The sequence below is a fragment of the Lingula anatina genome, chromosome 4, assembly GCF_051362555.1.
Source record: "Lingula anatina isolate TDL-2025a chromosome 4, LinAna3.0, whole genome shotgun sequence".
NCBI lineage: Eukaryota > Metazoa > Brachiopoda > Lingulata > Lingulida > Lingulidae > Lingula > Lingula anatina.
Genome location: NC_141770.1, coordinates 12,393,644 through 12,655,875, shown reverse-complemented (window position 1 = coordinate 12,655,875; position 262,232 = coordinate 12,393,644). Strand labels below are relative to the sequence as shown.

The window sequence follows — 262,232 nt, the reverse complement described above, 5'->3', positions numbered from 1 at the left end:
AACCTGCACGACTTGACTGTGTGCGCAAAATTTGACAACCTGTCGCAACCTCAGTCGCAATGAGGTTGCCATAGGTTTTAAAGTGGTCACATAAGATTACTAACAGGTCGCAAGGGATCGTTGACACATGAAGGCCATTTTTTTGTGCACCCACAACCAGTGTGCACAACTGACGATGAAAATATGGGTATCTTAAAGGTTGCCTATCGGTCATTTCTTGGTTGTCAGTTTATCCTTCTTCTCCAGAAGTGCCCCCCCCCCCCCCCTCCTCCTCCTGGCTTCACTTGACTGGTTATATTTGAACACTGGCTGATTTGCTCCATCCAGTGTTTTTCTTTAAGTCTGAAAAAAAAAAATTAAGAAATGGTGGAATTTACCAGTTCCAGAAGATGAATAAATGTTTATTTCTAGCCAATGATTATGTAAAATATACAATATAGGGAATAAATCTTCTGACGGCACATTTTTTACTATATGAGGTACACATTTTTTATTTTTATTTTCTTGCCAGAAATGGGAAGCAGATGACTATAGGATGTCAAGATATCTCGTAGCAGACAAACAGGTTAGTGGTGCATTTATTGAGTAAGATGTTCTTTATTTTTCTTTTCTTTTTATTTTAAAAAATCTAAATCTTTCAATCTCTGATAATACACATAATAGTTGTTAATGTAATAACTTATCCTCTGAATCATTAATTTCGTTTTTGTGGCTCATTTCAGCTTAATTTAACACCAGTTTAGAAGACATTCATCATGAAAACAAATTTTATAACAAGCCTAGCAAAGTCGTCAGCAAAGTGTTAAAACCAGCAAACAGTAGCAGTGCAACAATCTATGCCACGCAATACTATTTTACAGGCAAATAATTTGTTTATAATATCCATGTTTTTGTTATAGGTTAATGTGTAAAAAATATCTTGTCCTTATACCCAATCCATCCAAGCCAAGAAAGAACTTCCTTACAAACAACTAGGATAGGCTTGTCTTTTATTTCATTCATGTTTACTTTCTGACCAGGTTAACAAGCAGTGGGCAATTAATCTGATTGATGAAATCCCACCCCAAGCCTGCAAGGATAGAGTTGTATCGTGCGATGGAGGAGGAGGGCCCCTAGGACATCCAAAAGTTTACATTAACTTGGTAAGAATATGGTGGTATCCTTGCAGAGCATGACTAGTACCTAGAATCCAACTTGCACTAGAAGTCCTAACAAACACTACAGATTATTTTGAGGTAAAGATGTGAAAAAATGATATTTCTGCAAGAGATGAAAGAGAGTGTAAAAACTGTGCTTTAATTTGAATTTTCCCATTTTTGATAGCCCCGCATGGACATATTTTAATAATTTTCAACAAGCACTATTCAGGCTTTTATTTCCTTTTCATGTATTAATTAATTGTATAAGGGTCATATGACGCGTATCAAACTATTACATTGTCTTATATACATTGCACTTGTATGTTTGTACAGTATAAAAGTTTTGTCATAGTTTTATGAGTAAAGTGTGAATGGCATTACCCATGTGCTTTTTTCTTGTGTTTCTTGTCCTTACATGATTTTTATGTTTATATACTAATATAACATGAAGAACCAATTTTATATAATTTTCTTATTTCAGGATCAGCCCGGTAACCACTCCTGCAACTATTGCGGACTGCGGTTTTATTTAGATCACGATCACCATCATTAATAACTGTGTGTTGTCTAGGACAGTACCACTAATTAACTGTACAGCAAACATTTATGTGGGTTGATATTACACAAGGACAAAAAAACAGAGGGAATTTTTGAAACTACTGAAATGACAGTCTGCGGATACAACTCTTATGTGTGAGACTTGATAGCATGTGCACAGATTAATAGCCGTTTTCCCAGGATTTTTGCTGTTGCTTCAAGTGTTGATGAAATAGATGCATTTTGGTTGGATAACTGGGTTGTCATTATTGCTTTGTAAGCCAAAAGTTTAGCAGTTTTAGATAAGGAACGTTTTCGATCTCGGTCAACAGTAGAGAAAATGTTATCACCGCACAATAAACGCTAGAGTATTTTGGAAAGATAACATGAAGATTGATATCAAGAAAAGCTCTTGCTTTGCACTTGTATAATAAATTGTTGAATCGTTTTTGAGCACATTGTTCTACCTGATTTTGATTAGGCATTACTTATGAACATCACACACTAGTTTTATTTCAAAATTTTTTTTTCTCTGTCGCAGTACAGCGATTGGTCTGACAGATATTGCGAAAATCGCAACTGATGCAATCGGAGTCGTGGTGTGCCTTGTTTTATAATGGAGGACATAAAGATATCCTATCCCGTATTTTCCCCACCAAATTGAATTTTCCTTGAAAACTCTCAGCTTATTCTTGCACTTGAGGATCGATGTTTTATACCATTTCCAATTAGGTGATTTAGTTATTAAATAAATGAGTGGCCTGTCACTTAGGCTCTATTCCCATAGATTTTAGATCGATCTATCCCCGCGGGGAGTCTCACTAGATTACTTTTAGATAATCCGACTTAAATGTCCGTCCCGCCTACTACAAGCTCTAAGGGGGTAATTAACTTTCGTGTCCTCCCGGCTGACAGCTATTTAGCGTGAACCCCCAGGGAGTTAGGTCGATCTAAAGTAGGTCGATCTAATCTATGGAAATGGGGTGTTAGACAACGATGCAATATTGCCTTGAAGGAAATAGCGTCATATGTTCTGACATTTGAGGGATTTTATCGTTTTTAAAGGTCTGAATTGAGACAGATGCGTAGCTTTTCTGGATATGAAGAAATAGAAAATGCGAGTTAGAACAGATTCAAAGGCAGGTATTATACCTTTAAACATATATATATATATATATATATATATATATATATATATATATATATATATATATATATATATATATATATATATATATATAATAGGAACGCCCAAGTTTCAACTTGAACAAGTGATTCCATGAATGTACATGTACAACAGAATGCCAGCATTTTTTTTATCTATTGTGTAATAATAATAAACTTTATTTAAAGACGCTATAACATGTTAAGTGTATACACTTAAATTACACATACCCCTTTGAGAGGTTAGAATAAAATATTTTTGTTAATGAATGGAAAGATAAATAAATTAATTAAATCAAAATAAATATTAAGTAAAATTGAAACATATTAAAAAGAAAAATATTATAAGAATAAGGAAGAAAAGCAATATGTTAGTATAATATAACAAAATGTGTTGCGTTGGTACGTGCTCCGGCGAAGCAGAAACACTCGGGTGACGGGAACGTGACCAGGGGCGGTATTCTCGAACGTTTTCGACTTCTCGGACTACTGTGTCTGCCCAAAATACCCCCACTTTCTTAATCTTTGTCGCCTAGATCTTACCAGTGGCAAGCATCTCGATAACTTGCATTGTACTGACTCTTTACCACAATTTAGGAGTGACAAAAGTCGGTTCAAAAAGAGGGGGGAAAAAACAGCTCTTGCTGTTACCTGCAACCTTACACGGGGTAAAATTATAACTTACAATTCGTAAATTGGAAGGAGACACCTTTTCACTTGTCTATGCGCAATTTGATACTGTGCATTTAACCGACAGCGATAACCAGACAGACTGTACAATGTGCCAAAAGTGCCAGTATAACTGTAAATTGCCAAATCACGGCGTTTAATGGTTTTTATTTTTCTATTTTCATTTTTTCCTGTAAATATGATCTGTTGAAATGGATAAAAACCTGCGTGAACTGATAGATCTCAGTGATCTAGGGAATAATTACTTATCAACAGGAATACAAAATGAATGAATCATGTCAAGGGCTTTTCAAGGGCATGTTTTGTTCGTTGATGGTGTGATCATCATGGCGGTTTAAGGGCCATTTACGTCAAAATTACGCTGTTGGGGTAAAAATGCAAAATCGGTTGCTTAAATTTCTCCTTTACCAGAGCACCCACGATTATCGTTTTGACGACTATTTAATGACACCACTGAGTACCTGTTTTTAAGTCTTAGTTCAGTTTAGATCGTAAAAAAGGCAAAATAAAGCTTTTGTTCAACGGTACATTACAATAAGGGGGTCATAACTCCATGACAAAAACAACTGAAGCCCATACACTTGTCAATTTTCGTGATGAGATCTAGTTCGGGGATGGAGTTACGCCCCATACCGAGTGCTATCTCTACTCCAAACAGAAAGGTGTTAATTTAACGATTTAAACGCTTTGAGATGCCTATGCTTATGCTTAGCAACGGGAAACATAAATCCCGATATTTTAGATGCATCACTGAATAATTACATGCAGGAAAAACCTCATTTCTGGTATCTGGATGATCATAAACCCTTACAGTACCCTTAAACTTCGACGCTTATGTGCTTGTGAGAACTCTTACATTTTTTGTGGAGAAGAAAAAAAAACTATTTCTACCAAGTTAGCGTCAAGTTATATACGTGAAACATCACCTCCCCTCCATCCCACCTATATTTTCATTTTTTGAACTGGAACTGATGAAGGTCGCTAGTTAACCAAAAGGCGGTTTCTGCAACCTGCTAGTCCAGAATTCGTACTCGTTTTTCATTTTTCTTAAATCGATTACATGCTCGAGGTGACACCTCTAGCTAGTTCAACCAGTATATATATATATATATATATATATTGCGTCATCTTATGTCTTGCAGCATGGGGCATCGTTGGGTCGTGTGATGAGTCATGTAGTTTTTTCTTTTCACTTTTTTTTTATCTATGGAGGCCCCCAATAGCTGTACACACACTGGACAATAGAAGTGTTACCCCTACTGAACCAATACTTTGGGGGAGATAAATGACTGTGGAATGATATGCTCCTGGTATCATTTTATTAACATCAAATTTCACAAAAAAGACCAACAATACAATTCCATGGTGAAGCGGTTTTATACTCATTAGTCACATTATAAGTAAACCAGGCATTATAACTTTGATTACTCAGATTCAGGGGGTGACACTTCTATTGTCCAGTGTGTGTAGCATGTGAAACTACTGGTGGCCAGAAGGGAAGGGCATGGGGCCTGTTTCACATTCAGTCAATCAGCAAATCAATTGATCGATTGATCGATCGAACGATCTATAGATAGATAGGAAAAGATAAATATAGGTATATACAACATTGGTCAAAAAGGTTGCCTCACCTCTAATTCCATGTGCTGTTATTGAAATGATCACGTCACTGTTGTAAATTTTGATAAACAGTGCTTTTATTTCAGAAACCATGTCTAACATGATTTATGGCTCAGGAAATACCAATAGCGGTAAAGATTTTATGCCATTTATTCAAACATGTATCCTCTCAAATCCAATGTTTTTCTATGATTTACACAGAGTTAAAGCAATGCCTTTTAAATTAAAAAGACGCTACCAAATGCCAAATTTACACACAATTAGCATAAAGATGAGCCCTATAAAGGTCACGTGCACGTGTCTAATAGTGAATGTGTGTGTGTGTGTCAAACGCGAACTGCTATTATCGCGACAAGCCTTTATCAAGGGTTACAATCCTGTAATTTAGGATATTGTCCCATTCTTCCTAAAGAGCTTGGTGGAGTTGTTACATATTATTTGGGGATTGGTCTTCCTCCGTAGTGCACACTCCAATCAGTGTCCTAAGTGCTCAGTAGGTTTAATATCAGGGTTCAAGGTTGGTTGCCCCATCCTCAGAACATTGTGTTTCTGCATCAAATTACTTGCCAGCCGAGAGCTGTGAGCAAGTGCGCTGTCATGATGAAGCCTAGAGTTAATCCTTGCCGATGGAAGGCGATATCAGCTGAGAATGTTTTGTTGCAGAAACACAATGTTCTGAGGATGAAACAACCATTTTGAGCTCTGATATTCCTACTAATGAGTACCTCCCTCCATCCCTCCCCCATCCCTCCCGCTCTGCCTCACTCACTCTTATTTATCACTCTGAGAAAAGAGAGAAAAAAAGATGGATAGAATATTAAGAATTGCCATTATAGGAAACCATAGACCTTTAGGAGCCACCGTACTTGGCGTTTACAGAAACCCGGTCAACGCTAAGCATAATTTTAGTGTAGAACCCCAGAAAGGACGAGCTATATTAAGAACGTCTCTAGATCTAGCAAAACCTGCAGGCATTCAAAAATGGCGAACAGAATTGTTCTCGTGGGTTTCTTGGTCGCTGTGTGCCTCGGATACAGTAAGTTCTATATTTTTTAACCTTTTGATTCTGCATGATTGATATTTATATGTGTAATTTTTGTCGTGTTTAGGGTTTAGCCATGACGTTGGGTGAATTCGTAAGCCACGCCCTTAAATATGTTTCAGCAGAAATTCACCATTTTCTCTCATTAGTTCTTTTATTCACATATTCACAAAACAAATCCAGAGTTCAAAGGAGAGATGGAAATGGGGAAGGGGGAAAGAAAAATGTTTTAAAGAACGCCAAACAGTATAGAAATGCACTAGTAATTTGAAACCTAAAAGGCTGGCATATACATTCAGTTTTTATTTAGCGTGAATAGGAACTATATACTTGGGATGAGATTCAGCTCGATAAGCTAGTAACTGTGCTGGTTTTTTGTTCTCTCTCTCTCTCTCTCCGCTCTCCGCTCTCCGCTTGATCTAAGAGAACATTTAAAAAAAACAGTGAATTAAAACAGCACCGACACAGGAACACAGAAACATATTAGCTTCAAATCTGAACCAGAACAATATAGAACCAGATTCTAATACGTGAACTTTCTTCTCTAATACCAGTATAGAAGGAAAATTCCTGTGTTACATATGTAGCACTCGGTTAATTTACTCCTATCCTTTAGTTTTTTATATCTACCGTCGCTGTACCATACTGTCCATATATAAAACAAATAATATGGATGTAGGTTAATTACAGTGAAATGGCGCCCATAGCGGTCTTCCACTGGTGACTCAAACCTTATTCACAACTCTGTCCGCGGGGTAAAATAGGTAATGGCATTTCAGCAGTGTGAACAAAAGAAGGTGAGATGGTAGACAGAGATCTGACAGCTTCGGCACATGGCAGATGTACCAGCTGCACAGGCTGAACGCCATTTTACAGATGTCTTCACCTTTCGGACCTTTATCGTTGGTGCGTTACTACTTAGCATATATAGTACACGCACTAAAACGTATATAGAACTGTTAACGCAAGAGTTCTCATGAAAAGTGCACAATGCACCGGCAATAGCGCTCTTGTCCGTGCTGGCAACTCTCTGCAGCCCCTCTAAAACTTCGCAATATTGATGTTTTTGGTTTGGTTTTGTTTTGTTTCGTTTCTTGGCCCTGTGTGTAGTTACCGGAGAGGAAAACAAGGAAATAAAAATCTTCCAATTTGTCATCGAAATATTGCCAGGATTATCCAGCATTGTCAGTAACACTTACATTTGTTACGAGTGTTTATATGATAGTGCAAAGTACCCGGTATTCAGATGGACCATACATATACATATACATGTAGTATCGCACCGACCCCATGCATATGCACCGACCATGCATGTTGATACATTACCAAAGCAATGGTCGAGGTTCTGTCGACTTGGTCATCGATCGTTTTCCTTGAAATTAAGCCTGCATATAATACGTATAATATCGACCAGACCAGTGTGTCATTGAACAACCCAAGAAGTTATAACTTTATAACTTCTTGGTCTATCTATGATCTGTGTAGCAAACGCAATGCACTGTTTGAAATAAAATTGGTGAAATTGCAATGTGTGGTATGACCAGGGAATTATATCGGATATAATTCCCTGGTATGATGTACTCTTATGTTCTGTGTTGTGCCCGATGTATTCTCTTGTAAAGTATTCAAATGTTCTGTCACATAGTCATGTAGCACATATGACAGAAGGTAAATTACTTGGCATTCAAAAGAATCAAGTTTGTTTTAATGTGGTTTTCGTGAATTTATTTATTATTACAATAATTATTTGCTTGGGTCATTTGACTTATTTAGCAAGTAAAAACATAAAAGATCTATGGAATAGAGTTGCCCAAAAATATATCACCACCGTCTTAATGCATTATGGGTCCCAGAATTTCCGTGTCATTTGCATCAATGTTTTTTTCATCAACACAAGGACAGAGCATTGGAGTTGCGATTTTGTTCGAAAGTAAAATATCAAAATGTCAAGTTTTTTAAATAACATACCAAGTGAATAAGCTGTCTATCATTTGTTTTCAGGCTCAGCGCTTCAGTGTTACAGTTGTGTGGGTGCCGAATGCGACGACCCGTTTGATACTTCCAATAAAACTCCAGATACTTGTGGGGCCATCAACAACGCTTGTTCTAAAGTTAAAACCGAACTCAGCAATGGTAGGTTGGTTTAATTTTGTCATACTCGGCTTCATTTAATTTAGCTTATCAAAAAAAAAAAAAAAAAAGACAACTTGTATTTAGAAGGCTTATTATTCGCACTGCCGGTGGGGCAATCTCTTTTGTGTACAGAACCCTCTGCGACCCCTTTTCATACGCTCATGCCTAATGTCAGCAATTTCAAAAGGGCCATTTCCTAACAATGTGAACTTTTACCGCCTTAGATTACACAACTTGAAAAGACAGAAATTGCATAGAAAAAAAAATTATATATATATATATATATATTGTTTTCAGTTCAGTTCAGTTCTATATAACAAGTTCTAATCAGAGCAGACCTCTTTCTGCCAAAGTTGGAGTTCTTTTTCGCCCCCCCGCCCCTCCCCGATGCTCCTCGTTACCCTAGCTGGTTGCCAAGGTGACCCGGTGAACTTCCCGGAAGCAGTGACACCCCCTCCAATTACTGATTGTATTTTTTAGGGCAAACAACCGTGATCAGGTCCTGCGGCATGCTAGTCTCTGAGTACAAATGCGTGGAGGCTTCAGCCGGCGGCAATACAGTCACCACATGCATATGCAACGGCGACAAGTGCAATTCAAGCGTTCGTGTTCCTGCCAACGCCCTGCTGGTCGCCATCTTGGCACTCTTTGCAGCATTCAACTTTGGTCGTCGATATTAAATAGCAGAATTGCCCTTGACCACAATGAATGTAGATCTAATGACGTTACACACTAAAGAGATTTTTTATTCTAATTTTTGTGTAAACACTAAAAATTACTGATGAAACTACATATTTTTACATAGCACAGTTGACTATGTGTGTGAGAATTAAACCAAGATTATTATTTACACTTTTATGTAGGCCTACATGTGTTTCAGTTTTAACTAATATAATATAAGCATTAAGGCAGAATTAAGATGACAAGTTTAAGTGGTAACATTTGTATGGGCAGTTAGATGTAGAGCATATGCATGATATTTATAAGAGGGTCCTGGCCGCTATACCACCTAACGGTCAGCGAGTAACAAACATCTAATCGCATCAGTCATAACGGTATGAAAATATTTCAGCTTGTGATCCAACTACCAAGCTAATTAACTATTTTTGCTTATATATATAACACATAGTTTTATTGTCACTTGGGATGTCGTTATCGAGGAAGGGGGTTTACTGCACATGCGTCATACTTCTCCGAAGCTGGACGCAAATTGTGGACATTTAGGCCACATTGCTCGTAAAATGGTTCCAAATTTTAATGTGTGTGGGGAGGTGGGGAGGGGGGGGGGGCACAAACCCCCTTTTCGTGGACTGTCAATATTAGTCGTTTTTTTATGCCACAAATTAAATAGCCAATGGCTTTATCTCTCTCAGTGGCGACAGCAGATCTCGCTCACTGATCAGTGTGATCAAGTAGCCTATCAACAGAATTACTACATGTACAGATTCAATACAAATCCAAAGGAATGGTTTTTGATTTTTTAAGGGACGTCGTAAGATGTCACCTATTTTTTCACCTCCTCCAATGAAGAAGTGATCGATGGGTGGGATCTGCTTTAAAATTAAGCTTGCACATCGAATCCGATACATACATGCCTCAGGATGCAGAGGCATGATCGAATATGCACAGCAAGAAAGAAAAGGTATAACCCCACCATCACAACTCGATTCCTGGTACTTTATTCTAGTAACGAAGTCGAGGTCACCAAGCAGTAATTGCCCCGGTAGTGATGTTAGCATCTGCATGAAAGCAAGTCAGCAATAACTGTATCTTCGACTGTACATACCTTTAGTTAGCTTTTATATAATTTGATAAGTCTTTCCATAATTGTTTTAACATTCTTTTATAATAATTTCATGGCACATTTTATGTGAAGAAAGAAATACCTGTACTATGATAATTACAGATGCAATCCCATGTAAAAAATCTCTCACCTCTGTCAAAATACCTGAACTTGAATTGTGGATAAGAGATTCTGTTTTGTTTATAAATGTTATTTACAAACTACTAAATGAATGTTTTAGAATTGTTCCAAAAATGTCACAGCTTGTCTGCTGAAGTGGTCAAATGATTTTAGAGTTAAGAGATCCTCAAAAGACTAAAAACAAGCAAACTCTAGTAGTATCGAAATTCCAGAAAGAGCATTATTAGCATAGTATTTTTTTTTCTTTTTTGCACACTTTCTAGTACAGTTGCACATTCTTAGTCGGACAAAGACATATAAGACTTTATATATTTTTTTCATATATATCCTAATTTTGTATTCAGTTTTTTCTGTTTTCCCATATACACTGACATATATGGTACCATGTTTATTTTCATACACCTGTAGTCTTCCAAAGATATTAAAACTACAAAAATGATGTGAACTTAGGAAATCACAATACCTGGCAGAAGCTGGCGGTTTTTAATTAATCTTCAGGATTGCATTTGAGCAGATTTTTTCAGGTCTTTGTGATAAACAAGTTGTAAGCTTTTTATCTCCATGCTTGTTGTCTTTTTTTGTCAATAAAAACCTCTTCTAAACAACGCAGTTTTGATATATTTTCTCCAACAACATTTGAGCAACACTGACATTGACCTCAAGGTCATCCTTGTGTAAAATTTTTCTTTCCAGTTTCATAAAAATGAAGCTGAAACAATTTAAGGCCTTCACGAAGCATGTGTAACTTCTTTTAAAATATGCAATTCATAAAACGTCTTTTTTTACAATACTTTAGTGAAAGTGTGTCAGAACCTTTTATCCCACAACCTTCATCCAACCCCACGTTTTTGATTAAAAGTTTTTGCCAATGCATTGTGTTTTTTATTAGGCCCCTTTCCCTTACTGTGTGTTGGATACGTTTTGACAGAGTTTACAAAAGCAATAAAGCACATTTTACCTTGACCTTTTAAGGTCATTCAAATGTCAATGCAAATTCTTGTTCGCTTTGAATATCCAACGGGGCGGCGAATCTCTATAAAGAGGATCGATGACATACATTGTTTGTATTCGTTTGTAAACGGGCAACTTAACTATAAAATTCGGTGTTGATTTTGGTGTTATGTAAAATTGCATCATAATTGACCAAATAGCCTATTTTGTGCATCATAATTTGCTTTTATATCTGTATATTTTACATCTTTACTGCTTGTTTCTATTTTGAAAAAAAAAAAATAGGCTGTAAAATTTCAGAACATGGATCGGTCACGCTCTTTAACCAACTTATCAATTTTGTCCTTTCTAACGTAGGAAATTATCCCTCCACTGGTAAAACCGGTCTCCAGCACATTAGAATTAATATCAAATACCGGACTGACAGATATAATTCACACTGGTTAATATTCCCATGGCGCCTTACTCCGCCAGGATCACAACTCATAAAGTCTAGCCGCAGAGACATTAGCAATATGCTGGTGTTTATATAAATATTAGCACAAACGGAACATGTAACAGCTGCATTCTTGACAGGTGAATGTCATGATGGGTAAAAAAAGACCAGCTACATTTAAGAATAACATGTGCCTTGAGAAAAAATTATTACAGCCACCCAACATTTATCAGCCACCTTATCGTCCAATAGCCTAATTGCGTGTTACTTCACATAATATTATAATGTACTTTAAATTGATGTCAGAAATCTTTAAACAATTGTATATTTTTTAAGCATAGGGTTTTTGTGGAACATGCCATGTAAAAATCCACTGATAATATTATTATATACATCGTGCTTTAATTTAACGTCGACGTCCTACAATAATAACGGCGGCTATATTATTTCCTCCTGAGTTACCAGTATTGTGGCCATGACCCCAACCCTGGATTGCAGAAATACCACGCGCACAGTCGGACGCACTGCTACAAGCACTAAGTATTTAATATAGAAGTCTCTGTGCCAGAAGTTCAACTACCATCCATGACCTACCATGGCCCCTAAGAGCCTGCGCGGGAACAATGAGAAAGTCCAAGGTATAGCGACTTAAAGCGAGATTTCGCGAGATTTGGAAGACAGTGGTGAGTTCATAATTGGGATTTGTCGCATGTAGGTTTTTCAAAATATCACTTGAGCAATTACGGACACCGTTCAAAGCCAATTAATTGACACCATTGAGTACTTCAAAATATTGTCAGCTTCTTTTCTTAAAAGCTTTTTATCCTTTAAAGACAAGGTAATGCCTTTGTTCAATGATGCGTTGTAATTAAAGACTTATAAATCCATGAAAAAAAAACATTTAATCCCAAATGACAGTATTGCATGAAAGTGCATACACTTGTCGACACCTATGCAGGTGCTTATGCTTAGCAGAGAGAAATATAAACGCCCATATTTAATATTTTTGAGATGATTTTCATGCTTTTTAATCATCAAAAAGGTAGTTGCATTATCCAATAATTAGAAGCACGAAAAACCTCATTTTCGGTATTTGATGATCATTCATTAATCTTAATGCGTTATTAAACGGCGCTGTACTTATATCAATAAATAAGAGGTTTCATAACGTAACAGAATCAATACTCATGAGGCTTGATAGTATGAATTTATTACTCTCACTTTTGGGATTCGTTATTTCAAAGTTTTTACTTTGAAAGATGATGTGGTTGGTTTTGAAGAAACTTACCGAAGAGTGCTTTCATTTGCAATCTTAATTTGTGTCATCAAGATCTGTTTTTCCTATTTTTAGGGGATATTCTTATTTCCATGGGAAACAATTGTACCTCCGATAAGGATGCTAAGTTTTTGTTCCCGTTAGTTAGTTAGTTAGTTAGTTAGTTAGTTTGTCTGCTTGAAGCATTATGCTGACGGGTTTGATGGAATTTTCCGGATATCGGTAGGTCAAAAATGGGCCAAGGAAGAAATGATGAGATTATTTGGTGAGGAGGGATGGGTGTGTGTGTGTGATACCAGTTACCATTGAAACACGCTATGTCGAAGCTTCGCAAGCAGAAGTCATTGCATCTTGGCCAGTTTTAATGGTACACGTCACAGACGTTATTTACAAGGTCTCTGAGTGTTTTTCTTGTTCCTTTTGTTATGGCCTTGAAAAAATCAAATAATGGAAAACGTAAAGAAAAATTGTCTGTGCATTCCTCTGTCGATATTCAAGGCCTCCAGAAAGTTTGTAATGCATATCCATGATAGCTACCTCCTCCTGGCCATTATATGCTGCTGCAATATCAATGTAACTGTCATATGATGAAATGATGAATTGGTTTGTGTAGTGTTGCCCATTCCACAGAGAGCTCAAAATCGGCAAATTCACAGTGTGCAATGTGTGATGTTAGTAATTTACAGCCGTGAACATAAAAGGAGCGGAGAATGTTTTTGTTTTACTTTTATGGATTGAAATTTCGTCATGGTAGGCTGCTGGAGATTGAATGAGGTAGAGATAAACATAGAGAGAAAGCGGCGCAGGAACCAACTGGAAAGTTATTAACAAAGAGTATGAAAGAATAAAAAGGCATTGCGGTTTGTACTTCGCATCACAATAAAAGTTGAAGTCGATACCATGCGCACCTATGTACCATAAGATTGCACACATACATAAATACATATTAAATAAACTGATTAATTACCCTTTCCTTACATCCTCTCCCCCCCCCTCCCAAACAATACCACTTTATCAAAGTGGGCAAGAAATATGGTGATGACACCGTTTCCAAGGCAACAACTGGATGAAAATAGATAAATCAAATCTGCCAGTTACATCTGCAAGTCGCGGTGAGAGAGTGCATAACACCCCTGTCCTTTTTTTAGCCATCTTAGATGAGATGACTATACTGTGCCCTTGAAAAATCTCAAGGTGACCCACGCTGCCAAGTAAGAAAACAACCCGTAAGCCGGGACCTGCCATGACTCGGTGGGCAGTAGTTGGACCTGACTGACCTTTGGCTTGAATGGTTTCGCTAATGACCACATTCAAATGTTTAGAATGGGATGAGTTGGCAGATATAGTTGTTGTATTGTAGCTTAGTGTTTTGTAGTGAAATATAGTCACATTTTTATATATTTATATGTAGGCCTATATATATACAGGCTGGCGCGTAAGATTCAATAAATATTCCTATATGTAACTACATTACGCAGCTCCCTCTTGTGGCAGATAATCACCCTAGTGTCCAAGGCTTACAGTCCCCGGGTTGTTACCTCTTCACATTTCAACTGAATGAAAACTGAAGGATTAAATCGCTGATCAAATTAAATTTTCGAAAAGTTAAAAAAATGGACAAATATAATGCACATCCATACAACACGGAATGCCGTATGTATGATTAATTCTGCAAGTTTGCCCTATAGTGATCCATTAATAAATCAAACAATAGGCCTAACCGTTGAAATCGGTTAACTTCGTTTTAATCACAAGAAACGAGCTGCCTAGGCGGAGGTCTTGGCTTTCTCCGTGATTTTTCCAGTGAAATTTTATTGCTGTTCCATTTGCTTCCCACTGCAAGCTGGGCCTTCAGTCCACTACCCCCAGCCGGGACCACATATTGATTTTCTCACTAGATATTCATAGATATTCCTCTGGGTTATCATGTGTACTTTTCTGTACTGTGAGCATTTGTGTTTAGAATCGACGTAATCGATCAGCTGGTGTCTGGGCAAGAGTAACAACCCACTATCTCCAGTGTTCCTCAGCACCACCCCCCCCCCCTCCCCCAGGTCTTCCTGAGATCTCTGCAGCTGTGTGCCGTGTGTCTGCTGTGCTTGGAGAAGATTGCAGTAGTTGGGATAAAAACATGGGGTTTAGGGGTACAGTTGTGCTAGGGAACTAGGGGTATACCCTCTACCAGATCCACAGCTTAATTTTTCACAACCAAACACCTTAACTTCGCCACCAATTTCACCTTAAAAAGATGCAGTAACCATCTTTTAAAAGTGTGTGAATTGTCTTTTCATCTTCATTGTTAGGTAAAAGAGTTGGCCGTCCACTATTTTCCGGTCAAACACCCTCAGTCCATTATAAGAACTGATTTCAATCATTTAAACTAACGACATATATTTCTAGTTTAAAGACGCAATAAAGAAATAAACAAACAAACAAATAAATAAATAAAAAAAGGAAGGAAGACCCCACCAGGAAGGCACGGCAAAGGGACCCTTCCATGACTGAGGATTAGGGCCCCTCCTCGTGGAAACCTTCCAATTTCCTGGTAATTTCCCAAACCTTAAGTGCCTGTTCGTCCCTGTAATTAATCTTTAGGCCTAATCATGAGCTTTGCTAAAGGTCATCTAACTCACTAGAAATGTTCCAAGACTTAAACATCGATTCATGCAAATAACATCTATAAATGCCGAGGCATTGGAGATAAAAAACGAAAGTTAAAGTTGTTTAAATATGTTTAAAAAAAAAGAAACGATTACGTCCACATGACCTGAAGCAATTATCCTATCAGATGGATAATTCGATCTGTGAACAGTAACAAATGCACAGGTGCCAAATACACAGGTGACAAAGCATCCACCAGGTTAACTAGAGACTGGCTGCGTTCATGCTTAGGTTACTAACACCTGTCGTAAATTAATTTGAAGTACGGTAGCTTCTGACTCGGTACAGCTCTAGTCTATTTGTGAGACGCTTCTTTCCTCCTATAATACATTGAATTAACTGTCTACACTTTGTGTGGTGTGAACGCACCTAGTGATATCGAATCAACGATAAGTCATCGAAAATACAATTAGTAACGAGCAGAGGCCCCCACCTGGTATTGACATCTTCTCTTTGTGTGGTGCTTCTGGAGCGAGATCAGATCCCTTCGTCAACTCTTTGGCGCGATAGATCGATGAAATAACTAATAATATCACTCGATAGATCCTTCTTTTGATGAAGTTGTTCATATCATATCAGAGGTGCACGGGATACAGTCTGACACGTGGGTTTTGCGTCGTGATGGTGTTGTTGCGCGCGACCAAAAACTGACATCAAAGGGCTTGCAAGACCATCGGGCAGGGTGTGTGTGGTTTTATGACTCCTCTGGATTTAATATCTTCGCGAAATCTAACACCTGACATCAGAGAGGATTTTGTATTGTAAATATCCAACGGACAAATTATCGCTAAGAAACACTTTAATAATCAGATTTTATAATGGAATATACAACCCAGACACAACGGTTGCCTTGGAAAGTTCCTTTTTATGTTTGACATATCATATCGTTTCACATTGCGTTCATATTGATTCGATATCGTTTCTATGGCCATTGTATTTCAATCAGAAAGAAAATATACGAATATTGGATCTAATATTCATGGCGTTAAAAAGGCTTTGTTGACATCAACGATTTCTCCTCACTCGGGTTGATGGTTATCTAAAGTCAACAACAATATCTCAGAGTTTTTGTGGCATTTTTTTTAAAATAACAAACATAGCCATTCTTGGATATTTCCCAGTGTAAACAGATGGAAAGACACAGGTTTATGTATTTACAGTATTCCGAAACGGACCTACATTACAGATAAGCCTACATCAAGGCGACGGAATACGCACTTTCGGCGCGGCTAGGGTCAAGTTGACGGGCTTCAAGAACCCATCTCAACCACACTTGAAGAGTTATAAATGTATCACTGCTCTGTTTGTTCTGACTTTTCAAAATTGGTGCCATACTAAGGACAGCCTTTATGGGAAAAAACCCGCCCTTTTCGGACTGATAAAACTTGAACATAACGTTGGATGCTGAAATATCCTATATGAATGTAATCTAAATACGTCACGTCATGTGGAGACAGGCGGGGAAGTACCAGCGCCCTGCCACTGCCCCAGGGGGACAGCGAAATGACGAAGGGGAGGGCCTGGTGACTCTGGAGGATATATTCAATTTCAAAGTGCAAGTTAATATCCACAGAAAACCTGACATAGCGGAGATGATTGAGAAACAGCAGCATAAAGAATGGTAGGCATAACTTCGGTATAACATAATTTGTTTTATAGTTTTTTATGTAGGTGCATGTACTCTTCGGTTTGTCTAAGTTTCTCTCTCTCTCTCTCTACTACTACTACTACTACTACTACTTCTACTACATACACACACTCACACTCACACAGTCCTTTAATCAGTCCGTTTAACCAGGCATTTTTTCTTGGCGAAGCGTGGATCCTCCCTCCTTTCAAAATGCATTATTTTGTGCCAGTTTTCAAAATGCATTATTTTGTGACAGTCTGTTGTTTGGTATTAAAAGGAATTCTTATAGCCATTGTATCTGATAACGCTTTATTAATTGCCAAGAATCCTAAGTCGCTTAATTAATATTAGAATAACAGTCGAAGATTTGAGAATGTGTAGTTCATAAGTAAATATTTCATAAAGCAAATACGTGACACTGTGCACCGATTGAAATTGACGGAAATAATAATCTTAATTGCGTAATTAATGCAATTACATCGATATCGTTGTTTCTACAGCCACAAGTAAGTTATGTGGCACAATACATTATACAGTCTCCGTCTTACTTTTGAACGGTAGACGCATATGCGCACTCACATACAAGACTAATCTTAATGAATCTGACAGGAAAATGTGTTTTGACGTGCGTCCTGCTGCGCACCCGCCAACCTGACTGCATATGTGAACCGAGTGATTTTGTCAGCGGTGGGTTACACATATATGTCCAACAGATTGGCAGCAATATTAAAACCGGTCTTTCGCCAGAAAACAAGATTTTTTCTTAAATGTACGAAGTATTGAAGGTTCGGGCTAATAGAGAGCCTGCCATGTCTGCTCCTATACTTATGTCCTATATCTCAGAATGAACCACGTCATCTACGCTCGTCTATAGTCACCCAAATGTTGGAAAATATAGAAAGTTAGCTTATAACTTTAAACCCATTAATGGATGCTGTCTTATTATAAACATAAATTTGCTTAATTATCGAGTTTTCACCTAATTTTTACCACAATCAAGATTTATATAGCCTAAAAATCCCCGCAGCTTATTTACCTGTCTCTTTTTACTTCGAGATCATGTTATTTGACCTCATTTTCAAATGCTTGTGTTTTTTTAGTACTGTAACTTTTAAGAATTTTATTTTATAAACCTGTTAATTGCATTGAAATGTATTATAGTGGAATGTTTTGCTGCATAAAATATTATAATTAAAAAAAGTATTGTGACATCATATTATGGCGTTTAAGGCAGGTAGGATCAGGTTGACTTATTTAGCCAATCTTGATAGAAATGATACATTCAGAGTACCCGCAGAACGGTATTAATCTTAATTTTGCTCTACCCAGGATAACGATAATATTTTCAACTGTTATTCAGTGACGTAGATATAAAAAGATATTTCCATGACTTAGTTTTGAGAAGGAGAATTGGCCCGTGGCCATTAATTTCAATTTTTTATCTGAAAAATTCTACCTTTTTATTCCTTTAGTTGATCCAAACTTGAGAAATGACATAAAACAGATATAGCCCTCTTTAAATTTCAATACAGAGCGGGCGTTTTGCGGCCAAAAGGGTAGTTCTTTTAACCCCCCCCCCCCCCCCCCCCCCGAACCCTCCTACCTAAAATCCTGGAGGTAAAACAGTGGACTCAGGGGTAAAGGCAGGACTGAGAAGTTATTATTATTATTATGTGGATATTTTCACTGTCGCCTCAATTAATACAGAGATTGGCAATCTATTTAATCAGAGACATATTTGGGAATATCATGTGAAAACTCAATCTGTGGCCCTGGTAGAGGGCAGAACTGAGCAATCTGCAGACAGCTGTCAACCAGGGCTCCGTAACTGGAAAGCATCGCGTATTGCGAATAGCGATACCACATAGAGGCTACAATGTATTATATGGGGCGAGTATGGGCGAGTTATGGAATCGAGACGCTTGCGCTCGGTCGCAATGCGCGATGCTGTCGACTTACGGGGCCCAGGGGGTTGTGATGGAACGAAAATGAGAGTTTAAACGAAAAGAAGTGCCCTGTGATCAGGTTGCGTCTCCATCGTAATACTATCAGTAATTCACGAATCTTTTGCTCTCTTGTTACCAATACATCGGTTGAGATAGATTTGTCGTTTGTTTGAACAGGAGGTTGTAATAACATCTTGTCCCAGAAGTCGATACAACACCGAGACTTATTAAATTTCATCGGATAAAGGCAACTTCGATCATGTTGTTCGATTTATCATTCAGTAGCTCATGCCTTGTCAAGGGCTGCTTACAGCGACGTTTTATTAGGTGATATGTCTTTTGCATCATCTAAGCAAGTGTTCATTTGAATAGGTCACCAAGGGAAGGGCTTAGTACCCTAATACTTTTATGGGCCAATTTATATGTCGGTATTGTTAGTTTGACAGTTTGATTCCTTATAATTCAAGACACGTCCTACCCGTATAGTCCGTATAATAGCGCCCATCGCAGCGAGGGTTTAAATTTTCAAGTTCGCCTTTGGACCCGCAAGAGAGCTCTTGCCAGCATTAAATTCCCGAAAACTAATTCAGCGGTTCTCTAGAGGACTCGCTGACCCAAATGCACCAAATGTTGAGCAGTACAACAGGAGCAAAAGAACCGACGAGAAAATTGAAATAACGTATGGGGTAATACTACAATATGGCGTCTGACTTGTCATAAAAGAAGTAACACGGGGTTGAATGCCGAGCTCGAGTGAATGGAGGGGCATAACGGTTTACTGAGTACCATCTACAAAAAGTTATGGACCGCACCGAGTCTAAACACAGTTAATTCTTCCCTCCCTTATCGAGCATCGAAAAGATTCGGGTAAGTGAATTTATAAATACACAAAAGCCAACCAACAAAGCTAACTAATGTGAAACGGCATGCTTTCATTAACGATCCGATCATTATGGAGAGGGGAGCGTGTAAATAGCAAACAATGCATTGTTGCCCGTATTTTACGCGATTGTGTACACAAACATGGTTCATGTAGAAATATTGACAGCAGGGACCCCGAGCCTTTTAGTAGGAGTGCGATCAATATAACTCGAGGAGTTGTATATTAGGATAGGATGTGTCTTGTTGAACGTTGTTAAGGACATACAAGGAGATAGCTGTCACTGCGGGCTTCACAATGAGGACTTGAACGCGGATTAAGTTACAACTCATCGCGTAGACTTTTTAAGTTAGAACATAAGCAACGCAGCTTGGGAGATTAACCGGTATCGTCAACGAAATTAAATATTAATCGTGCCAACTGACGCATGGGTGACCGTGATCGGTGACGATTGTCGTGACACTCGTTCTCCGCCGTGACCAATGACCCCTAGTGTCAAAATGACCACAGCGTATCGATATTCTGGCTTCCAAACCCGCACACGGCACGAGGGGGAAATGGCGATAGACTTGGACGAGCTTGTCCTCAATAGTAACGAGTGGTTGGAGACGCACCAACAAAATTTACAGGCGATGTCGTCTCAGTTTCTTCCTGATAAAAACAAACGCTTGACAGAACGCAGAAAATTCCAAAACGCAGGACGGTTTGAATATCAAAATAATCCACTTTTAACTCTTTATCGCATGTCCAAAAATTACAGGGTGCAAGATGTCGGGGAGTTACTGCGAGGGAAGAGACGCGGCAGTTTACAACTCGGGAATGAAGCAGACGACATTGCTAGCCAGCACTACCCCCTCCAGCAAGACGGGCTGGACCCCAGCCCAGGCCTGAACGATGACCAGTGTCAGAGGTCGAAGAGATACAAAGTGAAGTTTGCTCTTGGTGACGACGAGGAGGACGAGGACAAAGTGCCTGTTCCAGTGAATAAGTTGGAGTTAGGTGAGTGCTGCAGTGCTTACACCATTATAACGAGGGATGTTATCGTAATTCAGATGCCATTATCAATGTCGTGTAATTTCTTGTCACATGCACGCATACAAAGATAAATGCACGGGCGCGTAAAGGTGCACGTGCCAAGTTTTCTTCGCCTGTCACTTCTTCTCATTACCTTTGGTAAAGCAGAGACCAATGTTTATAATAATAATAATGATGATAATAATAAATACTTGTAGAATAATTTAAAGAAAGATAAAAATAAAATAGCATGTCAGAATGATGAAAAATACCATCAACTAACCAGCACGAAAATGCAGTAGTATCGAAGTAGCAAAGAAGCATTAACGCAGTAGTGGTGTAAGTGGAGCATATTTGCAGTAGAAATGCAGTATAGCCTACCGCAATTCTACTCCAAAAAGTACATAGGTTTGTACAGAGGAGCATTAATGAAGTAGATTAGCAGCATGATAGAAGCATGTTTCAAATATGCTAATTAGCTCCCAAATCGAAGTAGATTTGAGGCATGTTTGAAGTATGATTGCAGTAGTCTACTGCGCTGGAGTATCTACTGGGTTTTCGTTCGGGAAACCTTCTTTTTTAATGTCCTTTTTAATTTATCCCTCCACTGTGATAAAATCATTCCATGCTAATAACGCTGTGTCTGTCAAAACGATCTTTGTGTCAGCTGATAGCAGTGTCTATAGAGATTGTACAGAGTCTATATGAAGACCCCTCGTTTCTGTTGATTTTGCTCGCGCATTAAATTAGTCCACCTCTTCAAGTTTAGATATCTGAGATACGCCGTAACGACAGCACTTAAAGCGTTGCAGTCTTCTTCCGGAGTGTTATTTGCTGATTTACATGAATAGAAATCACAGTTTAAGAAACAGGTGTGAAACAAAGTTTAATAACACTACTTATGATGGTCCTTATTTCCCAAATATAGATTGAAACTGAATATTGTTACCATGTTTAAAGATACTAAGACGGTTCTAAAAATGAAAAAAAAAAGGATAAAAGGATAACTTGAAGGGGGATAAGCATTTAAACACCTTTTATGAAACCTGGAACCTGCACCTCTGTTCAATAAGCATTTATATGTCTTTCAGCCTGCCATCGACCAACTAAAATAGTTTTCTCCTCACAAATTGGATCCAATCTTTCAGTAGTTCACAGCTTATCATAAATTAAATCAATCTGACAGCATACCATACCCATCAAAGTAGGGTATAGGTTTTTCACCCAGAATTTTACAAAAAGACACTGGTAACTCGCCTCCGCCTGTCAACATTGTTCTGGAAATGGCAGAGAAATTGCTATGCAATGAAGTAGAGATTTGTCCTTTCCACCGTCCTCTGAAATTTAGGGTGGGGATTTGAGACACAGTCACAATTTTTCAACATATAGCTTAGTCTGCATCCTTAAGCATGTAGCACATTGGTGTCAAAATCGATTCTATGTATGTTAGTACGTATTTAAACAATATCATTTAATTAAAATAAGACCCTTTAGGTTGGTCATCGAACTTTTATTTACTGAATTATTGACTAATGCGCTATATTTGCACAACACAACAAAACTATTTGTAAAAGCCAAACTTATTATTTCCATTGTCTTGCGTAAAGACATCACTTGTACGCAGGAATAACAATTCTTTTTTTCTTTGTTTTCAGATCCAGCAAACTTAAAACTGACTCAGGTGAGTCTGAACACGTAGACAATACCGATGTGACAGGAATGGTAGTCCGCTTGGAACCGTAGGTCCGTTCCTCATTACTTTGTACATGTGACATGCGTCCCATAACATAACACCAATAGAACGACTAATTCTAACCTGAACTTATCATATCAGATATTGGACCCCAGACTCCATTCCTAAGAGTACGATTCCTGTCTCATCGGTATACAAAAGTGTGAGTGTCCACGATATTGGGGTAAATTCAGAGCTAGCGATCTCTGCAGTTCCTGAATGGTTATAACAGGATAGCCGCTAAAATTGATCCGAAAAAAGTCTAGCCTTGTATATATTTTTTACAATTTCTCGATTTCTTCGGATTGGATTGATACTGTAAATTGTAACGAACAATTTGTTTTTCTGCTCGTCGGTGTTCTAATATCTTTTGTGTTTCTTGCACTATTTTTACCCGTTGTTTTGTAGATATTGATCTTAATCTTCTTATGCTTCCTTTTTTTTGCCTTTTTGTCTTCCATGCTTCTTCCTTTTTCGCTTCACGTATTTCTCTTCAGAGGCTTAGATACAAAACGGGATACAAAATTCGATCGTAAAAAGGACCGGAATACTTGCCCAGCATCGATTTGGGATTACAAGACAAAAATATTACGACTAATGCCCGTGCAGTCTAAACCAAGCTCAAAACCGATTATTTCACCTAGGAGAGTTGACGTACTTTGCAATCATTATTGGAGCTCGTTTTCTGTGGCGTTGTTCTCTGTCTGTTGATTTGAATGTAATATACTGAGACGTCGTGTCCACATGCTTGTTTTTCTATCAAAATTGTCAAGAGTATTGCATTCGTACTCGAAAGGCATGGATGTACACAATATGTAGTACCACTACGGGAATTCTTTACGTTATCAGTTACTGTGAATCAAACAGATCATTGAACGGTACAATCCTCGTACAAATAATACTCTTTCTATGAAAATTACCGGGCAGTCAGAGTGGACTTTGGCAACATTTACATTGGGAACGCTGCACTTAGATTTGTGTAACATTTAGCTTGGTTTCCACTCGTAGGAAACACCAAGATTGGTAAGTAGGCAGGATATTCATCAGCTGACAGACGGAAAATATGAAATGATGACTTTGATTTAGCTTTTTCCGCTGCTTTTCACTCGACTTCAGAAATGTAATATGATGTCGATTGATCAGGCTGCCTTTGAAAGCCAGGTTTTTAATTGAATGCAGCCGGGATGGCTTTGTGTTGCGAGAGTAATGGATCCCACGGGGTTTGACGTCTTTGTTGAGACAAAGCAAAAATTGATGGCGTGTTTTAGGTAGAAATAAAAGAAGAGCCTAAATCATAGTTCTTTATATCCGGTAGTGGAGGCAGGACTTAAAGAGCGTGCCGTCTTCTTGCCTTTTTTAAGCAAAACGGATTATTTGCACGTACCTTTTGGGCTATAGGTTGGGAATTCAGTTGATGCTATGGTACGAATCTCGGTGTGTAACTTGTGTCAAAGATACAAGACAGACAGTGAATTATCTACGTAAGCTGCTATAGACACTAGTATATATGTTACTGCAACTAAAAAAATAGTGTCAGGAATACAACCAAATATGATATCTAACAAGGCGCTTATTATTTTAATAATATATTAGCCAAGGCAGCATATGCGTGGTAGTATTGTAAGATATGTATTTTTTCTTTCTCCACAGTCAGAGTACCGGAGACTATCGGAACAAGTTGGAGGCAGCAACGGCGCTGAAGACAAATTCAGAGGAGTCGGATTTAAGGTAAGCTTTTTGATTGCAATGAAATTATTTGCGTTGGTTCGAAAATTTTATTATTATAAGTCGGAAAAGAGTAATGGCGTGATAGGCAACTAGCTTACAAGTAATTTTCTGGGCCAGTATCAGGAAACTGAGGTTCCATGTAACAGAGTGTACTATTGGATTCATACAGGTTAGAATTAGCGTGACGTACATGTAAATACGTGATGGTCAAGATCCAGAACTGGACTTCAACTGGGAACATGACCGTTTTCGCAACCATACGAATATTAGGTCTATAACTCAACGAACTTTCAGCGGATATTAGTGATTTTGTTTTTAAACAATGTGTCAATAAACTAGAAAGTCCACGTGCTGTGTGACTCCATACATGTAGAGAATTACTTCAGTATTGAGATAAACAGACCATGACAGATTGCAGGTTCATGAGTTCGATTATGAGACCAGTACATACGTCCCCTTTTTGGATAGGTATTTTTTTCTAGAAAATATTACACAACTGCTACAGTAAAACTGTTGAATTATTAAGCTTACTCCAGACGTCTCCACGCATTCACAGTGCCTAATGCCTTGTTGGCAATTGGTACCCTTTGTTCTCAATTGCTATCCTATTGTTAATGATAGATCTAAGCTTGGACCTATTCTACATGTATGACGGGTGCAAAGATCTTAGCATTTTAATAATCACCACTTCAACCGTGCTGGTTCGAGGAACGACGTGCGGTTTTGTCATAAAACGGGCTTGGATGTCCCCCTGTTGCTTTTTGTGTCGTGATTTATTCCTCCTTTATGCTCAATTCAAATATGCCATTTTTAAAGAATACTGTTTTAAAGGCATTAAAAACGTATCCACACTTTGTTGTTAAGAGCCAAATTTCACGAGCTGGGAGACGCTGGCATAGGCGGGCACTACCCCTTGTTGTATGCTGTTACTATGTAATTCTGTTATCGATCCCCAATAAAACAGCGAGTTTACCGTGTGTTGTGTGATATATTGCCCGGCCAAAATCCATGTGCAAACGTGCTTAATAATATAACATATAGAATCCATAAGCCATTGGGTAAATTAAAGACTCCATTAATCTTTGAAGGAGCATGTTTCGTTGAATTTGCACAGGAGACTGACGTGTTCGATGCTTGGCTTTCATCAAAGCGAAATAGGGTTAGCCGCCAAGGAAATTAAAAAGCACTAAAATGTGAAGGCTTTAACCTCTTTCTTTTATTAAGACAATTATCAAAACTGTGCCCCGAATCATGAATAAGAGACTTGTATTATTTTCGCCTGAACTTGCGGCTTTAGAGTGTTTAGAGCGATTAAACGAAGCGTTGGAGACATCGGCCAATAATGTCCCCATGGTGTATAAACGTTTCAAATGTGTTGGTTTTGCAATTGTTCGAAGCGAAACATGTGAAAGCGCCTATTTGCTGCCCGAGAGGGATATTGTTGTGGTAGCGGTGAAAAATTGTTTAGATTACTGAACAAACATAATATGTACACAGGCTCGACCCACTGAAGGAATTGTGGGTAAAAATAAATAGCGATGTATTCTTTTGGGGGAAGGAGTAGGGGGAATTCAACTTACATTTCTTGTTCTAAAACATTAATTTCTTTCAAATCAGTTACCAGTCTTGAGTACTTCTAATTGCTCATAATGTCAATAGAAATGACAAAACTCTTTGTTATAGTAATGCTGAATTTTAAATTAATATGTTCTTCTCCGTTTCCCCCAAAATAAAATTGTCGCCAAGAACATCATGGCTACTTGGCAATGGGAGACAAGCTGGCAGGTAAGCTCCGATTAAAACTAAAATTTTCTCAAAAATCCGGATATTTTAAGAAATCGACTGAATCAGATATATCGACCTCGAGTCACTAGCTGCCAATATGCAGGTAAATCTTAAAATCGTGTTGAATGGCAGTTGTAACTAAAGGGGTTCATCTAATCATTTTTACGTTAACCCAGTTCCGTTTTAACACACTTGATTTAATGTGCCGACACTGGTCCAATTCAAAGCACATAAGCAACTTAAAAAGTAAGGCGATGGGTAATGTTATATATGAGTTTAAACACAGAGGACCAATCCGTGTCTGGGTGCTTTTTGGGAAATGACCTCATACGTTTTTCTTGAGTCCTACTACATTGTCTGCGTTGTAGGCCCACCGTCTGCTGTATGTAGTATAGTATTGGTGAGGATGATATCACGGTCTTTTGCACACAGCTTTCCAGTGCACAACTTGTTTGGTCAATGTTGGTTTTGTAGGCCTGTCGTAGTTGTTTTCGTAGAGCTATTATTGGTATTGATTCGGAGGAGAGGAGCATTAAACCGAGTCACGGATACCAATTAGTATATTACCTGTGCATTCACGTGCATTGTCGTACAAAGGTGACCAACAGCGCAGAAACTTTCTACCAGAAAATACCTGACATGGTACAAATCGCTTATCTCACTTGTCTGAAACTGTAGTACACATTACTTAAGCCCTGGACTATCCACTTCTGGTCACAAAAGACACGAAATCAGTGTAAAGGATTGAGAAGAGCAAATGTAATTTTTAAGATATCTGAATACTCGTTAGGCCTATACTTCTGACATTTGTAGTAAGGATTTTTGAGATATTTGTATACTCGTTATACTTCTGAAATTTGACTCCATGTCTCTGACTCCTCTGAATTAAAGCAGCAGCCACGCTAGCACCCTGAGTGTCAGCGGTCACTGGGAACTCGCCCCTCTATAAACAGCACGACTCTCGTTTCCAGTGATCTCAAAAAACCAGGGTGCTCTAGCATGGTAGCTTAAACCTCTTCCTCTTATCTCCCCCTCACAGACTTTTTACATCTCCAAGTAATTCTCAGTTGGTTTAGATGGAGATCCCTCGTCATTAACCGTTCTTAATATTAATTATAAACCAATCACCAGTGGACCGTGGTTAAAACGAAACACAAAAGGTACTTGGAGATATTTCGAAACACAAAAGGTACTTGGAGATATTTCAACGTCCCTCAGGGAAAACTATTGATCTTTTCAAGACATAATATAGAGACGTATGCAAGCAAGACCTATCGATCCCACGGTGTAGCTCATCATCTTAGATCTTATTACGACTTTGCCCTGTGCAGTGTGACTTCAAAGTACAGAACTGTATCACTTACCGGGTGATAGACGCCATACTGTGACAAGTGCTTTTAGGGATAATGAGTGTGTGTTTTACCCAGTGTATTTGAGAGAGAGAGAGACAGAGAGAGAGAGAGAGGGAGGACTCAGCCAAGGCGACTACATGCAGCTTAAGTAGAAAAGGTAAGATCAAGCAAATTGCACCGTTTTTCACACTGGCAGCTTGCAGGTGACTTAACCTAGGTGTAGGCGTATTGTAACCCCAATTGTTCAAAGAGGTATTCACGATATTCTTTTCTCGGTTTCAGCGTTTTTACTGCAATTCCTACGGTGAAAATGTGCCGCTTGTCTACCGTAGCCAGCTAGCTGCCAGCCTCAAAGCATTTAAGAACAAGAAGTGGGTGCCGTACCAGCGCGAGGACCCTCGAGACGCCCCGTACTTGCGATGTCGCCCAGTTAGTTATGTCGTGGAGACGGCAGTGGAGGCTGACGGTGTGGTAGACTGCCATAAGTAAGTATACGGAACGTTTGTTTTATTATTGTATGTATACAGTAGAAATGTTATGCAATTGGATTGTTTTTATTTTCTTTTGAGCATTACACATGCACATCAGCGAGCCTGACCAACACAAGTGGACTTAATAGGATGTTTTTAGTAAAATTTTCGGTGGTGATATTTATTTGAGAAGTTTGTAAGAGTTTACTGGAATGGCGTAGCCTACACAATGTGCTTTTATTGTGCACTATTTGTTATAACAAACCGTATCAAGAATACTAACACAGTTGTTTAAAGTGCCATATTTGCATTAAAAAGTGATGCCCAATTTATTTTCATGTAAGAAAATAAGGAATTTGCTTGAATAATTATTTATTGGATGCATTGAAATTGGAACACATTGTCAGACACTGGCAGGGATTTGAATGGCACGTGCACAACTCAAAGTTTTCACGATTGCGTTTCTTTGAATTTCACCTCACTTTTCAGACAGCCACCGAAAGGTTGCTCACGTGTTCCTTCTCCCGTGAAAAGGCGGTCATTCCGCGAAGCACAACTTTTGTTTGACAATCTGCCGATCACAAAGTCTCTTCACGCCGATAGACAGGATGACGCCATGGAAACTGATCACATGACACTAAATGCTGTGTATGATTGGCTTATTTATATCTCTCGTGTTCACCTTTGCTGTGTACCTTTTGTTTGCAGGATGCAGAGTGCTTTAATCCGGTGCTTTATATTGTGGTTTTGATTGAATATTGCTTGGGGACAATATTAATTTCTTTTTCAGGATTCTGAATAATTTTGATTCCTTTCTAATATTATTTCAAACAATCAGATTTATTCTGTTGACGTGATTTACATTTGTTTGCTTTCATTCTTTTCAAATCAATGCATGTTTTTTTTATATTATTTTGATGAAGTAGGCCTAGTCGGTTTGTCATTCAGATGGGTTCTTCTTGTTTTCTTTTTTAGACTCACTGAATTTGTCATAGTTGTATGTATTGCACACCTATAAAAGCTTCTGTATTAAAATATTGCACACTCAGCCGCATGCTTTTTACGGTAGGATTAAAACATTCCCAAACACCTCCTATAAATGAAGAGATGAAGAAAATGACCTTATTGCACCACACTGCTTCTTCCCTGTTATTAAAAAATTCCACACAATAGTAACAGTCTTTCACTCAGTAAAATGTAATGATTTTTGTTGGGAAAGAAAGTTGATAAGTTTTTCATGTCATTAAGTTATGATCAGTCTGCCGTATATACACATTATTGAATAAGCAAACTTTCTTTTTCAGACGACCAGCGTCTCGTTTTCAAAAAACTCAGGGACTCAGGGCGAGAAGACGCGCTCAGTCAGCGCCACTTACGATCTCACAGTCAGTTCAGCACATGGGGGAAACCTCCACCAACGCTTACGATAGACTTACTCCGAATGTTATGTACGAACTAGGAAACGAAACTGCCAAAAGATCTCCTCCATTTTATGGAGAAAAATCATTCCAAGTTTTAGGCGTTGGCGGGTCAAAGATTAAAGATATGAAAGACCCGGATGATACTAGCGGCATTGACACCAGTGGACGCGACAGCGACAACTCGGACGACGAACGGATAAAAGAACCGGACGTCGATAAAAGCCGAAAAGCACCGACCATGAATCTTCGGCCCGAACATTTAGACTCTGTTTACGAACCCGACGGAAGGCGAGATATTAGTAAATTTGATTTTGACGCTGACAACGTGGATATTCCTGTTTACGACTTCAAGTACCCGCTTACTGGTGGGTTTGAGAAAATGGATTGGAGGGATCTGGTAGAGACAATGATATTTCGGGAAGAAGGTTCGGATGACAAGCTCGACTGGAGGGACATGACGAAAAAACGACCGACTCATAAATACGAAGAAAATATGGTAGACCGTCTCATTGAAATGGAACGCCATCAAATCGACACGGAGGACTGGGAGGAAGAGAAAAGGGAGAGAAATCAAAGGAACGCGTCCCAGCTCACCAGACAGAGGAATAGCGTTACGAACCTTACGCGAGGGATGTCGTCCGTACAACGCGTACAATCTGCGAAGGCGCGAGATCGACGCTGTGTTATGGACTGTGTGCAGCCGGCATGTGTCGGAGATTGCTTGACAAAGCGCAACGCCATGGATGTGTGCATTAGTTGCCGGCAGAAGGACTGTGACGGGCAGTGTGCTAACAGTCTGTACGAGTCGCACAGCCGGTCGAGCGGCCAATTGGGCAACGGAGAGAAACCGTCTCTTTCTCAACGACCGAAATCTTGCAACCCGTGCAGCAGGCCAAACACGGCAAAATACATCAACGCAAACAACGTCGTCCTTGGTCGACCGAAGTCTGGCAACGCCACCTATAGTCGGGGGCAGGCGTCTCTTCGACCAAAGGATTTAAGACCGCAGACGCCCATTAGCGCCTCGTTAGTTGGGGAATTTAACAAACTCGGTATCGACCCCAATTTACCCCCTCCACGACCAAGCACGGGAAAGAGAAGACCACGAGGCAGAAACGCTATTATCCCAGGGAAGACTTATTTCTCACAGAGGAGAGATTCATTAACGGAAAACGGTCCATCTGGGAGGGTTAGGTCGGCTGGGCAACGCAGGACTGTGATCAAACTTAAACCCACCAGAATAAGACCTAAAACGGCTGTTTAGGAGACATTTAACATAACAGTAGACATGTAGTGAAATCATTGAGTTTTTAAAGCTGTTTCTGTCCACGTAGAGTGCATGTCAACAAAAGAAACAATTTTGCTTGAGAAAATGATTACATGTATTCATATTTAAATGTTTTAATTGTTTACTTAAAACAACAACAAAACAACAAGTTTATGCTAAAAGCGCTAGAGTGATAACAAGTAAATATTAGAGAGCGAAGTCCCACCACGTAAATTCACTTGTTTTTTAATGTTTTTGATACATGGCCGACGCTTTCCCACCCAATCACTTCTTTGTAGTGCCAGCTCCTGTGCACCACTGTGACGTCACTGAGTATGAAGTGACGTCACCGCGACTGTACTATACTGCAACACGAATCAACCCACCGTGTGACGTTACAAAAGATGCTCCGTCATCTATGACTGAATTCGAAGCATTGGATTTTTGAGTGAACTCATAATGTTTCTGTTCTGATGTTGCCAAATGTCAATTGTTTCTCATTTTCTATATTTGTGATCTACGCACATGCCATTTATAGCAACATATGCCGAATGGCTGATACCACAGCCAGAGTCAATAAAAGAAAAAACCTTTGTACTGAGTATGATTTGTTTCTCTTTATTAATGTGTGTAACAACTCGAGACCGCATAAGTTCTCTCTCTCTCTCTCTCTCTCTCTCTCTCTCTCAAATCTGCCGTGCGAGCTCATTCACACAAGGATACTCCATTCCGTGTTTTAAAAGCATGGCTAGCGATTTATAGGTGCGAAATGCTCCATAAAACAGATTTTAATTGCCCCTTTCTTGTTTATGCACAACGTTAATATAATTTCACTTCACTCCTTTATTTGAAACGGTACCCAAACCTTCTTTTCCTAGATTACTAGGTTCCCGTTTAAGTTCCCCTTCCCGTATTAACTGGTTTTCTCATCTTGAGCCTCCATGCATAATTTCCCATGTGTTATTCGACAAAATAAAGTCTTATTGTTTTCAATGATATATTAAAGTCACATAACGATTCTCGATCGCAAAATTTTGTGGCAAAATATTTGCCATATACCATTTCGATTGACACAAACTCCCTTTATTTTGAAAAAGAAAAAAAAAGAAAAGAAACCGCCCACTACATCTCATAGATGCACTCGATGTACGCAGCGTCAGTAGGCCTACAACTAAGCAAACAATGACAGCGTCACCTGAACTAAAAATAGACGCAGAAAATTTCCAGTTAAAAAAGCACACCTGCGCGCATAAGATTGGACCGGTACCGCAAAGGTCAATGCATTTTATTCGACTGAGGTGCACAGTCCTGATATAGACCGTCCTCGCCTGTGAACATCTGATAACCGCTATTATATGATCGGGCCAGCACGTTTTTAAAAGACAGGTGAGAGTACTTCGTTTAAATAGGTCATACATACATACATACATGCATGTCTACCAGACGGCAAGATATATTTATACAGTCTAAAACCGCTGTATGGTTATTGACTCGATCAATAGGGCCTATTCATTTTAATGTTTCATACGACGGTGAAACTGCATGTGAGGAAAATTGCAATGTATTATTGGGGAAATATGTTTCAACTACTGGGAAAGAACATTGGACGACTGGTTTGGAGGGAAACGATATATTTCGGCTCTCTTAGTTTAGCGGGCTTATCTAAAGCCTAACCTATAATACTCTAAAATCGTGTGAAGTACTCAGCCTGTTGATGCAGACTTATGAAATGAAGCGCGATCTCTTATCTTTATATACTTTTCCTCGCCTTATGTTATGTCTAGATTTAGTGTGTTTGAGTTTTTTTTTACACTGCGTTCTTTTTTATTTTTAAAATGTAATGTAATGTAATGTAATGTAATTTAATTTTATTTTAGCATACTTAATTCACTCGTATATACATATAAAAATCTTTGAAGAGATAATATATCCGTCTGGATGTATCTGAAGCGATATGTTGATATACATGTGTAACCAAAAAAAGGCACCACAGATGCAGCCCATTTTGATATCCCCACCCACGGGGAAAATTTAATCTCTCTTCCATAGTCACGGGCGTGTGATAAATCAGCTGATTAGATTAAATGGTTAATTCACATGATTTCTGAACCATGAAAGCTGTATGTTTTCCGTCACATGATTGTTTTTGTTTTTATACACAAAGGTATGTAAATACTTCAAACAAAAGGCAACATGAAGTGCAAAATGTTTTCATCGGCAGTATTCTCAATGAAAACGAAAGCTTATTAACATCAATGCATTTTTTGTGACAGTGTGTCATATAGTATAACAAAAGGCGCCCACGACAGTTTGGCACGTGGCTACTAAGCGACTGTATTTCCTCAGTTTTCATTCTTTCCGAAACATGAATGACTCATAAATGACTGACACTTAACAAAATTTACATAACCCCCACACCACCTTCGACAGTTTATAAAATGTTAAGTTGGTAAAAAATTTCGAGTCAATAAGTCCGTGTAGGGATGACTTACCCCCCTATCCCTTACCTTAATTTGCACTACGTAACGTGCACGGACAGTTCGCTTCTCAATTGTATTCTCAATACATCTTTCATCTCTCTTTTTTTCAGTAGCTGTCAATTACCTTCGGAAGACATCATAGTATAGGCCCTACACCTGCTAACTGCTATCCAGCAGAATGGTTCGATACAAGATCCCATTTTTCTGTGCGTTAATAATTCTTGCCATAGTCTGTGCCTCAAAATCGAATGGACAGACCTGCCCAAACAAGTGCCATTGCAAGAATAACTACCAAATCGTCGACTGTCGCAATCGTGGCTTCTCGGAGATTCCCTCGGGAATACCCGTCAGCGTCCAAGAGCTTCGACTGGACCATAATACTCTAACCGACATCCAGGCAGACGCGTTCAAGGGTTTAATCCATCTTCGAGTCCTGTACCTGAGTAATTGTAAAATCAACAAAATCGCACCTGGCACATTTACGGATCCGACTAATATCACTGAATTATATCTATCTTCGAACGTCCTGAAGGATTTCAATGCCACGTCACTCCAAGGGTTACAAAACGTCCAAATGCTTCACCTGGGGGGTAATGAACTGACAGCAATCCCGGATCTTGGTCGTCTGCGCGCTTTGGTGTCCTTCGTCATAGACACCAATGAGTTGTCGAACGCTTCTTTCCCTGAGGGTTTTGGGAAGCTGTTGAATCTTACACGAATAACGTTGAGTAACAACAAGATAACTCGTCTTGCAGACGGGGACTTGAAGTCCTTGCGTCAATCCAAAGTGGCAAAGTTATATCTTGCCAGGAACCAAATAGCTCAGATCGGGAAGCTTAGCTTGGAACCCATTGCAGACACACTCGTATCCTTATCGCTTGGGCATAACCCGTTGTCGTCAACTTCTCTAAGAGACGGGCTCTTCGGGTTACGTCAGTCCAAGCAGCTGACGTCATTAGACATCCCAGCGCTTTCCTTTGGTGGCGTCATGAACAGTGATACATTCCAATACCTGAATTCAACTCCTTTACTGAAACTAAAAATGTACTGTAACTCCGTCCACCAGCTCGAGCCGAGGCTCTTTAGTCACGTGAGAAACGCCGATTACATAGATGCCAGCTCCTGTCAGATCCGAGACATTGAACAAACTGTCTTTGCTGGCATGGCAAAGTTGAAAGAACTTCGTTTGAATGAGAACTTCCTCTCTTACGTGCCACAAAATCTGCCGAATAGTCTACGTATATTAGATCTCAGCGAAAATCAGATCATCAATTTTAAAGATTTTCAGTTCGCTGGTATGCGAAACATAGAGACGCTTCGTCTAAGGAAAAGCGGAGTTGAGAGGATACCAACAAATTCTTTTGCTGGGTTAGAAAAAATTAAAACATTAGACCTATCTGAAAATCGCATTTCGTCCATTGGCAAATCCGTCTTCGGCATGCTTCATAAACTCAAAACATTGAAACTGAACGACAATAGGATCGGCTTAATCCAGACAGACATATTCTCTTCGTCGTCGGCTTTACAATTTCTCGACATGTCAAAGAATTACATTGGGAGTTCTTCGATCCCCCTAGACTTATTCAAGGGTACTTCCAAACTGAAGATTCTTTTCCTAAGTGATAATGAACTAGGATACGTTTTCAAGAATGACCCAAACGGAATGCTCTTCAAGAATTTGTATAAGTTGGAGAATTTGACGTTGGAAAGAAATCGCATCAGTCAGCTGTGGCCTGCTCAGTTTCAGAATCTGACGTCGGTAAAAAATCTGTCTCTCAGCGATAATCAAGTCTCGTTCTTCACTTCGCAACTCTTTGCGCCAATGACATCCCTGCGTGCTCTGAATCTCAGTCAAAACATGATCTCATTGGTTAATTCATCATCCATAGGAGGCTTGGAGGGGAGGCTCCAGACGCTGGACCTCAGTGGAAGTCCGTTTGCTTGCACTTGTGATCTTGTGTGGTTTCGACGTTGGATCAATCAAACCAACATCACGCTTTCTCAATTGGACGTTTACACATGTAATACTCCAGCGGAACGCCGAGGTATGCCCTTATTGCAGTTTGATCCGGATGCGATTGATTGCGTTAATCGTTGGCCAATCTACCTGGCTTCGGCCGTTGGCGGAACGTTGGCACTTCTCGTTGTCGTTTTTATTTCCTTGTACAGGTGGCGCTGGTTCCTAAAGCTAAGATATTACCGCTTCAAACGTCTCGCCCTCAAGCGTGATGTGCCCCATGGTTACGAGCGAGTGGAATGGGATAACATCGTGTCGGATGCATTTGTTTCATTCTGCGTCGATGCAGACAGAGAATGGGTGGCAGTAGAACTGCTAGCACGAATGGACTCCCGACCTCCCAACGCCGGGCGCTTTAATCTTGTCTGCGACCTCAACTTTTTGCCGGACAAATCGGAGTTGGAAAGCGTGGTGGAAGCCATTGAGTGCACGCGGAAAGCCATCGTGGTCCTTTCCGACGCTTACATCGGTGATCCTCGCTGCGTCCAATTTGAGCTGGAGCAGATCGTCTATGAAACTTCCGTAGAACGACCGCAACGGTACGAAATGATTCTCGTTTTGAAGGGTCTTAATCCAAATGGCAAAATCCCGAAGGTTCTTCGACAGCGTCTGGAAAGAGGGGAATTTTTGGAGTGGACGGAAGATGCAAACGGCCAGCAGTTGTTTTGGGATCAGCTGGGGGAAAAACTGGAACAGAGACCACATAACATAAACGTCTGAGTAAAAATAAACACCTTAAGTTGCACTGCCATTATAAATATTAGGAAGGAATCTCTTTTAAAACGAATGTTCTTATTGTAATTTTTTTGTAGTGTGCAGGCTTTGCAAGTTGCGTTAATACCTTATTTGTCTACTTCTCGAAACTCTCATTCATTACACTCACGTTAAAAAGGTATTTAGTGAACTTTTGTACTTCATATTTTTGTACTTCATATTTTGTGAGCTTTTCTTTTGTATTTATGATTTTTTTTCAATCTTACTTTTTTGCAAGTGTTTATCAGGGTGAAAAAGTTCGTTTAGTGGTCAAAATCAGAATCAGTATTCGGCAATCCTCTCTAACACATTCATACTCAACCGCTCTTCTCTGTTCAACCGGTTGCGTTTTGTTCCTGTGAAAATTTCAACAGAATATATCTGACTTTTAAAGCATTGCCTCATTTAATTCTACTCGATCACAAAACATTGCTTGGTTTTGATTATAAAATAGTAAAATGGAGAAAAAGGGGCACAAAAGTATCTACCACTTGTCGCCATTGCATGCTTACCGTGTGTGATCTGAAGGTTTGATATTTTTTACGCAACAATTGGACCTTAAATGAAAACAAAATGTACATAATTTATATTACTAGTATATTAGTCAATAAAAATTGCTCGCTTCGTTTTATACATAAATTTTATTCACCTTGCCGATGACGATCATCCAGTACATTTCTCGTCCACCCCATAAGGAAAATGTCTTGTTTCGATTGATCTCTTTGATGCATTTATACATTTCTTGAATTTTTTAAATGAATATTTACAAATGATCACAGCTAATTTTTTTTTCTCTATGCTTCGCGCCAAACGATTGCCTTATGTTGTAATTGTTTGTATAACCGTTTTTTTTAAACAAGCATAAGGTCCGCCCTAGAACCTGCAGAGAAAAATTGCTCATTGGATTAAAGTCAAAGGAAGAAAAAAAAGAAAAAAAATAGTAAGAAGAAGATTTAATCCACGACATATACCGGTAGGCCTACCTACGTGAATTCTAATAAGTACGCGTTGCCTTGCTTAGCTTCACGGGCAAAAACAATCGCCAGTGAGGTAATCTTTATACTTAGAAGACTCCAACATTACAATTACTAGGCCCTAGAACGGCATATCGCACACTAGACAACACCTATATTATATCCAGCTATTACAATACAAAAATAAACATTCGTTATCCACAATCGATGTAGATCTATGGTCTCTGTTTTAAATGTCGCAGACCCTCCCACCGATTTCTCCCAAAATCAAACTCTCCCTTTTCCACATATTCCTTTATCAAGTAAACGTTTTCTATGCATTGTTTGCACTTTAACTGTCACCTCCACCCGTTTATCGGCATATCTTTACATCTTGGAGCCACAACATGAGTTATGATAACGATACCGGCACCTGCTGCCCTCTGCCGGCAGCTTAGCTGCGCTTGCGCACTGCATTATTGATCTTGGTCGTCCATATTGGTTTGGAACCTGGGATTCAATTCAAGGTCAAAGTTTTATCGGCTCGCCGTTCATCCTACAAAGCGTTGATTTTCACAAAAACCCAGGCGTTCGAAAGATGAACGCCGGAGGTAAGTGTATGATAAATATATTTGCGTAAAATCACCGCTTTATTGATATATTTCGATTGTAAATATGTTGGCCATTGTGTCTACGCGGTACGGGGCCGGGAGGGGCCAGGAAGAGCAGAGCGGTGGAAAGGCGCAAGGCCCCGGATACTATATAAACAGTCACACGTGATTGTCACCGAAGACCACCACGTTAAGGTTAAGATAGGAACGTTACACAATAAAGTGGTTCCACTTCAAAGCTTCCATAACTTTAATTTCCACGAACATGTAGTGTGAGAACGTCACGTGATCAGCTTTTTTAATACCCGAAGTGCTACGGCAGTATGATTATTCATGATTTTATTGCGCTATGATTTTTTAAGGTGATGAATTTTTTTAAATATTGCAGCAATAATGGCGTTAGGATTATGCCAATATAATAAGCATGAAGACACACTGTACATCTGTAGTTACTAGTAATGTTACATGTATGCATGCGTTACTTACCAGTTTGCATTTTGTATATGTTTTTTTTAGAAGGGATAAATTAAAAAAAAAATACACATTGTTTAGAAACTAACTAAAATTTATTGTGTGGCTACCAGACAAAGAAAAAGCATTTGATTGTTTGAGCAAGGCTGGGGTCTACCCCCCCCCCCCCCCCCCCCACACACACACACACAAAATGAATAAATAATAAAATTTAAAAAATAATAATAAAATTGTAATAATAAGAAAAGATGTAGTGTAAAATTTTGAAGGACATACATCAATTAAATTGCTGTTTTATCTTTTATCTCCTCAGTTTTTATTCCAAATTGTGTTTGCAAAGAGCTATGATGTGGTTTTGTTGTGAATATGAGGAACAAAGGTTTTGGGACCATTTGTGAAAAATAATTTTCGTTGCTAAGCAATGAAATGTTTTAAGTAAGATATATTTTTCATTGTTTATTCCAAAAATTAATCAGTGAAGTATAGAAGTACTTAAGTATATGAAAGCTTTTGCTTTGAAGTTATTGTGCCAGTTAACAATAAACCTATCCTACGATCATAATGATTTTCCTTCAGGTACCAACACCGTTCTTCTAGACGACATCCATATCTGTGGAGGTTGCCGAGAAGAGTTTGTCAACATCGAGACATTTATACGCCACAAAACCCAAGGATGTCCAGTCCTGCTGAGTCGTCTGCAGAAGTCCATGCTGGCGATGGCGCAGTCCGGCACCATCCCACAAGTCTCGAAAACCAGCACCACGCCCACAACCTCCAAGCCTGTCAACACCTCTGTATCACCATCCAAAGTGACACAGCCAGTAGAACAATCTGCAGCAGAGAAAAAGAGAGAGGAGAAAAGGAATGAGTTAAGGAATAGCAGTGGTGAGGGGGGTGGCGATGGTGTCCATGGTCATGATAACAGTGATGGCGATGATGATGACAATGAGACAAACATTTTGCCGCATGCTGGTTCCCCGTCACTGGCGTCACCCACGGCAATGATTGGCACCCCTGGTGCCATGGACCCTGGCACCGCTGATGATATTAACATTGACACCACTGGTGGGGTACCAACCCTGGCAACCCCAGCCCCAAGGGACCCAAGTCCCACCCCAAAGGAAAGTGATGATAGTGAGAAACAGGAAGGGGTTACTGTGACAAATATCCCTTACAGGTCTCGGTCTCCCATCAGGCTGACCAATCTAGGTAAAATTTTTGTGTTTTTTCTGTGGTGAGAAGTTTTAAGTAAGACTGAGACTTAAATTTATTTGCTGTGAAATTGAATGAAAAGCAGACATTTTAAATAATTATTAATTTCTGATTGTGCTGTGGTAAATTAAATTGAAAACACTAGCTGTACTAGTTGCTGTCTTTTTCATTATATAAAAGTTGTTAGAAACAAGTCTTCGGTGATTATGTTGTATTGTGTTTTATGAAATAGATTTCACATATGAATTAGTAAAAGATCACCATATCTCTAAGTTACAACCCAATATGTTGTGAATACAAGTTTTGCATTTTGGTTAATTGTGTCCTTCACATGAGGTTGATTCCCTTGATGTCAGTGTTTATTTCAAGTTTTTTTTTCCCAATACCCCACATTATTTTTTACACTCAGCAGGCCCGAGAGGATATATTCCGCGGGGAGAGAAGAAATTCAAGTGCCAATATGAAGGCTGTAGCTACGAGACCCAGTATAACAAAGACCTGGAGCGACACACGCGTATCCACACGGGCGAGCGACCCTTCATCTGTGAGGAGTGTAACAGGTCCTTCAACCGCAAAGATAAGCTGAGGATCCATGAGAGGTCCCACTATGGAGAGAAGCCATTTCAGTGCCAGTACTGTAAGTGTGTTGATGTGCTAAGGTATTGAACATATGTTGTATTTGTTTAATGGTGATACAAATTTGAAAATCTTTTAAAAGTTGATTGTGATATATATATTGCATAAAATCAAGTTGTAACCTGTGTTTTTGTTGTCTAAATGATTGGTCAAAATTTCCTTGAAGTAGATATGATCCTGTTTGTTTAGTAAAATATGCTTAATAATTGATTATCTTTCAAGAGATAAATATTTATCAGAATGTGCCTTTTTTTTGCTTTAGTTTCAGCTTGTTATGCTGTCCTTTCATTAAGTTGGTTGGATATGTTTACTGAATCAAAATATAATTACATGAAGAAAAAAGTGATTGATTCTTATACTGTTATTGCTAACCATCCATTTTAAATAATTACATAAAAATTAATAACTTTTCTCTTCGTGCGTTTGTATTTTGGTTTAATATATGAGTGTGTGACTAACAAAAAAGAAAAGTCATTATTTTCTTATGACATTGTATAAACAGTATCTGAGACATAAATTTCTTTTCCACAGAAAAACAAAATCACTGTTAAGCCATTATTGCAACTAGTTCACTCTCAGACCAGAAAACCTGGGTATTTTATTTATAAAATAGAAGAAATCTGTATCAAAGGCTAAAGAGCGAGGCAACTGGATATGTTTCAAGTTTCAAGAAAACTATCGCCATATTTAAAGAAGTTTCTAGTCGTTTCTTTTCTCGTTCTCAGGTTCCTACACTAGTTGGGACAGCAGCAGTGTAAGAAGTCACGCCAGAATTCACTCAAATGATCGGCCTTATAAGTAAGTGCCTCCCCCTCTAGTCAGTTATAACAGTTATGCTGTTTATTTTCTCGTCCGCAGGTACATACAGTACTGGAGATAGCAGCAGTTTGAAGAAACATATTAGAATTCACACAGATGAAAGGCCTTTTAAGTAAGTGCTGACAGAAGACTACTGCTACCTCCTTTTCCTGCTGTTGTGTATGTTCTTTTGAAATCTAGAACAAAGATTTTTATTCCTCGGACCTTTTTGTTCTATTTTCTTAGATGGATTCAATTGGCTGTAAAGATCTTTATGTGTATGATGCCCTCAGAATTGTTCTTATAGCTGAAAATAGAGTGCATTTTCTTTCGGAAAATTTTGAGAAGTTTTAAATCAAATATCTTTGTATACATTAACTGGCCACCAAATTTTATGTGGAATTCATTGCAGTTTCATCTGTTCAGTTTTTGTGACATTGTCATTATTTTAATTGTGAAATCCTTTGGATTTTTAACAAAAGTCAAGTGCTAAAGCTTTGAGTACAGTTTTATTTAATTGCATTGCATAATGATACTACTTTTGATAATAATAATAACAAATGTTCATAAAGCTTTTGTATGTTTGTTATTGAAAACAAATTAACTGTATTTCTATCTCAAGTTGATACCAAAAGATACAAGACTTGCTTAAAATACTGTTTTTCTATTAGAAATACTGATATGCTACTAAAAAAGGATTTTCTTTGCGTTTCAGGTGTCAGATATGTCCGTATGCTAGTCGTAACTCCAGTCAACTGATAGTTCACCTACGCACGCACACGGGAGATGCGCCCTTCCAGTGTTCCATCTGCGATGCCAAGTTCAAGATCAACTCGGATCTGAAACGGCACATTCGAATTCACACTGGAGAGAAGCCATACAAGTGCGACTGGTGCACGTATAGATGCAGTATTAAAGGTATGGAATTAAAATTTTTGAATCTTCAACATTTCATCCATATTGAGGAATGATAATCATTAACACAAATCATATTGTATACTTTCAGTCTAAATTTAAAACTGATGTGCATCCATGGATGCAGATTCAATTGCCGCGTATACATAAGACTTAGTATTAGTTTGTGTTGTAAAATTATGGAATTGGTTCACTTTCTGGGCTCTTTCTAGAGTTGCTTTTGTTTCAGAGGATCAAGTCAAGTTATCAGATTGTCAGAAAGAGGTTTAAATTTTTTCACACTTTGTCATTCAAACCATTTTTTGTTCTGGCGCATTAATCTGAAACCAGAAAAAGTTAAAACAATAAAAAAAAAATTAGAAAAATTACTCTGCTGTTCCATGAGTTGGATGTTAGTTCTTTAATATGAGCATACATCAACTTGGACATGCTGTAGCTGGTATACTGAAATTATAAGAATGTCATAAATAAAGATAAGAAGGATATGATATATGTCTGCTGTTAGTGAGTGCGTGTACCAGGGATAAGATTTTTTTCTGATTTTCGTTGGATAACCGAATTATTGGGACCCCACGCCATATTTTGTTACTTTTTCACTAAACGGCAATCTAATCCCTGGTATATGCACGCATTCACATGCATGGAAATATGTAGTTTTTGTAGGTATAACATTGTGAATAATAGGCGTATCTGAAATTTCATGCAAATTCCTGTGTTATTAATGACCACACAAAGTAAAGGCACGTTTGTAATGCTTGAATATATACACAAGGCGAGATAGTATAAACATATTTGAGGTGATGCTTCTACCAGATGTGCAATCCATATCTATGTAATGATTAAGGGGGGGATGGTAAATGGATTATTAGACCAGAATATGGTATAAAGAATTGGTGTGTAGTTTAGATGAAAGACGGACAGCTGCTCAGTACAAACATGAGTCATTGGGGGGATAAAAGTGCAAACAAAAAGTTGTAGGAAAGTGCTTGATTTTTGCTAGGGCAGATGAGAAGTGTTTTATTAAAATGAATAACAAAAAAATAATAATGAAAATAAATGGACAGGTTTTAAAATTAAGAAAAAGAAATAGGAATATGATAAGATAAATAAGAAATAAAAAAAGTTTTTTTGTTTGTTGAAGGAGTGGTAATTTTTTTACCCAATTTATCAATGGACTAGAAATTGTCTATTACAGGGTTGAATGTATTGGCCAGGATATACTTAACACTGTGTGCAAACTTCAACTTTGTTAATTGACTGTAGTTTTTCATAAAAGAGTATTAACTTTGAGATATAATATAATGTAAAAATTTCATATTTATTTTTTATATATTCAGGCAATTTGAAGAGTCATATAAGAATCAACCACTCAACGGAAAACCAACTCAAGTGTGATGCATGTGATTTTAAAACTTCGTCTCGCAAAATGCTGCGTGAACATCGTAAGATCCACTCTGGAGCTAAACTGGCCACATGTGAAGAATGCGGGTACATCTGCGCCAACAGCAGCTCATTACGTGTCCACAAGCTTATGCATTCCAACGAGAAGCCACACAAGTGTGCCTACTGTTCATACACTTCGCGGCAAATGAGCAACGTGATCAGTCATCAAAAGAAGAAACACACAGAGGAGATGCAAGGGGCACCACCCCCTCCTCCTGTTAAAAAACCAAAACCCAGTGCCAAGAAGGTTGGAAAGAAAGCCAAGTGTAAACCCACCTTCAACTGTAAAGTTTGTGGGTCTAGTTTTGTACGCGAGGACTCGTTACGAGCTCATTCAAAACAGCACGTGCAGCTGTCAGAGACATTGGAAAATGCTGCGATGGCTGTGCTGCGCATGCATCTCATGAGCGGCAGTGGTAATCCAGAGACACAAGATCCTAATCAAGTTCAGAATCAGTTGCCACCTCAACAACAGCAGCAGCAACAACAACAACAGCAGCAGCAGCAACATCAGCCTCCACCACAGCCACCACCCCAGCAGCAACAACAACCACCAACAGCCAGTGCCAACCCCAGCAATCAAAACACAATGAACAATCGGTCCATCACCAGCACGCCTTCCACTATGGTGAGCAACCAGCACATGATCAACCGCACGCCCCGCTCCAGTCACATCCAAGAGCTCCATGTCAATACGGTGCCTCCTCACCCAATGGGAAGCCAAGTCTCTCCACAAGTCTCGGGACTGTCCAATATGGACGAGAACCAGATGATCAATCAGGCGGCCAATAGCCTGCTGGCTTTTGTACAAGGAAGTATGAATGTGGATGGTGGAAACATGCAGCGCACACATGGCGCCTCACCCGTAGCCAATGAAAATGGTCAACATGAACCCAGGAGACATATGATACCGCAGTCCTCATTCGTCACTTCTAGCACGTTCTCTACAATTAGCACTGCAGCCTTGGGGCCATCGCCAGGGATGAGTCATCAGCCTCACATTACAAGCCTGGGAGACGATGGTCGAATGACGTCACACATTATGGCCAGTCAAATACGCCAGCCTATGCCAATTCCAGGATCCATCTCTGCAACCTCCGTGGTCAGAACGGGTACCAGCTTCCCTGACCCACACCTCAACCCCTCCGCAACTTTCCAGCTGTCACCGACGTCACACATGACCAGCCATCTTGGATATGCACCGGGGCCCTCTGGTGGTGGGTTCCAGCCCGCGGGGTACTTTGTTCCGTTGACACACAGAGAGGAGAGGGACAGGATGGAAAATTATCCCCATATGAGACTGCACAGTAAAGGTGAGTCTAAGGAGAGAGAGAGAGAGAGAGAGAGAGTGTGTGTGTGTGTGTGTGTGTGTGTGTGTGTGTGTGTGTGTGTGTGTGTGTGTGTAGTAAGAGAGAGAGAGAGAGAGAAAATAATCTCCTTATCTAAACCTGCAGTTGAGTTGATAAATGTTTACCTCCTTATAAAGGTTTATGTGTCAGAAATCTTTAAAAGAATGCCTGAGTTTGTCAAAAAATATTCCTATGGGAATTAATAACAAGTAAAAAAAAAGTATTGTGTGCTGGTAAATGGTGTCTTATTATTGACATCACAAGACACTGTATAGAATTACTACCCACCTTTAACTGTAAAGTTTGTGGGGCTTTCTGTTTAGACCGAGAACAAGAGCTAAAATTGTGTGACTATAAAGAGGATTAAGAATGAATGAAGGAATTGTTGGCTGTAAATGTAGATGATAAAATGTGAAAGTCTTACAGAGCAATCTGGTCTTTCGAGATAAAATATCCCAACTCTCAAGCCGTGTGTATCTGTTTGATGCCATCTCTTTCCAAAAGATGGCAGCAGTGGCAGTAACTTCATTGTATTGCATCGTGGAGACCCCTGGTGTCAGCTAGTAAAGAGCAAGTGAGTTGGTTGCACTTATGCTGTTATTGGGATATTCCATAACATGTTTTGCACTGAAGACAAATAAGATTGGTTTCTAGCAGTTGCCTCGCTGCATGTGGGTTCTCCGCCGTGTCTTTCACATGTCACTTCCAGGCAGTAACTCAAGTTAGATGAAGACCTTTTTGTGAAACTAAATTTTCTCCTCTTAGTAGATAAAGAAAACAATATCAGCCCCTCAAGTAAGACGGAATTATTTTCTTTCTTTTTTCACTCGAGTTTTTCAGAAACTAAATTTGTAACCTGTGGAAATTAAGCAAACAATATCAGGTGACATTACTGTGTCCAACTGATTTGGCAGACATCCCTTCTAGACTTGCATATGTTCTCTAATTGGACAACATGACCTTTTTGACTTGATAGTTCATATTGCCTAGGATTAATTTGGAACAGACTCCATGGAGGTGGTTTCAGCCTGTTTCCACCTTCACTGAAAGGTAATTGCCTCTCAGTTGCTGATATTTGATCAGAGAATGATAATCATTTCAAAATATTTCTCTTGCCTCTGGCTTTACCCAAGTAACTAAGGAATATGCTTTCTGGATAAATAAATATTGAGGAACTCTTTTTTTTTCTGCCTAAAAACACATGAAGCAGATTTGAAAATATGCCAGTCTTTGTTGACAGAAGGCATGTGCTTGATATTTGCATTGACATAGGTCAGAAATTCAGTAGCCAAATGCTTCTTCAGTTTCCGATAAAAAAATGTAAAAGTGCATTCATGCATTTCACTGAAGATGTTTTGAATGTTTCCATTGCCAGAAAATTTTAAACCTTTTTTCCTGTTTTATAATTTGGTACAGCTGGCTGAGTTTCCCTGGTTTGGAGATTGATTCAATTACAGATAGCTAGTTTTACATATGTACATTAGTTTCAATGTTTCCTAAAACTACACATTTTATTTGGCTTTTGTGATTGAATGTAACAAATAGCTGTTCTTTATGTTCTTAATGTTTTCTTTCAAATTCCTTTTTTTTGAGATAATGCAACTTTATATAACTGATAAATAGTGTTAAAATATGTGCTCAATGGTTTTCTTTTTATATAATAGATAGAGAGAGAGCTTTTTTAGTTCTGTTTGAAGAATGTCTTTGTATAGAAAAAGGATGTTAAAATTTTTTCATTATTTATACAAACTGGTAAGTGGCCTGTTTAATGAGACATATTGTGCACTGCAACAATTTAATGACTTTTAACCTATCAGAGGCCCTGTTGTTGGTTAATTTCCTTTTCCATTATTATGAATAATGGATTTTAAAAAGGGATGTGATTTCCAATATTAACACACTTTTAGAGAACATTAATTGCCTTTTAGAGTACACTGTAATTGACCTTAATGACACTTAATCTCCTTGGTGATTTATACATTAAAAGAATTTCTCAGTTGCACAGATGGGAGTATTACCATATATGTAAGAAGGGGGAAAATCAGAGCAAGAAGTAAGAATAACGAGCCAGTTTGCTAACATGTTCCTGACTAAAGTGTGAAATCGGGCACACTGACACCCTAATTTCGAGGCACGTCTGTACGGCGCCACCCATAAAGTATATCACTCCTCCAAAAATCTTCCAGATATTGCATACACCAGAAATATTCCACATTTCTCGCGTCAGCAGTGCCCTCAGCCAGCCATTCCGTACCTCCTAGTTTTACCTGACAATATATGTATCAATTAGTGCTGGCAACATTTACACTTGGCTTCCCCTGTAAATGTCGGCAGTGAAGCCCGAGATGTCAGCATATGATAAGTCAATTAGTTGTTAGCCATTTAGTGATACACGAGCTGGGGGGAAAAGCACGGCTGCCAGCGACTTTTTCACATTGCCAAAATACCAGATGAAAATCATCATTAGTTATCAAAGCCTAGTCAAATGTTTTCCATAGCCTGTCTGCTGCTTGTTAAATCCAATATGACAGGAGGGACTAAATGGGCGAGATATGATCTATTTTTTGTCTAGAGAGACCGAAAATAACCCCTTTTAGATGTTTTGGTAGAGTATTCAGCAAAGAATTTGGATGATTGAACTGGAGATCATTTAAGTAGTTATTCCAATGCTGCGTCTTGCTAACAGGAAGAGCTTGTTAGTCAACCTTGCCATAAGAGATGTAAGCTGTTACTTGAAGCAGGGCATGTCTAAAATTAATTTTTGAAGTCTATTTGTCACAGAGGCTGGCCCTTTGGTGGCATGGACATTTTTTGCCATTGCTCAAAATGATTCATTTCTTTCAATTAAAAAAAACGGATAAATTTTATCCATTTTTCTTCTTTATCATATTGTTGTTCATATAGCTGAAAAATTTTTTTCAAGAAATTTTTTAAGTTGCTAAACAAAGACGTCTACAAACCCCCCCCCCCATAGGAGCACTACTACTGCTCCATATGAAGGGACATGTTGTTGAGGCTGGGGCTATTTGTCAACAATTCCTCTTAGGGTTTTAGGAAAATACTTTTAAGAAGGCGTGCCACATCCAACGGTATACTTAACTGGACCGATACACGTTCACAGGTCCTAACATGTACTTAAAGTACAGGGGGGTTACTCCCTTTCACAAGCTTTCAAAAGGTTCACTTTCTGCTGTTTTGTTGTCTTAATGTATTGGCTGTGTTGAGTGCGGGTTGAAGAATGGGGGAGGGGGGGGGGGGGCTCAGTTAAGGTGACTCTGTCACATAATAGCCAGGTTATTAAGTTGTCTATCTCTCAAGTTGGACTGGTACATTTAAGTTTGCTGTTCATTGGGAAAATGGTAAATGTTGATGGACCCTGCATAAATATGTAAAAAGACCTCTTAATTTCTGTTAATTATGTTTCACTAATGAAGAGTGGTAAAAGGGCTGTACCATGGTGGGGGGTGACATTGTGGATTATACATAATGCAGAGTAGATAACACCTGCCAATTTAGCCAAATGCTAAAACCAACTTAAATTGGCTAAACAAAATAGGGTTGATTTGACAGTATTTAAGTCAAATTCAAACCATTTAGAGAAAAAAAGTGATGAAAAAGTAGTGATTTGGCTAAGGGAAAAAAATTGCCAGCACTACCCCAGAGTAGGATGTTTTTTCAAAAAACAGCCATCAGCTGCAACTCCGGGCTGACATTGGTAAAGCTGGGTGTATCCTTTCTTTCATAATAACTCTTCATAATTCCCATTGACATCAAAAGGACAATAATTAAGGGTATTCCTTTCATTTAGTTGTTGTAATTTTTTCTTTCTAATTTTACAGCTGTAAACAATAGGATGTTTTAGTAGGGAAAGCATGAAGTGCAACTTTGCGTGAAACTTTTCTTTTTTTCAAAAAACCAGAACATTCTCGAGACAGGCATTTAGCTATATTTTTTTTTTCAAATTGCTTTCCAAAAATAAAGAGATAAAAGTGTGAAATTCTCTTTTGAAGTTTTTTGTTCATGAACTGAACCATAAATACATTCTTTTCAGCCTATTGTTTTCATTAAAATAAAGGGCATGGTTATTTCCCCCAAGATCACTTTCTTTTGTCTGAGACAAGTGTAATGTGGAGGACTGTCTTAGCATTCAGAAATTGTTAAGTTTGATATTGACAGCGTTGGACAGTCTCTTAACCTCCTACTACTGATAATATTATGTAAATATCAAACTTGGCATTGATTTTTATTTCATTTCTGGCAAGTACAGGTTGAAAAATGTCTTTGAGCAAGTAGACGGCAGTGAAAACTTTCATAATTCTTTGATTCTCATGTTTTTTGTATATGGACACAATATTTATAACCTTTTCTATGGCTTCTTGCACTGAATAGCCACACTTGAGTTTTTTTCCTCCATTCTAATTGCCTCCACTCTATCACTGATGATTTCAACACAATTGCCGAGGTCGGTAGGTCAAAGACTTAGCAGATAAAAGTGATTTGCGAGATTAATGGAAATATGAGAGGAATAATAATGCCGACCCTGTGTAGGGAAGGAGAATTTGAGAATGAAATCATCTGGTAGATGTATTTTTTGATCATATATATATATATATATGTATTTTTTATTTTTATAAATATTTTTTTATAGATTTATTCCAAGTATTGTTTTCACATAATTTTGTGTATAGAAATAAGAATAGTTAATAAACTTGCAATATGATGGTGATTATGGTAGTTCTTTCACAGGGTGATCTAACTGTGAAAATGTTGTAAGGTCGATAACAATGAAATTACAGGGGGGAAAAGCAGCAAGTTTAGAATATGTGTATAATTTGAAACTGAACTGAATTGAATATATGTGGCCTGTATTATAGTCTGAGTATTAACTGCAGTTCTGTGTATAGAGAAATTAAATTGTCTGACCTTTAAAGAGGTCTGTGGTTTCTAGTCCTTGTTGGATAATGTTTTACTTCCTCTCCTTCTTTTCATCCATATCTTGTCTAGTCTTGTTTACGAAAGTAGATCAAGCCATTTTCATTTAATTAAAGATAAATGTAGAATAAAGTAAGCAGAATTTATCGATATAATGCTCTGAATCCTCATTTTTTCAGAAACGAATTATACTTCTCATTTGTAAGTTATAGTGGCAACAATTTTGACCATACCTGAACAACATGTCCATGCATATATATTATTGTAAGTGCAAGCTAACACACACACACGCACACTCTCACACACACATACACATACACATACACATACACACACACACAAGGCTGCCTAACATAGCCCTTTAAGTTTCAGTCTAAGTTTCACACCCAAGTAATAGCTGTCTGTCTGGCCGGATCCCCCATAGTCCAACATGACACTTATGGGCATTGCTGGTGAATAAGCAAGAAGCTAAATTGCATTATTTCTTCTAATAAGTTTGCTCGTATAGGTGTTGTCTTGGACAGTATCGCAACGTATGCAACACGTGCCTTGACAAGGGCACGACCTTTCGCCACCTTCAATGTTGGTTGATGTGCTAACAAAGGATTTTACAGAGACAGACCTCAGACCCTAGTGTGCTCAGGCCAATAAGCATGATTTTGTTAGTTTCATAACCAAAAATCAGTTGGGTATGCGAGATGGGAGAGAAAAAAAATCTACAGAAACTGCCACATGGTTGAATGACCTTTTCGTTGATTAGTTTTATTTCTGTCATTTAATTAGGCTGGTATTTCTCGCTTCTTTACATTTTTGGAGCCTTGGTGTTGGAAGAGCATCTGCTGCCTGTAGCAGTATCACCAGCGCAATTTGTCCAGGCGGTAATTGTTTGAGTACAGATATACTTGCTGGCCCCACCACTGAATAGACAATTACTATGAATACTCATTCGGGGGCACAAGAAATAATCATGGGGCCGTCAAGTTTCAGTAACAGTTTTGACAAGAACAAGAAAACTGTTTAATCCGCCAAGTCCGTATTGTCTTTATTGGAAAAGGGAAAGTAAAAACCAAAGTTAATTTCTCATGGTTATCAGTATTGATTTCCAAAGTTTTTGTTCCTGGAATTTTGCTGCATGATGTGACCTGATGATGGCCCTTTCAGCATCTTCATACCCATCTTATGGACCTCACAGACTGAGTTCTTTTTCTTCTTCCTCCTCCTCTCCCTCTATTTCTTTCTCTTCCTCCTCCTACTTCCTGCTCTTCCTCTTCCCTTTTCTTCCTCTATCCTCTCTACTCTTCCTTTTCCTCCTCCTCACTCCCTCTTCTTCCGTCTCCTCCTCTTCCTCCCTCACATACTTCTCTTCCTCCTCTCTTCACTTCCTTATGTTGGAAATATGGTACTTTCTTGGAGGGGATTCTACTCTGTTGACACAATTAGAAAAGTTACCAGAAAATCATCATTAGAGATGACCGTATAATGGACCTGTACTAACTGCATTGACCATTTAAGCCTTACTGTCATTGCTTATTTTTAAGGATTATTTTGCCAGAAGCTACAAATACCATCAGTTAAAAGTAGCACACAAGTATATCATCTTTTGTTTGCTTTCCTGCTTCCCTTTATTATCCATATGTTATGTTGACCAGAACATAAAACCTAACCCTAGACATTGATTTTTATTCAGCACTTTCCCTCCCATTCCATTTTGCTGCCAAACAATGGAGCTGTTTATTTCTATTGCCAATAAAAGTAACAGCAGGCATTATAAAATTTGCTGAGTGGCAGTCTCGCAGTGTCAAGCAACACGCTGTGCTGCCTGTTCGCCAATAAGTTCCAAGTCGTTCTATTAGCCAGGCTCCTCCTGAGGAATATAATATCAGATTCTGTAAATGTCAAAAAGGTTGAAAGTAAAACCTTGTTTGGGGCCAGCAGGGGGAGGACATCAGGACCAACCGTCATGGCGGTCATAATAAGACTAATTGACACATTACCCGCGTGCCTGTTTGATCGATGGAGACAAAGTAGAAAAATTGAACATTATTCACTGTATGTTTATGGCTAAGGGGGAGAGGGGGGCCAAATGGAAGAATTTCTATATTGTGTTGTGTATGGGGGGATTAACTGAAACATGGTTGACTCATTTGTAATGTTTTATGTGGGGGATTGGCTGTGAGACAGAGTGGGTTGGATGGTAAGGGTGGGTGTGGTTGTGATAGAGAGTGGGTTGGATGGTAAAGGTGGGTGTGGTTGTGATAGAGAGTGGGTTGGATGGTAAAGGTGGGTGTGGTTGTGATAGAGAGTGGGTTGGATGGTAAAGGTGGGTGTGGTTGTGATAGAGAGTGGGTTGGATGGTAAAGGTGGGTGTGGTTGGGATAGAGAGTGGGTTGGATGGTAAGGGTGGGTGTGGTTGTGATAGAGAGTGGGTTGGATGGTAAGGGTGGGTGTGGTTGTTATAGAGAGTGGGTTGGATGGTAAGGGTGGGTGTGGTTGTGAGAGAGTGGGTTGGATGGTAAGGGTGGGTGTGGTTGTGAGAGAGTGGGTTGGATGGTAAGGGTGGGTGTGGTTGTTATAGAGAGTGGGTTGGATGGTAAGGGTGGGTGTGGTTGTGAGAGAGAGTGGGTTGGAAGGTAGGGGTGGGTATGGTTTTGAGAGTGGGTTGTATGATAAGGGTGGGTGTGGTTGTGAGGGAAATTGTGAGATGATAAGGGTGTGGAATTGATATGAAGTATTGGCATGGGCTACAGTTTTATTTTACTAACTGTTTGAAATTGAACTGTCTGTGAGTTGTCAATCTTAAGACCAAAATAAATGTGAAGAAAAAATCCTGTAAGGGCATAGAAAACAGGCAGGGTTAATAATCATAACTGTTAGAGGATGTGATAAACAAATTGAATCAAAGATCAAAAGAAATGCAAATTAAAAGAAAGAAACAAAAGGGCGACCTTGGGAGGGCAATTATCTGCTCTTCTTTGTCGTTTGTTTGCCAACATATATTTGAAAGCAAAGAAATCAAAGCTGATTAATTAATGCACTTTGAAGAAAGAAAGGGGATTTAAATTGATATGCCTACATGATTGAGATGGGAGCTGGATACAGCTTGTAATTCTGACAAATTAGCCGACCTGTTTTCTCCCCGCTTTTTTGTTCACCTCCTCACCTCGCCCTCACCTGTCACCTTTACATGGCTCAAGACCCAACCCCTGCAAGTCTCCAGCAAGGTTGAAATTATTACACTCCTACTCTCTCCTTCCAAAGGAGAAAGAAAGAGAAAATAGAGGCCTGGTGTTTCAATCCAACCTTTCTCGTTATAACTCTGAAGGGCCTAGGAAGAAAAAATATTGGATTTAATGAACTGTGAATCTCTCTTGTCCCCCTGTCCCGGATGGTCCCCATTTCTCTTGCCTGTTTCTGTTTTAGTTAATGACTTTCTGTTAGATCTTTTCTGGGTATTATTAGCTGTGAATTAATTGTCTGAATTTTGACTTCTAGACATGTAATTTGGTTCATATTTCTCCTTCATTGCTGCACTGTTCTTAGAATAATCAGACCAAATTCGTGGGAACTTGTCATGTAGGAAATTTATTGCTTTAAGAAAAATGACTTGGCTGAAGTGTATGAAACAGTATTTTTAGTTGACAGTATGGATTTTAATCTTAAAAAGAAAGAAAAACAACAACACATTTTATTTTTTAAAAAAGAAAGTACTGTGCTTTGCCCCTCCTTGTTGCCCACTCACATCTGCCATTTTGACAGCTCTCCCCTAAAACTTGGCCTTTCTTTTCACATTGAATACTAAACTTTAGTGATAATCTGATAGTCTGTAATCGTCCACTTTGAGAGATCCAAACTATATATGCTACAAGGGTGTTTTACTCACTTCCACAAGTTTGCTAGGTGTCGCCACCCTACTCGCTGGTCAATTCAACAGCGGGTTGATGCCTTGAGCAGAGATGGGCTTGCTGATCAGAGAGAGAGATTAACAATAATACAAGGACACAAAATTGCCAATTTGGAAGAAGGGTGGAAAAACATCTCTGCTCTTTAAGTTATACAATTTTTCCAATTTTCTGTGGCCGGTGTGATTTTTTGTGATTCTATTCCAAAGTAGTTTTTTTTTTTTTTTTTTGATTTGGGACAGATGGGGCGTTTATTGGGCTCCCACAGATTCTGGTTTGAAACAGAGATTGTCTCACTGTGCTAACGAAGAGCAATTTTCCGAATCATCTAATGGCACATTGTTCAATTTCTACCAGGAATAGAACAACAAGCAAATTTATTAGAAAATCACTGGCTGGCTTGTAAACTTCTTATTTACCCGTCCACAGGAGAGTTGGCGAAATGATAACCTTCATTTATGGACCATAATGAAGGATGTCAACACAGTGTTCCACAAGTCCCAAGATTCCGTCTGCTCTTGATGGATGGTGGAATTCATTTTGAAATAATTTTCAGTGTGAGATCCATACTCTCCATCTCCTTCACTGCACTGAGCAATCCCACGAGTCCCCATAATGATGGCTGGCTAATGGACTATTTGTATTGCCTAACTGAAGTTCTTAAGGTATCCTTATGGAGAAATATTAAATTATATCTCAGATGTACCTCTGAGATGGAACAAAGTGGCCAATATGATTAGGGGTCCGGCATACTGTGCTGATGGAGTGGGACACCTTTCTGCTCTTGTATGAATTGCAATTAGGGGTAATTCCCAATAACTCGGTCTCAAGACATTTCAGAATTCCTGGTAGACACGGAGGCTATAGGGTTCATCATATGCGCTCTGCCCAACTAATTCAATTTGATCAAAATAATTCATTTAGCTTGAAAAATGAAAAGTAAGCAGCAGTGGAACATGAACCTTTGCTTGTTCTCTTTCTGTTAGCGTTCCTGCAAGCTAGAGGCCGTAACTGGGGGTAAAGCCATTTTAAAAAAGCTAACCTACCAATCTCACATTGACTTACAGAATTTTATGAAATGCTCATGATGAATATATTTGTTTGATAAATCAAGTATTTATCATACTTTAAATCTGTCATTACCTTTGTTGAAATGTAAGTTAGCCAAAACAAAAAATATGTTACTGAGATGTCCTTCTTGACCATCTGTGTGGGCACATTCATTCTCTTAGTAGGTTTTACTTGTGTTCTCTTGTATTGTCTTTCTTTATACATGTCTACAGCCCACAAACTTGTGTCATTTCCCGCTGTTTGTTGTAGAATGCACATGCCCACGCATGCACGCACACACACACCAGACAATTGCCATATGTTTACTGTTTGACTACATTCTGTGAAACTCAACATTGACTAACAGTACATGTTTTTTTTGATATTCTGGAGAGAAAAAGTAGAATTTGTTACCTCATGCCAGTATCTCATCGGGTTTGAAAGCCATTTTTTTCTGAAACTGAATTTCATATTTTGTTTTGCTTGCAATTGCTAATGTGGTGCTCTTTCTTCAAAACTAAAGCTATCAGTCTGAATAACTGGATACAAAATTTGAAAATGAAAATACAGTATCCATTATTCTTTGTCTTTCATATTTCCCTTAATTGTAGGTAAATTGGTTTATGTAATTCTTTTACATTTTAGACTTTCAAAATAATCATTAAGCATTAGAAGAAAATGCTTTTTTTTTCAGAATTTTTTTCACTTTGTTTTACACTAATTTCTTTATATCCATTATCTTTCTTGAAAAATGATCAAATCCTGGCTGTCCTTACAGGTGTCCTCCTTGGCCCTGAAATGTCATGGCAGACGAGGACAAAACGGGAAGAAAAATGAGTCTGCTGTCTGCCTTATTACCATGTTGATGAGTCACACTGACCACAAAACTTTGGATTGTCACTAAGTTTATTTCTTGTGTGAATTTGCATGTGACATGATTGCTGCTTTCACACTTTGTTCATTTGTATTGCATCTGTTTCATTGTGAATGGATGCCAACAAGCAATTGTGGCCTATATGATACCTGTTGGCATATCTCCTTTATTTGAGGGAAAATTAAAAAAAAAATGGTGTGAATACTACGGGTAACCAGGCTGTTAACTTTACATGAAATTAAAGTGTTTTGTACATACATGTTGTGTGTACACCCACTTGATTGTGATAAGGGCCCTTAACTTGACAAAGATCGTTTCTGGTGCGGTCTGTTGAGGCGGGTTGTGGGTTGTTTGTAACAGCATTGGGTCTCCTGGTTAACATGTTGAGCAGTGGAGCAACCACAAATATAAATAAATAAATAAATAAATAAAGCAAAATATTCTGTTCTTGTGTGGGATTGTGTCATGTTTGATATAAGGTGTAAGAGGAAAAAATTCTGTGAAATTTGACTGAATAACTTGATATTGAGATTTTTTGATACAGTGAGCGATTGATGACGAAAAAGTGACTGAAAAAGTGATTTGAAAACATTGTAGGATACATAAGTTTTGAAGATGATGATGATGTTTTTAGTTAATCAGAGTAGTAATTTATTCAATATCATATTTGTTTAACTGGTTATATAATTGGAATTTAACTGCTTTATATCTGAAATAGTCTAATATTTGTAACCATTTATTTAAAAAATTGATAAAGTTTTCTTTAAATTTACAAATGCCATAATCTGTGTACTGTAGACAGCAGTGTTTAAACAACTTGTACCTGACTACAAGGTGCGCTGACTTACTTGACTCTTTCAGGAAAAGACAAGCACAGCGGTGCCGACAAGAACTGACATCTAGATGGCAGTAAGACACTTGAAATCCAAGGTAAGTAGTCAGTTTTATTTTGAAATAGAATCCCTTTCTACGATAAAAGTTGGTTTAACGTACCCCCTCCATTCTCTCTCTCTCTCTCTCTCTCTCTCTCTCTCTCTCTCTCTCTCTCTCTCTCTCTCTCTCTCTCTCCAACTTATGTAAAGAAGGAGATGAATCATTTATAATGTTTATTTATTATTACTCAGTTATATGTCATAATATGCAATTATGGTTTTAATTATTCCATTTTCAAACCTTTATTTTTTTCAATTAGAAAAATCTTTTTCCAAACAGGAATCACACCTTTCAAGTGATGATTTCCTGAAGAAAAATAGTATTCTTACTGCAACTTGGCAGATAAGTTACATGGAAATATTTACCTGGCATTTTCAGGTTCAAGTACACATTTCCTTCACAGCTTACACTTGTATATTTGTGTTCAAACACGGTGCACATTTTCAATTTTAAATGTTTTACAAATTTCCACTTTGCCAAAAAGACTCAACTTGAACTTTAATAGTTTCAATTTGTGAAGCACCTTCTGTTGACTTGCTGGTTTATGTTGAGATCTGTAGAAAATGTTGATTGTTGAACAGGATTTGGGTGGAGATATCACTGATGAGACTTCCGACTTTTGTCGGAATTCCGACTTTTTCAGGATCATTTGGGTCATTCTTGTGAATCGCATAAATCCTGTGAATCGTGTAAATCCTATTTTTTCAGTGAGGGCTGGTCTCATGCCCGGGACATGGGTCTGTGACCTGATCTGACACCCCACTCCTTTCAGCCAGATGTCTCTTCTACCCCTCTATGCCTTTCGTTTGATTCCTGACCTCTAATTTTTCATTTTATTTTTATTTTAGGAAAACGTCATCTCATTCAATTACTCTCTTTCAGTGGGCTTTCTTTCCTCTCATTAAAGGGGCATTTGAATTTGATTGTTTTTTTTTTTTTTTTTTTTTTTTTTTTTTGCCTGACAAATATCAGGTTTTTATTCCAACTCTGCTCCCCTCCCCATCTGTCTCTCCCTCCCCTCTCTGTCTCTACTTCACCCTCTCTCAGTTTCTTATCTTTCATTACCTATCTACCATTCCTCCCTCTCCTCTCTCCCCTCTCACCACTCACTCTCTCTCTCTCTTTTCATTCCTCCCTTCTTCTTTCCATCTCCAGTTTTGAACAGATGGGCCCCTCATTGTAGATAGCCGTAGGCATGCGTTTAACCCCCCTGACTTGAACACAGTGTAATGTGTTGTTAACGACTTCTGGAGTGTGATTATGGAAAGCCGTTGTGTAATTATCCACCATAATGCTTAATTGATTAAGTGATTAATGGCAGAGATTAATTAATTTGTACGGCCTGATGTCTTGGGGTTCAAGCAGTTTCAAGTGCTGATTTGTTATTGTGTAACATGACTGCTCAAGTAGAGACAGGAAAAGCCTGATTGAATCTAATAACTTATAACATTTTTTTTTTGCAATCAGATTGAGTTGGAATGGCTAAGACAATGTATGAGCTGGTGATTGATTTGTGTACATATTGCTGTGTGCAGCAGTGAATGAGAATGTTGGTAGAAATGGATACGCACTTGAATTATATACATTGTAGGTGGAATAGATTCATGTTGCAGGATCCAAGTTTACAAACATGTTGTCATGTTTTGTTTCATAGGCCAGTGATAATGTGAATGTTTAAGTACAAAGCTTTTAGAAAAAGAAGTGTTATACTGAGAGAGAGAGAGAGAGAGAGAGAGAGAGAGGGGGGGGGGAGAACAGCATTTAATATACTTAACTCTCACCAGGTGTCAGTGAGGTAGCATGGCTGTCTCACCACAAGTTGCCCCCTCACACAGATAGGTATCTGACCTTCTCGCCTGTTCCATTCAGCAAGGTGAGCCTCGCTGACAAATTGTACCTGTCCACAACAGCAACGACATGACTGATAAAACCTGCCCTGACTACCTCTGAGGAGAGAGAGAGAGACTTTCAACTTTAAAATAGTGTGCAGACTAGCGTGTTGTTTGGAAAATATAATTATTGAATTAAAAAAAAAAGAATTTAATGTCTTTTAAAGATAGAAAAATGACCGAGTCGAATTTTGTTATGTTGCGGGGGAGGGGGGGGGGGGGGGAGAGGTTCGGGGGGGGTGTTGAGAAAAAGGTTTTAACACTTGCTGCTTTATGTCCAATAGAGATATGTTGGAAGGAAAAGGCGGACGGAGTAGATCACTTATTTGACAAAGATTCGAAGATCTTTTGAAAAGATAAAATGATTGTAAATAAATGAGTAAACTAAAATGAAAGAATCAATAACAAAACTAAAAAGAATATGATATAATTTTGAAATGTATGAAGGGGATTATTGTTATTATTATTTTTTTTGGTTGCATTCAGTAATTGAATATCTTTGTTTAAGGTAGCAAGATCTAATACAGTACATCAGCTGGTATTTCTTACTTATTGAACTTTCATTTGGTATTTCGATTACAGACTATAAAACGAATCACGAGGAGAGAAAATCAGGGGGTTAACCGGTAAAAAAAAAGTTCACTTGTGATCTTCACCTTTTCTCATTTTCTCTGTCTCATTCAAGATTTTTTTCATTTCTCAGTCGTCTGAAACATATACATATATATTAGGAATTAATTGAGGCTTCAGGTATTGTTTCTATCCCTTTGTAGTTTCTCAAAGAGCCATTGTGAGGCAAGAAGACCCATCTTTTTGTGTCATAAAATGCCAGTCTCCGTGCGGACCGTCTTCTCTTGATGAATATTTTGTCATCTTTCTATGTGGAAATCCTGCTTGAAGAAGACAGATGTTGAGTTGAGCTTTGCATGCTGAACCTCCTTCTGTTCTTCCATATACATATATTTGAGATGAGAGAGAGAGCAGGGAATATGCCTTTCCATACTAAATTTTCTGTTTTTTTTTTTTTTTTAAGTCAGTCAAGTTCATGCTCGCCCCTGAAAGACTGCATCTAAATTGGCCTAAATTACATCACTTGTCTAAGATGGAACCAAGCAAAATGTCTGTTTTGTAAGGCTCGAGGTAATCACCCTTAGAATCAAACTGGGAGCTGTACTGGAATATTGCTGCGGACACCCCACTCGATTATGGTTCACAACCAGAACATGGTGTTCAGATGCCCTTTGAAGTTTCTTTACATTGAGTTATGGCTTTATGTCTCGGTGTGGGCCTTTGTTGTTCTTGTGCCAAAGAGAAAGTTATGAAACTTGTCAAACAGCACCCTTTGATCAAACGCACAGGAATATGTTTATGATTAACGCTAAGTAGTTTTGTTGTCTTTTCATGTTTCATACACCTGTGCAATTTTGGTTGTTACCTGTTTGTTATGATTTAGTGTACATGCATCCACTTGTCACCACGGTTACCAACAGTGTAGGACTTTGAGGATGCTCATGCTCAAGAGTTAAGACTGAGTACGATTAAGTCTTACCTACAGCAGGTTTTTGCAGCACTTCTTTTTGTACTTGTAACTGTTTATTAACGTATTGTAAAGGGTGTCACTTATTACATGTTTCTCATGCCTTGTGCTCATTTTGACATAAATGATAATTGTTTGTATTGAATTGCTAGAATCAAAAATACAGATTTAGAACAAGTTTATAAGGAAATGCTCAGTTAACAAATTACCCATGAATGTTATCTCTGAACAAAAGTCTATTATAAAGTGGGGGTTTGATTAATAAATAATTGGCAGCTGTTTAAGAATTAATTGAAATTTGAGAAATACATTTTTTTTCCTATTGTAAACCCAGATGAAGGGAACTGAAATGTTAAACCAGCAGGTGAATTTGGGGTGTTGTTCACAGAAAAATTATGTTTTGCAACAATTAATTCACACAAGTGAGCAGTTTATCTGGAAATTAAACATTAATGGTACAATGGCATGGGGTGAATTAGCATGTTAATAGGACATTATACATAGTCCTCATTTAGATTTTTTTATAAAGTGCTACAGTGCTTTATAATGATAATTTCAAGAGATACAACTGAACCATAAAAAGAGTCCATTTCAATTTGTTTATGACTAATTTATGTAAACATGCACTTTTTTTTCAAAGAAATTTTCTTTTAATTGATCAGATTATGTTATATAAAACAGAAGTTTTTGTACAACTCTCAAGTTTCCCAACCTGTTTTGAAATAAAATAGAAAACTTAAAAAAAGAAAAAAAAATCGAGGACAATTTGCTATTCAGCCGTGTCCAACTTAAGTTGCTCTCTGGAGTGAAAATTTAGGAGTGGGAGATTGTTTGCACAAGACTATTTTGAGGTTTTTAGTTTCTCAAGGAGTTCAAGTCAGCTCTAAAAGACTTCTCGACAGGAGGTTAAATTGTCACCATTATCTTTTAGACTCCTTCTTGAAATTGCTTCTTATTTAGGATGTACACCACTGTAGCGAGCCCAGTGTATAACTTGTTAGTTTTATGCCGTCTAAATGGTTCCCATCTGAAAGGTCACAGCAAACAAATTTGATTGTGAAATACATGTTCTTTAATAATTGCAGCTTAGCTTCTGGGGCTTTGGTACCGGAGGTAACCATGGCAACCGTACTGACCGCTGCCTTTCTAGGAAAGGTTCGGGATGTATATGTGCTGGCTTTGGTGGTTAAAATTTTTTCAAAGAAATTGAATAAAATTAATGAAATTAAAGGGCATAACTTTTTGGTTATGGCTAAACAAGTTTGAATTTTTGTCTTCTGGAATTATTTGGCTTGTGGTATTGAAATATTTTTGTTGGTATTATTTGTTTTGAAGTTCCTAATGAAAAAGATGCCCAGAATGTAGAAGTAAATGAAATACAGGAAAAGGGAGTTTCATCAAAGTTGTTCACTTATGTATGTGAAAGTCGGTCTACTGTTGTTAGAAACCCTTTTTTCCCCTGATTGTATGTTGGAGAATAAAGAATAAGAACAAGTTGGCAGATTAAGACAAATGAAATGCATCAAGCGTCTTGTTATTTTATTATTGGTCAGATGGATTAGTCTTTGGGATTTTATGTCTTTAGCACATTTGGAGAGAGTCCAAGTTATCGGTTGATTTTAGCGCAAAGGGCTGGTTTCCTTTTGTTGTTCTTGGAATTATAATAACCTTTTGCAGCAAAGAGGGAATACAGATTCTGCGTGGTCTTTGAAATATGTTCAGGGAGTTGTGATGAAATTTTTGTCTCTTTTTCTATAGAGTATTAAGGAAACAGTTTAAGAGAAGAAAAAATTGTTTATATTTTGATAAGTTTCTACGAGTTCAATGTTCATTATTATTATTATTATTATTATTATTATTATTATTATTATTATTATTTTTTCCATCATCATTTTGCTAAAGACTTGGTGACCTTCCCTTCAGTATTTGTTTTGTTGATTTGAAAATGAAAAGCAAACTTTCCAATGATGTGCAGTATAAAATAATAAGTGAAATATCACATCTATAACAGTTATTTCTAGATCAGGTCTCCAGATAAGCCAGAAAGGGTCAAGTGAACTCGTCTTTGGGTTCCTAATGCCCATCTGACATGATACAATCGGACCAAGTGTCAGTGACTTGCGTGACTTTAGGGTAGTAATCAACTGAAATACAAAAGTCATGTAATCATAGAAGCTCAGCAATATGTAACCTTTCGTTCTTTATTGTCTTTAAATTAGACGTGATTTTTTTCTCCCCAATTTAATTCGGAAATCCGATTTTTTTTTCTTGGTGGTTTTCTACCTCAAGCGCCCTCCAGATAGATTGTTGTAAGGTCACTGAGCCTTTTCTTACTCCTTTATTCAAACAATCCAAATCATATATTTTATTTATTTATTATTTGTCTGTTTATCTTTTGAAGTAAAATGATTTTTTAAGTTCTAGTTTTGGTTCAGCTTTGAAAGCATAACCTCAGTCAATACTTATAAAGCTTAAACCCAGGCTCAACTATGGCATATTATATTGCTGTTTATGTTTCCCTATTTCATTTTGCAGTGGGACATAGTAAGTTGGCTGTGAAATCTGTCACAGTGTTTATGAAATTCTTTTATGACAGGTTTATCTTTCATTTGAGCTAGTGCTTATTTAAAGGCATGTGCTGACACACCTTCTCCCACTCTTCAAAGGAACAATTTAAAAGGTAAATATGTAAGGATGTAATTAAATTTTCCTTTTCATGTGGGGTGCCTTTGATAAATGATAATTTATAATTTTATTATGGGCATTATGGTTGTAAACGAATTAGTGTCTTTTTAAGTGGTTCCGGAACTTAATACTCTTTTTTTTCTCCTCATTTTTTTATTATTTTTTTAGTAAAGATCTAGGTATGACCTGTGCCAGGATTGTTTATGTTATTGATTTACCTGGGCAAATTAATCCTGACATTGTTAATAGGATTTGGCAATTCAAGCATAATTTTTTTTCTGTGTGTGTGTGTGTGTGTGTGTGTGTGTGTGTGTGCAAGGGAGACATCTAAGCTACCAAGAGAATTGTTTGGTGAATTTATTGATTTGCTTTGAATTTTTTTAAATTTAGAAATGACAAGGTTTTAGCTAAGATGGTAAAGACTAAAATTTGTTGTTCCAGATGGTGTAGACAGTCTTCTTTTAAGATAAAACTTATTTAGTTATATACATATATATATTTTTTCCATATTTGCTGAAACCCAAAATTTTGCCCAAAGACATAATACAGAAGTTGTCCAATCACTAAGTGTGACCCATTTCCATGCTATCAGTACCCAATCAACACCTTGGTTCCATCTTGGAATAGGATGATGGAAGATGATCCAGTAATGGACAGAAATAGCTTTAAGTGAATGTGATAAAAATCTATAGTCATGGTGCATTGGCCATTATTTCTCAATCATCTTCATTTTAAAACTGGCTTTTAGTGTTGAAAGGTACGCTTTATCAGGGTTCGTCCAAATGGGGTAATTTGTCCGGAGATGTCATGGAATGCATTCATTGTAAAGATCTGCTTGGGGTTTTTAAAGTGGAATTGAGTTACTACCTTGTGCCATGGGAGAGTCAGACAAACTGTTCAGCATATATTTGATAGGTAGCTTTGGGAGTTATTGGAGGTACAAATATTTTGAAATGGGTAATGGGGGGCTGACGGCACAATACGCATGGGGGGAGGGGGGAGGTTAACGTGATTAATGAATTACATTTGATTTGCATACGCATACTTTTAGTAGCACTTTTAGTAGATTTATCTTCAAACATCTGTATTAGATAATGTATTGTCCCTTGAATTCCAATGTTGTATTTTTAGTAATTAGGTAAGATTTTTTGGGAACATTTCTGTGCATAGATGGGTCTGCACTGATGCACCATGTCATTAGCCGTCATGCTACAGAGACAATTAGGCAACTTACTCACTGCAAACACATTGGAATCCACTGTAACTCAGGACTTTAAACTGTAACGCAGACAATAAACTGCAACACAGACTATTAATTGCAAATTATGTTATGTAGTAGTCACGGGCACAGAATTTTGATTTGAGACAAAAAATAAAATGGTGATGGGAATGTTAACACCCGATTTCTCTGACAGCAACTTTAAAATTCTCTAACTTTTTTTTTTTTTGCTTTACATGGAAAAACTTTTTTCTAGGCAGTTTTCTGTCTTAAGCGAGGCCCCAGCCTCTGCTGTAAGGCCACTGAGCCATTTCATCCTACCTTTTTCCTACAACCTGGAATCCTTCAGGACATACCGAAGATCCAGTGATCTTACAGGAACTTTTTCATCATCTTTTAAACAAAATACTTGTAATATGTGAAAATAAATTATTTTTCCCAGAAAAGCCAAGCCATCTAAAAAATAAATTGCATTTCATAATGTACAATTGGTGTATATTTTATTTCCAGTTCTGTTATTTGCTGAATGAAGCATATCTTTCTTCTTTAGGAGACTATTCTTCTCAGATGGTACCTAGCACTCTATCCCAGGGGTTTGCTCCCTTTTAAAATCAAACATTTGTTGTCACAATATTTTCAGTGTCAAACAAGACATTAACGTCTGCTAGGCGGCTGTGCGCCAAACACCTGCTGTCCAAGGTGCGCAAACAGGGTATGCTCCAGCCCCCATTTATTTCCCTTAATTCCTCACCAGAGATCAAAGTTAATGGCATATGAATATTAATGCCTTTATGGCATACATCACATATTTTTGTCAAGTGGTAATTGCTTTATAATGAACTATGTGGTTGAATTGTTGCTGAGTTTTGAATGAATAAGCCATTGTGAACCCCCAGTAAAGGAGAGGGGACACTTGGAGATATCGACAGAATACCGAAAACGCAATTTCAGATTCATGAAATTATTCAGGCAAAGTGTGAAACTAGCATTTCCTACAAGTAATTTGAACTTAAAAATCAGAGGTGTTAGGTCAGCTGGATTTTTATGTGCATCTTTCTCTCAATTACCATTGGCGTAATAACTCGTTAGACTAAGTACGGCCCAGTTGGGTTCTCATACGGTATTCATAGAAATGCTTTCTGTCGATTAGTGACCTTAATTTTGTTTTGCATTGAAATTTTGTCACAGCTTCATGGTCTACTCTAAAAGTTAATGGCATGGCCCATACTTCTCATTTGTTGCTTCTTAGAAATATCAACATTTTAACATTAGCTTGTTTGGACTAATGGCTCATTTTAATTCCATTTGTTTGAGGACAAAACATTAAGTGCCTAAATTACAGGAGTTGCTGCCTTCTTAGTTGAAAAGATAAAGGGAAAAAAATGAAATAATGATGTCAACATAGAAAAGGGGAATTTGTTGCACTATTTTTTTTTTCTTGACAAATTTATTGAGAAAACAAAATGAACACTGTTATAAAATCTCTCAGTCTGTTACTTCTTTAGTTTCATGTTTGTTTTTACAATACAGCGAATAGTAAAGTACCTCAAATTCACCTTACTTTTGAAAATCAGAAATAACTAGATTTATATAATTGTTAATGGGAATAATTAGACATTGTGGGGAAATATGATTTTGTAAATAATCACTGTACTCGAGACCTTAAAATGTCTCCGAACACAACATATATAAATAGACCAGTGCTTTCTGCACAATGGTATCTATTGTGCTATGTGGAACTTGCTGTGAAAAGAGATATATTCTCCCTGTTAAAAATATTTTGAAGTGTATTAATGGAAAAAAGCTTTTAAGTCTCCTTTTATAGAACCACATTAATAAGGTGTGTCTAAGGTGTCCAGAGATTGGCCCTCCGCAGGTGTGAAAAGTACAGTCTGCGTCATCCTGTATCACAAGTTGCATGATAGCTAAATGTAAACAATATTTGGGAATTTACACCTTTGGTTCTTATCTTTAGCTCGTACTCGGAAAAAATCATGCTTCGGGAAAAATTCCCGTAAAAGTGCAAGAAATGAATAATTTGATGGCCTGTGCATGCGATCTTGCCATTAATGCCTTGTTTTGGAAAGAATATTCAGATAATATGTATGAAAACTATGTGGCAAAATAACCTACAAAAAGAATTACAGTGGTTTTAGTATAGTTTTGATGGTGGCCTTATTGATGATCTAGAAAGAACGTCAAATATTTTAAAGAATTGATCATTTGGCAGAAGGCTGTTAAGATTGATAACAGTGATATTTTACTGTGTAATATTGCGAGCACCAAATACATTTATCCAGAATAATAACTCTTATAGGTGTAAGCCTTTCCATTTATCAGTAACACTATACTGTAGGACTCCGATCTTGATGATCAACCTCACAACATGTTCTCTCATTGTGAAACAGTGTAGAGGACTCTCTCCATCTTTAGGTGCTTAACCTCGTATAGTAATGCTGCAGGCCATGCAATGAGACACCTGTGTAACCTACCCCCAATTGAATATTATTTTTCATTTCACAATTTTCTTGACATGTACTAAGCCATTACTGGAAACCTGATGAGTTTTATTCCACAGCCCGGGGCCTTGAAGATCAGCAGCCGCGTGTAGACAGACTTGAAGATCAATTGAGGTGGTTAAGTGAACCCAGCGTATGAGCATGAATCATGAAAAAGTTGATCAAATTAGAATATGCAGTGATATTTTGTAATGAAATTGTAGGGAATTAAATAAAGGGATGTACATGTGTGAGTCGGGCAAGATCAAACGATGGTATTTAAGGACTTGAGGTTAAATGATGATAGATATGGGAGCGAAACATAAATCAGATGCTGACAGAAAATGTTCATTGAGTTAGACTTCGATATTTCTTAATGAAAATTAAGAAATAGTTCAGTTAGGTGTGAAAAGGTTGCACATATGTCGACGAAAGGATATTTGGTAATGACTCTTTGCTGCTGGATATTTCTGGAAATGAGATGAGAAGTTTTTTTTTATAAGACGGAGCAGCAAAAGAAGTAAATGAAATTGTCTGAAATATTTTGATATTTTAAGTGCTTGTCAACTATTGATTGGAGTACCCAGTTGGTTTTATAACCATTTGATTAAAAACATAAAATCTGGTTTTGATTAGAAAACAAATTAATTGGGAAGAAAAACAAAACATATTTTAATGCATTAACCCTGTTGTGAAGAAAAATTTCAGATGTGGAGGGAAATAGGGAAAAAAGTTCATAGGAGAGGTGTTGTATGGGTACTTTAAGCCTCCTAGTATTGACTCCCGGTTCTGGCGGTGGCTAACATTAAAGTAGGAAGTAAGAAATCAATTCTCATAATGTGGCAGAGCCAAACTTGCAGCATGAATTCTGGGACCACTTTTCTCCACCTCTGTAATGCGGGCACTGCTCTGACCCTCCAGTTCACACCTGAGCACGTGTCATCTTTTCGATTCTGGTCAGCCAGCATGTGCACCCTTGCGTCCCTGGCTCCACGAAGGCAGTGCTGTGATTAGATAATTACTTTATGATTGCTTCACTGATTTTGTAGTTACCTTTGAGAGAAGAACCCGTTGGTATCTGGGGCTTACATTCTATCAATGATGAACTCTTTTAAGTTAAGGGGAAATTTGTGGAAAGATTACTATTTTTCCGTTTTCACATCCTTTATCTTAAGACTAATTTATTTTAATTTTAAGACTGCTTTCTTTCTTTTTCTTGTTTTATCATAAAATCTTCATACAAATTCCTTTTTTTTATGAGAGTTACTTGAAATGGAAGTTGCTACGTCTACTATGTCTTAAATAGTCTAAATGTGATTGTGGAGATGACTTTTGATGCTGGTAGGTTGCTTCAAGTTCTTTGCCATTTTAGATTAAAAAAGTAAATTATTTAAAAAAAATTTAAATCATCTTTTAAGTTTAGGTTGTAATTTGCATTTCCTTTCTTTTCAGATGTTCATAATGGGAAAACAACAAAGTGATCAAGTTAACTATGCAGCATCAGGGCCCTATAGCCAGGCACTGTGGCAAGGACCACAGGGAATACGTCCATAGAATGAGAGTCGAAATTCAAGATTCTTGGGGTATTGTGAAGACAGTTAAGTGTTCGACAGTTTTACAGTGAACATTGAGTCGTACTGCCAAAGTAACTTCTTTGACAGGATTTGATTTTTTGACAAACCTTGGTCATGTGGTTAAATGTTGTCCAGTGGTGTGACTTGGTCCTGTGGCGAAACTTTGTTCAGTGACAAGACTTGATCCTTTCTTGAACCTTGGTCCAATGGTGAGACTTGAGTCCGATGGCAAGACAAGCCTCTCTGGCAAGACTTGGTTCCATGGCAAAAGCTCAGCCAGTGGCAAGCATCAGTCCATTGACAAGCCTCGGTCCTGTGGCAGAAATCAGTCCATTGACAAGCCTTGGTCCTGTGGCAAACATCAGTCTAGTGACAAGACTTGGTCCTGTGGCAAACATCAGTCTCGTGACAAGCCTTGGTCCTGTGGCAAACATCAGTCTTGTGACAAGCCTTGGTCCTGTGGCAAACATTCTTGTGACAAGCCTTGGTCCTGTGGGAAAGTCCACCTTGAAGCCAGCCTATATTGTAAGGTTAGTCTGGTCCATCATGTGAGACTGGGTTAATGGCACCAAAACATTCACTCCTATCAACTGAAAGTATAAACTGAAATATTTCATGGATAAAAATGGACTTTCATTGGTCTGATAACCTGCACATCACTATTTGAACAGGATTGACTATTGGAATCTATATTCTTCACGATCTCCGAGTCCCAGACTGTCACCCAAGGATTCATTTACATACTTATTGCTTCCATTCAAGAAGTTAAGTAAGTTGTACATATTATTGCAATGCTCAAAATTTAAAGCTTTAAGAACACGAACGTCTCCCACAAGATCTCTCCTCTCAGCTGCCAGCCAAGGAGACTTTCCCCATTCAAAAGTATGCTCAAAATTGATTTAAATTTCAAATTGCACTAGAAATCTCAAATTTCATTTTGTTCCATGTAAATTCACTCCATTTTATTTTGTCAACATTAAAGCATCATATGTTGCCATCTGGGAATGTTATATATTTTTAAGTTAAAGCCAATTTTTTCTAAAAGGAAATGAAGTGATTGTAGAATGTACTCTAAGGTCTGTTCCTTTTGTATGTGTTGTGCAAGATCACACTGTGTGTCAGAATTGCAGTACTCTGTCGAAATCAATCTTAAATTTTTAGTAAAATGAATATATCAGTGAAGTGTATTCAGTTTACCAACCAAATATATCAGTATCTTTTAATAAATCATGCAAAAAGATGTTGTATTTTCATTAGCATAGAATAGCCAATAACAAAAGGTGGATGTAGAAATCTGTCTTTGGAAGTAAAAAAAAAACTGAAACTAGCCTGCTGTCGGGCTAATGTTGAAGAGAGTGCCATATTGAATGTTACACAGCACCTCCTCTGTTTTGAAGCATCATTGAAGCTGGCTTTCATTTTGGCTTGTCTTGGTCACACACCACCTTGTGGTGTTTTTCTCAAGAGAATATCAGGAGAAAAATTGTTCACTTGAAGATTTTTTCCCCTCAAGTGATAGATAAAATAGAGAGAATATGATTTGTAAGTGATTTTATGTACACAATCGCTACATGATGAAAGTCCACATGCAGTTTCTTTAAGAACTGAATAGAGAGATTTGCCTGTAGAACTAACCCCTTCCAGAAGTGTTCATGATCATGTAAAGAAGTGCATGTATATGTATAACCAATGTGAATGTGTTTATGTGTTCTGTTAGAATTTAGTGAAGATTACCAAACATGAAGATCTTGTTATGTAGTTGTTCAAACATGTTAACCATTGCAGAAGTTGTTCTGTGTAGGGTGTTGTTAATATTGATTTCTGTTGGTTTGATATAAACCTTCCCATACATACTATATATATATATATATATATATATATATATATATATATATATATATTACTTGGAATGCTGCAAATGTTACATTGTCATTAAAATATGAGTAGCTATGGCAATAATTCACTTTCAAAGAAAGTTAGTGTATGTGTTCCCATAAGAATTTAATGTAATACTGTACATTGTTTAGCAAAGAAAATTAAGTAAGCAATTAATAGTTGGCATTAAAATGTCCATAGTAACATACTGCATGGTTTTAGTAGTTTACTTATAATTAAATACTCTACATCACTTATTAGTTGTGCATTTGTTAAGAAAGAAAGAATTGAGCAAGATTGTAAAAGCAACTCATGATCTGAAATCTTCATTAGTTTTTCATTGATCAAACTATTTGTATTTTCTTTTGAATGTCTTTGAAGATTATGTGTTGTCTTATAGTTCAACGAGTCATCTGAACACTGGTGAGAAAGTCTTCGCACCAAATTAACTTCCTGGTTCGACAAATTAAGTGAAACTGAATCTCAAAAATGCTGTTGCTCCTTTAAGCTTTTAACGCCGTAGGATGTTTTCCCATCTGTGGATAACATCATTGTACATTGTTATTTATCCTGTATTCGATGACGATCTTCACCTTGCTAATTGGGACATGAAACGTTACTGTAAAGACGAGATTTTAAGGATATTTGTTAAAAAGAAAACAAACTCCTCATTGAAAAGGTAATAATGAAGGGTATTGAAAATTGAATAGTGTTGTTATCATAGTTGACATGATGACTACACGGGGTTGCTTGCACGTGTTTTACTCGTTTTTGACTTTCTATTTCAGGTGTTTTGTATTCTTAATGCCATGCAATTGAAATACGCATTTTAAGAGCTTAAATGTAACCGGCACCAAGTGCGATGTGGGCGGTTTAGATCAAAGAATTATGTGTATATCGTGACTTGTATCTTGGAGTAAACAGGTGTAAAACACCGATCAGACTAGAAAATAATAGCAACTTTTATCCTTGGAATAGTCGAGTGCTGTTGTTTTGTTGCTTTACGACCATTTTCTATAACACTTGATCATCAGCCATATATTAATTGGCACCAGAGAGCTTCTGTCTTAAATGCTTTATCAATTTATCACGTTATTTATAGACGCATAAGGTCCAGCTCCTGCCCTGTTTGTTTTAAACGGAGCTGCTTATATTAGTCAGAAATAGTAATAATGTCATCTGTCAACCACTAAGAACACTGTGCAGAAGTGGCAACGGCTTCGATCAAAAAGAGAAATTAAAATTTTGATGAAAAGGTAAAGGGAAATATTGGTGAATTTGATCGCTGCAGTTTTATCTAATGTAATGGTGATCAAGTGCATTTTATTTACACAAACGCGTTACTTTGTTATCTATATTTTCACTCGTACATATTTTTTCCATATATGTAGAACAACAGAGTTGGAGGGGGGTGGGGGTGGAGGTAGATTCTTGAACCGTATAGGAGTGAGTGAAGTGCGTGACCCGTATAATGTCTTCATACAAATGTAACCCCCCCCCAAAAAAAAAAATAAAAATAAAAAAATAAATAAATAAATAAATTTTCCATAGTGATCATTCGACTTTGAAACGGCTGAGAACAAATAATTAAGAATTAAAAAAAATAATCGACAATCTCTTCGCATGCGGGGCGTCGCCCTCAGCGCATGAGCACTCGGCGACAATTTACTTCGTGTTTCCATAAGAAATTACTAAAACTGTCATTGAGCTATAAAATTTGCATTGTAAAAAAGAAAATGATTCAGCGACTGAGTTATAATTGGAGCAGTTGCTGATCACAATAAGCAGAGGACACAAAGTTAGGTCGTGTTAGTATTCTGCCGGCAATCGTGACGCAAACGCTGATGAATGTGTTGGAACCATGTCATAATTCTGCCCTTGCAATAAAGAAACCGCACTGTGCGTGTAATTTCTAATTAGCAGGCGCTTGATATAGTGGTGAGCGTTTTATGTATTCCTCTCGTCTCGTTAAAAACCTAGTGGATTTAAGGTAACTGTGACTTGACTGAATTGACGCAAGCAGTGAAAACTGGTATTCTAAGCGACAAATGTTAAAATCGTTGTTGGTAGTTCTTTATTTCTCAACTTGGAACAAAAAGACATCCATGTGTCAAGCGTTGACAATATATCGCGGCCAAATCGTATATCAACTATCGACGAAACACCCCGAACACGGCAATGTCAATATGCAAAGTAAACCCTGTGACAGTTTTTATCAATTCCGTCGAACATTAATCTGGAATAAATGCCATATTTTCTTTGTGTGCACATTCACGCTCCGCAGGCTATCGCTAGTTTCGCAAATTGTAGCACGCCAGTTACTAGGCATCCATTAAGGCAAACGCCTTTTTGATTTTTTTAGAAGCATTATTTGTTTGTTTTTTAAATTATTTCTATAACTATTAACTTAAATGTCTGGCACGTATCTTGCTCCCAAACCAGCAGACAAAAACAGTCAATCCCAGCATACCGATTCCTTAGTTTTCGCCGCATTTCTCTGATACATCTTTTTAGCGTTTTTGGGGGGTTTATGAAAATAAATAAATTGATAACTTTATTTGCAATAACTTGAATTTATCTGTTTGAATCCCCTTGCATGCGCATCTAAACCGGCAGACGACTGCTAGACCCGCCAATTCCAGCGCGCCAATTACTTTGTGTCCATTACATTTCTGTGGCAAACATCTTTTCATGTTTTATGGAGGTTTTATAGATCTCAGTAAGAAATTCATCCAGACTCGCATATTAGTGTTGTATCGGAATATAAATTAAATTACTTGGGCAGACGTGCTTTTGTTCCCTTCAGGACCTTCTGACCTTTCTACAGGCTAATAACATTTGTCCGATATTCCTTATATCTTCTTTTGATGTGCACAGACATAGAGAAAGCGTAATTGCTACGTTATATGAGAAGGACGAAAATCGCCATATAGACCCTGTTATTTCTGTTTTTCATTCTTTACCCCTCCTCCCGTCTCCAGTAAGTTCTTATTACGATTTTCCACATTTAGTTTAATTTATTGGCCGGAGAGTGAGCAGGGTGCAAAAAAAGTCCAGTTAACACTGACATGACGTGATCTGTGAAATTGTCTTTGGCCTGGACGTGGTGATTGAAACAAAAATGCAATCACTTAAATAAACTGCCGTTCATTTCCATTTTTCTGGACTTTTTGTTGCTCCAGCATTTTATTCCCACACCCTTCTTTCCTCTCTCTCTCTCTCCTACTCCATCCCTTTCTACCCCCTCCTCTCTCTCGATCACACACAAACAAACGATAAATTAATTTACAGCGGGGTCGCTAAATGGGAAAATCGCTGGCACCAAATGCTGCTTCACTTTATCAATATATATTTATATACATAACTAAATCTGGAGGAGTGCCATCACAAATAAATACATATGATTGCAAGTAAGCCCTATTCCATATGACTTGTCGAAATAGGGCTTAAGGTTTTTAGATAACTTTAAGGATGAAATCTTATAAAATTATTTCTTGTGAATTAACTCTACAAATTTCAAAATGGAGACAAGAATCAAGATGGGGCTTCGGAATGTTGATTCCGAATTCGATCTTTTTAAATTTATTTATCTATTTACTTTTTGCATATAAAAATGAATTTTACCTGAAAATTTAATTACGCAGGAAGCAGTAAAACACACTCTATTCCCCAAACTATATGCAACATTATGTTAATTCTCATCGATAAGAACTGTCGAATCATTCTTGTTTTCCAGTTGAAATGTAATTAGACTTAATTTTGATGAAAAAGGCAATACAATCACCGCAAATCAATTTTTTCTGACAGCCATATTGAAAATAGCTCTCGCGGCCATCGTGCTCAGATTTGCGATGACACTACTAGCCAGCACGTATAATTTGTTGAATAAATTCACACTTTTTATCGCTAAGCAATTTTAGTATTAAGAGAAATTTATTGACAAAGTTAAATAAGATACATTCCGAGAAGACCGTTTCTCAACCTTTAGATTTAATTATTTTCAGCATCATTTATTTTATTCTCGTATCACCTAATTAAATAACCTTGACTCATGTTATATCATGTTTGATGTGAACTTATTAAGTAGTTTTCAATAATCTGAGTTGAATTTAAAAAACATAACACACACACACAAAACGGAAAAACGAATGACAGAAAAAGGAAAGCGCCGCAGCGAAACAATATTCTTATCGCTCATCAAAGAGAAAAGGTTGGTGCCTTTTTGCGCCTGTGACACCATATCAATATAAAACGACATGTTTAAATTTCCACTTGCAAATTGCCGCCATCCAATATCTCTCCTTTACTCCGCTGCAGCGATATCTAGTGCACGTACCTTTGATATCAGATACTGTCATTTATCAAGCCATAGTATTTGCTGTCCCCCCGTATCAAAGACTTAGAACTCACTTGTATTAATGACAATGGTGAGTTTTTCAGGGAGTAAGAAGTTCATGAGTCAGGGCATAAGAGTATCTTTACGCGCATTTTCATTTATGGTTTTGAAGCACTTCTGTCGTGCAGCTGGTAGGAGATAATTGGACAGGTTGATCTTGAGGTAGGGGGTGGCCTCGGGGGGGGGGGGGGGTGAGGGGGTGGGGAGGGGATGGGAAGAGAAGGGCGCTATTGTGAGATTTTAAAACATGCTTCCTGTGAAAAATCTCCTCGGTGGGTCGGAAGTTGAAGTCAACATGCTGATATATAACAATACTTGGTATATAATGAATCAAAAATAACTCACAGACCACGGTATTTGATAATGCGTTTGGACATCTAAATCTTATAATTTGCCATCTCTGTTTTTTTTTTTTTTTTTTTTTTTTTTTTGTCTGAATGGCGTATCTTGCCTGTGCATCCAACCTGATAAATTGCCTATATCCCGTGTCCGCAATTAAAACCATTTCACAAAATATGCGTCTCCTTTACGCAAGTTGATACTGACTTCGCCTCAACAAAGTTTTATTACAGGCATCAGTTTTTGGAAAATTATACGGCGTCTTCAGTAATGGGGGCGGCTACCTGACGCACGGCGGGGTCACCTTTCTGAGATAGCTTTTCATCTCGGCGCGCCTGCCAAAGTCGAGACTGTTGTTTAATCGCCCAAATATTCTTTTTTGATGGCTTTAATATTTTATTACCAAATTTATGGTCATGTTTTTTACAGGTTTTCGGCTTTTTAGCGACAGCGCATAGGTTTTAGTCGGGGTGTAGACAAAGGCATTTATTAAAACGCGGTTGAAATGATGATGGAAAGGGACATTTAAGCGTTGTGGTGCGACAGAAAAACTGAGAGAGTAATTATTTACTGAATTTAAATGTCTGTTTAGTTTAAGACCATCAAAGGGCTGTTGAACTTTAAAATCATATTTTGTAGGACGGGATAGCTTTGATCGGTCCGGGTAGTCAAATGGCCAGTTTTTTAGAGTGGCCCGACCTCTTGTGTTCCAATACTGGATAGCGCTCCATGCTTTGATTAACACACTGAAAAGCTATTCATGTCTTAAAACGCATTTCCTCTTTATTCCGGTGTAGTGCCTTACACTATTTGGCGTGTAAATCTACATAATAATAATAATAATAATAATTATGAATAAAATTGTTTTCCACCTCCATTATTTTTATTAATAATTTGCCATTGTATTTTTTTATATATAAGTTGCTTGCTTTTCACATTATTCTTTGTTTTATTGTGTTCACATCCTAGAGATCTGTTTTCTCCCTGTCTTCCCTTTCTCCTTCTTTCTTTCATCATGCATCGCAAAAGGATTCTCAAAATCTTCTTTTTACCCCTCTTCAGCCATTCCCTCTTTCTTGCAGACAGCATTTTTTCTGAAGTCTTTACTCACTACATTATCAACAAATGAATCGATGAGAACCCAGCCATGTGTGTTTTTGTCTCGCTTTAATAATTCATAACCTTCTTCTGCACTGCGCTCTCGCCATGCTAACGACGCTCTGGTTTATATCGTAATGAAATTATTGTACATAATCGCTTTAAAATCAACCTTTTTGCCTGTAGATCGCTGACCTTTTATTAATACGACATTCGTCGCTTTTGTGGCATCAATTCTATCTGCCAATATCACATTGAAGATCAACTTATCAGAGTCGGATCAGAAGCGCTGGATTAGCGGGCATAGAAAGGCGACTTGGTTTGATTACGCAGTTAGTCAGTCAGTCAAAAAATGAAGGGAACAGAGAAAAAAAGCAAGTCAACGACGCCAATATGATATGCAGATTGAGCTTATTGAACACGGTGAGGTTGAACGCTGCACTTAACCCCCGCAGTGTGTACACTTAGCGCAGCGTTCGTTGTTTTCGTGTCACCAAGTAGAGATAGTGGAGTCGGTGCAGAGTTATGGAGGACGGGCGATGGGAGGGGAGAGAGAGTAGGGGATGGAAGGGGTGGGGTGGGGGTAGGGGGGGGGGGGCAGGCACAGATGTAAAAATGCTTTTTGATTAATTTCAGTAGGAGGACTGAGGGGTCGATCAACATATAAAAAACAAGGAGTTTTGTTGATCTAAAAACTGTTGAGGTGAATGTTTTGGGGGCGGGAGGCGGTTCAATGACAGCAAAGTTAAATGACAAATATCAGTATTTTATTATGGGAGACGTTGCGAGTATAAACCATGGCATTTTATTTAAAAAAATAGAAATGGCCTGATCCTTCAGACCGACAGCATGCAGGCAACTGGACAGACAGGTAGACAAACAGACAGACGAACAGACAGAGGGAAGAACACGGCGACCAACTTAAGTAGCTATACGCACACAAGAAAAGCAGACAGGTTTAACAAAAACTTTCCTGCGTTAACCATAGCAATCAGGCTTTTAAAAAACCTTAAAACAAACCCAGGGAAATCAGTGAAAGGTGGAAGATATCGATCATTTTCTTATCACGAGCCTAGGTGGGTGAAGTGCTGCTCTCACCCTTCCTATTGTCCCTCCCCCCTCCCCCCTCCCCCTCTCACCCCACATTTACAAAGAAAAAAAGTACTGCTATAAAACCACTTCATTATACGCTCCCCCCCTCCCTGCCCTACCCAACCCGTTATTTTCACTGATTGAAAAATAAACAAGAAGATTAAACGGCTGGAAACATTGATATCCGCTCCGTGCCCTGTGTCTAAGAGTGCATGTCTGAGGGCACGCAATTAATTTCATACCGTAATATCGCCATAACGATTCCTCGGGATTACAATTATTTTGATCTGCAACGTGGAATAATTGATGATAATAACTAATTGTGCGTTAATTGGTGTCAAAGACTTATCAATTAATCATCGAGAAACGTCTGTGCGGGTACTTACCATTCCTATGCCGTAATAACTGCCGATTTGCGGATGGAGGTGACGCAAAGTGCATAATGAGAGAGAGAGAGAGAGAGAGTGGGATACAAAGAATGAAAGGCAGAGAGAGAGAGAGAGAGAGAGAGAGAGAGAGAGAGAGAGAGAGGGATACAAAGAATGAGAGAGAGAGAGAGAGAGAGAGAGAGAGAGAGAGAGAGAGAGAGAATGAAAGGCAACAAAGAAAGAAAAAGAGAAAGAGATTGTAGGAGGGGTAATTAAAGAAAGATAAAAAACGTGGTAAAAAGTGCAAGTGGATTTTGACCAACAGAAAATAACGCAAATACATAATAACGAAGACGAGCATGGATGAGCATTTAGAAGAAAAGATAACAACGAAAAACAGTACGTTTCATAGAAAGTGGAAATCAAAGTGCAAAAACATAATTTAATAGGCAAACATTTCATCGTATGCTCTCTTTACGATGCAAATGATAAAAAAAGTGAGACCAGTGCGCTTGACAGCTGAAAATAAACGCTATACTGTAATAGTTGATGACATCTTAAATTTTTCCGATACCGATTATTTTATTTATTAATCATTCTACGCCCTTATTTTGACCTAGGTCTAGGTGCAGCACAGTATTTTCTCATACCGCAGTCATTCTGAAAAACACACATTTTTGTCAGGTCGGGAGATATAAAAAGCAAATAGTTAATGATAAATTAGTTGGACTCGACTCATCGACTTAACAATAAATCTTCATTTGTGATCTTTCAGCAGCAGTGCCTCATAAAACCAATAAAAACGCGCGCTGTCGGCACCAAATCCTAGATATGAACTTTTGATTCGATTTCTGAAAAAAAATCCACACTTTCGACACGAGAAATGATTAATACGCGGTGCTATTAAACGTGCATCTTTGCATCCCCTGTGAGTATCTCCCAGACCGAAGCATGATTTCATTACAATTATTACCGTGTGTAAGGTAAGTGTGTAAGGTAAGTCAATATATATTTCTCCTTGCGGTCATTAAGTCGTTCCGTTCTCGCCGCACTCTGATTGAAGTCTATTAAGGGGGACTTTCATAAAAATCTATTTTGTTCGTCAGCACCAACATACACTTAATACATTTTCATCTTCGCTACAATACATGCATGGCAGAAAAATAGATGATGACTTAACGACTCCTGTATGCAAGCTAGTCGTTATTCTCTTTGCGCGACACGTTAAGCCTTTTTACTCCGATGGAGTCTAAGGTGGTATTTAGTCTCCTGAAAGGCCCTTCCTGCCTAAGATTGATAGTATGAACTGTGTGCTATTGATCTGCTTGCTCCGGACAGCAATTCTCTTCGTGAAAACAAATCATTTCAGACATGCCGGTATTATTAAGACGTTCCTTGATGGCTGGAATGCCAAGGCGTTGTTATAGTATAGGAATTTTACTTACATTGGTTTTACTGATTGAGAGAATTGTATCGTGCAGCTCTTTAAATTTCCCGCCTTTAAACTTAGCGTCACGTGGACAGCGCGTTCTATCGCTCTGTTGCGCATTCTGCGGGGATATAAAACGACGCTGTATAACCATAACCGTTCTCTTGGGTGGAATAATGTCCTCATCTCATTAAAGTTCACCCCCTTTGACAATTGACGTTACGGTCGCTGACACTTGTACTTATCCTACCAACTCTCTGCCCGACTATGGCGACTAATTTTCACGGCGTTTACTCATGTTGATATTTATGTTAATTGAATAACCTATCTTGTCTGCTGCCCCAACTGTCTACTCTTATGAAATTCCTTTGATCTCTTTTCATGTCAAAGATATATAGAAATTTATATTATCAAAATAACACAGAGGAAAGGACTACTAATGTTCAGAATTACATGCGATATTTCCCGTCAGAAGCAGGCAAATTTCAAAGCCTAAATTCCTGCAGAATAAACAATGTACATATCAACAACTATTTTCACTCAGTTCTATCTGATGGCACTAGAACAGGTAAAGAACGAACAGTGTGTAACTCTCATTTGTCCGCAAAGGGAAAGAGTAAAATATAAGTTAATCATTATTATGAGCGTTTGAACGATGTTTAGCGTTTTTTTCTCAGCATTACCTACCCCAACTCAGAAGTAAAGACTTTTGTTAGAAATTACCCGTTGTAATTTACTTTAAAAACAATTGATAAAATATAATGTTAAGAAAAATGTGTTTCAATTATGATTTTAGATGAGAGAGGAAAGTGTGGAAAAAAAGTAAACAACTGAAAACGGCGTTTGCTATAGTATTCAGTATCTGATAACCGGGCAAATCAAACAGTTTCAGTTCATATTCCCACAAATGAGGTCTGGATGTCACGTGAGTCGAAATAGCGATATTTAACACCAAGGAGAGAGGGTATCAGAAGTCCTAATTTAATTAACTTCAATCATGTCCTAACATAAGAAGAGGCGGAGTAGTGGTACGACCGACTGACATAACGGCATAAATATTCTTGCTAGCGGAAATGCATCAATATGTTGGCATGCCTTTACCAGTTAATGTATAAACAAAATTCACCGATATCTGGCCACCCACGTGCGTCACCGCCAGTGTCCCTTTCAATATCACATATCATTCTGATTTTATCAAGATCCCCGTTAAAGAGACGCATAGGCGCGGGTTACTTTATGAATTAATTTTTACCTTTAAATGACTGGGCGTGATCTACCCGTATCAGCCAGAATAACGTCGACCCATTTGTCTCTGACAATGATGTAGATTTTATAAGGCAGATGGGTTCTTTCAAACAGTGAGGCCCGCATTTTCTACCCGTCTTTATTCTCCTTTTTTGGGGGGTCAAGTATTTTTTCTGTATTGACACAATCCAATTTATTCGTGTTTTAGTCATTTGATTGCAATTTTTTTAAATAGGCCTTTTCTGTCTTTCTCTCTTGCCCTTTTTTTAGTTTTTCTCAAAGCCATTATTCCCACATTTTCTTCCTACACTCTCTCCTCTCCCTCCTTCCCTGCCTTCCCCCCCTCTCTCTCTCTCTCTTTCTCTCTCTCCCTCTCTCTCTCTCTCAGTTGTTCAACATATGGGAGATAAATTGCAGCATATTTTCCGAGTACACTGCTCGGAGCACCGAAGGCTATGAAATCACATCTTTGGGTCGCGTGCTAAACGCTAATTCCCTTGAATGCTGTATATCCATTTCCTGAGCCAGTGCAAATTAATAAGGGGTTGGCAATTAATATAAGATTTGTGCAAAATTAAATCTAATTTTACACATCATACCTCAATGATTTATAATTAATAGTGACGGCTTATTGACTGGCTGCTTAAACTTGGTGCGTGCAAGAACGCCTGCGTCTCCTGCCCGAGTCACGACCTCTCCGGGAATAAAACAAACATAAAATCTAATGACACATTGACTAATTATCTAGCTAAAACAACTCAGCAGATTGATTTTTTTGCAAAGATTTGCGTGAGTTTTTATACTTTGTTTCCGGGTCAACTGTCGATGTGGTGCTCGGATAACGACTGGCGAAAGCAACAATTAGTGAGTTTCAACGCACGCAAGTTTACAGCGGTTTTGTTTTTTCCCGTCAATTCCCTTCAGAAGTCAATAAATATCTTATTCTTGTCATTTATTCTTTGTCATTTCCTACCGCCGGCTTGTCTGTATGAGGAACGCATCCTGAGTCTTTGAACTACATAAACGGTGAGTATTCATATTTTCTTATTTTTACATACATGCGGTGACTTAAATTTTACACTTCACCATTTGTCGACTCTCGGTATTTTTTCTCTTTTCTTTTATTTCATCTTCTTATGTTTTGCTTTTAATCAGTTTAACATCTTATTTATGTACAAACTGATCGTGTCCGTACATACAGCCATAACCTGCGTTATTTCCATTTTTTCTTATCTACTGTTCATGGCGATTTAATTTCAGCAAGGTTTTATCTCTCTCTCTTACAGCATTTTTTCACTCGTTTTTCTTGAATTCAAACACTTCGTTGGTCCTTTCTATGGTGTAGATTTGCAGAATGTGAAAACGCTCTTCCGCGCGCTAACTCTAATCATATTCCACGTGAAAACGTGCCGACGCATCAAGCCTGTACTGTATCCGACGGATTGGTTTTCACATATGTTGCATAACAGTTAAAGTAGAAAATCAAAACATTATGAATGAAATCAAATTACCTTTCAACAAAATTATATTACAGCTGAAAGGTAAATGCGGTCTATTTTCTCAAGCGATAAGGCGATATTGCTATTTCTATTCGTTATCGATCATAAAGTACACAAGTAAACCGGCTAAGACAAATTCCAACAAATCTTCCAGCCCTCGTTACGTCAGAATATCGGGGGTAGCAAGAAAAAGAAAAGCTGAGGTCGCCAAATCAAATGCTCTGTCAAAATTAAACACCCTACGCAAGATAAACGGCCTTTCTATGGACTCGGTAACGCCATATATTACAAATCGCGTCAAAGGCCCTTACAATTTGGTGCACTGCCGCAGCGCGGCGATATTATTTTCATTAAGTTGACATAAACCTTTAGAAACTATGAAAAGACACTTTTTTTAATTCCCTTAAGCGTTACCAGAAAGTTTATCTCAAAAGTTATTAAATAGTCTGCAGCGAAAATTAATGTAGAACTAATAGCCGTTTCTCTGTCAGTTTGCGTAGCTAAGTATTAAAAGTAATTACTTTAAATTAAGGAAGGGAACATTTTAGAATTGGTAATTCCCAAAATGAGGTCAGTTATAAAGATTATTCATACATAAAATCCTTGTAATTCTAAATGTTTTATATTTCAAATTTGAAGATGCAATTATAAAAAAAATCTTATGTTTGCAGATGAACTACTGTATATAAAAAGACGCGGTGACACATCACAGACAAATACATCATACTTCCTCATATTTTTGGTTTCATTTTTTGTTATTCATTTAATATCTAATTAAGCCGTCCGATTTCACTTATCACACCGATTTTTTTCTCACTTCGACACATATCCAAATAAAAGAATCAAGTACGCTGTACAAACGACTCTTCACCGGGGCAAATTGAGTGGTAGCTATGATGAAACGCACTGTTCCACTAATTGTCTTGTCGGTTCCCCCACCCCCACCCCCCACCCTCACCCCATCCTCCAATTTACCCACCTGTACCCTGATCATTAACTTCAAACCGAGGGATCATAAAGGTAATCAGCTACACGTGCCACGGGCACATTAAGGACCTCAAAACTGTCCCATCAGCACCCGCGAGGACACGGTAAGTTACACGACCTCCAGTTGTGTGGTCACTTGCAATAAGTTGTTACTGACAACTCAAACGATGTATGGCACGACGTCAGTGACGGCGACGAGGAGCCGCAGTGAGCGTTTCTCCTTGCGTGCACCAAACTGTGAAAAAAATGGCCGGGTTATAGTTAAAATTAGCCGCGTCAAAAGACAAACTCAAAAAAGTCATGCGCCACCGTTCTTGTTACAGTCGAGTTGTTATTTGTATTAGGGTAATATTTCTTTTCTTTCTCTTTTTTGTCCCCGATTTTTTTCTGCGGGTCTGGAAATTCTAACATACCGCTACCACATATCATTTTCATTTTGTTTTATTTCTCTGACGCAGGAAACACATCAGGCCATATATTTCTTTCCCCGTTTTAATTTTCCGCACGTCCTATTGCCATTGCAAACCTATTTGAGTTTTGGTTATTAAATTAAATGCGTCTTACTATGTCCTACTTCACGTGGGCTCTATATCCCAACTGCACCGTGTATAACTTACACGAACTTAAAACATTCTAAAACGAATAAACATGATAACGTTACAAAGAATGTTAGGAGAAGGGAAGCTTTATTTCCTAAATACACAAAACCCCTTCTGGGTTTAATTTATGAATGGGGTTATTTGTTTTGGAAGTTCATCTCATAAATTTGTCATACTCCTTCGGTTGGCTTCTATTTCAACCCCCATTTTTTACAAGCGTCTAGTTGTGGTGGTCTTACCTGCCTGTGCTTAGTAGTAAACGCATACTCAAGCATAGCCGTCATTTAGTTCTGGCTAATTACATCTCTTTTTGTGTCTTTAGCCATAGATGTTTTCATCAACTTTATTGAAGCGGGGATATACATGACAACTTTATCAGTTGTTATGTAACTTCAGGTAAGAAAGAGAACATTCCTCGTGCATCGGAACGCTTGCTGGAACTCCGATATTACCCCCCCCCTTTCTGGGATCTGAAGCCTGTTAGGATCTCTACTCATATGCATTGCAAAATAATTTTAGTTAATGTATTTCTCGAATTTGAATTCTCTCCATGCCTTTCAGGCTCCGAGTATCAAGTTACTCCATATGGAAGGAGGCATAAACCAGACTTAATTGCGGGCTGAGGCCAATCATATGCTGTCTTACAATTTGATTATGATAATCGGAGAGAGAGCTCAGCGTCTGCAATATATTGATAATCATAATTGTGACATGCGCACTAGGCCGGCACGTATAAATCAGAGGAGGTAGGAACTCGGAGAAGTTTAGAGTATGACGGTCCGCTAGAGGATTCCACGATGTCCCGTCGAAAACAGACCAAACCTCGCCATTTAGAGGCCGAGGCGGAAGAAGGGGTACTGGCTAGGCTAGGTGAGTACTGTGTGCTTATCTCCATTTTACATAGGAATCGCGCTCAGCGTTGGGAATCCCCTCGCGCGTGGTACAATACAAGACAGTTACTCTGCGATTTGGCAAGTGCCCGCGAGAAGTCATGTGTGCGTGTATATCTATTCAAACTGTGTTCCAGCGGATGCAAGCGCAGAGCCATTGAGGAAACTGTTTCAGTTCAAGTGTTTTGTCGGGAATTGGAGTGCACGCATGGTCGTACGCCGTGTCGAAGACGACTTTGCGCTGCGTGCGCTGGCTGGTAGAGTAGTTGTTGATTTCACTGGAGAAAAAACTTTTTGAGGTGCCGCGGAGAGCCGTCACGCGCGACGTATTTCCGCACTATCAGCCGAACTTATGAATGAACAGACTTCCCTTTGAGCCATGTTTACTGTTTTACTGCTTGACGATGTTATCTTTTTCAAAGATCCGTTTTCAGTTTTCTCGGAGCGATGACAACGCTTTGTCTAAAAGCGAAAGCAACCGGCTAATATCTAGAAACTGTACCGAAAGTTTTTAAAATTCAATATTCCCGTATTAGTTTGAATGAATTGAATGAATTGCTGTTGATTTAATTTTTTTTTGATTTTTTAAATTAAATGATTAATGCAAAAGTGACATAAATCGGCCCCCACAAAAAAACTGCATTCCGGTGGTTTAAAGATTATTGGCTGGTTTGTTATTTCATGCATTCACTGCGCCCAGTTTGAGCCGTCCCTCAGTCTCCAAGATTAAAATTCAATCTATCTGACAGAAAATTTTGACAAATTGTTCAGCGCCACTCATGGATATAGAGCTATGCAATGGGGGAAATAGTAACAGCAAACACGATTTACTGTATACAGAATACATCTAGTTGACTTCTATTTGTAGGTAAAAGGGACTTAACTTATCAAAAGTAAACTAAATTTGGGACTTATACCTGGTTGTCTAGGCTACAAGGTGCTACCGCATGTGCTGTTAGTTTGCATTAATTTAGACTGATACGTAGGATTTGTAATCTTTTATAAACATAAAAGGCACTTTGGTAACAGTTCAGCGGGTTTCATCTCTAGTATGAGATTCTTTCAATGGAAGTTATTACAGAGAGAGCACAAAATGGACCCCTTCGACAATACGCGTACAGATAGTCTTACAGCTAATAAAGCCCAACCCATAGAAATTCTCCCTTTAATACTTCAAGCAAAAAATATGATGTGTTGGATATGGGGGGAGTCGGGTTTCAATTTTAGTCACATTTAAAGTCTGTCTTTTTGAACAGGTTTTAAATAGGATGGCTTTGATTTGAATCCAAAATAATGCTTCATGTTTCTCCCGTGTCATCTCGGAGAAGTGATTTTATCCTGTTTATTATGGGCTTCACTGGTTACATTAGCATGCCAAACAACTGACTGGGATAAACCCCTTTCAGAAGGCTGATTTTCCCCCCTAACAAACCCCAGCTCCTTTTGTCATATTTTGGACAAGGCATAAAATAAGCTGAATATGATCAGACATTTGAGACCCCTTTTAAAAGTTTTTTATTCTGACAGCTATTCAATCGTCAGAAGTTGAAGGATATCCACCTTAAAGAAGAACAGGTTTTGAAATCATCATTTATAAGCAGAGTGAACACTAAGAACCTCCATGTGATTTCTCATTAGAACTTTTCAGGTGCCAGCAATTATTCTGCTGAAAGAATGTCAAGTCGAAGTACTCACAGATAATAAAGAGACATTTATGTGTGGCCTTTCATTATATAACTCGAGAAACATTTGTCCACTGATAACTGATCCCTTCTTGTGTAGGAATTACACATTATACATTAATGGTCACTTATTCAAAGCCTTTTGTCACCTATGTTTAATAGACTACCAATTAAAGACGTAGAGAGTCACAGATTGTATGGAATATGTATTAAAGGTCATTGAAGCATGACGTAGTTGCGGACTTGATATTGACTTTTATGTTAGACTTGCCTTGAAAGCCTTTTATTTGTGATTAAAAGTAGTAAATAGTGCCAATTGCTCAGGCATGACCTTTGTCTGAAAATGAAATATTTTAAAAGAGAGAAAATACCATAAAGGATTTTTCATTAAAATTGGCTACAGAAAAAAAAAAGCAGATGTTCATCTTTTGGTTTTTAATTTTTAAGAAGAGGTTTACAAACTTGGATGGATCTCCCTCACTGAAAAAAATTTAAAATGTTAAAAAATTAAATATGCACTCTTTGTTCAAAATCAAGCTTTGATTGAAATGAAATTTGAAAAACTTGTTCAGCTGAATGATTAAAATTTTTTATCACATTCCATTCAAGCATGGACATTGTCTCAGACTTCAAAATTAAAGTTCAGTTAAAGGGGAATGTCAGGGGACGCCAGGTAGGAGAGAAGATGCGCTAATTTATTTCATGTCTCATATGTGTACTTAAAAAAAAAAAGAAACTTCCCAGCAAGGTGAGAAAACTTTAGTCATAACCATCCATTCCTGGGGCATAATACCACAAGGCAGAGGGCCCCTTTCTAAGCATGAACACTTTTGTGATATTTTCCAGGTTAATTGTCAATTATCAAAGTGGTTCTTCATCACACCTCTTAGTTTATAAACATTATGTCATGAGGAGATGGGTGGAATTTTTTAATTTTGCTCAACTGGGGTGTAAAGAGGTGAGAGAAATACATGCATGGGTGGTCAAAGCAATTTTTGGGGAAGAGCAGGTTTTAGAGGTGGACTGGGTTAAACGGCATTTAAACATGTAAATAGAGCTTTTTTCTGTCAATAATATATTAAATGACAAGGGTTGATTAAGCCACTTAGAGATTGAAAGTTTAAGATGTTTTAAAAAGCAAAAGACTTAGAGGTGAAACAAATCCTTTTTGAATGAGATGAAAATTAAAAGAAAAGTGTTCAGTGTGTTGAAATCAAAAATATTTGCAGTTTATATTCTGTGTTATATCAAGTAACAGTTGCTTTTATTTTCTAAAAAGCAAAGTGATGGGAGGGAAACCACATGATCTCCCCCCCCCCCCCCCCCCATGTGACTAAAAATAAATATGGACAACTTTGATTTTGTTTCAGTAAGAACTGAGAGGAATTGCTTTAATATGTGATGATACGAAACCCAAAAATTCTTTCAGTTTTTCAGGTACCTGAAAGCCAAGCTAGAGCTTTTTATTTGTGGTTAAGTCCCTCCATGAATCATGTGGAAACCACATCTGCTGGAGAAAATGGGCATTTGCAGAACTGGATAAAGCAAATTTATAATAATGCTGTCAAACTAAAAGGAGTGAGAACTTTGGGTATTTCATATTTATTGAGATTTCGGCAGATTTATAGAAAGAGGCAAAAAAGAGTTATTAGAGTTAGCACCTGTTTTTTGACTTTTAAATGTGCTATAAGTTGTAATTACAAGTGCACTGGAAGTTACACCAAACATCCTTTTGAACATTATAAACAGAAGAATTTTGCTATAAATTAAAACTGATTTCCAAGTACATTTTTTTGTATTGTTTGGGGGGGTATTTTTGAAATGTTTTATCGTAAGTATATCATTTTTAAAGCAGGGTGTAATCTGCTATTTATTTTCTTGTGTGACCTTTTTCAGTTTTATTTAATTCTGTGAAAAAAATAATAGGTAGTGTTGATATACCAAATAGCAAAATGTAAATTAGCTGTGGGATTGAAAAACTACATCTGGATTGGTTTTGTGGATATTTAGAATAACAAAAATGTGGACAGAAAAAAATATAAGAGATTATGCAGAAGAATACATAAGACAGATTCTCTGAAATGAACTCCATGTGGATTTCTAAAATCTCATTGTAAAGAAAAACAGAATACTAGAAGGGCGAAAAAAAAAAGTAACAAAAGAAATGCTCACATTTGCCAAATCTGGGTATATCGCCTGGCAATGAAATGGATGCCAGAGGTCAGGTCGTTGATTCAGAAATGAAACAAATTACCATTTAAATGCATCCCCAAAAATGTGTGTGTTTGTGTGTGTGTGTGTGTGTGTGTGTGTGTGTGTGTGTGTATATATTGTGTCAGAAATGAATTCTTGTTCTGTGACTTGTTCTCTTGTCTGGACATAGGAGTCAGAGATGTTTGTTATTCTCTCCTCTGACAGCGAAGATACAGGTAATAATTTGTCATACCCCTCTGGTATAATTCTCACCTGGAAAGAGGCTGTTGAGGTAACAGGCTTACCGCTCCAAAACCGAGGTGAGGTAAAAGTACAAGTCATTAGTTTCGAGAGGAGCTAATGAGATAAACAACAACAATGTAGATTGAATGATAAAATTTATGTTAGTGGTTAAAGTGGTAGTCTTAACCCAGGGGAGGTTAGTGCTGTTTTTGACATTGAAGTTATGGAGATTTTGCCTGAACCTTATTTCACAGACATCAAAATGGAAGACTGATAAAAATTGCAAACTATTTTAAGGGACATCTATTGTGATATCTAAAGAATTAGAATAGGTAAGACAAACACTGACCAAATATATTTTGTCTGCTTTTTAAATCCTACAGTTAAATATAATTGAAATTGAAAAAAGCAAACAAATAAGATGTGAAGTAAACAAAAATGGCAATTGTTTATAACATTAATTGAAGAAGGGACTGGGGTAAAAGGTTTAAAAAAGCTGTGTTTGTAACTTTGTTTGCAGAACAACATTTAAATCATATAAGACTGAAATAAAAAAATATGTAAACAACATTTGAATATTATTCAAACATCATTCAAATACCATTTGAAAAATAATATCGTAATGCTTGAAATGTCCATTTTCATCAGCTTTACCCAGATACATATTCCAAAAGCCAAGAACTAGTGCTGTGATCTTAAAAGGTCTGCAATGTCTTTGAGATCTTACCCCTCCTATTGACACCCTCAATGTATTCAGCTCACCTCGTATATTCAAGTTCACAGAGTCTTAAACGACTGCATTTTTTGCATTAGAACATCTAATCTTGTATTAAAACCATGCATGCACGCTGAGACTTAAAATCGTGTAGAAACCTAACCATGTGCAATCAATGCATTTTGAAAAGCAATTACATCTTGTTTTTATCTCATGGGCCACAGCATGATGCTATGCAGTCCACTTGTTGCTGTGGACAAACCATTTGGGTTGATATGACTTAGCATTGGTTTCATCAGCTGTTTAAAAAGTTACATTACACATATTTCAAGAATTGTTGTTTTATTTAAAAGATAAGACAGTATTTCTTTTCATTTTAAATGACAAGCTACTCAGAACTATACAGATTGAGTGGAAATGACTGGTATATAACGTGGGGCCGGGGGGGGGGGTTGCGGGGTGGAGGGAAGAGGGGAAGGGGGGAGTGGAGGAAGGAGAGGATTTTTAGATCGAAACAGTGGTACTGGTCCACTGTAAGGCAGGCCCACAAAGACAAATAAAGAGAAACTGGAGATTTGGATTTGTTCTTCACATTTCAATGAAGTTTGGCCAACAGACTACCAGATAGCCTCAAACCCTCAGGTCAGTGTATGCATATGTGTCTGAATCACCCATGGTTAAAGTTCAGCCATGGGAAAAACCAGAACATATGACTTGAGAAGGCACGTCTCATCACAGGCTGATGCCGTCCATGTTACTACTAATGCAGGCTGGAAATGATATCATAATGCCCATTTGATCTCTTATAGGGACCATTTTTAATGTCAGACTATTAAAAAGCTCTTATGGTTACAGATTAGTTTGAAGCTTTTAACATACCAAGAGAGGTCTTGAACTTGTGAGATGGCAGAAGTTGCGGGGAATCTTCTCTGTTTCACAGATTAGATTTATGATAAACTAGATATGACATCTACCTACATTTGGTTATATTTCAAGTCAGGGAGTGAATTTTTTTCTGAGCTTCTTTTTCTTTTTGATGCTGCTCTGCTCGCAGACTAAATAGCAATTTGAGGGTGGGTAATGTCCGAAATTTGATGACTGGTGATATTTTACAGGGCTGATGTGCTCAAGGCATGGTGTATTACAAATTAATGATAAACAGCCTGCTCTCTGGTGCTTATAACTTGGCAGTGGGGACTTGGGGGATTTTCTTCACTTTCTTTAGTCGGAATTCAATGCTATCCACCAATGAGATCATTCTTAAACAAAACAGACTCTGCTGCGAATTGGCCTCGGCAAAGGCTGGAAAGGCACACCATGGGAAAGTAGGGGCTGGAAAATTATCTTATGTTTTTGCTATGAAATTGTATATTTCTGCCCGACTGGTAACATTAAATTCTTGCATTTTTTATCCTCCTCTTTATTGCCTCTCTTATATTCAGAACATTTGCCCAAACATTCTTCCAGGCCCTTATGTAAACAGAGCAAAATTTCCAGCCTTCAAGGTGCCCCTAGCTGATAGAAATATGTTATCATACCTATTGTACTAGATGGTTAATATATGAATTTTTAATTACCACAACCAGTCGATAAGAAAGAAATTTATGGTTTATTCCACCACTTATATAAATAAGCAGCAATGAAGTCAATTTTAGGAGTTATTTGGTCGATTTTTGGCAGATGTCAATTATTTTTTGCCCAGCTTCCCCTAACGGTATCAGTTGTACATGTACTGCTACCCTTTAATTAGGAAAGATACATACAGCCGGGTCAACAAATATTAAAAATCAAACACGGCATAGACCAAAACAAACAGAAGAGAAATTAGCTCAATAAATATGAAATTTTATTCAAACATTCTATAATGAATCTATTGGGGTTATTGACGTCATTGTTAGGGTGACTTTAAGAAGGGTTAGGGTCAGGTTAAGAGAGAGAATTTTAAGAAAGAAAACGAGTAAGGTCAATAAAAAGTATTGGATACTTATACCAGTGTGTATTGTCATAATAGAATACATTGCTTTTCCGTGAAGTACAAAAAGTGTATGCAAACCCAATTGATAAGTTTCAGGTTGAATATGGCTTTTGTGATATGGTCAATTTGTATTGTTGTAGTTGATTTTCTCAAACATTACTTTTTCAAACTTACCAGGAGAAAAATTAATAAATGTGACATTATTTCTGAAATACTTACTTAAAAAATAATTTAAAGGTCTTGTCAAATTTAAACTGTATCTAACTACATTGTAATGATCATGCCCCCCCCCAAGGTTTTTGGTAAATTTAGTTTAGATTTTTTTTTTTTTGGGGGGGGGGGTGACACACCCTTAGCATGTCACTTTGGTTATATACATAAATACCATTTATGACATTGTTTCTACTGTCTTTCATGTTACACTACCTAGCTTGCTCTATATTTACTCTAAAAATGTATCACCCCTGTAGATACAACATTTTATTCAATATCCAGGGAGCAGCATCTGTTACTGAATGTTATTGTTGCAGAAAATGCCCCTGGCTAGGAGTGGGCTAATCAGATCCTTTTGGCCATAGTGTTATCTGCTACTTGTTGCTCCATTGAGGGAAAGGCCCCAGCAAGCAATCCCAGCATGCCATAGAACACCTGGTTTGGGCAGGGGGGGGGTGTGTAAATGTAAAATTTATTTGTTATTGATACAAGCTGTACTGTTGATAGCAATCATACGTCCACCCACAGCATGTTTTCTAGGTAATAGGTTCTAAACTTGTTAAGATCTGTTATGAGTTAACTTCATGAAGTGATTGTGGCAAGCCATTAAAACTATAATGTGATTGTAATTGGTTGACTGTTTTGGCGACATGCAGTGACGGTGACATTCATTGCAATCAGTGTTGTTATATATTGGAACCTGGCTGTCCTCGGAAGATTCAGGATCAGCTTTTGTTAGTGTTGTGTAGACTTACCCACACAGAGAAAACCATAGAGAGAACCACAGAGTAAAGATATTTGGATACATGTGTCCTACCAGCATTGCTGAGATAGGGGGTGATGGTAACCTCATTTTCTGCTGTTTTCTTAGGCATATTTTCCCAGGCATTTTGAGGAGTGTGAATGAGAGTCAGGTTATGGACACCTAGTAGTGATGTCCAATACGATTATTGATATGCCAAAGTGGTGGGTGACTCAGGCAAGAGAGGTAGGTATGGGATCCACATGGTCTGAAACAAATTCAGGGAAGGAGGGAGGGAGAGAAACAAGCTCAATCACCTGTATCAGTCATTTCACTGGTCTTTCATATTGGCCAGTTTGAGCATCAGAATTCACTGAACTGTCTTTCAGTTTAGATAAATAGTTAACTCTATCTTACTTGAGGTCGTTTCATTTTCTTTTATGGAGCAGACCAGTCATGAATTTTGCATAACAAGAGTGATGGCAGAACAAAAATAGTCAATGGAGGGTATTTCTGTCGATGGGACACTGTTTATCTAGATTGTTGTAATTAATTTGATGTCAGACGAGATCAGCAGTGGTCCAGGCCGATGATAATCAATACCCACAACCCGGCCTCCCTCCCCCTTGAAAAGAAAATGACCAGTTTGCAGAAAGATGGAAAACTGTCTTCAGAGGTATATTATTCCTGCCGTCTGAGATGGGGGATCCTGCTGACTCTATTAAAATCTGACAAAATAAACAGTATCTAGTTTTATTTGGACAGTTTATCCTTGACACTTTGTTGAACATTTCACACGCTCTTGCTGCCTCATCTGATTCCATAATCCTGTAGGGTTGATCTGATAACATGCAGAAATATTTTATAGAAAAGTGAAAAAAAAGTTGTTTGAAGAAAATGAATAGTTTCATTATCTTATGCCACAGAATCAGTTACTTGGGGGGGGGGGGGGGGGGAGAAAAAAAGATAATTTGATGATAACCAGTAGAAAAGGATGCTAATGTGCTGGTTGAAGGAAGTTTTAAAAAGTATTGTTATAGGATGGGAGATGAAATAAGGACTCTCCTTGACAGCTTCATTTCCCTAACCCTACAATACTTTCTCTTTGCCTTGCCTTTTCATCTTCTTTTCTTTAATGTTAATTTTTTTTTACAATGTAGTTTTATTTTTTCTTTCTCATTGACCACAGTTGGAATCTTGTCAAAAACTAGTACTGATGAGCTCCTTTATTTTTTTCATCAGATATTGAAAAAAGAATTGCTGAAAGATATTTTTCATCCTTACAGAAATTATAGATTATTTTCATTCATTTGCAAACAAACATTTGACATGCGTGTGCATGCTCGAACAGCTGCAATTCTGGCACCTTTCATGTCCAGTCATAAACGCGCAGAAAAACAGCAATCTCTAAATTGGTTCACCTCTCTTTCTTTCCAGCTTAGTTTTGATTGATAGTTTATATTTAAAGTGCAATTTGGTTAGGGAAAACTGATGCATTCGGTAAATAACTTTTAATAAGCAGAAACTCACTGTCGACAAGTATCATAAACACTCCACTCACTCTAATGGCTCTGACGTGCAGTATGACTGGAACTGTTTCAGAGATGGATGAAAAAAAGGATAAAATGTTGGTTAAATTGCCAGTTTTTTTCCCCAGTTTATAGTTTACTGCTAACTTCAGCTGTTACTATGAACTATAACTCCTTTTTTTGCCATTTGTACCCGGAGAATCTGGATGTTGAGGTGTGTTCAGACACAACCCCAGATTGGTTTAGGTCTAAATTAAGCCACAGGATATAAACAATCAGATTAACCATTATTTTAAAGCATTCCTTAGTCCCAAATCATTGTAGCCAGCCTTCTACCCACCCACTCTCAAATTTGCACAGCACGGTATTTAAAAACATAGTATTGGAATTTAGTGTTTTATATGTTTCAGTGAATGAGGATCTCTTTCGGGGGGGGGGGGGGGGGGGGGGGGGGGGGGGGGGTTGCGAGGGGGGGCAGTGATCTGGGTGCTTACAACTTCAACAGTTTTGTTGACATTTCTTTTCTTGCTCTATTGTGTGAAAATGTGTAATGCGTCTGGAAGACACCACTTACTGTGTCTTTGTGTTTTGGTAGCAGTGTGTACAGTGGAAAATGTTCTGTCGTCTGTCTTGGTAGTCCTTGTTTTGGAACAACACTGTAGGTCTGCTGTGATCCTGGAGATAACAAGCTTGTTTTTAGTAGCAGCCAGAACTCCTGGTAGGGAATGTGTGATTTTGTACATGGGAAGGCGGTGATAGAAATATGAGTGCTAAGTAGGCATCAAGAAAAAAAAAGGATAAGTAAAAGGATAAGTAAAAAAGGAAAAAGAAACAGCATGATTAGTTTCAGTTTTCACTGAGAGAAAGAAAACTAATTTAATTTTTTAATATAATATTTAAAGTAATATTAAAGATTAAAAAACAACAACAACAATAACAAATGGTAAATAACAGAAATCTATTCAAATGTACACTTCATTCTGTGATAAAAAGATAGCACAAAACACTGTAATATGTAAACATCTGAGCTGTTTCTGAACCTTCAGCAGCTATATAAACTGTTCAAAAAAAGAATTCACTGACCACTAAAAAAGTAATAAAAAACAAATTAAACGAAATGATACGGCCATCTGTGCTGATACTTGGTATTATAGAAGGTGAAATATGTGCCAGGAAGCAAAGTTGACCACCAACTGCTCCCTGGACCACATCAAACAAACCCCGTGTCAACTTTGAGAGTGGGAAAGTCATAAATAAACTCTGATATAGCCAAAGACTTTCTCTTCAGGTGCGTACAAGTGCATTGTTTGTGATTTCACTTTAGAAGATATAGGCTGGAGACTTTAGACTTGCATGCATAGCCTGCACAAAAAACAGGTGTGACCAAAAACTTTTGGCCTCAGATATTCAGTTGGCTGAATTCAGTTCCAAGTAGTTCACATGTATTTGAAATGTGTGACTATTAGTAAATAGAGAAGTGACATGAAAAGACTGTCACAGTGGGGAAAAATGTTATATCATTGTAGCGTAATGATGTAGGTTAAAATGATGTGAAGTATCTTCTCTGATCTCATCAATCAATGATTTCTGGGACTGAGGTGAGATTTCCCATCTCTGAAATTTAGACTATTTTCACATGGATTGGTCCACTAAACTGAACTGGTCCACTTTTGAGAGATTGCAACTTTCAAGGCAGTAAAAGCCTATGTAAAACAATTGCATGTTGGGGTCTCTCAAAATGGACTAGCCCAGTAAAGTATTTTGCCTGTGGTGAGAAGTTAATAACAGGTGTTAATCTATTGTTTTAACATTATTTAAGTAAGACATTGGCCAAAGATCTATGCATCTTGAGTACTGTCATTTTGGTAACTCTGATTTATTGATTACTTTAAAAAGATTCTGAATGTCAAAATTAATTGGTTCCTATGCTGTCACAGAGGCTGCCTTTCAAGGTAATAAGGGGATGGCCCCCTGGTGGCCAGTAAGTGAAACACAGGCATGACTGTTAAAATGAAAATTTTGGTAAAAACTGAAAACTTCCTTGACCAGTCGGTTTTTCTGGGTGAAAACTGATCTAGGTGCTCCAAAGTTTCAATTAAATTTCCAGAATAAGAAACTCTCTTTTTGAAATTACTGATTACAGGCCTAGGCTTGCTGTCTTTTTAAAGTCTGGCTTATATTTTTTGAGTTCGCGCTAACGTTTATGACTGCAAAAAGTACATTTTTGTGTAAGGCAGCATAATCGGGTGAGGTTCTACATGAAACAATTTTTGCCTAGACTGATTCCAGACTGTGTTTCTGTGTAAAACAGAGACCTGGATTGTAATTGATCAAAATTTTCAGCCTTAAAGTGGAAAACAACTTAAAGGGCTCATTCCCAATGAAACTATCGTTCTATGTAGATAGGTCCTATTCCACAGGGACTCTCCCGGAATGATTCACAGATAAACACGCTTCCTCCTGGCATTGAGTCGAATACAGAAAAGCTGGTGATTATACGAGCACATTGGAAACAAGACAGCAACAAGGAGAAGTTGTGTTCATCTGTTAATCTGATTGCATTCAGCCAGGGTCCCTGTGGATTGGGTCTACATAAAATGATAGTTTCATTGTGCCCTTAATTTTGGTTCTTTAATGAAACTGGGCCCAGGTCTGTATATATATATATATATATATATATATATATATATATATATATATATATATATATCTGATGTCAAGTTCAATGGAGAAATTTATTTTTATAACTTTTTACATGTGCTTTCATGCCTCAGTGTGAAGGAAAGGATTAGAGTACCAGCCTGGCTTTTATATTACATCTTTGAACATTAAAAGTTGTAGAAAGTTAACTCAAAAGCACCTGACGGCTTTGAATGCAGATGTATAGTTTTAGCTAGAACCTCTAGCAATCTGTGAAATCTATTTCCACCCTATGTCTGTTTAAAATTATAGTATTGTGGCTCAGGGCCCCATGCATAAAGACTTCTGTTCTTTTTATACGTGCCAAACAATTGGCTTTTTAATACAAAAATACCTCGCAATAAATTAAGTTTTCATTGAAACTCTATGCATGGTTATTGCTTTAACTGGTGAGTCAGCAATACTAGGTGGGAGTTAAATTTATGATTTTTTTCAGTAAAATGAGTTATACTTCCTCAGTTTGTGCTTTAGAGCAAGAAAAAAGTAATAACAGTTGGCTTCATTTTGAAATGATTTCCTCTGGCAATTCACTGCATCGATGAGTAGGAATTTTAATTTAAAATTTGGAAAGAAATCAAAGAGTCTGGCTTGTGAGAAAAAAAATGAAAATTTCATCATAAGATTACTGTCATGACGTGAATAGTAATTCCATTTGTCCTGAGTCGTAGGGAAAGTATTGAAAAATACAAACCAAACTTAAATCCATGGTTAGGAGGTACAAAAAATTGGTAAATTTCATAACATTTCTCTGGTTACCGTGGTTTCAACAAATGGTGGGAGCTGATTGGTTGATAATCCCCCAGACACGAAACATATGAAACACATAAAGCGCAACACGCACCAAAGCATTGCTGGCAGCATATTTTGAAATAATTTTTTTTACGATTTTTTGCTCTTCCACAGCAGCTAGCTGACAGATTGAATTTAAGCTTCAGCTGAGAAATGAAAAGGTCAGGAAGACGAAGTATATACCTTGCACTGCGGAGCAATTACTTTGAGAGAAATATCTTCATTTCACTAACAATTTGAGATGAAATTTCCAACAAGGTTCCCTTATGTGTAGGGTCAGAGACTGATCAGTAGCTTCTAGGGTGTTTTTGTTATTTAAGCTGTTTTAATTTGCTTTTGATGGTACATTTTGTAATGTAAGGGGCAAATTGACAAAAAATGCCTCAGAATTGTGAAATGGGGTTGGCAACCATTGTCATTTTGCAGTCAGAAACAGTCCAGTAATAAGTCAGAGTTTTCCAGTTCTGCACAAAACATTTAAATGTATTAATTTCACTATAAAAAAGGGAGTTTAAAAATGAAATACATTCCAGTGAATACATATTTCCTTAGCTTGAGCTGCCCTCTTTTGTACCAGCATGATGAATCGCGCTTGAAATTAGTTTCACCACATGATGGCGGTTTCCAGTAATCTTGCTATTTTTTGCGTACACCCACTTTCTAGTTTTTGACACAAAATTCATATTGGCGTTGACAAATTGTGCCAAACTTGTTAAAATTTGAAACAGGTGGGAGTAAAAGTGGGAGGAATTCTGCCATATTGAAATTTGTCAGCACCAATTAGTGAACATGGCACACTGCTCAGTTATGTGCCTTTATACTTGAAGACAATGAAAAAAAAGACCAAAAATGAAAATATGAATTTTGCTTATTTCAAAAACATACTTTTTAGTGGAGAACAATGTATGGATTGTTCAAAACATAACATATTTGAAATTTGAAAGGCACAAAAAACAAAAGAACAAATAGAGATCCTCCTTTAAGAGGCATTTGAACCTGTAGCTGCTTTTTATATCCACATTTTCCACAGAAATGTTTGCTTTTAAGCAAAAACTAAAAAAAAAAGTAATAACAGTTAGAGATGATGGGAAGTATTCGCTGCATGAAGTTAATATCAGATGACCAAAAGAAAAATATTTATTCAGCCATGTGTCTAAACAAAGTTGTGACTCTTCTTTAATGCCAGGGGGACCCCAAAGGGGAACTTTTTTTTTATAAAGTTAGGACTACTGTTTGGGTAATACGTGTAAGTTATCACAAATATGAGGGCCCAAATATGACAAGAAGCTTTTCAGGTACATATATTTATATTGGTATGCGTTTTCAATCATGGCATAAGTGCAAGGCACTAAGCATAATCTATTGGTTTGTACCAAAGATTCATAGGCTGCCTTTTTTCCACATAAACAGATTCATCTTTGATGTGATTAATGAAGCAAAAATGAAAACTTTCCAGAAGGCCTTGGAGGAAAAATGGCTCCAGGGAGGTGGTTTGAGGTCCAGGGCATCTTCTGATGCAAAAATTTTTTATAAATGGTTAGAAATTTAATTTTAACACTTATCCAGTCCCAGTAGATATTTTAGCAAGACCCTTTTTTTTATGCAAATTCATCATCTTAGCATTTAAGTTCAGTGGCCAAACTGGAGAAGGAGGGACTAGCTCTTTCTTGAAGGCTGTAAGATAAGTTATGTAGAGAGCTCCACCTACAGGAGGGGCAGGTAAATATGTTCTCAGATAAATGGGCAATAATGAATTGTGCATTTGTGCAGATATTAGATATCTGAAGATTCAATTAGTAAGAATGCTCCTGCATTGCATCAGGGCATTTAGATATAACTCTGCCCAAAGTTACGCACCGAGAAAAGAAGGGGGGTAAATCACGACCCTTTTAGTGTCTTATCAGGTTTCCTCTTTCATGAAGATAGTGTTTATGATATCATTTTTACAAGAGGGGAAGTGAATTAAGTCCCTGGTGGCATTAAATTTTAAATGTACTGGGTAGATGAGTTGTAAAGTGAAAATAAATTTGAGGACAGAAAAAAAAGTGATGGTTTTTATTAGTGCATGAAGGGAATGAAGGATGGGCAACATCTCTTAGATGTCAAAATGATAATAAAATTAGTAATGTGGTATCCATTAGCCTAAACGCCCTGTTGCTGCCATAGAAAAGCTCAGCTATGAGTTCCTGTCTTGGATGAAAATAAATACCCCAGTTATACTTAATTTATCATAACAGGAGTGGTTATGCAACTCAGGATTTTACCTAAATTTAATAAAGTTTCTTTGATGTGTGTGTGGGCATTTCATAACCCCTAGGTCAGATTTCCAAGTTACCTAAGATTTTTGAAGTGGAAAAATAAAGAGAGAACTTCAGACTTATTAAGATTGATGAGATAGGAGAGGGTTTTCCTTTTTTTTTTACCGCCAGAACCCCTGTCCCCTTTAAAGGGTAAGGCTTCCATTAAGATATGAGGTATCAGAAGACTTATTTTGAAGAAAGTAGAAAAGAGCGTATCAAAATGTGTAAGTTAATATGTTTGTTGATATACGATACTATTTATCAGTGAAGAAATGTTACTGGTTGGGATTTGCATAGCGGGTTTTTGTCCTGTCATGTACCCAGGAAAAGGTAGATATCCTCGTGTCATCAAAGGTTTGATGGGGTTTGAAGAGGGGACGGGGGTGGGGGGGGGTGTGTCATGTATGTTTAATATATGTTATCATGCATTTAGAAGAAGACATTTTACTCTGAATTTTACTTGATTTTCCCTGTTAACTTGACTCCTGTCAAAAAAAAAAAAAAAAAAAAAAATTGAGGTACTGACCTGGAAGAACTTTCAGAAAACTTAGCCTTCCGTTCAAATCAATTGAGTGCCATTCAGAGAGAAATAACATCATTTCATTATTATCTATAGACAAAAAAAAATCATTGAAAAAATTTCTAACTAGAGCATTGAAATTCATGTTACTTTTCACATGATCTTCCAGTGGCATTTCACACTCTTATAAAGTGCAGGGATTGAATCATTTTGAGGAGTTTATATACAACTTTGAACATTTCCGATGTACCTGGGGTGTAACTTTTCATTTGATGGGGTTAAGGGATGCCAAGCCTCCCAAAAGGGGAACAGATGTTGTACAGCAAACAGAAGACAACATATTGCATTTCACACTTTTAAAAGCAGAGCTTTCAAGATGTCAGTCATGTGGCTGCCCACAACTTACCTGTACCTTTGTGAGTATGTGTATGTGTGTGTAAAACTTCAGCTGCTGAAATTGCAAAGTTTGATAGAAAGTTTACTGTGTTTTTTCGGAAGATTTGTTTAAACTGAAAGTGTATACTTGCATGATAGATTTACAGCTTAAAGATGTACACAGGAAGAAATGTTATCCCAAAGTTTCTTGTCATTCCCTGCCCAAGTCGTGGAAATGTTTTAAAATCCAATAACATGATTTAAGCTGCTTGCAGTGATTGAAGGGCAAATATATTCCTTGAGACTCATTTATTTAGAAATTAAATGATTGATGATAAATGATTGGTCAACAGAGAGACTCCACAGGTATTAAACCAATTCTCCAAAATACCAAACAACAGATAAAAAATGATCATAGAACACAACAAGAGATAGTTTTATAAAACCATTGTTTTAGAATCACTTTTGAAGAATTAAAAAAGTTATACTTTCAAAACCTATTTAAATAAAACCTAGCATATGTTTGGTTTGGTGATCATGATGGAAAAACAAAAGTAAATTGGATCTCTTTTTCTTGCTAAAGTTTATTATATGAAGGAGCACTGTTACTGCTTATGTCCTTTCTCCCCTTTTTAAGGACCCTAATCTCACTAACTAATACAGTGGTGACTCCAGGTGTGCTTGTATATTTTTTCAAGGAAGAGGTACGTAAAGGCATGTGGCTTAATTAATTCATTATGGCAATTAAAGGCACTGATGCGTCTTCCAGAACTCATTTTGATATCACTTCAAGCCAAGTGAGGCACAGGGTAAGTAGACAAGAGTTAAAAGATGTATGTTGTTATCTGAATGTAAGTTTTCTGAATTACCTATTTAGTGCTCTGAAATGATGGTTCTTGTTTAGAAACAGGAGAAAAGATGTTGTCAAGTTTTATTAGTATATATGAATATTTGGTAGGTTTTGCTTGCTTTGTTGAAAAATCATTCCAAAATTCTGCCCTCTGTAAGTCAAAAGAAGTACATGTAATGCTCTGTACCTATATGAGTTTCAGTTTTTGTTGAGCAGAATTTTTATTTTCAGTAATACCACTTTTCATTTTATACACTATGTGTCCTGTGGTCATTCGTAAAAGAAATTAATAACTAACTTTTGAAAAAAATGATATATTTGGTGTATTTTTGTATTTGAGGAAATGGGTATAAAGCAGTGCTCTTTCTGCTGATTAATGTTATTTAGGCTAAGAAATTATAAACTATCAACTGCGCAATATTTGAAATAATTTACCACATGTTTTAGACGATGTAGCCCATATTATGAGCACTTGTAACAACACAAAGCTGAGAACTTTAGACAGAAACCATTTATTGTGCATAAACAACGTCCCTACACTACAGAGTCTACTGTTCAAACCAAAACCATGTTGTCCGTGTGTTCAAATATGTAACTAATACGAGATGAGATTTGCTGGACTTGAGTTAATGTTTGTTAAAACATGAAAACTACTCCATATTTGCAAGTTATATTGGCAAAGAGATGTGTAGCCCGAGACCTCTTTTCCTGCCATTATAGATTCACAAGTGGCAGAGAGTAACTTGTATTATTCATATCATCACAACATTTTGAAAAGTGAAGGTAGATCAAACAAATCACCAAAGACGCAAATTAAATTAATGTAAATTTTGGTTTTCATCTGAATTGGCCACATTATCCAGCAGACGACACTGTAGACTACATATTTAACAACAGATGAATGGGAAATTTGGAAGTAAAGATTTAATTTAATATTCCATTACACCGTTATGAAAGGCTTGCTATCATTGTAGGGCTTAGGCACATATTTACAGTCTCAACAGAGATTCCTGACTTTTACAAAACTTGGGTATTAAAATTGTATATAAGATTGGCAGGACAATATTGACTTAATACTGTGGCGGAACGCACAAGGCATATTCATATTTGGTTTGTCTTGGAGACAGTAGCACGATCTCAGATATTGGAAGTCATAAGCTTTGACATTGTTTATACACAATCTAGGCCTTTGATACCTTTTTTGTTTCCCTTTTAGAGGATGATCAATGGAAAATTGGTGATTTTCATGTTCGGGGCAGCAAAAGTTGGATTCATGGTGGACCCACAGATGAATGTGGATGTGTACTTGTCACTTCACACCTTTCATTTTTTGTATTTGTTTTCCAGAAAGCTTGTTGTCTCCTCATTATTTCTCCCCTTGATAAGATGCGGAGTCCTTATCTCCCAGGATCTTCATCCTGTCCTATGAACAAATGTATTTATGTGTTGTCTGTGCCAAGCCTAATTTAGTCTGCTTTGTGTACATTTCCCATTGAATTATTTGAAAAATGATCACCTTAGGGAATTTATAAAAATGTATTCAAATATTTAAGAAGGGGAGACCCTGGTTTACTAACTAAATACATTACAGCGAGGCCTTTGTGATGCTTACTGTGTGTAATGTAACATGGCTTCTGTAGGGGTCCACTGGACTTGTTTTTGACTAAGTAACAAACACAATTAAAGACTCTGCAAATCCAACTGGTACATCGTGGATAATAGGGAACAACAATACCGCGATGGGACACTGATCCCATTTTGCGACGAATATTAATAATTCCCCTATGTTCATAAAATGAACTACACTGGCTAACTAAGTTAGGATGCGCCCTATTATTAGATTAAGGGAACTTGAGCTATTTCTTGATATTGTTAGACGACCGCCGTGAGCATTCTTAAAATATGCTTTCTATTGATTCGTTTTCCCCAAAGCTTTTAAGATTTCAGGGGGATATGATTTTCTGGGTAATGAAAAAGCGATACAGACAAGTATGGAAGACAGTAACGTTTGAATTAAGATCGTCTCTGAGGTCAAACCCTTGTAATTATTCCGTCTCATGTATTGTCAAATCAATGGGATAATCAAGTTTCATTCAATTTACCATATGTAAGTAGTTAACCCTGCCCCCTCTACTGGTTTACCTTTCAAATTTACAATGACAGTGACATTGTAGGGAATATTATGTTTCTTAGCAACCTTGTTGCCTATCTTAGCAACTGTCCTGCCACGGGGAGGCCGGTTGGCTGTAATAGACCCACTGCGCAATTAGAGTGATAAACTCGGTGATGAGGTAGCCTCATAACTAATCTAAAATGAAAGACTATGGTATATTGTATTGTGAAATGTGACCTTATCCCTGCTCAGCATTACCTCGAAATTTGTCCCGATAAAGGGGGGAAATGGTGTACTTTGATGATAAATAGATAGATATTCCTTGCATTAAGATGTAATGTGGGATATATTGTAGCAGGAAACAAGGACACATATCTACAACAATAGAAGTTTTGTCAAATCTCACATATATTCTTAAAAGGCATTGGGAGGAAATGTTTTTCTGTTGAATTAAAGCCACTTAAAACAAATTTTGTAAAATTAACCACATGAGTGTACCATGTTAAATGGCATTTAATCTGTAGTACTTGGATGAAAAACAGTGAAATTTCAGATCGCACACACAGTTTAATTAAGGCAAGGGATTGCAGTGAATTAAGTTTCTCCTGAACAAATTAAGAAAAAAAAATGTTGAAAATTTTAGGAACAGATTTTTAAATGAATGAAGGGATTGCATTTTAAATCTGATTAAAAAATATGTTTTACTGAAGTATTTTGAAGCCATGGAGTTCCTCCATTGCCTTGAATTAAAAATAAAATTTAAAAATAATTATTTTGGTAATTTATCTTTACTTCAAGTAATCATAGAAAGGAAGGATTGTTGGAATCAATAAGTAACCACCCCCCCCCCCCCCCACACACACACACAAATACATTTGTAATGAATAATTTTATAATAAAAGCAACTTGAAGAACTGAATAATATTTGAATTAAAGTGAACCTTGGATAAAATTTTTCAAGACATTAAGCATTCCTGACTCACATTCAATAGTTCAGAGATCTCTATGAGGTTTCTACACCCAAAGACAGTTGAAAGTGTGTGTGATTCAATTATAGTAATGATAATGAAAAAAAATGGACATAAACTTGTTACCAAACCAAGAGGTTAATTGGTAAGTAAATAAGGAACCAAACAGACAAATAAGAAATTAATAAGAAACAAATGAAAGTAAAACAGATAAACAGAAAAAAAGAAAAAGAAATGAATATAATGGAAAAAGAAAGGATTGTAAAACAATACTGTAATATCTAAGATAATGAAAATAAGTATAAAGAGTAGTTAAATGAATGGATGATTTTTTGCCCACTGGTAAAGGGCATGCAACTGGAAAATAGCAAACTATCCACCCAAACGGTATAATCCACTGGTTTATTAACATGTGCATTTCCGTCAGTTTGAACAGCAATCCAGGGCTCGTGAGGTAGTGTCGGGAACAATAAGTCTTTACCTTTTCAAGGCTATATGTTTCCCAGTGCTCCAACCTCTGCGATAGGGTTCACAGGGCAGCATTGAGCACGACCAATGATAGATAAGCTTGTAAATCAGGTTTCAGATATTAATTTTAAAAGGAAGCCGATGTTTCAATGCATTGCAGGATTCCTATAGTTTTCCCTGAACAGCGGGAGACGAAGAAGGCAATTTATTATACTGACACCCCTTTAATGGGGGAGAAATTGGAAACTCCGTCAAAAAATGAATATAAATAAAATATGAATTAGGTAAGTATGTATTGGGGAGTAGGTATGCCAGGTTTGGGTATTAAATGACGGGATTTAAGCTTAACGAACAATAGGCCTGGTATATCTGGAGGGTTGCTGGTATCAAAAGAACTTTTTAAAAAAATGCTGGTTATTGTATGTTGGGAGATAAAATATTAAATGCCTTTCAAAAATCCTGATGAGATCAGAATATATCAGGAAATAATGCCCTATTTCTTATGCTGGTACATGAGCGTGAAGAAGCGGGCGATATTGGAGAGTGTGAGGAGAACAATGGAAGCCCCACAGCACCTGAGAATGCATGTGATCCACCTAGAAATCCATAACAATACCCCCAAATTTGAAGGAGAATCTGTTTTATGGACAATGTTGGAGGGCAGAAAAATGTTGGAATTGCTTTGGAGTGACTTTCAGTTTTAAAGTGTGGGCTTTATTTCCAAGTTTCCTTATTTCTATTGTTCTTTTTGGAATAGTGCCTTTTAACCATTTTTTGTTAAATAAACATAATAAAAATGTTTGTTCTCTATTTCCCTTTTGAATGACTCCTTGTTTTAACAGACCACAGTGATTTGAATCTCATCTATAGATTAAAAAATGGAAAAAGAGAAAAAAAGATCAGGTAAACGATCTTGCAGTCTGGAAATTGCATAACAGGGTATAGACACAGTGGAAACAGATTGAAAAAAAGGAACCCCTATTCTTATTTTCATTTGAATTTTGCCAAAGGGCGCTACCGTGTCAACGAACACACATAATATTGCGTAAAGAAAGGTGAGAATGATCATAGACTGCGTCTGTTTTGATTCACTTCTTGCCAGGAACACAGTCTCTGAGTGAAAACAGAGGCTGCCGAGGAAAGAGAAACAGATTTGCAAGACTTGACTGATTTTTGGTGGTTGACTTATTGTACTTTTTTGGATAGATGCTCTTAAGACATCCAAATAAAAAATGATGTTTACAATTGTTATTTGGATTAAGCTTTCACTCCCTTTGTTTTATTCTTTTCTTGTGAATTATCAGTGTAGAAATGCATAAAAGATATTTTCCTCCTCATAAATGCTCTTATACACTTCTAAAGTCCACTTACACTCCAGAATACACATATATATGTATCAACTGGATGTTTTTTGTTCTGACCAACTTTACGAAAATAAATAATATTCCTGTTTTTAAGGAACGGCAAATTTTTATCCATTAAACAAATTGTACTTCTTTTACTTGAACCAACCATGAACCGACTCGATTATATTATTTCAATCTGCAAAAGGTGAAGGAATAGATTATTATTTTTGAGGAGTTCCCAGATGTGTTATGAATGTTGGTGTGGTTATTTGTCATCTATGCCAGCACCTTTGATGTGGTGAGCCACGTGTATTTGAAAGATAAAACTGGAATCCCGACTTATTTCTACTAATATAGCAGTCCTGTAAGAAGGGGGGGGGGGGGGGGGGGGGGGGGGGGGGGGGGGGAGTGGAAAAACTGCCCTTTTTTGTACAGAAAACTGCTTCTCTGAGTCTCAGTCAAAATTTAACCTGTAGGTTCAAATAAGATGATAAAGAACTCCACTTTTTTAGGAAAAAAAAACAAAATTAATGGCTACTGATCTGTCTTGTAAATTGAAAATTTTGATATTTTATTTTGGTAAGGAAATGTCTAAGATTCAGCAGAGGAGGATGATTAAGGAATTTCAGTAGAATCAGACTGTCATATTGCTGAGCATTGCACATCATGTAACTGGTGTCTTCCTTATTATCCCCTTCATTGTTTTAATGGGTTATTCTTTAGATTGAAACAGTGAAAATAAATATCATGGTGATGGTTGCAGTATTGTGCTATGAAAGTTGAGAACACAGGAAAAACTTCTTCTCAGTTGAATATCAAAATAAAGTATTCCAAGGACTTCTCAGGCACTGAAAAATAACTTACAAAATTTGAAAAAAGTAATGAAGTGTTCAAGATCTTATCTTTATGCTTGAAAACATATAAGCAAACAGATATTTGACATTTCATTTATTGAAACAAATTGAGATGGTTTTTAAGTTAAGTTTCATAGTGTGAAAAAAGAGTTGTTTTGTTGAATAAATACAAGTTTTTTTAAACATATAAGTAGAATACAGAAAATATAAAAATAATAGTTGGACTCTTAGACTAAATGTTTTATGTTAGATTTTCAAGAACTGTAAATAAAAAAGAGTTGATTCAGTGTAGAAACAACTCAATTTTTGCTATAAACTTAATGTAGGAAACTTTAATAAAGAACTTTCCATTAATCTGATTTGTTGGTCTTATTGTAATGCATTTGAGAATTAGGTGAAGAAATTATGCAGATGATTAATACTCGTAGAGTTTTAAAAAGCAATTACATTGATCTTATATGCTAAATGGCCCTCTCTTTTGCAATAACAGCCCCAAAGAAATGAGAATATAATGAACAATTTGGCACATGCCAAAAATTTCACATTAATAATATATTCATTTGTGATGGTAAAACCTCAGAATGGCTGTAAGGGTTGCCTTAAGAGGGACATCAAACGTCCATTTTGCTGGATGACATCACATTATTTTCAGCACATGTTGGTAGCTTTGATGGAGACTTGAGGTAAAAGTTAAATGCAAATTAAATCAAATGTTTTTAAAATATTATTTCCATAAAACTCCTTTGATGGTTAAGAAAGAGACATCAGTCGGAGAAATTATCACATTTAGGTTTTATTGAAAATGAGCTTAAAATATTAAATGTGTGTTGATATTCAAATAAGCAGATGAAATGTTACCTGTGTCATTTTGTGCCAGTTGGGGCCAAGAAATATCCTTGCATATGAGAGGATTGAAAGAGTGCTTTCAAAGATCTCGAAGGCACTCCTTTATAAGTACATGTATATTGTTAAGTGTTACAGGGTTTAGAGATCTCTTTGGCAGCTTTTGCAACTGGTATGCAGATTGCTGCTTTTTCGCATGAAGTTATGTTCAATTCTTCAAAAAACATTCTGAATTTGGAATAGAAAAATTGAAACACTGCACTTCCTTTGAATGTGTCATTTTCAGGAAGAGGCTTGAGCTGACATTTTCTTGTAAAGATATTTAATAGAATTTCACTCATCTTTTCAGGTGATGGTGAAATGTCTCCAGTGGTGGAAACTGATGATGCTCACGTCTGTGGGATCTGCCGTGCACAATTCTACGACCTGTCAGATTTCCTGACTCACAAAAAGAACTGTAGCTCCAAACGAATCGTCGTTATTGCAGACGGCGAGGATAAAAATCAAAAAGACTCAGATGAAGCAAATATCATGAAACAGAATGACAACAGCCAGATTTTGGCGCCCTCTAGCACCAGCAGTGTAATTTCTGAAGATGACAAAATGGAGCTGGAGATGAATGCAGCTGCCATGTCAGAAGACCCAGAATCAAAACTAAACCAAAATCAAAATGACAACGAAGACTTGTTGGATGAGGAATTTGATCAAGACGCAGAAGATGAATTTTCAAAGATGGACGACAGCATGGAAGAAGATGATGTGGACGAGTTATCAAATATGGGAATCAAAATGTCTGACCTGGACGAACAAGACGTCATCTCCAGCAGATTTCTACCTCAGTACGGATGGCCTCCCATCACACAACCCTCCCTGACCTCGTTGTTGCCTAGCAACAATGTGAAGCTGGAACCCCTCGAAGGAACCAAAGCTGCAGTTTCACAGTTTGTTGAGAACAATGCTAATCCCTCAGATCTTCTGTTTCTCCATGCTACCTTGAGTTCTCTGCAACAACAGCAATTGATACAGTTGACTCTGATCCAACAATTACAACATCAGATCATGACGGGAATACCTGCCAAGTCAGATGGGCAGACGTCGCCCTCGCAGTCTGCCATGGCTGCCCTGACAGCTAGTGCTCTCAACCCAAATATTAGTCCTAGCTACGCCCTGCCACCCACCTCTGTGGCAACACCCAGTGGTGCCTCGTTGCCTCAAGGTGCCTCATCGGTACCACAGATTAATGGCACCACCATAGTGACCACCCAAGAGAAGGAGTCATCTTCGAGCTCGTCGGCCATGAGCAACATAATATCTTCACTGTCTAACCCATTCCTTGCCAAGAACGAACCCCAGACTGTGTCTACGACAGTGTCGCCAATTACTTCACCATTTATTAGAGAGCTTACAAACTTGCGAAAAGGTATGGCTTTATTTTGCTTTGATTATATTTCGATAATTAAAAGATCTCTATCTGTTTATTTGTATTAGTGCCTGGCTGTTGTGACTCTGATTTTTTCTGTGCATCTTGTTTCTAAATATGTGTTCTTTTTCATGTCACCGCTCGCTCTTTCTCTCTCTCATCTTTACCTTGTTTTTTTTTTTTTTTTGCTTAATGGCTGATTACAGCTTCAGTTGAATGACCAAATTAGTGAATCCCCTTTGAGTGTTTAAATAGCATTACAAATTGTCTGATGGTGTATTCTCGTATTGTTGGGGGAAAAAAGCATTTAGATAAAACAGAGACCAATTGGGATATGTCCAAGGTTCTGTCACAGTTTGATCTTTTTCTTTGTTTTATATCCCGGCCTAGCTACAAAAATAAGTGGATTTGGGCCACTTCTGTAACTACTGGTCAGTTTCTTTGTTTGTCAAGGTTCAAAAGTTTAATCTTTATCTAACCACAGGGAAAAAAAGAAAAGAAAAAAAGAATAAGAGGTAAAGAAAGCAAAAGGCAATAAAAGCATGAAAAAAAGAACGATTAGGCCATTTGTAATGTCTGGCAGCTAAAAGAAGTTATATCTTCTTTCTCTGGACTCTAATTTTGTCTTGGCATACATGTCAAATTAAGAACTTCAATAACAGACTAGCCGAGAAAAAAAATCCCGAAAAAATAGCACAGTTCATAGGAGATTCTGGTAAAAGATATAAACCAGAGATTAGAAAAAAATTAAATGCAGTTCAGCAGTAATTGGTACAAGGTTTGTTATTGGGCGTATTTCAGTGGCAGTGTATTTAAATTATCCAATGATTTGCTCTGATTTAACATCCTTTTTTCGCAGACTAAAACTCTATGAGGGTTCTTGTGCCCCTGAAATGCCTGTATATCAAAATTAAAGTTTTGTTTATCTAATAAATCCTAGGTGACTTTTAGGTGGTTCGGTAGAGCCTGAAGGCTGATAAGAATTACCGCAGATTTTTTTTGTGAAGTCAATTCAAGTAGTACAAATGTATATATCCAGTGATGCTCTTATGGTTTCTGTAATGCCAATTTTTCCACCATGGTGACTTTTGGCAAGAATAGCAAGTAACTTGATTTGGAAAATTTGGAGAAATATTTTCACCCATTCAAGAATAACTGGTTTAAATCTTGATATTTTATCTGGAGGCCAAGCTTCAGCAGATGTTATTGAGGATCGTTTTTCAGTCGGTTTCATTGGTTCTTAATGCTAACAGTCAGGCTGATTTTTTGTGGTGGTTTTGAGTGTTCACACTGGCATAACTCATAAAGTAACGTAATAGGGGCTCACTGCCGAGGCCCTCTTTGATCCGTTCAAAGTGGGCAACTTTATTAAGAACTAAAGTCTGTCCTGATGGCAAAATGTAGAAAATAATCCCAATATAAAGATCGCAACCTCGGTGTAATATCATTGACAAGCTTTTTGTCCCATTTCTCTTTGATGTCCTCCAAGCATAGAAGAAACTCTACCTCTGTTTGTGGCAGATTCTGATAGATTTGACAAGATGAGAAGTTTAAGGGACCCCGGATCTTTTCTTTGGTGAAGATATTTATCGATTGAGAGAGCATACCGATTATGGCCGTAGATATCATAATTGTATATTCTATTCCATGATTGTGTATTCTATATAGACTGACACACAGTCAAGAGGGCCCATGTTTACACTTGATGGTGTTGGAAAGATTTATTGACTTGCCCATGCTGGGGCTTCTTACACTTGCCAGGGGCCAGTAACATGGATAATTAGGAGGATGACATACAAACCCATGTTGAGAGGCTCCTGTGGTTGAACTGAGGCCCTGGGTGGTGTATGGCTGTGAAATTTATCTAATGCATTCTGTTTCTAGTTGGTAGGTTGCAAAGAGATGGGATGCCCTGTTGGGTCTCGCTGCTCAAACTGCAGTAGGCCAATCACAGGCCCCGACCTGCCACCGCAGAAATTCAGCAGTTTCATGCTCAACTGATGTGTTCCTCGTCAAATTTAATAAGAACTTACTGCTGAGAACAGAGCCGAGAGATAAAAAAATTACATTGTCTGCCGTCTTTGTCTGTGTTTATATAATTGTGGGTACTGCACAGTATACTTATGTTGATTTTTTCCTTTTATTTTGGAAACCTGATTTTAATGACTCAAAGGGAGAAAAGCTCTCTGTTTTAAAATGATATGAGGTTGCTATGTTATTTGGCATGACCTGTTTTCTTCAAAAAACCGTAAGAGGATTAATGAAAGATTTCAAAGTAAGGAAAAAAATGAACTCAGTTTACAACTGTGAAATTTAAGCATGAAAGAAATCTTGTGTGCAGAAGTTATAAATTGCTTTGTTTGGTGTGCTGTTACAAAGGCCTGGGTGTTCTGAGTCATTTTATGATATATATATTTCATAAACCTGAGATGAGGGGAGGTATGTGTAGAAGACATAAACATCACATTTTATTACTGTCATGTGAATTTATTTCCCATGTGCGATTTATCATTAAACAAATATCCCTGGCTGGTGGGAGGCTGTCGAAAATCTAATTGTTATTAAGCATCTACAAGTATTAGTGCAGAAGGGCTCTCAATTGTTTTAAAATGTTGATTACTGACATTTGTCTAGGTTTCAACAGGGCATAGAATACCTTTCAACAAACACGGTTCAAAATGAGCTCAAATTACCCATAGGACCTGTGCTGCCACCTTTAGTGAACATATCTTATTATAAAAAATCATATGGGAGAAGGAAAAGCTCTACTAAAAATGACCAGACCCCGAATATTTTTTTCTCTAAAGGAACTGTATTATTAATTGCTTTTTAAACTGAAAACGACAGTCTGACATATTGTGCCAGACTCTTATAGATCAGCACAGCCCCCTTTTACATATAAGCTGTACATGGAAGTCTTTAACTTAGTTTGGGCAAAACACTTTGGTTCTGTAGTATATACTTTTTTCTGTTGAAGCAGTCTCAGAAATATTCATAATTCTTTGCCGAATTGGCATGGATGGGAATGGCTGATCTATTTGACCCATAACTCAGTGGCTACAAATTAGTGCCAAGTGCTTCCTTCCTGAGTAATGTGAATGTTTTATGGCTGACCTGGAGTTTTATGGATCCATCTTCAATCTCTGCCCAGAGAAATAAGTGAAATAAAGGAAATTATATCTGCAGAGAAATGAACTTTATGGTATTTCGTTGAACTGTGGAAAGAGGTGGAATGGCAAGGTGTTTTCCGGCTCAGTTGGAATGTCTGCTTACTTGCTTGTTTTTACTGCTGAAGAATGAAAACAAAAATCAGATTTTTATTGCTTCTTTGCTTAATTGCCTTTCTATCTATTAACTGTATTTTCCTCTTGAAGCTCATATATTGCCACATACACGCATTGTGATGTACTGATTTTGTGTGTTGTATTTTTTTTTTTGTATCTATCTCTCTTTCTCAGATGGGCATACTGGCGCGGACACACACACACACACACACACACACACACACACACACACTTTTTTCAAACTTTTTCATGATTTTAGGAATTTTACTGCCACGAAAAGTAAATGAAGAAATATGAAAAACATAAATGGTGGGAACAAAGAAAAATTAATTTTTTTCTTCACTGACATCTCGCTCACATGCTCGGGCCATATTCAGAAAAGCTGAGAAAACAAGTCCATAGTTTACATTGATGGTTTAACCTATGTTCATTCCTCTAGCTTTAATAATTCTTGTATATATTGCTTGTGTTGTTTATGGATTGTCTGAGGAGTCCAACACTGCCAATCTACAGTGTAGGGCACATTCACACCGTGCCCAGAAAGTTCTCAACTGAATGTGTCCAACTTACGTAGTGAAAGGTAATTTTTAGAGAAGTCCAGGTCCAATCAGTGTTAAGTCCAATGGCATACTTTTTATCTGTTGTGTAAGGAATAGAATGCAACCTATAAACAGAGTTCATTGGAGTTAAGATTGTTTGAACAAGGTCATTCTGATGCAAGTGGATTCATATTTGAACCGTCTAAATCTAGTGTGAACTGGATCGTATGTTTTTTTCCTCAGCCTGGACATGTATACACCAATAAACAAACAACATTCCTGCAGAGATAAAGCTGCATTAGAATACCAATGGCTGAAAAATGGCTTTTCAAGGTATAAATCCATACTTAAGCACAAAAGTTCATAACTAATCCCAGAAAAATCCTGGTGATTTGATTATATTTAAATAAGGTGGCTCACATTGAGTTGAACTAGTTGATCGAAGTCATATATTAGCTTTGTCTTGAGGAGTCTCTGTGTTCTTTAGATTTTATTAATGTTTACCTTTTCATTGGAGGATTTGCATTATATAGAAAACATTTTTGAACATTGATACAGGAACACATGTAGATCAAATTCTGGAATGTACATGGTAACATTCAATGACCAACCTACCAACCAGCATTGCGGTTTTACCCTGGCACTTTTCACTGTATAATGACCTAGATGGACTGGTCACCTTTTAAGTGCCATACATCAGTTGGTCGCCAAATTTTTTGCTTCATAAGTTCCAGAATTTTATTCTAATTCTACTGGATGACTGAAAGAAAAAAATAATAAGAATAATAAATAAGAATAAAAAAATTTGATTTTCAGAAAAATGTCTGTGCTGTTTGAATAAACTCACAGAAAATACAATGTTGCTTTAATAATGGTTAAGAGTATTTTGTATTTGGCAATTTTTTGTTATTAAAATGATTTTGTCTTGTTACTTTTGTGACATATTTCACAGTTAGTCTCTAAGTCATCAGTTTTTTTCCTTTTTGCCTACAGGCACAGTGTTGATAAATGGATTAAAATCCTCAAAAGAGTGTATATTGACATTTGGAACTTTTGAAACCTATGAAAGCAGATATCAAATGTAAAATATTTTATCCTTTTGGAAATGCATTCTGCAGATAAACTAACTTTGGCTCCTCTCATACTTGACATGGAAACCACCCAGATTATTCATTTTCAGGAAAATGTCCTCGTGGATTAAAAAGAAGTTGAAAACACTTGAAACCATTTGCATGTTTAATGCAACTTAAGAAGAATAAAAAAATCATCCATTCAGTCAACTTCTAACAAGCCATAGGAGGTTTAGCTTGTCAAAAATGACATTCTGTACATAGAGTAACTGTCTTATGTTACAGTGGTTAAATATCTTTAATTTCACCGTTCTTGATTCCAAATAATATGTTTACTCTAGTGCCCACCCTTATATGTATGTTGACTGTTTAAAGTCTTATCTTTTTTAAAACTCTGAATTTTGGTGACAACCCCGAGATAACCGGCAAGAACTGTCAATTTATGCCAACTTGGACAAATACCAGATTAATAGTTGTTTTATCTTGACATCATCTGTTGCTGCATATTCTCAAAGGTATTATTATTGCACTAATTGCATCACGCAACTCACAAGTCGCAAAGGTTGCTGTGAAAGGCATAGAAACTAATTATTGGTGTAAAATAGTCTGTTAAAATTGATTTTAAAAAGGCTTTTGTTTGTTTTTTTTTTTACTCAAATGGCCAATGTTAGCCTCACCCCCTTCATTGATTCAAAACACTGTTTGAAAGTAGGTTTTTAAATTCTGATAATTTTTTTTATCTTACCTCTCGTCATTGTGAAACACAAACATGTTTTAAATGGGTTTTAAATGATTTTGTGTAACTGTTTTGAAATTTTAGCAGCAATAGAAACATACACAATTGTTTCAATAGAATCTGTACCTAACTCTTGTAAGTACATTGTTTAATTTGTCAGTATATGTTTACTTAAGTTTGAAAAGAAAGAAGATTTATATTTTATTGTATTTCTCAGTGAGAATATGTATTGGTAAGTGAGAACATGAATCTGCTTTTGGTTGTTAGGAAAGGAAAGCTGCAATTTATTGAAATTAACTGAAATAAAGGGGGGACAAGACATATTTTACATTCTCTGTTTCTCATGTAAGCAGCAAACCTTGCTTGCAAACACTACAGACTAAATGAAAGAATAAAGGGAAGAAGATAAATCTATGAAGTCATATTTTTGCAATATTTCTGAATTTTTAGTAAACAAATGATCCTGGGACCTTGTTTTGAGACATGAGAAAATATTGGGAAACGATAGGGACTGTTACAGTTTAGTGATTTATCACTTGCCATAACACAAACAGCTTCACATACTTTGTTAGTGAAAAATGACCATTCATACTTGTATTTCTGCAATATGTCAATATTTAAAAAGAATGCTGGAGAAATAAAAAATCATCTTATTATTTATGAACAACAGAAACTTTGCTGGTGTACATCTTGGCTGGTGACCAATAGTGATTATTATTGTGCACCCAATGTTGAAAAAGCCAACAAATGATTCTTGGATTGCAGCATATTAGCAATATTTCTTAATTTGCTAGCTATAAAGCTTGTTATGTCTCGTAGACAGTGGCAGAAATAAAAATCAATTAATCTTGACCAGGCCATTAGGCACTGCTCAGATCACAGTCCACTCAGAACAACTGAAATCACTCTGCAGACATAAAAAAGTCAGATTTTACATAATAGATATAGACAAAATCCATTTTATGGTGTAGGTCATTCATGCCCATGCCCTACAGATGAATTTTTAAAAACCACTCATGGGCGTCCATGTTCCAAGACTTCATTTGGTGTATTTTGGCCCAGTTTAGATGCCTGTGGATGATTTTCTTGTATTTTTAGGCCCTAGGGCCCCTCAGGTCTCGGCTGACATGGCCCTATTGCCCTCTCTGATATTCAGGACTGTGCTGAGAATGGGTTTCGGGAAGCAATGGCAGAAGTAGATGAAATTGCACAACATTTATCAAACCTGCTCATACATCTTTAGTTTTATAGCAATTTAGAGACCCTTCCTTTGGAGAAGTCCCAGAAATATTTCCCGGATAAATCCATCTTCCTGGTTTTTATTCACATTTCATTTTCCAAGTAACCGTGAACTGTCCGCCTACAAGGTTTGCACTTGGATTAATTCGCTCATGCATCTGGGATATGATGGTGGATATAAAACTGATATGGGCTGGTGTGTTAGCATTCTGATACATGTTGGGGGAATTCGAGTCATGTTCAAATATCCTATGAGATGTAGTCGATATTAACATGTTCAGATGAACAATTTGTTCCTAATAAACCGTGCACTGCTAGGATTGTGACAAGAATTGCTGACCAGTATGACATGAAATATAATCATATGATCAATTTTGGCAAGGAGTCTTTGTTCTTTTATTATAAGTGTGAAAGAACTTAGCCAATTTAGAATTTATGTTTTGCATTATTAATTTGTTTTGTTTGTCTTTGTATGTCTGTCTTTGCTTTAAATATAGCCAAATTTCTCAAAGAATATGATATAAATTAACACTAAACTAAATTACAAGGATATTCCATTTTCATAATATCTGTTATTTTGATTATCATTATGATTCAAGTAATTCCATGTGCCTGTCTTTGCAGGTAAACCACCAAATGTCACCGTGGGCATGGAAAGGTCTCACTACGCAAGCGACGACCCATTTTTCAAACACAAGTGTCGTTTTTGTCACAAAGTTTTCGGCAGTGACAGCGCTCTGCAGATACACGTGCGCTCACACACAGGTACTGTCTTACATTTAGGAGACTTTAGGGAAGCTTGGGGGGGGGGGGGAGGGGAGGAGGCAAAGATATAACTACAGCCTACTTTTTGGGTCTTTTTCTTTTTTTTTTTTAGATTTGCTGAAAAAGTCAAAATTTATCTCAAATTTTTATTTCTGTGTAATTTGCCATAATTTTTAATTCAGAATTTTGCAATAGAAATGAAATCTCAAGATTAATAAAAACATACATCTGCTTGAATCTGCTGAGTGTCATTTGTCTTGAAGATGTGGCAGAGGAGGGGGTGGGGGTGGAGGTGGGGGGTGGGGTGATGGGGAGGTGGGAAATAGGACAGGCCCACCATTTATATCATTCTGAGAGGGACTGAAACTAGGAGCCACAAATGTGTGTAACAATGGGTGTGAGTTGTGATTACAGCTTTAAGTTTTTCTGTAATGGTGGATGTTGGGGAAACAGATAGTAGGTGTATCCTTGTCTCCCTGATGCAATTTTTTAATGGCGTAATGGGTGGTGGGTGTGGCATCTTATCTTTGGTACATATTTCAGGTCTTTGGGCAAAATTTATCTGCAAACAGAATGAATAAGAGGAATTCCAGACTCAAAAAATTAATCAGTTGTGATAGGTTTAGTCTTGAAGACAATCCCCATGTTTTGCTTGTATTCATTTCTTTGTCATTGGTTAACGAAGAAAACATACCAGGATTTTTATCATGCGACAAAATTCTTCCAAATGCAGAAATGACTCAAATTATTTCTTCTCCAGTTACCCAGATGCTACTTCAGCTTATTTTGATTTTTTTTTTTAGAAATAAAAAAAAAGTTGACAAAATGACAAAAAATAAGATGCACATGGGATATCAAGTTCTGGGGTGGCTCATAAAATGTGGAATTCATTTCAAAAGAACGTCTGTTAAAGTTCAGTGATTGTCTACAGTTTAAACAAATTGAAATTCTATGTGGATTTTGAAGAGATAGTTCCGCCCTTTGACTTTGGTCTGCTGGGCCATTCATTTAGGCATGCCTCAAATCTTTTTGTCATTAGAATTTTGATTTTGATGGTAACACCCAATATCCATCTTAAGGGCAGTTATGTACCTGGCACTTGACTTACGTACATTTGTAACATGAAATGCCGAGAATAAAAGAACAGCACATTTGAAAGACATAAGATTATATTGGAAGTAAATACGATTTTAATAGAGAACATAGAATAATCTGGTCTTGCTTAACATGCATATTCTGCATACATTCAACTTGATAGCTCATGATAGGCATGGGACGGATGGAGAAATGATGATTTAAAATGGTTAATTATCATGAACTAAATGTAAGGACAAATATCAGATGGTACTAGTATTGGACTACGTGCCTGTTTCTATAAAAGTATGCCTTTTTAATATGCTAAAAACATGTTGCACTTTACTAGAAACTTGTAGGTCACATTTAAGCGAAAGCATAACAAATTTCTGGCATTACAGTCTTCAATTCTAGAATGTTGAATATCTATTTAAGTAACCATTATCAGATTTAAATAAGTCTTATCTAAGCCCAGAATGTGAGCTGACAAATATGTCTTCCATCTAAGAAACATTAGGGATTTTAAAGGTGAAAAACCTTAACAATGTGACACAAAGTGCCTTTTATTTCAAGTCAACAAAATGCTTCTTTAAGTGAAATGATGTGATGACAGATGTTTTTAGATATAATATTAATTGTTCAAGAAATAAGGATAATTTCATATAGTAATATGCAGTAGTATATATATATATGTGAAAAAAATTCTGTGTAATAAAAAATAGTGTTGCTGGAGCAGGTGGTTTCTTATAATTCTTAGACACTTTGGATTAACTGAACAAATTTAACAAATCAGTCATTAAACTTTTAATTTTAAAGATATTGACCAAACAAGAAGAAGTTAAGTTATTGGGTTTAGAACTTTTGTTTAGATATTGACTTTGACTGTTTAAAAAACTTATTTAGTAGAATTGTGACTGAACTCCTCATAGCTGAAGAATTTGTTATGTCAAATATACATATATGTAAGCCAATGTTATATTTCTAGTTATACATTGTACGCTAAGGCACTTCTGTTTTTTTTTTTTTTTTGAAAAATAGAAAAAACCATCCATTTATACATTAAAAAATCTATTTCACTTGCATCTTTGAAAAATAAGGTTACATATGGACAATGCTGATAAAATGGCTGATCTGAGCTGTTAATACACAGACTGATTTTTATGGGGCTGTGATTTCCCATAGTGCTTTGTATAAATGGGCAATTTTCACTGTTAAATGGACATAGAAACCAAACTAACCTACCTTTTAGTGGAGGAAGTCGAGGGTGAATTGCCTATTGGCCAAGTGATTGTATAACATAGAAGAGCAACTCATAGATCAGGGAGATATCACACAAATATATTCTTCAAATAAAACAAAACTAGTATTGGCAAAAATCATGAATATGTTATTTATCAGTATGACAGAACAAAAAAATCATGACATAAATACAAAATTTTCTTTTTTCATAAAAAAACTAAACACTGAAAGAAGAGAAGAGAAAGTCATGATCTTTGCTGCCTTGTTTTAATATCTGGTCAAATGTTTGAAACATTTTTTGTCTATTTTATGATTTGTAACAAAGCATGCGGTGAATTGAACCATGTAAGCACTGATTTCAGGCAACAGGGATGTTACTGTTTATAAAATTACCACTTAAACTGGAATGAGAAGTGCACTCTCTCTCTCTCTCTTTTAAGTATATTTTTGATGATGTCATTTCTCAAATATATTTTTGCCTGACACTTCTTGCGAATGTTAACATTCTTGTTCTGCGCCTCTCATCTTAATGGCAAGAACCATATTTTGAGGTAGATTATCTGTTTTGGAGGTTAAGTAACAGTAGACTTCTTTTCAACTGAGGCAAGTCAGAAGTTGAAAATTCAACCTCAGTTGCTATTCTTTTAAATGTTGGAAGGAAGATTAGATTGGGGCAGGAGAAAGGAGCAGGTTGACATGCATTTGTTACACACATCAAACAAACACAAAAATGTTGAAAAGAAAAGATAGTAGTGTCTTCTGTGGAAGGAAATGAGTCATTTTTTTATTTGTTTGGTTTTAATGAGGTTTATTTCAGATGGAATATTTTCTGGAAACATGATAATGAAAACAGGAAAAAATTCAAAATGTTTGAAAAATAACACAGTGGTAAATTGACTTTACCTTGTAGAGAAATTGATGAAGTGGAAAGGGTTTGTAATACTGCGTTAATAGGTGAATCAGATGAGCAAACAATTTAAATGGGAAAATAAGAGGTATAGAAGGAGATGGTTAGTTTCAGAAAGAAAGGTCATGTTTAACAATACTGAGTTTTCTTAAACATTTTAGGCTTGGAGAAGATATGTAAGGATAAAGTGCCAAACCTAATATACTTATAAAATTAAAAAAAAAATAATAAAATGAAATAAAATAAAAATTGGTTGTTGATGTATATAAACTTTTCTTAGTTTTCTTAGTGTTATTATCCTTGAAGGATTAACCTCCTGAGAACTTTGATCAGAAACGAGCTCTCCATATAAATTCTCTACAGCTGGCTTTTCAGCCAACAATCTGATGAAAAATACGTAAGATCTAGCTTAATAACAGTGCGGAGAGATTATGAGTTATTCATAAGTTTGCACCATAAAATATTAACAAGAATTGTGACAAAGTTAGGGTTTTAATTAACACAGGAAAGCTATCTGTTATTATTTATGAACATATGATTGGCCAGGAAATCCCTTAAGGGAAATACAAGTAAGCAGAGGTTTGCCATGCTCATTCAGTGCTAAAATTTTGAGATTCATCTCTGTCAGTCAGGGCATGAAAAAAGTTGATATCCCACATGTACACTGCTATAATAAAGTAAGCTGATGCAAAGGCGGTCCAGCAGGCCCCAGGCAAGGATAGACTGTTATTTCTCACAGGTCTCTATTCCGTGTACTAAATGATTATTTTTGTGCAAATGTCGATATCAGATAATCTCAAGTGTTCAGGAAAAAAATCCTTCTATTTAGGAAAAAAAATGGAAGTAACTGGTCTGGTCAAAAGAGTGCAGAATTAATTTGTCTGTATTTGGAGAAGAAATTGTTTAATAAGAATCACTTCACTTGACAAATGTCCTGATGACAGAATTTGTCAAAAAGCTACAAGCAATTTGTCATACTGAGAAGGAATTATGATGATATCAACCCCTGTGTTGTTGAGAGTTTGAACTGTCTAGGGCCCTATAATAAATTGGCCATCACCACTGATATGGGAAATATGATGGCACAGCAGATTTATTGGCGATATTAGTTGTATATGAAGATAGTGATGGGTTGTATTGATTTTTGTCTGCCAGAGGGTATTGAGTCTAATTATTTCAACTGCTCGACAGCCCATCACACCCGAACGTACTTCACAGTTCCAAGCAGATGTTCTGTTTAAAAATCTATTTTCCGTGCTGATGTTTCATTTCATTGTTATACAAATATTGGGAGTATCGGTCCTGGGTTTTCTATTTATGGTTTCTTTTCTCAGAGGAAATGTTAAAAGTTTGAAGGGTTTTTGAAAATTAAGATTTTGTTTTCTTGAAGTTCTCTTTTTAAGAGGAACTGTAAAAAACAGTACAACTGTGCTGTGTTTGAAATGGAACTGTACAGCTATGCCAAGAATGAAAAGAACTTAATGATAAAATATTGATATTTAAGGAGGCTCGATTAAAAAATATCTATGTATTTAAATTGCAAGGGACCATGTGGATCTGTATAGAGTGTGACTCAAAATATAACATTGTATTTAAATCTTCTCTTTCTATATTTCAGGGGAGCGTCCATTCAAGTGTAATGTGTGTGGCAACAGGTTTTCTACCAAGGGCAACCTGAAGGTTCACTTCTCCCGCCACAAGGCCAGGTACCCACACATAAAGATGAATCCACACCCTGTTCCAGAATATCTTGATCGAGAGCCGAGTAAGCCAAGAGGCATGCTGCTGCCCTCTACACTTACCTCAGTGTCTGCGCCACCACATTTGTTGTCTCAACACAGCAGTAGTGACGATGGGACACCGCTGCCACCTACTTCAGTGCCACTTCAGGCTTCAGCATCGATGTCGACACAGTCATCGGCACCCTCAGCACCTCCCTCAACTTCTGCTGAGCCTCCTCCTGAAAGTCCCACACCATCGGAGCAAAAATCACAGGATACTGCGGCAGTTGTGGCACCTCCGGCGAAAGAAGAAGCCACCGTACCTCCATTGTCAACTGCCATATCAACCACTGATGCCGAAGTTCCAGCGCCATCTGGGCCCCCTGCTGTGAAGTGTAACACAAGCCCATTGGTCAGTCCCATACCGGCCACGCTGCCGCCATTTCCTCTGCCAGGGATGAAACCGGATCCAAGTTTCACTCCAGTGGTGGTTCCCCCAGACAAGGACCCTGTGGAATCCATGGAAGAATTCATGGAGATCACACCATCTGAGACGTCAAAACTACAGCGTCTGGTGGACAGCCTGGATAGGAAGGTGACTGACCCCAATCAATGTGCCATTTGTAACCGAGTGCTGAGCTGTAAGAGTGCTTTACAGATGCACTATCGGATCCACACCGGGGAGCGGCCATTCAAGTGTAAGATCTGTGGCCGTGCATTCACAACCAAGGGGAACCTGAAGACCCACATGGGTGTTCACCGTGTTAAGTCTCCCATGAGGTTGATGCACCAGTGCCCTGTGTGCCACAAGCAGTTTACCAATGTCTTGGTGCTACAACAGCATATTCGCATGCATACTGCAGGTATCTCCACCTCCATGCCGCATTACCCTCCACCCTTCCGCCGTGAGGACTCGCTGCCATATCGCCCCTTGTCTGCCATACCAATGTCTCACCTGCCTGAGCAGGGGTTGGACCTCAGGAAGGATATCAATTCACCTGAGAAAAAAGAAATCAGTGCAGCAGACAGGCGACTTGAAAATGATGAGCTCCATGAAGCCATGGACACAGATTCCCATCATTTGAATGGCAACACAGAACCTAGAGAAGATGCTGGGGATATGGATTCTGATGCTGAAGAGAGATCTGGCACCCCTGAGAAGCTCTCCCAAAACAGAACATCCCATGTGTCTGCCAGCTCGGGCAGTCCCCTTGCCTCGCCCTCTGGGTCAACCAATAGTGGGGAGATTCGCTACAACCTCACCCCCTTAGAGGAGATGCAAAAGGCGTACAGTGCGTATGCTGCAGCCCAGTTTGGTGGCCATTCACCCTGGTCACTGGGCATGCCGTATAGCACCTCTTCCATGATGAGTCCTCCCTCGGTCATCACCAGCCCCTACGGCTCCTACTCCATGTCCCTGGCTGCCTTGGAAGAGAGAGTCAATGCCATTGATAACAAAATACCCAGGCCACCAGGGGGAGACACAGGCAAAAAAGAAGTCACACCCACTGAGGAGGAGAATCTTGACCACCACCAGCCACAGCAGCAGCAACATCCCCTGAGAGATCACATCACATCTGCCCTGCAGAGAGAAAAAGATTATAAATACAACAACGATGAAGAGGAAAACCCTTCTGCCACGGACTCCGTGCGTCAGTTAGAACGGATGACACAGGAGATGGAGAAAAGAAATGAAAGTCAGTCTCCAAGTCCCAAACCTCCAGGCCCAAATGGGGAGATGTCGTCACCAGAGAGACCTGCATTCACTGATTCTGATGCAGACAGAAGTAGGAGTCCACCCATGGTTAAAGTTGGCCATACCTCCCACAGATCCCAGTCCCCGGCCGGCAGTGCCTGCTCTGTGGACAGTGCTGGGGATCTCTCCAATGCCTCCTCACAGGGTGGCCTCCCCTTTGATAATGCCAGCACCACCTGTAACATCTGCTACAAGACCTTTGCTTGTCGCAGCGCTTTAGGGATTCACTACAGAAGCCATACCAAAGAGAGACCCTTCAAGTGTGAGGCCTGCGACAAGAGGTTTTCTACCAAGGGGAACATGAGACAACACATGCTGACCCACAATGTATGTGACCTTTCATCCAAAGCACTTGCCAATAACAACAATATGGAGGAGCACGGTGTTGAAGTGACCAAAAAAGAGGGACACTTTTTGACGCCAAGTAAAGAAGAAAATAAACCAAGAACAGAGGAGGCCATCAAGACACACCATCACACGTCGGCAGAGAGTCGACCGCCTGAGTCCTCCAGACCACGTCAGTTGAACAAGCACCAATGCTCGGTGTGCTACAAACAGTTCTCCAGCGCCAGTGCTCTTCAGATCCACTTTCGCACCCATACTGGAGACAAGCCTTTCAAGTGTACTGTCTGTGGCAAGGCTTTCACGACAAAAGGGAACCTCAAGGTTCACATGGGGACACACATGTGGAACAACAGCCCATCTAGAAGAGGACGGCGCATGTCTGTAGAGAACCCATTGGCTCTGAGTATGAATCACAAGGAGGCAGAGTACTTGGGGAGCTTTTCGCATCGATCACCTAACGATATTTACTTTCAGTATCCACCCTTTATGAATGGCCTGGCTTCTAAAATGAATGAGATCTCAGTTATACAAGGTCTCAATGGAAGTTTTGGTCCCCTCCCAAACCCCATGCTGATGAATGGCTACCTGCCGACCAGCTCAACAGCAGAGGCCTACATGAAAGCTAATGCCTACTTTCCCATTACCACCACTGCCTCTGTGGAACACCGTGACAGGTCCGTTTCTCCAGTGGCCTCTCCGCCATCACCTTCAAAATCAGTAAACAGCGAGAATGAGTCAAGAAAATCTTCCCCCGTTTCCCCTGCCCCTGATCGATCGCTAGACTCGCCTCGGAGTCAAACCTGGGTTTGGAAGACGACCTGCCACATCTGTAGTAAGATGTGCTCATCGCCAGGAGCTCTAGAACTTCACCTCAAGTCCCACTACGCCAGCTCCGCAGAGTCACCAAAGCCTATCGCAGCTTCTTAGGTAAAGCAGCGTTGATTATGTTTATGTTGTGGACCATATTATATTATATTATAAGACATACTTATGGCAAGGTAATGTATAGACAACGGGAGAATTTAATGTTTGGACAACAAGAGAATTGAAGTCTGTATTATGACCATAAAGAATGTTCTTTCTTTATATTTAATTTGTTTGTATAAAGGTGTATTATCTATAATCCAATATTCAACTTGTTAATTATTATTTACCAAATCAAACAGTATTTGATTGTGAATTTTGGCGTAATCTTGATACTTACTAACATTTATTATAGTTATTAGTATTATTGTTGATAGTTACTTTAATGGCTTTGTATGACTGAGGAATTTGAGAATCACTAAGTTCCCATATTTTTTCTTTGTAATCTTTCGTTACCTAAGACACACAACTAAAACGTTGTATGACAGCTGTTTTTTGATTGGTGTTTGTATCCAACCTTCAACTGACCCCGCCATCTTAAAAAGGAAAAAGAAGAAAAAAATTCAAACCATATTATTTGAACATTGCCAGAATTTATCAAAATGCCATGGGATCTCCATTCAGATATTTCGCTTTTGGAAAGTTAGATTAATTTCTATTCCTCCCAAGTTATTTTCACATAAACCTGAAAAGAATTTGATAAGATCATACTGTACTACTTAACGCCTGTGTTTATAATCAGCATGACTGAATGCATTTATCACATGAATATTTGCATTTACACTACTAGTACTTTATCATCCGATCACTTATTCCATAGATCTTATACACAAGACAGAAAAAGAACTGCAGTATAACTGTGCCAAAGTTTGTACATTAATGCTTTTTTTTTTTGCTGAAATTAATTTTCCTCTGCATAAAGCAGATGTCTGAGTGAAGCTTCCAAGGCAGAAGTTGGAATTTTGCTCACAAATTAGAAAGACATTCCAGAAGACATCAGTAACTAAGTCTAAAATGCCATCGTAGGAGTGACTTGAATGTTAAAGCTTTCAATGAACGCGTTTTGAATACAGCTAAGTTGACAGCATTGAGACTACATACCTTTTAAAAAAGCTTTTGTTAACAAAGTGGAGGTATGTTCTCAGAGATACCACGTATATATATCCTTAAAAATATATATTTGGGGTGTATGTTCTCTTGCTACAAAGATTGGCAGGACACGCTTCCTAGGATGAAAACGGTTCATTTGGCATGAAAGAAAAAGAAAGCTACCACATTAAGTGTGCCAGCAGTTTTCAGAAATTTCCAAAATTGATGTTGGCATCTATGTTTTTGTGATCACTATGTACACAGGAAATGACCGATGATGTTGGATCATATGACCAATTTGTCCGAATTTGATAGTTTGCTTATGACTTTTTACAGAAAGCTCTCTTTGTGATACAGAATTTCAGATATTTTTAGTTTGCTGTTGTCTGCACTTCCTCAAGTAGTAGTTGTCTTAAATTTAATCTTTGTGGAACAAGAGCTATATATATATATATGTGACTGAGGGTGAGATGAGGGGTGGATACACAGTCCATTTTATTCTTGTTTTAATAGTTTTTTAATGATATATATTTGTACTATTTTAATCTTGTTTGAATTAAGTTAAAATATTGGAAGTATGTGAGTTTTTTTTTTCTTCTTGACATGAACTAGGATGATTTTCTTTTCATTTTCCAATATTATATTTACACTGTTACTGGGCAAGCAAAGATTTTTTTGACAAAGTTTTTTTGCCCAGCAGGAATGATATTTTATGGGGAATTGAAGCAATTGATTTGTTAGATTAGAATTCATTGTGAAAGAATTTCATGTCTGTTTATAAAATCAAAACTCTATATACAATAATGTCAGCATATATTCAATAAGCTGTTCTTCAAATCCGAAGTTGTGATAACAAATTAAGGAGAATTCTTTTTTGTTCTTCATTGTGTACCAATATGTAGCTGCAGATGAATTTAAGCCAATTTTTAAAAATATCCAGCCATTATGTGGCAGGGACCGTGTAAGGACACATGCCATTTTGTTACCGGAGGAGCCTAGTTGTGATAATGAATTAGTTGAATTCTATTTAATTTCCATGTTTGCCAGAACAGGTGATGTATGAACCCAGGTGTAAAGAGATCAGAATTCATCCCCTACCTCCTAAATGGTACAAAGCCATGGTTGTGAATGCATATAGAGATGGGGATGAATTTTGATACACTTTTGGAGGCACTTGCCTCACTTCATCAAGGGATCTAAAACAAAAGAAATTTTTTCCCAAATCGTTGAAACTGATATCCGATATCCTTGGATGCAAGTTATGAATATTAATCCACACGCTTTGATTCCCAAGCGAGCCTTTTGGGGGAATATATCTCCCATTTGATAAAATGCTGGTTTATGCTTTTATATTGGAGCTATTCATGCATGTTCGGCGGAATTAGCATTTGAGGAATGGAGTGTCTAATGCAGGTGCTGTATTTTTCAAACCTAAGCACATAATGGGATGAGAAAAAATGGGCAAAGAAATATTGGATGACTTTCGCAATTAACTATAAAGTAGCTGTCAGAGCAGACGTTCAGACGCCTTTTGACTAGGAGGACATTGTTTCTGAGTTTGCTACACCGACCATTAATCAAAACCATTGACATTTATTTAAAAGTAGAGTTTTGAGGTAGATTTTGAAAATAAATCAAAATGTTTTACACGATAAGTGCTGTGCAAACTGTTGTAGGTGATTTGATAAGCAACCTCTTCTAAATATTTAGCCATAAAATTAGTGTTTTCCAATTTCATAGAGATGGAAATCAGTTCTGTGTATTATTTTTTTCTTTGAAAATTAATTGCTTTTATGTATCATTAAAAGCTTAAGGGTGGGTTGGAGGAACTTGCAGATTATTGCTGTTTTATGTTCAAATGTAAGATAATTCAAGTCCTCCACCCAGGGGTGATGTGGGAGTGTGTTAGAGGAGATGGATTACTGATTGTGCTCAGTTGGACTCTATGCAGAAAACTATACCAAAGATTGGGGCAGGTTGATACAAGTTGATTCACAGAAAGGTGTTAGAATTAAGACATTCAAGGTAACATTATATATGGTCATTTTTTCCCCTTTTAATACAGATACATTGAAATGTGTGTCTTGATGTAATAGATTGAAAAGAAAATTACTTATTAAGTCAGTGTCCACAATACAGGTGCTTAGGAGGAGTCTTGCATTGCTATGCCACTGCAACATTGTAGGTTAGCATATTTGAATAGATATTGTGTGATGTGTTGTCTTTGTACTAGAGCAGTGATGTTATTGTGGCCTATTGTAGCAGGTGCAGTCACACAGTTGAAAACTATACACTGGCATAAACATTGCCAAAGTTGAATCAGAATGAATTTTTGAATGATTTTTTTTTTCCTTTGCCAAAATTGTTTCTTGGAATTGACAACTGCATATTTTGTGGTGCTCATAGATTTAATTATAGTAGTGATGTAATTAATCATTGTTACATAATTTTGTTCATTCCAGGCGCCACTTGTTTAGATAAGATTTAATAAGTGCATGTGGTGATTTTTAGTTAGGAGTCTCATTGTTTTTATTTTTTTGTGTTTAATTCATGACATGTTCCAAATGATTGTGATGTTGAGTTGCAATAGATATTTTGTTCTTGGAGAGAAAAAGATCAAACTCGAGAGAAGATCTTCATATTGACAAGCAGTGGAAAGCTTGTGTGGTACTTATATGCTGTGTAAGTTAGGTTAAGCTTAAGCTTGAAAATTGTGTAGAACCCCAGTAGAAACTGATCAGGAATAACTGTGTCATATATGATTAGAATAGAAATCTAGTTTGATATGTGCCACAGTGGAGCATAATCAGATGATCATGTTTGTAGTGCCAAAACAGTGCAAAGTATTCAAGTTTTGAAATTTAGGACCTGGTGCGAAGACGTTCCCAACTTTTAAGTTTCTGTCAACCAGGGCTCCGTATCTCGAAAGGTTCGCTATGTTGTGCACGTACGCAAGCGTCTCGATTCCATAACCTATTCTATTTCGAGATACCGAGCCCAGATTCAAAGCGTGTACCTCTTGCTCTCAAATCATTGTCTGTTTATTGGCAGTGTTTGAAAACTGTAGAAAAGAGCTTCATTCGAGTAGGTCTTAATTGATATTGTTGATTCATGTTGGCTGCAGGCTTGTAATGTGTGGCTGTAATGTGCATCAGTCTAAACAGTGTCACTGCTATATTACAATATTGTATCATTGTAACGTTTTTGTAATTAATGTCTGAGAACTAATCAAACCCAGGATTCGATGAAGAATATACACATATATATTAATATAGAGAAAAACATCTCACCTTTGATTTTCACTGCATTAAAAGTGTATTGCATTATTTTTGTATATAAAAATGTGGTGCGAGGGTGAGATGTTTTTTAACTAAAAGCAAGTTTTATTTATAATTCTGAAACAGTATCATGCCATAAGTAGTCACTGTATGAGTAGGTAAGCATTTCCACTAACAGCCGTGTAGAACTTATATGGGATCTTCATTTTGTCACTTCATCTATTTAAGGTACAATAAATTTATTTAAAACCTACATCATGCATTGTTGTTGTTTCTACTTTTTTTGTATGTATGGAAATCTAGGTTACATCCCTATACGTCCCCGCACCAATACTCCCCCACACCGGTACATCCTCGCACCAATACTCCCCCCACACCGATACTCCCCTGCAACATCGATGCGAGGAAGCAATCGTGTGGTGGGAGTAATGGTGTGCCTACATCGGCAATTTTACTGGGGATGTATCGATGCGGGGATCTATCAGTGTGGGGTCGTATCGGTGCGCATAATACACAAAAATTTACTAAGAGGGATTATTGGTGTGGGGGAGTGTCCGTGCGGGGGATTATCGACATGTCCCCGAAATCTATACACATTTCCAATTATAAATCACAAGAAGCTTCTATCCCTCCATTAGTTTGCCTATTCACAGCTGCTATATTAATTTTTAGAGTCTGTTACAATTCCAATTGTAAAATACCTGTTGTGGTTATTCAAAATAAACAAAGCACTATTAAGGGTGTCCTGCAAGTATTTCAATTTAAATTGCCTCACATATTTATCCTGGAAAGTGTACTTGTATATTCCCCAAATTTAGAAAATGAAGATGAAAATACATATGTAGCTTTGAAAATTGAACAAAATAGGAATTGACAGTGCTCTAGGAACAGGGTTAATGATGAAACTATATATAGGAGCCATGCATGAATTGGCCTGAACCAAAGGTAAAAGTTATGCCTCAATCCCACCCCACCACACCCAATCAAAAATAAGTTATGAGATAGAAATAATAATAATAATTATAGTAATAAATTTATTTTGAGTTTAAATCCATTATAACATGTTCAGAAGACTTCACATATCATGAAACAGTTACTTAAGAAATCGATTATAAGGAATAGATAAATAAAAAATTACAGAGCTTAACTACAAAAAAAATTTGAGAGTATTCTAGATAAAACATACAGATTCTCATATAAAAACACTTACACTACATAACAAAAATATGTTTGTTAAGAAAAAATAATCAATTCAAAATAAAGAAAAAAAAAAACAGCCTTGTTTGCACACGGAAAAAAATTATAAGTAGAACAGCCTAATTTCTTACAGTGTACAAATGCAATTACTATAAAATTTGTAAAATCAATTTAAAAGTCGATTAGTCAAAAAATTTCCTGAATACGTATAGAAGTTGAATACGTATAGAAAATACATAAAGAAGTTGTAAAAACAATATGAAAATTAATAATGTGATAAAATAATGTATACATCAATATTAAAAATTGGACAAGTAATATATAGGTTTTCCATACAGGAGTTCCCTTACAAAATAGTGAAGTCATGTTGGGCTTTCTTTGTGAGAAAAAAATACCGAAGATAACCTGTTAAAATGTTTGTTTTTTTTTCCAGATACAATTCTTTGGCTTGTTAGTAATACAGGACGAATTTATTGGTATTATAATGGCAAAACAACGCATTTGTTCATTGCGACAGGTGTGACAATTTTCCCACAATCCACCAGGTGGCGCATGCGCATGGTAAAAACCAAAAGCGTGGTCGCCATATTGGATTTCAACGCCCTCAAGTGTCGAGATAAAAAAGGTGAGTTTCAATTATATTTACAAAAACGTTTTCATACAAAAACGATGCAGAACATTACAAATTTGTTATGTGTAATAACAAATGAGAAAAATTCTGCCAAAACCAAACAATATTTGTGAGTTCTAAGCGGTTATTCAGCCCATTGTCTAAATGTCTCTCGTGCCTTTTCCCGGCGAAATCGACGAAGTATTGAACAGAAAACATGCAGCTATATTCATTTCCCTTGTGAAGTAGGCACTTAGCTAGCAATCGGTTAAAGCAAAGCCTTTGTCTACATCCCGAGAACAAAGAATAAGGTAATTTTGAGCGACGTTGTGCGCAAAAAAATGAAGAAACCGAGAGCTCGACTTCCCGACCATCCTTGACAAGTGACCGTTGCTTCTAAACCAGGTGGCGCTCGAATTGACCGCAGACTGGGGCGCTCCAAGTGTCAGTTTCCTTCAAATATCTCGTGCTGAGCTTCTGCTAAGCCCATAACAAAATATATCAAGTACTTTTACTCCACAAATGAACAGAATTTGATGAAAATAAAAAGTTGCATAAATTATGCTGATTCAACAATGGCTGGTGCCGTGATGGCGGCCTTCGTGAACAGAATTGAGAAAGCCGCCCGTTGTACGATGTTTTGGGGCGACTGTGATGGGTATTAATATTTTCTCAAAATAATAACAAGCCAAATAGATTAATAGATTTTAATCTTTCTACATTGCTTTTGTAGGTTTTAAAAGTTTGACAGAAAAAATATCACTTATTTGTCAAATTTCAAAGAGAATTTTAAACCAGGGCCCAGGTTCATCAACACTGAATAGCGCTATCCTATGCATAACACTATCCACTGAATAAAATTGTTATTCTATATAGACAGTTGTCCTCAAGAAAACGGCCATTTTTAACCACTGTATAGCAACATCAGAAAGGAAAATATTTTTCAAACACTTGGAAAACGTTACATTATCCACAGGATAACTGTCCACCTCTGGATTTAAGGTTACGTTTTAAATATGATTTGTGGTGGAGAACATTTCCTTTGGCCTCAGTATTCTATTTGGAAAATTTTGTATACACTTCTCTTTACTACTGTAGTCATCTAAAAAGCAAATTAAAACTGATATATTCTGCAAGACATTCCATTTATTTAACAGCTTTTAAGGGCCTTGCTTCAATATCTTAACCTTAGCCTTTTTTTTTTTTTTTTTGCACTCTCATATTTGTGCAACTTTAACCTTTTGGTTGCTAAAATTTTAAGTAGACTTATGTACCTATATACCTAAATTTTTTTAATCGACTTTTAATTTTCATTTTCCACGTGTAGATCTTCTGTTTTCCCTGTATTCAAGTCCACAAAATCTCTTTTGAAAAATATTGATTATATTCAGTTGTTTGGAAACAATTATTTCATTTCGTTTCTCTTTAAAACTTAAAGTAACTATACCATCTAGATGTATCTTATTTTTCTTTTTATTTTATCAGGTGGATATCACCAAAGAAGTAGATGATTACTGACGGGCATTTACCAGCTACTAAATACAGCATACATTGATACCTTTTGGTAAAGGTTTGTATTTCGTCTGTATGTTATAAGAATGCATACAGTGACTTTTTTTTACACTACATCTGCAGTGTTTAGTTCTGTATTCAAACCACTTGCTTTTGTACAATGATATGCATTTAAGGGGTCATTAAGCTAAAAATGGGCATTTGATATATTTCTGTCTCATTTCTTACTAGATGTTCTCAGGTACTCTTACCTCTAACTATAAGCCATTAAGGATTGTTGCCATGCAATTGAGCTCACAGTGAATTAAGACTTGTTGTTGCCAAAAAGCTTGAGATATTTTTCATCAAGTTGTTGAAACCATTTGATGCTAAAAAGTCAAAGGTTATGTTTAGCATGAAGTTCTCTTCATGCATTGACCAAAAAATGTGCTTACTTTTCTGCAGATAAATTTTAGTTGAATATGCAAATTGAAAATATTAAAGAAAAACAAGAAGCAAACAACCCCCCCACCCCCCAAAAAAATCACATCTTCATATTTATGATATTAATGTTTAAAAATGATGTAAATATTTTTTAAAAAGTATTTATAAGAAGTTATAATGTAATCTGATGTAAGTTTGATAACAAAAACACATTTGTCGTGTTTTATTTCATCCACAGAACTCTTGAAGTCTTTTGCAGTTGTGAAGTTGAAATGACAGTCAATGACTGGGTTCCTGCACCTGGCTGGATCTAACAGGATTGATCCATCTCTGTGAGGTTTCTCACTAAAGGTCTTTCAGCTTAAGAGGCTCAGATGTCTGGCACGCCTACTGAAGTCGCTAAACAATAATTAATTACCTCTGAACAGCCTAACAGACATCTAAGGTGCTTAAGTTGATTGCAATTTAGCAAGAATCCTCCCTGAGATAGATCGATCCACAGTTAGAACGATGGGGCCTGGGAATGGTCAGAATGTTGTATATCTGTAGTATCATTTACAACCATGATGAATATTGTCATTCTTTTCCAGGGTGTTCACATCATGGATCCTGCTGCCTCAGACAGCCAAACAGCCCAGCAGGGCCAAACAAACCTGAGTGACATTCAAAACTACCTAGCCAGCTTCAACAAAGAGATATCAGACCACACCGGCCAGTCTTTTACTCAGAGCAGTGGGAATACAGCAGGGTTCTCTGTCCAAAACTTCCAGGGTACTGGATTCAACCAGTCCCAGCAATTCCCTACAGAGGTCAATGTTAGTTATTTCCAGGGGCAACAAGGGGGTTTCGCCCAGGGCACACAGTTTCAACAAGCAGGCGGAGATTTCCAAGGGTTCACTAGCTATGACTTCCAGTCTGCTGCAGGGGCTGCTGGGAACTCAGCAGGGGGTCCAATGCAAGGTCAAGGTCAGGGTGGACCACAGATAGTCCAGGTGTCAGGGGAGGCTGGGGCAGGAGGTCAGGGGGTGGTCACTGTCCCAGTCTCACAACAGCCAGGGGCCAGTGGGAGCTCGCCACTTTTGGGCACTGCTCAACAAGCACAAAATATAGTGACTGGTCAAACTTTGGGACAGTCCCAAGGAGACAACTTGGTGTCGGATTCTGTTGTCCAGGCTCTGGCGTCTGTGGCAGCCAATGCCATACAAGTTCCAGGTGAAATGGGGAATACAAATTCCAGTGTTACTCCCCAGCTTGTGGCTATACAGAACACGGCTAATGCCTCTCAGCCACAGATCATTCCAGTGTCGGGTGCCCCTGGCGGAGACAACACCAGTCTTAACGCCCCGCAGGCAGGGTCCCTGCAGATGTTAGCTGATGTAACATCTGGACAACACAGCCAGCCCGCCGCTGCCACCAATGTCACACCTGTCACCTCCAGTGCTCAGCAGGCTAATGCCAATTCTGTCATGCTGAACACAGGGAATGCCTACCAGACCGTCACCATTGTCCCCTCTGAGAACAACCAGGGCGGTGAGATCAGTTATGTGTTGATAGTGTCCCAGCCAGGGGAGGAGAACAAGGACATGTCCGTCTACGACTTCAAGGAGGACAAAGGCGGGGAGATCCAGGAGGAGGAGAGCGAAGACCTCGGTGACGGGATGAGAAAGATCAAGATTTTACCCAAAAAACCGGGGCAGCAGTCCACCAGCGTGCTGATGTGCAACTACTGTAACTACACCAGTCCCAAGCGTTATCTCCTCACGCGGCACATGCGCTCTCACTCCGAGGAGCGTCCGCACAAGTGCAGCATCTGTGAGAGGGGATTCAAAACCATAGCATCCTTGCAGAACCACATCAATACCCACACTGGAGTGAGACCGCACAAGTGTAAAGAATGCGACGCAGCCTTTACTACTTCTGGTGAACTGGTCCGCCACGTACGCTACAGGCATTCGTTTATCAAGCCACACAAATGTCCAGAATGTGACTATGCAAGTGTTGAGTTGAGCAAGCTGAAGCGGCACATCCGCTCACACACTGGAGAGAGACCGTATCAGTGCCCCCACTGCACATATGCCAGCCCAGACACCTACAAACTGAAGCGCCATCTACGTATCCACACTGGAGAAAAACCATACGAGTGCGACATATGTCATGCTCGGTTCACCCAGAGCAACAGTCTTAAGGCCCATCGTCTAATTCACTCTGGTAGCAAGCCTATCTATCAATGTGAACTGTGTCCCACAACATGTGGGCGGAAGACCGATCTGAAAATACATGTGCAGAAACTCCACACCAGCGACAAGCCTCTGCCCTGCAAAAAGTGCCCAAAGTCGTTCCCAGATCGTTACTCCTATAAGCTGCACATGAAGACCCACGATGGAGAGAAGTGTTTCAAGTGCGATTTCTGTCCCTATGCAGCTCTGTCACAGAGGTTCCTGGAGACTCACATGCTGACTCACACAGGTAAGGGATACGCACATGGTACAAACATCATGCATACTTGGTACATACATGGCACTTGCATATATATGCTTTGAACGTACATGGTACACACATGATACACATGTAGGGGGTACATAATTGGTTCATATTTGGAACATTCCTGGGACCTTCTTATTTTTTATGAAGGCTCAGTTGAAGTTTTTGATACACAGTGGACTTTGCAAAACTCATCACCTTATAGCTCAAATGATCTTTTATCCCAAATTTTATGTGGTGTAAGCTGAAACTTGAGATAAATATCATCTAATCTGAATCATTACATAATTGGAACTGTAAATTTCCTTCTCCCAAATGGTTCTTAGTAATGCAATGATTAGTTCTTTTTTCAATTGCATTAAGAATGTTTAAAAGATTTGTAAAACTACCATGGTTTACACCATTTCTGTTACCAAATTTTAGCACAAGTTTTCATACCACCCAGTAGCAATGAGCTTTTAGCAATCTTGAACAAAAAATGGCATGAAATAAGGTGTATCATATTGTGCCTGCACTTGAAATAGGGCCATTTTGTGCAATATCATGATACTGAAACCTTTGCAAGGACTTAGTAAAAAATCTCCAAGTGTGCCTTGTACTACAGTATTTTATCTCTGGTCAGTGAATTGCAGCACTTTTTGAGCTTGCCCAGGTTAAAAGGTAGTGCAGCTCCATCTGTGTTTAAAAATTCACATATTTGTGGGTTTCTTATCTTATTAATGATTCACATTTATGTACAGGTAATAATAATTTCACTACATAGACTGGTACGAGTAAACAGATGGTCAGTTGGTGTGTAGTCCACATGACCACTCCCTAATTTTTGGCCACATTGTCATTACCAAGCAGGGTCAAAGGAGCATAAGTTTGGCCTGATGTCCTCTTTAAAATCCACACAGTACATTTATAATTTGAGATTTAGAAAAGTGCTTTCAGGTACCCAGTGTTTTTTTTTTCTTTGAAAAAAAAGCAGCCTCAGTAATTTTGCAAAATCATTTTTTTTTCTAAATTGTTTGACTAGGCATTTCATATGAAATCCTATCTTGTAGCAACTTATCATGTAAGTAGAAAGAAATGATGTATAATACCTAACCATTTTTATTGTATATTTTTTGTTTGAAGTCTGATACTACGTTTTTCTATTACCCCGTTCACACTACAGTTGCCAAAATGCGCATTTCTATAATTCGGATTTTTCGTAAGGAATCCGATTCGGTATTGGGTTCACACTCGCTAAGCGAATCCGAATCCCACGTTGAAAATTTCAGGTAAAACTTCCTGTTTTGAACACTCGCGCATGCGCCGCACAGGAAATCTTAAAATATCAACAAAAATTTGTGACGACAAATGCAACTCAAAAGACATTCCAGCATTCTTGAGAAGTATAAGGTGGCAAAATAAGTTTGTTTCCTCATGTTGTAGTGAGTGGTGACCGCCAAATACGTTTGGTGCAATCGCTAAAGTAATAAACCAGCGTTCATAGATATCCGCACTTATCTGCACACATGCGCAGTAAGATCTGTACAGGTGTCGATTCCGGTAAGTTATCCGGATCGCGCTTAGAAATCCACCTCGCTTGCAGGATTTTGAAAATGCGCATTTTCAAAATCCTCTTGCGTTCACACTACTGCATTTATTCGAATTGTGACCTAATTCGCAACTTATCCGGATAACTGAGCGTAGTGTGAACGGGGTATATGTGTTCTGTTGAAAAGCAGCCACTCTTTCCTTCTGCAGTTTACATTTATATAACCAGGCTTCAATTCCAATATTTCATATAAGCATATTCTCCGTTATGAAATGAACTTTTAGTTCACTGTTTCACTTTGTACAGATGTCAGAAGCAAGCACCATGTGTCTTTTCAAGATATTTATGATGTCAAAATGTGCCTTTAGGGTAGTGCACAGGTGATTTTCAAAGGAGAGATGAGAATTTTATCTGAAAAACACCCAACTTGATTGCCAGGCATCTAAAAATTAAAACTTCTGTACAAAATGTAAAAGACAGCATTGGGTTTACATAATATTTGACATTTTATGAACGACCCTTCAAACCAAATATACATTGTTGGTACTTAGTCTCTTGTAATGCTACAGGTGAGAAACCATTCGAGTGCGATGAATGTGACCAGTCATTCCGCCAGAAGCAGCTGTTGCGTCGCCACAAAAACCTCTACCACACTCCTGGCTACCAGCCGCCGCCGAAGAAAGATCTTATACATGATTGTCCTGAATGCCCCAAGGCTTTTGCTCACAAAGGTAGGCACGATTTTTTAGATTGACAGGTTGGGAGCATCCAACTAAATAGCCTGTTCTCTGTTGTAGTTTTAAATAACCTTTACCCACAAAAATCATTTTGACGAACTTGGGTATATATACTAGTATGGATTTTGTGCTAATCTGGGAATAATGCATTTAGTATTGTGTATTTCAATATGTCATGTACGTGGTCTGACTGTTTTTGACAACCAAGGAGTTGGAGCAATCTATGTAGAATCATATTTTCATTGGAATGAGCCCCACTGCTGTTTTGTCCAGGTAACCTAATGCGACACATGGTCCAACATGACCCCAACAACCCTGACTACCAGCAGGCCGCTGCTGATGCTGACGCCAACCCAGATGACGATGAGGAGGAGGAAGATATCTCTGTGGATACCCAGCAGATAGTCCAGGCCGTGGTTGAGGCCTACCATGAGGGGGTGCAGTCAGGAGCCATACATACAGGTAAACAGAAATCCAAGCTGTTTTGGTCTGTCCTTTCTGAAATTTTTGACTTTGTTATTTATGTCTGGTCTTTATTTATTTACTTATTTATTTGGTATTTAAGGGATAAATGTTAGACAAGTTCTTTTGAGAATTTCATCAGTTGTGTTTTGGAGGTATTATCCCTTTCAATTCCATTCAATATAATCGAAGGGGAGAAAATACATTTCTGCACACATTTGGCATGGTTAAACATGCGAGTTTCGTCAGTGGAGATTCAATAAATAAAATTGTTTACATGTTGAATTTTCAGACGATGAGGACGATTCTGCCCTTCCCCAGCAACAGTTAGACTTCCAGCAGACATCCCATCAGTTTGGTCGCCACCCAAACAAAAGAGGGCGCCCCAGGAAACACTCTGACCTCCAGATGGAGCTGCAGGACTCTGACGGCCAGGGAGGCCAACAGGTCAGTGTTATCAAGGTTCCGAGGAACACAAGATCTGCATTGTTTCATATAATTACTTTAAAAAAATGTTTTTGTTATTGTTTATGAAAATGTATGCATTTAAGGAAAGGGTAAGATGGATGATAAGTGATATTTAGAAGAGTTCTAAGGGGTCATTTAATTTTTTCATCATTTTCACAAATCTACTAACCATAAATGAATTAGAAGAGTACTGGAAAAAACCAAACTGGAAGTGCAAAACAGAATGCACGGGAAGAAGCATGCTGAGGCCTCTGTCCAATAGTGAAACACTTTTGGCTCTGAATGATGACGATGATGATGATGACTAACTATACTTTGGGGTGGGGTTAATGCCCTCTGTATGCTTTGGAAAAATAATAAAAATGATGAACTCCAGCCCCAGGGGTTTGCTGGCAAAGGTCATCTTTATTAGCTTCTCACCTCTGAGGGAGAGGCGGGTCTGGAAAAAAGACTCCTCTATGGACTTGAGAAAGTGATAAAATGGATGATCTCTTTGGATAATTACTATTTCAAAACATATCTTTGTTAAGTGTTTCTGAATATTAACGCCTTGGAGGCAGGGGTTAGATGGATTTTAAGTGATATTTACAGTTCTTTATGTTAGTTGAGGCCACTTAAGATTGGGTGTTTGGAAAATTATGGACACATTACATCAAATGTGAATAAATAAGTAAATGAATGAAATAAAGAAATGAAAAAAGTACATTGATCAAAAACTTGAATATTTACACACTTCATTCCAGTTGCTGTACGTATACTTTCTTTTCACCAATCATGAAAGTCAATACAATTGTTAATCCCGTCTCACCCTCCAGGTCATCCTGCTGCAGATCGACTCTGGTCATGTGATCCAGATGCAACCAGAGCAAGTCCAACAGCTGCGACTGGCAGACGTTGGCCTGAACCAGCACAGCCTGGAGGAGACAGAGACAGAGGAGGAGGAAGGGGAACCCCAGGCTTTAGACGCTGCCACTCCTGTGACCTCACCACAGAAAGATGGAGATCTGGTGAGGGAGAAAGTGAACAAAAAAATCTTAAAGATAGTGCCACTTGTTTTTCTTTTTTATTTTTTTAATGAGAAATCTATTTTTCTTTTTATCTTCAGAGGCATTTGTGGGAAAGCACTTTTTAAAAAATTCTTTGCACTTAAGATTTAAATGTTAAGATGATGACAGTTTTCTGAATAATATTTGCTGGTACTGTAGGTGTTGTTTTTGTTTTGTTTGCTGTTCTTAAAAGCAAAAGCGCACTTTGAATCGTTAAGGATATGTATATTTCATTTGTATGCAAAAAAAAAAATCTGCTCTCGGAATTGAATGGTATTATTATTTATTTATTTCATCTATTTCTTTATTTTGTTGCAGACTGTGACCCCTACTAGACGCAGTACACGTAGGAGCAGCAGTAGGCGGGGCACTGATGGGGAGGGAGAGATCTCAGAGGAAGTGTCACCTGAAGTGGACACACCCACCAGACAGACCAGGTAGGACAGGCTGTCAGGAGAAATCGTCCCATTGATTCTAATGGCATTTTTTAAAAGGGGGGGGGGGATATTCACCTGTTCTTAGAACGTGATGTGAAATATGAACAAAGTTCCATCAAACATCTGTGCAGAAAACACTTTAAGTCTGAAGAAATATTTTAAAAGTAGGATAAAGTATACTCTTGTAATCATGACATCTTTCAGAAACTGAAAAAGACTGAATAAATTTTTATGATAAATTAAATGAAATCAATAGCAAAGATTAAAGATTAATTCTTTTCCTCTCATATTCTTAGACAGAACATGAATAAAGTTCAAATCAGCAGTCAAAAGATATATATCTGTGATGAATTGTTTGGGTAAAGGACAATCTCTTGCAGACTGGAAAATGGGGGATAAAATAACCAGGTCAGCTATAGTACACTGTAGTATGTTTACACACGTATTTCCAGGAGTGCCAGGAAGAGGACTGCCTCGGGAACACCTGAGGATGGGGGGACACCTGCCAAGAGACAAGCCGGTCCCCAGGGGACACCCAGGAGAGGGCGGGGCAAGGGGGACAACCCAGGTGAGGATGAAAAGAAACGTGAAGAACAGAAGAAGAAGGACATTGAGACGTGTTTTGGATTTGACATAGAGGGCGGAAACCAAGACAATCCACAGCAATAGCTACCCATTGCCTCTCCCAAGTGAACATTGACATTATTAAGAAAAAGAATTTAAAACTGTGAAAGAGACAGTTTATATTGATAGAATATTAATACAAAAATATTGAAAATATTGAAAGAAGGATGTGGGAATCAAGCTTTCATGATGATATGACAGTCGTCTGAATGTGAAAGTTATCATTTTATTGTTGAAAAAGACAAATTTAAATTGCTGAAACTCAGTGAAAGAAATTGTTCAGATTTTGAATTTCTTTCACTGTAGCCTGAAGGCAGGATTGTGACATTTTCATCAAGACAGACCTGAAACTTTCATTTCACAGAAAATATTTTCACCTAGAAACAACATCAACAAATTCAAATAGGTACAAATGATACAAACAGTGCCCCCATTCACTGACAGTGGGGAAAAGATAAAACATTAGTTTGATGTAAAATATTATAAAAGACAGTGGAACCTTCCAGAAATAGATTGAGGATAATGCAACCATATACTTTGTACAGATGATAGAAAAATTAGACATTATAAATGTGTGTATAAAAGCAGTATATTATATTGTATATGTTATGTGCCACTGCAGTATTAGTGTTAGAATTCCATGTAAATATTGCCGTCATGTTACACGTTCATATGGGGAGGAATTGTTAAAATGCTAGGGCCCAACCCAGTGGCGTTACCAGACCCCTGTGGCTACATAACAACTTCTGCTGTAATTGTTCATTGAGCAGTGGAATATGAAGTCTCATCAGTGGAACTCTAAGCGAGATTTTAGGATTTTATTATCCAACATTGGGAATATGGAATTATGAATAACAGTGGTATAGTGTTGCCATGGCAACATCCAGTAATGACGTAGGTGTTCTTTTCACATCGAACTAGACCAGTAAATATGCCGCTTGGATTGAAAATGGCCATAGAAAGACCGTCACCAGCTTGTCTGCATTGATGACAATATTCAGCTTATTATTTAGGATTTGAATTATATAACATTTGCTTTATTTGTCCATTCATTCCTCGCATCTTTTCCATAAAGCATATACACATGCACTTGGCTATGGAGAGTCTTGAGTGCTGGAAGCTTGCAAGAGATAAGAGCAATTAGATGGCTATCCAAAGATTTACAAGTTGTAGAGATCATTAGAGTAGATTTGTGAAAGGAAAGACTGCTGAAAAATACTGGCCTTATGCGAATTTTGTAATTAAACAAGAAATACTTGGAAGTACCAGGGTGAATAAGAAAGGCTGCAGACGTGCTCTGAATCTCTGTTGTGCTTGACATTGAAAAGAATAAATTAATAAAACAAGTTGAATGATGAAAGATTGACTCCAGCTGGTCTCACGGTTTTAATTTGCAAAACGTTGGTTGAAAGTTTCGACTCGTCGATCTTCTGGGTTTGACGGTGTTTTTTTCTTGTAGCACAAAGAGAACATAACATAATAATTATTACAATGTCATTAATTTTTCGTTCTAAAAAGACTTCTGTTCTCCCTGAATTAATCGTCAAGTTTCCTTGCGCTCAAATCTGTCCCTTTGTCAAATCTTAAATTTATTTAATATACACTACATGGGTTGGCAAATCCCCCAAATGCTTTCCTCTGCCATCCACAGCGTCTTATTAAACCTTACATACACCTTAAAAACTATTTAACCCCTTTAATGAGTTTTTTTTTTTGTCTGGAGTGTACCTGATGTTGATACTTCCATAGGAGGTTAGGAAGATGGTTGCTAATTATAATGACTGGCCAGTCGTTTTAGAATAAATCAACCTCATAATTTTAAAAGTCAAATCCTAGTGCAAGAGGGCTCGATAGATGATTCGTGAGGACCCATTTTGGTGAGTAAATCCCAAGGACTTGCCCTTTAACCATCGTATATTGTCCCGTCACGAGAAATATATTCTGTTTGTAAACGTTCCAACCTTGTATTTTCATGCAATTAAAGCAAATTATACCGATGATATCGAGAAACAACAAAGCAGTGTTATCTTATATTCAAATCCATGTTATACAACAGCTCGGTTCATTCTGCTATCGTAATGATATGATGCACTAATTACAACCTAAGAACGTACGCGTGCCAGCTTTTAACCTTATGGCACGCAACTTTATGCATACTCTCTGAAATCGGGGTCCTCGAAAATAGTAAGCCTATACAAAATTAAGATATGAGCACATGTAATAATTTTGTAACAGACTACTAGCGGGCCCTGTGGTTAGATAGTACTCTATAATTTGGGTAATTATACCTCTGTCTGTCATTGGAGCCGGTCATGCTGTAAACAGTGGTCAGTATTGTGGTCCAAACATTGGTCAGAAACCACGTACTCACTGATGTGCCGAAGACGCCAGACGATTTTGAGAGGGAAAAAGGACATACTGGTGAGTGTGGACATGGTTTATGTTGACCAGTAAGGTGCACTACCCCAAAGAACTTCGTGAGTGTCGTCTGCGAGAGAGAGAGAGAGAGAGAGAGAGAGAGAGAGGCTGTATAGCTTGAAAAACTACAATGTGTGTTAAAATACTTTGTCTGGTGTAGTAGTTTTGGGCCTATGTGCCACAAAGATTTATGAAAGTTTTTGTTGTAGAATGGTTTTTGTCTTGTTTGTCTTATTTTCTTGACAATTCGGCCTTACTAGGCGTAGGGAAGCAGTTTAGGCTGGAATAACCGTATCACCGGTACATTGGTTTCCTTATCAAACGCGTATCGTAGTATACTCGCGAACAGTTTGGACACACATATAATTCTTTGTTCGCTTTAAAAAATATTCTAATGTACCACACGTTAAAAAACATATGATTCTGTTTCAGGGGAGCCGTTGCTGTAAGATAAGACAGCAAAGATGCACTTCACTCTAGTTGCCCTTTGCATCAGCATACTGCTGCATGGTAAGTATTGTATGATCTCGCGTATAGATTTTAATGAATTCAGTTGTCATCAGCAGATCAATTTTAATTTCTGAGTTACTCCTTCTTTAATATAAAACAATTACTAATGCTCGAAGAAAGTACAACTTTCTGGAATTTTACAAATGTACAGGGTTGTAGGCTGAGGGTCCCAATTTTTATACCTCCTGTGGTACTCAACTTGACACCAACATAGGAGAAAGTTAGAGACTTCTGGGCTCCGTAACTCGAAAGCATCGCGAAAAGCGATATCACACAGAGGCTACAGTGTATTATATAGGGCGAGTAAAGCAAATTATAGCGATGATATCGTGGGTGGGGGGTGGGGGTGGGGGGGGGGGGGGAGGAGGGTATTGATGTACCTGGGTATAAGATACGTAATTGACATTATTCAAAGAATTTACGAAAAGTTTTTTTTTTTTTTTTTTGGGGGGGGGGGGGGGAGGGGTAAATGGGTTACATTAGCTCTTTCATTGTTCGTTCATTGTTGATGAAGTAAGTTGAGAAAAGTTCAGGTAAGCATAATCTGTAACAACATCAGCACAATCAAACAATTTTTGCAAAATATAATGTTATTTTGTTGTTGTTTATATTGCTGAATTTTTACTGGTGGTTTATTTGTGTAATTGTTGCTTAGTTGTTCTTGTTTACTATAACTTCTATTGCATTTTATTTTTCATTTCAGGTGAAACAGGCAGCGTCCCGTCCAGCAGAAAGACCAAACCTGCGTCTACACCATTAGTGCAGCCTTTGGCAGGACCCACTGTGGAAACTTCCTTTGAAGTTGGTACCCCTTTTCTAACGCTTTCAAACAACTCCGTATGTCCACGCACGCTCCGGCCAAAAGGACAGTTCGTTGTTACTTTGGCTCCTTCTGAGGCCCCAGAGAGTTCTGAGGACACCCATTATTCCTCTGAATCCGTCCTCAACGCAAAATGGATCCACAAAATGGACCACAATTTAACTTGCACACAAAAACCGACACCAACTCGAGGAATACCCAGAACGGATTCGGACAAAAGAGGTTCGCTCATGGAAAATGTGGGTAAGTCAGGGTTCGCATCCATCTCCTGATCTCGAGTCGAAGGGATGACGTTCGCAGAACACCCTTGATTTAAGTATTATTTAAACATTTATTGTTTCCAGTCTCCACTTTTTCTTCGTGGTGAGGCCTTGCATGATCACGTGTTGTCGAATCCATAATTCATATGCTTACTCACTGACTAAAACACATTTTTTTAATATCTCGTATTCCTAAAAATAAATAAAAATAATCATGTTTTTTTGTGTGTCAATAGGTGCCAACCAACTTCTCACACTGTCAGATCTCTTCAAAGAAGACGCACCACGTGACGCTGTGTTTATCACGGAGGTGCCAAGAAACGGCGCTTCGTTTTTCACAAACACCAAGTACGTGGCACACTGCAATCTGAGCAAAAACAACAACAATATGGCGGTCATACGCGTGGTGAACCCCCACCGCATCTTGCCGCTCGTCGGTGGAGACCTCAATGTTTTCTCTTCGGTGGAACCGCCAGATGGTCTCGTTGAACACTGGGTCAAGCGACTGGGCACCAAAGCCAGGCCCAGTTTCGTCCGCCTTGACAACATAACACAGAGCGCCACCTTTCTGACGCCGTATCCCATTGAGCAGTTACCTGCCGACCAACACCATGTGGATCCAGACTTGCACTATAGAGCTCTTAGCAAACGGTTCATAACAGAAGTCGATGCCACTCAACCAAAGGTTTTGTTAAACCCGGTCATCCCTTGCGTAATCAAGCTGACCCACGGAATGGGAGGAACAGGGGTCTTTCTGGTGACCACTGGTGATGACTTACAACTAACTCAGCAGAAAATTCTCCAGTCTCACCCATCCTCGGATACCATCGTCACGGAAATGGTGACAGACCTGAAATCGCCGGAATACAGCGCCCATTTCTACGTCAACAAAGCCGGCGTTGTCACGTGGTGGGAGGCAGTAGAACTGATTCAAGATAGCGAGAACAAAACTATCGGAACAATGTGGATGAAGAACAACACCGGTCTGAGAGCCATTATGGAACCGTTCGTCCTTGCAGTGGCGAACTCGCTCCATCGTGTCGGGTACTATGGTCCCGCGGGCTGTGACGTCTTGCACGACGGGTCACGTGGCTACCTCGTGGACATCAACCCCCGAGTGACCTGCTCTATGCCGCTGTGCCTGATGGCTAGAGAGATGAGTGACCGTGGGTGGTCAGTTGGTGTGATGACCCGCTTGCGCTATGCGCAGGGATCCGTAAATGACGTCATAGCACGTGCAGAACGCGTCACGGACGCCGAGGTGGTGGTTCTGAGTGCTAGTGAGGTAACCAGTGACATAACTGCGACGTATGTGGCGGTGTTTGCAGACAGTCGAGAAATGTGTGAGCACGTGCTTCAAAATCGTATGAATTTTCTGTGCAAATACAAATGACTGAAATGTAATCCAAACAAGTAGAATGCTCAGTATTATCATTAATTTTCAATTTGAATGTTTTGGCAAATTTTCAGCAAATATGACTGTGATCTGTTTGCCTGTGGCATTTAGTTATTAGTCAGTTCGTTGTAATAGCCCTTCTAATATTTATAATCACTAGCGTTGTGTGTGTGTTTGTGTGTGTGTGTTATTTTATTTCTGCAAATGTTTTAATTTGCCTTCGGTTTTTGTTGTCATATTGTCCAATGTGCATTTGTAGGCCCCTACTTCCCTTATAAAACACTATGAAAATATTTTTTCTTTTCTTATTTTATTTATTTATTTATTTTTTGACGTGAAGGAAACCATTATACACTGTATGTATAAATATGCTAACAGACGGTTCTTAAAGAAATACCGTTTTTGGTGAAATTCCGATGAATTTGCCGGCGTAAGATTTAACACAAGAGGATGGGAATCGCCTATCTCGATTGCTTGTTTTTTGTTTTACAGCGAGGAATTCTCACGCGGGTCAAAAGGTTGGGCATAGTGACGGGGAGGAAAGGACAAGACCAACGCTCTATAAATTCAACCCAAAATTAATTCACCAAGAACGCGGGGAGGGGGGAGATATGCTGGCTCTCTTTAAACCCCCTTTACAATCGACGGCGTTCTTTGTGCGTCCTTTGTGCGACCATGAAACTAGCATCGCTTTGGTTGTTAAAAGGAGGCACAAGCATCGCTTTGGTTGCAGAAAGAATGCTCAATGATCGGCCAGTTGTCGGCAAGTAATGTTTTTCCCCTCAAACGGGGCTGTACTACGGGACGCAGAAAGGACGCCGCCCAGTGTGAAGGGGGGTTTACCGCATTAATCTTTATCAGGCATTTTAAAAGACAATCTTACATCTTAGCAGTTCACCAAGAGGGAATTTACAATTCGCTTTATTTTAGTAGATATCTTGAGTTAATTTCTCTATATTACAAAATGCTTTCATCAAAACTCAACAATTTTACAGTAATCTTCATTTACATGTTAACGAGAATGTCCGATTACAAAACTGTAATTCGGTGTTACAATAACAACTCGGCAAATACTTTAAGGCCATAACTACATAGTTTATGTTTAACAGATATGCATTACACATTTATCATACTGAACCACTCTCATGCAATATCATATTAACTAGGGATGCTTTTCCAGTAAAGATCAGAATGACGCAACTGGACTTGCTTCACAAGCAATGAAAGTGTTTTGCATTTAAACGATTATTATTTTATTTCGATGGAGAACTGCAGATTTAACTCTGAGCGCGTTTTACATATAAAGTCTTAAGTCTTTGGGCCTATCTCGGGGAACGTAACGTTGACGGCACATAAAAACGTTTTAAGGCTCATACTCACAAAATGAGCCACTGAAAATAAAAACAATTGTCAAAATCATGCTCTTAGGCGAAATACTGAAAACCTCTGCCTACAGTTTGACACTAGTATTCATTCGTAAAAGAAATTGAGGCCCCATATGTAACATAGTCCGGCCGCCTCTTGATTTATACAGGTTCACGTTAGCGTGACGTAAGTGGTCAAAACCTAGGACGGGATTTACCTGCATAAATCTACAGGAACCTAACCCTGCATAACGGTGAGCTCTCCATTAATTATACACGATTTTGACCAGTCAAAGGTAGTGTAATCTTTGAACTTGTTCCATGCAGTGTAGACCACTCTCAGAGGAGTATTGTAGACCAAAAACTCGACGTCATCTCCAGGGGGCGGATCCAGAGCTATTTTTTGGCAGTCTTCCAAATTAGCTTTGTTGATCCATCCTCCATTTTTGACCGTCTTCCGACAGAAAAAATTAGATAACCGTCAATGTAAACTTGAAAATCTGACCGTCTTCCGGAAGACTCAGAAGACTGCCTCAATCCGCCCCTGATTATTCTGCATTCTGCAATCGATTGATGACAAAAGTTTGGCTGGTATACGCTATACAATGTAACACCCCATTTCCATAGATTTTTAGATCGATCTGTCCCTGTGGGGAGTCTCACTAGATTACTGTCAGCTTAGCCGGCTTAAGCGTCTGCCCCACCTACTAAAAGCTGTAAGGGGGTAATTAACTATGGTGCCCGCTCGGCTGACTGCAATTTAACGTGAACCCCCAGGGAGTTAGTTCGACCTAAATCTCAATCTTTAAATCGATCTAAATCTCAGGGAAAGCACCCTAATATTGTTTCTGTCTGATTTAACGTTAATACAAAGTGGTCGGATGTGACATAAAAGAGTGCTGGTCGCTGTGTGCGGCATGGTTGGCGGTTTCTTCAAAATCTCGTAGGCGGATGGAAGACACCACTTGCTGTCGTGGGACGTTCGTTGTCTCATCAATTGAGTCTAAATCCTCCGCGGCGTCCTTGTTTTCAATCAAATCCACCTTCCTTTCTGCCTTAAGGGTGGTGCGAGAGTGGGAATAATAAAGCATGAAGTTATTAACGATGATCGGGACAGTCAGAGCCAGACAAAGAACCCCAAAGAACGCTGAAATAGCCCCTACGATATATCCTAGGCCAGAGGAGGGGACGAATTCACCATACCCTACTGTTGTCAGTGTGACAATGGACCACCATAAGGTCAAGGGAATGTTTTTAAAGTCGCTTTTCTCGTTGTTATAGTTGTCTGCGTAGAACATCAGTGTCGAGCAGATCAACATTGTTATAAGGAGAATGATAAGTGTCAGTGTTATCTCCGCCAAACTTTCCTTCAAGGAGTACAGAATCACTTTCATGCCGGTGTACGACTTCGTGAGGCGGAAAATTCGAAATACACGTGCTATCTTCAGGATATTGATAAAGTCAAACACAGTCTTTCCGAATATAGCTTCTGGGTTGGAATTAATAATCGCCAACTCGGCGTAAAATGGAACGATGGCTAACAGATCGATTATGGTGAGAGGGTACACAAAGAAGTGAAGTTTATTGGGACTAAAAATGAAACGCATGATCAAATCAAAGGTGAAAAAACTTGCACACGTGAAGTCCACCAACAGCAAGGCAGGGTGTAAAATTTCATAGTGTTCTTTCGCTGATTCAGCTCCGGACTCATTAACGTTCTTCTCGAAATGTGCCGTGATGTCGTGGAAACTCTCCGCACCGACTCCGAAGAAGGAGAGGGTAAAAGCCCAGGCAGGGTCCCCTGGGCTGACGTGGAAAAATGGGTGTGAGTCCAGAACGAACACCATGATGGACATCAGCACTAGCAGCAGAGAGATACTTGCATAGATCTGGAATATAATAATAATAATAATAATAATAATAATAATAATAATAATAATAGAGAAAGGTGTGTTAAACAAGAAGGCAACTAAAGCAGGGGTTAGAAACATCCAAACTATATATATATGGGGCCATCCATTTTTATCATCATTATCACAAATCTGCAAACCGCAAGCTGGGAGTGAAGGGGTGAGGGATATTACCCGCTGTACGCTCTTGGAAATAGATTAAAATTATGAACTTCACCCCTAGGTATGTGCTGGCAAAGTTCATCATTTTGACTTTTTACTTTGTACTCTCTAAAGAGGGGAGGAGGGGTCTGGAAAAAGTACTATTTGTAAACTTGTCAAAATGATGATAAAAACGGCTGGCCTAAATGTATTGATCGCCATATCTGTACCTTACGTGTATACAGTGTCGACAGTATAAAGAATGATGCTCCATAGGCATAGGGTCCCAATTTGCTGCTCAGAGCGACTTTTTAAATATATCGTTACTTAAAGTACAGCTGAGAGTGACGCGGCGTGAAGCAGTACACATTGTGAGCAAACTTGAGTTGAAGTGGTACGGTGGGTTTCTTGTCTTTAATTCATTCTCAAGTTGTTAAACTAGTCTTTTTGAACCACGCACAATATATATAAAAATGCACTTAAAAACTTAAAAGTAATGATTTAAATAAAGCAAACCTTTGCAAACAAAGAAGAGCCCGGATTTTCCAAATCTGTCCAAACTCGGCGTCTTGCCGACTGCCACGTGGTCACGCGATCCCCACGGTAGCGAGATTTGTACGGCGACTTTCCTAGAAAAGAATCAAATTTGGCCAGCGATTCTTTCCTCTCTTGGTAACTAGAATACGTCGTCCAGCAGCAGTCCTCCATTTCAAACTCACTAATACCCCAGAATTCCAACTCGGCTTTCACCGCCGGACCGCACGCTGTGATGGGCACATGGAGACCTCCCGTGCGGTAGTAATTTAATACCGACTCGAATATCCCAGGGTGCCGGTCAAAGAAATAGTCGTCCTTTTCGGCTCTGTAGTGCTTTTTAAGTTCGTCGAGGTGTGGGAGGATGCTGCCATGCTTGCCCTTCAAAGTGTCCCATCTCACCTCGTGGATGACGCCCCCAACGTTGAGGCGCAGCGTCTCCGTGGAGCGTTCACCGTTTCTGGCGGTCGCCAGGTGGTGGACGGGATCCCCATTCAACAACATCACCGCTGACATCTTGTTGAGAGAATGGATCTGTCGCACAGGGGAAGGTTTGTCCACGCGGCACTTGGCCTTGCGGTGTCCAGATTCCGCCCAGGACCTGATAAATTGATGGACAGCAATGTTAAAGTACATTTATAAGGTAGCAGCTTGTAAGAAGTCAGTTGGAGCGAAAATTGGGCCCAAATCAACATGCCTGACTGAGGTAATCAGTTCACTGATTTGAGGATAGTCGTTTAGAAAATTCATTTTGACAGATATTAAGATTACGATCTCATTATTTGGACGTTGCTTGCAAATAATCAAACTTGACACTAATTACCTTCAAAGTGCCATGTAACGCTATGGCATTGTTAAATAATTGAGGTGAAATTGCGGAATCTGCTTTCAATGTAAAATATAAAGCTGTGACACAGGTGTTATTAGAGAGGATAAAGCAACTGCTTAAAATAAAACATCCAGATTCCTATCTGTCATCACATTTAAAACTTCCATTACATTTAGTCACGACATAAACTGGGCATGACAAGAAAGAGAACACCATTCAGCGTATAACCGATTTCTTTGAAGGAAAACCTTGTCATTGAACGTAAAGGTACTTTATGACAGCTGACTTAATCAATTATGAACCATTATCGATTTAAGCAAATGCCTTCGGCAGCTACCTGACTTAGAGCATGGCTTGAAGTACAGTGTAAGGTCGTTAAAGAGGGGGACGAACAGTGCCAATATGACAGTGATTTAAAAAGTGTGCGGGGAGGACACAATCTCTGCTTCGACCGGGGTCACAAAAGAACTTACGTTCGAAAATTAATCCTATCTTTTAAATAAAAATTACGGTCTTTTTTTTCGGTCCAATATAAATTCCAAGTAGTCTACTTAAATAGAGTAAGTTTTGGTTTGAGACATCAGCCATTACTTAAAAATATGTTATTGGTCTTCTATCAAAACACATTGGATCAATAAAGTAGAAATTTTGGACAAAAAGTTAAGATATATTCTATATCTGGGCTACAGTTCTTGAAAATGTCCAGTCTGGCTAATTTACTCATACCTTATGATGGAGTCCATGATGAAAAAGGGTCCCAATCCTAAGCAGACAAAAATCAACCATTTCATGAGAGACGAATGACTTATTCATGGATGATCTATAATAATTTCACCGAAACATGATATATCTAATACTCAGTGTGAATATTTCATATTAAACACGGCATTTGTAAAGTGAAGTCAGTCATTTGCACCTGAATAGAAGTAAACACCACACTTTCTTGATCATGACTCAGATTTGGATTTCATGCTGAAGTGATTGATTTAAAAAAATGTACTATTTGTTTCATCACGGGCCTGAGGCCTATAGACAAATATGTGAAATAAAGAAATAAAAATAAGAAAATATTGCCATAAGAGTTTGTAAAAAGAACAATGTTTTCAAAATTATCCGTTACTTGAATAGAAACAACAGTCTGCATTGTCCACTGATGATCTACAATAGACCCAAAAAGTTCGGAAGCTGAAGTCATAAAATTGTTTTCGATCATTTAAAAACTACGTACATAAAATAGTAACGAATGGTGGGTGCATTATCCATCATTATTTGGTTAAATGTGCACCTTAGCTCATATGATTATTTTTTTAATTATTCAAAATAAAGATGTTTCCGAACTTTTTTGGGCGAGTGTATTTCTAGGACGTAGGTCAAATATGAATGAATCCCTTTAAAACAACATTATCGAGCTTGTGGCAGATAATTACTTCGGGTATACAGCCACGGCTTATCTTTGATAAATTCGAACAAAACTTTTGAAAAAGATCGGAGGCTTTTTAGTTTCTGCAAACGGCTCTGTTCCCTCTGGTACATTTTATATTATATACGTTCTTCACATGTGCTTTATACAGTTTTAATAATCACATATCTCTCAGTAAGGCGGTAAGGTCTTTTGCGTTAGTAGATTTGAATCTCCTCAGGCCAACTGCCTATATTTGAACCCTATAATTGCCCTATAATTTATCATTACTACTATGTCACTGTATATTTTAGTGTTTTAAATGGCCTAATCATATACAATCCAACTAAGCCAAGTCTATAACCCTAGCACAATGTATGTGCTCTAAGTTAAGGTTAAACTGACAATCGCTGTTAACGTTGAAATATTAGCTGTTGCCAACTGTTTACGCTTCATTACTCAGCCTAATTAGTAGTTCAAAGATCCCGATGGTGGCAGGTAAGTTCTAGGCGTATATTTATGTACAGCGATTTCGGGAATTTAATGTCTAGAGATGGAGAGAGAAGATATGAGAGAGAACCTTGTACTTCTGTTTCCTCCCCCATGCCCCAGTGACGAGTTAGTTCACTTAGATGATGTTGATAAGCTTTCATTAAATTCATAATCTTAACATCTACCGTCAGTCATAAATACTGTGGCACTTGAATCAGTCCACTGCGGTCACTATCTCGTAAACTGACCTGCCTCCAAATTACTGAAAATGTAATTACCTCGGTTGTTTATCCTTTTTCAAGATTTGCCAGGCTACCAACTCAGTTGTTTGTCTTAAAAGCATGACTTACTTTTGATAAATGTAATTTAAATGCAAGCCAAAACTACTCCAAGTGTCTGATCTGTGGTGATGCAGTTTGCTTCTAACACAATGCTGTACAAGTTGATAACAATACCGTGACTAACGGCCCCTTCACAATAATTTGTCGACTTAGCTATTGCTCACTAACTTCACGGACACACTCGCTGAATACAATCAGATTAACAGACTGACACGCCCCCTCTTGTTTTCTATGTACTCGTATATCACCAACTTTTCTGTATTCTACTGGCACAGAAGCTAGGTCGATAAATTCAAATAGTAAACGGGACCTAATTATATATTACACGTGATGTGCTTTGATATTCTGTGAGTGTGAAGGCAGTTTTTATTTTGTTAAATCAACATTATTTCCGTTTTGTTGTTGTATTGGCGTAATATGAAAATAATCATTCGGTCATGTGCTATATATAAATTTATATATATTTTTGACGTATTCGGTCTCTCTTGAAAATTTTCAGACAAAACTTGATCGGTATTGAATCCAAAAACCACAAAAGATGTGTTTTAAGAATACCTCACTAGTCTACTGTATTGAAAAAATGTCAAAAGGATTTTTAAAAATTGTATAATATCTCTTTTATATTTCTTTAAGAAAGTTTAAAAATGGCATTTTTACATAGCTTAAAGTGTGTGTTATAATCTAAGGGATGCTTGCTACCGTTCACTTTGCTTAGTTTAATAAAAACTACACATATCGTTTTATCATGTACGGGCAAAACCCTTTGAGTATTTTGAAGTTGACAGAGGAATGAATAGCCAATACCAGGAAGTACGAATGCCAGGAAAATCTTAATAATTGTTTCGCCCCCCCCGTATCCCGGGGGCGAATCCAAAGATATTTTCTGACAGTCTTCCAACAGAAAAATTAGATACCCGTCAAACGTAAACTTGAAAATCTGGCCGTCTTCCGGAAGACCCAGAAGACGGCTTCAATCCGCCTCTGAATAATCCTACATGCTTTTAGCTCATTGCTATAAATGAGATGATTTAAGTCTTGCTGTCGTCTCTTAGAAGTCTGCTTAGTCAGCTTAAAATTTTGATAACATCACACTGTGTCAGACTCAGACGACTAAGCCCAACAAATGCCATCTTGAAAGGAACCCATAACGTTAGACTTAAAAAAAAGCTTTGGCATTTAACCTGGATAACATTACGAAACCTAGGGCAGTATGCGTTATTGAATTCATATACAATATACTTCTCCACGGCCCCATACCTGTATTGTCTTACACACACTTAGTGTGCTGTTGTATGAACTTACCTTGTTTTCACTCAACCAACATCAAGTAAGTTAAACGTGTATCAGTTGTGTTAGCCCTCTGATGATTTCATGCAAAGTCCAGAAATTGAGAAACGACGGTCTTCGGTCTGGCTGCGAAACCCCCGGCCTTACCTATGTGTCCACCCACGCCCCAATGAAACAGCCGAGCTTATCTGTCGCACATTTACCGTCAAACATGAATGCACGGATGCGCTTCGCCTGACTATATGACACTGCGTTAAACGGTAACAGCACGGAATTCCTCACACTCCGAAGTTTTGGTTTATATATAGATCCTGGCTGTGATTGATGCCCAACTTCCAAATAAAAGTCACGTGGTTTCATAGGGCTTGTCGGTACGTTTTCATCTCAGATATGCCCAACATCCTACCGTCTTCTCTTCTTGAGAACTAATATTCTACACAGCCTCATGTCTTGTTTTCGCTTTAAAAAACACAAGGCGCTGGTAGCTGTTCAGTTATCATAGTGTTGTATCGTCTGTATGTCATACACATTAAATAATAGATACTTACCTGGTGTGATCGGCGAAATGCGGGATGACACGATATGTGCTTTTCTAGAATATAGTTCTCCGCTTGAAGAGGGTTATAGGAAGTGGGACAGTGCGTGTTCTGTTTAAATACGTGCATTGCCAAAATAGATAAGTCTCAGATGTGTACTTTTCTGATTTTGACAAATAAAAGTTTTTTAGTGGGGATTCAATTATTTCTTTGAAGTCACCCCCCTCCCCCCCCCCCCCAAAAAAAAAAAAAAAAAAAAAAAAAAAAAAGTGAGATATAATATTACTGCAATTGTCTCACGGTGGAACCGGCTGTTTGTAAGATCGCATATCTAGAGAGCGTAAGACTGGAATCACTATCTTGATAAAATTTAAAAATGTTCGTGCGACTGATTTGAAATGTATTCTTTCCGGGATTTTTGCGATAAATCTATTTTTTCTCGAAAAAAAAAAAAAACAACCTTTTTTTCTCCCACTCACGAATCATTTCTTGACCCGTAGGTTAACTTGGGTTTGATATTTTGTACGATTTCAAAACAAATTATTTTGTTCGAAATATCAGGCCAGACATTTAAACCTCCATGTCATGAAATATCGACATTAGGTTATTTTATTTGAGAGGCCTTATCGTTTTTTAAGTCTTAATTGGAAAGATTAGTGGTTTTGTACCATATATTGACAGAGGAAATAATATGACTTTGTGACATAGTTTACCTTTAATATAGTATTTACTTATTTAATTTTGGTAAATGGCTGTCAATTACGCCTATTGTAGAAAATATTCAACGAAATTTGGTACATTTTAACTGTACACTTAAAGGCAAAGGGCGCACTTTATTTTTTAAACCAAAATCTGTTTCTTTGCCTAGTAAACAACGTCTTCAACATTTTTAATTTTTAAAAAAATTTTTACTGTGTGACCAAATGCATAAATTTTCATCTCTAAAGGTCTTCATAGTTAAGTTGTATAACTCTTTTCATTACCTTATATTTCTCGGGGTTCTTGTCAAGTCATTGCAATAGGGAGGGGGAGTGACCAACTTGGCACATTGATTATGGTCATTCATGAGACAATGACTTGTAGATATTGTGAAGAACCTTCTTGATGGCCTGTGTTGACCACACGTTAATTAATCGGGTAGTTCCTCTGTGTCTGGCAGTACCCAAACTATCGATACTCATCCTTTGTTTTGGTCACTAAAACTCTTTTATGTTTTGGAAGCGCACGTGGCTTCTCATGTGTTTTGGTCCAGCACTCGGACTGGCCAGATAAATCAAACTTTTTTCACTTTCCTTTGCCAGAAGGTACCGGCACCAGACGATGTATTTTGGGCAATCTAGTTTTTAAAAAAATGGCACAAGTGCCACACAAATTTAGTTGCATAAGTAGCACATGTCACAAGGGGACATTTAAAACATATAACGATTACCAAGTACCATGCTTTATTTTTGTGTAACCTGATATATTAATTCTTTCCCAAAGTGATCTTTGGGTGACAGTGTATAAGCATACCCGGTTGGTTCCTCTGGTCCGATATTAATAGATAACTAGAATATGATTTACTATATTTCTGTGTTATTAATAATCAGGCATCCATCCTTGTTGAACTCGACAAAGACAAGTACTGTCTGTAAATTAGAATATATGCAGTGTTTAAAAAAGAACCCCTGCACGCAAGTTCTTTTGGTAGGCGCAGGTGGTTTTGCATGTGTTTTTGATTCGAGTCAACAGAATAAATCATGTTTTTTTTTCAAAGCCGTCTTCTCGAAGATGAATCTGCCTCAAAAGATCAGTTAAAAGATTTGTCACCTCAAGTGTTGTTCACAAGATCAATCTAAGTCACAAAATGCTTGGGATGTTTTGCAAACGCACATGGTTTACCATGTGCTTTTGGTCCAGCGGTTGAACAAATCATTTTTCAATGTCCCAGGAAGGTGGTAGATGAAATGCAATCTGCCTAGTTTTCAGGATAAGTTATGCTGAAATTCGGAAAGCAAATCAGGGTTCTTACATAAAGGTTGCCATTGACCTAAATTCCATGCTCGCAGCTAATGATTTTATGGACGTGTCGTGTCATAGGCCAATTTTAAGGTATACTATGCACGCTTGAAAATATCCCGAAGTCACATTTTATTTCTATAAATATCCTGCAAAGCTCCTTCTTTTTTTCCAAATTCTGATCATTAAAAAGATGAAACCCCTCAAGTGAAATTACCTGGTGTCAGTATTTCCTTCTAAACTGACAGGAGGAATATGGCGGTCTAAATGTATGGCCAGGCATTTACAACTGAATTGTCAGGAAAGGTTTAAAACATCGAATCTAAGTGCAGAGACAGATTGAGTAATGAATCTGGAGTAGAAGAAAATTAGATTCGAAAAATCTTCCTAGTAGGACACTGAACCATTAAATATGAAAACTTTATTGAAGACTTGGTATTATGTTTTTTCTACAAGAACTGCATGTTGATGACCCACATTTATTTTTTTCTGGTCCTTTTGACATTCAGCTGAAGATGACCTATATGAAGTTTCATCATTTTCCATTAATTATTTACCAGAGACAAAGATTGATTTTCATTGGATATTAACAAATATTTCTATGGCTAATTATGTGACATTTTCTGTGCTGTGCAGCGAAAACTTGTGCTGTAATGACCTGTCGTCGTCCATAGTAAGTAAAGTGGTAATAGACAATATATACAATTGATATCTGTAACTGTGGTTGAGTTTTAGTGTCATCGTTATAGAAAAGTGAGGTTATATAATAAAAGCGGGCTTGTTTGGCCAAATCAAGAACAATCGATATTCTTTGTTACCTTCTATCTTGTTATGAAAGGGACTATGAAAGTTTGTGGTACACTGGGATGGAGGAGACATAAAGAATATTTCGTTGAGTTAAAGTACTTGTAAAAAGGAACTAGATTCGAAATATAAATAATGTTACTGCTATTTTTATAATAATAATAATAATAATAATAATAATAATAATAATAATAATAATAATAATAAGTATAAGGACAAGACGAAGAGGCGTAGGCTAAAGAATACGTAATATGCACAGTTATTCTCATTCAAAGGTCGTTCACGGTGCTCTCCTAACACACTGAGACGTGTGTATTATAACTGGGGGCGGCGGCTGGAAGTACTCCCGCCCGGGGAAGTTTTTATAGGATTAGGCTATTATCTGTGAGGTTTGATTTTTCATTTCTTAAGTATTGTCGATAGTGCATGTAACATATACGGCAATTACTCGATCTTTTCAAAAAGGGTATATTGTGGATTTTACAGATACTGTATTTTTAAGTCACAATTTCTTTAAATTAGAACATTCCTATAGAGTGCTAAAACGGCTACTCTGTAACTCTGTTCTTTGCAGTAAAATCCCCACAAATGCTATACAGAAATATAAGTTTTATTATCATAAAACTATGATTCAGAAAGTTTGACTATTTTTTGCCCATTGAAAAGATCGAATAATTGCCGTAGATATAGGACTAAGGCCTACTTATTTATCCCTATGCTATTTCTACATCTTTTATTATTGAAAAGCTGGTGGTGCTTTATTTTCAGATTTCTAAGAAATATATTAGACGACAAGTGCTGTTAATATTGTACACGGTATAATAAATACATTTCTGGTTTCAATATATATTCAATCTAATACAACTTTATATACTTTTTTGCCTAGATATGCTTTTTTGCATATTTCTTCTGCGTTTTTTATTTTTATTTTATTTATTTATTTATTTATCTATTTTTTTTTTTTTGGGGGGGGCTATCTACTTGTGGTTGATTTCTTGAGGTAATTATGCCGTTCTCCACCGATCATTGTAAACGTTAATCATAAGGGTACAGTGCCGGATTAAAAGGGAGAGTCAGGGGGGTCCTGCCCACCCCCCTTCGATTTTTGAAAAAACCACACGAAAGTTTCCCTCTTCAAATTAGAATTTTGACTAGCTGAAAGTTCTAAACTGTAACAAAGTTCTAAACCGTACCAAATGGCACTGTTCGACCTCTAAAATACAACAAAATGTTTTTTTTGTTGGGGGGGGGGGGGGGGGGGGAAGGGTCGGCTTAATTCGCATCCGCGGACCCCCCCCCTTTCAAATAATCCTGGATCCGCCCCTGATATGAAGGTAGCACCTGAAGTCACCTGAAGAGCGAAATTTTCCTTTTATTTCAGAGACATATGTATACTATTTGCTCAGTGAAACCATTTTAAGCGTTTCAACTTCATTTGTCAATCGTCAGAATATTTACGCCTCTTCATGTTTGTCTTATACAAATTAAATATTTATATTGATGTTATAGGCCTATATATTATATTTTGCAATTCACCTCATATGGAAACAAATGAATAAATAAGTGACTGATATCATCATTTCTAATTATAAACTTAGACTATTTGCTAGAGACACTCCTTTTTTACAGCAATGTCGGTGCAGGAGAGTGATTCAACTAGCTTACAGGGTCTGAATTTACTCATCGTCTGCCCTGCTGCAGGAGAACTCGCTGATGCCCCGGAGTTTGGCTTCCGCAATTCTTTCAAACGGAACGCCCTTGATGCAGTGCCAACAAGCTAAAGAAACGTGGTACTTTTATTTCTTTTTTCGTTCAATTTTATTGTAAAGCCGATCGAGGTTAGGCGATCTCCTTCTTAGTTCGATATACACTCGCCCCAAAAAGTTCGGAAGCATCGATATCGTTATTTTAAATATTATAGAATAGCCATATCAGCTAAGGTAAATATTTTTGCCAAATATTGATGAATAATGCACCCACTTTTCGTTACTTTTGTATATACACTGAAGATTTTCCCACGACATAACATACTTTTTTTAATTATATTGAAAAACCATGTCATTTTTCCAAACTTTTTTGGTCGAGTGTATACGCAAATTCATCGGGAATTGCCACATTCTTCATGGATGACCCAGCTGGTGGAAAACTCATGCTCCCCAACAGAATTCTTATAGTTCCAAAAACTAAATACTGGTTCCACGTGTATAAGATTATATTATTCAAGATGAATGAAGAACTTATACGAAGTAACTTATATGTGGACCACCTAGAAATTATCATTTTCACCCCGTGTACTCCCACATACACATCGAGAACTGTAGAGTCCGTTCCTAGACTTTATTACAGTTTGAGATTAACAAAAGCACATTTCAATGATTACAACGTCGATAACTGTGGTTAAATTATGACATACTGGATATAGTTTTTCTTTAATACTACACATAAAAAAGAAAGGTCAGAGCGACCTCTATCTAGGACATTTTGTTATGATCAACTAATAATCAAAACAATCTGAAAATCCATCAAATGCATTTTAAAGGTAAAACAGAATTATAGAAAATAATTCAATATTTTTGTCTCCACTATCTTTTATATAATTCTCTTAATAAATATTCTAAAGTGTATCAAATTGAATTTTTGGCTGCAATCCACTAGATAAAAAACTTGGAGAGAAGTACATTGCTTTCACTCTGTCCTTCAAAATGTCTATTTTTCTACATTGAATTAAACTAAATGGTAGTTATCTACGAAAACTTGATGCATTTTGCACGCTCAAATAGACCTGCCGTTTCACGGCTCCTTCAGAGAGCACTTCCTGTTCATGGTATTTTGTTTGCACGACATCAAAGAGCACACAGATTCACAGTGACAGTACACATCACAATATGCCAGTATTCTCCAGAGAAACTTCTGAATGCAAACTGATTTATAAGGACTGACTAAATATCCCTTTCTTTCTTAGTAGGTACCATTCTTTAAACACATCTCAAGCTGCAACATGTTAATAGGTCATTCACTTTGGCTTTAGTGCAGTGAAAAAAAAATTAATGTAAAATTCTTTGTGGTATCCTTTACATGATGGTAAATATGCAGGCATCAAAAGTAAAAAAAAAAGGCTCTGGACATGATGAAGGGATGATTTTGCAGTCCAGTTTAAATAAATAAACAAATATCTCCCAAAGTCGCTAAAGAGAAAACACCCTCCCTTTGAAGAGAGAGGTGCATTCAAGACATTTTGAAAAAGTTTAAGTCTGTGATTGTCATCAATGTCCCCTGTGTCCTCCCCGGAGAGCTAACACTAGATGTAACACTGATCCACCTTGGACTTTGTAATCTGCTGCAGTCTTGTCATCATTCCTGGAAATAAATAATTAAAATAAAATAAAATAAATAAATTTACCTTTTTAAACTTGAACTTTTGGTTTAATTACTGATCTTACACCAAATGTCAAAGATAATTTGTATTGGTTCAAGAAAAAGTCACAATTTGTCTTACTTTTAAGTCAATTTATCACTAATCTGATACAAAAATATCGTAGTCCTTAATCGACAAATGTTTTAAATGATGGAAAAAAAAAAAAAAACAAGTGTTATTGAGCTGCTCATTTGAAATGTTCTGAATTTTGATAATTTTTAAGATTTGCAATGATGTAAAAAGTCACTGCTATACAACTTTGTGTGAGTTTGTTGTACATAGTATGCTGATGTTATTTCTTCAACATAAAAAATGTCCTAATGATAAATTCAAAAAGATGGATTCTACGATGTGTGATATGTATTTTCTATCCTGGCAATCCAAAGGCCTAGAAAACTACACCAGAGAAAAAAAGGGCAAAAAACTTCATGAGTCTGATGACAGGCAGCTTATATTAAAAAATCACATAAAATTGTGCTTCAGTATTGCTCACTGCAATATGGTGTGGCTTCTGGAAACCTTTAGACTTCGTTTTGAGTGCAACAGAATCACCCCCTAGCTGCTCTAAATGTCATTCAGTTAATCTGATTGTATTCAGGCAGAGTCCTTGCGGAGTTGGATCGATCTACATAATATGCTAGATTCATTTTGAGTGCACCCTTTAGTGATTGAGTGGCACAGTAGGGTTTTCTTGCGTTATCATGGTTTTTGAATGTTGTCGTTGTAGTTTGCTAGGCCTGATCCAGACCTGGAAATTTCTCCTGATCAATCTTAAACTGTACACACTTTCACCTAGAGATGTGCATATACTCACATTTGTTTCCCACTAAAAATAAGCCTCTGTTGTTGTGGTGGAATTCCTTCCTTTTCCTCCACTCTCTCTTTTATTCTCTCCACCTAAAATAAAATTCAATTTCTCAAACTGAAACACACCTAACTAGATTAAGAAAGTATAAATATGAGAATGAATCATTTCTCAGCTGCATGTTCAAATATATAAATTGTTTGTCTCTTACGGCTCACTTCAACCATATAAACAAGGGTAAACATCAATAGTACACACCTCTGCCTTCACCATTCTGTAGACTGTGATTTGAAAGCTTGTTTTTTAGATGAAGATGTAAATTTTATTGCTATTGAAACTTCATGGAATGGATTTAGATTTTCAACAAAGCAGGTTTTGCAAGGGGACCTGTGTATAGCCAAAGAAATCATTTAGTAAACAAAAAACATTTTATGAAATAAACTGAGAAGTGGGAGCTAGACACCAAACACAGTTCAAGTAAAATGGCAGAAAATTACCTTATCAGTGGGTTCAATGTCTATCTCAATCTGAAAAGATAAAATACTAAGATAAAAAAATTGTTCAATTTGTTGTTACACAACTGAAAAAGTAATAGTGGACATACATGTATATAATCTTCTTATCCTTAAAATCATTTAAATCTCAATCTTCTTCATTCAATGGGATTGTTATTAATTTCTGATATGAAAATGGAAAATCTCCTCACCTCTTTTCCTGTAAGTGTCTACCAGTACATGAAAAGAAATGAAATTTATAAATAAGTATGAATTTTGAAACATGCTTATCATAGAAGCAAATTTTGGCAAAGCTTTATCTTTTACATACACAAGTATAACTTTTCTCAAGGTGCAAATGTGGGCGACTTTTTTTCCAACTTTACCTCAATCAATCAAACAAATCACTGCACACAAATGTGTTCTCTAGTAAAAAAAGTTTTTGAAATTTCTTTCAGAACAAATTGACTACAACATCCTCATAATAACTTGGGTATCATGGCTTTACTGTCTTTATCTCAGATGTCATTTATTTTCAAAATAAAATTTCAGTTTCTTTATTTAAAGGTAAAATCCCAGATAGACCTGTTAAAATATAAAGGCATACTAACACAGAGAGCATTGTGGTAACTATGTGAGAATCGTTTTTTTTCCCCCTTATACTTAGTTTATCAGCATCATCATGTTGTGAAAGAAATGACTTATCATACTGTTACTGAAGATACTATACCACAAACTACGCATAGGCAAAATGTCAAATAAACGACTGAACATGCCTAAAAATCTTCACAATTCATTTCTAAAAACCTGATCGAAGCCTTAACATTGTGTGACAATGACTCCGTGCCTGACTACATAGAACCGGTGTCTTAAATCATTCAAAATTAGAAGTGAAATAAAACGTCACTCCGTACAACCCTAACCACTTTAAATACACCGTGTATTAATATGACTGTTCTCCCTTAAAACATGTCTTAACATATATTACCTTCACTTTTATCAACATGATTACGATTTCTTCCTACTCCCAGTCACACTGTTCTCTTCACCGGAAGTAGTAATTGAGAGAAGTAAAGTCATTGGTCCAAAACACGTGCAGATTCCTTGGGATTAAGTGCGATTGTTTATAAGATGGCTCCAGTATGATGAGCCAAAAATTTCATAACAATTAAAAAGCTTTATTTGTGAGTCCGTTTTAACCACCATATGCATACCGAGTGCCACAATGAGCGAGAATCTACACAGGGGAACACACGCATTTAAGTAATAAACCAATCAGATTTGATTTGACATCACCGTCTTCAATCCGGTACATTGCATTATGGGTGATCTGACGAGCGGTCTGTTTGAAAAGTTTCACTTCACGTTTCACAAAACGCTTTTTTCCCCAGTGCAATTGTACACTATAGTTATTTAAATTACCCTTGTTGTGTAGACTGTCGAAACGGCAGTGAAAAATGAAGGCTTTCTCAACAAACCCAACGAATGCGTTCCACTATTCACCTGTCGCACCTGCCGCAATTACGCGCCAATTTATTTGTCATGTTGATGACGAATTTCCAAGGTATGCATTCCTCAGCTACGACACACATTGCGCATGCGTTACAAGGACAGGTATTCAAATGTCGGTTGGGTTGGCGTGAACAGGTGAGTATATAATCGTGATATCTTAAGATTTAGAACTAAGACCAAATGCGATTGCTGATTTTAGAGACGTTATATATTTCTGAAGCTTAGTTTAGTTGCTTAACCGAGAAGTTCGGCATTTTGTCAGGTGGGTTTTACTTATCACACCTGTGGTTGTTTATGGTCTTTCCTGGCAAAGATGGCCGCGTAAAGTGTGAGTAATCTTGTTTTGTATAGCTAGGAAGTGGCGTTTAAACTTCTAATTAAATAGCATTTTCTATAAAATTGAGACGTTTTAATACTAAACAGATATTGCAAAGTGTTTCAATTGCGCAAACTGTCTCTTTGATGCTGATCAGAACTTAAGATTGATTGGTTTTAAGGAAGGAGAAGGAGGGCACGAGGGGATAAGTGGACCTAGCCATCAAAGTTTCAGTCATATTTAGCTAATTACAGCTGTTCTATTTCTTAAATATTCTGTGCTTTACCTATATGTAAACTCTGGTTGCTCACATATTTTGTGTTACCTTTCACTAGATTCGGTAAAATTAGGTTGTTTTTATTAGTGACCTGAAGTGAACTTTAACAACACTGATCATGTCGTATTATTTGTACGATAAACTTACCTGGCGTTATAAAGAATGTTTGGTTGGAAAATTTGAAGTTAAAATGCAAATACAAAAAAAAAAAAAAAAGAATAACAGCAATAATAATCATGGAGCATTATGATTTTTTATGCAGACATGATTTCAGAAAGATACATAAAGGTATAAATATAGGGCAGGTTAAATTTGTTCATAGGCCACCCATTTCTTTTGGGATCACTATATTAAGACTGTGTATAGATTTGACAGTCCAAAATTTGTAGTTTTTGAGACATTGAAATTTAATGCTAAATGTTCATGATGTTTTTTAAAACCTACCGATACTTGATATAATGAAATCATATATAAATGAGGGTACGGAATACCTTTTGCTTTCCGCGTGATTGGCCTTATTTTTTGAGAGTGATGCGCCATTTGAGCCCAATATTCTGCGTGAAACGTGATTCAGAAATTCTTGGTGATTGATCTGAATATATCTTCATTATTGGTGATTGAGCTGTTTTAATGATTAGTGATTAAGGGGGGGGGGGGGATGTATTCCCTACCTTCGTATACGTTAAATATTTTTCAAACCATAATTTTCAAAAGTAAGTGTTGTATCTAATTCCATTGCTGAGCACTGATTTGCTTTGACTGTAGGAATTGAAACTAATTATTTCGTCAATTTGTCATTGGATTGGTGAAAATTTTGCCAACATAAAATAATAATGAGAGAACAGTTTCATTAGCTCTGTATGTATCAATTCAAATTAGATTTTCTTTTTATCAAGAGCTTGTAAAATATGTGGGTATTACCTCCAATATTTCTGTGACTGTCAGTAAAAAAAAAAAAAAATAATAATAATAATGCATGCTGAACCTTGCATAACCTTATAAATTATTGAATATATCAATCTGTTTTAAATAACTGAGAAAAAAGTTTTTTGAAAAATACTGTCTTATTAGACAAAAAGATGTTAGACACCCTGGACATAAATGAATGATTTATTTACTTATGACTGTGAAATTTATGCAGTATTTTTAAAATGTTTTTTAAACACAGTTTTAAGTAAAACTTATGAATTGTTTAGCTTTGGATCTTTTAGATAAGCTTACTGTTTATAAGCAGAAATATCAGTTGATTTGCAGAACTATAATTCAATTTTACATCAGTTTTGCTTTCATTCTTTCTTTTGATTTCCAGTCGTCATTTCTACACTACCCTAAATGCATGCCATTTTTGATCACAATATATAGAATCTGATTGACTGTGTGAATTTTTTCTTATATTTTCCAGCTCCAACATGTGGTATCAGGTGCTAGTGGTGTCTGTGGTGACGTTAACGTGTGTTCACGCTCAGACCCCTGTCCCATCAGGCAATGACCCCAATAATATTGCTAATATATTGAAAAGTGCAATGCTCAGGAGGCCGCCGTAAGTATTTAATAATTTAGTATGAGTCACAGAACTTGCAAAATATTAACATGGGCATCGTCATTATGTTTCTCCCTTATAAGTTGTATGCAATTTAAGTTGTCAGCTGAACAGCATTCCCTTTGTTTATCTGTTTCGTAGGAATAATTTAGCAAATCAAGGATTCTTATGCTTTCATATTTTCCTACACTCCAAGATAGGTTGTGGGAAAACAGTAGATATAATGTGGCTGCATGTTGCCCAGCCATTCACTACCTAGTTCATCACACTGTTATAATAATTTGAATTTTCATAGCTAGAACTAAAACAATTTATAATGAATTGTTGCTTGGCCAGGAACTTGTTTGTCATACTGTTATAATAATTGTGATTTCTTTTCCCCTAACTAGAACATATTTTGTGGTCTCTCCTCGCCAAGTTCGTCCTGGCCAGAATGTCCAGGTCAGTGCCACTGCCCTTAGACTGGACTATGGTGACCTCAACATTCGTGTCTCTATACGACGAGAGCTAGAGGAAGTGGCCTACGCTTCAGAAACTTTTGATAGAGTAGATACAAGAATAATGCAGATGTTGGTAAGTTATTGTTTTTATTAATTTTGTTATAAAATCATGGTTTGAGTTGTTGATCAAGAATGAAATTTTTCAGACTCACGGTGGATTTCCTATTTTTTGGGGGGAGACAAAGGTATCATTGGTCTAGGCAGCCCCTTGAACTCATCACCATATTTTCCGACTAAGTGACAGTCTCATTCCTGGTTAATTCAGTGGATTTCCTGGTAAATCCAAGGCTCAGGACAGCAAACAGCAATTATTCTTTGTAATCATAAGAAAAATGAATTTAATTGGACCCCGTTTTAAAATTCTGGCTTAACTCCCATTAAGAACAAACTCATTGGATGTGAGTATTTTTTGTTAATGATGTGCCTTTAATTTTGCTTTAATTTATAGTCATTATCACATGTGATGTCTTATTTGTCTTATTTAATTGTACTGTTTAGGTTCCCACAAATGCTGTGCCTGGCAATTACACCATGAGAGTGGAGGGGACAGTGGCTGGGGGAGCAGGGGGATTTCTCTTTGAGAATGAAACTGAAATCCTCTTTGATCCTAAACAGTTGTCTATTTTCATCCAAACCAACAGACCTGTATATTTCCAGACACAAACAGGTGAGGTGGTTAAAATTACAGAAACCAAACTTTAAAAATTTGCTTTAAATTATTAGTCCACATTCAGATGATGTTAATGTGAACAATATTATTATTATGATGATGATGTTTAATTTCTATGTTATTGAACAGTCATGCTGACTGTCAACTTTATATATATATATATATATATATATATATATATATATATATATATATATATATATATATATATATAAATTAATTTTTTTCTCTACAGTTCGATTCCGTGTCATTCCTGTTGGAGCAGATTTGAAATCTGCATCTGCAACTGTAGACATTTATGTTGTGGTGAGTTTCTTTTCCACAGCTTTGAATTGCCATAGAAAAAGAACCATATATGATACAAAGTAGCTGATTGATTTGACAATTTCTTTATAGAAGATGCTAAGTAATTAAATTAATGATAGTGCATATAAAAACATAAGAGAAGGGATGTTTGTTCAAAGGAATAATTTATATAAATAATTATAGCTGTCTGTAAAGACTGTAGAGCAGTGATACTTTATAAATATTATCGTTTTCAGGATTCCACTGGAACAGTTGTACGCAGGTGGTTGTCCCAGCAACCAAGAGCAGGTAAATAACGAGTGGGTTGCTGTGGTAACTGGTGAGGGGGTTACTATGGTAACAGATGAGTGGGTTACTTTTTTAACCGAAGAGAGTTATGGTAACTTATGTTGATCAAAATATGGTTATTATGGTTAGTAATGATTGTGTTATGAAATAGGGAAAGGAAATTCAAATCCCATATTTTGAGTTAAGAAACAGAATAGTTGTATTGAATTAAAACAACATGCAGAGAATTCTTATGTAAAAATACCAATATGTAATGAAAAATAATTGAACCAAAAGTTTGAATTAGTATTTAGCTTATTTTTTTCAGGAATTTTGAGTATGGAATTTGAACTCTCTGATCAGCCTCATTTTGGGACATGGACTATACGAGTACATGCATATGTAAGTGTTTTTGTAATTTGTCAAATTTTTTGTTTGTGTTTATTGTTGCTGGTTAATTTACTTGTATTTCACTGTAGGCTAAAAGGAGTTACAGGATTATATTTTAATCCAAAATACATTTTTTTAGGTGTTGCTCTGTATCTCTCTCCAAAGTCTTAAGTGTTTGATCAAAATTGGTTATGCTTGTTTTAAGTCTTCGTTTTAAGTAGTATTTTCAGTGGCATAAAAAGAGAGGAAACCAATTTCTTTCTCTTAATTTTTATCATGTGAAAACTGAAGCTCATACTGAAGTTGGTTCTTTTGTACGCTATTCTAGTTTTGAATCATTAATTTCTGGGATGATAGAATACCACTTTTTGCCTATGTGCAGTTTTGGCCAGAATACTAATTGAAACATGCCTTTTATCTACAGGGACATGACTATGAGAAACAGATAGAGGTGGAAGAAAACTGTAAGTTTACATTTTACTGTTAACTTTTTTTTTAACTGTGTGAAAATGTTATTTTTGATAGCGTGAAATAATTATAGTTTTTATGTGGATTATTTACACTAAAGTAATATGTGTCATATTTTGGTACACTTTATTTGCCATAACTACTGAAACAAGTCTGTGAATTTGTAGATATATGAAGTGTTCTATTCTTTTGTACATTGTTTATACATTTTTTCCCTGTGTTTGTCTAAATTTTTTACATTTTATACTAAGAAGTCATCAGATAGCAAGAAGCAATCATAATCATATCATTATAAAATGCGATCTTGTTTTCAGTGTATTAGAACTTTCATTTACAGTTAAATAGGATCTTTTTTTTCACTTTATGTTATTTGTAGATCCAATTTGCAAAAAAGTCTTTTGTCAGCATAAATAATGCTAGCTTGTGATGTAATTTATAGATTGCAAAAAATTATTTTGTCAGCATTTATAATGCTTGCTTCAGTAAAAACTTCTGAATGTCAATATCTTTTGGCTTGTCGAGGGTTTTTAGGTTCATCATGTTGTAAAAGGTGTTTTGTAAATAAAAGGTTTCCATGAAACCTGATCTGCTTAACAAACTGTTCTTAAAAGTTATTCATGTATGTATTGACGCGAGGTCAGCTTAGATTAACCTCAGTTCTATGTTTATATGTATATTCATGTTTGATTTGCACATTTTTAAGAGATGATACTTAATTATGTGCATACAAATGTGAAAACAAGGCTAAACTAGATTGATCATGGGTCAATCCAATACTTAATAACTATTAAGAACAGCCAATATTGTCTTATGTTTAAAGCTGTTGGCCAGGAATACATTGGTCCGGAGTTTATCTGGAAAGTTTGGGAGACAAAAACGGTCTATAAACTGAGATCTCTCTTATTGATAAGCAATATTTGCAAAAATGTTTCAGGAATTAAAATTGAAATTGGTAAATCACTTTTTTCTGGGCAGTTTTTTGGCCTAAAGTGGCCCCCATACCCTCAGTAACAAGGCCACTTCCTATTTTAACCCAAAAAAACATCTGTATTTTTATTTGGTACATGAAAAAATATTCAGGATTGTCTGGCACAGACTGAGAGAGACTAGATATTTTAAAAGGATATTTTGAGTCTCAAGGTATTGAAAAGTATTCCTGGTCCACATTATGCATATTGTATTTCATTTTCTGTTTTACACTATTTGTAATTGATTCTTGTATGCCACATGCTATCTCACATTTTCTTAACAATCTTGTTCCTTTGCCATCTTTTTAGACCGTGGTGAGTTCAGAGAGCTGGAGAACTTGAGGACTTGTTGCATGCACATTTTTTTTTTTGCCTTTTCAATTTTTCCTGTTGTTGTTTTGTGTGGGATTATTTGCATGCCTTAACTGTTACTACCTTAGTTACCACCATACTTAACAAATATACCACCCATTCCAACTGCCTTTTCGTATGGAAAAAAAATCAAATATATGCTTTGTCAGCAACCCCCTCCCTTCCCTCCCCAAAAAGATAATAAGGTCCAGATAATTAGATAAATTTATGGCTTTAAATGTGATAGAATGCCAAAGACTGGTACACCTGTTTTTGTTTACAAATCTCTTATTTAAATAAATAAATATTCAAGTTACGTTTATAATGTCCTTCAAGTCGACTCCAATAACAGGTCTGTTAAAATATCCTAGGTGTTAAATGAGATTATATCAAAAATTTCAAATTTAATATGTTTTTCTGTTCAACAAATGATGTGAACATAGCTTTAAACTGATCCTCATCCCTCTCCCCCATGTACTGTCAAGTTTTAAAAGGTTGGAGATTGGCCTCTGGCTTTGCTTGATTGAATGCAATACCAGCCTTAAATGGTTTGTCTAAATATTGTTAAGTTACTTATAAAATCTGAAGGACATCCATTACAAGGATTTTTTTCATTTTGTATTTTTATCAGAAGTTATGCATCATATTCAGTTTGATCATAACGATCCTACTGATATTATTAGGTAACATTTTTTATTTAAATGAGCTTTGATGCTTTTTTATTGAAATTTTAAAGACTGGCTCTTCCCCAATGTTGTCAAGCTTGTTTTTCAATGAGTGGCTTAAAAGATATTTGTTAGTTTTATAGTTTTTGGAGAATATAGCTCATAATGATATTATGAATTTGCAAAAGTTTTGCGTTAAAGTGAGATGAGCTGCTTTTTCAATTGATATTTTGAACACTTGTTTTATTTGTCCCATATTGCCCAGCTTGTTTTTCATGGAGTGGCTTTTTTCTCAAAATTAACAGCTTATTTGTCAACGTTGATAGATTTGTCATCTGTTTGAAATTGGATCACAGAATTGAGTAAAATGAAGTTGTTATTGACCAAGTTTTTGAAAAACCATTGTTATAGAAAAGATTAAAGCATTGCTAGTTGTTTATAATTAAATTACCAAAATATATATACTTAACACATAATTAATTGAAAAGACATTAGAAAATGTCTACATGGTGTGCAGAAGGCATCACTAAATCTGAATATTAAAATTTGTTTAAAATTAAGTTAGATTTCCTTAAATGGCCAAATTTGATGGATAATCAATATATTATTGTCCAAAACTTCTCTGTAACAGTTGGGCTTAAAGGTTAATGAAACTATGGAAAAGAAGAACACACTGGTAGATAGAGACATAGAATATTGAACTGCTTTTAGTCCACATAGATTGGGCAACTAAGTACTAGTACTACTTTAGCTGGCCAGTGCACAACTAACGTCACGGTTGTCATATTTTCTTTTCTTGCTCCAAAGTGCCTTTAAATCCACTGTCCATTTGCATGAAGTAGATGGTATTATAAAGAGTTAAAATGATAATGTAAACTCAGTAGAATTTTCTTATGTAGATCAATTCTAAATGCATGGCTTTAAAGCCCTTTTCACTGTTTATGTGAGAGCTACCCGAATAGCTGCCTTTGAGATAAAATTATAAAGTCAATGAAGATGAAGGAGGGAAAAAAGAAAAAGAGATAAGTCAAAGCTTACTATCACCGAGAATAGTAAACATAAAATACAACTGAACTTTGAGATTAATCCAAAATATTGCAGTAGATCATTTAAACAAGTTTTTTTTTTTTTTGGCTTATTTGAAGATTCCAAGTGGTCTTTCATACGGGATACAGTCCATAGTACATGGATTAGAAATAGTTTAGACTCATAGTATGAGGACTTGGAGCTATTCTTTAAATAATTTGACATTTTAAAGTAATTTTCTTTGGTTTTATTAGGATTGGCTTAGGGTGTCATCATTTGTTTCTTTTAAAAAAAATTGATGTTGAATGATGTGTTGTCAATATGCTCCTCTAAATCAATTCCCTAATATTGGCTCCTAATATTTAGTTTTTTTAATAACTACAGTATTTTAATTTCTCTCAAAGATGACAAAATTTTTTAATAAAATAAAAAACTAAAAGAAAATTCAGGATTGGTATGTTTTAAGACATTTTATGAGAGGTGTTAGATGTGTTTATTTAGACCTTTAGAAATGTTGCCACTTTTTAATTTATTTTGTTGGTTTTTTAATACAAATTTTGTCTGAAGTGTTGCATTTTTCTGAAACGTTTTGCTTTAAGTAATATTGACTTCACATCATGCATATTGAACCTTTTTGTTAAAATTGATTAACTAAACAATAATTTGACTAACCTGAAAGTTCAAACTAATACAAAATTCGAAATTAAAAATTGACACAACTTGCTACTCAAAGTTACATTAAGAAGTTAAAGAAAGTTTTTATTGTCAAATTTGCATGCATTTTACTTAGAAAATAAGCTGTCATGAGCTTATGCTTCAGCTTTCAAAGCTAATTTTAGTGTATATAAACAAATGGGCTTTTTTCTGTTCTTAACTTTTGCACATGAAATGTTTAGCTTAAACTCTGTCAGTCATTTTCTGATTATTATTATTATTGTTATTTATAAATATCATTTTGAATTAGTGTTTGACGTCTTTTGTTGTTTGTTTTCATGTGCACTCTTCTTTTGTTTATTGTGTCAAAATTGTTCTGTTTTTTCTTTGTAAGTGTACTGGGATGGATGAGTGTACGATGAACAGAGAAATATAATATTATTCCTTTTTTTTTATGAAACCAAATGACCTACGTCATTGATCACACACACACACACACACACACACACACACACACACACACACACACACACACACACACACACACACACAATGACATTTAGGTATGGTTTTGTTCACAGTGCTCTCATCTTGACCTCAGTTTCTCCCTGTTGGGAGCAAATGGCACTAACCTAACTGTTCCATCCTAACCCTTGCTAACAATTGCAATTTCCATTTTCTTTTTTCTTAGTGGACTCTAGGGTGTATGTCGATGTGATGATGCCGCCATACATCTTTGAGAACAGTTTTGGACTTGCTGGAATTGTGTCTGCAAAGTACGTAAGCAACACATTGTGGTTGGGTAGATGTTAGATATGTATCCCCGGCCTTTGCTTCAGTTTTATGATGGTAGGGGGCGTTAGCTACTGTATGACTTTCTACACACCAGGTGGCAGCAGGAGCCATCTGGAATGTTAGGAAGTGATAATATTTAGTTTGGTATCATGCCAAAGAAACTCTTTTTCAGTGAAGTATCCAGACAAACGAGTTGGACTATGTTATTCATGCAAGATACCAAACTATGAGCCTGCAAGGAGATTATGTCTGTGGCAGTTGAATTTCTCAACCATTTCTGTGCTGCATCAAAACATACACATATAAAAAGGCTGTTGCAATGTTTTTTCCGTTGTTTTTTAAATTCCCATTATCCTATTGGAGCTGTTGGGGTTTTGTTGCCTCAGTTGTCTAAGCATCCTCCAAGTACAGTCACATACATTTTATTTCTCATCATTTGGCTTAATAAGCATGGTAGCTGAGATAAAGAACACAGTGGTTGAGACATTCACAACTGCCATAGCCTGATTTCCAACAGGACAAATCATGCCAGAGAAAGACCGGTTTTCTTGGCATTTTCGTTTATTTTGATTTTACAACCATTTCTCATTTTTTTCCTTTCTTTTTTTCAAAACTGTTTTATTTTAGATGACAGCGCTGCTTATCCAGATATATTTATGCCCTCTTACATATTTGAGAACTCCTTTGGCCTTGCTGGAGTTGTTGTGGCTAAGTATGCATAATAAGGACAGTATAATGGGCAGCACCTTGGCATTTATTACACTGAAGGTGTATCCAGAGTTATTTTTTAAAAAGTTTTTGAAAAATTAAAAACTGATTATCATTACATAGACACTGGGCATTTTCTTCAAAAGACATAAGTCTTTTGAGGAAAATGAAAAGTCATTCTCTTTTAACAGAAAATTGGAAAATTCTTCAGATATGCTTTCTAAAATCTGGATACACCAAATTTTAAAACACTAAAAATATTTATTTTATTTGAATTTATCCTTTCAAAGAGCTCATTATACACATTGGTTATGTCACTGGTACAGCATGTAGCACAAGACAGATATATTTTGTATTGGTTATTAACAGAATTTATGTATTTATATATTCTTTTTGATAAACATTAAAGGGAAAAATAATTCAAATATTATCGATTTTTTACAACATTATCTTAATTTTGATTCTTGGCACATGATGCATTTTTCTCACACTAGCATGCAGATTTCAGCCAATTGACGGCATAGATTCGATGATACAAATTATTTTAGAATGATGAATTTTCAGTTTCAAAAATGTAGTAAATTTGACTCTGCTGAAGAAATTGGGAATTTGTCTCAAACAAGAAATGCTAATGTGAGCCAACACATTAACTTGTGTGAACCTTTTTAATGGCGTCTGTATATAATGTGTTATTATATTATATTATATTATATTATATTATATTATATTATATTATATTATATTATATTATATTATATTATATTATATTATATTATATTATATTATATTAGAGAACTTTCTACTATATCTGGATTGTTTTTATTAAAAAGTGAATTTTGGCCTTGTACTTTGATATGTCATTGTAAAATCAGCTTATTCAAATACTATTATTATTAAATGATAGAATTTTAAGAAGAACCACTATTGCTAGCAGGACATGCAATGCATAGTGCATGTGTATGTTATAATCTTAATTTTATAGTATGGTCATTAGTCCATAGCAATTAGTAATCAAAACACCATTTATATAGAAAGTTCTCAGTTCTGATATAATATTATTTAAAAAGTGTGTATAATGATAATCTGATAATGGGCTTTAAGTTGTGAGCAGCATGCTTTTTTTCTCTTTCGTAATTTCTTCATATATGTTATTTGCTATGCACTTTTTCCGTATTTAACTTTTATGAAAATTATAATACCTCTGAAACTTAAATCCTGCTGAGTGTACCAGATTTTATAGATTGGTTTTCATTAAGTTATTGGTAAAACTTTTTGCAGTTTCAATGTTTTGTTTTGTAAGTCAAACCACACAGGTTATTTCAGCTATTACTTTCCATATAATTGATGAGCATATCCCTAGCATTCATGCTTTCACTAAAGTTTCCTTTTTATTTCTTAAGTTTGCTTTTTTCAATGAAATGAATTTCCTTCACCTTGTTTTAAGCCATTATTGATTTATCACATGCATTTGTTTTATATGTATTTGGAGGATGAAGACTGTTTTATCTTCTCAAAAGATAACAGTCCATAGGCTTTTGAGAAAAAATGATATGTATATTTTTAATGTTATATGCATCCCCTATTAACATGTTTGCATTCTCTTTGTGTAGTCATTCAAGTGGAGTGGCCGTGAAGGGTCATGGGGTGATCAGATTACAGGTCAGAAACCCGTACAGAGAGGATGATTTCAGCAACATCCCCACTATTGAGAGGACCATGAAATATGTAAGTAGTGGGAAGTTTTCACTAGATGGCAGTGTTTAGTTCATTCAAATCCCAATAGAGGGCAATGGGAGTTGTTGGTATTTTTTTGATTAAAAATTATAGTTGTTTACTTCTTCTCACATTTCAGTCACATAAACTACAATAATTACTAAACTCCAACTTTGACACATTACAGAATTATCAGTTGTTTTCCAGATTACCATGACAACCTGTTTTGCCTTGTAATGCATTCTGTTGTCACAGTTATTATATTTCTAGAAAACCGCTATGAGAACCAACAGACTCATCTGTCACAATTGCGACATCCTTACCTTCCTTTCACCTGTTCCTATCATCACACCCATACCCTCTGTCTCACCTACCACAATTGTTACATCCACATAACTTTTGTCTCACCTTATACATTTGTCTTCTTTCAGTTTGATGGGTCTTCGAGTTTCCTCTTCACCATGTATGAAATAGAGCAGATCACAGCAGCCACATCAGCAACAGGTGGCCTCACTGATAAAGAACTGGTTGTTGAAGCCATCATAACCGACTGGTTCTACGAAGAGAACTACACCCTCTCAGCCACTGCCACTGTGGTGGAGGACACGGTCAGACTACAGTGGATTGGGGACAGGACGAGAACCTTTAAACCTGAGATGAATTTCACAGTACATGTGAGTTAATCATCTCTACTCTGTGTTCAGTTGGTGATATTTGTTTGAAAAGACAGATATGTTACACATTTTGAGGTGTTTAGATTGATATTGAAATAAGGATGATTTAAAAGAATTGATGAAGTATAATTTTAGTGTTCTTTTAAGGGAGCCTTTGTGTTTTTTGAGAATTTTTCTGTTGCTGTTGTCTATAAACTGATGGCATCAATCTCAAATTAAATAAAAAAAATCATTACATGATTTGTTGTTGAACAGGTTGCAGCCATGAAGTATGACGGTACACCTATCACGACACCAGGTCGAAGAAACGTCACATTTGAGATGAAGACCCAGGCCATGGGGGCCTACTCCCTGCCTGATCGTAAAGAAACACTTCAAGTGCCAGACAATGGCATTGTAAGCTTTGAGATACACCCCCATGTGGATGCTGAACTCATTACGTTATTTGTAAGTATTTTTTTGAAACTTTCTATAACAACTGTGTCTCATTGTCACCAACTCTGACAAAGGCAAGATTAAATGGATGTTATTTGAAGATACCATCAACAGCTGCAAATTTAATAAAAAAAGATCGGTTTGAAACATCACTGGTGCATCAAGAAAATCAAGGAAAAGGCCTCGATCTTCCCTCTTCCCTAAAAAATGAACTCAAAGACAATATATTAAGAAATTTTGAAGCATTTTGTAGTTCTCTAGTTGAAAATGAATATGGAGGACTGCCTCCACCTTTCTATTCTTAATGCATCTTAATGACATTAAAATGAATCTTGAATTTCAGGCTGAGTATGAGGATGATGACCGCACTAGGATAGAACTGAATGCCTTCAGAACATACTCCCCCATGTGGAAATATCTCAAGATTGTTGCTCAAACTGTTGATCCCAAGGTAATGAAACAGAAAGTAGATTGCAGGACTAAATATTTATGGTGTTATATCATTTCTCAGATCATTTCTTTCTAAGCTGTATAATGAGAAAATTTCAAGAAAAAAATGTTTAATGTCTTAACTTTCTTGATTTTTTTTTTGCTGGTTTAGTTAAGCTTCAAGAAAAAATTTGTGCAAATGAACATTCAAAAAAAAAAAAAAAAAAGGTATTGTTAACCTTGCTGCTTGAAAATTACCTTAAGTTAGTTGTTTTATCAAGTAAGTTTTTTGTCCTCAGGTCAATGAGTACATGATCTTCAAGGTGTCCACCAATGCCTGGGTTGACAAAATTTACTATCAGGTGTGTAGATCAGATCCAGATTGGATAAATATTTATCCAATCAATAGCTTAAACTGTTTTGTTTTTAGTTTTGTAAATTTGATCTGCAGATTTTGGTTAGTCAGTCATTTATTTTGTTATAATAAAAGATTTGCACTAGTTAACCAGCAGTCACACTGGACAACAGTAATTTTTTAAAATTAGATTACAAGTTTAATCACTTTGACAGTAATTAAGATGCAGCCATGTCCTTTATCATGGTTTTTGTATTGTTGAGATCTTTCCTATTAAGAAACTGGCAAAAATTGAACAAATAATTCATGAAAGACTGACAGCTGAATTTCAGAAAACCTCTCTTTACTGCTTATGGATATTAATAATTTCATGTTTTTTTCTTCAGATTGTTGCTCAAGGCAATATCATTGTAGCTGATGAACTGCCCATGATGGCGCGGCAGAAGACATTCTCCGTGGCACTATCTCAGAACATGGCTCCCAACGCCCGTATTGTGGCCTACTATATCAGGACAGACGGAGAAGTGGTGGCTGACAGCTTGAACTTCCACGTCAATGGATCCTGGCAGGATAATGTGAGTTTTATTTCTTTTTTATAATAAAGATGAGGATGTTAATCTGTTATTTAATGTGAGTGGGAAGGTTTTTGCCTTTTTTTTTGTTTTTTTGTTTTTTTTTAAATTTTTTTTATTGTAAGAAATTTGGTGTTTTACTTTCATGTTTTCAAAAAAAAAAGGTAATTTGTCATCATTGATGGCGGTTATATTGAGGATCCGCTTTTACAGATTTGATATTTTTTTATCTGTGGAAGTTTGTGTCTCGTGATAAATACAAAAATTTTTGCAAAAGTCAAAAAAGGAAACAATTGAAATACCAAACTGTAACACCAATAACACTTGAAAATATTATATATGACTCATATGAGGTTTAAATTATATTTACTAGCAAATCACTTATATATATGTATCACAGTCCACAGTCTATTCAAAAGAGGATTATTTGTAGATAATGCTTCCCTCTCCAAAGGCACCCTAATCAGACAGAATTTTTTCATCTGTAGGTAAAACTAAGATTCTACCAAGGCAAGGATTTCAGTCTGGACAAGGTAGAGGTACAAGCCACAGGGGAGGCTGGTTCCATTATGGCCTTCTCTGCAGTACCATATAGAATTGACCGTCTGGGAGGAGGAAATGACATCAATGAGGATCTGGTCAGTGTCTGTCTGTCTGTCTGGTTTATCATGTATTAAACATGTACATACTGTATGTATTTATAATATTATCAATTAAAGATATCTAGTTCATGAAAAAAATTTTTTAATGATATTTGTTCATGCTTTAAGTTTTGATAGGTTTCGACATAAAAATGTTAATTTCAGGTTACTAGAATTTGAATGTGTAAAAACACTCAAAAAATATAAAAGTAGAAAAGTTATTTGTAAACATTGACTATAACTATATTTTTCTTTTTCTCAGATGCTGAATGAAATGTACAGCTATGACACCTTTGCTAACAGCAGTTTTAAGCAAACCTGGAATATCGGCAGCTTTAGGACACGCTCCAACTACTTTGCCTCCCCAACCTACGCTGTGGACGCCAACACAACATTCACTGTGAGTGTGCTGCCATCTATTGAATAAATTGTCATCCTCCAAAATTTGCCAAACTGAAGGACACTTTTGCCACACTGGCTGTACATTCAAAATCATGTCTCTTAAAATTGTTGCCAGTCCCTTGGAAAACTGAACACTGTTTTTTACCATCCAAGAACATTTTTTTTGGTCATAACTGGTAGGACCAACAATTTCAGCATGTCTGTGAGGTGCTCTCATGCATTGTTATTGCAATCTTCAGTAAGAGTCTGAAAAAGGTCTACTTCGGTCAGTTATTACCTTGTATAGTCCAGGCATAGATGTTGAAGCTAATTTATTGATGGAGAAAAAGACAAATTGATTGACATGATAACTGATAATGTTTTATTGAATTGTCAAGTTATTCTTGCTTTGGACCAGAATTCATTCAGGTTTTGATCTTTACATTTTAACTTCAAATTTTGCCCTAGATGTGTGTGTGTGTGTGTGTGTGAGTTATTTATTTATTTATTTATTTATATTTATTTTTTGTTCCAGTTTGCTGGTCTGGTTGTCTTCACAGATGCTAATGTAACAACTGTGCCAAGTGAGTAAAATGTATTCATAGTGTATTTCTTCACTGGGACAAATTAAAAACTTCATAAAAACATTCTGCTGGGCTCTAACATATGTTCTATTACCAGCATTATGAAGAATAGGGATGTGTGTGTGTATGTGGGGGTGGGGGGTGGGGGGTAAATTTGGCTCCCTTGCCCCTCCCCTCCCTATAAAAACAAATTCTTTAGGACTATTATTTTTATTATTATTATTATTATTATTATTATTATTATTATTATTATTATTATTATTATGAAAATAACATAACTCATTTAAATGTCATCTGTAAAATGTACATATCATTTGCATACTGTCATACACATTAAAAAAATTTAAGAAACTTGACAATGTATCTCCCATTATTTTCAGACCAGTGTAATGTCACCCAGGGCACCTTGCCCTGCTTTGATGGCACCTGTTACACCATAGATCAGAGGTGCAACAAGGTCAAGGACTGCAGGGCTAATGAAGATGAAATGAATTGTGAGTAACACTGTTTTTAAATGATACAAAATTTTTGTGAAATGAGCAGAAAAAGGACAAAACTTTCATGGAAGCATTTCAGGAAGGAGCTTATTCAAATGAAGTGATATTTGCCCACTGTTAAGGATTTGCTGACAGTATTTCTAAACAAGTTAACCTTTTAAGAAAATATTTTTTACGTCATTAAATTAATTTCTTCAGGTGAGTACGACTGGGAACAGCCTGGCCAACCTCTCAGGTATAACACCTCAGCTCTGGACAAGATTGGCCGCAATGACCGCTACTATGAAGACGACTCCTGGCTTTGGTTAGAGTATTTTACCAAGTAAGTCTTCACTCAAAGAATTGCTGTGGCAGCTGTCATATCCATGGAGTAAATCCATTTTGACCACAGGGTCTGCGCGATTTGGAACTCTACATCCACATCGTAAAAATTGCGAAAATATTAGAAACAGTTATAGATTTCATTCATTATCATGAAATTTACATATGCCTAAGCTTGTGCATTATTCTCTATATATATTTGGGATATATAATTATTTGAACTTCTAACTTCCCAATGCAAATTAAGAAAATCTGCCGTCTTTTAACTCCTCTGCCGTCTTAAACTCATTTCAAGTTTGGTGTCAATGTAGAAGTATAATTTTACAAATTGTTAAAACCAAATTTTTCAAAGTACCAGTTCTATTTTTTCTAAGTCTTCAAGTAGGGTATAAGTCATGTAACACTTATATAAAACAAAAATACACTTTATGACCTAGGAACTGATATTTGTTCTCTTCCAGACCAGATGGTAAGGTCCAGTTGAAGGTGGAGCCCCCAGACCAGCCCGTGAAGTGGATTGTCAGTGCCTTCTCCATCACTAAGGAGGGCTACCTGGGAATCATGCCTGTTCCTATAGAGGTAGGGGAATCAAATATGGGGGATTCTAAGATGAAGTGACAATTAATGATTATGATGAATTGAAAAAATATTTCAAGCTACATTGTAGCTACAATGCAAAGACTCATGATTCTATATTTTGCATGTCTTTCATATTTGTACATTTTTTTCTTATTGAAGATCATATCAGGATAACACATAATCCATATTATTTGATGGCCATGTGACAGTAATTTTTTCTTTTAATTAATTTATTTATTAATTATATTGCAGTATGTGGCAACTCGTCATTTCTACATCACCGTGGAAACGCCTCCGTATAAGCTGGTCCGAGGAGAACAAGTTGGTATCCGCGTGGCTGTGTTCAACTACTACACAGACTATCTGGAGGTAAGATGTCATGGTGAATGTATTATTGCATTCCTAGATATAATTTTGTCTGACTTATTTTTATTCTGTAATTTTCATTGTGTTTCTAAGTATAGCTGGCCCTGTATTTGGTATTATTATGATGATCATTATTATCATGAATGGTTCATTGTCTCTCTAGGTATTGGTGACACTTAAGGGATCTGATGACATTAGGTTTGTCAATGTAGAGAAGATGGGCCGTGTATCGTCCTACAATCCCAGGCTGTCCTCAGGAGATGTTCAGGCTTTTGTATATGTAAGAAATTAATATTTGGTGTTGATGAATTTGAATTTTATCCTTTTTGATTTGCACAAAAATAAAGTGAGAGCTTCCTTGTGAGCTTTTCTATTCTTATTTGTTACTTTGTCAGCATGACTTTCAGAGGCAAAGTTAATTGATCGCTGTTTTACATTCTAAATTGTTTGTAATTAATATGTAAATTATGTGTTAATATTTGTGTTTGAGATGAAGAAAGTTGAAAAAAATCTGAAATTAATCAGTAAAAACATTTCCAGTGCAGAGGGATTTTAGCAAGTCCATGGGAAGGGAGAGAAATTTTCAAATATTTTGACAATTGTCCAGTGGGTGTGGTTGTATATACATTTATCTGTTATCTATTTCCAGTTGTACCCAGGCCAGAATGAGTATATCTTCTTTCCTGTTCTACCTCTCAACATGGGGCAGACAGATGTTACGTTCACAGCGGAGTGTGTCCTAGGACGTGACACAGAGACGGTCACACTGGACGTAGAGGTATTAACTTCTATATAGACATGATATACATGGTATCTTTGCTGAAACAAGATATTTTGAAATGTTAACATCCATCTGCTTTATCAATGTCACTTATATAATACATAGTTAAAGTATATTAGAAACATTGTCTTTTATATAATACATGGTTAAAGTATATTAGAAACATTGTTTTTTTTATATTATACATAGTTAAAATAAACCACCATAAAGGAGAAAAGATACAAAATGATGTATAAATTATGTTCATGGTATAGTTAATTTGTAACGTTTCATCAAATTGTTTTACAATTTTTTAAAAAAATTTTTAAATCTTCTGGCACTGCTACTAAATAATACACCTAATGAAAATTTACATTGTTACCAATAATAACAATTGTTTTCAAATTCTTCAGATGGATGGTGTGACCAAGTACTGGCATGCCCCATACTTTGTAGATCTGTCCAACCAGGCTGCTGTCAGTGTGCCTGATTTCCAGATCCCCGTGCCGCAGGTGTTCTCTCCTCCAGAGGTCCGCTACCATCTTTACGTACCAGGCTCTGCCAAGGCCACGCTCAGTGTTATAGGTAAGGTCAAGGTCATTTGTGGTCAGTTTCCTTTGGGGTCATATCTTGGTCAAGGTCATTTAGGTTCATTGTAACTTGGTCAAGGTCATTTGGTGTCAGTGTTGGAAGATTAACACTTAATGAAACTTTGTTCTTTGCAAGAAAAATAAAGTATTTTGAGGATGATTAGGCTTGGGTATGATGTTTCAAAATGGGTAAACCAAAATCCTTTTTATATTATTTTTTGTAATCATATATCCATATTTTTCCTTCAAACAGGTGATATTGTTGGTCCAGCCTTCTTTCAGAAAGGTCTGAACAGCATGAACCTCCTCAGACTTCCCTATGGAGCCTCAGAGATGAACACGTTTAACTTTGCCTACAACCTGTACACCCTGAAGTTCCTGAAGATCACGAGTCAGCTCAAGGATGATGTCATGTTAGATGCACTGGCCTACATGAACTTGGGTAAGGAGTGGGAAACTTTTTTTTTTTTAATTTTCAGACACTCGGATATGATTTAGCTAGCAGCTGGTAGCTACAGAAAACTGTTTAGCAAAAATGTATATTACGATGTAGATCACTACGGAATGTAACTATGGTCTTTCATTATGATTACATATTTGATAAGATCCAAAGAACTTTTTGCCTAGAATGTTCTTTTTGTTGGTGGATAGCTCATTGATGTGTTTTCTTTCATTTCAGCTCTCCAGCGCCAGATGAGCTACTATGACACAGATAACGGCACATTCTGGATGTTCAGGGACCAGCAGGAAAGGCTGGGTGGATACTATGAGCCCAGCTTGTGGTGAGTGAAACACATCAGTTTGTCTGCTTTAGGAATGGTGCCATTCTATTACTGAATCTAGAAAAAAACACTAATTATTTTCAGGAATGGGGGCTGAAAAATGCAGAAAGAGGAAAAACCATCCATCCTTTCCTGAATTTTCTCGTCAAAATAATATCTCACAGAAAACAGCACCTTTCTAAGCTTTCTATCACATATATAAAGGTAATCTCCTAACATTAAAGGTGGAAGAACCCTAGACATCTCAGTTTATATTCTGTCTATCATTAATGTGATGCAGTCATTTTGGAAAGGAATTTTTGGTGGATACGAATTCGGAATAAGATTTGGACAGAAACATTTCACAACAGTAAGGTTTTAGAATGAGATGAGCTAAAAAATTTGAGTAATCGCAGTATAATAAAAAAATTTAAAAAGGTAATTCCTAGCCATATTTGCACTGCATGTGACAAACTTTTCTCTAACATTCTTCTAATCATCTTTTGAAATGTAGTAATGAGTTGTATATCTTGTGTTATGCATGGATGAAAGTTTTCAGGATTATGCCTGATTTCAGAATTTTTAATCTTCAGTTACATCTTTTTTCCATACGGTCTAAACGCAATGAGAAATTGCTAGCTATGTTTCTAGGATTTTCAATTTTTCCAACTTTCACGCATGGTTATATACTCAAAGTTACAATAACATCTCTTGTCTTAACATTTTCTCATCTCTCTCTCTCTCTTTCTTAACAGGGCCACAGCATTTGCCCTGCAGACCTTAGGAGCTGCCAATGATGCTGAGTGGGAGAACTTCCTGTACATCCCGTCTGAACTCCTCAGTAAGATCGCCCTGTGGGTGTGCGAGCAGCAGAATAAGACCACCGGCGCCTTCAACCAGACCAGCAAGTTTGTCTATGATTGGACCATGAAGGTTAGAATTAAGTGATTGATATTTGAGGCATTTTATTGTAACAGTTATCTTATTAATTGTGATAGTCATTATTTTAAAATTTTCTTAAAATGTTAAGGCAAATTGAGTTTTTTTATGGGATGTGCCATAGAAGATTATTATTATTATTATTATTATTATTATTATTATTATTATTATTATTGGGGATTGTCAATTATAAGACATCTCAGATTTCACTAGACACTGCAGACTGACTTTAAGTATTTCAAGTATTATAATCTTTTTGACCAAAGTCTTCAGACTTCAGTTTAGGGTAAAGGTACACTGAATTGGAGTACCTAATGCTCTGCGGCAGTTATATTTTCGCCCAGGCTACAAAACTAGGTGCAATATTTCATTTAGATGCATTAAATTTAGTTTATTGATTTATTTTAAGGGTCTTATGTTTGGTTGTCTTTCAGAGTAATATTACAGAGGGACGATCCTGGGACAACATTCCAACATTTTACCGCCAGAATATTTCATTGACAGCTTATGTTCTGGTAGCTCTCACAGATCTGGCTTCCTTAGATGGGGTACGTCTGACTTTGCTTTTAATAAAATAAGATAAGAAAAATTTAAAAGTTAGTTTTAATTTTTTATGCCAATATTAAAGTCTACTCAAGTTCTTGGATGGAGTTCGTCTGACGAAAAAAAATTCCATTTGCAGTGTCATATTTTGTCAACATTGCAATTTATTCTGTTCATCGAGCATTTATCAAGACAGTACCAATTAATTAATGACATACTTGTTAATGTTGTATATAACAGGAGGCTATGAACCAGGTGAGAGCTAGCATAACGCTGGCCAGAACCTACCTTGAGAGCAAGATCCAGGAACTGAACGATACATTCCAGATAGCCCTTGTGACCTACGCCCTCACCAAGGCAAACAGTGTGAAGAAGAACGATGCATATGGCCGACTAAGGGACCTGAAGATTGAAGGTAAGAACTGCTGGAACAGTGGATGGTTTGTTACAAGTTATTTGCTTCTGTGGGTTATTTTAAAATAACGCACTGCACAGAGTTCAGAGCAGTGTCATAGGAAATAAAAAAAAAAAATAATTGGAAGCTTTATTTCTTGTTGATATTGAATAAAAATAATAATATTATCTGCAAGTATGTAAAATGTCCACAGCATTCTTTTACCAAAAATAAATTTGATTGATTTAATGAAGTTTTTAAATTACCTGTTGTATTTTCTTGTGTATTTTTCATTTTTGATTGATTTAATTCATGTTAATTATTTAATCCCCCCCCCCCAAAAAAAAAAGAAAAAAAGAATTGCTGACAGATTTTTAACTTACAAATGCCACGTACCCCTTTCAGATGATTTCATATACTGGGCAGACCGTAAGATTGAACGGAACCCAACAGGAATAACCAATGCCATTCCAACACAGAAATGGCGAGAGTGGCGGGAAGGAGAGGCATATGCTGTGGCAACAACGTCCTACGCCCTCCTTGTGTACCTGCTAAATAATGACTTGACCCAAACTAAGGCCATCATGACGTGGTTGCAGACAATGAGAAATCACAATGGCGGTTTTGCCTCAACACAGGTAACAGAGGGCAGCTACTCAGCCCCAGTTTGACAAAAAAAAAAAAAAAAAAGAAAAACAATTAAGTCAGGTGCCCTGGCTAACATTTTTGTTACCAACATTACATGGACACATGCACCCATCTTACCTACAGTGTAATAGCACTTTCATGGACATTTTAGCCAACTAAGCCAGGGAAATGACTTGTTTTTTTTTTTAGTGAAACTGGGGCCAGGGCTTTCAGTAGGTTGCATCAAACATTGACAAACCTGCTACAGCCTTTGTGAATAATTAGTTCTGGAAATAGATAAAAACAGATGATTCAGTGCAGTGAGGAGTTCTTCAAACATATGAAAATATTTCTTTAAAAAAAAAAATTTCATGTTAAAAGAACTGCTCAATGTGCGACACATATGCCAAGCAAATAATACTATACTAGGACAAGTTCTTTAGACTGACCAACATCCAGTTACTTACTGTATCGTTGCTGTATTTTCAGGACTCCATCATAGCCCTCCAAGCCCTGACAGAGTACTCTAGAAGCGACTACAATCGCGACCTGTACAAGATGAGGATCAGTGTGGAGGCGCCGGCCAGCCCCGGGTGGTCTCACACCTTCACGCTGAACCAGTCCAACTGGATGGTGCTCCAGACTGTAGAGGTAGAACACAGACATTTGGTTCATGAAATGAATAAAATTAAGAATCAGTATTTGCAGTAACTTGCTTTGGAATCTAGCTGACTGAGTTGCATCTTGCAAAGGACGTGAAAGGCAACTAATCTTGGTTTTTTCTTCTTCTGGAGGATATTGTGATCCTCTTGACATTTTTTTTTTACCCTAATTGGTGACAATATCCCTTTAGAGAACATTTGTTATGGGACTATTATTCATAGAGCTTAAACTTGAAACTCTTATCTCTAAAACATTTTGCAGCTTTTTGTCTTTAAAAATAATAATTTATTGACTCCAAGTAGTTGTAGGTCTTAAAATTCTTTTTTAGTTTCTTTTGTCTAAATCATGACTATGAATTTTATTTCACTCCATGGGCATTTTTAATCATATTCTTTGAGATTGGTCCTTTGATTATTTTTTTCCAAAATTTATAACGTATAAATTGAGAATTCTTCATAATATCAAACTGCTATTTTCTGAATATATTTATTGCTAGTTCTTCATTAATGTACCTGCTATTTTCTCTTTCAGATCCCAGAAGTCTGGGGCAGTGTGAGAGTCCAGGCCCAGGGCACTGGGTTCGCTCTCGTCCAACTGGACACACAGGTCAACGTTGAGCAGGACTTCCTTCTCAGGAAGCCACCGGTCAATTCCTTTGACCTTTGGATTAAGAATCTGACCCTGACTGGACGTAATTTCTCCATGATGGTCATGGAGGCTTGTGCCAAGTAAGAACCATGAAACTTGGTGATAATAGATCCCATTTTATCAGTTATAAAGGCAGTGTTGGTGGGAAGATCACTATATTAGAATTTTAGATTTTGAATTGAATAGTCCAGTCTTACTACTTTTTATAATACAGATAATGTTATGATTTGTACAAAATGTTAAGTATACACCAAATTAAAAAAAAAAACAGGATTTAAAAATTTCATCAATTTGGTCACCATGTATAAAACTACACTGTCTGCAGCAGGCGGTAACCAGGTGATCCATTTACAATCGACAACATTTTTAAAAACTGTCATTCTTTTCCAGATGGAAACGCTTGGACATTGGTCCATCTAGTGGTCTGGCAGTAATGGAGATTTCACTGCCCTCTGGCTACTTTGCCATGAATGACTACATGTTTGCCTACGGAGAGTCTGGCAGCGTTGACAACTTGAGGAGGGCCATGTACAATGACAAGAGAGTGTACTTCTACTTTGATTATGTAAGTATGGGATTGGTGTTGTGTTGATTAATGCTGTACTAGGCTGGCTGTAGTTTGCAGGTGTGTCGTTTGGTTTTGAAGTCATTTTATATCGGTTTTGCATCAGTCTTTATGTAATGTGCCTAATCAGAAATTTCTTTTGCATTGAATTTGTCGTTTATTGTAAATTTTAAGTTTCAACACAACCATTATGGTTTTTGCATTATTGTTCATTCAGCCTTTCTTTTTAAAACATGCTTCATTAATTGGCTTAAATGTGATGCTTCACATCATGTCATTTAGAAATAATTAGTGAAATGTGAAATTTTAACAATGTATTACATCCTTAATTCTAAATTTGAAGAAAAACGGGACTCAAACTAGAACTGGTGAAAGGTATACTGAATATTCATTATCCCACAAACATGGTCTAACAAAGATGCCCAAAATTAAAACATTGTTTACTAACTGGATGGTCAGAGCTTCCATCTCTGAAGTGGGAGGATGTGGGTTCGACCTCGTCTAGGGAAAGACCAGTGCTTCATAAACAGTACCATGCAGCTGTCTCCCCACTTGGCACTCAGCACCTAGAGTTTGAAGCAGGGGGAAAGTTCCTAGTCTGACATTGAAAAATATTGCTTGGTTACTAGTTTTCAGCATTTCATATGGCAGCTAGGCTGTATCCTTCCCAAGGAGATTAGAGCGTCAACACCCACTTTTTATCAGGGTCAAAAATGACCAGGCGTCTAATGTAAATGGCACAGAGACACGTGTGGAGTGCGGTATACAAGAACTGAACTTTACTTTTGTTTAATTTTGAAATGTTTAACTTCAGATTAACAGCACAGTGGATACTTGTATCAGGTTTGAGGCGCGGCGCTGGTGGCCAGTAGCCAATGTTACTATTAACCATATGATGAGGGTGTATGACTACTATAGGCCAGGTAAAAATACTGATCCTTTTGTATGCAATTTTGTTTGCAATTTTGATATCTCATCCATCCATTATTATATATGAGATCAAGTGACAAAAGCAAAAATACATTAGGTTGATTGATGATTGATATTTCGTCCCTTTGGTCTGCTTTTACTAAATGAGTTCGAGATGATTTGGCACCTTTGGCTATATAATGTGTAGGCTATCAACTATATTATATCACAGTGACAGTGTACAAGGGGATTTAACTGTATGTGCCAGTTCAGGAATAAATTGAATTTAAAAAATTAAAAATTGAATATATCCCTATGACACTTTTTTTCAGTCTCATTATAACCATTTCCTTCCTATTCCAGATGAGGTGGTCAACAAGACCATGTACTCCACCTACCCGCTATTCCAGCTCCATATCTGCCAGGTGTGTGGGTCATTCCAGTGTCCATACTGTCCATTCTTTAATACGGCCACTGCCCTGGTCAAGACCAGCATGACCCTACTCCTGGGCTGTATATCCACATATATTATCACATCCAAGTTCTTCCTATTGAGGTCCTGATCGCAGTGAGAGGACTGTTCTTTTGTATATAATTTTTTTTTTTTTTTTTGGCGTTGTTGAGTTTTTAGTACAGGATTGGAAAATTTTATACTGTGTGTTGCAAGCGAGCGAGCACACTTGTACAAAGAATGGGACCTAGATGAATAGCTTTGTAGCAGCTGAACTTTTCAGGGAGACAGGGACTTGTGATTCTACCAATGAAAATTTTAATCCAAACCAAATATGTAATTTTTTTTTTACTTATGAATATATTTTCATATATTGTTTGGACTAAATGTTAATTAAACTTATTAGCCCTGACCAAGATTAGACAATGTGTAATGTTTTTTGAAGCATTTTGTAAACTTCACTGGGACCAGTGTATGTGATATCCAGAGATGAAATAATATATAGCTGTCCATGCATTTTTTGAGGTCCTTTATATGCAAGGACCTATGTAGAAAGTGCAACTGCCATAACTTCATTTGTTCTACAACATTCCCATTGAACATGGTTGTGAGGACTGACAGACAAAAAAAGTGGAATCTTGACAATATTTACCTGTACAGGGAATTAAAATGATGGTTTATCATAGTAGGTGCTTCTGTAGTTCATAAAACTGATGACTAAGGTGGATTAATTAGTATGCCTGTAGTTTGAATTGAAATTACAATTTAGGAAAGTTTAACCTGATTATTGTGGCCATTTTGATGTTTGAAATAGTTAGGGATATGTGTCCCATGTTGAGAAATGAGTAATTAATAATTTTTTTTTGTTTGTACATATTGTGATTAAAATATAAGTCCAAGGAATCACAGAGGTACTTGTAAAAGGAATATTAAATGTTTAATCTTAGTATATACATCTACTGAATTAAAATTCTAGAAGATAGAAAATAAAGATTGGGCACAATTCTTCTGCATTGAAATGTGCAGAGATCAGTGGGAACAAGAACACAATTAAATCTGTAGATTTTTTTTTATCCGATCCTTATTGAAATATGTAAATATTTTTTCCATATTTTCTGCATCAAATGCAGCATTTACTAGCTCCAGATGTGAAAAAATGTGTCCTTTGAGTGGATTTGTACAAATGAGTGTACAGCTTTTGTCTGCATATGATATCAAAGAGGATTTTGAATTGTTTTGAATTGATTTTTAGAGTACCGCTTAGGAAAATGACTTTACATGGATAATCAGTGAGTCAAGTTGCCTTTAAAGAGGCTTGTGTAGAAGAAGCATTATTCTTATTAGATCTACATTCGGAGCACCCTTTTTTCGTTATACAGTGCAGACATTTTACCTGAATCTTTTCAACTTGGTCTTTTATGAAATTATATGAAATCTGTATTTTTTACAAATTAATGATGTTTCTTAAAGAGTGTGTGCTAATGGCACTGTCACATATTGTATTATATATATATACATATATACAACTTAACTCAGTAGATATTTTCTACAAACTTTGTAGTTTTTATACTTTTACGCTTTAACGGGAACATTAGAAACTGTTATTATAATGATTCAAAGTTTTATATAGTTATCACATGTAGCCTATATCTCTATCGTAGATTTTAAATCTTGTAAAGCAATAAGTGACATTTACACAATTTTCCAAGCTGTGTGGTATAAGAGAGCCATATTATAAATGAGATTCATCAGTTGAATCCTTGCTATAGAATTTTGTATCCAAGGTCAATCGCGCATTTAAACTTGACGTCGTAAGAATTGTGGAACCAAAATTAGCATCATATGACAAAATTGGGACTTTTTAAAAAATATTCTGCATACACAAAACGTTTCGCTTCTGTTCTGTTGACAGTCTGTTAAGAACGGAGCAGGCAATGATTAGGTTGTGATAATGTTACACTACAATATATAAAGATAACATTCCAAGAAGCAATCTCATCTCCGTAAACAAGGACAAGATGACTGCGTAAGCTCATTTGGAACTGCTAGGTATTCTGTAGTATAGAGGAACATATTGTACATACTAGTGTATGCTTCTTTAGAACGGATAATAAAATTATAACATTGAAGAATTTACTTTTGATTTCCTTGTGTTCGTATTTTAATGTCGACGCCATCTTACCAAGGACGATCAGTTACATGCTTTGATAATGACTAGTAACAAACAATAATTTTCTTTCACTGCCACTATACATATTGCCACAACTGAGAGAAATATTCGGGACTTGAGTTCGGTGCGTGATCACAGGTGATGTAGCATTTGCCGAGATTCAGATTCCAGCAGACAATTTTTATCAAAAAAGCAAAAATCTAGTGCTAAATGGCCACAGGCTTACAATTAATGTATCGGACTCTTACAGTTCATGATCTCTCTCTCTCTCTTTTTCAGAGAAAAGAAATGTTTTTTCTAATTAGTTAAGACGGTGTGTCAAGAATGGTAGTGCTAGGAAAGGAAGGCCGCTGATACAGGAATGGTAGTCAGATAGGAACCGTAGTCCGTTCCCCATTACCTTATACACGTGACCTTCGTCTCACATACCAGCTCCAATACTACGACTAACCCTAACTTGTACTAATCATACTGGACCCATTCCTGTCACATCAGGTCCGGTTAGATAGGATAGGGTTCCTAATGTAATGGAAAACGGACCATGGTTCCTTACGGATTTTAAAACATTCGGATTAATGCTCAGACACAACTTTGCTGAAAATTTTGGCCGAGAACGAATGTCATACGTCACAGAAGGTTAATACAAGACATAAGCAGTCAATGCTATTTGCTGTAAACTGTCTAAAAACAAATAAGGTCACATCTGTAAACCAACCACAATGAATTCGGATGTGGGCTTTCGCCTCCCCAATCACTTGTTTGAAACTGGTGAGATGTGTGCTGTATTTATTGCTTGTTATGATGCAATCGCATGTTAATGAGATTTATGATGTCTGGGAAAAATAGCCTACAGCATACACACGCTTAGCCTGCATGGCAGCATATAGAACGCCCTCTTCCTACATAATCCCGCCCCTTTCCTGTATGGTTCTTAAATGCAATCATTATGAAGTCATTCAATGACACGAAACTAAATATCTAGCAGATATGTAACCAACCTCTGCAGTCTGTGATCTTTATATGACATGTCCTTGTTCACGCTCCCTTCCCATTCTGTTTCACCAGTTCTAAGCTGTATGGTTTGTTAACGGCATAAGAAGGTTCGTCCACAAACAATTGCCGGAGGGTCTTCGTTCCAAGCATCAGCGTCTCCTTAATGCCGGGAATAACGGATTTCTCCCTGTGAAGAAAAGGTACGTTGTTTTTAATTTCTTCGCATGGTATTTCCCTTACTCTTTCCAAATGAAGTACGTCTCTCTTATGGTCTACCATTTGTTTCTGACACTTTCCACTGTCGTAAGTGTTTCTGAGGAACGCCAAAGAGTCACGAGGGGCATTTAGATACAGATCCCCAAAAGGTCGTCTGTGAAATGGGAACACTTGTGATTTTCTAAAAATGAGTTTTCGATACTGACTGTCCAAAATATGCGTTTGGTTTTCCTCGTAACTGAAGACATCTACCATGGGCCATTTCCAAACGCTCACCGTGTCGAAAAGAATTTCAAGACCGTTGATCCAGGACTTTTACAAATGAAATAATCTGGGGCAAGATTTGATAGTAATTCAAACAGTTTGCTCTTGTCATTTTGGCTGATTATGACGTCGGCGTCATCATCCCAAGGCATGAAATCGTGGTGTCTATACGAACCAAGTAGTGTCTCACCATACATGGTATACGGCAGGTTGTTTTGTGCATAAATTCGGTCTATTGTAACCAACAGGTCCACGAGTTAATCGGGGTCTAAAATGAGCCAGAAAATCATTTGGATCGCCATCGGATGGCTTGTACATGTGTTGATGGGATGTCGCGGTTAAACTGGGTACAAAATCAAGCTCTTTGTGGTGCATGCCTCGCGTTGGCCTGTGAGTGAAACTCAAATTATTGGAGCGTTTATATTCTACATTGTCTCTGGACGTACGCTCATGAGATACGTCTGTGGTAATTGTGCCACAGTTTCCGTTTTCACTTGGTCTTTTATCTGTTTAGTCCTGAAGCTTTCTCGTCTTTCTGGGACACATACGACCTATGCTTTCACACGTGTCACAAGCGGAATAACAGGGGGCCTCCTGGGCTTCAGGCTTCACTTGCTTACTACACGTTCCTTTTTCCAAATTGGCATACTGTATATAGCCTAACTTGTAACACAACATGATAAACGCGACATCATTTGGAGTAATGATATACAGTGCATGTGATGCTCGTTATTATCATTCACAATAACCAACAGGTTCATGCCATTGTTATTAAATGCTATTTTTATTATTATTATCTGCAATTGCCAACGGGTTCAAACCATTGATATTTTCTGCCATTTTTAATATGGTCGACGAAAATATCGGAGATAGAGAACTCCCGTGCATCCTTCCGCACCGGTAATTACTAACCATTCTGCTAACAGAGCTACATGAAAATAATTAGACAATTTGGGTACTATCAAAAACCCATTACACCAAAAAAGTAAAATTGTGATGAATCAGTTCAAATATTAGACCAGTAAGGTACTAGTCGGAATAACCAATTACGACAACAAAATGGCCATCCTAGCACTTATGTTTTAAATCGGCTTTATGTTATTGTAAGGTATTTGCAGGCCAAACAACAATATCTAGTGAAAATTGCAGTGGACAATTGATCTTATCTTCGTGACCAAAGAAGTCGATAAGGAGAATGTGATGACTTTTGTGACGCACAGCTCATAGAAATAAGAAGCACTTATTTTAATGGTCACTTTTATGATGAATTACTAAAATTACTATATTTGACACACACAAACACACACACACACACACACACACGCTTCCCCAAAGTTAAGCATTGACCTGACATTTTATTTTCAAAGTGGTCTGCAATTCAATGTAGAATAGTCGTATCTTTGTACAAAACGTCCCTTTGTAAGGATAACCACTAGTGATACTTATTTATTATCCATTACGGTGTGGCACTAAAAACATTTAGTACACAATACACGATAAAAAGCACGCAAGCGTACACAGAGCTTATCACAAAATGCTGCTGATAACTTTATTATTCATGTGCATATATATAATGCAAATACGCTTTATGAACGAAATCCACCGGTATAACTACTTCCACATATCCTATTAAATCTGATGTGTATTTAAACACTTTTATTTTTGTTCTAATAGAGGTTCCATACAAAAATCAACGGGTGGCGATCGTTTGTAACCCCCCACCCTTTGGGCTATAGGTTTTGGTAGGTGTGCCCATGGCCTGCTCTAATACGGGATCTAAACATTGGTAAATCAGCCTCGTTTAAACAAATCAGGTTAGGATACGTACTCCGTACACCCAGTAGAGTTTTGATAGCGATCACATACATATCCTCTACATGACTTTGACAGTTACCTAACCATGACCCGCAACTGTACATCAATGCCTGTATAAATGCTGCTTCATAAAACCTTTCGTTTAACCCAAAAATGAAACCCCACTTTCTTGTTCACGAAAAAAAAAAAACAAATTTCCCACAAGACATGGTTGTTTAGCACTGATTGCAAACGGCCATCTTGCGTGAATCTAGCTCCAAGGTACACGTAAGATTTACAGTTCTTAACCTCAATATCACTAATTTTTCTTTATCGTTCATGTGTACATTGGAAAACTGTCTTTTTACTTTAGTAAAGCATGTATCATTAGCTCTGACTTTAAGACTGTTCTGATGATCAAAATTCCAGACAACTTAAAATTTTCATTAACATGTATTGCAAGTATAAATAAACTGTCTATATTATTTGATAGTTCTTCTTATTGCAATGACTACAAGAATTTCTGTGAGAAAAAAAAAAAACACGGTTTATTAAATCTTTATGGTCACCTCCATTTTTGAGCCGCGTTACTTACAAGTATTACTTTCTCACACAGTTGACTTCAAAGTTTTATTTTTTCTTACAGACATTTTGTGAGGCGTATTTGGATTTTAAATATTATTTATTGGGAAAAATAAAATGTAAGATTCAAGGAATTCTGCTTACGCCGAATCTTTGATTTCCCGTAGGTTTTCACCTTGCGTGGTATTTTGCGTGCGAGCAATACCTGGCTTTCGTCGATAACAACTGAAAAAAGTGTACAAAGGGTTTTTATTGAGAGCAAAAAAAAATCGTTCTTTAACCTTAGTTGACAGATATTTCAACCCCCGTCCATTGTTGTTGTTTTGAACAGCTGTCAATTATACCTCATGTTGTGTTTTGAACGATTGCACCCGGTTCCATCCGCTTGTTTGCCTACAATGGTAAACAGAACCTGTGTTACAGCAGTGAATAATGGCAAAGAGTGTCATGTATCAGTGTCTTTTTTCCTGAGCAAGATTTTGTTACATAACCTCCACATGTTCTTAAAGACATATAACAATAGCATGCACACTGTGGTGAAAAATAATATGTAACACGTCTTGTATTACGAACAAGTGTGTTTTTTTTTCTTCGTTTTCTAGATTGTGATTGCAAGCAGACACTTTGACACAGGCGTTTACTGATCGATTATCTAATCGTATTCGTCCTGTATAGCTCCTCTAGCGATCCGAGTACACAGGTGCTAATACACAAAAACTATCAATTATCTCTCCCCCCTGCTATATAATTTACCCTCTGTGCACTGTGAGACAATACATTTGGTGTGCATAGCTCTGCTCATTAATCACTGCTTGTATGTAACGAAGAGAAACACTGGCAGAGCGAACGAAAGCATGTTATTCATAAATATTATCTTCATGGATAATTACCGGTGCAATAAATTACGATGGAAGCCGAGAACTGCAAAGATGCTGCCGTACAATATAATGGTATCATTACATATTGTTTACTGTAATCTTATGAAGCAATCCGTAATTACACCGGCGTGATAGCAAAGTGCATAGTATTGAATAACATAATCCGACAACCCCGACCTCTTCTGTTACAAAAAGATCACTAAAACTGAAGTCTTTGACAGATCAAAATCTATCTCCTATGAAGCAATGGTTTTGAAGGCAATGCTCAGATGGTTTTGCCACTTTTTCCCAAGAACATAACATAGAGGCCTCTTCTGTTATAAGAATATAATTTTTATATTTTATTGATATCATCCTGATTTCATCTGCTGTAAAAGAAGGACATACAATTTGTTGCTAATTTAAGTATTAACCAAAGAACTGCCCCACGCATAGAAAATGTGATGGCACCACACCTTTTGGGCACTGTCAATTTTTCAAAAATCTTTCCTTAATTTTCTTCAATTATTTAAGAATAATTTTATTATTGTATCTTCTTCATTAATGAATTCCATTTTTGAACGCAACTCTTAAAATTGCATTTAGAATGCATTTTAATGACCTTTATACAGTGTTATACTCAGAATTACAACAAGTTTGTTATTATAACTGTTACACCCAACTGTTTAAGATGAAAAGAAACATTATCAGTTTGTTGTTGTTGTTGTGAAGAATGAACAAATAGAACCATATCTTCAGATATAATCCAAAGGTTTAAGTGGAGCTCATTCCCAATGAAGCTATCGTTCTAGGTAGAACAATCCAACTCTGCGGGGACTCTCGCTGAATGTTATCAGATTAACAGACTAACAGACCTTTTTCTTGGGTTGAGTAGAATACAGGAAAGCTGGTGATTATAGGAGTACGTTGAAAATAAGAAAAGGCGTTATTAATCTGTTAATCTGATTGCATTCAGCGAGAGTCACCTCGGAGTTGGATCAATAGCTTCATTAGGAATGAGGCCTTTCTACCCTATGTTATGTTTTGGGCCGAATGTAGCTTTGTTGTGGGCAACGACCCGGAGCAGCATAATCTCTTTATTTTTCCACAGTGTTGTACACGTAAAACCCCCAGTTTTATATAAAGCACGTAGAATGGATAAGTACACTACTTTTCATTGTTCGCAGTTTTGCCCCTTTCCATTCCCCTACACATACGGTGGCAGTGCTTTTATTTCCTATGGGTATACCTTATAAGATAATTACTCAGTTCATCTCCGTTTTTTCTGCAAAATGTTTAGGTTGTTTATCCTAGTCAAACGGAGATCTCAGTTATCATTTTATTTTTTTCTGTCTGAAAAAAAAACTTATATTTCCTTTGTATATGGTGATAGAAAAACAGGACTGCATTTTTTTACTTTTAGAGGACGACCGGACGTAAGATTATGGAATGGTGGCTTGTTGCATTGATCTTACCCAGTTGCACAAGGGATTTCATGACCAAGCACAGATAATTACACACACACACACAGCACAAAAAAAAAAAAAAAAAAAAAAAAAAAAAAAGCAGCTGGAAGCTCCATATAACTTTTTTGCATGGATTTCTAAGAACGTCTCTTACTGTCAATAAATGGTCAACAATTGGGCTAGCTCTCAATTTAGATAAGTGACGCCAATGTGTCCACTCGGCGCTTCTGTAATTTTGCCATAGTGAAAGCAATGTTGGCTGTGTTACGCCCATGTGGTAAGTTGTGATATGATGTGAGAAAGCCATGCTGTCGCAGTAATGTCCAATATTTCTTCAGTTATAAACATTGACATATTGATTACTTTTGCTAAATCGCTCTACTGGGACAAAATTAACCGAGGTTCTCTTAGTTCCTCGAGTAGTAATTTTCGGACATTCGTCAACAAGCTCCATGAGGGACGGTGTTACTGGTGGTAGACACTGAACTGGAAAGATTCATACTCTTTTATTGATGTGGTTCAGACGCTCCGCCGTGTAGATAAACTGTAATTAATGTCGTCTGCTCTCCGGACTGACGACATATAAATTTAGACCAGCTAGCGCATTGGTCTTGTCTTGCGATTTAGCTTTTACATCATGTCATATGTCGGTAATTACCTACATTTGCTTGCTTTAAACAGTTTTCTTTTTTTTTTTTTTTATAAAAGGGGTGGATGCGCCTGGCATGTTTGCCAAAATGTATTACCTATACAGGTACTAAATATTAACTGAGGTAAATATCACCAACAGTTTCAGCACTTTACAAGTGTTTATCCTGTTTATCCCACAACCTTTAGATTGGTTTTGAATCAACAGAGAAGCATCTCACGTTTCCAGTCATGCAACATTCACTGACAGCTGCAACAGGGTTGAGATGCGGTTTTGTTGGCATCTGATCTTTTTCTTTTGTCTTACACACCCAAGTACAAAATTACCTTGTTAAGATCAACTTTGCATAGCAAGATTTGCCCACGTTAAAGCTTTAGACGGCATGTTTCTATCTTCAAACTCGAGCTTTACGCATACAGCATAAAAAAAAGATACACGACGTTGAAATGTAGCTTGTCCTTTCATCGGATTAACCTACAACAATCAGACATTTAACAGCTGAGATGAAAGTTATTTTGGGTTAAATTTTGAATGTGTTAATAACTATCACAATGGCATCTGCAACTGATCTATCTATTGCCTGGAAATTAGACTATATACATAAAAGATGAACGATGGTCAATTGTTCTCAAAAACAGAACTTCACAAATATTTCACAATTTCATGATCCACAGAAATGCTCATTATGACCCGAAGACCAAACGATTTTTGAAAATGAAAGTTATTTGATTATAGACATACACAGTGTATAAAGGGGTCTCATGCTTTGCCGGTAATGACTAAAAGCAATGGAGATAAATCTATTCTTAAAATTGGAAGATTATAGAGTAAGGATCATTAAGTACCAAATGAGAATTCTGTTGTCTGTCTCAAGAATAGTTTTACTACATTAAACCTTTTTACCTGACATTACAGAACAAAATCATGAAAAAAAAAATCTTGCAAACGGTGCTATCAAAATGTTCCACGTCCGCAGCCGTGTCATTTTTAATTCGATAGTTTTGTCTTCCCTTAGATCATACTAAAATGCTCTGGAAGAGTAAATAACCACCATAACTGTTTCAAGATGACGTTAATCATTTATAAAATGAATATTTCATTTCCTCTGCAGCACTAATATCTGTGCTGGGTGTCGGTGACAGCACAGCGTTCAGAATGCCATATGCCATCCTGTCCGCTCTTAACACTAAAAGCAAATGGCCCACTACTTAAAATCGGCCTTCGTCAAACAATGTACCATAGTGTTTTTGAACTTCGAAGATAACTGGTGATCACAACCTGGTGATGGAAATTTGTCAATTGATTTTAATTGGATCAAGGGGCACGCAGATCGAGTGATGAATGTGTCCTATGCACCGTTTCAGAATCATTATTAAATTAATTATCACGGGGTCACTATCGGGCAGGAAAGGCACTGGCACCTTATATTTTATCGATCAGTAATAACGCTTGAGTTACTCTATCTAGCGAAGGTGTTTGATAAATGTCTGGTGCTTTCCAACAAGTGAAGAAAAGCATCCAGTATAAGAGCAATATGGCGCCATTAGCGCTCTCCCAGGCTGCCGATAGGTGGCAGTATTCAGTCATTTTCACAGAGAGCCTCATACGCCATCGATCATGGCGATAAAAATACAGAGATGTCAAACCTTTCAGAGGTAGCATCAATATGGTGTTGATAGGATGTTCCATAAAACGTACAGCAAAGTTACAATGGTGCTTAGGCTATTAAAGTGATACTGCAGGAATGCCGAAGCCAAGTATTCCCCTATCAAGGAAAGGTGGGTAAAGTGTTTTAACAGTTTTAAGTAATTAAGATACTAGGGGACTATTCTACGGACCCTGTTTGTTTTTAACTTTTCTTCTTAGAAACTTAATTATTTGATTTAAAAATTGTGCATGGCCTCATCAGTCTACCCCAAAATGTCATAACCTAATGGTTCCTCGAGAGACCAGGCTTTAAGAATCAATTAGCTCAAAGCAGAAACAGAGGCCAAACACTAAACCATTTTACAAATAATAATAATAATAAATATAATCAGTTAATAACATAGTAAGATTAATTATTACAGTACATAGATAAATAAATTAAATTAAACACAAAAGAGAAAAATCAGTTAAAGAACTGTCTCGACCTCAGTTCTTCTGGCATTTGGCGAGGGTCTGTAGGGGTAGACGCCGGAGAATGTTTACGTGGCTTGTGGAGAAATGTTTAAATTGAATAATCCGCCACTGCAAACACTTTTATTAACTCCACCGTTTCCTCTATGTGTGGTAAACGTGAAAAAGATTACCCAACTGTGTTTTTTCTGTAATAAAAAAGCACGTGCTCAAGTGCAATTCCAAAAATACGGAAATGCTAAACGTTTCTTTGGTTGTGCTATGCGGTGAATGGCAAATGGAAGTGATCTTTTGATTTGACCGGATAGCAGACCAATGTAAGACACTTATTTGCAGGCGCACAGCATGTTGCTCGCTTATGTATGGAATTGAACGTCCACATCTTTAGTTGAATACTATAGAATTTCGCAGTGAAAAGGTTATGTCTAACCTTGTTAATGTTCTTATACATGTGTTTTGTATCACCAGGTCCGATTTCAGTTTCTTAATAATGTTTGAGTTTTAGGGTCAAAACTGTCTTTATGGATGATAATATTTGATAAGATCAAGAAATGAATGCTATGTCCCTTAAAATATGTCTGACTTTAAATTTTTTGATGTCACCATTTTTAAAAACAATACCGAGTAAATATAAACCTCATCAATTTTTTATGAAATCTATGAGGTGATACAACAAAAATGACTCATATGTTCACTTTACTAATTGTTTAATTCAAACTACTAAAGTGCTGCCACTGAGCCAGTGAAAATCAACAACAAGACAAAAGAATTGCTTCAACTTCCCGTATCCATTTATTCCACTGTCTTCTTTTTATGTTAAGATGGTAGAGCCTGTCACTGAAGACTCATTTTTTACCATTGATCAGATATTTGAACAGAAATAATCTTGATGTTATGGCCAACTGTGCTTCAGTACTCACAAGAGTGGACCCAGTGAAATCGATGCTGACAGAAAGAGAAAAAACAGATTATTGCGATTGTTCACGTTTTCAAAGCACACTGGCGACCTTGTCTATTGCCTTAATGTGCAGATAAAGCCACGAGAATCAGAGATAACAACGTAATTGTTTTTCATGCGTGGTACGGTCCTACATAGTAAAAAAGATGTTAATACGGCGAATGTATATTAAATATTCAATTTTGGAGATAATTAGGAAAATCTGAAGTTAGGCATTCGTCGAAAACAATACTCGAGCACATACAGATAACAATATACATTGTTTCATTTAAAAGGGCTTTAGCTAGTAACTTCTGTTTAGGAGTAAAAAATATCGTTTGCTTCAGGTTTAAGACTTTATAGCCATTGCATCTTTGTCATACCAGTACATGTACGTGTAAAACGTTCAGTACCATCTTAGCATCCCCCTGGCGTATTTTCAAAATATATTCTACTTGGCTACTTGTCCTTAAACCTTCTCTGAGATACGTACACCTTCTCAGTCAGAAATTCCACTGTAGTTTGCAATGTTTTTTTATTCATCATTTATTTATCTTATTTTATTATTATTATTTTTTTTTTGCTTCGGTATTGGCAACTGAAGAAGTGTCATAGTGAAGAAAAGTGAAAGCAATGGAAAACCCCAAAAAACAAAAAACGTTACTATAACGTTACCATAACGTTTATTTAACAAAAAAAAAGCGTTGTGGGAACGTTATGGTGACGTTATAAAACGTCGCTGGAAAGTCGTGCGATCGGTGGGAGAACGAATTTTTGCCCATTCTCACCCCCTTCAACGTTGGGTCTTTGGCAATATTCGATATTCAACATTATATCCTTACATCAATGTTAACGACTTATCTATTGCAGCAGGTTTTTCTTTTGTTATATATTCGCCAGCGGGAGGAGATATAGGCTGTATAGTGCTCATTTGTAACGATACACTGTACCACATGAAATCAAAACCACTGCAAAAGAAATAAATTATCACAATTTCATTTTAATTAGAAATAACGGATTCGATATCCTTATGATAAACCTATAATCATGTAGTTAATGATAGCTGAGAGCTTCTTATTTATTGATGAAACAACCAAGCAATCACGAAGACAGAGATTAATCCCTTCTTTATTGTTTCACAGTTCAATCCATTTGGGACAAGCCTTCTTTAATAAAATAAGACAGGTCCTGTGTTAATTGACAAATTATCACTCCCGCTGATTGAAGCGCCTTGTTTATTAAAGCCGTTGGTATTATCTCAGTGATAAGCAACATGCCGTTTACAGTGACACACAACCCAACCAAGCATACAACGTAATATATTTTCCCTAGTATCAGCGTCCGTTCCATGTACAATGTGTCAGTAAAACGGAGGACAAAATCACGGCAACGAGGTGCCGACGAAACTGAGATTTTCCGCTCTCAGTCTAGTTAATATCGAGAAAGGCATGTGAGCCAGATCGCCACTTGAAAATAGACTCTGCGCGTGCGGCGCGGTGCAAAACTGAAGAACATGTTGTTTGCGACTGCATATACATGACATAGTGCCTACAGCAGTTTCACTCAGTAGAATAAAATTTGCAAATTACAATCTCGCTTTCTCTAGTCCTCGAATTACACACACACACACACACAGCAGGGTGAAAATCCCTTCAGCTCAACATAGGTTGGACTTTATTGGCACACAGCGGTACTTTACTTCAACTTTTTATCAAAATGCGCAATCAAATGCTTGCACTTCGGGTACATCAGGAAACTTTCACAACTTTGAGGACTTGATGCTGAAAATGAAATTTGCGTTTCCTCACCAAATCCTTACCTGGATGGAATATGAAGTGCAGATGCAATGCCATCGCACTGCCGTTTACTGGTTAATCTCGGAGGCAAAGAATTGCTCTTAAAGTCAGTCTAAACCGTACATTTCACGTCAAAATGTCGTTCAGGTTCTTGGATGTTTTTTCTCTTTGAAAGAATGAGAATCCGTAGAATTACGCACTTGCCATGTAATGACAACACGTGGAAATGTTCGTGTAATAACTTTTAGAAGCTGAGCTACGTATTGGTATTTATATCCCTTCCCCCGGAGGGAAATGTTTCAAAGAAATTTTTATCATGTATGGTACTAACAGTTACGACAGTTTTTACTCATTACTTGTTGCAACATATATGTATGTCTGTGTCACCACGTTTTTGTTCACTCTTAATATGACACCTTAAGACCAAAACATTGTTAAGTGGACATATATATTCATTCAATTTCTGGGGATGACGTAAATGGCGTGTTTGATATCTTCTTGTGAACGTTGTGTGTCTGAAACTGTTTCCACGCCTTTTTCTGTCGGTTATATAAGAGTTCAACGTGTCAATTAGAGAAAAGACGTTGTCCGGGAAAAAAGTATCAAACCTTGCTGTCATGTGGCATATCGTTCTGTTCTGTTAAGTGTGTACAATGTAGGTCTTTTTTTTTTGGGGGGGGGGGGTCAAATAAATTCCCCTCAATTTGGAAGACATGGCAATGTGCAAAGTGTAGAAGGGAAGCTATAAGTAGAAGTATGTCCATCGTATCTTCTTTGTATAGATAATATAGTTTAACGCAGGGGAAACTAAAACGGGATAAGTTCAGGAAAGAGTATAGACTGTTGTGTGCACCAACCATATGTCTATGATCAGCGCAATACATGCAACTTTTTTTAAATATCAGCTTAGAGGTGCTATGATCATAATTAGGTATAACTCAGTCTCGCAAAGCCAAGCGATTTCGGGCGATTTGGAGGAGAGTTGGCGCAGAAAAACTTGTCAGACTAGCAAGTGTGATGCGGCAACGAATAAATACTGACAGAAAATATATACGGAGGTTTTCTGGGTATTCTCTTAAGTTCCGTCGAATTTACAGTTAGCTGCATAACAGTACAAATTCACCATGTTTTGAATGTTACTTGTATTTCTTTCAAAGACGACATTCTCGGTGCATAGTGATTCACCCTTATCGCTGAAAAGTTAACCACACCTCATGAGAATTCTCGTGCATTTCCTATTCTTGGATGACGTCATGCATTGTTGACAGCCAGAGCCCAGGCCCCGGTTTCACCCTGGCTTAGTTGACTAGGATTTCCATGAGAGTGCTGTTACACTGTTCCTGATAGGGTAAGAGATGCCCATGTGACCATGTAACCTTGGTAATTAAGTTCTTAGCCAGGGAACCTGACTTAAGTTTTTTTGTGAAACCGGGGCCAGGTTTAGATTATCTCGGATGGTTCCCTTTACTAAAAGTTGCATAACAGATTACGACCAAAACCGGGACAGAGACAAGTAAATGGTTTGTTCTGTCATTATAAATTACATAAGAGAGGTTTTTCTTACAGTAAGCTCAGAGATAAAGACCAAAAACAGGTCAGAGACAGAAGTAAATAGTTTGTTCGATTACAAGAAATGAATAAGAGGTTTTCATTACAGTAAGCCAAGAGATAAAGACCAAAAACAGGTCAGAGACAGAAGTAAATGGTTTGTTCGGTCATTATGAATTAAATAAGAGAGGTTTTTGTTACAATATACTCAGAGATAATAACATAAACCATGACATAGACAGCAGTAAATAGTTTGTTTGTTCATTATGAATAACATAAGAGAGGTTTTGATTACAGTATGCTCAGAGTTACACAACCAAAACTGGGGCAGAGACAAACGTTATTGAGACGTCATAGACACGGAAACATTGCCGGTTTTACCCAGCAAACACTGAACGTTAATATAACGTTACCATAACGTTAAGTTTACCAAAAAACGTTATGGCCACGATATGGTAACGTAATAAAACGTTCAGTGTTTGCCGGGTACGACTCAAACCAGGCCATGTGCAAAGACAAACGTAATTGAAACGAAAATCTCAAGCACGTCACAGAATTAAATGATAAGTATGCTGACTGAGACGTAATAGAATGTGCTGCTGAGATAATGGGAAAATAGGAACTGTATATTTGGTCGGAAGTAAAATGGGTGGATTTTTTTACTTATGTATAAGAAATCATCCTTTGTGCTCCCTGAGTGACGTTTCATAGCCTTCAAGTATTTCTCATTATGTACCAAATCTGAAATTGGGATAAAAAAAGGTTTCGGGGTGGGTCCTAACGTGAATGTATACCTTTTTGCAGCAATGGTAACAGTGAATGACCCAAGGTTTACTGTAAGCCACGTTACAGCAAACCCCATATGAACATTCTAAGTGCAAGTGTAGAGGTAAAATAAACAGGCCCATAGCCATTTTAAAGGGGGTCTTTTTATGAAAAGGTGGACCCTCGTGTACCTAGATCAAATTTTACCCAGAGCGGACCTTTCCCGGCTACTTATTTTTACAAACGAACCTTTCCAGAATCTAATAGTAAGGGTACGAAACACACTAAGTGAGACATCCATAAACAGATTGCAGGAAAACCGGAAGAGAAAGGACGAGAAGTGCTTTAAAAACAGTTAATGGAGGATCGTTAGTGAGTTCCCGCCCTTATGTTCGCTCTTCTTGGAACTTCACGTTAATAAATAAGTTTGCCCCGGGTGTATAGTGCAAATTAATATTGATTTCACTAAAATGTAGATCATAAACGTATTCTTGACAAGATAATGATTCTCTCGAAGAATGCTCTCAGTTAACGACAGGTTAATGAGGATGAGATTTAATGAGAAAAATATATTACCACATGCTGTATACGACTTTATGAACAAAGTTTAATGAACGGCGCCCGGGTTTCTGATATATATTCTCACTCCGTTGTATTCTGGTGAGGAGAAAAACACCATGGTGCGAAAGAAGTGTTCGATACATTTGCAGTTTAGTATATTTATCCCGTCATTCATTTTATCTTCATTCATCTTTTCGGTTATTTTTTTAAAGTAATCGTAGTATTTCTTCATACTCATCAATTATCTGTTTTTAATATCCGCTGAATAGACTGGTGCCTTAGGTATGGGCTATGGGTACAATGGTTGCGCTTGAGTCATTAATCCTGGCACTCGTTTCATTTATTGTAAACTGCATCTCGTTTGAAAACACAAAGCAAAACAAACTGCAAACATCAGGCCCCAGTTTTATAAAGGGCTTTCAGCACCAACCGGCGTTTCTTGCCTTATCGGTAGATACATTCTCTAAACGCCGGTTAACTAAACACGTTGAAAATTGTATTGTAACGTAAAGGACAGTTATACAGTTGGTTAGCTAAATATCGTTTTAACATTTTAACCAGTGGTCAGTTGCTATAAACAGCTTATCCAGACCATATTTGGAACTGAAATTTCCGAGAATGCATAGTGTTACTTTGAACAAAATAAAATATTGATTCATCTTCTTTTTATGGCCTGCACATAGTCTTTGATATAGAAGGTCAAAGAGTAAAGAGACCAAGAAAACTCAATCGTTTCTTTACGCGCACCATTAGTGTCCCCATCACTTACAAAAATGATGCAGTGGCAACTAAATAAGAGTAATAAAAATCTGCTCCCTAACACTCAAGGAATGATTTTTAACAGTTTCTGGAGCAAAATCGTCATGTGGAGGATTTCCCAAATGTCGCATTGAATTCCCTGATCAGCTGATGTATCAAAATTGAAAGTATTTCTTCTGACGTGTACGTACGTGTATCTTTGAGGATTCCTGACAAGCCTAAAAGATTTGCCATTTTTATATGATGTTTATTAAAATTAAATCACCTCCTTGGAACGTATAAATTTAACTGACCGCTGGTTAGTGCTGAATGCCCTCTATGTAACACGCATAAGAATCATATACTTAAAATGGTGGATTTAAACGCTGGTTAGTGCTAAACGTCCTCTATGTAACACGCATAAGAATCATATACTTAAAATGGTGGATTTAAACGCTGGTTAGTGCTAAACGTCCTCTATGTAACACGCATAAGAATCATATACTTAAAATGGTGGATTTAAACGCTGGTTAGTGCTAAATAAACGTCCTTAATAAACTGGCCCCATAATGTTTTTTCAAACACCTTTTATGCATCTATCTCGATTTAACTTTGTCAAAGATATTTCTTCTTTATAAAACCATTCAGTATTCATAAATATAACGCAACTCGGCTCTCTTAAGCCTGATTTGTCACCGACAGCGTTTTAGTAGGGTTTTATAAGTAGCATAAACTGCGTTTGTAACATAAATGCCTTCCGTAGGTCTTTTTTTTTTTTTTTTTTTTTTTTTGTCGTTTCTTTCATATACTTTAAGGTGTAATTAAAATTAGCAACTACTTCAACAAAATACGTCTGTGGATTTTTATTCAATTCGAAACAAACTGAATTATGTACTAGATGAACTGTACGTACCACATTAAAGCATCAAAATGCGTCTGCTGTAGAAATAAAGTTATAAATTCGAGATCGCACTCAGACTCCTACTGTTAGGACGTCGCATTTAATTCGTTCAAATTGAACGGACTTTACAAATTGATTCAGCAGATGCGTTTTGATGCACTGTTTGGAAAGATTCAAGTTGGCTTTGGGCGTGAGGGGGGAAATATTGAGATCGTCTTTAAAATCCGATTTGATGGGAGTATTTTGCAGCATTAAATAGCAGCAATCGACATTTAACATCCGTGTTTATGCACAGAACTTTAATTAATATTAACAACGTTGGGTAAACTCTGTATTTAAAAAAAATATAGAGTATGATTTAGGATAAGGGGTATATATTGCACTTTTAGCGCTTAAGAGTTTTATACAATCAGCACGCAGGGGACAGAGTAGTTGATTTAATTAATCGTAGATAATGGTCCGTTGATAACTAACGCTTAGTAGGTTTTCGTGGAACATGAGGTTGGGGACATCTCGCTTTCATTGCAATTTCCCTAGGGCAAGAGGCGGCATACAAATCTTGCTCACAGAGCGGTAAGGCACTGAAGTAACGCGTGGCCGTTTTGAATAGTTCATAATGTTTCAGTAATCACAAGATTAAGTTTCGATGTGAATTACCGTTGGGGTAATTTGTCTGGTACACATATACCAGGTATAACTGCCACATTAATTGTATCAGATATTTACAAAGCATTACACAAACTTTGGCCTCAGAACAATTGGTGAAAAGTTTACTGCCATTATGAAATCCCAAGAGGAAGTAACCCTCATTGCATTAGGTCAGTATCTCTCCTTTGCTTTTGCTAGGAGGGATCTAAAAGACAGTGCTGCACCTATCGGCAGTTGAGTAGTAGTAATAGTAACTTGGCTTAAACAATTGTCTTTAGTAAGTGAGGAGTTGCCATACATGTTATAATTGGTTAATAGCATACTCATTACATTTATATCGTCATTTTCATCCACCCAGGTGGATGCATACGTTACAATGAATAAACTATAAACTTATATTTCTCACGTGATTTTATGCGGCATTCACAGTTCAAACCCTTTTTTCACGGATGTCCTCCAATCCCGCTGGCCGCTGTGATTAGCCACTGTACTAACGGAAGTTATTTAGCGGAAACGGGCCTTTTCCCAGTACTAATTAAATGCCAGACAAACCGAAGAAAGACCTACACTCCCGTAAGATATGGTTATTGATGAGCATGCAGATGTGATTTTTTTTTGTTTTTTCGAGTAGCATTTTGATTGAATTATTTTTTACCTTCGTGTGTGTGTGTGTGTGTGTGTGTGTGTGTGTGTTACACGAATATCACAATTCTTTAGAATAGTGCGAGGGCGGCCATGATTTAATTAGATATTTCAAAGAAATACAAATGACAAAGCTTTTCTTGTCACCGGGTGCAGCCAATACAAGAGGCTGTTTTGCCGAATGACGTCGATTGTTATAATTATCGTCTTAGCTGCCGGGTATATAAGGTAGGCCTATATCTTCGATCTAAGGCTTAGAAGCAAAAAGTACTCATGGCATGGTCTAGCACAGGTATCTAGGAAATATGCACCGCGGCAGTTGTTTTATTTTTCACAGAAGCACCAGGCATACCCAGCTCTCTTTCTAAATTCAGACTATCTTCGCACAGATCACTCAGTTTGGTTCCGCATTCTAAAGAGCGACTGGTGGAATTCCTGTTCGCATGAGGTCTCCAATGGTAAGTTGTCTTTGATGTTTGTATCATTTGACCGCCGGGTTCAGACAGCTGAAATCTCACCTGCCAGGTGTTGTTTCTGTCGATGGTTTACCCGACTACTGATTTGTTTAGGAAAAAGAGTAAGTTTTTATATGTTTGATTGGCAACTCAAGATTACTTCTGTGATAAGAGGAAAAATGAGTGTCTGGTGTGTAAATCTGGCTGCTGTTTCGAAGAGATTTGCAAGATTTTTTTTGCCCATGTTATTGGTATTATCTTAATGAGGCGCATGGGTATTAGAATTCAGCGACTTTTTGATAACGTCTGCTTTAATTTAAGAAATTCGGTGCAAACGTCAGCCAAAGAAATAAAAACGCAAAAGGGGTCGTTGTTAGAGCTTCTAAGATGAAGTAGAATGGAAAGTTTCCCCGTCTATTTGAAACACCCGAGTTATACAATTGTCATCTAGTCTCAATCATAACTTCAAGTATATCAGTGCACCATGCTAGGAACATAAAGCATAAAGCTTCAGGCTAAGATGCCGATGTTAGAAAACTTGTTCTGCATGCGAAAACAATTAATTTCGTCACAGGTGGAATACTGCATTAATCAAGAACCAACGAAAACTTTCTTTTTAACACACACAGACATCTGACGGTGTTGAAATATCTGTCAAAACAAACATGCAGACAATTTTACCCAATTATCGTTAGTTGAATGGCAACCAGCTGGTTGGCACGGTATAATATGTAACGTAGAGATAATGGAGAGCAAATTTCAATACTTTTAAGATTGAACCTTAATTTCGATCAGACTGCAGCCTCCCACAATAGACGTGCATGCACAAATAATGTGTGTCTGCCAGGGTAGGAGCTGGGTTCACCCAGTCTGACTTGCTTTCTCCCAGAAAATTGGTATTATACTCCCCTAGCAAAAAAGAAAGTCACCCCCAATTCAATGCTTATTTAGTCATACAGAAAACCATGTCATAAACCAGTGTTTTTTATTCAAATTCTGAAAGATTGTTTTTCACAAAATTTTACTGATTGTACAACCAATGAATAATCTAACCACAGTAAAAAAATAAAAGCCAAAATTTAGTATTTTGCACATTATCCTCTTGTTTGCAGGATGCTCCTGACGCGTATGTGCGTAGAGTCAAAAAGTTCTGTAACGTTTACGTAGTGACGGGGTTCCACATACGGTGCAAAGATAGTATGAGATCATTTTTGTTTGCAGGGCTATATCCCTAATTTGCCCATATATCCTACACATTCTCACTGAGGTTCTGATCTAGGGATTAAGCTGGCAATAGGGGGTGGTCTGGAGCTGGTTTGCGTGAGCCAGTCTACTGCTGCATTGGTCGTACGTGGAGAAGCATTATAATGCAAAAACATATATATAACCGGGTGGTCACAGTCCCCAAAGATGTTCCCTTAAGTCCCTTTCCAGGACATGGATGCACTGCTCTGCGTTAAAGTTCCCGTTGACCACTACCTGTACCTACCAACACAGTGGTAACCAATACACCACAATACTTTTTTGTAACTGTTTTTGATAAAGCTGAACCAGATTTCACCTTAGGCCAGTATAACTGCCCAGTTGTTGGCTGGGGTAAACATGGCTTGCCTTGTTCTCGTTTAATGTTGCAGTCAAGCTCGTAAATGTCATGAAACGTTTTCTACGAAGAAGGTGTGTTAACATTCTCTATTTTCTGGGTGTAGTTTTCTTCGGTCTGCCTTACCCAGGCATTCTAGACCACGTTCCTGTTTGGTGATAATGTTGTCTAGCCCCCTGAATGGTTTTCATGGAACAACCCACCCTTCTGGCAATTCGGCGGACAAAACGCCCTCCTATGTCAACCGCTTGGTAAAAAATATGTACCCTTCTCACTTAACGGAGGCATATTAAAATATAATTGGTGTTCAATGGCCACACTAGGTACGTCAATGTCCTCCTATTCACATCTTCATTTTACGCGATGGCCGATTGACTAGTTGTTATGTTATAGTAAGATTAAATCTTTAGATGCCCTTGTAGCAATATACATTTATGCTTAAGGATGACATATTTTTTTGCTAGGGGAGTATATAACAATACTGAGATCATAGCAGTGATAACTAGTACTTCGCCAATCGACAAATATATTTCAGTATCTTGTCGGTAGCTTGACAGTTTTGTTAACATGTTGTCACCTATGTTAATAACCACCGTGCAAAAAGACCTTGATAGATTATTTTTTTCTCAATTATGCCGACCATTACTGTCATTGCGATAGGATTCCACGCACCTGCTGCCTGTCTATTGACATGATGCCAGGGACATTTTTCATCTCTTTCCTCCGTAATTATCACTTTCCTGTTGTTATCCCTATAAAGGGACTCGGGATTGAGCATGTTTGCTGTCCTTCTTTCGAATGGCTCTATACCAGTTTTGATATGTGACCTTTGAATAATAACGAATATGGTTCATCTGGTGTCACACGTCATTCAAATGCTGTTTAAGGCCTGTCTAATTACCACACGCGTTGATGGGTATTACCGGTGTTTTCCACTACCTTAGCGATATATTATAGTTGCCTGTTTTTTCATCTACAGCGGTTTTTATTATGAATGGCTGATTGGTTGAGTAACGTCAGTGGTTTAAGTATTTATTTTTACATACATTGTACGTTGGTCATTGTACGTTTTACTTACATTGTGCGTTGATCAACATGCCAGGTCAAGTCTTATCTCATTGCACATTACTCTGAATAGTTTAAATCCTGCCCTTTGACTGAAGAATGTTCATCATATTTGATCCAACCTTGCCGTCAAGCATGTTTGACCAGTTATAGACACCAGATCTGTCCACATACTGTGAACCTTGCGTAAATTCATGCAGTCAATAGCTTCTATGCTCTGTGAAAACACAAGACCGGCCTCTGGTCTAAATTTAATTGTTCTTACTGTACTACTTAGTGCTGGAAACTTCCGCAGATCCCGTTGTTTCCAAGAAAGAATTGAATGAACGTTGATGTGTCTGCCATTGTTTAGACGTCTGTAATTCCTTATAGGGTCTCTAGAGATGGTCAAATATACGGTAAATACTCGATCTTTTCAATGGGAGAATATTGTGGATTTTACAGATACTGTTTTTTATAAGTCACAATTACTTAAAATTAGAACATGCCTATTGAGTGGTAGCCACATAATTAAAAAATCCCGGCTATTCTATAGTTCTATTCTATGCACTTCTATGCACAAGTATTTAACGACTTAAATTGATATTCACTATAGCTTTTCTGCGAGATGTCTCTTTGGCTAGTTTATTTGCGCTTCGACTCCTCCCTTAAGTACCTTGGCAAATGGAAATGTAGGCAAGGTGGAATCTAATAGTTACAGCGGGATAACATATTGGCGATAAAACAATATTTTGTTTCATTGTAAATTTTTAGAAGAGTTTAAACTATATTGCTTGTTACAGATGTCGTAGAGTTGGTAGAATCATAGTAAAAAAGCGCCACACGTTGCGTGAATGAGAATGTCGTTATCACTAAAAGCGTGTCCACACGGGTCTTCAATTCTGTGACTACAGGTCTATCGCGACTCTGCAACATACTTGCTTTGTTGGGATATCCATGGGTTCCGCATGGGCTTTAAATAGGTTGACTGGGGATTCAACATGGGTTTCGTAAGGGTACTAGATTTGGATTTCCATAGTGACTTTCCACGTGGTTAGCACGTGGACCCTAATTGGGCCAAAAAGAACCAATTTGGGAACGATGCGGAATTTTCGGCTAAACCTTAACCCACAACAAAAACAGCTGTTCCAGCTTGCACCTACACGTGGATATCTGGCTGGGTTGTAATATGTTTTCCTCAACAGAAACTGAACAATATATCGATATGTTTAATGAAATAGACACTGCAAAATGCTCAATGCATTTTCCATGTTCACTGACATGTTTCTAAAAAAAATACGCTAAAGCCTAGTAACTTAATCCAGTTTCTACCTTAATCAATCATTGTTCTTATTCTCGATTGACAGGTTGTTCGGATGAAACGCAATACTGATGCAATTTAATTTACTCTCTTTTTTGATAAATCCGAAGATTGCGTTTCGAGAGCAAAAGCTTCTACATTTCTCTATTTCATGCTCGCTCGCAAACCTATCCAATCTTTAATATCAAAGCTGACCTTGTTAAGCAATTAAGTACGTTAATCATATATATTGACACTAATCGCCCAACTTACCATGAAAAAGTCGATGGAACCAAACACAAATGGACAGAAAAAAATATTCCTCAAAATATTTACGAACTTCGCCATTTTTCTTTACCTGAATGGTAATTGGGAATTCCGTTGTCAGACATTGCAAATTAAAGTTGATGTATCTTATTTGCAATGCCATAAGAGGACGTATTAGTAACATATTAGTGAAATAAGCATGACAAAAGGCGTATTGGGTTGCTCTCACTGCATGCGTGATCATTTGGATGTGCGTACATGTATCTTAATCAAGATTGAAGATATGAATATATGGGAGATATTTATAGCAGTGTGACGAACCGAGTTTTCAGAAGATGATAAAAGAAACAGAGAAAAAGCGTACCATCTTTGCTCGATCCAAATATTTCACTTTTGCCATCAACGGCACATCTGTCTGTTCAGTGTACGGTATTTCATCCTGTTGAACGTTCACAGGAAAAAGGGGAATATGATTAAAACCTAGTTGTAGAAGGCATAACTCGGAGATATTCTCTTGAGGGTTGAGGCCTTAAAGAGAAACTATTTTTGGCAATTTCCTTCTTTACTGGAATCTGTAGTGATAGATAAAATAGCATATTGCATTGACATTAACGGCTGAATTTTTTATAAGTCTGGCCATAATCAACATGCACTTTAGGTCGACTATCCAATCCAAAATTGAACTTGCTTATTTTGAAATACTTCTGGAAATTATAAACCTTTTTTCAAAGTACGTTTATTGACAAATATTACCTTCACATTGGAATTTATGAATGGTGTCATATATAATTTTGCGGGCCATGTTCAAATAAAATATCTTAATATATAATAAAAGATATACTGTAGGCTATTTTGTAACTGAGCAAAAACGTACAACAGCTTAGTAGTTTGATCCTAGATGATAAATATTCAACACAAGCTGAAAATATATTCATACCGTTTGCTTGTCTACGGTAGGGTTGGCCGCAAGCTAACGGTATGGAAATATTTTCGGCTTGTGCTAAATAATTATTTTGTTACTGTTTTGATAATTCTATTTCATTCTTTTCTTTGTTCTTTATTAGAACAGTGATAAGATTACTTAATGACGAATGTTGCCAGCATAGGGCGCACGTCCCGAATAAATTGGCATCCGTCCTCACCTCACCCAATGACTGAGCCATGACAAGAGACCTTGACAACGCCATGACTTACACACCTCAGATTACTCAAATCTTTCACAAATTTCTCAATTTACCAAACTAATGTGGTCAAACGACATTGAAACAAGACCACATGAGGTTTCGAATAGCATCTCGTAAGTTGAAGACTCATATGTCAACTGTTTCATGTAATGCAATGCAGATTCCGTATCATATTATCGTTATCCGATACCATTTGAACTAATTGATGGATACTCGGGATGTACAGGCGTCATTCAATTTTGTATGAAAGGAAGACAAAGGGGAAATTTACTTGATCGTGCAGCGTGGGCTGCAGTCGACTACGATGGTAATTGTTTAAAAGCGGCCTTTGTATCTGTCTTAAGTCGGCTCATCTCTCTTGTAATAGCACATTGGTGCTTAAGGCTGTGTGAGCAAGCTTATTTAAATTAATGGCTCGGGATACAGCTGGTTATCAAGATGCTGAAACACCTAATAGACTTTTAGACTGAACATATTTTTTTCAAAAACATCTAGCCAGGCAAGCGGCTGAAAAATCCAGATGACCTGATATATAAGGATTGGTCTCTTTTATAACTACGGAAGCTATGTGTTAACAATGGTTTGATTTTCTTTAATGAAGGAATCTTCTTGTCCAAAGGGATAATTAACCGGCTTATCTGTTTCAAGTTTGCTATTATATCTGACGTGTAGGAAATCGAAATATCGGATGATGGTTTGATCTTTATTATCTGAAACTTATCGGGTAACTGCCGGAGTCTACAACGGAAATGCTAAAAGCTTCGGTCTTTTAGACCCCATTCCCTCAGATTTTAGATCGATCTATCCCTGTGGGGAGTCTCACTAGATTACTGTCAGCTTAGCCGCCTTAAGCGTCTGTCCCGCCTACTAAAAGCTGCAAGGGGGTAATTAACTGTCGTGCGCGCTCGGCTGACAGCAATTTAGCGTAAACCCCCAGGGAGTTAAGTCGATCTAGATGAATCGATCTAAATCTATGGGGATGCAGTCTTAGATTGGGCAGTCATTTGGGGGATGGATGATGTTGTTTTAAGGGCACTCTATGGTCCTTCTCCAGTTGCCACTTTCATTTAGGGGCCATCTCAAAGGTTTACGTGGTGACAGTGAATCAAACCTCTTTAAAAAGGCTATATGCCGCCTTTTTTTATTTCAATATGAAAAACTAAAGCTGAAAATTATATTGTTTACCTCTTCTATTTGAACTTTTCAAAGGAGTTATTAGTTTTCATCGATGATGAACCAAAAAGCAACCAAATATAGTTTTTACCATGTCACGCTTCCCAGCTATTTTGTGAAAATAGAATAGTTAAAGTTTGTACAAAAGACAATGGTCGAAACAAAATCAAGAAGTCTGTTTACGTGGATATATAGGTTGTAGTCTTTCAGTGCAGAATTCGAAGCAGCATCGTAATTTTAACAGGTAAACCGGCCGAATATATGTTGGCAAACAAAGCATCGGATCCTTTTTAGACAGTTAATGGATCGAACATTGCATGGACTCCCGTAAGATAGATTTCAAAACTGAATTGAAGTAACGGTTTTATGTCCCTCAAACTAATACTCTCGAGAGTCACATTTATTTTCTGGGCTAGATCTGACCTATTACGACCAAGGTGTGGATGACAGTTTAGTGGAAATGTATATTTTTATCTGAGCGTCGATTTGGGCGTGCAGGGGAGAGAGCGATTGCTTACTTTCTTTGTGTCGTGTTGCACTTACGATGTAAAATTGGCTTGAAAAGGAACAATACGGACAAAAGTATAAGCCTGCATCTTTGGAGTAGGCAAAGTTAGTTTTAACATTAACTCATATTCAGTAAGGAGGGAGACTTAAATCTAGATCTGGATATTGCAAAATGAAAAAAAAAACAAACTTCCCCCTAGTTTCATATTATGATTGTGAAGGCAGATTATTAGGTTCGTTTTGCTAATTAAAATGCCGTATCAATTTTGATTCTTTTTTTTTTTTTTTGAAAAAAAAAGTGATTTCGTGATTGCCATTAATTTATATATTTACATTCTAGGACAGTTGTAACTTAAATATTCATAAATGGTGTGATCCTTTGAGTTGTCACGAATATGACATGAATATGTTATGTATGTAAAATTACAATATACAGCACGTGTATGTTACAATGTCATTAACGAAGTATAGAGGAAGTCTCTAAACAATCTGCAGAATTTGTAAGCCTACATGTATGATTACTTTAACCCCCCTTTATCGTCTAATGCAAAGATCTTATTCGCCCAAACGAAAGGTCTTTAAAAGCTTAAAACAAAAGATTTCATGCTCTCGTGCGGATACACCGAACGCCTCCACCTAGACAGAAAATATTGAGTCTCGGGTGTCCCAGAAAATCGTTCGTAAATCGATATCCTCAGCGATGATGGTATCTATATTTTCGTCGAGGGCCGAATGTTGGGGTTTAAAACGTGCACTTAAGTAACTGATTGGTCTTTTGGGGAGTGCTGCTTATGCTGTGAAGGATACCCCTAGGATTAGATGATTTACTGTTACGCTAGGTTTAATTAATGTCAACGAACATGCAGATATCAGTAATACATGTAGCTTTCGGGGGAAAAAACGTCCCCGCTTGTTTCGTTTGGTTGTCAGGCGGAAAATCAATTTAAGCAAAACTGAGTTATTTTGTGAATGCATACACCGCTGCAGCAAAACAGACAGAAAGATTAAACGTGAAGACGACCCTTGTTAACAACGCCTTTGTCTTTTCTCATATCTTCGATGATTTTGACCCAACTGACTTCACACATCACCATTGTATTCCGAGGGTTCTTATGGTAAATTGAACAGAACTATCATCCGACTGCATATTTTCCCATTTGAAATGTAGTTTGAGATACAGAAATAATTTGCTGCTTAAATCTGAATTTATTAAGAATGTGACAAATTGTTTTGGCTGACAAAACGTAAGAGAGAGAGAGAGAGAGAGAGGGAGCAAAAAAATAAAGAAAATCTTAGTACACAAAACTCAGCATCAATCAATTTGTATCTAGCCCGCGGCGGTTGTCAGTCGAAGTAATGCATTTGCTGAGCGCTGGGGAAAAAGGAAAAATTAAAATCCAAACCTTCGGGATGCTACTAATGGCAATCCACTGTCGATTAAATAGATTTAATAAAATGCTATTTTGTATGTCTATACGCATGCAAGTCCTAATATACGGGTATATTGCCTTAGTTACAATTGCCATGAAACAGTTAATGGAAACATTTAAGAGAACGAATTGCCCATTGGTGAACTGTCCTCGGTTTCATTGCCGGAGGGATATCACGAAGACCAAAACATACCGTAAATATTATATTCAGGTAACACTGCGGTTAAATGTTTGAAAATACTTGTGGATGCTTCTTCTTGCTTTAAAAACTCTGTTACGTATTTGGTAACCTACTGTAAATAGATCTGGCTAAGTTTACACCAATCGTAATATGGGAAAATGTTGTTTCAAGGAAGAACAACGCGATTATATCCGAGTACCCGATCACAGCCAATGTGAAAATTGAGTATAATCTGTCTTTACATCTGTTACATTACATTTCATTTCATTATGTTCTAAGATTACACATCTGCTGGAGCAGGTGGCAAAATACAACCATTAATTGAGTTACACAACAGATGCCAACACTTTGTGTGTTATAGTATCATCCATCAGTCCTGGTAGCGTGAATGAATAGACCGAACCTGGCGCGAGATTGCTACTACAAGATTGTGAAGCTTTACAAAGTTTGTTCTGGTAACCGGGTCTGAGGATGGAGCCGGCTCAGCTGTGAAGAAAACATTGACCTCGTTTGTACTTATTTTTCAGACATATGGTAATATGACGACGTATTTTGAGACTTTTCAATGCGTCCGCGTTACGAAGTAGTGCCGTTTCGTGACAGCTGCAATGCCTGACCTTAAAAAAAATCCTATCAGAAACAAGCTAGAACACCCCGCGTTGTCCTACTGTAAAGACCCAAAATGTAAGCTGTTATTCTCGTTTTAAAAGACTTACTATTATTCAGTTTTATGTATTACTTGTACGTTTCCTGCCATACAACCAACACTACAAAAGAACCAGACGTTTTGCTGGCCGTTAATGGGCAGATGCATTGCTGCCGTAACATGCTTTAGGGAATGGGTAGCTAGTTCGTTACATGTACATGTTCGTAGACTAATCTTGCCACCCTAGAGAAATCTAATAGTTTTCTTAAGTAGTGCTTTCTCTCGAGGGAAATGACATTCATTCTGCGCTGTTTTGCCTGTGCCAGAGGATTTGCCGTTCCTAAAGATTTTCTGTACTTTCTAGTTAAAATCGCAAATAAAACCGGCTAAGCATCAGGCACTTGTGTTGCGCCATTGTTTTGCCAACTTTTGCTCTATTGCATGGGGGATGTATGTGTAATCATTTAATTACCTCCGCCAAGGAGGTTTTGTTTTCACCCCTGTTTGTTTGTTTGTTTGTTTGACTGTCATCAACATAACTCAAAAAGTTATGGACCGATTTTGATGAAATTTTCAGGAGCTGTCAGAAGTGGACCAAGGAACAGATCTTTTGTTTTTGGTGGTGATCTGGATCCATAACCAATCAATAATCAATAATAATAAAAAAAAAAATTGCTGCCTTGGCGGAGGTCTGCGCTCTCGGAGTGCTTTTCTAGTTATTGTTATAGTTATAGTTATATATGTTGTTATTATCCCCCATCTTGTACATTCGTATCATATTACATTTCGTCATTTTAATAAATGACAATATCAATCATATGTACTTATTTCTTTTTTTATTTTGAGCAAAAACCGAGCTTCGTTGTGCTTGTGAACATTTGGCTACATAAATTAGTTTGAGAAACCATGGAAAGGGAGTAGCTGCAAGAAATGGTCCTCTGCCAGTAGTCTTAGAGACCTGTTTCAGGCCGCTCATGTCAAGTACATGGCGTGTCTGCTAGGGGGATTTCATACGTACAAATCTTCTTCATCCTGTCAATATCAAGTTATGGTTTTTAATGTTTTAGGGTTCATGCTGATGATGATGACAAGGGGGGGGGGGGAGAAACCTGACAATTTCTCGTCAATTTAATCTCGAACTCAATTTAGACGCTTTTCTTGCCACCTACCGTTATTTCTTTACGTGATCTCTGAGGTCGGAGGCTTGCTTAAGACGGATGACTAAGAAGTACGTACGGGATTTGTAATCAACCGCCTGCTTTCAGCAAAGCCTAAATACGTCTAATCACAAACTGATTAAAACACGAACTTATACCCCCTAGAGGGAGGAGCAGTCATTTTACCGTTAATCACATCCTAGATGGGTTCGAAGATGAGGGAAAAAAATTTATGGCTTAAATTTAATTGGGTGACTGTCCTCATGATGCATGACGTGAAACAAAGCATACCCAAAAGGGACGCTATTTATATTATTAATTGCACTCTTTCAGAAAGGGAGTGTCCCATGACTATTCCTATTCCATTTGATTAAAACTTCTGTGTGTATTCTCAAATGGATATAGTGTCATTTTCTGTCCTTGTACATAGAACTTATCAATTATGTAGGCCATGAGAGAAGCGGTGTATTCGGTGCATTCGTTTTAAAGCGGTAATCAAGTTCTAAGTATTTATTCCACGATTGAGAACAATAGTCTAGAGCATGTTTGGAGCCCTGTGCATTGCATCATGGGTCTAAGAGTAAAAATCATAATCCAAGATAACCTATATTAAGGTTGTCAGCACTGCGTAGCGTCATACAGGACTAGTAAACATTCGAGAATCCGCGTGAGGTGGACCTAACCTTTTAGCAATTAGGGTGAAACACAATGTTCCAGGAATGTCGTCTTAGAAAGCATCACATAAGTAAAACGCAAAACATCGTAAATGCCTCCTATCGTGTGAAAGACTGTTATTCTACGGAACTTAAATGAAGACAACCACAAAAAATTCGTGAATGATTTTTGTCAGCTTTTATTTGTTGCCACACCACACTCGCTAGTAGGACGATTTTTTCCGACCCCAAAGCTCTTCCAAATCCTGCGGCGGGGCAAGTTGGCCCCCCTGACGTCATTTGCGTTTTTTGCTAAATTGTGAGCCATCTGGCGTTATATTTGAAAAATAATGACGTTGCATACGTAGCTTAGTTCATGGGGCTTACTTTGAAACCGGCTTTGTTACTCTAACTCATTCCTAGTTGGCTCTGCAAGGCCAAAAGTGTCAACTAGCCCCGGTCTCCCCTATGTATTCTATTCCATGCTTGCAGGATACTGCCCTGCTTGCTACGCATGATCTTCCTACCCACATAGGGGCAAGCTGTACTGATTGCCAAATTATCCAGTCATGGAAGGATATATGCATATGGCCATAGTAATTAATAAATAAATAAATACGTAAATAAATATATATAAATACATGACTGACTGACTGAATGAATGAATGAATTAATGAATAGATAGATAGATAGATAGATAGATAGATAGATAAAACAATGATATAGAATACAGTAAACGAAGGCAGAACGGTATTTTTTGCAACGTCACACACTCGAAGAACATGAATGATGTTTCCTGTGTAACGTCTGATTTAAAACAAGCAAGCTGCAACATCTTGGATTATTTGTTGACATTGACTGGCAGCAGTGGTCTGAGCCGTCTCCGTTCTTTGTCCTTCCTAGTCATCAGTTTTCCGTTTAATTCAAAGCTGTAGTCCCCAAGACATTGGTTATCGCTGAAAACTCACCTCTGATAACATGCGTATAATACGTTTATAATTAATACCCGATGCAATGTTATGGTTTTCTTGAAAACTTAAGTTAGGTTAAACAATACCAGTAATAGTTAAACAATTAATATTCGGAATAATTATTTGACTCGGTTCCAAACAAAAACACCACTAAACGCATCCAACAAACTGTATATATCATACACCTTACAACTAAACGTTCCCAACATTACTTAACTTATTTTCAAACTAAATGATTGTACATGTAACTAACATTACTAACATAAGTGTGCATATTATACAGACTTGACATTTAATATGGAATATTTTTTTCCAAATCGTTTTACATCAGTTTTTTCCTATTTTGCTGACTGATAAATGAAAATAAGGATTACAATCGTGTTTTAATAACTTTTAATTATCTCCTGGATGTCACTGTGATATCAGTTCATTAATGAAATTCGCCAGAGAAGCAAACAAAAACACATTGCCTATTCTATACATACGACAACCATTAAAAGAGATATTTTGGATCTCCATATTTTTCAAACTATTGTCTGTAAAAGAGTTACACTCTCCACAAAGGACCCTCATGTCAGTGTCTAGTCACAGTAACGGTTGCTGTTACGCCTAACCTCTTCTGGCTGCTACCAGCGCTCTCACGTGGCAAGGCATTCCTTGGGATAGGTTTTTAGAGTTTAATCTGGAATAACATTCCAGGCATCGGTCAAACTCTGTCCAATTTGGTCCAGTTTTGTTGTAGGGCATATAGGCCATTGATTCGGCTAGTAATGACCTACCCACGTATTGTCTATGTGGTTCAAATATGGCGATTTTGATTACCAAGGTAGCTGCTCATTCACTTGGTTTTGTAAGTAATCTGCTTTTAAAAGCGCTCTGTGTGAACCGGCTATCTCACCGTGCAACCTAAAATTGTTCCTAAGCTGCCCCCTATCAAATGATAGTCAAGTGGTTCCCAGATTATTCCTTGATTTGATCTGGTTCAGGTTTTCGTCGATGACTACCATTGGTGTTTTGGCACCAATGTGGTATCAACTCCAAATACTGACGCTGTTAATGACCTTAGTCACTTTAGATGCGGCACACGCTTCGTCTTGGCCTCTTCTGGATGTCTGAAAATTCTGTTTTGACTAGTTGCGCGTTACAGGTGAAATCTGACCTTAATAAAGAAAGCCACGAAGTTTCAGTGTTCAACCCAGAAACGGTCAAGGTCCCCAATTCATTAGGGAAATATACAACGATGTTTTGCTGTTTACAGTGGATTTCTCGGAGGTCGTCTGGTATTCTAACCTGCTAAAACCAGGTTGGTGTTCGCTAAGGGCCTTGAAAATTGCGTTTTGGTGGCAATTTACCCCTCATTCTGAACGGACTGGGTCGTTTTTGTTTAGTTGCAACAGCATATCCCGAAAGACAGTGGGTCTTGTACCCTGGTGGTAAGATTCCAATACATTGGGTGTGGCCTCTGTGTAGGTACATCAGTCTGGGCATTACTCTATAAAACTGTGCGGAGCGTTTGGTTTGGCGCGATATATGTCTGGCAATGTCTGTCTTTTTCCTCGCCATTCTGCCACAGATTAAAAAAAATTGTAAAGCACTGCATAGCTCATTTTACACACTGCAAGACCGACCACTTGCATGCAAAATTTCAGATTGTTCTATGCAGTAGTTGCCGACAAATGGATACTTTTTTGACAGAACCATGCTTTGCCAAATCCAAGCTTTGATTTGCCCAAAGGAGCACTGCCCAATTAAACCACTGCATATTACATAATTCAGCAGCACAACAAACCTGGTATTCAGTTAATTGGAAGCGATACACATGACTAAACACTTCTCCATTCACATATCTAATATGAGATTTGAGATTTTTGAAAATAGAACGCATTTTTACCTAGGCATACCGTCGAAACTGAAGTATTCCATATTAAATGTCAAGTCTGTATATGGTATACGTGTTGATTATAATTCTTGTTTGGTCTTAGTCATTTTTATCATGTGCTATTACTCTAAATATGTAAATAAATATGCAAATATTATAATTTAAGTTACTGAAAGTCGGGCGAAGTAGTCTAAAGAGGACTTGATTGGCAAATTCCTCTTTGCTGTAATTGTTCACACGGAGATTTTATATATATATATATATTTTTTTTTACTTTATAAAAATTCCATCTTTTACAGTTTAGGTGAATTGTAGATTAATCCTACTCTTCCTGAAGGTTATTAATAAAAAAGATTATTTACGTACAGATCAGACAGGGAGACAGATAAGGTCAGTTTAATTTCCATTGCGAGTTCATTTGATGTCAGTGCAAATGTTCGTCACCAAACAACGCAAGGTTATAGGTTTTTAGGAAACCTGTTTTCTCCGAATTGAGTCAAGGATGGACTGATGATTTTCTTAACTCCCTACACATCAATTGTCTCTTGTGGCATTAAGGAAACACTTCAACTCGATGATTATCTGAGTGGTGGTAAACGTTCCGTGTGTTAACCCACCGCTTCCTTTTCAAGATCAGAATAATTCCCACAGCCCCAACTCTGCCCCAAATAAGAGCGGCAGATCGCACTCCGGCACTAACTGAGCCATATTTCCCCTTTATTATCTTAATTATTATCGATGAGTTAGTAGGCAAAAATGGCACATCATTTTTTTAACCGCCTGACCGCCTTCTAGATATCCTGGCTCGGCGGGTAATCTGTATTTAGGGCATGATTCACGTTGTTACTTCTACTAAGTGTACCTTGCAATTGAGTATTGGGATACGTGTACTTATAACAATAATTATGAAAATAAGTTTATTTAACACCAAGTGGCAATTTCAGGCTGGCTAGGCTGCATAGTTTTCTAATTATTAATTACGTAGGCCTAGGAATATTTGCCTGTCATATGGGAGATTACGTTTTTGTACATTTATGTTTATATTCAAAGAATTATTCAGTGTCGACCCGGCTTTGATGAATTTTGCTGTAAAAAATAGAGGAATCCGCCTGAGTATAAAAGCCGATGGGAATTGCACTTAATTGGCTCCACCAAATAACGTTATTTTAGATACGTGAGCTTTTTCTCTGTAATGATTTGAGCATGACGTAATTTACTTAAAGCGCCCTCTTGTTGTGTTTTTCAGACTCCACAAAGCTTTGCTCTTTCCTCATGGCGAAGACCACGTGACAAGGTACAACAAAACCTGGAAGAATTGCGCCATTTCACGTGCTGGTGAGTGAAGGAGAAAGCACGGACAGGGCTTTTGAACGTCAGCACAAGCGCGTTTTCAAAAAATCTCAACACTGAACACATGGTGGGTTCAGCTAGATTTGAGTAGATTCCAGCAGGGAAGGGATGGATACTGCAACGATGGCGTTCATATTGAACTGTTAGAAAAACAGAAATGCCAGAAGACGGCCAGCAGTGTTTTTTAAGAGAAGAATGCTTTTATGCCCAATTATTTGAAGATTTAGAGGTGTGATTTTCCATTAGAATCAAAATGAATATTGTACTCGACGTCAACCAGTCTTATCGACCCAATGTCTCCTTGAATGGATCTAATTCAAAATACAGTTTGAACTTAGAAGTACAACGAGAAATTGCTCTTTACTTCAGCTTGGCTGAACTCTTTTCAGTATTGTGTCCGATAATATTCGGATGTTTTTTACTCGTTGGTGTCATAGGCAATGGTATGGTTATCTACGTGATCCTGGCCAACAAGTATCTCCGAACTTGTCCAAATATGCTGTTCCTGAACTTGGCCATAGCAGATATGCTCTTTTTGGTTTTCTGTGTTCCCCTTCAGAGCGCTTTCTACATCAAGCGGTTCGATTTGACTCTTGGAGAGCCTCTGTGCAAACTATTCAAATACACGATATTCGTCACCATGTCCGTCAGTGCGTATTCTCTCATGATCATTTGCGTGTTCCGGTGCATTGCAGTAGCCTTTCCCCTGCACGCGTCTCGGATACTGACCAAACGCTACGCCCTGGTGGCCAGTGCCGCCATCTGGTTGAGCATGGCGATTGTTAACTCGCCATTAGCTCTGTATTACACTGAAAGTAATAATTCCACAGGAGCCTGCACGATTACTTACCATCACAAAGACACCATCACGTCGATCACGGTGGGAGTAGACTTCTTACTTCCAATAGTCATATGTTTCGTTGGGACCACATTTATTATCACCGCTCTGCGCCGTAACAGAGGCGTCATACGAGAAATGGAAAATGAAACGATGGAAAGGATTGAAACATCGAGACGTAGTACTCGTAAATTGGTAATTCTTGTCGTATCAGTCGCAGTTGTGTTTTTTGTATTTTGGGCACCGTTTCTCATCATTTCTGTTTTAAATGCCCTGCCCATAGTGGGGACTATGGATACAATTACAATATTTGTTGCAAGTGTGACTGCTCAAATTTTGGCCTTTTCAAACTCGTGCGTCAACCCCATTATTTATAATTTTGTGTCCACGGACTTTAGGAGAGCGTTCCGAAGGGCCATACAATGTCGGTTCAGCCGGATGCGGCAATCTCACCAATCGTCTGCTGAAACAACGCGCAGTGATATATTACTGAGAGAAAGGACTCTAATTAAGAAAAGCTTCGCCTAATTAATCCGCTGCCACCATATTTTACCGAAGCCATGATATAAATGAACTTATTCCTAATGATTGATGACTAAAACTCGCATCATATGTACCAGTTGATACCATTTTCCAATCAGGCCCAAACTTCTGAGGTCAAATAATTCAGCTCATCTTAGCGTTAAGATCACATTACACACGTTTAGTCAGTTGTTCGTGTTCGTAATGGTTAAAAGTCAGGTGAGTTCGGAGTGAAATGTGAGAATAAATACATCTGCGTAGTTGGCATGATGTATGCATTTTATCCATCACTGCCAGAATTTTTTTATTATATGTACCCAATCACCCAGACACATGACCTCGTAATCGTGTTGCCCTGGAAACTCAAGCCGTTAGGAAAATGATAGTTATGCTTGAAATATGATCTCAGAAGAAGTTAACAAGGTGAATCAGTCAGTAAGAAACACACAGGCGGTCGATAATGGTTATTGAATATTGAGAACAAACAGTACATTATAATCATCATTACTTCGGTCACTTTTCGGAAGCGATCTCGTTAGGGGGTTGCAATGACATTGTATGCGAGAAATGAGATATTTTGTAATCATTTGTAAAACCGTAGAGCTATGTCGTGAAATAATTGTTATCGTTTTTCTATCGTATTGTAGTATAAATCATATTTAACTGGACATTCTGATAATCGATTTCGTAACATGGTCAGGCAACTTGGCAAGCAACGAAAGTTTGGCTGTGATTTCTGTGAAATGAGAATTGAAGAGCCCAACCATTCTTTGCAAGGGAAATTGTTCCTTTTCACCAAAGAAGTTATTGAAATATTTAAACGAAATAAAGTTGTCAATAAATTTTACCATTTGGAAATGCATGACGTACAATGTACAAGCGTTCCTAATTAGGTGGAGTTGGAACAGTGTCATAGCACATGTAAGGCGACAGTTTTTAGCAAAATTTATTAGCCAAACGAAGCCAACAGTAAATTTATCCTTGCCAAGAAGATTTTCTGATAAGCCAATTCATTCATTTCAATTTCCATACATTTCGCTAGACGTTATCTGAAACCCACCAAGTTGTGAAAACGGTTCAGGGAGTATTTTGAGTGGGAAGGAATCCATGAGCAATTCCTCTGATAAAATTCTATGCCCAGTAAGCGCGTAATTGCGGAGAGATGAGGCATAGAAAATTGCTTTATCATCGGTTAGGTCTCTGCCCACTGGGACTAGGGGGTTCATGAGAAATTTGTTGAAAAAAAAAACACATACTGAATAATTACGAGGTAGATCGATAAAGCAAGTTTTGCCCGGTGTTCAGATTATTTGAATTTTTAGATTTGTTCATTCCTTGAGAAAAAGTTAAGGTGCTCTCCGGGCAAGCTGTCATATGTAAAATCCTTTAATAAACGATATATATATATTTATATTTCTGAAGACAAATCCTTTAGTCTAAAAATAGGAAGACAGACATCCAGCATGCCTGAAAGTTTCCGATGGTTCAGAATGTTACGTGGGTCTAAAAACTGTTTGTGGAACTTCTGTCCTAAAATATATATATAACGTTGTTTGGTGATGAACATTTGCACTGACATCAAATGAACTCGCAATGGAAATTAAACTGACCTTATCTGTCTCCCTGTCTGATCTGTACGTTATTAATCTTTTTTATTAATTACCTTCAGGAAGAGCAGGATTAATTTACAATTCACCTAAACTGTAAAAATTCGAATTTTTATAAAGTATTTATGTATGTTTACACTATCAACTCTCTCTATCAATTACAGTATGGAGGCACTCCATGATCATCATTGTTATTATTAAAATTGATTAATTGCTACACAGGCCTTAGGGCAGTCATTTTCTATTGTGTCTGTGAATATGTATTTTGTTAAACTGTTTTGTAACGTGTTTTAATAATTTTGTTATTTTGTTACGATCACATGAACTTCTGGTTTAATGTCGAATGAAAAAAAAAAATGCACAACAGTTGAATAAATCTTATAAAAAATCGTCTGCCTCTTTTTTTGATATATCCCAACCTAGACAATACAGACTATTAACCTGGTTGATGTACGTGCCCAGTTCTTCAAAATCCGATGCTAGCCGTCTTGATTTGGCAAATACAGCAATTTTCTTCCAATCCGACTCACGTAAGTTCCGTTATTAGAATCAGGGGTATGTTTCAAGTGATATCTCTCAAGACAGAAAATTGGTCTAAACTTATGTTTTAGTCTACTTTGAATCAAATCAGCAGCAGTCAATTCAAATGTCATTGTATGCCTTTTTGTAACAAGACAAATTGTCACTGTTTTTATGAGACTTCTGCACAATAATCCTTAATTGCAGTAGACCTGTTTTGGAAAAAATCATGCCAATATTAAGATATTTGTTGCGCTTTCCAATTTAAACATTTATAGAACGTGTCAGACGCACGGAAAATGTAATATCATTGAAAAAAAAAAGATTTCGGGCAAAACCGCTTATTACACGATGTTTATACGTGTAATCTTTGTTTTTACTTATTTTTCCATTTACTTTTTGGATTTTGGACTCAGCACTACCATATGTTCAAACATGTCCCAATGCTTTGAAGCAAAGAAATGAAACAAACTTATAAAGGCAATATATCCGATACCACGTTCATGGTTTGAAACTGTGAAGTGAATCTAATTTTAGTCTTATCCAGAATCGGATCACATCGCTAATGTTTCCGATTCCAGGTTCATGGTTTGAAACTGAGAATTGAATCTAATTTTAGTCTTATCCAGAATCGGATCACATCGCTGGCATGCTGATGTGTGTTATCTTGTCTTTAAAAGGTACATTCGTATTTGAAATAGAGATTTCAGTGCTCCAACTGTACATTGACTTAAGTGCGGCTTAAATATGATATTAAGCTGATTGGTTTTCTGCGTCTGCTAGTGGTTGCAATTTGACGTAAGACGGAATCAATTTGAGCCTCCACCTTATTATTACCCGATCTGACATGCGACAAATGAATGTTGTGCTTCTGTTTGTGGAGCATTTTCAGTCTGAGGTACTCATGCACAATTTGTGAAGTTGATTGGATTTCCTGTCAGATTAAAAACACAAGCAGGTTTTGAACAAGATCTTGCCGCCCCCGTGCCGCGCGCTGTACATACATTCCTATTCAATGGAGTTGGTTTGCGGGAATACACTTAAATTCGTATTATATCTATTTTTCAGTGTATTAGGTTAGTTGCATATATTCTGGATGCTTGGCGTAACCAAAGTAAACTACTGCATTAGAGTTTCCAAGGCATTTTATGTCGTATATATGGTTAATCTTTCCCTAATATGCTAGATCTATGTGGCATAACCACAAGATCAGGCGATTTTACCGTCCGCGAAATTGGCATCATGAATGAAATCAATTAATGTTGAAAATGAACCAGATGCTCTGCGCCTACCGCCTGGGACAACTTGAGAAAGCTTTAAAGCCATTATGAAAACAGGCAAAGGGTAGCCTGTCTAACTCCTCGCCAATTATTTCCTCCATGTTGAATTTCAACATGCAATCACTGGAAATGGGACACCGGCGGGGAACAGTTTTCAATGAGATTTAAGTCTCTTTACATCTCTTTTCAGCTTAGCGCCGATCCTACAGCCGAAAAGATAGTTTATGACCACGGAATTTTGTTGTGAACAACATTGATCAGGGCATCTATAAGGCATTATTTTTTGAAAAGCGGTGAAAATACCAAACTTTGGGCTTTGATACTGACATGACTGCGTTTGTTGTACATTGTTGTACGTAAAGTACTAATATCAACTGTCGCAATAAATGCCGCAATCCATTCTTCTCACCTATTGCAGTAGATAAAGGATACCATCTATTAGATATGTATATGTTTTGTACATGAATTATCGCTTTGCATACTGATTTTCTCCCTTTAAGTCTTAAGGTTTCTTCAGCGAAATTGTCAAACAATAAAAGTTTTGGTATAACTGGCTCAGTCAGCGATTTGAATGTTAAAAGCAGAGCATATAGGCCCCAGTCTTTGTCAATAATAACTAATTTTCTAGGACAAGAAGAGGAACATTGCCTCCCAGAACTACCATTTCAAGCTAATTTTGCGGTAGTATTTTCCCTGTCGGTGAATGAGCTTGTCAAATCACGGATTTACTTACACATTTATGACATTAAATAACATAAGGTATTTATGTCGTGACTCAATAAATTCAACGATACTAGCAATTTTCATAAAAAAAAGCAAACAAGTAAATAAAATTAAATAAACAAATGAGCAACAAATACAACATAAACCGTTTATTCGTGTGGGGATACATAAATATTGTAAACTAAAATAAGGCCAGACAAAATTGGTAAGTTGGTTAACTAGCAGGGTGTCAAATGCAAAGTGTGGGCGATTTCTGAGCATGAAAACAACGGTGTTTATTTTTTTCTCCTGGGTTTACTTTTTAATTATTTCCACTCTCCAAACCAATGTCCAACGCAGTTTAATGGTGCAAAAAAAAAAAAAAAAAAAAAAAAAAAAAAAAAAAAAAAAAAAAAAAAAACTGATTTCCTCAATATTAGGAGCTGTTGCGCTCGTTAACAAACAAATCAATTTTATCTGGTCTAAATAAAAACGTAGACTTAATAACACACAATATCAATTTGTATAAATGTACAATGTCAACAAATTATATAATAATAATAATAATAATAATAATAATAATAATAATAATAATAATAATAATAATAATAATAACTGAGAGAGGGAAAGGGAATTAACCATATCATTTTATGAAAATTGCGCTTGGTAACAAAACAGCTACTTTATCCTCGAACTGACATTAGATGATTGGTGCAAGTCCATAATTTTGTTCTTTACATTGTGCATGCACTGACGATCCTCACGTACCAGTTGACACACAATGGCGGCAGAACATGCCTGACTGAAAACGTGATACTGAGAGTAATCAATCGCTACATTGCTATTTACACACCAAAGGAAAAGACGAGAAATTACTACTGCCTCTATAACACCTGAAAAATATTTTCAAATAGCAAGAAATCAGACTGTTTTGGTAGCCGCGCACGTGGTATAAAAGAGTTAATTTTAACAGTTATGTGCTATTAACTACAATATGCGCCATGGTAATAACAATAAAATGAACTAAGTGACATTTCTAAAGAAAAAAAAAAAACACGTCTTGCACGGACGGTTATAGCAATACAGAAACCAAGATTGAACTAATAGACTTTCTTGGATACTATCTGACGTCGCTGTACAGGTGCGCACTAATACAGATAACTTTATACTACCTTGTACATGTAGGCCTATTTGCCGTAAAATTGACAACATATGGACAACTAGTGCATGATTTCCACGGCAACAATGTCACATTGACTGAGAACACACTTAGTCGCATGATAGAATTAAATTGTTTGCAATCCTTTTGCTGATCAAAGGTTAATAACCTCACAATATGATAATTGATTCCAATCACTAGATTCTTGTCTTTCAGATTTTAAAATGTAGTTCCACTTTTTTAGATTTAATGCAAAATATCTTTATCAAATAACAGTAAGGTTATGTTTCACAACAGTAAGATAATGATCATTGACGTGATACAAAGTAACCACTAATTAAGTAATTAACAAATATTTTTTATTTGCTCTTGACATACGAAAAATAATGTTTTCAAATGTATAATCTTTAGTTCAAATGTATATATAATCTTTGGTTGAATGAAATGTATATGTAATGCTCTCACCCAAGGTGTGTTGGCTATATACCATTACTCCATTTTAAACATAACGCTTAAATTTCACAAAATCAACAAAAATACAACGTTGGTCGTAATTAATATACATGCAGTTTAGATATCAAGTTTTAATATATGTAGTTCAATTCTTCTTTTTCTATGGTTTAAAGAATTTTTTCTTAGTTTCATCAACTCTACCATACGCATTAGGCTTGCAAATATTCAAAAGTTGGGCTTCAATTTTAAGAATTTCCCTTCAGAATCGGACTCGGAACAAAAACGTTATATGTTCCTTTAGCATTTCATTTGACACTTGACACGAATCAATATTGGGTAAAAAGGAAAGTAAAGGCGGGAAAAAAATAATACAGGTAATGGGCGAATACTACACGTTGTATACTGTGTACGGAAATCTCACTTCTGCTTCTCGAACATTGACGACAACAGAACTCAGAAAAGCACCCAGAAAGTGCAGACCTGTTCCAAGGCAGCTCAGTTCTCATAATTAAGTCACGTGTCAGGCGGGCGGCCGAGGCCTGTATGGATCGAAGAAGGGTTACGTACTATTAACCATGAACATAAAAACTTATAGAAGGTGATGTATCTCCAAGTCTCTTTTGTGGGAAAATTTTATACGTAGAAATCATACCGTAACGTCTGAGCAAAGCCTCAAGTTACATCTATCAACAATTCTAGAACATACCTAACCGGCTAAACCTGGTTCAAATTTGTTCTTATAACACATATGGTATACCACCTATGCCATATTATATAACCACGAAAGGACTAGTGCCAGTACGAAAAACCACCCCGTACACACCGAAGCTTCAGTGGACGCCGAGCCGGACATGGGGGGACGTGTAGTGACACTTGCAGCGGGCGAGGCTTCCTTTTGTTCAGTGGGGTTATCATTGAGACATTCTTCCAATTGGCTATTTCGGATAACGTATATAGGCACTTCGGTCCCATTGTATGCAATGGTTGGCTTGTTTGCAGCTATCTTAGCCTCAAGTTGTAACAACATACGGAAGCCTTCATTGTAGTTTCTGACAAATTTTGTAAGCATTATCGGTATGGAGGTTTGAAACATGGTGGCGTTTGTGAATTCTTTGTTCTGTTCACCTGAGAGAGCCGTGATATTCAGGAAGTAACATTCGGGCTGCTTAAATTTATATATTTCCCAATTACCGTAATATAATTCAAGCAGGTTGAGGGGACCTTCATCTCTGGCAAACACAGAAGCTGCAAACGATCTACATTCGGTTAATGTCTGGGCGACATTAGCACTTGAAGGAAACCTTAACGCAATGGTAAGAGTATACAACGTATTGAAAAGAAAAGAAAACGGGTTTGGACAGTCGTCTCCATCTCTCCTCCCAAGGCAAGCGATCTGAATAAAAGAAATACAGTTCTATGCAATGTACATACCTACATCTAGGAAACGTCATAGAACTCTGTCTGACCAATGCTTTAAAATTAAAGTACTGAACTTAATCGCAACAATGCCGTTTGGCTAAGAATTCTAACAGACAAGATTGGCTGTAAACTTTATTTGTGTGCCCAGCAGTAAATTGCAATCGAACAGTTACTTACAAGGTTTTTGTTTGGCTGACACGACTTAGTTGAATCTTGTTTATGCGGATCAATGAATGCGTAGAAACCCAAAGGTGCGAATTCTCTCAGGACCGAATCGACTACAACAAAATATGTCACGCATGTAGTTGTCACAATTAAATCGTTGTTGAGCAAAATATAAGCTTTACACATACATTAAGACGGGCACGAGATGGCATTTTTGGGTGTAGTTCGATTATGCTACTTATACCTGTAATGCTCAAAATACCAGAATGTTTAAAGGAACCCATAAATTCAGTGTTTCTGGTTTTTAATGAATGAATAAACATTACGTTATATAAAAATAGCTTCATCTGTCAACCAGCTCATTATTAGAAAATGATAACAATAAAATACTCACCATCAGTAGCACATTCCACAACTACTGGGGCCTCATCAAAGACGCAGAGCCAGCAGAAATGGCTTTTGGCATAGGTGACGGCGTTATGACCTGGTATGACCCGAGTTATTGCATATTTGGAGTCCTTACACGGTTCCTTGTAGGGTGACTCGGGCCTACAGTGAGTCGCACCGCCATACCATTGTGCACCCAACACGTGTCTGTTAAACCTGCCGCCGACACAAGGTCTTCCCATGAATCCCTCAGGCTCTTGGTAATAAAGGAAGCAATCGGGGGCATTCTTCACTACATTGAAAACACCAGTCATATTGGACATCGAAGCAAAGTCTTCTAAATTAGTTGATACACACACAACAGATGTTGACCATGGTACGTAGTGGCTCAAACCGTGGCAACGGGCGCAGTTGGAATTCTGAAAAGTGAGTTCTGATTCGGGGTCGGTTACAGGGAAGTGAGTATCGACTTCAACTATTGATTTTGACGGCCTCTCACACCTCTCGCGTATTGTATTGTTGGGCCAATTGCTTGGGCAGGATACAACCATCCAGGTGTACTTGCGGGTCATTGTCACAACACGGGAACTGAATTCCTTCGAACTTTGTGAACGGCATTCTACGTCATTTGGACCTATGGACAATGAGGGCGACGAGGGCAATCTTTGAAAGCTGCGATTTGGTGTTTCATCGGTGTTCTTGCACTCCAACTGGGCGGCGGAGCAACAGTCATCAAAGATGCCACAATATTCATCGCAGTAGCACGAGATGTAAATTTGGCCATTAAAACCATTTTCATCTCTTAATGCCACGCAAAAACCTTGACGTGTGGGGTAGGATTGCGTAATGTTATTTAAAGGGTTGGGTGCCGATGCAGGGTTGTCCTCTGTCGATCTGCTTGAGCCGATTTGCACAACATTCGCTGTTTGTCTGTCGTCTCCGGACGTGGGCGATTCCATTCCACTGGTATTCATGCTTGGACGTGACGTAGTCATAACTTGAAGATTTTCTCTGCTGGCATATATCTGGTTGTGTTGTTGACCAATCACAGAGCAGAAAATATATATGTGCAGGACAAGGTGGCCGCCCTGCATTGTGCCTGATATCCTCGCTCTCACGTCACTGGCACTTTGTCTCGTCTTTATACACCTGATCCTAAATTACATATATTTTCAACTAAGTACTATTTTTAACTTTTTTTCGTAAGCGTACCTGATGATGGTATTTCCATCGGAGCTTCTGATTTAATTAAGAAGATGGTCCCTGGTTATAATGATTGGCCAGTCATTTTTAACTAAATCAACCTTTTTAAATTCAATTAAAGGTCGAATCAAAGTGCAGAGAGGGGTAGATCAACGATTCCTGAATACGAGAAAGTATCTTATTTTCTCGGGAAAATCCATTTTGGCGGATAACCCCATGGCGTTGCCCTTTAATTATTGGATTTTTATACGGTTATTTGCGAATTACAATCCACGCTCCGTTAATTGATAAAATAGGACAATTTTACCGATTTGATACTAAACAAAAAGAACGAAGTGACGAGTGAAGAACACAGAAAAGGTTCTGTTTCTGTTCTGAACCTTATTCTTAGTTCACAAGGGGCTTTATACCGATTGTGTACCAAGGTATACAGTTTGTACGAAGTACAGACTCAACTTTTGATCGGACACCAAGGAGAATCTCAGACACATATTCGTCATAAGATTATTTGGAAAAAGGTGTTCAATTTCTCGTTAGGAGAATATGTTTTTAAACGTATTAAAATATACATGTAGCGTATCTACGTCTACAATGTAAATAATGTAAGACATTCCCGACCCACACCTGCACTTATTCCTACCAAAAAGTGCTCAACGCCACCGTCACTACCACTTACAGCCTGCGACCAACAACTAAAACCTGCATCTTATGTTTTGACTAAGAGAAGTCTTCGGATAATAAGATTATTTTAATGAATCAAGTCAAAATTTCTTATTCGGTTGAGAAAGGGACACCGGCCTAAAGCAACAAACCATCATACTTGTCATTGCATTCACCACATAGCATGGGTAACATGAAGATTCCACTTTTTAAAGTATCAGTCAAAAAAAATTGTTTCTCGTCGCCCGCACGTCACTTGAAACCTTACGCACCACTCTTTTTTTCGCCAAGTCGGTGTCAAAAATAAACACTGGCGGTCGGAGAAAGGTGTTACGTGACAGAGAGTCCCCCATGATAGAAAGTCCACTTCCCGTTCGTTTGCACAGGTAAGCCTCGCCCTAGATTTTGATCCACTTAGGTCAGGCTAACCCTAACCATTATAAGTATATGGAGGGCGGACTTTCTGTTACACGGACCCTGAGTTTTGTGACACCGGTATAATCTGTGTGTCGGTTTGTTTTCAACTCAAATAATTAAGTTTCGAACGTCACCGTGACATTTGGTCCTTTGGAGATGTTGAGCATGCCTGTCAGCGGCATGCAGTTGACAGATACGTCAAACACCAAGCTACGTGATAAAATAAATACATGAATAATTTCCGTCATTTGCTTGTGCTGATATACAATGCACGCACATGTTCAAAGAATACAGCTGCACGGATTGATTTTTATAACTACCAGTACGGAGAAAATGTATGGCAGCCAGGCAGATCGAGTTCAAACAGAGCAAATTATCGCGATAAACTTATTGCCCAACTTTCATCCACCTTAATTTTTTCATAAGCGTGTGCAATACCGGTAGATTTTCGAAGCTAAATTAACCTCGTCTAATAGAATGTTTCTTGGTCGTTTTTTTTAAACAACTGTACTTCACTCTCAAGTTTACAAACTCCAATCAATCATATCCCTCTCTGCACTTGGATTTGACCCTTGATAACATTTATAAAGGTTAGCTGAATATGACTGGCCAGTCATTATAACAGTCACCATTTTCCTATAAGCTCCAACGTAAATATCACAAACGCTCCAGGAAAAATATTTAAGGGGTTAAATAATTTTAATTGTGTATATAAGGTGTTATAAGAAGCTGTGGATAGCAAAAATAAGCACATGGAGTATACCATTTGTACCTTTTAGTAAATTTTCAAAAAAAAAAGGTTCATTAATCATTAATCAAAACTCATATTTTCCGTCCTATAATTTAAATTAATTTTAAACTAGATAACTTAATTTTTTTTCTTTCAAATCCTCTTCATACTAATCACATATTAACTAAAGACCAAAGCAATTTTTCTTAGATGTATACTTCATGTTAATTAAATCCTTAATCAAAAATCATCACGGACAGACAATTAGCCTAACGGGCGGAAAGCTCTGGCTATGGCAAGTGTGCAGACCCCCGTTTCACAAAAAAAACTTAACTCGGGTTTTCTGACTTAGAGCTTGGCTACCCCCGTCTTTTTCTTAGCTGTCAAGATATTGTGTTATATAAGATCTTTGAGTATTATTGAAATTTATTGATTTTTTAAATGAAAAATAAAATGCAACATCACCCAGCCGATTGCGGGTTGTTTATAATTTTGACCGCTACATGTCCGATAATTAATCAACTTATTCAGATATTTTTAACCTAAAACAGATTTAATTTCATTTATAAAGACTGAAATAAATGAAGGATAGATTACTCAGTAAGTGCATTATTTGATATAGAAAATGCTATAAACCACCTGGTAAGTTATATTTTAACATGCGTAACTTACTTTTCAATTAGTGGCATTTGAATAGTAGCAATTTAAGATCTTCTATGATCATGGCTTCTTCCAGGTACATCAGCGACTTTAATTGCAATTTGTAGAAAATGAAATAAGATTATATTTTGATCCCCTACCTGTCATTCACCTGTTAAATGCTCCTGAGAGATGATCATTTAAAATCATTATTGATTTTTTGGGGATAATTTGATTAACAGAAAAGGCCATCACAGATAACTGACTAAATACACAATCATTATTTCTATCTAGCAGCTCTCTAAAATCATTAATTAGACTATTACAGTTTGATCTCTCATATATTCCTAACCACTGGAATCCTCTTTTTCAGAAAGCGTAACTCTTGATTGATTTGTGTACGTTTGGATTTTTTTATGTTTAGGACACAAAAACCACACATACAGACTTGGCATTTAATATGGAATATTTCAGTGTCAAAGGTATGCTTAGGTAAAATGCGTTCTTTTTTAAAGAAAAACTCGAAGTATCAAAATCTTACCACCAGGACTCACTGCTTTTACGGATATACTGCTGCAACTAATCAAAGACCACCCATTCCTTTCAGAATGAGGGGCAAATTGCCACTAGATAGTGTTTTTCAAGGTCCTTAGCAAACACCGGAGTGGTTTTAGCAGGTTAGAATACCAGGCAACACCTGAGGACGCCAATGTAAATGACAAAACATCGTCTTTTTTTCTTATGAATTGGGGACCATGGCCGTTTCTGGACAGAACACTGAAATTGCGTTTTTTTTTTTTTTTTTTTTTTTTTTAGGTCAGATTTCACCTGTACCCCTACAGCAGTCAAAGTAGAGTTTACAGACATCTTGAAGAGGCCTGCGACGAAGTGTGTGCCGCGTTTAGAGTGACTAGGGTCATCAAAGCATCAGTATTTGGAGTGGATATTACATTGGTGCCAAAACACCAATGGTAGCCATCGATGAAAACCTGAACCTCACCAACTACAGGAACAATCTGGGGACCACTTGTCTATAGCTACTATTTGATAGGGGGCACCTTAGGAACAATTTTAGGTTATACGATGAAAAAAACGGTTCACAGAACACTTTAAATTGCAGATAACTTAAAGGACCAAGAGAATGAGCAGCTACCTGGGTCATTTAGATTGCCAGATTTGAACCACATACACAATCTGCGGTTAGGTCATTACCCGCAGATCGACGGTCTACTTGTCCTATAATCGTGCATCATTTTTTTAAACTTCCAAATTACATAAAAAATATTTTTCAAATCTCACCTTTAACATTTCTAATAACCGGAATAATGAAATAATCAATTCAATCTATTTTTGTCTTTCAAAAATCACTAAGAGAGCAAAATTTTGAAGTCAACGTTGATTAATAAAAGTGAAGTTTGGCGTAGACAAACGATGTTTTATGGCGACGGTTAACTAAATTGGTTTCATGGGCCGTTGCGAACTCTAATATGCGGGGGAAACGGCATCTGGATTAGGAGTGTAAACAGGGAATGCTTTGCAAACCCACAAATGAAAATATTTGCACTATTTGTTTTGATATTTATTTTTTAAGATATAACATTAAGTAATTTTAACTAATTAACACTATCTAATGCTATATAATATCTAACACCATTATTTCTTTACTAGAGGGACCTTTCAATAAAAGCGGCTGCTACCGGCCAAATTTCGAACACTATATCTGTGTTTGTCATTTACTTATTCTTTCGCTTGGGTTAATGAGAAGACATTAAATTCTTGTCCATTTCCCCGTCCATAATGGTGATCAATGATTTTTCAAGTTTTTTAGACGTAAGTTCATACCTGCACTGTTCAAAATTCGTGAACAGGTATGTATTATAATTTTCTGTAAACTACAACTTTAAAGAGTCACAATTCTGTCCGAAGTGCAAAACGAACACCACGGCATTTCAACTTATGTATTAATGAATCTCAAAACCTCGCTCAGAAATACACTTCATTTGACCCCACTCATGCAAACGTGAAATTAGATTTAACACCTTTCACACTTTAAAAAAATTCACACCTAAAACTATGACAATGGAACAAAATTAACGAAATCAAATAATTATTTTATTTTAATAAACTGTGGCTGCCAAGAGTTCTGGCGGGGGGGGGGGGGGGGGGGGATGGGGGGGGATGGGGGGGGCAGGTGAGGGTTGTCATACATAAAACGACGTTGAATGTTTCAGTACATGTATACCAATGTACATGGACATCTATATCACCTTAACATACACCCATCATCCTTTCATATGTGACTATTGTTGGTTAGTTTGGATGCTATTTTCAACTATGGACATTATTGAAAGACAGTTTTTACTTTATTCTTGATTTGCTGTGACTAATATTCAGAGCGACACCGAGTTTTTAACTTTTCGACTTGAAAAGAAACTTCAATATGGTTTTGGAGTTGAAAAGGCGTGGTCTGCATAACTTATAAGTTTTATTAAGTTTTAGTTTGTAGTGGTAATTTGCAAACATCATTCCACGAACAGCGCTATATTTCTGGCGAAAACTTTGAAAACCTTAAGTGAGATACCTATGATATATACCTATGATATGTACTATTGTCCATACTTTATGCTGGGGCACATTTGTGCTGGTCGTAACTACTGTCTACTTATTTTAGTTAATTGTTAAAACAATTTTTACGAGTGTAGTCAGTTCTTATTATGTAAATAAGTTTTACTCTACTTATTTTTTAGTTGTTAAAACAACTTTTGCGAATTTAGCTTGTTCTTTACTTGAAGCCATGCTTTTCTTTTAGCAGAGATTCTTAATTTATATATAATTCTTGTTATCTAAGTATATTAGAACAATACTGAAATTGTGGGTATGACGATCGACCCTTTTTGCATCTTAAAGAATTTAAATATACCTCTTTAGAAAGTTCTGAATAACAGTCAACTCGATCGATAATATTTAGTTTAGATATAACCGAAAATAAGTAAATTAAAATTTAAAAGATCAACACAACAGGCGCAAAATATCTACATGTGCCTTACCTGGTTCCTAGCTTCCAGACCAACTGTCTGTCTTCAAACCACGTCTTCAGATCACGGTGGTGAAGCCAGGGATCCTGGGGGATCTTTGTAGTTTTGAAGGAAGAATCCCAGCTATTTATTAGAAATTTACCCAGTTCTGTTTACGTAAAAAACAGCCCAAAGTGTTGGTGCGATCACGAGATGCATGTCACACCCGCCTAATTACGCAGCTAAATTAACTTGTTACTCGAGCACGATTCAAAATAATTAAGAATAATTATGTTCAAAAGTGATCACAAGATGAAGCGCTATCACGGCATTGCATGAATAAGAAGTCAACAAAACGTGACCAAAGCGAATTGAAAATCCTCTCGATTAAAAAGCGACTTGTGATTATTTACATTAAGCAAGTTATTTATGTTTAATCCGTTGCAATTTTAATTTTTAGACAAAGAAAATAAACACGCGTTTAATTCTTTTGTGACTGCTTCATGTTCTTAACAATTCAGGTCTTATCATCAGATTATGTAAAGTCAAGCATATATTCAAACACTTCAAACGTACGTATACTTTATTTAAACAGGGTAAAACAAGCTAAGTGTACACTTATCTTCCACACGGCCCTTTTTGAGGGGTTAGAGTAAAAACTGCGCTTAATAAAAATATTTAAGAAATGAAAGATGAAAATACAAAACATTACATTGCTGCAGTGCACCATAGAACAGGGCAATTTGCAGTAGCGATGGTGATAAAACAAACTTTCAAAGCTTTTGTCGAACCCTCGGAACTTTGAACCCTTGGATGATTTTTATGCAAAACTTTATCGTTTTCCACCTTGATATTTGCTAGCAAGGGTAAACTTCAAGGAAAATCACCTGCGTCGTCTTAATCTATGGTCTTTGATTGACTTTATCGCTCACAAAGAGAAAATGGCACATTGCCAAGCCATACCTGGAAAATTGCCAGAGACACATCTCACAGTAAGAGATAATTGAGAGAAAAACACACCGTTTGCAGCGTTTTTTTTTTTTTTTTTGCGTGCAGTATGATGATTATTGGTATTTGGTGGCGAATTCAACATCTCGTGTTGCTGAATTCTCTGACGTAATTCACAGATGCTGCTGCTTCTTCGTTTCCTGGATCGCTAGGAAATCGAAATGCTTAACCGAAGTGCGTCATCTAAAGCACCCACGTTGTTACCACGTTGTCACATAATCAAACGTGCTGCACTTAAAGCACAAAAAAAAAAAAAAAAAAAAAAAAAAAAAAAAAAAAAAAAAAATACAATATACCACAAAGCAGAGTTGTTACGTATGTTTAAGGCATGTCGGTGTGACAGGAATGGTAGTCCGCTGGGAACTGTAGTCCGTTCCCATGGCCATTACTTTGTATAGGTCCATATACTAACCCAAAACTACGACTAAGCTTAACATGTACTTATCATATGGGGCCCCAGACTTCCATTCCTAGGACTACCATTCCTGCCACACCGAGATATAATTTGCTCTTGTATGTCGCACAGAGTGGACGACGAGTAGTTGTACTGCAACTGACTTCTCCCACGATTGGGGCTTCGAACAAACGGCTTACACCCAAACCCAATATAGAGGTGAAAATGAGGTCACAGGCATGCTCTTAGGAATATATATAGTGCACAGATTACAAACCATGTTTGATTTTCGAGGCACCAGCCATGGGATAAGTTAATTTTAAACCACGGCTATCGCGTAGAACAAAAGAATTAGCCGTGTTGTATTTGACATACAGTACCGTTACTCCAACTTTGGGCCCAGTATCTGAATATCAAGCTTAAGTTCTTACCGCGAATCTTCAAAAATAGATATATAAATAAATAAATAAATAAATAAAATGAAATGAAATGAATAAAAAATAATAACCTATTGAGTCGAGTAGTTAATTAAATTTTAAGAAGCAGTATCTACTGAAACCTCGCACCATGCTAAACTAAAAGCTCACATTTTTGTCTTCAAATTGTGATTCACAATTTCTTACATGAGCAACTAATTAATTCAAGTACAGAATGTGAAAATCAAATAAATCAAACTGTACACGTTCAGAGTAAATTTTCTACCATCTTAAAATGTAACCGTTTTTTTTTTCCAGTTTGGGTATAGGCACGTGGAGTATTTGCATAACCTGATAAGGGGGGGGGGGGGGGGTGTAAGTAAATGTTTTCTGGCCAATGTCTTTTATATAAACCTCTTTGAAATTATGCCAGGTGTGCCACTCGAAAAACAAAAACATTTTCTATTTAGTAATAGGCCTACTTCGCGCACATATATGTGCTGGTTTTCTCATTGCAATGTCAGGCTCGAAGGTGGGGGAGGGGTGGGGGGGTTGAGAACGAACCGCCTTTAATGGGGAAAAGGTGGTCTGTTCTGGGTAAAATATGATCCAAGTGCATGAATTTTTTTCTTTTGACATTGCTGGTTATGGGCCTGTACATTCTCAATAACCGCAAAATTGTCGACAGAATCTTAAAATCTCTGGGTGGTCCCTCTTTTGCTATCGTATTAAAGAGATTGGTAGGGTATATTAAACACGTCGAAGACAGGTGTTCACCCTCATTTTCCATCGTCCAACACATGATGGGCAAAGCGACCACAAAGGACCTTTAAAAATACTCTACTTCGGGACCAAAGATTTTCACCTGAAATTCCCAAATATGTCCCTGGCTTGTTCTTGACAATTTTCTGTACTGAACCAGAGATAATTTTTGCATGGAATTTATTTCATCATTATTTCATCCAGCTGGCCTCCAGGATGGAGTAAGCCCTAAACATGTAAGAGTAAAATATTGCAAGAGCAGTGCTGTAGCCAATCAGAAACTGTGGTTTAAGCTAGACAAAACTCTCATCATCGAGCTGAAATTTACTCACGAAATATTAAATTTACTTGTGTATTGTCTCGCATGCGACTCGACAATACACACATAATATTCCACGCACAACTCGGCGACTCGTACTGTTTCTATCATTAGTCGTCGTCCACTGTAAGTGACATACAAGAGCAACTTATATCTCAGCTACTCCTAGATATAATTACGTTCTTGTGCGTCGCATCAACAAGTTTCAACTTCTTGGTCGCATGCAGTGGACAACTGGAGTTTTAACTAGTAGGTACTTAAAGCAACGATTGCTAGACAGCAGTGACGTCAGCATCCTGTTGATACCCACAGGTTCTCTCATTAACTGAATTGATCAAATTGAGCACAGAATGACCGCATATGGCTAGAAAGTACAGCATTTTAATTTATAGAACAAAGCAAAATTTAAAATACTGAAATTTTAAGTATTTGACATAAATAATATTTCAAAACAATAAATTACTTGTAATTTATTTTGGTATATATTATATCATTGCGCTATTCCACCATTTCGATAAAGGCCCCTTTACACTGGACGGCTTCCTTTCTGCAATCAAAAATGTGGTCAGGACGCTCAACGATCGCCAAAGAAATAAAATCGTGTCTCAGTGTAAAGGCGTCTGCGTCCGCTGTGCGTCCTTTGAACGCCGTCTAGTGTGAAAGGGATTTAAGCGACGTGTTATTATGATACTAACATTATTACTGCATTGTTGAATAGTGCTCAGTCTCATAAAACCACACACAATACGGTCATGATAACATACACAAGATAATACAATAAAATGACTTTATAAAATGTTAATCAATGTATTTTTTGTCTTTGATGAAATAATATTCTATGTACATAACATTATAAACGTTTTTAGGAAAAACATTTTTAGGAAAAACACAATACGAGGTTTTTGAGACGGCGAGATTCCATGGCAGAGTTTTTTTTTTCAGTTTCATCTTCTCTCTCAGAGGCTATATGTTTCCATGCTTTGTTACATGCTATTTTGACAAGCAACCAAACTTCCCGCCATGTTTATTTGCATTAGAGCAAGGACGTATAATGAACAATATACGTCCTTGAATAGAGTCACTGTGAAAATGATGAATTACGCATACACATAGGCAATTGCGACATGGAAGACTCTTCGCAAATATAAAGCTTCGAAGCTAACGACAACATCGCTATCAACATCGCTATCTGTTTTCGATCAAGCAGGCCCTGCTCGTACAAGCAGTGATTGTGTTTGGCTGTGCCAATGTACTTTACTCGATTGCTCTTTGAGATGAGACAGTGCACGGTCCTCTAACACACTGTGATGTAGAATCGGGTAACCACCACGCATATCTGAAGAATCTAAGTGCATGTGTAAGAATGTAAGTGCATGTGTGTGTGCATATGTGTGTGTGTTCGAGCGCCCGCGCGCGTGTGTGCGTGGGTGTGCCTAACAGGTTGTACACGTGTATAAACAGCGAGGCGCAGGCGCGCGCGTGCGTGTGTGTGAGAGAGCTAGAGGGCTCTGCCATTTGAATCAGCAAACATATCACGAAATACCAGCATTCTCCTTCAATCAGGCTACAGCTGACTCAAGTGGACAGCAAAAGATGGATTTAATAACATTCATCGCTGTTCGTGTTCTTACCTAACAGCCACTGGGAGAGCAGGTGCCCGAGTGCCTTGACGTGTGAGCAGAATTCTATAAAAATTGCCGCAGTGAATGGCCTCACACTTCCTGCACAGAATGAGATTGAGGAAAAAATCGTTGTTTAAATTTCCGATCGTTCTACAGATTGCCGATTTCACCTGTTTGTGGTCCCTACGGTGGAATACTAAAGAGAAGATTGTTTAACCTGCAGATACGCCTTAGTAAAACCCATCGAATGAGTTTTGTACGGGGGTGTTACATGTATTTTCTAAAATACCTCCCCATTGCTAATATCTCGGTTGGCTGAACTGATTTACCTATAAAGAATTGCTTGGGTCTGTCTCTCATTTTTATTCACATAATGAGTCGAAGCTGTCTTTCATTTAGAATATTTCTGCCCTTTTTTAAATTTTGAACCTTCTCACCTGAACAAACTTGTACGTCTTCCCTGTATTCTGGCTTTGAAATATTTTCATGCATTTTCAGTCAGGTTATGAAGAAATGAACGAAATAAGGAAGAAAAAATGTCATGTACGTGATAACTGGAACTAAACTCTCAATAATATTATTTCTCTGCAGCTTAGTGGCGTGTTGTTTATGATGTAAGTGCAATAAAATATATTTTCGAGGTATATTTTCAAAAACCCAGAAATGTTGTTGACAAAAAAATATTAACCAATCCCTTCTATATATATAGGTCACATCAAAATTAACATCAAAAGTTAAATTAATATATACAATATCATCTTGATTTTTATCAAAATTATTAATTATTTTCATAAAACATTTAACCGTTCAGAGGATTTCTATAAATTGTTCATTTTAAACTGAACTCACGGCGTCATTGCACCGCTTAAGAGAATTTCACTCAAAGTTGATAAATTTTTAATTTATTCCTATAAGGGCAAAGTAAATATACGATTTTCAATAAATAAATAAATTTGACAGTTATGCCATGAACTTTTTCATCCCCCGGTAATTCCATAGCACACGGTTGCCTGTGCCTCGCAGGTGTTTCAGCAGCATTGGTCGATTGATCGATCGAACATTTCATCTCCAAGCAGAAAAAAAAAACCCCTGATGACATTACGGGCAGAAATCTATCCGTTGACGAAGCAAAAACCGGAGGAAGCCTCCTTGAACACAGAGGCGGGTTTACAAAACGACCGTACGATTGTACATCCGTGATAAAAGCGCCAACACATCCGAGAGAAATAGCGAGGCTTCCGACTGGTAAGTGAGAAAGGAAATATTTGTTTTATGGTCCTCACATGTGAGTTGAAAGTCGGAAAGTAGTTACAACGCTCTGTGTAATTGGGTTCGGTAAAGATAGTGACGGCGACGTCTTTTCGTTATTGGGATTTCTTTACTTTTCTGTCGATAGAATTTCTGTAAGCTTGACACGATAAGTTTCTGTGACAGTAAGTCGAGATATCTTGGCCTAGATATGATTGCACCCAACAAACAATTATTTTATGCATGCCATGGAAATCACACTTTTTTGTTATTTTCTTTTGCCAATTTTTCAACTAATCAAATATAACTGACTTAAAAGGGATTTTATTATTTAAATACATGTATACAACTCCACTGGCTGACCTTAACTTGTAAACGGTTAAAACATACAACTTTCATGAACATAATTGGAAAGAAGTCATTTTCTAACAGATGATTACTGTATTCCTTTGCTTATAATATTATTTCTATTGACATCTATCCCACTGGTTCACACAAGGATTGTTCATTTGGCCATGTATTATTTCTACTGGTTGGATTTCGATTAGTGGGAATGAGTTGCTTTTATTAGAAACGTGTGGATTTCTTCCCGGGAAATGATGTCTTGCATTTTTTATTTTCAGTGTTAAAATACACATGTCATATATCACGGGCAAGAGAAATGAAGTCAGATTTATATTTATAAAGAGACCGGGTAGTTCAGCTGTACATATTCAGCGATTCATTGTTTCTTTTTACTATTTTGCTTTGTTTTAGTAGGTTTATGTATGTGGGGAGCGTAGATAGAGTGATACGACGGGGTCAGATCTTGAAATGACATCATGCGAGAAAAAAAGTTAAAACAAGCAAATACAATAGAGTCATTTCTGTAGTGTTACTAGATAGCATTGTACAAATTCTTCACAACTGTTTGAAACGGAATGTTATGTCAGAAAGTAACGGTATTAAGTAAGACTGTGTTCTCAATCTACATGAAAAATATGTATTTCTGTTTCATTACATTGGTATTTAGCTATATTCTATTGGTAATGTTTCAATTAGCCATAAATTTCACGTAAACTACTTCTCTGTAAACGGAACTGCGGATGTTTTCAGGATGTTGTAACAAAACACGTTTAACTTTAAAAAGAAATCTAAATGCCTTTAATGAACTTGGATTTTTTTTTTCGACTCAAGATGTAAATTTTGTAAAAGCACTTTTCATTTTCTTTTTTATTGGCACAATACATCACAAATACAGGATAGTACGAAGAAAAGCAAAAAACACAACATCCACACTCTCATACTTAAGAAAAAATGTGTCATGCTTTGGCACTTTTAATTAATTAGTCGCACGCTTAATATTCAGGTTGAAAAGAAATTAATTATATCAAAATGCACAGACAGAGCGACTTATCTGTTTTATCAATTATCCAAAAGAGAATATTAAACCTCTCAATAGTTGATTTACCCTGTAAGTACCTCTTTAAGTAAGTAAAATTTAATAAAATTAATAAAATTAATTTTTAATAAAATCAGATTAATAGTTGAGGAGAGGCTCGAATAGCCAGCTCAAGCAATTTTTTATGTAGGTAGAGTGACTTGAGTTTTAGATAATATATATGTTCTGCCAATTCAGTCAGTAGTTTTTTGGGTAGCATCACAATTCCAAAATAATTGCTTTGTTGTTTCTTTAGGTCTTTTGCCAAGGGAACAAATATTATTATTTACCTTTTGGTATATTTGAAAAGCAATGAATTTGTGACAAGAATATTATGGTTAATTCGAGATCGGAACTACTGCATCTTTGAGTCTTTCATTATCACAAACAAGACAACATGCTTTTTGATATGATGGTAAGGAAAATTGCGGATGCATTGATAGTTTGTCAGCTGACAGTTCGAAACCACTCTTATTCAATATTTCATTCTTAATTTTGGCTTGGATTAAAATTTTGAAGCATTTAGGAAATTGTGATGTGTTTCTAAAAATCGTAGCCAACAACGGATATCCGCGTGATCGTTTACCAGTTAAAGACAGTTTTATTTGTGAATCAGGGAAGTTTTTGAGGGTTTTTTTTCGTGGAGAGTACGTTCCAAATGCTGTGATTTCAGAAAAAAAAGCATTAAGAAACGCGTGTTCATAAACGCAGGATGTCCTATCTAAGAAATTCTTATAAAAATCAATATTCTACAAAAAATAAAATAATAATAATTATAATTATAATAATAATAAATGAATTTCATTGTAAACACTTGTGATTTTAAAAGTAAACATATCCCGCAGCAAAAAATACATAGAAATTTGACTAACCGCCATATTGAAAGACTATCCCATCGGCCGGCTAAGTCATGAGTATTGCGCTTTACATTTAAGTTGTTTTTGTGTTTTTGGTTCGAATAAAAAGACAATTGCCCCTTTATTAGGCTTCTCAGAAAAGAGGACGTAATTTTTCATCGAAGAACGCTACTGTACAAGGGTTTAAAACGGTCGCGCGCAATTGTAATGCTACCGCAAATTGCCACCTACAGTGACATGGACGCTTTACTACGGTTGTCCTTTTTCGTTTGTCAAATATAGATTTTCCACGAATGATTTTTCGTCTGTATTTTTGTTTTTTAAAAAAGATACAATAAATATGAAATTGAGCATTAACCAATCCTTTACCTAGCTTTCCAAAAATTTTTTTTTTTAATTTAGAAATTGCCATAGTTTCATATTATGTTTTTATATTTTCTTTTTCTTTTATCTTTGTATTTCACTTTCCCGCTAATATTTGCACAGCGCAATAAGGAAATGCCAACTTAATTATGGAATGTCTCTTTTTTGACACTTGTCGATAATTCATTCTTGTGGTTTTATTTGCAAACTGTACTATGACTTTTACACACTTCAAATCAGCTTTTCGGCGGTAATATCTAAATTCAGAAGCTGATGATAAACTATTAAGAGTAAGTGACAAATAGATAAAATAAACACAGGTTTAACGGAAATGATATTCAAAATATCCTAACTCTTTTAACCTGCCTCTTAATTCACGAAGACACCGAAAAAATGTTCGCCACAGATAGAAGTCAAATAGAACTACAACCATCTCTGTGTTGATAACAGGCCACAAAGCGTGCTGAAAACCACAGATTCATTCACAGTTTGTGTGAAAGTCTTCAATTTTTACCACTGCTTCAAACAAGCCACTGTGTCCAGAAATCACCACTGAAATAAATCAGCCCGTAGTTTACGTGCAGAAAGAGGCCTTAGGACGCGTTCAGACGCAGCCTGAAACTTAAACCGATGTAAGTTCGAAAACACGTCGCCATGCAGACGACCAAATAAAGTCGGTTATGATTTCATTACCTGAGAGGCGGTGGGATTTGTCTACAGACCCTCTCTCGCACAAGTACATATCGCCCGACTGGTAAATTGGTGCGCTTGTCTTGTGACTTTTTAGTCGTTTAACGGTCCAACTTCAGACCTCGTGTAAACGCACCTGATGTACAAAACAGTGTTTAAAATATATGTACCGGGACTTCGCTATACTCTCTGCGAGAGGGCAGCTGGGTCGTGACGTCATTCCTGAAATTCTGCGCAAATTTTTTCTCGCACTACAGAAATTAGCAAAACAATATACCGGTATGTGAATATCTCGTGAGAATTTTGTTTTTGGACCTTGTAGAGGGTAACTTTGTCATGCTGTGAATCGGTAGGCCCTATTTTGTACATTGGAATTTCAGTCAATGAAAGAGAAGTTGCCAAAATGAAAATGAAAACAGTGCTTACATACATATATGTTGTTAACCAAGGCAGAAATGTAGCAGGCGAATAAATCAAGAAAAAAATATATTCTTAAACGGTTATTTGATGCGAATTTGTTAAGGCAAGCGCACACTAGTACGGCGAGCGCTAAGCTGATGGTGGGCGGACAAATTAGGTCAGTGAGACGCCGAGAGCTAGGAATACCTACTTAAACTGATGATAAAAATGAGTCGTTTTTAAGAATAAAGTATTTTTTTTCAGTATAAACGTATACAAGATAGGTTGTCGTATTTTCTTTTTCTTTTCAAGTTAATTAGTACATTTTTCCGATGTTATTTGCGTAGTATACACAATGGAAATACCAACTAAATCATGGAATGTCTTCTTGACAATATTAGTTGCTGGTAAAAAAAATCACTTCTTTGTTTCTAGTACATAACACAGCTAGTGAAGGTCATCTCTATGTCCTTTCTAGAGTGACCAAAAATGTTTTCTGTTGATGAGGCACGGTCTTACAAAACGTCATCAAACGAGCATGCTCACATGACTAGTCATGTGAATGGAAATGAAAAACCAACTCCCCCGAATGTCTGATCTGTATCATGTGAAGAAGTCATGTACAAAGACATCGGTAAGATGGCCCAACTGTAAGAATTAAATTTTGACGATGCCTTAATCTGTATATATTATATACCCTCTTGGCGTAAAGAGCGTGGCCAGATCGCCTGTGCTTTTGGTGACTTGGTGTTCTTCCAGTCAAATCTTTTACGCATCATCTTGTCAAACAAAAGCAAAATTGGATCACCAGCTTTTTATGGGAAGATATCCATAAGGGGCCATCCATTTTTATCATCATTTTCACAAGTGTACAATCTACGCCGGGTAGGGGGTGCCCTTTGCACGGTTTTGAAAAATAAGGGAAATGATCATCCACATTGCTGTTAAAGATCATCATCTTTTTATTTTCAATTTGTACCCTCTTGGGGGTGGGGGGGGGGGGGGGGAGAGGAGGAGGAAGGGGTCTGGAAAACGTCTACCCTTTTTAGACTTGTGAATACATGTTTGATGATGAAAATAAATGACTCCTAAATGTTCACCAGGCTGTCGAAACAGCAATCCCAGATTTTGCATGTGATTCTAAATAATATTTTAGTCAATTCATGCGGCCTTGGCAATCTCTCTAAAAATTAACAATATATTTACTATATTTACATGTTGCTAAATATCGTGGAGTATGTTCAGAATGATATGACACAGGTACAGAACATTTCCTATTTTTTTCATTCTATCGTGAAATATAGAGCGGCGCAAACATTCTAAAACCGGCCTCTGAAACGCTATCAGTATCAGCAGAGACTAAATTTCTAGAACATCTCAATACGTAATGCCCTTTGCTCCACGGAAGACATTAAATATATTAGGCCAAGACTTCCCTGATAAGAAGTCGAAAGGAAGTAAGTGTAATGAGGTCGAAAACAGGCTAGTTAATGTTAAAATGTGTAATTCGTAGAATGATGAACTATGAAAGTTGTATTTCTTCGGGTGTTGAATGAAAGCCATTGACAACAAGCCGTGGGAGGAATCTCGTTTCTAGTTACGTAGATGACTTTAAGTTAGTAACTTTTTTTTTAACTTTTAAAAAAGTGAAGCTATGTAACTTTTTTTTATTTTAATCACATTTAAATGTGAAGAAAAAAAGAGACATAACATTTGTAGCCTACATATTTATATGAATCACAACGATATGCAGCTGCACTGAAAAAACTGCAATGGGCATGTGAAATAAATTAGGAAATAAAAGAAAAGAAAAAAAAAACGCAGAGGGGAAAATCCCGACAGTAGTCCAGAAAAGTGAATTGGTCAGTACGAGACAATAAGGGATGTGTGTCCGTGAACCTCTGTCACGGGGTATCCTGGACCAGTTCAGCGTTCTTTCATGCCAACTTTTCGAGCGGATGTGACTCACTTGTAGCTCGGTGTGGAGGTTTTCCGGAGATACAGGCCTCGTTTCCTTCGTGAACAAGTCTGATAACGTAAGTTTCCGTTGTAAACATACCGATAGTTGTCGAAGTCCACTCAAGATCACCAAACAGGTCTGCTGGGTTTGATTTGATTGAAAAGTAAGTGAAAGAGAGAGAAAGAGAGAGAGAGAGACGTCGCGAAATCAGAAATGTTTATTCATTCGACCAGTTATTCTACGTTGATGTAGAGCTGCGGTCGGGTCTTGACACTATTACGCGTGCCGCCTCATGCAGTCACGGTTTCATGAATTATGGTGAGTAGACGCTTTTTTTAACGCCTGCTTATGAAACGAAGTAAACGGTCCACGCGATTTTATTGCTCATTTCAACGACAGATCGCGGGCGTCTAAAGGTAGTTGTAGAAAATGTATAGGAACTTATTAATGGGTTACAGGTATAATTGATGGGATTTTCTCAGAAATGGGATAGGCGCTCATTACGCGGTGCTGTCGTCTGGTTAATACTTATTCAGCACCCGTTAATTGCTTAATTCGTCACGCTGGCCACGACTCCCACCTACCAGTAAAGAACGTTCGGTACACCGGCCTGCTAACAACGCTGATTCCCTTGGAGACTGGTGTAATTCGGCTATTTGGCCAAAAAACAAGTCACTAGATTAACATAGTGCACCCATGTTACGTTCACCCCCGAATAAGAATGCAATTAATTACCTGAGAGTCAAATACTGACGTTAAGGTGTTTGTATCGGATTTAAGATGACGTTGCGTTTCAATTTGATTAATTTTGATGGATGAAAATGTGTGGTGTGGGAAATTATGGGATGGGAAAACGGGAGAAGCAGACAGCCTCCAAGAAATCGCTAATTGCTATCTCATAAAGACAGATTTATTATAATTGTGACAAGGCAGATCATATACAAAAATAAAACAAGATGATTATGCCTGATTTTTATTAATAGGATTTAGAGGCCACAGAGGAACCATTAGGAGTTGAGAAACCACGGGGGACAGAATCGGACTCGGTTTCGCAGGATTTGTTTTTAATCAATCGCTCTGATAAAAAACCATATACTGACACAGAAGAAGGCCCGGCTAAACACTGCGAGGTAGAGAATTGCGAAGTTTCTCAAAGGAGCAAGACAAACACAGTATTTGCCGAGGTTGGATATTTGCCACCTCATTACGGCATTGACAATCATAACAAATCGGCAGACGATTTTAAAATAGGGTGCCCACGAAATATAAAACAGTCGTCTGCGGGGCCGAATTACTGGAAGGATTTTGAAGAGACATACGCTGGACCGCCTAATATAATATTTCACAAGTCTTCCACGTTCAATAAAACCAAAATCAAATTGAAAAGAGAGGACGACATGCTGCACGCGCGGTCTTACGACTGGACCGACTGCGCCATGGGAGGTGGCGCAGACCTAGGCGTGGTGGTGTCGTCTGCGTTGCAAGGAGGGTGTGAAGAAACGCAGAATCGATCCGCCTTTAATACACCCCCGCCTCTTGGGTCCAACACGGTAGACTCGTATCAAGTTGTAAAAGATAATTTACCCAGAAATTACAAAAGTATGGATTCAAGAAAATTATTCCAATCAGATTTTAATCTCCAAAGCCAGCAAGCTGCCCCAACGGTGCAACAACAACAACAACAACACTTAACCAGCACCCCGCCTTCCACCACTGGCGGTAACATCTCGTGTAAGATAGAACGCCCGTTATGTGATAACATTGACACTTGTCGCGCAGACGACTTGCGGAATGACCATCATCAACATCATCATCATCATCATCACCTACATCAGCAACAACAGATGTATCATATACAACAACAACAACAGCAACAACAGCAACGTTCCCACTCCCAAGGACAGCGGGTCATCGTGCCTGCCGGTAAGTGGACATGACATTTTTTCTTCTTTAATCAGCATAATTGTAATCATGAAAATGAAAAATGAATTGGAAAGAAAAAAAAAGAAAGTAAAAAAATACGGAAATTACTTATTACAAAAATCATACTAAGGTTGTTTTACTTAAAGTTAGGATTATATCTGTACATTAATTTGTGAAGGTAAGCATTTTTTTTTTTTTTTTGTAAGTTTGAAATGTAAAATACTATCTCAAAATAATCTAAGCGTTCTCTTTCTGTTAGTTTGTATTAGTATATTTTTGGTTTTATTTATAATTTCCAAATTACAAGGGGTACTGGGGTCCTTTTACTAAATGTATTTAAAATCGTTTATATAATGTAAATATTTAAGACTATTTCCTTTTCTTAATACCGCACTCTAGATATTTTAGTTTGCTTTGGTTTTTCCAAGTTCTCTCTCTCTCTCTCTCTCTCTCTCTCTCTGTGCGTACCGGTAAATGTGTATGCGTGTGTGTGTGTGTGTGTTAATAGTTTTGTTAGTCTTTTAAAGTCAAAAATCGTTCAGGCTACCACTGATAACTTGCCCCATTCCTTGTCCATTTCATCTATTTGAACATTTTAATCAGGTCTATAAAGCCTACGAGATACGGAGTTTCATATCATGAGACATCTGTCATTCTGTTATGTATTGAACATTGCCTATCCTCATATTATGTAACAACGGTATTTTTGTTTATAGATAAATTGTGTGTAACAGGAACTGATAACGATGATCTTGTCTTTTGTGTTCCGTATTTCAGTTAAATTTAATCGAAAATGAAAACAGTCGTTAGTCGCAATTTTTTCATCTCAATTGTGTTTACTCTAATTACGACCGATAAAAAATCTGATTTTTTAAAAAAAGTATATTTACAATTTGTAGCAGTCAGTCTACAAAACAAACCCGAGTCAACAAAGTATTGCCATTCAAACAGAAGGTAAGAAAATGTTTTCAGCGCCAGCCTTCCAAAAGCTGGTATATATTTTCAGAAATGCACTGGTCCCATTTTCGGTGCTTTTCTCTTAAACTGGATACAAGCACTTCTAAACTTGAAAGACAGATTTATACTGAAGTTCAGTTCTTCGTCGTTTCTTTGATTTTCAAGTAAATGTTTCGATTTCTAGGGATTTATAATCACGTGATGAATAAAGACATCTTCGGCAATGCTTGTTAAGGAAGCGCACTTGAACGTGAGTTAAATTGCAGAATATCCTAATTACGGGTATTAATCTACCTTTGTATTGGAGTGCTCTTAGAAGTGACCTGTCACATATAATGCCTCATATTCTTCGCACAAATGCAGGAAATGTAAAGCTCGCTGTGTATTGTGGCTCGCATAAAGCTGCGCTCAGCACGCTCCATGCATGTCCATTTTAAGTCGTGAGACATACGCAACAGCACCTGCTGGTCTTCGAGGAATCTTGTCGATTTCTGCAGACGCGTCACGCACGCCGAGTTTAAACTGCGTCACTTATATCGAATATACAGTATTATGGTCTATTTTGCTTTGATCGGTATTTTTTCATATGATAATCATAGCATCGAATGCTGTAGAAAGATTCAATACTAGTCATTAAAACAGAACTAAAAGATATTGTATTGTGAGAAATTTGCATAAAAACCTACTTATTTACAATAAATAAATAAATAAATAAATAAATAAATAAATAAATAAAGAGGCCTATTCGATTTATTTTCCATCAACGCAGGTCTCTAGACCTAGTTATTTGGTTAAAAATATCGCAGGCAGAATGAATCCCATTTAATAAAACAAAAACTCGTGATTTTGCAGTATTTTTGGATCCACGCAATTAACGCGATGACCTATTTCTCCAAAAGTAAGACAATGCACTGGAGCTGCGTCTATTTGCTGTAATTCAACGCGACCGTGCGGGGGTTGTACATTTAGATATATGGTATATGTATTGTAGTTGGAAACGTGCAGGTACAGGTGCCCGCTGTGTTTTGCCAATAATTCAAAATTTTTATGCACCGGTTTAACGTCAAATCTACGCCTAGTTTAATCATTTCTCTAATACTTTATCAATTTACCTATAAATTACAAAATGCGAACCACGCCAAGGTTATTTTTAAATCTATAACTTCTTTTCAAGCGTTTAAGTGTGTTTAATGTTAGATATTAGCGAAGTAGTTTTTGATATAAAGAAACTTGCTCATTTGGGTGGCTGCCTGTTAAAAAAGGACGGAAAAGGAAAGGAAAAACATTTGCACTTTTTCTTGAATATGGGGTCTTTGGTATTCTTGGCGACGTTACAGTCCAGACGTTCCCATGTGAATGCGTTTTTGATCGGTAACGCGGAGGCGCTGATATTTTTGTGAACAAATAATTTTTGGTTTAGTGTTGCCTACTTTTAGATGTCACGTAATTAACAGAAAGAAAAAAGCGTGTGAAAATGAGTGCTTTTGTTGTTATAAATTAAGGAGAGGCAATAATAAAAAAGAAAGAAAAAAGAGACGAATAAAGACTGAGAGCAAGATTTATATTCTAGTACAAAATATCAGTCCTACCTATACTGAAATACGTCTTGTTAAAAAAGATATTTTATTTCATTTTACATATGATAATGATAAATGGAACATTCAACAACGAGTTTCTTTTTCTCATCCTCCAAATTATTTAATAAAAACGCATTTTCTGTTAGGATTTCTCCTCATTTAAATGCACTTTCTGTCAACTAGTTGTTAATCTCAACTTAATATAAATCTGGAAAAATTCTTTTTTAAGACTGTGAAATAATGAAATACTTTTATATAATACGACAGGTTCTAGAAAATACGTTTTTGTCATCCCATTTGACACACAAAGTAAGATCGAAAACGCAAGCTTCCTTTCAGGAAAAAAAGGCTACAGGTAAATTGCAATTGGAAAGACGGCAAATTATGCTTTAATTTTGCCGCGCAGTCAAAGACATATGATCCTATCAATTATTTCGTAATTTGATTGTGATGACACTCCAAATGAAGACCCGTCATGAGAACATCAGCAGGCGTTGGATCTTTTTGCCGACAATCCCGTGATGTTAATAGTTCATTTCTTCTTCATTAGGGATAATTAGTCTGCGGCTGAAACTGCTTAATTCCCAGGACCATTCGAGACGCAGTGCGACTCATTTGTTTCTGACCGTGTCTAAAGTTGTTCTTCGTTGGCATTGTTAAATGCATTCTAATATTGCGATATTTCAACAAAGCGTTCTACATTTCCTGTCTTGTGTATCGAACGCGTGATTCTTTATTAATACACGTGGGTTACACACGGCTAAAGTGTCCATTTTCAGTACAGGTATATTGATGTCTCACAAAATTTGTTGATATCATTTCGATTCTTAATCGAAAAAGTTCTACAAGAAGACAAAGCAGCTGTTCGTTAGATAATGGCAAGAACAAATATTAAGAGTGTCAAATATCAAAACATAAATGCACGCTTAGGTTTCTTGGGAAAACTTTTCTTGTAATTTTGCTTCTTATATGTATAAGACGTTATTTTGTTTGTAATAGATAGGGAAGTTATATTTTTGTTAGCTCCTCATATTTAGCCAAATAAAAGCTAATTCAGACGATCAATATTGCTTTATTGATAAAAGTTTCTGTATTTTGTCTTTTGAACATCAGATTCATTTTAAATAAGACATCGGTTGATGCCAGTTGAAATGTCGTTATATCTATAGCTAGATCATACTACTGAATTAAAAAAATATAATAAAAAACTCATAAGTTATATAAAAAGCATGTATACAATAATTTTATAATTGAATAAGACGATAGTAGGCCTAGATCTATGTCTGACTTGACGTGAAGTTATTTTTAAATATTTTATATTAAAAAATATATACTTTTTAATTTCGAAATATTTTCGGCACTCTGTTTAAAATACAGATTCATGCTACGCCTAGGCAGCCCTCATTTTAAGACACATTGATCTGGCGGGGGAAATATAAAGGAAAGAAAATGAAGCTACATCATCATTAATCAAAGTTTCAGAAAAGAGCGTTATTTTGTTGCATTAATTTCGAAATAAATGAAAGACGGCAGACGATCTAGGCGTATTGGTCACATGACGCTTGTGTGAAAAATGCCGTCTGCGCACTGAGTTTCATCTGAGTGATTCACTTGTTACTCACCTAAGTGCGTGTCACACACTCTAAATTGGACTCTAATAATGTCATTACCGGGTTTAAGTTGGACAATTTTCTTCATATCACGTCACAAAGAAAATGGAAAATGGACAAGAAACCAGAACTTTTTTTTACGAAATGATTTTTGTCCATTGCCATTTGGTGGTGACCTTTCTTGAGTATGATATTTATTTCAGCTCTTTCCGAAAGTTTAATTTTAATTTTATCTTTTGACATTTGTAACCATAGTTAGAGAAATTACATAGCAGAATTACAGAGAGAGAGAGAGAGAGAGAGAGAGAGAGAGAGAGAGACGTTGGAGATGTCTTTGCAAAATCAAAGGCATATTTGTGGCATAAAATTCTTAGCAAAATTGAAGGAAACAGCCTGGACACGATAGCATCTCGTAGACGTGAATTAACTGCTGCCGTGCAGGTGAGGAGGGTTATCCTGTGGCCACTCAGCGGGACGCTGTAAGGAATGACCTCTGGTCACGGAGCGTTCTGACCCTCTGTCTGCAGTCTCGAGTGGTTTTTAATGCATCATAGCCTTAAATCATGAGAATGATGCGCATTGTGTCTCTTGTTGTTTTGGTGTAGTGCAGATTTTGATGGTGGAAGTGTGTGTGTGTGAGAGAGAGAGAGAGAGAGAGAGAGAGAGAGAGAGAGAGAGAGAGATAATATATAAGTACAGGAGAATGCATTGGGTGATATGAGATTTCTTAGATATACACTTTACATTTTTTTTCACTCATGTTAACAAACGTGTTTCATTCCTTCTTTTGAAGACCCCCTTCTGTGGACGGCCGATCACGTCCGCCAGTGGCTGGAGTGGGGGGTGCGAGAATACGGGCTGCAGGGCTTGGAAATATCGAAGTTCCACGGAATAGAGGGCCGCGAGCTGTGTCGAATGACCAGGGAAGATTTCAGTCAACTCACGACTCCAAATAACGCCGACGTCTTCATGGCGCATCTGAACTTCTTGCAACAAAGTAAATATACAACAGAAATTTGAAAATAATATTCTTCTTTTGCTTCCTCTCCTTGTCCCTCTCTCTCTCCCCCTTTTCTCTCTCTCTCTCTCTCTATCAACTCCCATCATTACCTTTTTAAGACAGAACTCACTCGACAAAATATGACAATTCTGTCTTTAATCAATTTCTCTTTGCCTTACCAGTTTATTTCGTCGAAGAGCCATAAATATTGTTCACAGATAACATAAAATACTCAAATTTATACCACATGGTGTTTTAACCTGTTTGAGCAAAATGATGTGGCAGTTTAACATTCGTAACACAAGGACATTAATAATCTGTAACTTCATATTTGTGTTGTTTGTAGCCGCTCCACACCACGTGTTCTTGTTAATAAAAAGCTAGAAAAACACATTTTAAACACACGGCCGTATTACGGTTTGCCGCCGTAGGAAAATATGCGTTTGTTCGTCACTTTTCTCAAAACTTAAATAAACAACGAGCCACGTCGAAAATGATTCAATAAATAACATTTTTACTGCGGTTCACTTTTATGGCCAGCTTTTGGAGTGACGAACAAACAATAATTACGATTGTGCGTTTAGTGTCCAACAATAAGCTCACAGTAGCCGCTTCTATTCTTTCACCGCGGATCGAATGCGGGTCTAACTGTTTAAGCGCAGCTAATCACCTATCAATCACAGCAGTGAAGTATCTGAAAAGCACCTGCTCTCGTGAGCGCAAGATATGTCATCATCTCTCTCCATTGTACTTGCAGCCAGCATTGTACTCTAGTCATATGAGACCGCGGTTTACGAGGGAATATTAAAGGAAACCTGAATGTTAAGACATTATTCAGATAATGTCTTTTATCGCGATGTAATGCGACCGGAATGCTGTTTATTTATTTATGTTGATTAACTTGTCAAAGCTGCATGCCCTTTTTTTACTGGTGCTTGTATCGAAGGTGTGAATTTCTTTCCGCTACACGATACGCGCAGTCTGATGGTGAGAGTTGCTTTCTGCCAAAATTTTTTCAAATCTAGAAAGGTGGGTGAGTATTCGGCGACCATATGTATTTATATGTTTTCTTATTTTAAGGACGTGGTGTTGGTAAAAAGTTTTAAAAATGTATACTTTGTGTTGAAATTTTAACGAAGACGATATTTAATCTGAATAGGCAGGCTGCAGTTAAAACCAGCTAAATCGATTATGATGAAAATATGAATGTCAACGAATGAAAATTTATTGAAGACTCACTTCCTGGAATTGTTTTCATATGTTTAAGTGCATAAATACAGGTATTTTGAAATGAAAGCTGACATTTCATTTTGTTGCTATGACGTTGCATTTCTAAGAGAATTTTAATATAACTCTGACAAAGTATATAAAAAGTAAATAGCATTGGAATAGCTGAGTAAAACTTAACTAAAAATATTCACTTAAAATATGCAACTTATTGTGGATTATGGTTTTCTTCGTTGGAAAAAAGTTCACATATCCGACATCCTGGACGCGGCAGACGACATGAGAAGCAGTTCGGATATTTTGTGGACAGGGTGAAAATTCAAAACTTTAGGGTTTCCATTTCAAATACTCAGTGGAATGAAAAATGATTATTTAATTTCAATCAGCATTCTTTATAACAAATTCTAGAAAACCCGTGTTCTTCTGGATCCGCCTTATGTTTCTAATATATTTTTGCAAAATAAGGCGATGACTATCTGGTCGACCACGTACACAATTGACAGTGTTTTAAGTGTTTTAAACGTTTTAACCCTCCTCTCTGACTATACTTGAAGTTTTCCTATTCCAGCTTGTGTCCAGAACACAGCGATGAGCAGTGAGCGCATGCCCAGTAAACACTCGCCTACCCCGGCCCTGGGAGCGCCTTTTACGGACCATATAAAACCAGGTAAGGCACTTTCGGGGTACGACCTGGTAAAGTTAGCTCCTCACCCCGTCCTCTTTCCCTAGAGTTCCTCCCATTTATTGAAGACCACAAAACAGGTAAGGCAACTTTGGCGTGCAACTTGCCATTACTCTTAGTTTCATTCGCCCCTTCCCAAACTCGGTCTTAATGCCTTTTATTACCTTAATGTACAGTGTAGAGCCAAGCAAGCCAGTTTTTTTTTTTTTTTTTTTTTTTTTTTTGATACTCTCATTTTTGTTATGATAATGACAAAAGTGGAACCACAACACGTGCGGTAATATTTAGTAATATCGTGACCGAGTGACCGAAAGGAAGCGATGCACTTGCCAGTCACTGTCAAAGAAGACCGCGGATTTATATCCAACCCCGGCGTTTGTGTTTGCCATTAAGCCACAGGACTATCCTTAGTTTTTAAAGGGGTTAGGTAAGATTTACTAATAAGGTATTAAGAAAAGCCAAAAATATTTCAAGGTATTTCCATCAGTGCAGTTATTAAATTATATAGAACTTGTTGCCAGACGTGACGTCGCTTAAGTTATGTATACTGCCAATAGATGGCGTTAGTGACGCTGTTGTGAACTAGAATGGCGATGTCTAAGAATAAATTTAGTGTCAGCAAAATCTCGCTTGCAGCACTTTTTCAGGTTATTGATTAATTGTATTGACAAAAAATATTTTTCGGAACTATAGCAAGATGAACGTTTGAAACAGGTTGGACGTAGACAAGGTTAATAATTAGTGAAGGTCTTTATGTCGAGATATTTTATCAATGCTGTGGACAGTGTTTTTATTCTACTGTTTTATTATGTTGAAAACTTCTACTGTACTTTGTACTCACTCATTGCTTGTAATTGAAGATGTAAATGCTTTACAAAAAATACCAAGTACACAACTGAGTATACTTGTATATACGTTTGCTGTATACATTTTATTTTTACCACCTTTTTTAGTTTTGCATTGATGGGGCATAAATTCAGTCCTCTGAATGCGTATGTAACTGCACGTTATTAATACTTAAATTGTAATTAAGGTACATCTTGTGTGCGTGTGTGTGTGTGTGTGTGTGTGTGTGTGTGTGTGTGTGTATGCACGCGTGTTTGTGAGTGTGCGTGCTTTGAAACAAAGCGCGTATGGTTTAAGTCAAAAGAAGTCATTTTTACCAATTCATCTCAGGACTTCATCAATTTTCCAATGTTTCTCAACCATCCTCTTGACTGGCCAGAAAATCCCCAAAACGCTTAAATACTGTATCTAACTACAACAGTCCTAATTTATTCTAATTTTTTTCATAGTTTGTAGACAGTTTGTAGACAGAGGTAGTGGCGATCTGATAAAAAATAGACTGTATCCTTATATAAGCACCCAGTACAAATAGACGTACATGTACAAGCTCCCTGATCTCTGATTTATCACGTAATCTTTATTTCGAGTTGAGATGTTCTTCTTTCATATTTTAACAAGCGACTGTTTGCTCGTCCTAGTGCATTTCAGTAAAATTGAGAGAGAGAGAGAGAGAGAGAGAGAGAGAGAGAGAGAGAGTAATGATGAAATGTTCGTGTACACACTAGGAAAGGTTTATTTTTAATTTCAAAGCCGAATGACGTAGAGATCATCTTCTTGACAAAAATTAGATTTCCCTCTACGTGCGCAGTAGTGATAGATCTCGCATTTGCAGAATATGGTACATTAACAGAGTTAGGAACTGGGGTTACAAAAGAATATGAAATGAAAGGAAAAGATCAAAACGCCAAAGTAATGACGCGGGAAAAAGCCACTGCCGGGTTGAAACACCTCTGAGCCGTAAGTTCAGAATGCATTTTTCTTCTTTTCCCAACGGCGGTCTCCTTACTGCCCCGGCATCTCCCGCGAACAACAAAACTAACAGAGAGAGAAGAATCGTTAGTCTGCGTTGTGGGCCCTCTCCGAAAGAGAATCAAATAAGTCTAACCAAGTCTATTACGGCCCATTTTCCGTTCTTTTCACAGCGCGTGTTTTAATGCCGTGTCGCCCATTCATACGACTTGTGTTTATGGACAAATATTAACTGTGCATTACGTAGACTTGGTTGTCGACACCTTTTATTCGCGAGGACAATTTCCCTTTCAACCTCGTCATAACATTTCGTAAAGTGAAGCAAGCGGAAAGATGTGCTTGGCGCCCGTTGGGTGATGGAATGACACGGAGAAAAGATTTTTTCTAAGGCGCAGAGAAAGCGTGGAGAGAACGGCATTATGATATAGCGTATCACGGCTTGTTAATGGCCTCAGCGCTATTGTCTCGCGCGCATATTACAATAATAGGGAGAGTCGTGGTACTGGAGGGTTCTAGCAATTTGATCTTCGGTGCCGCTGGGATATTTGCTGTTATGAAATGTGATGTGAAATTTAAATGATTAGTGAGTGGGTATTATTTCCGGAGAAACAGTCGGTTCAAAAGTTAGCGTTAACCAAGACAGGCACGTGTG

At 37.2% G+C, this 262,232-nt stretch overlaps 14 protein-coding genes across 34 annotated transcripts in view; 11 read left to right on the top strand and 3 right to left on the bottom strand.

Annotated features, from left to right (window-relative positions):
• LOC106163164 (putative NADH dehydrogenase [ubiquinone] iron-sulfur protein 6, mitochondrial) overlaps positions 1-2,124 on the top strand; it is a 2,623-nt gene extending 499 nt beyond the window's left edge. Inside the window, exons 2-4 of one of the 2 annotated variants that reach the window (XR_015334017.1) lie at positions 512-565; positions 1,020-1,235; positions 1,621-2,124. Coding sequence is in view for 1 of the 2 variants with exons in the window: in XM_013540677.2 (XP_013396131.1) it covers positions 512-565; positions 1,020-1,142; positions 1,621-1,692 (249 nt within the window). In the remaining variant the exon portion in view is untranslated. The remainder of the gene's footprint in view (positions 1-511; positions 566-1,019; positions 1,236-1,620) is intronic. The other variant, XM_013540677.2, reaches the window with a different exon arrangement.
• Positions 2,125-6,022: 3,898 nt separating this feature from the next.
• LOC106163174 (U-scoloptoxin(05)-Cw1a) lies at positions 6,023-10,854 on the top strand. 2 transcript variants are annotated; one of them, XM_013540688.3, is made up of 3 exons: positions 6,023-6,186; positions 8,194-8,325; positions 8,806-10,854. In XM_013540688.3, exons 1-3 carry the CDS (start codon positions 6,132-6,134, stop codon positions 9,003-9,005), a joined length of 387 nt encoding a protein of 128 aa, XP_013396142.2. In that variant the 5' UTR covers positions 6,023-6,131; the 3' UTR covers positions 9,006-10,854. The 2 variants fall into 2 exon arrangements, with proteins under 2 accessions (XP_013396142.2, XP_086867895.1); XM_087011769.1 differs by lacking the exon at positions 6,023-6,186 and adding an exon at positions 6,954-7,098.
• A 5,254-nt stretch (positions 10,855-16,108) lies between these two features.
• LOC106163173 (uncharacterized) lies at positions 16,109-31,400 on the top strand. Of its 3 annotated transcripts, none has more exons than XM_013540684.2 (7): positions 16,109-17,194; positions 20,790-21,028; positions 22,699-22,724; positions 24,426-24,503; positions 27,923-28,125; positions 28,600-28,758; positions 29,415-31,400. In XM_013540684.2, exons 1-7 carry the CDS (start codon positions 17,019-17,021, stop codon positions 30,793-30,795), a joined length of 2,262 nt encoding a protein of 753 aa, XP_013396138.2. In that variant the 5' UTR covers positions 16,109-17,018; the 3' UTR covers positions 30,796-31,400. The 3 variants fall into 3 exon arrangements, with proteins under 3 accessions (XP_013396138.2, XP_086867442.1, XP_013396139.2); XM_013540685.2 differs by lacking the exon at positions 16,109-17,194 and adding an exon at positions 19,668-20,016; XM_087011316.1 differs by lacking the exon at positions 28,600-28,758 and having other exon boundaries at positions 16,128-17,194.
• Positions 31,401-32,058: 658 nt separating this feature from the next.
• Positions 32,059-36,799, top strand: LOC106163136 (uncharacterized). 2 transcript variants are annotated; one of them, XM_013540645.2, is made up of 2 exons: positions 32,059-32,184; positions 33,389-36,799. In XM_013540645.2, the coding sequence occupies exon 2, from the start codon at positions 33,457-33,459 to the stop codon at positions 36,013-36,015; it is 2,559 nt and encodes an 852-aa protein (XP_013396099.2). In that variant the 5' UTR covers positions 32,059-32,184; positions 33,389-33,456; the 3' UTR covers positions 36,016-36,799. The 2 variants fall into 2 exon arrangements, with proteins under 2 accessions (XP_013396099.2, XP_013396100.2); XM_013540646.2 differs by having other exon boundaries at positions 32,082-32,184; positions 33,392-36,799.
• A 654-nt stretch (positions 36,800-37,453) lies between these two features.
• LOC106163151 (uncharacterized) lies at positions 37,454-70,376 on the top strand. Of its 7 annotated transcripts, none has more exons than XR_015333883.1 (9): positions 37,454-37,612; positions 38,660-39,292; positions 39,705-39,932; positions 40,790-40,862; positions 41,445-41,647; positions 42,982-44,400; positions 56,053-56,121; positions 59,047-67,293; positions 67,405-70,376. XR_015333883.1 is itself a non-coding variant. In XM_087010858.1 (8 exons), the coding sequence occupies exons 1-7, from the start codon at positions 37,600-37,602 to the stop codon at positions 56,085-56,087; spliced, it is 2,628 nt and encodes an 875-aa protein (XP_086866984.1). In that variant the 5' UTR covers positions 37,454-37,599; the 3' UTR covers positions 56,088-56,121; positions 67,405-70,376. The 7 variants fall into 7 exon arrangements, 5 of the variants coding, with proteins under 5 accessions (XP_086866984.1, XP_086866987.1, XP_086866982.1 ...); XR_015333882.1 differs by having other exon boundaries at positions 56,026-56,121; XM_087010858.1 differs by lacking the exon at positions 59,047-67,293 and having other exon boundaries at positions 39,708-39,932; positions 56,026-56,121.
• Positions 70,377-83,051: 12,675 nt separating this feature from the next.
• LOC106163162 (sal-like protein 1) lies at positions 83,052-128,340 on the top strand. 3 transcript variants are annotated; one of them, XM_013540675.2, is made up of 4 exons: positions 83,052-83,323; positions 107,111-108,181; positions 115,674-115,814; positions 120,653-128,340. In XM_013540675.2, exons 1-4 carry the CDS (start codon positions 83,251-83,253, stop codon positions 123,781-123,783), a joined length of 4,416 nt encoding a protein of 1,471 aa, XP_013396129.2. In that variant the 5' UTR covers positions 83,052-83,250; the 3' UTR covers positions 123,784-128,340. The 3 variants fall into 3 exon arrangements, with proteins under 3 accessions (XP_013396129.2, XP_086868207.1, XP_086868206.1); XM_087012080.1 differs by lacking the exon at positions 83,052-83,323 and adding an exon at positions 83,424-83,600; XM_087012081.1 differs by lacking the exon at positions 115,674-115,814.
• Positions 128,341-129,766: 1,426 nt separating this feature from the next.
• On the top strand, positions 129,767-140,978 carry LOC106180949 (uncharacterized). 3 transcript variants are annotated; one of them, XM_087012084.1, is made up of 9 exons: positions 129,767-129,909; positions 131,380-131,458; positions 132,420-134,295; positions 136,408-136,569; positions 136,849-137,037; positions 137,330-137,484; positions 138,321-138,512; positions 138,870-138,988; positions 139,441-140,978. In XM_087012084.1, exons 3-9 carry the CDS (start codon positions 132,432-132,434, stop codon positions 139,655-139,657), a joined length of 2,898 nt encoding a protein of 965 aa, XP_086868210.1. In that variant the 5' UTR covers positions 129,767-129,909; positions 131,380-131,458; positions 132,420-132,431; the 3' UTR covers positions 139,658-140,978. The 3 variants fall into 3 exon arrangements, with proteins under 3 accessions (XP_086868210.1, XP_013420586.3, XP_086868209.1); XM_013565132.3 differs by having other exon boundaries at positions 131,380-131,464; XM_087012083.1 differs by lacking the exon at positions 129,767-129,909 and adding an exon at positions 130,073-130,205 and having other exon boundaries at positions 131,380-131,464.
• An 869-nt stretch (positions 140,979-141,847) lies between these two features.
• On the top strand, positions 141,848-145,309 carry LOC106180948 (uncharacterized). 3 transcript variants are annotated; one of them, XM_087012089.1, is made up of 4 exons: positions 141,848-142,033; positions 142,463-142,540; positions 143,244-143,603; positions 143,857-145,309. In XM_087012089.1, exons 2-4 carry the CDS (start codon positions 142,495-142,497, stop codon positions 145,011-145,013), a joined length of 1,563 nt encoding a protein of 520 aa, XP_086868215.1. In that variant the 5' UTR covers positions 141,848-142,033; positions 142,463-142,494; the 3' UTR covers positions 145,014-145,309. The 3 variants fall into 3 exon arrangements, with proteins under 3 accessions (XP_086868215.1, XP_086868216.1, XP_086868217.1); XM_087012090.1 differs by having other exon boundaries at positions 141,899-142,089; XM_087012091.1 differs by lacking the exon at positions 141,848-142,033 and adding an exon at positions 142,065-142,162.
• Positions 145,310-145,921: 612 nt separating this feature from the next.
• Positions 145,922-153,792, bottom strand: LOC106180944 (potassium voltage-gated channel protein Shaw). Of its 2 annotated transcripts, none has more exons than XM_013565126.2 (3): positions 153,329-153,792; positions 148,948-149,566; positions 145,922-148,269 (listed from the first exon to the last, which is right to left on the bottom strand). In XM_013565126.2, exons 2-3 carry the CDS (start codon positions 149,479-149,481, stop codon positions 147,244-147,246), a joined length of 1,560 nt encoding a protein of 519 aa, XP_013420580.2. In that variant the 5' UTR covers positions 149,482-149,566; positions 153,329-153,792; the 3' UTR covers positions 145,922-147,243. The 2 variants fall into 2 exon arrangements, with proteins under 2 accessions (XP_013420580.2, XP_013420579.2); XM_013565125.2 differs by lacking the exon at positions 153,329-153,792 and adding an exon at positions 151,964-152,043.
• Positions 153,793-158,974: 5,182 nt separating this feature from the next.
• On the bottom strand, positions 158,975-162,604 carry LOC106180953 (ubiquitin-like protein NEDD8). The gene is made up of 5 exons (XM_013565138.2): positions 162,354-162,604; positions 161,578-161,595; positions 161,369-161,398; positions 160,881-160,963; positions 158,975-160,008 (listed from the first exon to the last, which is right to left on the bottom strand). The coding sequence occupies exons 1-5, from the start codon at positions 162,369-162,371 to the stop codon at positions 159,915-159,917; spliced, it is 243 nt and encodes an 80-aa protein (XP_013420592.1). The 5' UTR covers positions 162,372-162,604; the 3' UTR covers positions 158,975-159,914.
• Positions 162,605-162,854: 250 nt separating this feature from the next.
• LOC106180951 (CD109 antigen) lies at positions 162,855-190,311 on the top strand. The gene is made up of 36 exons (XM_087010464.1): positions 162,855-163,012; positions 164,873-165,010; positions 165,400-165,583; positions 166,009-166,177; positions 166,416-166,486; positions 166,723-166,774; positions 167,082-167,155; positions 167,568-167,607; positions 171,967-172,051; positions 174,389-174,503; positions 174,923-175,165; positions 175,421-175,612; positions 175,944-176,051; positions 176,329-176,391; positions 176,771-176,959; positions 177,445-177,594; positions 177,860-177,997; positions 178,514-178,562; positions 178,943-179,056; positions 179,258-179,381; positions 179,842-179,959; positions 180,212-180,328; positions 180,489-180,605; positions 180,975-181,103; positions 181,499-181,670; positions 181,929-182,117; positions 182,355-182,457; positions 183,192-183,369; positions 183,810-183,923; positions 184,159-184,333; positions 184,718-184,950; positions 185,429-185,590; positions 186,134-186,330; positions 186,641-186,815; positions 187,630-187,738; positions 188,088-190,311. The coding sequence occupies exons 1-36, from the start codon at positions 162,963-162,965 to the stop codon at positions 188,285-188,287; spliced, it is 4,836 nt and encodes a 1,611-aa protein (XP_086866590.1). The 5' UTR covers positions 162,855-162,962; the 3' UTR covers positions 188,288-190,311.
• An 870-nt stretch (positions 190,312-191,181) lies between these two features.
• On the top strand, positions 191,182-226,968 carry LOC106180945 (allatostatin-A receptor-like). Of its 3 annotated transcripts, none has more exons than XM_013565127.2 (2): positions 191,182-191,538; positions 223,514-226,968. In XM_013565127.2, the coding sequence occupies exon 2, from the start codon at positions 223,871-223,873 to the stop codon at positions 224,981-224,983; it is 1,113 nt and encodes a 370-aa protein (XP_013420581.1). In that variant the 5' UTR covers positions 191,182-191,538; positions 223,514-223,870; the 3' UTR covers positions 224,984-226,968. The 3 variants fall into 3 exon arrangements, with proteins under 3 accessions (XP_013420581.1, XP_086866591.1, XP_086866593.1); XM_087010465.1 differs by lacking the exon at positions 191,182-191,538 and adding an exon at positions 208,067-208,278; XM_087010467.1 differs by lacking the exon at positions 191,182-191,538 and adding an exon at positions 222,558-222,657.
• A 1,910-nt stretch (positions 226,969-228,878) lies between these two features.
• LOC147762320 (uncharacterized) lies at positions 228,879-239,564 on the bottom strand. Its single transcript, XM_087010326.1, has 4 exons — positions 239,365-239,564; positions 232,676-233,823; positions 232,294-232,394; positions 228,879-232,090 (listed from the first exon to the last, which is right to left on the bottom strand). Exons 2-4 carry the CDS (start codon positions 233,760-233,762, stop codon positions 231,458-231,460), a joined length of 1,821 nt encoding a protein of 606 aa, XP_086866452.1. The 5' UTR covers positions 233,763-233,823; positions 239,365-239,564; the 3' UTR covers positions 228,879-231,457.
• An 11,369-nt stretch (positions 239,565-250,933) lies between these two features.
• LOC106180952 (retroviral integration site protein Fli-1 homolog) overlaps positions 250,934-262,232 on the top strand; it is a 30,891-nt gene continuing 19,592 nt past the window's right edge. Inside the window, exons 1-4 of the mRNA XM_087011317.1 lie at positions 250,934-251,107; positions 251,773-252,712; positions 257,650-257,853; positions 259,652-259,750. Of these exons, the coding sequence (XP_086867443.1) occupies positions 251,105-251,107; positions 251,773-252,712; positions 257,650-257,853; positions 259,652-259,750 (1,246 nt within the window). The 5' untranslated portion in view covers positions 250,934-251,104. The remainder of the gene's footprint in view (positions 251,108-251,772; positions 252,713-257,649; positions 257,854-259,651; positions 259,751-262,232) is intronic.

What these genes read in the sequence shown, in the direction of transcription:
- LOC106163174 (XM_087011769.1), top strand. Translation starts at nt 7,026, where the DNA reads ATGGCAGATGTACCAGCTGCACAGGCTGAACGCCATTTTACAGATGTC. An exon ending in CTTTCGGACCTTTATCGTTG is followed by an intron (nt 7,099 to 8,193) that starts GTGCGTTACTAC and finishes ATTTGTTTTCAG; the next exon opens with GCTCAGCGCTTCAGTGTTAC. An exon ending in TAAAACCGAACTCAGCAATG is followed by an intron (nt 8,326 to 8,805) that starts GTAGGTTGGTTT and finishes TGTATTTTTTAG; the next exon opens with GGCAAACAACCGTGATCAGG.
- LOC106163173 (XM_013540684.2), top strand. Translation starts at nt 17,019, where the DNA reads ATGTGGAGACAGGCGGGGAAGTACCAGCGCCCTGCCACTGCCCCAGGG. An exon ending in AAACAGCAGCATAAAGAATG is followed by an intron (nt 17,195 to 20,789) that starts GTAGGCATAACT and finishes CAAAAATTACAG; the next exon opens with GGTGCAAGATGTCGGGGAGT. An exon ending in GGTGTGGTAGACTGCCATAA is followed by an intron (nt 28,126 to 28,599) that starts GTAAGTATACGG and finishes CTCACTTTTCAG; the next exon opens with ACAGCCACCGAAAGGTTGCT.
- LOC106163136 (XM_013540645.2), top strand. Translation starts at nt 33,457, where the DNA reads ATGGTTCGATACAAGATCCCATTTTTCTGTGCGTTAATAATTCTTGCC.
- LOC106163151 (XM_087010856.1), top strand. An exon ending in ACAGATGAAAGGCCTTTTAA is followed by an intron (nt 40,863 to 41,444) that starts GTAAGTGCTGAC and finishes TTTGCGTTTCAG; the next exon opens with GTGTCAGATATGTCCGTATG. An exon ending in TATGAGACTGCACAGTAAAG is followed by an intron (nt 44,401 to 56,025) that starts GTGAGTCTAAGG and finishes CCTGACTACAAG; the next exon opens with GTGCGCTGACTTACTTGACT.
- LOC106163162 (XM_013540675.2), top strand. Translation starts at nt 83,251, where the DNA reads ATGTCCCGTCGAAAACAGACCAAACCTCGCCATTTAGAGGCCGAGGCG. An exon ending in AGGGGTACTGGCTAGGCTAG is followed by an intron (nt 83,324 to 107,110) that starts GTGAGTACTGTG and finishes TCATCTTTTCAG; the next exon opens with GTGATGGTGAAATGTCTCCA. An exon ending in ACACGTGCGCTCACACACAG is followed by an intron (nt 115,815 to 120,652) that starts GTACTGTCTTAC and finishes TCTATATTTCAG; the next exon opens with GGGAGCGTCCATTCAAGTGT.
- LOC106180949 (XM_087012084.1), top strand. Translation starts at nt 132,432, where the DNA reads ATGGATCCTGCTGCCTCAGACAGCCAAACAGCCCAGCAGGGCCAAACA. An exon ending in CAAGGCTTTTGCTCACAAAG is followed by an intron (nt 136,570 to 136,848) that starts GTAGGCACGATT and finishes TGTTTTGTCCAG; the next exon opens with GTAACCTAATGCGACACATG. An exon ending in CACAGAAAGATGGAGATCTG is followed by an intron (nt 138,513 to 138,869) that starts GTGAGGGAGAAA and finishes ATTTTGTTGCAG; the next exon opens with ACTGTGACCCCTACTAGACG.
- LOC106180948 (XM_087012089.1), top strand. Translation starts at nt 142,495, where the DNA reads ATGCACTTCACTCTAGTTGCCCTTTGCATCAGCATACTGCTGCATG. An exon ending in CATCAGCATACTGCTGCATG is followed by an intron (nt 142,541 to 143,243) that starts GTAAGTATTGTA and finishes TTTTCATTTCAG; the next exon opens with GTGAAACAGGCAGCGTCCCG. An exon ending in TTCGCTCATGGAAAATGTGG is followed by an intron (nt 143,604 to 143,856) that starts GTAAGTCAGGGT and finishes GTGTGTCAATAG; the next exon opens with GTGCCAACCAACTTCTCACA.
- LOC106180944 (XM_013565125.2), bottom strand. Translation starts at nt 152,028, where the DNA reads ATGCTTTTAAGACAAACAACTGAGTTGGTAGCCTGGCAAATCTTGAAA. An exon ending in AAAAAGGATAAACAACCGAG is followed by an intron (nt 149,567 to 151,963) that starts GTAATTACATTT and finishes TCAATTTATCAG; the next exon opens with GTCCTGGGCGGAATCTGGAC. An exon ending in GCTCTTCTTTGTTTGCAAAG is followed by an intron (nt 148,270 to 148,947) that starts GTTTGCTTTATT and finishes ATTATATTCCAG; the next exon opens with ATCTATGCAAGTATCTCTCT.
- LOC106180953 (XM_013565138.2), bottom strand. An exon ending in ACATTGAACCCACTGATAAG is followed by an intron (nt 160,964 to 161,368) that starts GTAATTTTCTGC and finishes ATTTTATTTTAG; the next exon opens with GTGGAGAGAATAAAAGAGAG. An exon ending in ATTTTTAGTGGGAAACAAAT is followed by an intron (nt 160,009 to 160,880) that starts GTGAGTATATGC and finishes ATTTATTTCCAG; the next exon opens with GAATGATGACAAGACTGCAG.
- LOC106180951 (XM_087010464.1), top strand. Translation starts at nt 162,963, where the DNA reads ATGCGTTACAAGGACAGGTATTCAAATGTCGGTTGGGTTGGCGTGAAC. An exon ending in CTATACGAGTACATGCATAT is followed by an intron (nt 167,156 to 167,567) that starts GTAAGTGTTTTT and finishes TTTTATCTACAG; the next exon opens with GGACATGACTATGAGAAACA. An exon ending in ATGGATCCTGGCAGGATAAT is followed by an intron (nt 176,960 to 177,444) that starts GTGAGTTTTATT and finishes TTTCATCTGTAG; the next exon opens with GTAAAACTAAGATTCTACCA.
- LOC106180945 (XM_013565127.2), top strand. Translation starts at nt 223,871, where the DNA reads ATGAATATTGTACTCGACGTCAACCAGTCTTATCGACCCAATGTCTCC.
- LOC147762320 (XM_087010326.1), bottom strand. Translation starts at nt 233,762, where the DNA reads ATGCAGGGCGGCCACCTTGTCCTGCACATATATATTTTCTGCTCTGTG. An exon ending in TGTGGAATGTGCTACTGATG is followed by an intron (nt 232,395 to 232,675) that starts GTGAGTATTTTA and finishes ATTTTGTTGTAG; the next exon opens with TCGATTCGGTCCTGAGAGAA. An exon ending in GTCAGCCAAACAAAAACCTT is followed by an intron (nt 232,091 to 232,293) that starts GTAAGTAACTGT and finishes TCTTTTATTCAG; the next exon opens with ATCGCTTGCCTTGGGAGGAG.